The sequence below is a fragment of the Fringilla coelebs genome (genome assembly GCF_963513975.1).
Source record: "Fringilla coelebs genome assembly, chromosome: 7".
Classification (NCBI taxonomy): Eukaryota; Metazoa; Chordata; class Aves; order Passeriformes; family Fringillidae; genus Fringilla; species Fringilla coelebs.
In genome coordinates, this window is record NC_140035.1 from 11403104 (window position 1) to 11690099 (window position 286996).

The window sequence follows — 286996 nt, forward strand, 5'->3', positions numbered from 1 at the left end:
ACATGCAGGTCCTCCTCCTGGTAAACATGAAGCGTGTGTCCGAGTCCAGTCTGGAATCAGCTGAGCCAGGGCCTGTGAAGGATGCAGTGCTGGTACTCATCAGGGACAAAAATAACGGGAAGTTCCATTTGCTCAGGGAGCCCTTGAGGCTGAGTAATTGCATTGTCTCCACTGATCCTGACTGCGACGACACCTTCGAACTCATTGAGATCAGGCGGGAGGCGTTTGTGTTCCGTGACAGCGACCGGGCACGGACTCACCACTGGTTCAGGCAGATCAGGCGCTACTCCAGGGAGCTGGGCTCCTGGAAGAAGCGGCGGAACGCGCTGCCCAACATCATGATCAGCACTCCTCACACCAGGCCCTGAGTCCTGCACCAGCAGGCTTGCCTTGACCACTGCCGCATGCAAAGACCATCGAGAGCCCCAGCGGCCTGAACTTGCTCCATGGACAACACAGGGAGGAGCCTGGTCCCCAAAGACTCTGACTAGCACTGGAAGCAAGCGCCACAGCCTGGTGCTGAACTCCAACCCCTGGACTCACAATAGTTTGTGGCTCGTGTACATGCAGAGATGGGCTCCACTCGAGATCACCGAAGGATAATAATTTAACTTGTTGATGTTGCACTGCAGGAGAATGATGTATGATGCTTGCCATTGCATGGATCGTGTTGAAAGCCAGTCTTGACAATGAGAGAGGTTTCCACTATTGACTATATTTCATCAGCATTAGGTAAAGTCCGGGGATTCAGCAAAATTAGGTGCAGTATTATGCAACAGAGGATGAAAGCTGCAAAAAGTTGTTTTCCTCCTTTACTCCTAAGGACTGTGTTTCATTATTCACCTCTGTATATTCAGTCAAAACACTTGTTTAAAAAGAAAGGCCTTTCATCTTTAATCCAAATCAAGTAGGTATCAATTTGCTCAGATTCAACTGCATGCACACAGCAGAAAAAAAAAAAAAGAGAAAAAAAAGAGCGAACACATAGACCCCACATATGTCTAGAACCTGTGGAAGAGCAGCACACTCCCAGTGAGAGTCTGTTATTTAACTGACTTAGGGACTGGAACATAATGCTGCATCTCAAATATCTCAGAAGTATATGTAAATACAGCTCTGCTACCACTGATAGTGAATTTAAGAGTTTGCAATTATTTAAATTATGTAATCTAGTGTATTTCAAAATTTAATTGAAAGGAACAATTTACATTGTACTGTAGAGCAACATAAAATGTTTTAATAATTATGTTTCAATTACTTTAGGTGGATATTTTTTAATGTTTGTATTACGGAGTATGTGTTTCACTTCATATGGGTGGCATTCAGATGAGCAATGTGATTACATCTGCTCTGTGGATCCCCTGAACAGAATCAGGGCTACTCCAAATGAGACTTGGTGAATGGTACAAACCTGCTACTCAAATTCTCACTAGGCAACAACAGATTGGCACAAACCCTTTTGCTGTGGAGCCAAAACTGAAGCCACAAATAACTGCCCCATAAGGTCCAGCCTCTCTCAGTTGCTCAGCAGGGAAATGACTCGAATCTGAACAATGGTAAAAAAGCAAATAGGGTTTAACCTTTTCAGCCTGACATTAACACTGACCGCTGCTTTGCAAAATGTCACGCTGTGACTTACACAGCAAAGGCCAGATTTCAGCCTGGAGGCTAAACTAAAGGAGCCTAAATTTTGGTCCATAGATCTGGGAGGACAGCCTGCAAATGTTCTTTTAGGCCCACAGGGTAAAGACAAAGCCAATCAGTATTATTCACTACCAACAAAGTATTTTTGTTACAGACATTTATTTCACAGAAGGATTCACACAAGCGTATTTATGTATTTCTCCAGAGATCAACCAGTATAAAAGGTCACCACTGAAGGCAGACAGAAGACATCTTCACAAAGGTATCCCTAGTCTTGTAAAGTCATCACTGATGCAGCATCTGAGCAAGCCTCAAACTGTGCCCAGTGCTTTGTCCTCTGGCCACAGCTGCCAGGGCTCGTTGCACTGCTCTGGGCACAGTAGACACCACTGGTGTGTGCCTACTGGCTGTATTTTCTCTCATTCTGCACCATCCAGAATTTTAGTGCTTCATCTTGTCCTTGAGGAAATGAGAAGATTTGCATCATCTAGAGGGTACCCAAGACATGAGCGTGGCCGCACACAGCTGAGCTCTGTAGTGAGCAATAGCTGTCAAAGGCATTGTCAGGGCAGCAGCCTGGCTCCCTCAGGTGAGCTGGAATTCCCTCCAGCTCTTTCTAATCACTAGACAATAAACTGTGCCCCCAGAATATGCACTCAGCAGCCAGTGAAGAGCACAAGGCATTGCTTTTAGTTTGCCATTTGTTTTTCACAGAGACAGATGCCTGAGCAGAGCAGTTGCTGGAGGAAGATTTCTCTTATGCTGTTGTGACAGATCTCATTTATGAGCCTTCAAGCCCCATTCACCTCACATGCAAAAAGCAACAGCTTGTAGCAGCTTTGTCTTCTCTCCCAAGACCACGATGGCACAGCCACTTTCTCTTCATTTCTCTGGGGCACCTTTGACAAGAGAAGGCACAAGTACAGTAACAGCCCAATTTATCCAAACAGTGAGTGGCTTTCACAACCACAAAGCTTTCCTTGCTGGAAAGTTTTCAATTACTTTTCCAGCACAGTGATTTTCTCCACCTCAATTCATGCTTGAAACCACTAGTGGATCGTTTGTACAGTCATATCTTTAAATCAAGATACCTTCAGCCAGCCTGGCTGTTCAGAAAGGTTAGGGAACAATAAGTACATAAAAGGTCTGATATTTAGCATCAATCTTATGTTTGGCTGATTGTTCAATTTGTCAGATTCAGGGTTTTTCTAGGTATCACAGGAAGCACCTGCCTGCCAGGCTCCTGTAATCATGGCCTATTTCCTCTGAACCAAATCTCCCCAGAAGAAGGTCCATGAATAATCACCGGGTATTGAGTTATGAGCAGGACGTGTACTTGGTGCTGTAGCCCTGTTCTAAAGACCCTGTGGCCAAGGAACAGTAAGTACAAGCCCTTTGATCTGGGACAGCTATGGGAAGCGACAGTGGGGTTGCTGAACCTGTCAGACTGGACAGAGGTTGTGCTTCCAACACACATTATTTTATGTACCTGGTGTGTGCAACTGCTCACCTGCCTGTAAATTACAGGTGTTGAAAGGGGACATGAGCAGGGAACAATCCCTGTGGCCGCCTGTGGTGTGGGGTGAGGCAGCACAGGAAGGGTAAGAGTGTCAGTACACTGACAAGGCAGTAGATTTCCATAATCCTCAGACACCCTTCTGAACTAGATGATCCCTCTCCTGGGAAGTTCCAGGTCTTTCAGTATCACATGTACACATCTTACTTGGCAGCCATGGAGATTAGTCGTGCTGTATTTTTCCATTTCTGATTAACAAAATGACAAAATGCTATTATAACCCCGGGTACTTGGAACAGGGTTGTCTGCAAGCCAAGAAAGCAATTATTTGTTCCAAGCTGGCCGTCCTCCTAGGTCTCTGTAATATTTTTATGCCTTTCATTGTCATGACTGACAATACTAAGATTACTTTTCAAGACTCCTGCCCACTGAACTTACCCAAGTAGTACAAGCAGACCTTTCTGGAAGTACCCCTTGTCAGGGGAAAAAAGAAAAAGCTGGTTACTCCCTTGATTTACCAGAACTCATAAATGACCTTTAAAAAGAATTTTGTATAAGTCTTACTGGTCATTTACCAGGAAAACAACAAAAGACAGTCTTTATTTTTAGAGTCTGTGTAGTTTTGAGTTCTGAACATAGACACACAAGATGATAAAACACTGGACTAAGAGCCCTCTATGAGCTCAGGTCCCAAGGAAAGAAGGAATAGTTCCTTTATGAGTCACAAGGCTGGGTGGGAAAGCCTGAAGAAGACATGTGGAGATGAAGAGCAAATACTTCAGAGGGCAGACACTTCTGCTTTAGTGACTAGAGATCCTCTCCTTTATGGTGTTCTCATACTTTCCTGGTTGTCATTAAAGGAGGTGCAGATGGGGAAGGGGTGCTCAGTGTGGGTCTCACTATTTGATCAAGAACACATTTGAGAGGGAGAACCAGCCTTGGTCTGGCAGCAAGCAGTTGTCACTGGAGACTGAGATTGACCTCAGCATACACCAAATCCTGAAAAAAGCTCTGAGATCACCTCAGATCTCCTGACTTGCTGCATGTGAATTTATAATGCAACGGAAGTCCCAGAAATATTTTTTTCCCCCCCAGCAGGAGATTCTGGTGAATCTTGCATTGTCTTGTTTGTCCCTGATATGTTCAAAGGGAAAAAAGTTTAAATCTTCTAGCACCATGTCAAAGATCCCTTCAGGGCTCATGGATAAGGCAGCTGTAGTAACTCTCATTTTGTGACGTCTCCTCTTACGTGCGTGCTGGAGAACTGGGTAAGATTTAGCTGGAACTAGGCTGACATTCTCTGACTTGAAACTGGGAAAACATGGAACTGAAAGCAACAGAGAAAACTGTCCTCCCAGAGATCAGATAAATATTCAAAGCTCTCTGTGTCATCGAGTGACCTGTCACTACAGTGGAGTATGAAGGAGCAACATGTCTTACTGATCAGGCAGATGAAGGAACTGCCTTATTTCTCACATGCTGCTGCAGAGGAGCAATCTGACCAGACACAGGTACAAACAATGAAGAAAAAAGGAAGTTTTGACAGTAACACTGTACAGTCAAAAAACTCCAGGCAAGCCCTAAGGGCACTCATTAGAAAAGAATACACCTCCCCTGGGAGGCTGAAGGTGATCCCCTAAGGAAAACCTTTCTACAACATGATGGAAAGGTTGAGTGATAGGAACAGAGTTCCTGTTCTTCAGCAAAGATGGAACAACACTTTGGGGCAATCAGAACACAGGCAGAGCATCCTCCAGCACTGGTCTCTGCCCAGGCTTGACTGGGAGCAGTTACACAGCTGGAAAGAGTTGAAAAGATGGCATTAGGCTCTAGATCCATTATTATATCCATTAATATAATTATAATTTCCAGCTCAAATCCTGCCCCAGTCTGATCTCCACCAGTGCAGGCTTTGCATCCCTGAGAAATTATCTCAGCTGCAATTGAGAAGACCCAGCCTGCAAACAGCCCTCTGAGGGAGGGTTCTCTGCATGGAATCAGGCAAAGGATTTGTTTGCAGTGGATGCCCAGGTGGTTTGAACCCTTCCCTCCTTGGACAGGAACTTCCCTTGCAGTGCCAGAGTCAGATCCCTGACAAGACCTCCAGGGGAGCAGAGCACCTTGCAGAGCTCAGGCTCTTACATTTTCTCCGGATGTTTGTACACCCAGAGTGTGAATGTGCAGGTGAACAAGCATTCAGATAAGAAGTGTATTCCTCCTTTCAAGAAAGGGCTGGTTTTCAAACAGCCACGTTCTCCTTGGGCAGGGCAAGCCCCCAGTTTGATTGCTGATCAACCAATGCAAACCGGAAGTGTCAGTTTGATAAACAGGAAGTCAAACCTGCAAGGACAGGACATCTTACCTAAATCATGCCTGACCAACAACACACAAACAGGAGATACAGAACAGATAGGAGTCTTCTTTTTCAAATCCAAACACTCATTTCACAGCACTCCATAAATTCAGCAGGGAGGAGACTCTGAACAACCACCACACTCTTCAGTAGAGCTGCACCCTGCATCCAGTGCAGCTCTCTTTAGTAGAGCTGCATCCTGTACAGTACTTGAACAAGAGAAGATGGACTGCAGATGGATGATGGGTCAGGATCCACACACAGACCCCCAGCATCATCCACATTCACTTTCTGCTCCCCTTAATTGCCTTGGTGAAATGACCTTGCTGGCTGAAAAACCTGGGTGAGGCTCTGGTAGCTCACTCACTTGGCAGTGAAATGAAAGCAAATTATTTGTTCAGAGAGAAAGTCCGTGGCAATCCTCTCAAAATGGGAAGCAGTAAATTACTGCAAGAAAAAGCTACCAATTTACCACACAGTGGTACAGCTCAGAGAATACTGAAAACTGGCACTGCAGGGAGAGGAAGAAACCTCCTTCCAACACACTGGCACAGCATGGAGGGGGAACTGTGTGATGCACCAGGTCAGGAGCAAACACTGCTCCTGAAAAATAAAGATGGTTTCAGCTAAATCAGTTCCTTGATCCAGCTCACTGCACAGACACCTGGTTTGCTGGCACCAGGAAAGGGCAGCCTGGAGGTGATAATGTGTCCTCTGACAAGTGCCAGTTTAAAGAGGTGGCTGGGCTGGCTGCAGTTAATCAATTCCAGCAGGCAGAGCCCAGTTCAAGAGCCAGCCCCAAGGTCTATTGTGCATCCTGCTCACTCCCGCTTCCCAAACTGTTTCAGGTCAGCACTTTCATTAATCTGCTGGGCTTCAACAGGCAGGGCTATAAATAAAGAGCCATTAATCAACTATTTAAGTACCCTTTTTACTGAAATAAAGAAAACCCACAGAAATGACATCAAGATGTGAAAAATCCAAACAAACAAGTTAGTGAATACAAAGACGATCCAAGAGAGCACTCCCAGGGACACACTTGAGGCTGAAGTGGCTCAGGGAACAGCCGTACTGGGTGTTGAGTCAGACTCTCCAGTGCTCCTGCGCTGACTCACTCCTCTCCCAGCTGCCAGCACACACTGCACAGTCCATTCAGTACCAACAGGAGTCACTTGTTCAGAGTTCAAGTGCATCTGATTCACCATGAGCCATCAAGCTTCTGCAGCCCACTGCCATTCCCTGCTCCCCCTTCCCCACTCAAGTCTTTCTGGGTTTTCCCTTCTTCCCTCTACTCCCCGCTCTGGGACAGGAACACAACTGACCATTTAGGATCAGAGAAACATGCAGATTCCTTGTCAAGATCACAAGGTCCTACAGGCTACTGCGGTGCAGAGGAAGCTACAAAAGCATCCCCATCTTCCCCTGCTGCTGCCTAGGGAAAGTTAGTGGTTTTCTTTTCCCTTCTCCAGACCCATGCTGGGAATGAGCTGTGTAGCCTGGCTCTTGCAAACAGTGCTTTTCCAGAGGACGATGCTAGGCTCTCCCCAAGACTTAGAAACAGGAAAGAATGAGCTGTTTGCTAAACACCCTCCAAGAACACAACACTGAGTGTTTCTTTCTTGGGCACTTGCTCTTCACAGAGCCTTAGACAGAAGAATCCCACACCTTGCACCTCTGCAAGCCCCAAGTAAGAACCTTGCTCTTCCAGTTGTCCCTCCCATGGCACCTGCACCTGTGGCACAGTACTGCTTCATCTCCACCAGCTCTCAGAACCCACCAGCAAGAGCTGGCAGATGTGGGATCTAGTGAACAGCCATGTTAGGCACATGATCCCGTGTCAGGAAGCAGACCAGCTGCATGACCAAAGGCGACTGGAGCACCTGAGATGCAAGTCAGTGCAAAGCCTTAACCAGCAGCTGCCCTGCCACATGGCCTCACAACCCAGTCCCACATGCCAGGAGTCCTCTAACCTAAGACATGCCAAACTGATGCTCAGGTAACCCTTCTCTATTCTCCTGCTCCCACGAATTTCCTGTGTGACCTTGAAGTGCACAGCTGTGTCTGCACAGCCTTAGGGTGTTGGTTCACCCCCATCTCTGGTTTGGGCAGTAAAACTGGCTTAAGCTCCTTCCTTCCTCCCACTGCCACAGTGTTAAGTCAAGAAATGAGCAAACACTGGCACAGGGCAAGAACAAAGAAATACTTTGAAAGCTGTTACATTGCCACAGGGCTCAGGAAGTTACACCCTCATTTTCTTCAGCTGTGAAAGGGGGATATTGCCATCTCCCTGTGTTAAATGACATAAGACTCAAAGGATGAGAACAAACATGAAAGATTATGAGATACATTTAAAATAGTCTTGCCACCTCTTGGGTTGGTAAGGATAAACTCCATAGCTCTCCTGTTTTACTTGGTGAAATTGCTCAGAGTTAAAAAAAAAAAAGAAAAAAGTCTATGAAATGTTTGCAGCTTGACTTTGCACTTGGCAGCGTTTAGAAGTGTGCCACTGAACAACTACAGCCAAGGGGAGGAACTCCATTATTGTCCAAGGACAGCTGAAGGATGAACTGAAATCCTCATATTCCAGAACAGGTTCACAGCAAGGCAAGCAAATAACAGCAGATGATCAGACAACAGGCAGAGGTACCAAGTGGCCATAATCAAAGAACTGCTTTTATTGGCCAAAATAACCAAGAAACCATTTTCTTCCAAAAAACAAAACAACCCCCTAACTCAGTGGTAAATCTTCACTAAGGAACCAAAACACAAACAAACTCCACATAAACTTAACCGTTCCCATTCATCCTCTGAAGTATTCCTCCTCCTCCTCCTAAGTCAGCTGTTCTCCTTAACCCTCCTGCACCACCAGAAGCAGAATGGCAAAACTCAGTCATTTAGGACAAAGAGAACAAACACATGGGGAGGCACAAGTCTGTCGACTTACACACACAAAAGAGGCTGTTGGCATTTGCAAACATCTTACATACTTACCTGAAAGCAGTAATCTCCTCATTTCTGGAGATACAAACATTTTACTACACAAACTATAGTTTTGTGGTGTTTTTTTGTTTTTAATCCCAGGATACAGGTACAGTTGTGGCCTGTACAGGTTGTTACAACTCAGACACCACCTGCAGTTTGTCAGTTTACACTTCTCTATTCAGAAAACTTGGAAGTTAAAAAAACATAAAAATTGGTTACACTGAGTTCTCAAGGCAAATCATCATTTAAAACTCTGCATTTACTCATGCCAGTAAAACAAATACCAGATAGAGAAAGTAGGTATCTAAGAAAACCTTGCTCTCCCTGGTAACTGAAATCATGGTGGAAAGAAAAAAAAAATATATATGAGAGAGAGAGAGAGAGACAGAGATGCCGGGGTGCAAGACACCAGTTCCAATAGAGGAATTCTCAGGAGTATTTTCACTAATTTCTCAATTACAGGGTCTACATTATGAGAAACCATTAAAAAAGAGATCAGGTTCATAAACAGTTATACAAATTTGTTCAACTTACATAGGTGAAAATTTAAGAAACAAAAAGGAAAAAAAAAGTGTCTTAAAAAAAAGGTCAGTATTTACACACTGTGTCTCTTTAAAGATCCCGCATGTCTGCACTGAGCTGAGTGCTGTGCACACACCTCTGAGGGTGTGTGAGCAGAGACAGCCACAGCACTTCCCTGACAGCAGGGAAGCAACACTACAGAACTAATGGGAATCTCAGCTCATGGGAGTTACTGACTACTATTGCTGCTGTGCAGAGAACAGCACCGTGTGTTTGACAGAGGAATTCCACTGGAAACAGTCTCCTGTCCTAATCTAGACATGATTTTACAAAACATCTAACACCTGTACTACACTTTTTGTAAGAAAATAGAGAGCAGCTTTGAGCTGCAGTTCTTCTAAACTACTCTAGGAAGGCTTCTCTAGGTACTTCCTAAATTGGCAACCATCTGAGGTAATCAATGATGCTGTTCCAACGAGCATCCTTCACTTCTCCCCGCCTGCACCAACTGTTGCCTCCTTATTGAGTCCCCTGATGGACAAGTCATAAACCACTTCCTCAATTTTTTTGACATCGTATTTCAGGCCATCGTAGCGTTTCCTCAGGGAGTCATTCTTCAGGTTGAGGAGGCGGAAGCCAGAATCCAGCTCGTTGATAAAGGTTGAGATGCGGAGAGGGCGAGAATAGTCCCCAGCTGTGACACTGTTCACTGCCAGCCTGGCCTGCCAGAGGAGACACCAGAGAGCACAGCACCCACATCACATCACAGTCCCCATCAGTTACTGTACCAAATGAAGCACTTGTGTTCCTGGCAGTCAGATTATTTGTACTTAGATCTACCTTTCTGTTGAGCATAGTTCTGGATTTTCAATCAAATCAAAGTTTAAGTTTAAATCCTAGAAGTATCACTGAGGAACATGCAGAGAAGCAACTTGCTACAAGTTCAGATCAAGGTGTTGTGTATCGTAACTGCCAGGAACAACTCAGGGAAGCTAAAAAACACATCACTTCTGTTTTCAAGGTCAGTTTCATACCAAATACATGCAGGTACATCTTTCTTACCAGCTCACTGGCCAGAGTTAATACACCAGAAAGATAATCTTCAATGTCCAGGTGAAAGCCCCGTTCTCGATCAGCTTCAACTGAAACAAAAACAGAGCAGTGATGAGGTGGTGCTGGGCATGAGCAAACCCAGCCACCTTAAATTGCATTTGTTTACTGGGGCTAATTTGAAATATCAAATTAATAAAATTCTATTACAAAATAAAAGTCAGCCTTTTCCTGTATGTGACGTAATTACAGCTTCTCTGTCCTTGATTCAGCATCTTGTACATCCTCAACTGTACATCCAACAGAGTAACTGGATTTACATCTATATACAGGATGTATTTTCCTTATTTTTTCCAAATCTTTTGCTCTGTAAAGATACAATTCTTTCATGGCAAGAATTTAATCTGTTTTACACACATTTTAAATACAAAAACCCAGAAGTTAGAGAAACAAGCTCTCATCTTTGTGTTATGCTTTTGATGCACTTACACACTTTGAATGAATGACCTTCATTGATGAAGAACTTATTAAGGACTAAACACTTTTGTTAACATTAGGTTTGCCAATTTCTGTCTTCTGAGAATTTCTTGTTTATATAATGAAATCAAATACCAGATAAACTCTGGAACTGGTTTCTCAGGAAGAAATGAAGTTCTGTGTTTCCCTGTACCTCTGAAAGCTACAAAGTCTAAGGTCACAAGCTTTTTCTTTTCAATTACAGCATTAACTTACTCCCAAGTATTTCTGCAACAGCTTCTCGGGTCACTAATGTTTCTGACTCCAAGTAGACTACAAATGCTGCCAGGAACACCAGCCGCTGCAGCACAAACCTCCAGTGCTCATGAAACCTGCAGGAGAAACACCACCAGGTCCAGGTATAAATAATTAATGTTTATTACTGGAGCGTTAGGCAACAAGCACACATTCTCTGTGTGTTGTGTTTTCTGCCTTAACACATGCACTTTGCTGTATTTTTGGTTTATCAAAATGACACCAGCTCAAAGACAGCTCCTTGGTACTCCAGAACTCCACACCCAGGTTACCACATCAGACACTGACATTTGCTCACCCCTCTCACACACCTCCTCAGCTCCCACAGTTTTCCAGGCTGTGTTGCCCACAGACAGCCAGAGCTTTCTCTCAGCAGATCTGAGCTGACAAGATTCTTGTTCTTTGAAATGTTCTTGCCAGGCACTGTTCTGGCAGCAACAGAACACAAAGGTGACAACTTCATTTAGTGTCTGCAGAACCCAACAGCCATTTCATGACAGATTTAGAGCTCTGCTTCCAGGAACACCCCAAACCGAACAACTTAACTGAAATTAATGGAGCAGCAAATGCCGTGCTCCCAGATACAAGGGCATCTCCAGCAGAACACCAACTTCTTAAGCTTCCCTTTTTCTTTTTAAAGAAAATTTCTAGAAAAATAATTCAATACTGAGTATTTTTGGTGAAAAGTTACAGTGTTTGAGCAAAAGCTTTTTTTATCTATGCTGATAAAAACCTCACACTTGTTTGCCACTATTTACTTTTCAAAGATAAAGAAGCATTCAACCCATCAACCTTTACATCATTACTCCAAAGCAATGATGCCAAATGCCAAGCAATTCCCATATATATCTGTGTCTGGCTGTGTGTGATCCTGCACACCTGTAATACTGATCAGCAGGAAACTTGGTCTTCAGAGACTCCATCTGTGTCCTCACTGTACCAAAGTGCTCACGAGCCTTCTGACACTTCTTTGGAACTGAAAAAGAAACAGCACAGCATTTGGGGAATGAATACACTCAGGAAATGGATATTTGACAGGCAGCACAGGTTTGTAAACAGTTTCCCAGTGTAGACAGTACTATTTACACTTCTTTCTTGTTCAAGATAGGCTACTGACATTTGGAATCAATCTGAGAAGTATTCCTGGTGACACCATGTGCCATAGAGGTAAAGCAGAAAGACTCTGGAATTCCAGGCTGTCTGATCTCCTCTGGGGCTTTGTTTTGAACTTGAGCCAAGATGTCCCAGCAACAGCCAGATCCCAAGCAATGGAACAGCACTGCACACAGCAGCTGGCCCCAAAGGAAGGACACACCAAGCACTGCTGCCAGGCAACCCTCACACTCAAAGGAAAAGCAACTTTTCTTTATATTAAAATTTTATCATATTTTTTTCTAATCCATCAGAATTTGGCTACATGAGCTGCAACGTCCCTTCAGGAAACTGCATTTCCTGCATTTTATGATGTATTTGCAGAGCCTGGGCTCCAGCCTGCCCAGTGTTACAGCTCTGCAGAGGAATGATCTCTTGTTCCTGCAGCAGCTGCTGCCACCTCCCGTTCGCTGACAGAGCTACAGCCCCGCTGCACCGGCAGTGCCAGCGGCCCACCAAAGGCTCAAGCCACAACTTCCCTGCAGCCCTCTCACACTGCCTGGTCACAGCCCAAGGAAGGACAAAGATCAACGTGACAGGCCCTCCTGCATCTTCATGTGCAGAAGCCAGGACTATTCACAAAAGCTACATCTGAAAGCTGTGGTGGTTTTTACCAAACAACACCTACTAGGAGTCTCTCAAGTGTGATTATAAAACTTCTGTTAATAATACACAATTTCTGTTTAAAAAATAAAGAAAAGGGAGAATGACATGCAAAAAATGAAAGCTTCAGGAAGCAGAATGTGGGAGTACTCCATGTGGCAGCCAGGATGAAAGAGCTGTGTGAAGCTCACTGAGAGCTACAGGGCTGCCTCAGTTACGTGAGCGTCACTTGGCTGGGGGAACAGAGTAAGGAACACATTCACGTTTGGGTTCTGCCAGAGGCACCTGTGACAAAAAGAAACAATCCTTACTGTAAAGGCTCAGACAATGCCCAGGGACACACACACAGCCCCAGATTCAAACTACCCTTGCACATCCCCAGGTGCCACCTCTGATGTTCTGCAGCTGCAAGAGCAAAGACCGAGCTGGCGCCTGTCACCCTGCCAGCCACCAGGCCACAGCAGGATGCAGCACACCCTGCCCTGCCCAGCCTTCCCAGCAGCCCTCCAGCCCCATCTGGGACAAGCAGCCAAGGAAGCCTCTGCAAGATGGTATTTTAAAAGCCACTGGCTGGGACAGGAAGCTGTCCTCCATCAAACTCCCACCTATCCCAAGGTTTTACTAACAGAGCTGAATTTGATGACAAATTCACAGGTCTGCTGTCACAAGTTAACTATAGACCTATTAAGTATCAACTCATTATTTTTGCAAGAATTATGAGGCTTTAGGTTTTCTGTCTGATTGGTTTTTTGTTTATTTGTTTGTGGTTTTTGGTTTGCATTTTTTTAGTTGGTTTTGTTCTTTTTTCTTAACTATTCTAAATCTCTTCTGAGACTCCTCAAGTTCCGGGACCAGATTTCCCCAAGAATTAAAAATCAAGTGAAAATACACCAAGTTGAACATGGGCCTCTACAACTACATGCTTGAAGACAAGTCTGAAGTTGTTCCCCACACAATGAGCATGGATTTTCCCAGGTTAGAGAACTGAGCTTGTGCAAATAACCACTCGGCAGCTCTGATTTCCAGCACTGCCAGGTTTCCCAGCAGATGGAACTTGCACTTGCCTGCACAGCTCAAACCTCAGGTGCTGCTCATTGCTGAGCACAGACCCTCTCTGAGGCCAGAGGAAGCCCAGGCCTCCAGCTCCAGCCCCAGTGTGCTGGGGAACCTCATCAGGCTGAAACCAACCAGTCAGCTCTGCAAGGGAGTAAAACAGCACCTGGTGAGGCTGGTTCTGTCTCCCTTCAGAGGGTGGCTTGCACAAATTCCTCTCAAGAGTTTCCAGCAAAGTCAGAATGGTTGCTTCTTCTCATAAGATATTAATTGACTGGAAAAAACCCAGCTCTTAAGGAACACATTTAAGTTTATTCCAGTAGTTTCACCAGTAAGCTGAGAAAGGAGGGGGCAGAAAGAGCAGATCTGGCACCTGGGCCTGCAGAGCTGCTCTCATGGCCTGGAGGAAACAGGCTGTCCCAGAAACATTCTGTCCAACACCTAAGAAACCTGGAACCAGGCTGATGATAACCCAAACCTCCAAAGCTGCAGAACAATTCCTCTGTTCTGTCACTCAAGCAGACATCAAGGGCAGGTCCTGCTGTTTCAGCCCTTGGAAATTCTTTTTACATTTTGCTACACACACAGAATCTGTTTTGTACAAACCAGATCGAAGTGTGTTCTCCCCCATCCCAGTCTATCCTGAATACCCTCTCAGTGCTCAGGACCACAGCTTTTTGGGGTGTGGGGTGAAGAGGTGAGACCAAGCAAAGGCCTAACACGTGATGATAACACAATCTATGTGCAAGCCACTTACAGGGAGACCTAAGAGCCAACTCAGCGGCCCCTGGAAAAGAAAACATTGCCCTGCACCGAGACAGAAAACCACCACGCAAGGGAGGTAAAAAAGGGACAGAACGGTGTCCATAATACTGAACGGCAGCTTCACTACTTGTCCGGCTTGAAACCTCCCAGGTGCACTCTCCTCTGCCCCGCAGCCTCCGGGAAACCCACGCTGAAGGCCCCGGGAAAGAACGGACCGCGGAAAAGGGGCCCCGGGACAGGGCCCCTGCGTGCTCCCGCCCCCCAGCTGTTCTCCGCTGCCCGGGGCGGCGGCGCGGAACTCACTGTGCTGGAAGCCGGGCCCCTGGTGCACGCCCTGCAGCAGCGTCAGGATCTCCCGCGCCGTCTGCTCCAGCGCCTGCACCACCTTCCGGATCTCCTGCGGGCACAGCGCGCCGTCAGCCGAGGCACGGCACCGGCACCACCCCGTCCCCGTGCCCATCCCGCCCGCCCCGGCACCTCTCGGATGTCCTGGTCCTGGCCGAGCGCTCCCTGCAGCGCCGCGAACATCTCGCTCACCGACATGGTGCCGCCGCTTCCCGCCCACGGGGCCTTCCGCGCCGCCGGCGCGCGCCTGCCCCGCACCGCCTACCCGCGCCGCGCCGGGCTGCCCTGCGCACCGCCTGAGCGGCCGGAGCAGACAGGAATGGACGGAGGGGCGGCTGGGAGAGTGCCCAGAGAGTGCTGATGGCCCCGGGGGTGCAGCTGGCCGCTCCAAAGGCGGGATTTTGTCGCCCCGCGGGTGTCCGTGTCCCAGGCCGCCCACCGGTGCGGTGGGGCCGGGCCCGGTGTGGCCGCGCGCGGGCCCCTCCGCCCCGTTGCCGGGAGACGGCGTCTGGCCGCGCGGCGCCGGCGCGAGGGCAGTGACGCACTTCCGGCGGCCGCGCGGAGGCAGCATGGCGGCGGAGGAGGCCATGGCGGCGGAGGAGCCCGCGTCTGCCGCGGCCGTGAGGGCGGCGCCGCTCCTGGCGCTGGAGCCGCGGCTGCAGCGCCAGTTCCAGCAGAAGGTGCAGCGGGCCCGCACCAAGCGGACGGCCAAGGTGAGCGGGGTGGCCCGGCGGGGCGGGGGCGGCCCGGCGAGTCCCGGCCCGGGCTAACGCGGAGTCTGTGCCCGTAGGAGGAGCTGACGCCCGGCGTGGTGTTCGTGGGGCATCTCCCGCGGGGCCTCTGCGAGCCGCAGCTCCGCGAGTATTTCGGGCAGTTCGGGACGGTGACGAGACTGCGGCTCTCCCGGAGTAAGAAGGTGAGGAGCGGCCCCGGCCGCACCGTGATGTGGCGGAGCGCTCGAGGCTGGGCCGGGCCGGGCCGGGCAGTCTCCGTGACCTGTGGGGCTCCTCCCGTGCCCAGCAAGGGCCCTCCCAACGCGCAGAGGCCGCTGCGCCCTGAGGCCCTCGGGAGCCCCTCGTGGGAGCGGCGGGGCCATGCCCAGAGGGAGCGGCAGTGGCTGGGGCACGGCTCTTGTCCTTTTTTCCGTGAGTAAATTCACTCCAGTGGAAAGTGCCGGAGTGCACCGGTTCAAGCTACAACTGAAGTACCACGATTCTGTTTTAACTTACTTGTTGTGTTTGATAAATCTAATTTCTTCTCATTTCTGGGTTTGCTGTCACATTTTAATATTACTGTATAAGCCTGGAATAGCGGAACAGCAGCAAAGCAGGGCAGCTTTGGTTTTTTTGGCAAGCAGATACCTGTGCGTGGTTTGTTTTGTGTGCAAATATGTATTTGACAAAAAATGTCATACCAATTTAGAACTAAATCTGTATTTTAGGATTAAATGATATTTTTCACAATTCTAGTGACTTTTGTGAAATTAGTTGTTGTTAGCTGAGAATGGGCTATGAATTTGGAAGAATAAAATAATTTTAATAGAGCCCTTCAAGTACCAAAGCATTGTTTGATGTTTCTCACTTGTCACTCAGACTGGAGCGAGTAAAGGCTATGCATTTATGGAGTTTGAGTCTGATGATGTGGCCAAGATTGTTGCAGACACAATGAATAACTACCTGTTCTCTGAGAGACTGCTGAAGTGTAAGTATAAGCTGCAGTGTAAGTCCTCTAGCATGCAAAGGAAGCTTGTAGGTATTTCAATTATCTTTTTCAACTGTCCATAGACTCTTAGGGGTTTTTAAATGAAGTTTTGTCCCAGAAGTATTTTCTGTGGGGCTGAGCTTTTCATCATGTGTAAAGAACATGCTCAGCAGGCTTTTGGTCACTAGTGCTGTTTTTCTTCTCTGGGCTGATGTGCTCTTTGGACTGTGTAACATGAAATCTCAGGACAAAGTTGGGTTTGCTGTAGAGATAGTTCCTTTCACATGGGAACTCCTTGGCATTTGTAACTGCTACAATTGTTGTCTGTAAGGTTGGACAAAAGGGGGTTTTGAGTAAAAGATTGATGGAATCACTGAGTTTCTCAGTCATGGTAATAGTAACACTTTCTTTGTAAAGGATTATGAGTTGATGTGTTGTTGTAAAACAAATTTGTCTGATCTTTCTGGATGAAGCTGTTAAAGTGTTTCATCCGTCCGTCCACCCACCCATCCATCCATCCATCCATCCATCCATCCATCCATCCATCCATCCATTTATCCATTTTTCTGGCTGGCTGGGGATGCAGTGACCTTTTGTGCGTTCCCGACTCACTGCAGCAGCACAGTGTTGTGGCCGTGAGCTGTGCTGTGTGAGTGCCCTTGGCAGGAAGGGGAGCCCTGCTGTAGCCTGCGTGCTGTGTTTGTGCAGGTCAGTTCATGCCCCCTGAGAAGGTCCATGAGAACCTCTTCAAAGACTGTGACAAGATCTTTCGGAAGCCCTCTCAGCCGGCCGTGCGGCGCTACAACAGGATCCGCTCCCTGCTGGAGAAGGCCAGGATGACCAAGCGCCTGCTGCGGAAGGAGAGGCTCTTACGGAAGAAGCTGGCTGAAAAGGGGCTGGACTATGACTTCCCAGGATTTGTAAGTTTGACATTGCTTCAATGAGTGTGTTAAGCATGATGTGTTTCTAGAGTTGTGCTGAATGCATGGAAATCATGTATTTTGTGTGGAATTGGCAAAAGAGCTGGAGCCCCAAGGAGGCTCACTTGTGTTAGGAACTGTATGGAAGCGCCTTGAATTCAGTGGGGTGCTGTTGCTGGGCTGCACTCCATGTGCCTGTGTGTTTACTTGTAGAGAAGTAATAGGTAACAGCAGAGGGCAGATGTTCCTTTTCTTCTGTTGGTACAAGCAGTTTGATATTCTGTGGTTTAATACTGGATCAGAGGTGGGGCAGAAGAGCAGAGGGGCTTTGCCTGAGCCCTGTGGGAGGCTTTGGCAGAGTGGGGGTTTGAAGGCAGGTCTCAAGACCAGAACTTCCGTCCACAGCCTGTGCTTGTTCCGCCTCTGCAGAGTGCTTGGGTTAGGTACTTGAGTTGTGAGCAGTTAATGCTGTTGAACATGGAGTGTTTTAAAAATGCAGAGTAGCACATTTTCTTGTGTTGCTGTCAATGTTGTTGTTCAAACCAGATCACCTCTGTGCCAGTCAATTTATTTCTTTAAACCTATTAGCTGTAGCAAACATTTTGTAGTTATGAAAGAAATCTATGAACTGCTAAGTGACTGTATCTTCATACAAGTGTGTAGTGATCCACCTGATCTGTCTTTCTTCCTAGGCTGCACAGGCACTTTCCAAAAAGAGAAAAAAAGTTAAAACATCCAATAAATCAAAACTGAACGTTTCTTTGAGCAGCCAGGTAAGACAGACCCGTCCTGGTGGTGACCAGTACCACCATTCACATTGGGGCAGATGTTTCAAGTTTTCATCTGGCACCTTAATACTGATTTCAACACACAAAAACCTTAACACTGTTTGTCTGAGAGATGTTTGTGCCAGAAGTAGCTCCTTTGAGATGTACTTACACTCTTGAACTGGGGAGGGTGATAGAATCCTCGTGGTTCCTTCTCCTGTGAGAGTATCCAGCAGCAAAGGCTTCTGCTCAGCATGCTGTAACCAGCAGTGCCTGTCCCTCAGTGTGTCTGCTGTCTGCCTCTGCTGTTCAGTGCTCCCTTGGGGCTGTGGTAGTGCAGGGTGCTGGGGCCAGGCACCTGTACACCCCCCTGCACCTTTGCTTTACCCTGGGATGACATGATCTCCTTGATGGAGTCATTCTTTTGGACCGTGTTTCAATGCCTGCCTGTTTTGATAAAAAGGTGGTTGAATTGTTGATACAGTTGTAGTGCTGTCTGTCCCCATTTCCATACTGTACTGTCCCTCCTACCCCGTGCTCTCCAAACACAGAATTTGGTGTTTAATGCCAAGTAAAAGTAATAGTAGGATGAAAGGGAAGTTCAGGTCATCAGGACTGAGATTTGGGATATTGGCAGTCTAAAAAGTCTGTAAGACAACATTTCTGTTCTGTTTCATCATTGTTTTGGGGGGTGAGTGTTTGTTTGGGGACTTTTGTTATTACTGTTTACTTTGTGATAATTGGGGGGGGTTTACTTGTGATAATTGGGGCATGGCTAGTTGTGAGGAAGGCAGGATAACTAATACATTCTGTCAACTGAGTTCTGAGGGCTTACTGAGGTAACAAAGCTGAGATGTTTCAGCTCTGTTGTAAAAGTGAATGTGGCATTTCTGTATGCCAGTCTCAAATGTACTCCCTCACCCCCTGCCCTGTAGCCCTGATTATGTTCCACTTGACTTTCATGATGCTTTGAGTCAGGAAATACAAGGTTTAGAAAGCAAATGTGCATAACAACGTTAAAAAATGTGATTAATTTCCATTTGCCTTTCACATACACTTTGAAGGTGACACTTCTGTCCAAAGAAATATTGTCTACAAAAGTAGCTAGTTATGAAATGTAAACAATTTTCTGAAGGAGAGCTGGACTGAGGTGTCTTGTGGTACCACAGGGGCAGTGACAGCTTTTTCTGGCAGATGGCTTTGCTGTGAATCCTGTTTTTCTGATCTCTTCAGGATCCTACTCCAGTGTGTACTCCAGCAGTGCTCGAGCGCCGGAAAGCTGCTCGGATGGATGATGACACAGAGGACGATGAAGTAACTTTCAGACTTCCCTCTGCCAGCAGTAAGAACGCTGTGCAGAGACCAAAGAAGCAGCCAAGGCAAAGGCCAAGCCTGAAGAAACAGAAACAGACTTAAAATTTTTATGCCTGTAGCCATATTTTTCTCAACTTAAAAACTTTTGAGGTGGAGCTTCTACTGGGTCTGCTGCCCTGGCTTGGTTCATCCTGCCTAGACTGTTTCAGGCTTTCTTAGGCGAGGACTCTGTTCACAAATCCTGTCCCTGTGGTTTAGCCATCAAGGGACATATGAATATATTGTTGACTTTGTGCTCACAAATGCCCGTGCTGTGACACAGCTACAGTAGTCCAGAATCTTCAGTTAATTTTATAACTCGTGTCTAGCGCTCACTGTCTGGAAAGAAAATGTGAGGCTGTCCGTTCAGAGTTTGCTAATGCAAGCAACTGTGTCTTAAATTTATAATTAATGACAGGTTATTAAAGAAATTACTGTTTTTCAATTTTCTTTGCTCTTGGTAGTGGTTCTTCTGTTTAACTGAATGTCTGTATTTTGTGAAAGTTTTCATATATTTGCACCAATGGAGGCTCTCAAGAAGATGCACCAATAATCAGAGCAGTCTGAGTTTTGCTGGCATTTCTGTTGTCCTTTGTCACTGCATTTTAGTGTCACAGCTTGCATGAAACCAAGAGTATCTTCTGCTCCAGGGGGTGATAAGCACATTGAAATATTGTAATAACCAGGAGTGCAAAGGCAGGTTTTTGTCAGCACTAATATGAGTTCAGAGAATTGAGTGTAGCTTTTAGTAATGCATTAAGATTCATTCTTGTTCCAACTAGCTTGTCATTGCAGATGGCAGGTATCAGTCCTGCTTGAACAGGCAGTTTGTCCAGTTAGAATTTGGATTTTAATGCAAGTCTGAGATGTGTAGAAATCCCAGATTGGGTTCTCTGTACATACTTAGCCTTCATCTTTTGTTGTCTTAAACACTCTAATGCTGTTGGCTGCTGGTCAGGTTTGGCAGAAGATTTTAGAGGAAAGGCCAGGTGATAATAACCAGCTAGGTAGTTGGCTGGCACTAATTCCTTGGCTACTTTAGTTGAAGTCCTGGCAGAGAAAGATTAATCTAAACCATTGGCCTTGCTGATTCTGATCTATCTGGCCTGATCACTGGAATAATTGTGGGATCATAATGACATTGTCTAGGTGACTCAGATTAGATCATTCTCCTTTCTTGAGGAAGCCACTTGGATGAGTGCATCCTCATATCAAATGCTTGTCACCTTGGGCAGGCCAAGGGAATCTCTTCACCAGCCCCAGCTCAAGGACAGTCCTTGCCTTTCAATGGAAGTGTTGCTGCATACATCTGCAGGGTTCCTTCCCTGTGCCTTGTTTGATGGGAAACAGGCAGTGCTTGCACCCCAAACCCGTGAGAAATAGGCACTCAGTTCAGGTTTGAGATACATGACCACCACAGTGGTTGACAGAAATTGCTTATCTGTATCTGATGTGCAGCTCTGAAAAACTTCTACCTTGACATCATACAGCAGGGAGCAGCAGAAAAGAAGCAAAATGCATCTGCCCAGAATAGACAGTTTTCTTTTGAAATCCATGTTCCCGACTTTGTGTCAGGTACATAAAGATGGCTGTTGAGTCAGGATGAGCTAGAAATGTGGCTGCATTTCTCCTGGTGGGAGCTGAATCTCCAGACACCGGGGGGCAGCACAGCTCAGCCATGTGGCCATGCCGCAGCACAAGGGTTCCTGGGAAGCAGCGTTTGAAAGGAAAGCCTCTCCCGGCAGTGAGTGCCTGCACTGGTGTGACTCACGTGTTATGGCTTGAGAATACATGAGAAACCTGATACTGATCTTAACCAAAAATGCCCGCTTCTCTGGTGCTGCCACAAGTGCTCCTTCCTAGGCTGCTGAGTTAAAGCTGCTCTTCAGAAAACTTAGTTTATCCAGAGTAACTTCTCTGGTGCAGTTCCACGTTCCCCAAAGCCTGAGCATCTCCATTCCTGTGCTTCCCATTCCAGTGCCTTGGCCTGCATTTTGAACATGGAGTTGCTTTCTTCCCACTCTGCTTCTGTTGCTGTGCTCCTCTCTGTGCCCAGTGTTCTGCCCCTGCCTGTGTCCGCTTGCTGCTTTCTTCCATGTTTGACTCAGTGGCTTCTCATGCTGCTTGCAGTGCCAGGGCTGTCCTGTCTGGCTGCACGAGCTCCTGCATGTCCCCTGCATGAGGGATTTTGGCTTCTGGAGGTCTCTTGGAAAGATCTGTGCCTTTAAGCTAAACCCTGGCTGCTGCTGGCTCTCCAGAGTCACATAGCAGTGTGAGCATCGATGGGAAGACGTTCAAGAAAACTGCTCACAATAAGGGTTGCTTCCTGCTGTAATTTTCCTTTCCCTTCCTTTTGTTTGTTCATCTTCCTTCAATTGAGATCAGCTTAGATGGCAGCTCTGAACAGCAAGGAAGCAAAATTCTGTTGTTTGAGGGAAGCACAACAATACCCAGGCTACAGCAAGGAGCTCTCAGCAGAAGACAGCTTTTCTTGGTGATAGCTTCTGTTTTTAGGCTGCCTGTGTTATTAATACACTGCTGTCCAGGGAGATGTACGTAAGCAGAAATTCAGACACCTGATACTTGCCAAACATAGTTTCCGTAGCAAGTGGACAGATGTGCTGTGTCATGAGTTATGCTCCAGTCCCTGCACTGATTTTTATTTCTCATTTCTCCAGTAGTTTGTTTGTTCATCTTGGACAAACACAAACCTCCTGGCCACTGATTTTAGGATAGGCTCCAAATTGTTTTTACTGGGATGCTGGGAGTGTTGGGGCTGTGGTTTCAAGGCATGACTTGCAAGTGCTCTGTCTTTGAGTTATGAGTGACTTTGTGGAGCTGTTTTGCTGAACACTCATGTATGTATTACTCTTTGCAAGCTTGAGAAACTTAGGTGCTAGCCAAACCTGCTAATTTAAACTAATTTATTAAAATTTCTCTGTTTTGGAGGAGGAAGCAGGGTTTAAGAGTGCTCACCATTTCCTGGCACAAGAAATACTGGAAGTAAAAGAAGAATGGGAGGTAGGGAGGGTGGGGGAGAAAAGCAGAATTGGCTGCAAGATAAAAGGAAGAAAGGAATGATGAAGGCAATGCTCACCTCTCAAGACAAAAATACTGGTGAATGTGGCAGGGTTAAACTGCTCAAAATTAAAGATGCAGTTGCCTGTTGGATGTGCTGTGGGATGCCCAGGCTGCACAGTCCTAGTGCTGGTACTTGCTCATGAGCCAAGTGAAGGAGGAGAGCAGGCTGGGCAAGTGACACTTGCTCTTGCCAGTACCAAGCCTGTTTGCTTGCATACCTGGCTTTGGAAATGGCTGCAGCCCTGGGGAGCAAGGTTAAAACCTGTCTGCAAATGGCTCATGGTGCAAGGGAGGACTTAGGCATGGCTCTGAGGGGTGACATGCTCTCCTCTCCAACTAACCAGTGAGGCAGATGGGAGCTCCAGCAAATTCCTGTGTTGAGTGCTGGGAAGCTTGGCTGTCACTTTGCAGTGTGATGCAGCTGGCTGGGATGGGCTGTGCTGTGTGAGGTGCTGTGCACATCCTTGCCCTGGGCAGGGTGCTGCAGGTGAAAACTGGGTGAGCAGGTAACAGGAGTACAGTAAATGTGGTCTCCATTACATGTTTTTCAGGAATATCCACAAATCCTCTTGGACCAGACTCCTTCATTGTCCAAGATGCTTGCTGTTCAAGCACATCCTTTTCTCCTGACTTTTCCAACTCCCAGATTCTTGAAATGTCTAACTCTAGGCAGCAATAATCTGCACTTCTTAGCCAGAGAGATGCTGGGGACCAGCCCAGAGTGCTGCTGGAACAGTGGGGAAGCCATTCTGTGTGTCAGGCTGCTGCTGGCACTGCTAATGCAGGCAGATCACTCCCTGCCCAAGGGCAGCAGCTGTCAGAGCAAGCTGAGGAAATGGTTAACTGTGTGAGTGAGAATTCCTGAAGTGAAACGCTTTCTTCCATGCAGGGTGCAGCAAGGCCTCTCATCACTTCTGACACCCAGCATTAATTAAACATATGGCACTAACAGAGATCTTGGCTGTCCTGGGAGGCTTGGAGTAGTTACACACCTGTGTGTCTGTGGTGAGTAACCATGTGGTTCTCCTGTGCTGGGAAAGGAAAAGCTGCAGAGAAGCTCCTACACAAGTCTTGGCTCTGATCAGGGAAGAAAATGTTGGTTTATGATAGTCCTCATAAGGAGTGTTGTTGAAGAGAGAGCTGTGAGGACTAACTCTGTGAGACTTTGAGACAGCGAGGTGGGATCTGCAGTGAGCCACAGGCACTGGGGTTGGTTCCTTTCCCTGTCTGTCCATTTTTTACATCACATGGAGACTGGGGCTTGGCCTGGGTTTGAAACTTGTTGTTTTAAAGAACAGGAAGGAAAGAAACAAATCTCATTTTTATGATAGTGAAAGTCCTGGAAAACCCTGTTCTTTTCTGTGTGTTTTTCCAGTGCTGGCTGAAAGGAGCCTTGGTGAGCAGGTGAAGATGTGGAAATTGGGCTGCTTGCTCTGCAGTGATGCATTGCTGCCAGTTGCCCACAAGAGCTTGCACAAACTCCCAGTTTGCTTGTGTACTGGTTGTTTTTTTTAAACAAGCACGGAAGTAGAGTTACTTCTGTCAGGGTGGCTTCATAAGGCTGGAAGCATTGCAGCATTTGGAGGGTGAAGGCAGGACTTGCCTCTCTGCTGTGTTTGCTCAGTTACTGTTTCTCACACAAGGCAGCCATGCAATGGGGAGTGTGCCAGCTGTGCAGCAGCAGCAGCAGCAAAGCTGCTTTGTCACCTGCACTATTTTTATTTCTGTTGATGTGAGAGCTGGAAGGGCTCTGGTGTGATTTTCAGGCGCTGCGTTGCATTTGCAGGTCTGCCTGTTAGAAAAGAGAGTTGGGTTCATCTGCCCAGAGGGGATGGCAGAGGGAATGTAAGACAAATCTATAGTTTTCCTTCAGCTATCCCACACAAAGACATGCAGTTTGTGGTTTATTAACAGGGCAGTGCTAAAAGTGTGTTCTATTGAACTGTATCCTTAAAAACAAATTCCAGGTTGGAACTGCTGGAGCTTTGTGACCGGTCGGGCAGGAGCTACGCAAGTGCAAAGCTCCAGAGGCAGTATGGATTCTCCTAAGGCAAATGTGTCTGTTGGTGTCATGTCAGTGCAGCTCCATCAGATGAATCACTGCCTAAGTTTTTATCCTGAGAACTACTACCTCATCTTTTTTCCCCCATCAGCTCATAATTTTACAGGATTTTCAAATCCTGCCTGTTAATATATAGTACAGAATCAACCAGTTGGTTGTTAAGACTTATTTTGAGTTAGTGATTTGGACACTTGGGATTGGGTGGGCTGCTAGTGTATGTTTGCTGTGTTGCCATTCAATGTCAGCCCTCCCACTGCATTCTGTAAGAGCTTCCATTAATTTCAGTAGAAATCTGCATTTGGGGTGAAGGGTGACCTAATCTTTAAAAAGGATCTTAATCCACTTAGCCTCTATTGCAAAGCTCAGCATTTTTTCCTTGTCAGGAGCAGACTGCATTCCTAACCTTGATGTGTCACTTTCCAGTTGGTTTAATATTTGAGTGAGGATAAAAGGAAATGTTTCTCAAATACTGAAAGAACCCATGCTGGTAAGGTATGTGCATGTGCAATGTGCAAGTATAAAAAAAAAAGGAGATATGAGCATAATTGTGGTTGGATGGTGGAAAAAAGATAAAATAGTATCAGCAGATGACTATAGAGAACAAGCACAGGAAGAGGTAAATCCATTCAAAACAGCGTAACTGGGAAACAATGAGGGAGGTGGAAATGGGGATGAAATGTCGTTTAATGTAAATTTAAGTGCAAGACAAAATAGGACTCTTGTAAGTTTGACTGTAAATGTCTCTTCCCAGAGGCCTGAGGGCAGCCAGGAAAAATACAGTCTCTGATGCAAATATAAGACCTGGTGCCCATGCCTTGGTAAGGCTAGAGCTGATCTTCCAGGCTACTGCATTAAATCTAGCACAGCTCAGAAAGCATGGAAAACTGTTGCCAGTAGCCTGTGTTCAATTTTGGGGGGTTTCAGCTCAGGCTCTGGTCACAAAACAAAGAATGTCGCAATTAACACTAATTGGTACCTTCCTTGATGTTTGGTCAGGGAGAATGAACCATTCCCTGCCTTCCTGAAGGCAGTCACTCCAGGTCAGGGGAAGAAGCCTGTGGGGATGTCGCATGGCTCACAGGACCTTCCTGCCAACGGGAAATCTCAAATCCAACCCAATTCACACTGCCTGAGGACTACCTGCTTTGTACAGGATGTTTCTCCTTGGGTGGCCAAATGTCTGCAAGGAGTGAGCACACGTAGACGAGCCAGTGTGCACTCCATGGGCCTTGAAGCCATTTGCTCATTTCCCTTTAATCAAAACCTTCTGCTCTTGTGTTTTCTTTTCTGTTTGGTGACTGAAGCGAAGCTTCATGTGCCTTCACGTGGGAATTAAGTGGGTCAGTGGGATTCTTTGTTCGTGGCAGCTCTCACGTGGAAAAAGTCCGATGCAAAACGCTGAGGCTTGGCAGGAAAGTGCCAATTAAAGATAGCAGTGCGGGAGCACATTGTGTGAGCTGAAAGTGCTCAAATCTGGGGCTGTGACAACTGCCATGTGCAAAGGGAAGAACAAGGAATTATTAAATTTCACGTTGATCTGAAGTACGTGTGCTTTTCCTGTCTTAAGTGTTGTTCTCATGCAGCATGGACGAGGAGTTTATTCCCTGTTTCCCAGGTAAGTGAGGGGTAGAAGAGGTGAGTCACACAGGGGACCTGTGCCAGAGTAGGATCAACAGCACTCAGAAGTTGGGTACTTGGACTTCACCTCATGTTGGCCCATGGTATTTGTGCCAGCAGCAGTCCAGCCACAAGGCTGTGCAGGTGATGTAAGTGCCAGGAGATGGCAAAGGGAGAGATCCATTGCTACATTGAGTCAAGCGAAGCTGTTCTCCCCCTTAGCCATGCAAGCAGTCAAGTTAGGAGAGCACATAAAGGAAATGCCTAACTTCTATATAGCAGTGTGCTCAACTCTAGGAAAGCAACCCAAGGACATCCAGGCTTTGACACTGTTGTCCTCTGCTGTTATGGCCAGCTATATCATCATACTGTCATTCATAAATAAAAACATTTCTCCCTGAAGCACCAGGCGCTCAGATTCCTGAGCAGATGTTGTGCAAAAAGGCCCTGAAGGAAAGCAGAAGAGCAGGTCATTCAGGTATAGTCAGTGTTTTGCTGAAATCCATCTGCTTCCCACTAGTTATATTGATGTGTTTTTATTTGAAAGAGAAGTGTTGTTAATTGAAAGGTAGACTATCCTTACATTTCTTTATTTTAAAAAGCTTTCTGACTTTGTTTTGCCCTTACTTAAAGCTTTTTAGGCTGCAGATGTCCATAAGTTCATCTCTTTTTCCAACTTGCAGATGGACTGTGCTTAGTTTCACACGTGTATAAGCACACAGCTCCTTGTGTCCAGCCAGACCTTTCTCAGCAAACAGGGAACAGTGTACTTTGCAGTGGTCTGATTAGAGAGATGCCTGCAGATTCACTGGGAGCAGTATCCTCTCAGGAGACTTTTCCACTGCACTGTCCTCTTTGTTTTGGAGACAGGTAAGTAAATGGAGATCTTTCAGAAATGAGAGCATAGAAAAAAGTACCTTTTTAGGTATGTTATGGAAAGGGGTACTGCCAAATGCCTGCTGCTGAGCCGCTGGTAGTGAAGGCCTGGTCAAGCAGTCTTATGTGATAGCAGCAGCTCCTCCAGTGATTACTTCAATTTCTTTCATTTAGAGAGTCCTCTCTGCACCCCAGGATGAATCCCTGCAGACTGGATTCCATCCAGAAGCTTAGATCTGGTTGCCCTTGGGGTATCCTGCTGTGCCTTCACGGTGTTTCCATTGGGAACTGTCGCAGGCGATGGATGTGCAGCTTGTCACAGGTGTGCCAGAACTAATGCAGAGTGATGGTCCTGGGAAAGCTGATGGATTGTGCCATGGAATCGAGAGCAGAATTAAAGAATACTGAGATTAATGTTAAGAAACCTAAAGGGCAAGAATCAGAAGAATGCTTTAACCTCCTACTTTTAAAAAGTTGGAAGAAAACCTGCAGGTTACAATGTATTTTTGACTTCTTTTCCTAATGAAAACAAGGCTTATGTGACCAGTCTGTCTGTCTGCTTCTATTCAGCTGTCAGGCTAACCCTGTCCTCTTCCCTTCTCAGTGTTTAGGGGGGAGGAAACAATCTCAAGTTTCATGAGAATAGAAGAGAGAAATAATCATTGCCAGCCTCAGGGGAAGGCAGGAGGGAGCTCGGGCGTGGTGTGATCCCTTGTGATGGAGGGCTGCCCTTCCATCTGCACAGGGATACAGCCCTGGATTAACCCCACCATGCCACCGTGTCCCCTTGGAGGGGAGTGGCACGGGCCACACAAAGGAAGGTAGGGCTGCTGAGAGAGCAGGGTGGATTAGAGGGACAAAGAACACAGACCTATGAGAAACCAGGCATCAATAGTGCTGCTGCTCATGGAACAATGTCTTGAATATAGTTCTAAAAGTCTCTGCAGGGAGCAAGGAAACAGTCATGTAGTAATAGGAAAAAAAATCCGAATATTAGAGCTGATTGTGTGACAGATTTATTTCTGTGCAGACTTTACCTGCTTTAAAATAAAAATGTGAAGAAAATGCATAAAGACCATGTCCATAATCTGCCAGTTGCACAAGGGAGCTACTAAGTTTTATGCAGTTGTTGTCCCCCAAATTCTTGCAAAAAAAATAATAAAAGTCATATTTTATGTGCATGTTTTACCTAGGAGTGGAGAAAAAAATACTTAAACCTATGTCAGCTGCGTTTCTCAGCATTTCTTTACAAAGCTTTAGCCTGCCAAACAGTGAATGTAGAATCACCAGAAGAAAGAATCTGTGAAAAAAGGGCAAATATACAACTATATCAGAAGGCAGTTTTGGGAGATTTCCAAAGTAAATGCCTCTTCATTGTAATACTGAAGAGAATAAATTCACAGCAAACGTGTGACACACAATAATAAATGTGTAATACAAAGTTATTGATTTCTTACTAAAACTAAACAAAATATTGCTTATCATAATTCACCTAACTTACTACTATTCCGTTTTTATCTCATTTTCTTACTCAAAATGAGCAAGGTATTTTGTGAAGGTATTTTGGGAACAGAGCAGGAACTATCCAGACTTTCTGAGAGAACTTTGCCTGTAGTTCTAGCAGATCCAGACGAAGTGGAATGATTGGTCCTTTGTTAATGTACCCATGATCTCTGTCCTCAGCTGCTGTTGGGACGCTGCAAAACAGGAGAAGGGAAAACACAGGAGGAGTCCTGTTTGCAGAACTGCCCAGCCAGGGAGGGGAAACACTCAGCACCGGGCTGTGCTGAAGCAGAGCTGTCTCTGCTGTGGGTAGTGCTTAGCCAGTTAGGGCTCTCAGGAGATTAGCTACTGCCTGGGGGTGAGAACCATGGTAATTTCTAAAGCTGGTTTGTAATCACCTGCTTTCAGTTTACTCAGACCTGGCATCCTTTTAAGCACTAATATCCCCAGCTTTCTCTTGACATCTGTGCAGCCTTTTCCAGACTACACTCAGCCTGTGCCGATGGCTTCACCCAAAGCAGCAGCTAGGTATTGCTCTGCAACCTGATGGCAAAAAAGAACAAGCTGGAAAATCTTGGATTACTTGGACAGAGCTTGCCAAAAGTCACTGCTGGGGCAGAGCTGTGAGCTGAGGAGGAGGGTGTTATTATTTCACGAAGTTATGAATGAAAATCGATCCTTTGTTCCACATGCTGCTCTCCCATGTTTTGATGGTTCAGACTCAGTGCTCATTGGGAGCTGCAGTGTTATGGAGGTCAGCTGCCTTACACAGCACAGAGGACAGTGGTTGGAGGGAACACGGAGGTTCATTCCCCACAACCAACAGGAGAACAGCAGTCATGAGCCCAGGGAGTAAGATGGCCAAATACGTGTTGGGAAAGAGCTTCTGCACAGGGCATTTACTTCCCATTCTCACCTCAGTTACAGAGTGGGAGTACTGCAATTTTTTCCATGAAGGAGAAAGAAGTGGTTGCTTTTCAATGCAGCTATTAAATTAAGACTGGAAAAACCAGCCATGGAGGGGGTCTAGTGGGAGGGCAACAAAGATCATTAAGAGACTAAAGCATGTCTGGTATCAGAAAAGGCTGAGAGAATTGGGGCTGTTCAGCCTTGAGATGACAGAGGGGACCTCATCCATGTGTATAAATATCTGAAGGGGGTTGTCAAGAAGATGGATCCAGGCTCTGCTCGCTGGTGCCCAGCAAGAGAAGAGGCAACAGGCAGAAACTGATGCACAGGAATTTCCGCCTGAACATGAGGAAGAACTTCTCCAGTCTGCAGTGACCGAGCACTGGAACAGCCTGTCCGGAGACAGTGCGCAGTTTCCCTCAGTCCAGAGGTGCCATGGCATAGTGCCGTGCCGTGTGCCCTGGGACGGCCCTGCCGGAGTTGTGCGGGCTGTGCCGCTGCGGTCGCTCCGTCCCGGCTGCCGCACCCGGCGCTTCTGCGGCTCCTCCCAGAGGAGGGCAGCGCGCGCTCACGGGCACGCGGCAGCGCTGAGCCCTCACGCTCTCCGCGCGCAGCCTGCGGGGCTCCTCTCAAAGCGTTTCGGCCCGTCCCCGGTCGGAGCAGCAGCCGGGGGCGCGGCAGTGGTTGGAGGCCGGTCAGCAGGGACGGGGCCGTGGCATTCCCGGGAAGGCGAGTAGCATTCCCAGGAACATTCGTGGCATTCCCAGGAACACGCGTGTCCGCGCTCCCGGGCCCGGCTCCCGGCGGGCGGGGTCGCCATGGCGACGGGGCGCGCGGTAACGGTCCCCGCGCATGCGCACGGCGCGCGCTGACCTCACCGCGGTACCAGAGGCCGCAGGGCGGTGCCGCGCCGGCGCGCGGGGCGGGGCGGGGCGGGCGCGGGCGGCGCGTGCGCGCTGGGTCCCCCATTCTTCCCGTGGTCAGCGGGGCGCGCGCGCGGCCATGGAGCGGAGCGGGCGCCGCCGCCGCCGGCACTGAGGGAGGGAGACGCGAGAGGGAGAAGGGAGCGCGTCCGCCCGGCCCCCGCCCCCGCCCCGCAGGTACCGCCCGCGCCCGCACCGCGGGGGGGCCGCGGGGAGAAGCGCGGCCGGGGGGCTTTGTGTGCGGTGCCGCCGCCGGGTGACCGCGGGGAGCGCGGTTCGGGGCGGGGCCGACCCGTCCGCGGTACCGGCCGGGAGGAGCGCGGTGCCGACTCTCCCAGCGGCGCGGTTCGGGAAGGGCAGGGGAGGGTGGTCCGGTGGGACCGGGGGTGCGGGGGCTGCCGGGGCCTGGCGCGGGTCCGCCCCTCGGCCCCCCGCCCTGGGGCCGCCGAGCACCGGCCGTGCGGGAGCGGCGGTGCCGGGGCCGCGTCCGAGCAGGGGGTCCCGGCGACGGTCCCCGCTGGAACGGACGGCTCGGCGAAGGCAGAGAGGTGCGGCCGCTGTGGAGCGGCGCGGGGCTTTGCTAACGCTTGAGGCTGCTGCGCTCCCGAAAGCATCGTGGGTTGGGTGGGTTCAGCCCTTGTGCTTGGCCCCTTTGTGCACGTGCCGTGCTCTGCTTCGGTTGTTTCTGGCAGCATTTTTAATGGAAGTTGGGTCACAACTGTGAGTTTGTGCGAAGAGCTGGGTTGGTCATTAGGCAAATCCTGCAGAAATGCTTCAAGAGAGATACTGGGTCTGAGTAAATAATACGTAATTGTGCATGTTACAGGCCCGTGTGGGCTCTGCTTAAGGTATTTTTGATATTATATGTCTAAAGATGCTGGCGAGGAAGGGAAAGGCTGCCTCCTCCCCCAGTACCCTGCACAGCCGCTTGAGAAGGATGTGAGAAACTGAGGTGGGATAACAGGCTCAGGGTTGTCTGGGAAGCCTGTGGTGGAGTAGCACAGAGGGTCCCCAGGTGTGTGGGTTGTTCTGACCAATAGATCTCTCCGTCCCATGTGGACTTAGTTCATAAGTCAGTGTTCAGTAAAAGAGACTAGGGTTAAGTAAAGTAGCATGTGCCAAGCCAGTGTTAATAGGGCAGGGATGTGGTCTCCAGCTCAGCACTTGTGCCAACATCAGAGACAAATGTCTTAGTCCAGTTTGCTGCTGAGCAGTGTAGTCCATTTCTCTGCATCTTTTGAGCTGTTGCATCTCTGTTCTCTGCTCCTCTTGATGCTCCTTGGGCACCTTTGAAGACAAATGAAAGTATTGTCGCTTGACACCTGGAGACACAGATCCATCATTTAGACCAGTAGTGCTTAAGTAGTTCTCAGAAAGGTGTTGGAAGTGCAAGTATTTGCTTCCATGTGGGAGTCTGAATTAGATTTAAGAGTTTTGCAGCTGGACGAGGGATATGTTTGAGAACTTGCAATAGGAGTCAGCTTTCTCTTGAGTAAAGGACTACACCCAAGTGCAGAGTGGAACTGCAGTACTGTCACATTCAGGGCCTCCCTTGTCGTGGAAACACAGCTTGCTATATGGAGCAAGCCTTTGTGCTGCATTCCTGGGCTTGGCAAAGTTGAACCTTTGCTTGTTTTCTCTGTTGAACCCTGTCAGTGGGACTGAAGCCTGGAAGTTACGAGAGGGACAGAGGAGTGACATGTCACCACGGGTGATTCTCTCTGTATTTCATAGTCTCACTTGCTTCATTTTTTTTTTAATTGTTGCCAACATAAATAGATTTTTTTCATACTGATGCCTGCAACATTCCTGTGAAGTCCTTAGAATTTGTCAAGCAGCTTCAAAACTTTCTGTTTCAAGAGGAAAAATGCAATGGCATTATACACTTCAGCCTTGCTTCACCTAGCTGATAACAAGTGGTGTTAAAAGTGATAGAGCAGCAGATTTTGGAAGTGGAAATGTTTCTCTAGTTCACGTGATGTTCCACAGAAGTACAGCTGGAGAGAGTGCCTGTGATTGAATGAATTGTTCCTCCAGGCATCTTTGAAATTCTGTAGGGATCTTGAATCTGTGCTACAGCTTAGGTATTAAGTAAACCATATATTTAAACAGCAAAAGTCAAACTGAAATGAAATTTCTCTGTTTCTCCCATATTAGTCAATCCTTCTCTATCCATTAGGCAATTTGGTCAGGGCAGTTGGATGCAGAGGATGAGAGTTGACAGCAAGTCTGGCCACTTCTGTAGTGGTTTACAGCATCACAGAGGAGGATGGGGGCAAGATGTCCTCTACAGAGGAGCCCTCAACAACCTTTGTGTCAGGAGCAGGTCAGAAAATGTTTCAGGAGGCTGGACATGAAATGTTCAGAGGGATAAAGTAGTGACCTTCCCTGCATGTACCTCACAATTTCAACATACATGTAGATTTCTGTGGGAGTAATGTGGCTTTGAAGCTTGTGGACTGCCATTACAGGTCCCTTCTGGCCTCAGATGACTTTGTATCAGGCTCATGTGTCACCCTGAGCGTCTCGTTATCTCAGGCCTTGCCTAGACTAGGGCTGGAAATCTTGGTGGTGTGCCTGGATGGGGCTTGCTGCTGTTTGTGCATCCTTGGCTGGCAGTTGTAATTGAAGCTTCTCCTGGATTGTGACAGCGCCAGCACACCTTGGAGCTAGTGCAGTGGAGAAAATGCTGGCAAGTATAGAAAGGTCTGTCACCTCAGCAAGTAAAATAGACTGTCCATGTCTATTAATTTCTTCAGACTGTGACTTGAGTAAATTCTGAGTAGTCTGACTGTGAGGAAAGGGGTTTGCTTCTTTCTTTGATGAAGGTTGATTTGACAGTGATGTGCAGCTTTAGCTTTACCTTGCTGTTTGATGGTGTCCATTTCATGTTGTGCTTTGCTCAGTTGTTCCAGTTCCATCACACTGTACAGTGTTGAAGCTTGCATTACATGTTTCTTTAGAGCTCATTCAGTGGTTTGGATCTTGTCCATTGGACCAACCTGTTACCAGTTCTCAAAGCTATGCTAAAGCATGATGTGAGCTGTTTATGAGCTTTGTACAGCGGCATACTGAGGAGCTGAGCACATACATGTTCCTTGGCATTCTGCACTGCACTGGTGTCTGGCTCTGTCATACGTGGGAGAGTTCACTTTCTCCTCTCTTTGGGTGCATTAGCACTCTTAAACCTGGAAAAAAAGCCACACCACAAAACCCAAATGAGCTGGATGGAGTTGTAACTGTTCATGTTGTAGAAGGGCAATAAATGGGTTTTGTTGGAGAGGTTGCAGGTGCTCCCCAAGAGATTTGAAGATTTGATCTCCATTCATGGTTAGTGTTTGAGTTCATCTGGCTTCCTGTTCTGCCCCTTAATCAAATCTCTGCATGTTTGGCTCTGCAAGGAGAGAGATGTCCATTCTGCATCCAGAAACAAGTATGCCAAGAAGGAGCCACAAAATTAATTATTAGGGAAGCGTCATCATCATTAGTTTATTGTGAGTGGGAAGATTTAAAAATCTCTAATTTGTTTCCACCGCCAGCAGGATAACAGACTGAACAGCCTAACCAGGCCAGTCCCTGATGCAATGTTTCAGCATTTCAGGCTTAGTCTGTGGCCCTTTCTCTACATTTTGCATGTAGATACTTCAGATTCCAAGATATTTCAGAAAGCCAAATTGAACCAACAGTAATTTGCTGAGGCAGAGATCTGATCAAAATAAAGTCAAATTTTGACAGGTGTTTCAAAGTGATGTTTCAAAGTGCTGCTGAGCAGAAGGGAGGAATTCAGGTCTGTCTCTGCCTGTTACATGCTGGTGGCTTCGTAGGCCAGAAGTTCCCTTAACTGTTACTAGGGTCATGGTACTGTCAAATAAAACCTCCCTCTGCTCCTCCATGTCATGTGTTTCCTCCACCCAATGTTTTATATACCTTGAAGTGTCATGGTGGTTTTCTGCACTCCCCTGCAGTCTGTGCTGAGGGATTTCTTTGGCCATCCACTTCTGTACAGTTGCAGGTGCCAGGCTGAGTGGGATCTGCTTATGCCTGAGTGTGGAGGGTAACTGTCCTTCCCCACCTGAAGCTGAACTGATTCTAGGTGCTGGCTTCTACACCCCCCAGCCTGTAAGCAGTTGTAATCCTGCTGCTGCTGAGTTCTTCTCTCTTTGGCCAGGAGTTTTCATGGCAGCCCTGGAGGACAGGGGTAGGCAAAGACCCCTGTTTTGCCATGCAGAAAACTTCTGCTTAGAATCATGGAAGAGAAATGGTTATTAGCTGGGAAAAGAGACCAAGAAAGTAACCTTTTTTCTGAAACTGTTGACTTGCAAATTGCTGCTGTTGCACCCCACAGCCAGTGTCCCTTGAGGGCTTGCACCCAAGGTTTGATCTGTATTATTTTCCTGTTCCAACCTGTCATTTTACTATAAGCACTTGTCTCTCAAGTACTTCCTTCCGGGGTAGTTCTGGCTTGGACTTTCACACAAAAACTGACTTCTGTGTCACTAGCCGGTTATATATCAATAAGAATAGCAAGGTCCTGGACAACTGGAGTAAGAAATTTATGTCAAACCACTGCTCTCTTTAAAATTTATTTATGTGGATCTTATGTAATGTATTGGTTTTTTCTTTTCCCAAGGTGTTATCTCACCCTCAGTTACCGCTGCCATTGGAGACTTACTTTAGAGTGACTCTGGGAAAGGCACTGAATTCCTACCCTGTACCTGCCTGTAAAATAGGAAGGTGGCACTATACTACTTTTTTCTTCTAATGATGTACACAAAGTAGATGCTTTCCATCTTCAGGACTGCCTAAATTAGTAATCTTAGCCTGAGGGACTTAATAATTCACAATGCAAAGAGAAATTACAAGATTGAGATGTTCTGTGAAGGCACTTGCTGTGCCAGCAAACTGCAAGTGGTGATGGGTCACTGCTCTAGTTTTCAGTAGTGAGAATTCCAAACCTTGCTAAGCATTTTGCCCACAAGGCTACAGGTGAAAGTCTATTCTTCCTTTGTTTTTTCCAGATTATCCAATATTGCTGCTGGATTGTGGAAGAGAGGGTTGGGATGTGACTGGAAAATTTTGTCCTGCTCTTCTAGTTGCTGTACAAAGGGGGCTGATGACACTTCCATTCTTCTGGGCTGCCAGACAGGCCCCCTGGAGGGAACCTTGTGTACCCTTGGCTGGATCACCTTGCAGAGCCAGGCTGGAAGTCGAAGAGCCAGTGCTCTATGGTTTGTGTGCCAGGGTCCCACAGTGTCAGAACTGCAGGCTCTGAGATAAGGTTAGATCTCTAGAGTAAGGGACAGGGAGGATATTTTCATACACAGAAACTCAAAACTCAAGAACTAGTCACAGAATTAAGTGTCATGATGATAGTCCCCCCCACCACTGGTCCCATAGGCCCCTAGGAAGTTGCTTGTATTAAATTTCCTTGGAACAATGAATTGAGATGTCTGCAAGAGGGAGTCCATGGAGAGCAGCTCCTGCCATTGTAGAATTTTGAGCTGCATCTTGGCACCTGAACTGTTAAAAAGGAAGGAGACCTTGAAAGCTCATTTTAGACTTGTCCTTGTCTCAGACAAAGTTAAAACCAAACTAATTTCAGAGAGGGGTTGTATTAGGAAAACAAAAGATGTTAAAGCTCATCTCATTTTCTACCCTGCTCTGGAAGGGTTACTCCCAGTCTGCAAAGTGGTTTCCTTAGTGTAGGGTATTGGAGTCACATTGAGGTGACCTGTGACATGTCTTGATTTGCTGCAGCTTCATTACTGAGGAGATTTTTTTGAAGATTGTTGCATTGCTGGAATTGGTAGCTCTGTGTGAGGTGTTCAGTTACCCAGGCAGCAATGTAAACCTTTAGTGGAGGCATAAGAATTTCTGTTATCTGAAGCTTATCTCTCATTTTACCCAGTCTAGGTAATACAGCTTTCACAGCCAGCATCTGGCCTAGAATGTTTGTGTATAGGGGAGAAGGCCCATGGTTAGCTTAAGCCCTGGAAATCTTTCAGCTCTCCATTCTAGAAATCTGCTTCAGTTTTCCTGATGGCAATGGAGTTATGCCCAGCTGCAGGTTGGTTACTGTCTGCACTTTTGAGGATCAGCCCCTTAACAGACTGCAGGCAAGTTTGAAGACAGACAGCAGAGTCCTAGCAAACCTTCAGCCAGACCTGGCTCTTGTAAGGATGAACTGCCTGCAGCAGTAGCGTTTTACACTGCTTTAGTGCAGCTGTGGGAAGACAAAGAAACCCTCCTTTGAAGACCTTACTGAAAAGAAACTGCTTCCATCTAGGCAGTGCTTTGCTTATCAGCTAGGTTGGCACTGTCTGAGGACAGTTAAAAGTTACTGGATGGGGCGTGGAAGGAGTGCATCAAGTGCCACCAGAGACACTTGGTTCAGGGAGATAAGCACGGGGCTGTCCCACCAGCTAATTAAAAAAGCATGAGTTGTCAGTCTGGAAATCTAAGATACCATCTTTGGATTAGGGGGAGGCTCAAGTACAGGGCAACACTAATTACTGATTTAAAACAATCACAGTGATTGCCTAATGTGTTCTGTCACTAAAGAAACATTATTACCTTCTGTGGATACAGGTGAACTATGGGGAGAGCCCATCTGTCAGTTGCTTGGTGGTTGTTTCCTACAAACTCCTTTTGGCTCCAGAAAAATGTTACTTTCTTCTTAAAGTACAACACTGATGTGGTACTTGCCACCTCCTTCTCTCGGAGTTTGAACGAGTAGGAACACTTTGAGCTGCTTTGTTCATGGCTGTTTGCACACCCAAGGGAAAGAGTAGGTTGGATTGCGTGCTTGGTGATTGTCCTACTCTGTAGAGGCCTGACACCAGTCCCCTCTGGGGAGGGTATAGCTGTACTGGTGGAAGCAAAAATAGAGAAGTGGACACAGGGCTGAGAACTTCCACCCTGCAGAGCTGCAATTTGACACTGCCTTGCTGATGAGATCTCCACTTAGTCTTTGCAGCACATGGTTTCCACATGCTGTTCTAAGTGCTCTGAATTTCTTGCCCAAGGGGGCTTGGCTGGCAGAACAAGTTAGTTATATGTTTACACTGCCCACCTTGCAGAAGTGGTGAACTACTGCAGGTTTGATGCCTTGTTGCTTTTATATTTGAAAAAATGGCTTCATTTGGCTAGGGTGGAGATCTCTTGAAGGATCAAAGTTCAGTTGTTGACAGAGGTCTGTTGAATATACCTTAAATTAATTTTAAACTGAAGTGACTGTGTAATTAGGTCCTGAGACTTGTGAAGAAGGAGACTTGTTGGTACTATTGTGTTGCTGTGTTATTTCTACAGATGTTGGGCTACAGCTAACCATGTACACAAAAAAAAAAAAAGGCACCAAAGGAGTGTGGCCATGTTTACAAGTTGGTTACAAATTAAGCTCACTGGCTGGAAGTTGAGAGATGCCTTCAGGAAGATGACCGGTTATTGAGTGGTGCTGGCTCTTGCCTCTAGTGATTGTGAGTGGCAGCAAGAGGCTTGTGTCTCTGCATGCTTGTGTCTGGAGCAGTTGAGTTGGAACAGTTGTCTGGGGAAGTTATGGACTGCATTGACTTTTTGGTAAATAAAGATGACAGTGAAACATGACAAAGATGATACCCTGATGTCTAGAGCAGAAGAGAGTAGAACATAATTTTTAAAGTTAAATAGTTATATTGGAAGAGTTCCCAATGGTAGACAGGACATCAAGAGAGTAATAGTGCATTTTTTATGTGCTTCAGATTCCCTTCCTTGCAAGAGGAAGGAGATTCAAAATTTCATGTGAAGTTATCCTAAGATAAAATCTTACTTGAGAATTGCAAATCATGCACTTTCACTTAGTCTGAGGTCATTGGTGTTCTCCTAAGTGCTGAATAAAAATTCATTGTCTTAGGTACCCAGTTTAGTATTGCCACAGCATCTTAGTTAACAAGTATTTCCTTATTACTGTTTGGATTAATTTATTCTGTGTGTTGAGTCAGTTGATTTACTGTGAATTGTATCAGCTGTTATGATGGTAGTATCTAAGCTGAGTAACTTGTGCTGTTTGATCTTTGTTAGCTTTCCCCTTTAAATTCATAATTTTGAGCTCCAAAAACCTTTGTATAGTGGCTTTCTGCTGGATAGCAGTTGGTGGAAAATTTGGGTGTTGTGAAGCACATAGTTTTGATGGCTGATTAGTGAAACAAAGAACTTTTTTCCAATGACAGAATTGGGGTAGTTTTTTCTCTTGGATTATTTTGTCTATGTGTTGAGCCTAGCCTGTCTCTTTGAGGGCCAACTACAAGGCTTGGGAGGATTGGAGAAAACCCTTGCTCTGGAGCTTATACTGGCAGCCCTTCTCAAAACTTGGGGGAGCTCCAAACACAGGACCTGTGCCACTGAGTTATTAATTTTGAGTTCTGCATGACTGTTCTTCTGTGGGAAGAGGTTGTACTCAACATCCCCTTCCAAAGTTGTTTGTATCTTGTAACATTGGCTACCCAGAAAGTCCAGGAGTAGACCCCTGGGGCTGACAACTGTGGCTTGGTGTTTTTCAAAACTTATGGGGGGAGCATCTGCCCAGATGATTGCAGACTTGATGGGATGTAGCAGCCATATGCTTCATTGTCTGGCAGGTTAGTTTTTTGTCAGCGTGGGTCTTGTTTTTCTCAGGTGGTGTTTTTTCCTCTTCCTCCTTTTGGGAAGAGGGGAGTCAGCAGACTTCCTAACATGTGTAGGATAGCTTGGTTTGTTTTTTTTTTTTCCTTTAGAAAAGTGCTACTTAAACACCTGTTAGCTGGTAGCTGCAAGCCGCATTGAGCTTTTCCTCTTGGTTTCCTATTACTGTTTTCCCCAGGATTCAAAGATATTTCTGTCTCTTCTTCCCCATATGCATTTGATAGTGGTGCCATAATGTATAGTGGATCTTCTTTAGACTGCAGTCCTCAAGGTTGTGACACAAATTTGTTCTTTTATAATGCACCAAGATTTTTATCCTATGCTTTCCTTCATATGTTTAATAAGCAAGGAAAGTGGAGAGAAATTTATTTATGTTCTTTTGCTTTAAAGATTGTTTCTGTGCTTATAAGTCTCTGTTGGTAGAGACTTATAAACTCTTTAATGAAAACCACATAGACGGCAGACCTGAAACTTTGAATGTTCATTTCTCATGGCAGTATGGTCAGCTGATTGTTACTGGACGTGTTGGGACATGCCTCTGTGTAATGTTAATAAAAAATGGCTATTTTGTGGTAACTAGCACTCATTCACACCTTCTGTAATCTGAATTTCAAGTTTAGGCAAGTTCTAAATTTCAATTTTAAAAGCCTTTAGACTTTCTTCACTATGTATCCAGTTTAACAGAAGAGTCCCCTTTTGAACATGTGTGTAGCTTCTGAAGTTCAGAAACAAACTGCCCAGCTAACTTGAAGGGTTTCAGCTAGAATGTGGTAGCAGTTTAATGCCAGTTCCCTGCTCCTTCTCCAATAGCTCCATGCTAGAGTGGTGTCCAGTGAAATGCTTCCCTATGTGACAATCCATCCACTGGATATTCAGACGCTGCTGTGTGTAAGACTGTCTCCCTTAAGTGGAGTGTTTGCAGCATAGAGCAAGACCAGCCTGTGCTAGAGGGCAGGGCAGGGGCCAGTATTCAAAGCTGCAGACAGGGAGACCTGAATGAAAGCATCTGCTGTGCTTTTACAGTTGTGGAAGTGGCTCTGGTTTTGTGCCTGTGCTGCCATGGGAGTGAGTGCCATGTCATGAACCATTTTGGTTGAGGATAGGAAAGCTCAGAGTGCTTCTTTCAGATTTGGTGCTAAATTGACCAAGTGGGAAACTGTAGCATCAGTAGAAACTGCAGTAAAAAAGGCAATGCTTCCTTCTAGTTTGGAACTTTCTTTTAGAAAGAAAAAAGGTGTTCAGAGTACTGACTGGAGGGGTTTTTGACAGTCTTGGAATTAAATATCAAATCCCTCCTGAGGTGACTTGAAACAAAATGGTGGGAGTTTTTTGTGTCCTTGAGATGGTTTAGATTGGGGTAGGGGTCACAAGCAGTAATCTGGTACAGCACTAACTCAAAGCTTGAGGTGCTGTCTGTGCAATAGCAGCCAAGGCTTCCTTACTGCTCTGGGGATGAGGTTTTGCTGACAAGGAGGGAGCTTAGTGTACAAATATACAATCCCTTCTGGCTGAGGGTAGGATTTGCCTGGCAGTTGGTTGAGGTGAGTCCATTGGTTTACTGAACCAGTTTTGATGCCTGTCAGCCAGTAGGGATTTGAACTGACTGCCTGGAATGGAGGGACCTGCACTCTGGTGACTCCTGTGCAACCAGTGTGGGAAGCTGGGACATGTGTGGCAATGCTTGTAGGGTTAGGGAAGCGTAGGCCCTCAGAGCTGAATCTGGATGCTGTGCTTGGTGGTGGTAAGATGTGGCCAGGGAAGATTGGGTGAGGTAATGAACTGAACAGCCTGCTTTGCAAAGGGTGCTTTTGTTTCCAGGCTGGGATTTTTGTGTTCATCTCATCTGCTGTCAGGTCCATTTTGCCTTATTAAGACCTTTGTGAAGGCCTTATTTGCTCAAACAGAAGGTATTTATTTGCTGCCCCAGTGCTTCCAATTAGCAAACTTGTGCCTCCTTCCAGCTTCCTTCCAGTTGTTTATTGAACCAGGTGTCCGCTGCACAACCTCTTTCCTTACTCTGAGCTTGACCTGCTTTCCTCACGTTGGTGGAAAAAGTAGGGCAGATTTCTAGCTTTGGGTATTATTAGCCAGGAAACAAAAAGACACCCTGGGTTTTTATCACCCACTTCCTGAAAGAGCTAACCTGTGATGAGGGAGTGCTTCAGGAAGCACTGTGGTGATGCCAGGAACCCTGGTCTGTGGGAAGGTGTAGGACAGGCCCTTAGTCTGGTCCCTGGCTACCTGGAGGAATTAATTTGGCTGCAGATGGAAGGATAAAAAGAATCACTAATGAAGGGGACAAGAGAGTTCCTAGGGTTCAAGAACATAAACAGAGCCCAAACATATGGTAATTTTTTTTTTTTTTTTTGCATAAGCCAAACGCTTCTGAGGTGATGCTGTGCCTCAGAGTGGCAGCAAAGTTCGCCCTGACCTTCCTTGTGTGTGGCCTTGGCTGTCAGAACTGCATTTAGAGTGTGCCAGTGAGTGCTGTTTCCTGGACATGTGTAGTTGGGATGTAACAGAATTCAGCCTGGAAACAGCTTGAGCACCTAGTTTTTGAAAACTGATCATTTTACATTCCTGGAGCCCTATGTTAGTGCTTTATCTTGCTGACCAGCTGATGACATTGATTGCTGAAGGCCAACAGTCAAAACAGGATCCAGACCTCTTCCTGCTTTCACTTAAAGTAGATAGGTTTTCCTGGTGACCTGCTTAAGGATTTTGTCTCCACCTTTTCGGGTGGATGGTGGCAGTTACAATAATACTGATTACTAATCAGCTGTTACTTTAAGCAACAAATTTATTGTCTGTCACTAAAACTTCCGGGAAACTGATGGATAACTGCTATTGTAAAGAATAAGGTTTTTGTCCTGACCTACCTTGTTTGATTCCTTAAAATAGACCAGTGCTGCTTGTATCTGACTTACACAGCTTCACAGCTGTATGTGAATAACCTATTTTGTGACATGCTTTCACTCTTTTTTTTTTCCTCCAGTCTTAATTTAACCTATAATACTGTTCTTTTTCATTTCTTTCAGAATGGACTGCTGAATTGGGATTTATTGCAGACTCAACTGTACAGCGCTGCTCATTGCTTCATCTATTACCAGTTATTTAAATTGGACTTTTAATATCCTGCCAGCTGCTGTCCACACACACATGGTGCATTGTTGCCATTCTCAGAATTGCATCTTTGAAACCCAGGCCCTCAGTAACCTTCACAGAAGAAAGAGGCGACCTCCTGCGTACATTTGTAGAGGGAGTTTTTGGCCCTGCTGCCCTCTGGCTTTCTGGCTGCTGCTGTATTTCTGAGACACTATGGAGCCCAGTATGGAGTACTGCTTAGCGCAGGTGCTGCAGAAGGATGTTGGAAAAAGACTTCAGGTTGGCCAGGAATTGATAGATTATTTCTCAGATAAACAGAAGTCAGCTGATCTTGAACATGATCAGACCATGCTGGATAAAATGGTTGATGGACTGGCCACTTCTTGGGTAAATTCCAGTAATTATAAGGTAAGACTTTGTCATGTGGAATGTGATTACTGTCAGAAGTGCCGATGTCAAATGCTCCTTGATCTAAATGAAAGCTGTGTAGTAGACATTCTATGATACTATTCTGTAAGCTGGTAATTAGACTGAATCAGTGATTGTTGTTCCATATCTGGGTAGTTGATAGCTGCTGTGATATCGAGGACTCAAGGCAGTAGGAATTCAGTAAATGGTGTTTTAAGCACAAGTGGATTTACATTTGGTGTTCATAGTTTATGATATCCTGGTTTCTTTGTATACTTTGTTAGCTGATCCCATGTTTTGATCATCCCAGTAGTTTAGCAGTGTTCATGATTTCCTGCCATACTAAAAGGTTTATCAAACTGAAAAAAGCATATATAAACTGCATTTGTTTTCACTGTCATTAACTTGCTAGACTTTTGCTGTTTTCTGTGGGCAGCATAGTAGATGAATTGTACTTAGCTCAAGAAAGATAATGTGTGTATGTGTCTTCTTTTGAATTTGATAATGTTGAGATGAGTTGGTAGGACATGGAACTCCACTGCCTTGTTATCCCTGCCATGTTACTTCATTTCCCTTCAGATTTAATGAGGAAGTCCTACCACAGCCAGGTACTGTGGGAGTGGGGAAGGATTCTGAGCTGTGACTTGGAAAACTCTTGTCTTGGTCTGTTCATGAGGCTCTCTGGAAAGTCTAATAAAGTACTGAAGCTATTGTATGGGATGTGATAATGTTCCTTTTTGATAAGTGGTGGGGAATCTCAGAGTGAAAGTTCCTACAGAGCTGGGCCTAAAGATGGGGGTTGTACTGGAGCTCACACCTGTAGAAGTGGAGGAGGGACTGGCTGTATAAGTTGTAAGTGCTCTGGAGCTCAGCATACTCAAATAAAATTATTTTTAATAGAAGTTTTGATTGGGAGGTGGTTGTGACATTGCAGAGTGTTCTGCACAACTGCATTTCTTTCTTTTCATTTTTGTCAACAAGCAGCTGTTGTAGAAGCTGTTTGGCATGTAGGGGAAAAAAACCCCAAACACTAAAAACACTATCACCAAACCACCAAAGCTAATGTGGTCTCAATAGAGAATCTGTTCTGGTGGAACACATATAGAAATATTTAGCTTGCTGTTGTGAACCAGCAGTGCACATATAATTTTCTGAGAGTATTACATATTCTTATTGCCCCTTTTCTTGCTAACTGGCTTTCCCTTACAAACTTCCATGATTCTCAGTGGAAGAGTAACCCAAGCATAGTAAAATTAAAATTATTACAAAATGTTGCATGGATTTAATGAAGTGGTGTAGAATAGAGCTGTGCAGTGCTTTGCAATCCCAGTATCACACTTAGTTTGCAGAATTTCTATTCAGATAACTTTCTCTCTTCCCAATCTTTCGTCTGTTGAACTACATGCTTTTGATGATCTCTGTGGTATTCATTTTCCAGTAACAAACTGGTGGCACTTCTGTACTGTAGTGACTCTGTTCCAGAACTCATGCTGCTGAGCTGGCTGTTCATTAATGTGTGTGTTCTATAGATAGCATTTGCTGTGATTAATAAGTTCTAGTAAGCATAACAGAGACATGTCTCAGATGTCTGGAGGGTGTTTTCTCAGTGAATGAGTACAGTTGAAGATGTGAAGCCTGTGAGTGGGGCAAGCTGGCTATGTGAAGTTCAGTGATGTGGTGAAGTCTGCTTCAGGATCCAGCCAAGGCTTATTGCACCCTCTTATGCCAATCTCTTCCTTCTGTTTTAATGCTGCATCTGCATTATCGTTGCCTTTTTTCCTGACAGCTTGTTGGGGTAGGGGTTCAGAAGCTCAGCTCTGTCTGGTGTGAGAGAGCACAGGGGAGCTGGTGTCATCTGATCCAGTTCATGGATTAGTGTGTCAACTTTAGGAGTGAAAGGCTAAGCATCACTGCCCTAGGACAGCCATCTGGAGAGCTAAACTGCAATGGTCTGCTCACAGGGGAAAAAGCTGGATATTTGTAGTCCATTTCTCTTCTCACCTCAGTCTCTTCATTTGAAAAAGTATCAGTTTAAAACAAAGATTGAGATCATCTGCATGATTTGAAATTTCCTAGCACTTCACCAATATAGTGTGTGTTCTCAGACTGAGTGTGGATAACAAGAGCCTTATACTGGACAGCATCCAATGGATTCATGGCTCCTGCCTGTCTAGAACTTCTCTAACTAAACATTTGTGCTTATATGTTATCACCAAGGAAACATCAGTGAACCAGAGAAGAAGCATCTCTAAGGCAAACCAATTTAGTTTAGGTTAAAAGGAGCTTGAACTGGTGATGAAATTGCACCTTTATAGGAAGGGCTCAAGCTATCTCCCTCACTGGCATCCAAGTCTGGTCTGTGTATGTCATGGCCATCGTTGACCTTTTTTAGGCTTTGTTTGCTTTCTGTACATCGTTTCTATTTTTTCATGACACTGCTTTGTGAAGTCCTTGACCTCAGCACCATGACTGCAGATAATGGTGCATCTCTTTTTTTCAAGAGATTCAGGGAAAAAAAGAATGATGGAGGGCAGATATGTTTTTCTTTGGTTGGTGCTGTCTCAAGTCTGTTGAAAACAGCATGCGTAAAACATAGTGAGGCCTAACATACTTCTGATAGCACTAAGTACTCTAAAACCTCTTAACAAATTGTCTTGTGACCTGATCACTGGTCCCTGCTTTGTTACAGACAGATGTCTTAAGTGCAGAAGGCACTTGGATAGTTCAGGATTCTTTTCAAGTCGAGGAAACATAAAGGTGATTGTAAGAAACAAGGCACTGGAGTCCAGTGCAAAGTCATTTGCATGTTTGTGCTTGCTAGTAGTGTGCTTGAACTGCACCCAGCAGCCATTGCAGGTTTGAGTTTTCTCAGCAGTACTTACAGGTATGTAGAAGACATTAGAATGGTGCAGAGTGATAAGATGAATTCTGTTTGAGAGCTCTTACTCCTCTTTGGAGCACAGTTGTGTTTGTGTGAGCATTAGGAGTTGTGGATTACACCAGTGCGGTTGAGCTGGGGAAGGTATTGCAGGATGCTTTAGGCCAAAGAGGAATTCTCCCTCTGGTCTGTTTCTTCATTTGTGCTTAGTTTGCTTGGTCTGTGCTGTTTCAGGATGGTGGTTCTGCTTGACTCCTTTTCATCCCCTGCTAAGCATAAAAGAGACTTATTTTGCTGAGTTTTGAATCTCTGAACAATAACTAAGGCCTGCACAGAGCTGTCTGTCTTAAATCATGAGGCAAAACAGCACAGCAGTGTCAGAGCACGTCCTCTCAGGTTCCACAATCCTATGGCAAGGGGAGAGAGCTGAAATCGTCAGTAATCCCCTGGTGAGCCATCTCGCTTTGAGCTGCTTCTGCGCTATTTGGTAATGCGGATGTTAAGTGTGCAGGATCTCCTGGCTCATCTGTGGCTGATGAGCCTTTCTCAGTACCCAAACCATGATGTAACTCAAGGTGTAATGTAAAGTAATATGTCCAGGATCTTAAAGTAGTTTTCAACCAGCCTGCTATTCCAAGAGGTGGGCTGAGAGTGTTTGGCAGTGACCTTCTCTTGCCTGCTTCTCCTCAACAGTATTGGGAGATGAGGTCTCTTGCACCTTTTCCCCTGGGATGTGTTGCCTTTGCTGGTGGAGTTGAGGTTTCCAGTGGAAATAGCTCTTATTTTTGCAGGGTTTTTTAGACAAACATCCAAGAGGGAGATTGGTGGTGACAGAGCTTTCAAGCAGGTCAGGGTCCAACATACTGAAGAGAGATTCTATTCAGTGTTTTCACTTGTTGCAGAGTGGTAGGAGAGGCCAGCTTGAAGGGAAACAGGATGGAGGTTCGCAGTAAGGAATTGGATGCAGCTTTGGTTTTTTTTCATGCACTTTCACAAGTAGTGATTTTTTTGGCACTGCACTGCTCTCACTGGACAGGGTTTGCTTTCCAAGGAGAGTATCTCACCTTGCATGGAATGGTCCCTTTGTCCCGGTGCAGCCAGATCTGTGCGAGGCCCAGCAGCCTATGTAGGATTGGGTTTTGCCTCTGAGAGGCGAGTTAGGAACTGACATGGTTAACAGACCCCCGGGTCTGAGGACACATCCACAGCCTCCTGCTGTGCTGGTAGACTCAGTCTGTCAGGGCAGGGCTGTGTTCTGAGCTTTGTTTGTGTTCATGTATGTAGCACTTCGGATTTGATTTGTTTAGTTCCCAGCTGATTTTGGTACTGAGAGAGACAGCATTCTCTTTAAAGTAAAATGTAAGATGTTAACGAGCATTTTTTTTTTATATGGTGAAATATTGCGCAGATATTTTATTTCCCCTGACAAAATTCCTAATAGCATTAGAGAAAGCAACCTTCCATTCTGATCTGTTTCTGAATATCAAGCATTACAAGAGCATGTTTCACTGAGCTGAAGAGAAATAAAACTTACATAAATTAGCTGGCTTTCTTAAACTGTGTATCGAATAATTTTTTTTGCTTGCTAATTGAGGGGTAGAACAGATGGTGCAGGCTTAGTTTAAAGTGACATCCATTAGAGTTACTTAAGCTGATGAATGGTTGTTCACTATAAGCATACGTTTGTTCTCTATACCATGTTTATTTTGGTTGAAATTCGGTAGAAGAAATCCTGATTTAAGACATAATTATCATGCATGGTTATGGGTTGATATGATAATTTGGTGAGTGTGTTTTGTTGAGTATTTAATGCACTGAGGGAAAGGACTTCACCATCTGTGGAAGAAAAAGAGACTTGTAAAGGGTTTCCAAGCAGCTGCTGTTTGCTGCTGAGTTTTGAGCTGCTGGGGGTGCATGGAGATCAGTAATGTACACATTCAGCTACTGCTTTCATCACTCTTTATCATGAAGCTGATAAAGATGAATTAAATTAGTTTTGATGTACAAAAGACATGAGAAAGGGATTATGGAGGAAAAGTGATTTTGAGATCTGGATTTGAGAGTACAGCCCATTCCTTGCATATGCCCATATTGCAAAAGGGACTGTGGCAGAAACTGATGTTGATGACTTCCCTTGTGGGGAGAAGAGTTACCTTAGGAAGGGTTTAAGACTCATTCTGTTTGAACTGCATTTGTGGAGTGTGCCCAGTCCTTATTTTTAGGCTTCTGTGCTGGCATGCTCCTAATAGGTGGGTTTTCCTGCCTTAAACTTCGGGAAGAGCAGAGTTTTGGCGCTGGGATACCCAGTTTCCTATAGGCATTGATGTTCATTCCCAGTCCAGCTGATCAGTTGTTTTTTTCTCTGGCTCTAATAGCTGCACCTGCCTTCCCAACACTTAACTGCTCTGTATGGTAATTTGATTGGATTATGGTGCAGCTCTTACCTCTATGGTATCAGCAGTGTGGGGAGTGCCACAGAGGCTACAGCGGAGAACAGAAGATTGTAGCAGCTGGAATAGGTCAAATTCAGTGCTAGTTTCAGACCTTTGGATTCAGGGCAGGGGAAAAATTACCTGCTCTAGCAAGCCAGCATTTAGAATTCCCCTGTAGCTTTTTCTTCATACTTAAAAGGTAATAATGAGTGGTGTAGCAGGAAGGATTGTCCTTTTCTGGCTGTAGTGGGAAGAACTCTAGTGGAGCAGTAATACTTTCTTGTTGTTTTATGCACAAAGTAGATGTGCTACTCGTTGCATAAAACAAAAGGTTTGTGATCCTGAGTGTGCTAAAGAACACTCTCTCAGTTGTTTACCAAGGTATTACCAAATCAAATACAAATAATGAGAACCTACAGGATCCCAAGGGAACGTGCAGAGTGGAGACAGTGTTGAAATAATGAGGACAGAAGTTTGTTTCCATAGTGGCACATTCAAGGTCTCACCTCTTTTCCGCTGGCTTTAAAGCTCAATATCCAAAGCTCATTCATGAAATGGAGGGGAAAATAACTCCATGCCCGAGAAGAAAGGTAGCTTTTGTAAACCCAAGTGTTTCCTTTGGGTCACCTGTTTCAGAAGTAGCTGAAGCCTGGAGCAGAGTCCTCAGGTGTCCCAGAAGTGTCTGCAACACAGCAACCTTGCAAACCATAAGGAGATGCTTTAAACCAACCAAGAGTTTCACGCTGAGTAAACCCCCTCCAACCGTTTTCATCTCACTTGTTTTGAGTAGTCTAATTGCAACACTTACATGGAGTTTTAATTACATGAAAGCGGGATATCCTGTCTCTTGGTGGGCCATAGTGGATGGTGAGAAATAAATGGAAATGTGGGAAACAAAGTAAAAGTCTCCCTTGCATGTCACTCTGGCTTGTAGAGATTTGATTCCGTGGTTTTGTTTGCTGACCAAATTAAGCTCCTTTAGGATTTTAGTGTTGGGACTAAGAAAAGTTGTCTGGGGCTATTTTTTCCTTGCTTGTTTGTTTTTTTTTCTTGTTGTTTTTGTTTAGTGTTTTAATTTTTGTGTGTGTGTGGTTTTGGTTTTGTTGGGGTTTTTTGGTGTGTGTTTTTTTGGGGGCAGGGGGCGTGTTTTTTGGTGTGTGTTTGTTTGGGTGCTTTTGTTATGTTTTTGTTTTATTAGATATGTTTTCTCTTGTGTGTTTGGTAGAGTGACTGCCTCAGCATTGGCAAGGCCAAGAGGCTCTTGTTTGGGACTGAGAGTCTGGGTCAACACACAACAGACTGAACCATTGTGGTTACTAAATTGAGAGGATAAAGCTATTCCTTTAATGCTGGTGTAGTGTTTCATTTGCAGCACTTCAGTCTTGTCACTAGGGTTTATTAGAGGTCTAACAGAGTTATCCAGGTCTCAGAAAACCTTGGTGTGCATTGCTTCACTGCAGGCTAAGGGTCACAGCTGATGCATTGGTGGAAAAGGCAGATTATTGGGGATTTATTTTCATGGGATAAGAGTGTACTAATGCTATTGTAAAGTGCCTTATTGGGCCCTTCTGTGGCATGTGTTGTACAGTTCTAGTTGCCTGTCTGCAAGAAAGGAATTCAAGCTGGAACAGGTGCAGGGAAGGGCTAGTGGGGTGTTCAGGGTATTGGAGAGCCTGCCTAACCAGAGGAGACGAAGAGGTTTGGCTTGTTTAGTTTACAGTATGAAGGCTGACAGGGAATATGACTACTGTCCATAAATACATCAGAGGGAGTGACTGTCAGGGATGGGAAAGAACTCTTAGATTTAAAGGGCAAGGTTAGCACAAGAACGAATGGGTGTAAACTGGCTGTGAGTAAATTTAGACTGCATGTCAGATGAAAGTTGCCTGCAGAAAGAACACTGGAAAACTCCTGGAGATGAACAGATAAGGACAAGACATTTGGTTTTAGGATAGATCTTGTGATGATTTTGAGTAGTTTATGTAGAGTAACAGGATTATGCATAGTGGTAGGGCAATTTTGTTTCAGTCCTTTGTGTGGTAGAACAGATATGATACTGATACTGTGCCTTAAACTGCTTGAACACTTTAAATAAAATATTTTAAACAGTGTACTGGTTTTGGTCCTCAGAAATCCCAAAGTGACTTAGAGAGACTGCTCATATTGTGCTTGTTACCTCTGGAGTAAAATTAGCAGTCATTTATATGCATGTGGGACCCATCTGCCTTCATGTTTAGTAGGTAGCAGGGTGAGTAGGCGTGAATCCTCACTTTCCCTGACACGACCTGAATGGAAGGTTAGTGTCGGTGCTGGATTTTCTGGGGCCTTGATTTTTTTGCTAGTCTCTAAATTGTTCAGTGGAGTTTTGTTATCCTCTTGATGCTGAAAGAAATACTCATCAGCCCCCAGGGTCCTCCCACCAGCACCAACCTCTTAGCTTCTCCACTGAAAGTATGCACATTCTTCCATGTCTTCTTTGTGGGATATTCCTTGAAGTTGTCTGAAAAGCCATCCTTGTCTCACCCTTTGAACTTCCACATGAAAAAACTGTATACTGAAAGTCCCACTGTCAGTGGGCTCTAGTTGCCTCTGAATTGGTCTAGTTTTAATTAAGTAATTTTGTAAGTAGGGAAGTTGTATGAAGACTCATTTCCTTTGCCTTTTTCTTTGTAGATTTGCTGGTGTCTCATGCTTTAGTTTTCCTCATGCTGAGGTCTATGTTTCAGTAGAATCTCTTTTGGTTATTGTATTTGTATTTGCATATAATCTTTGGTATCTCTCTTTTCCCTACCATATTAGGTTGAAGTTTGCTAAAATTTGCTAAAGAATTCAGAAGCTGGGTGAAAAAAGAATAGATGAATATCAGATCAACAATTTAATGATCTCTCCCTTAAAAATAGGACTGGAAAATACCTGATAATGCTTTTTTTAAACATTCCAGTGTGCTCTTAGCATTAAGTGCACCTATGGGTTTTTTTGGAAGACTAGCCCATGGGACTTAGGTAAGTCTGCTGCTTACCTTTGTGTTTCAGATGTGCATTTCTGGCTCTGGCAGCCTTCCTTTTTCAGCAGGTACATTTTGGAACAGAAGAGTAGCATTTGCTATAGGGTCACAGAGTAACTCAAGTTGCAGGGGCCTCTGGACTCACCATCTAGTTTCATCCCCCATACTACTCTATACTGTCAAGGCCCTAAAACTTATTTATTACTTGTTTTTTAGCAGAATTTATTAGCTGATAAGTATGAAGTGTCCCAGTGTCAGAGATGCTTACATGAATTGACTCCCATGTAAATGTTTTTGGGATGCCAGTGATGCCAGCAGTTTTGTGTGGTGACTGAGTCACCCAGGGTACAAGTGACGGCTTAACTGAGGCTGAGCACAGTCAGCTTGTCTTGCTCAGAGCTGATGGCTGAACTGTGCTTTGTGTAAGTCTGTATGAAGCTGCCTCATGTAATTGTATCCCGTGTATCGGCTGGTCTGTGGCTGTATCATTAAATGTAGGAGGGAGCACAGTGGAGACATGTAGTCTGATTTTTTCCAAATGAATGTTGTCTCCCACAAATCATTCATTACTTTACTTTCTTTCTAGATGAGGTGTCTTTTTTTTTTTTTAACTAGGCAAAACCTACTGAGTTCTTCATTTGTGCTAAACATGGAACTTTAAAACAAAGCAACATTTGAGTATTCAAGAATCAGAGCAGACTCTCAGTTATCAGACCGTGGAGAGCCTGATAATTTTTTATAGTGTGGCTGGGATTTTGGCCAGAGGAAAGAATGTGTAGGATTGAATCTGCATTAAGTGTGAGAAAATTTTTGTGGCTACTAATGCTTTTTCATCTCTAAAAGTAAACTTCTAGAGAGAAGTTTGTGGAAATGATGAAAAATTGCGCAGTAGAGTCCCATTCTGACATAGAACCACAGAATGGCTTGAGTTGGAAGGGACCTTAAACATCATCTGGTTCCAGCCCCCCTGCCCCTGGATGGGGCACCTTCCACTAGACCAGGGTGCTCAAAGCCTTATCCAGCCTGCTATGCCCTTCCTGTGGCAGCTCTGCTCCTACAGGCAGGACGTGCACACAAGCACAAAGGCTGGCAAGATTTCTGTAGGATGTGGAACCACTGTGAGGTGAACTGTGCTGGTGGTATCACCATCACCTTGCCAGTGTTGAGTGTTTGTGCCAGTCAGCTGGCAGTTGAGAACCTGGTAACAGCAGATGGGAAGCCTAAAATTGCTTCAATTCAGGGTGTTTTGAAGTTACATTGTCTGAGTAATATCTGCATTTACTGTGAAATGTGTATTAGGAATCAGCTCTTTGTATCTAATTTTCTTTGTGTCTGTTAGAACTATATTAAAAGACAGCGAGTTTGCCTTGTATTGCCATGACTCTCTATTTGACTAATATCAAGTGACATAGTTGTTTTGGGTCTAATTGGAAATCCTGCAGCAAATGGAGGCATCAGTGCTTGTGCAGTGACATGGAACAAATCTCTGCTTTTAACAATTTGGGAGGACTTTGTGTCTCACTGTAGGGAGCTTAAATGAAGGGTCGCCGCTCGTTCAGTGCGGTACAGAGCTGGGTTTTACAGGCTTTTACTGATTTACACCCATCACCACAGTTGTCTGATGGAGCCAGACCTGTTCATACTCCAGTTTCTGTAGTGGCTCTGTAAATATAGACACCTTGAGCTTTCACACTGGAATTAAAAGTGCACCTGAGTTTTGGAGGGAATTGTGTTTGTTCAGAGTTGATGGAATCAGTCCTGATGCACCAAACTGTTTAACGCCATGCTGCTCAATAATCTGTGTGTTTGTGTGTGCTTTCGTCTGTTTGGAGTGCTGTGGACAGAATGATCCTTGTGTAAATACTGCAGTACACTCCTACTTTTGTAAATTTAGCCCTTGGAGAAGGCAGTTGTGTACCTTGATTAACTCTGAAATGCTCAGAGGGGCACTGCAGTGTTGTATCCTGAGGCATGAAAGGTGCCATCGCTGTGCTGCTGTTGTGTGCCTGGCTGAACTGCTTGACCTCCAGAAGGAATTTCTCACACAAGGATTGGATGTGGTATGGAAAGCTGAAACTGCATGCAGCTTTTGGGAGGTGCATACTCTTACAGATTGGAATATTTGTCTGTCTGGCTAGAGCTTTTCTTCCAGGCCTGTATGGGTGGCTTTCCTGGTTTTCCTGTCTGCCTCTTCTACTTTCTTTCCCTTTAGGTCTTTGGGAAGTAGTTACCTGCATAATGTTGCTGGAATGTGTATAAGTTATGTGAGTAGGTTTGCTTGTGAAAGACTACTAGCTTCAATCCCCATCAAGATCTGAACTTTCTTGTTGCCTTCAAAGAACTCTGCTTCTTTCTTCATGTTGGTCAGGTCCCATTCTCTACTTGCAGTTTAATTTGTTTCCTTCTGGAATTTCCTGTTCTATAAGCATGCTGAAAGTCAATGAGAAGGTTTCCTAAGCAGGAGGGCATGTGTGGAGAAAAGTGCTGTGAAAAGTTGCACCTAGAGGTGGTTTGATGGGAACTGGTGCTGCAGATGAATGGAAAGGCAGGAGCTGACATCTTGGACCAAATGGCAGTGCTTTGAAGGTGGAAATCTGAAACTTCAATTTGCAGAACAGCTAGAGAGTGATGGTGGTGTGAAAAGAAGGATCATCCATGAAAAAAGGTATTTGTAAGATAATTCCCTTACAGGAGCAGTGGTACAAATTGGGGCATACATTTGGGAAAGGTGGAGGGAGAGGCTTTGTAGTAGCAGAAAGGTGAGCTGCTGAGAACCATGTGAGAACCTCAAGCTGTTTAATACAGATGAGATGGGCTGGATTTTAGGTCTTCATGCAAGTTTAGAGACTTAACAAACTTGAAAAGTATCTTTCAGGTTTCTATCAGGGAGAGATCTTGAGTACTAAGTACTAACATGGTCTTAGCTGTTTATCTTTCATTGTGCTATCACCGAGGTATCTGGGGCTGATGCTAATTGATGGCTCTCTGATGGGCATTTCTGAGTTTTCTGGTGGCTATTTTCAGGAGGAAGTAGTGCATGAGAATTGTGGCAGAGTGTGCTGAAGCTGGGCAAACACTTAAGAATGAGAGTTGGTGACTTTTCTAGGTGGTAGCTCTGTTACAAAACTAACCCATGTGAAAGCTGGTGTGAGGGTGGCTTGCTGGCTTTGGTCTGTGGAAAGCAGGTTTTTCATGATGTAGTAGTGAAGTTGTCTAGGTCACATGGATCCATGGGCTCCCCAGTTCTTTCAGCTAATGTAAAGGAGGGAAATAAGATGAAGGGAAAGTTGATTTAGACAGGAGAGCCAGGATGAATTGCTGGAATATATACTTTATACTCTGTGCGGGTAGTCCAGGCTTCCATGTGGTGTTCTCTGTGTTTTAACTAGAATCCATATGTATCACAATTGTTTTGCAGGAGTGTTTTTGTGACGATTCCAAGATCAATGGTCAAACGTCAATACAAGTCTGTTGGCACAAAGGGTGGTTCAGGTGGTCTTGCTGTTTTCATGCTCCCATTCAGAGGGGCTCATTTGGTGCAGCTGCAGCCCTCCAACACTGCTGAGCAAAGGCTGTGTTTTGGGTGGGTAATACACAGAGTGAGAAAGAGGAGGGAGCTGTGCAAGTGTCCCCTTCTCAAAGAACCAGTTTTTGCACAGGCATCTTAGTGCTGGCAGTTCTAAAGGCTTGCATAAAGCCCTCTGGGGAATCTGAAGGTGTGCATGAGCCAGGAGCTTGGAGGAGAAAGGAGCTGCTGATCTGGGAAAAGATGGAGCTGTGGGGAAAGATGAGTGTGGGATAGACTCTGCTATCCTTGTGGGAAGATATCCAGTGGTGACTCTCATGTCTGAGAGGAAGAGAGCAGGAGGAGAGATTCTGGTGTGTTTTTTTAAACTGGGATGAGGGAATCATAGGCAAAGAGGAGAGGCCAAGGGCAGGACTTTTAGATGGTGTTCATCAGGTGGGAGTCGAACCAGGAAAAACTTCTGGCACGTCAAGAAGATGCCCTGAGCCTGTTTATCTTCCTTCTGTTTTCTTCATGGCTATCACCATTGAAGTCTGGCATCTTCAGACTGGGAGGATGAAAATAAAGTGTGTTACTGGGGGGTTGTTTTCCAGGGATCAGAGGGACACTCGTGATAAATGAGAGAAGCAGTTCTGGTAAGTGAATGTGTGCTGGAAAATGGCTCTACAGCCAAACTTGGCTGAGGAACAATTAAAACAAAAATGCTCTAAAACCTGCTTTTTTAGTCAGGAAAGGTGTGGTAGGGTTGGGACAATGGGAAGTCTGGAACTTAATTAAGAGCCAAATCCTGCTGCCACTGAAGTTGGAGAAACTCGCATTGACCCCAGCTGCTGCAATGTGCCATGTGTAGGCTCTCCAGAGATGGGACAGTATTTTGGATGAGCACCACCTCTAACGTGTGGAAGATCTGTTTATTTTTAGTTTGGGCTCTTCAAAAGCTGTTAATAACATGCCTGGGTTATTTGTGTGCATGTTAATAAGGATTAATTTACATGTGAATTTTGTTTCTTATGGAGATTTTTTTCTGGGAGACATTCCTTTGAGGCATTCCTTTAATAATAAGTAAGGGGGGGTAACTAATCTTGTTTAGTCTTTTGTTACTGAAGTCAGAGTTTGTGATTGAAATTTATGATTTTCCACTCCCACTATTTGAAGCTTTTCAATCTGTATTTCCATATGATAGTTTCAGTGATTTCAAAGTAACTACACATAGTTCTTTTTTCTAAATCAGTTATATGTGAATTTATATCAGAAATTTTGGCTTCTCTGCTAGTTACTTTGGTATTTTGTGAATGTGGCATCTTCTAAATGTGCTATTTTGATTAAATCTTACACAATAGAAGATGGGGGGGGAAAAAATCTTGGGGTATTACAGTTTTTTTTTTTATACTGCCCTAGGAATGGATATGGGAACAACCCCAACCCTCTGCTGTGTTGCACACCAGTTTGGAAGCTGTGAGCTCTCAGCCACGTGGAACTTGGTTTATTGTTTAGGGAGCTTAAAAGATAACTCGAAGGAAGTCAGGCTGTTGTCTGTGGGCTTCTATTTGCTCAGCAGAGATCCACATCCTTATTAGAAAGTGTGTGGATCACTGTATGTTTCAGAAGGCTGAAAACTATTGCTTTAGAATTGGGGGTGGGGAGTCCATTTTTGGCAGATGACAAAAATGCTTATGTTTTCCTGCATTGTACTGTGGTATAGGGATTGTCTGTATCTATAGCAAAAAATAAATTGTTGGTCACAATTCTTAGTTTTGATTTTCTTCCTTTATTTGATTTGAAGATCCTAAATCAAGTTAAACCCTAACGCTGTTTCAGAAGAAATACTTTATTCATACAAAATAATTGGTTTCAGTGCAGAAGGAACTGCTTGAGATTTCATGTACGGTATTACATGGAATATCAGATTAACTGATCTAATGAGGTCCTTCTGCCTCTAAAAATCTGTTACTGGTGCAAATAATGTAGGATAAAGAGGTCATGGTTTTTGATGCCTGTATTATTTAAAATAATGTAGCTTGATGCTAGACAGATATTGTTTTCAGTCATTTTCTTCTCTTCTTCTTGCTGTTTCCTTTGTTCTTCCTGGATAAGTGGTGTGAGGTTCCCTCTGCTTCCAGACAATGTTTGTTTTGACATTCTGAAATCTGCTCTCGGTTATTTTGTGGGAAATCTGCTATCTCATTTGACTTGAATAGAATCATTCTAGGTCTAAGCGTCTGAGGAGAGCAGCTGACTAACCAACATTACAAGCTGGATTGTGATGTGGAATTAAGGTTTCAGAGCTGTCCTTGTCCAGAATGTTGGTTGCTTAGGTTCATGCTGGGTTACCAGTTGGGGGCTGTGTCATTGTATTGAAAGGGTTACTGTTCTGTAGCAAATAGGAGAGCTGAAAGTGAGGTATTTGGAAAAGCTGAGCAGCAGATACTTGGCTGTCCCAGGACCTGTGATAGCATCCACATTTTTGCAAGAACTTGAGGGTGCATCCTGCTCCTCTGAGGTTTGAGGCTTAGCAGGGAGAGAGATAAGGAGTGAACCGTCATAGAGCTGAAAGAAGTTCTTTGCCACAAGCATTCTCTTTCTCACTGACAGGTTCAGTGTTTGTGGATGACATGCTTAACCTGCATATGGATACTGTTTTCATCTTTGTGCCTGTTTTGAATCTCTGCTGTTCAGTGCTCATTTTTGGAACAGTTGCATATCTGTGAGATGAATCTTGTTTTTTCCTTTTATCTGGCATCAAAAGATTAAAAGCAAACTTGAAAAGAAGCATACGTGCTTTTATTTGACTTGCACAGCTAATTTTCTCCTTAATGCTGTGAGCTTCAAGTTGCTGCTGAAAGCAAGTTTGTGCACATGCACCAGGAGTCTGCAAGGGGAGAGTCACAATAATGTTCATTCCTGGGGAGCTGCAGATTCCCTGTTTCCTTATGCTCTTTTGTTAGTGTTGAGCAGTAGGTGATCTGGCTGCACTGTGGACAGTTGAGCCTCATGTCAGTCTTTGTCATTTTCTGGGCCTGGTGGGTCTCAGGCTGTGGTGGTGGCCCATGCTTTGTGTAGTGCCATCTTCTGTGTTTGTCCAGAATATTTGGGTTGGAGCATGGACTCCTTCAATAGACATAATGCTATTTAATGTCTGATGTCTAAAGCTTTCAGTAGAACTAATCTGTATAAAACTTCCTGAAAGTCCTGCTTGTTATGAGAAATCTCCCTTGCAAGGTCTGATTTAGAAATACTTAGTGCATGTTTTTTCAACATATAATGTAGATAGTTGGTTTGCAGGTTCACTGCTCTTCTGATTGGCATAGTTAATGATATACATATCTTGAAAGTCTTTGATGCTGGATCAAAAGAAGATAAAATTATTTTGGAAGAATGAGATTTATATAAATTTTTAAATTCTGTAGTGCATTTAATCTGAAAATATCTGGAATTACTTTTCAGACCAATAAAATGGCTAAATCCATCATTGAAGCCTGCTGCTCCTACCTGCCTGAACAATAGACATGGCATAAATGTGTTGCTTTCAGTCAGGGGAATTTGACTGCTTTAAATATTGATGCTATGTTCTTTAGTCAGCAGGCATTAAGACAGAGATTGTATTTGGTTCCTAGTTCACAGATGAAATAGTGAGGCAATACTACAGGGAAAATCTGGAAGTGGGCTTGCAGTGGAAAATCTGGAGATGGCCCTGCCTTCCTTCTGCCTACTGAATGGGAAGGAAACTGCTCTGAAGATTTAAGTGTATTTACTGCAACATTGGTAGAGATTCATGGGGAGCTGTTCCCCTCCCCTGATTGCTGCACCAGCAGGTGCATTAGGTAGCTTGGCTCAAGGGGCCAAGACTGCTCTGGAGCTTCCTTGGCCTGCTCTGGTGTGACTGAGCACAGAACCTGGTGTGCAATACTGTCACAGGGAGAGGTACAGACCAGTGTTAGGAACACCCTTGTGACAGGCGTGGTGGGAGGAAGCCCTCTTCTGCCTGCATGACTGAAATAGGCTGGCAGGCAAGGTGACTCCACAGTGAGGAGGAAATCCCTGGATATTTTTCACGCTCCTCGTTTTTTGCCTTATGTTTCTATGAAGCTGTAAGTCACTCCCCAAAGTATGGAGGCTGCTCCACAAATTCCTGTTGAAAAGGATTCCTCACTGTGTGGAAGGTGAGTTGCTTGCCAGCCTTGGCCCCTTCTGTGTAAAAACATGATTAAACTTCTTCAGGTGGGTTTTGTGTGTGTCAGAAGATTACAATTACAGGTTAAAGACCATCTGTCTGAGTTGCTGAATGGTGATCAGCTGAGTGGGAACTGGGTTTCTGCTGGTGTAAAGGTTTGCTGGGAAAGCAGGTGCCCTTGCAGGGATTAGCTCCAGGGGAAAAGGTGTTTTCTCTCTGGCTGCTGTATGCAGGTGTTCTAGCTAATGCCACATGCAGATGGTTCTCGTTCCAGATTAATGATGCTTTGTACCCCCAGGTCTCAAGGAGGTTGTTTAAAGGAGAGAGAAGTGTATTGACAGGATTCAGTTGTTGAGTCTGGTCTGTTTGCCCAGTTCCTCAAACCACCACAGTGAATTCTCTTCGGAGCCATGGGCAGGGCTTAGTTGCTGCTGAGCTGGCAGCTCTAGCAGCAGGTGATTGCAATTGTGCCTCCAGTATTTTGGGCTCTTGGGAAATGACTGGAGGGCAGAACCTTGCCATTCTCTCCTTCCCAAGTGTGTTGTAGAGTCCAGATTTGAAAAAAGAAAACTTCTCTTGCAGATCCTTGTCAAGCAACCTCAGCTGCTCCTGATCTGACCAGTGAAGGAGCTGTGTGGATTTTCTTTTGTGTCAGTAAGAGGAGACCGATAGTGATGAGTGGTTAATAATGATGGGGCTGCTATTGACTCAGCTTGCAGCAAACCCTTCTCCCTCCACTGGGTGCTGAGGCTGTAAAAGGTGGTAGTGATAAAAGTCAGGTTTGCAAACCACAGGTCTGCACCATAACCAAGCTCTGCTGTGTAGGGAGTCAGAGTAGCAGTCCAGTGTATTTGCAGGTGGCTCATAAGATGACGCTTTAGATACCTCGCAGACACCAGCAGAGTTTTTGGGCTTGTTTCTGTCCTGCTTGCAAGTGTTTGCAAGGACATGTTTCCTTTTCATACAGAGTCCAGCAAGTGTGTTTTGTGAAGTTAGGTGTAGGCCTGGTTAGAAAGTTTTTCTGAAGAGCCAAAAGTTTGTTAAGATGTATTGATTGCTGTTGAATAATGAATGTCACAAATATGAGGAGTTTTAGTGGGTTTTGGAGCAGCTCAGCATGATAGACTCCAAATGTCTCCTTGCATCTTACTTGCAGTGAGGAGAAAGTTATTTCATGTTCTCTGAGAGAGCCCTTTTCTAATACGTTATTCCAAGAAATCTCATGATGTACATGCTCTGTATTTCTCAAAGCTTGGCTCAAAGTAAGTTTTGTCAAGAAGAAAATTGTATTTGTGTGTGTGTTTCAGTTGGCATCATTGGTGTAGAATTTGCTAAGGATCCTGCAGGGGAAGAAAGGATGGATATGGTTTGAGTTTCAGACCTAGGAGAGGGAGCCTAAAGTTCAGCATAATCTTTATATACTTCATGATTGTACATTAATCTTGATTTAAGCCTGTATTGGAGAGTTTTATTAACCAGGGTGTCGATCTTACCCTGGGGAGTAGCTTTTATTAGCCAGTGTAGGTATTTCTACAGAGGATTGCTAATAAAAGTCTATCACTCTGCCTTTTATTGTTCATAAAGGATGCTTACTAACTAATAACTTACGTTGCTGTTAATGTGTTTCTAATGGCCAGGGAGGAAATTTTGAGGCTTTGTAGGTATTGTAATACCAGGGACTTCAGGAAACAGTTAAATCCAGTTTATTGTTCATAGAAGACAAATGAATATACCCGGATGTCTTCTGTCAGATATTTATCCAAGCTATGCTCAAAATACATCCTTTGAAGATTTCACATTCTCCCGAATCAGTCTGCTCCAGTGCCCCTCTGCTCTGCATGTTTAATTTTCTTTCTAGCTAATCTAAGAGGATTTCTCTTTATCCTTCTCCTGGAGGATATGGGAAAAGATGAACCTTTGTTCAAGTCCATGCTAGCAAATTCTCTTCAATGTGGTTTTCACTACAATTGTTAATGTGTGCCAAATGAGGCTGGTGGTTTGTGCCTTGTTCTGCAGTGGGTTGGCAGAGCTTTGTCTGTGCTGCTGGATCTGGTGGGATTCCAGAGGAAGGGCACACCACTCTTTTCATCCCAGAAAGGTGCTAAATAATTGAAAGGTAGAGAAGAAAATTTCTCTGCCTGTAGGTAGGCATGCTCAAAGGCGAAGGCCTTGTTTATGCCTCCTTTTCATTGAGGGGTCATGTGCCCTTGTAGGGGTAACATCTTCATTATTTAATGAAGTTCTAAAATAATCTTTAGCCATTTCATGGTAGCTGCTCTGGTTTCCAGCTCCAGGTCTGCAGCATTGTTATTAACAAAGAGGTGAGGGGAGATGTGGGATGAAGCTTTAAAGGAATTGTGGTGGACAGAGATAGTTTTTGTAATCTCTAGAAAGGCACAGCATGTGGCAGGGAAAAGAGCACGCTGGCAGATGGGGTGAGTGCAGCTACAGTCATACCAAGGAGATACTGTTGTGAGGCTTTCTTGCTGTGGCAGACAAGTGGGTCACAATGTTGATATGTCACTCTGGGAACTTCAGCTGTGATCAAGAATGTGTTGATACAAATTAAGGGCATTTCTGGGAAGGGAACTTGTAGAAGAGGTAGTATTGATCTTTGTGCATGGAGGATTTTGCCCTTGGAGACAGAGGGTTAAAATCAGTCTCCTCTGGATGAACTTGCATGTACAGCCCGAAATGCAACAGCAGAGAGGAGAAACAGTCTTGGAGGCTGCAGCAGAAATGTCCTGTACAAGTATAGTTGGGCTGTAGTTTCTCTTGGTGGTCACCATGCTTATGGAGTGTCTTACAGTCATCTGATGTACATGGCAGAAGTGATGGGTGGTGTAAATGGTGCTTTGGTTTGTGACTCTGTTTAAGGCTCACAGTCTTTGCTGCTCATTGCTTGGTGGAGCTCTCTTTTTGGTGTTCCTGGTTAGCTCTGCAGCCTGAGGAAGAGTGTGCCTTTCACATGCACTGTGGCTGCACTGCAGTGTGCTGCTGTAGTGAGTGCCTGCAAGAAGCCAGCAATGGCTCTTAGACTTGCCTCACAAGGAGTTCTTGAGCTGCTATTATGCGAGCAGGAAACTGGTTTGACTTGTGCTGCTCTTCTCTCACTTGGTGAGGACAGAGCTGCGACTGTCAGCTCCCTGCTGAGCGTGGCTGGTGTTGGGCTTGCTCTTTGCTCAGGGTGGCTGTGAGGCAGCTGTGGCCAGACCCACATCACCTGTGTGCGGGAAGAGGCCCTGACCAAAGGCTTCGGAGGGCACACTTGGGAGACCCATCCTACCTCTGCTACAACAACTCTGTGTTGTGGTGCTCAGAGTCACCTGGGAGCGCTCCAGTTCCTTTCTGTAAAGTCAGAATTTCTTCAAGTTCTTTCAGAGACAGTGTAGGCTGGAAGGATGCTGTTTGCCTGCATGCTGCTTTGTACAGGTGAAAGGAGCAATAAAACCAGTGCTGGTGTTGATTGGTGTCATATGCCTTCTCAAACCCTCCTAAGGAGGCATTTGGGATTGCTTTCCATGGGTATTTTTCCTGGGATCTTGTATTTCTTGCTGGAGAGAAGTGGTGAAAGGGAGGTGTTAATGCTGCCGTATCTTGACTCCCAGTCCTAATTATCTAGTGATCAAGAAGAATTTTATGGAAAAATAATGTAACTGCATTAACTTGTCTTGCAAAGTAAAGTTTTCACTATCCTGGATTATTTAATGAGTCACTTAAAGAAACCATCAAAGCCCATGTAGGGTCAGCATATAATTGGGCAGCTCTTTAAGGAGCATGTAGTCTCTGTAGGAGACTGAAGTAGCTTAGTAGCTAAAAATCTGTTTCTGGAATTTTTTTCCCTACCTAATAGAATTTAGGTGACTCTGAATTAAGTCATCAAAAGGAGATAAATTTACAGTGACAGCTGATTTCCCTGTCCTGTTTCTGGACAGAGAAGATGTGAATGCAGACAGGCTGGCTCAAGGTTCTGGTTTTGTGCTAGTCTGATGGGTCAGAATCTGGCCTGTAGCAGCTAATCCAAATTCCTTACTCTTGGTTGATGAAAAAGTCATGATACAGCAGAAACCACTGCATACCTCTTGAAGATTTTTTTATAAAGAAGGAGTTAATAAAGAATCTGTGCTTTGTTTCTGTGTTGCTCTGTGGTTGTGGCATCTTCTTTGATGTCTAAATTTGGAGACAAGGAACAGAATGTATATGTGCACACTCAAATTCCCAGTCCTTTGAAAGATGGAGGAGAAATCTCTTTAAATGGTGATGTGAGTATATGAGTAGGTCTGCATGGATTTTTTTTTTCCCTGCATCTATAGATCTGAGACTGAACTACATTAGTTACTGGACTGCATGCTGGCACAGTCCCAACACTGCAGGCAGATGTATATGAAGAAGCCAAATAATACCTCTTTCCAACATACTAGACCTCAGTGTGAGGAGTTTATGATCGTAATAATGCTCTGTAGTTCTAGATGAGGATATGAAAACTAATGAAAAACACTACCTTGTATCTCCTGTCTTGCCATGGTGCAGGAAAGTACTATTAACCTACAGGAGGAAAAGGATGAAGGGCAAGAAGAGGCATAACTGTAGCTGCATCTGCTTCTGAATCAGTTTGTGGTGTTGATTTTGTGGAAGACTTAGCAACTCACCTGCTTGACTTCTCTTACAATGTCTGTTCTTAAGAAAAAGCAGCCACTTGATCTCTAACCTGTACTACAAGTAGTGTTATCTGAAAAGCTTATTATGTTTCTGTGTTATCCTTGGGCATTGTCATATTTTAAATCCTCTAAATTATGTTCTCTAGCCTGACATAGTTACTATCTGTGAAACTCAATCTCCAATTCAGCTGAAATAGCCTCTGTGCCTTAGACTGCAAGAGACTTGCCAGCAGCAATCCCTCCTCCTTCCTGAATCACTTTGCCACTGACAGACTGATAGAGAAATAGTAATTGAAGCCTATCGCTGTGTGACTTTGAAGTTTTTACTTTTATCAGATGATGTCAAGTTAAAACCTCCTAGATAAATGAACCAAAAGCCCAATGCCTTTTTCTTTGCTGAAAAGAATAACTCAATTCCTGTTATGACTGGCAGTATTTGAACTTGAAGTGCGTGTGTATCTTGCTCCCTGATCCATGTTGCAGATCCTTTATTAGCTGTGTGAAGCACTGTTGAAGTCCGAGATTGTCATGGGTCAGATTGTGTAGCTGGAGTCTTTGGGGGCTACAAAATGTTGCCTGGTTTATACTACTGTACTTAGAGAAGGATTAAAAAAAAAAAAGTTTTTCTGTTTTACAGTCTGTGAGCAGGGTCTTACAGGTGGTGACACAGCAGCTCATTAAACCTGGTTTTGGATTGACAGGGTTGCTTCTAACTAGAATATAGAAAAGTGTTGCAGATTTTAATGAGCAGTAGAAGTCAGTTTCAGCTGAAAACCTGTGTGTTAAGAATCAAGTACAACAAAACACCTTCTCTAGAAAAGTGGTCTGACTGATCTAATTTGAGCAGTGGAGGGGAGATGGTGTTGAATTAATTTGCCTTCAGAAACAAATTCTCAGCTGAATTTATTGATGAGGCCCATTTTTTTGCTGAAAGTAAAGACTGACTGTTTCATTTGACTCGGTTTGGAATATGCAGTAAGGCTGGGATGGGAGGAAGCAGTCTGTCATCCTTTTCATGTCAGGTTAACAATGGCACACTATCACATCCAGCATTCTTTCTGTCTTGTTTCAGAATTCACAAGACATCAGGTTTTGGAGTTCTAAGAGTGATGCTTTCCCATCTGTGTGAAAGTTTTGTTGCTTTGTTTAAAACAAAAAGTAATACTAATGGGATACTTCAGTTTGGAATAGGTGTCTCAAAGGAAATAAACCACTTTTGGAGTTACAGGAGCAGGAAGGCTTACATAGCTTGCAGCCTGTCCAGCAGATAGCAAAAATACAGATGTTGTCAGCAAGTGTCCAGTGAGAACAAACCTCTGAGAAAATAACAGAACTGCAAAACAAGGCATCAGTCTAATAAAATCACCAAAAAAAGTTATTTAAACACTTGATTCAGCTTAGCTATTGTTATGTTGAAAATAACAATAAGAGCTGTGAGGGAGAGAAAAATGTAGTAAAAGCATTGTGAAAGGTGAGTAGAGCCTGTCCAGGAGGTACCTGCTTGGTCTGGCTGAACTCCCCCAGGGTGTCAGCTCCTTGTGAACCTGTGCTGAACCCTGAGTGCCTTCTTTTGTTACACTTACAGCTTCTATTCCTCCGATCTGTTTCAGTTCTAAAGAGGTCCGTTTAAGATAATTAATCCAAGAACTAATGATTAAGTTGAACACTTAATTAATACTTTACTTTTATTAATCCACAAGAATTTGTGGAAACCTCTTAACATGCTTGTTTATGTAGCTGTGGCACTAGAGCATTGATAGGAGCTATTTGCCTTACTTGTTCACATGTGTTTCTAGAGCTGGATATAGCCGCCAGAATGTATGTGGTTTGTCCCTATAATTTTCCAATTGGTTTTCCACTTGTGCTGTCAGCTGCTCAGATGGCTTATTCTTTTCCCTTAGCAAAATCCTGGCTCCCTCAAGCAGTGCAGAATACAGAATTCCCTTCTATTCCCATGTTTGTGGTTGATGTTTTTTGGTTGGTTTGGCTGAGGGTTATTTTTTTTCTGTTTTTGATTTGTTGGTGGGGTGGGGGTTTCATTGTTTGTTTCTTTTGGTTTTGGGATTTTTTTTTTTTTGGCTCTGTAAAATGCTTGCAGTTGAACAGGTCTGGAGACTGGATTGCTTCAGCCACAGAAACAGACGTGGAACAGGCGCTGCTTGAGCTGTTTTATCAGTGTCAGCCCATCCATGTGTCCCAAGCTGAATCTTGAACCAATGATTGCCAGGCTGTTCACCTCGCTCTGCTCTGGCTGGGCCTTTCCCAGGTGTCGTTTGCAGGAGTTATGCTATGACTACAGTAGCTACAGTAATGAGAAAATCTCTCCAGGCAGGTTTTGTTGAAGAGTTGTCCCATAGTTACTACTATCACCTCTTTCAGATCTGGCATGTCAGGTGAGTTGGTTAATAAGGAGTGGTTTTTGTATGGAATTGGGTTTTCCAGACAGCTTATTAGAGAAGCCCCAAGTACACAGCAGAGCCACAGTGGGACTGCACAGCACTTGGTGCACGTGGTGTGCGCTCCAGAGCAGTTCTGCAGGCATTTCCATGGCAAGAAAACTCCCCTTGATGTGTGCAGGTGTCCCATACCCTGGATACTTGTGCATAGGTAGCCTGCATGAGATTGCAAAGCCTTTTTGGGTTCCTGCCACATGCCAAGCACCCATGTGGCCCGAGGGTGTGCCCTGATTTACATGCATTGTTCTTCTCTATGCTGTCAGATAATTGAGTATCTGTTGGACACAACTAAAAAGGCGCCTGTTTTCAGTCTGAGGGAGGAAAACAGATGTTTTATTCTCTTGTGAGAGCTCACAGTGATGCATCAGCTGTTGCTCCAGATCTCAATGATGACAGCCAAAAAGGCAAAGACACATAGGTCAAATGGAGCTGAGGAGATCAACATTAAATAATTTATTTCCTTTGTGTTAAGTGACATGTGGGATTTGGTTCTGAAGCATGTGGAAAGCATTACCCTCTAAGCTAGAATTAACTTTTAAATGGGCAGGGACAGAATATTTTTTCATTGCTTTCCTAGACCAGATGATCAAAGTCTTGGAAGAGATCTAATTGCCAAAAGTTAAACTATATTAAAAATTATTCTGGACTTGATCAAGAGCTGTGCTAAGAGCTGGATGTAAGACATAGTTAGTTGCAAGAGGTATACATGGGCTACAGAGTGGCTGAAGCTGCTGAGCCAAAAGCTGTGTACAAAGGTCTGCAGAGTGCTAGGCTGGGGCCAGTGGTGTCACTTCACCAGACATCCCTGTCCCTTGCAGGATCACATAGCAGCTCAAGCAGAGAGCGCATGCTGACAGCTGCCCAGCTTGCAGATGGGCACTGGTACATATCTGCTGGTGTGAGGTATGGTTCCACCTGCATAGCCACACTCAGAGGAGCAGGTCAGCACTGGGACTGTCCCCCTGTGTTCTGTGTTCTTGTGGCACTGTTTTTGCTGGAGTCCTGGTTTTAGCTGGAATACAGAACTGATGATAAGCCCCTGAAAGTTTTCCCTTAAAGTTGTTTGACATGAATTGAGAAACAGCAATTAAGAATAGCTTGGAGAGGGAATAAGAGGAAATGGCAAAAGAAGAAACTGGTGCAGTGAACAGCTTAGGCAGTAGCTCTCAGTCTTCACTGACCTTAGAACAGTGGGAAGCATCATGCTGTATGGGCTGTGCTAGGTCTTGTGGCTGCTGTAGATGCTGGGCAAGATGTAGCTCAGCTGCACCCCTCACTGGTGGTGGTGAGACTGGGAAGTGTTTTAACCCATGCCTTTAAGGGTCATCCTCTGGGCTTTCTCCCAGAAAGAGTATGCGCAGGATTCTGGATGAAGTGTTGCCTTCCTCTGTGGAATTTTCTTCTTCCCATCTCTTATCCTTTTCTCTACCTAGCACATTCACTTACCCAGCATCTTCACTTTCCTGGGCTATTGTATCTTTCTGTGGCTGACAAGGCATCTTGAACCTTTCTTCTTTTTTGAATGGAGTTCTTCTCTGTTGTACCATTAAGCTGTTGCTGATTGTGTCTGGAGATGCTTTCCAAAGGCGTAGGACTGTGTGGTACATGCTGAGCAGGCAGTCTGTGCAGGGTGGGAGGTGCTGTGAAAGCTCTAGGTCTTAGGGTGTTTCCAGAGTGTTACAAAGGCTGGGGCTACTGAAAATGCTATTGCATTTTTAATTGCATGTGTTCCTTTCTTCCCAAACAAGGCAAGAACAAAGCTTCATTAGCCACGACCTAGCAAGAGCTGTCATCATCTAGTAAGTTTCCTACTCAATTCCGTTGCTGCCTACTCCTCACCACTGTGGCTGCTCTGCCTCCCTGACTGACCCCCAGCTTTTTTCACATTGCCAACAGCTGGTGGGACTTTGCTGTGTCTGCGCCTCTTTGGTGCCCTCCTCATGAGGCTGGTCATACATCCTGTCAACATTGCATTGCAGTACTGCTATTCCTCATAAAAGCTGGTGTTGAATGGTGTAATCTGGAAGTGCAGATGTTCAGAAGCTTGGGAGCTGGTGATCAAGGGGAGTTTCTGGATATTTGAACATCCTCACAGTTGTTACTGGACTTTGTGAGTCCTAAGGGAGCAGAAGATTGTCAGTGATTATCTGCTAGGTTGTGTGCTTGCCTTGTTTTTTTCCAGATGCTGTCTAAACCCTCAGAAACACTTCTGTTCCAGTTTTAAAATGTGTTGACCCTTTCTATTCTTGTAGTGTTAGAGATGGAGTTGGGGTCAGTGCTTCTGTGCTTGGAGCTTTTGTGGTGCTCCAGCTAATATGGTTCTGCCTGCAGGCAGATTCCCAGTGTGATTTCTCACTTGCTCTGTGCCCTGTAGCAGCCTTTTGCTGCTAATGGAGGGGAAGGCAATGTTATTAGGTAAAGCAGCCTGGTCTGCTAATAAGGTACATTGCTGTGCTGGCAATTGATTAGTTGCCATAATAAAGGCTTTCCGTTTTCCTACAAAAAATTAAACAGGGCATTGCAATGGCCTTGTTATTTTCCTTGCCATATTCTTTTTGCTTTTCTGTAGCAAAATGAATGCTTCGTACAATGAAGCCTCATTGTATGAGGCTTTAATATGCCTTGAGCTGTGAGATGCAACTAGCTACCAAAGCTACAGGGTAGTGGTGTTGATCCCAGGCTGATCCTGGGGCAAGATCTCATCAGTGCTCACAGGGTTACATTAATTTTTCCTTCCTGGCTGAGGACCTGGCTGTAAGTGTAAATGCACAGCTGGGGGCAGTGGATATGTACGGAATAGTGGCAGTGTTTGTGACTAAGATATTTAACTGTTTTGTGGTGAGGAACCAAAGGCAATAGCAGTTGGTACTGCAGGTGTTTTGTTTTGATGTAGTTTCATGTGAAGACACTAAGCATTGAGTATCCATGGCTGTTAGAAGCTGCTTAAGCAGGACCACCTTTCTGAAACAATGGTGCTGCTGCTGTTTTTTCATCAGCGTTTGGGGTTAATTGAGAGGTGAAAGTGTGAAGTTGTAACTCTGCTTTCAACTGCAAAGTCTCCTGTAGTATTACCACCAGTGCTGCTTCCCTAGAGACTTACCAGACTGTATTTTGTGTCAGTGGTGATTTACCTGCTGTGCTGCCTGGAGCTTTGACTTTGTTCAGGGTAGAAAAGCCTCCTGTACTCCACAGCAGTGACTCTGCAACTTGTGCTTCCCTCCATGTCCTTTGGAGAAAGCCCAGTGGCTGCTCTTCTCATCATACATAACCACTCAAGGACCAGTTGAGTATCTTTGCAAAACAGGGTGAACTTATTCTTTGGAACTCCTCTCTTCAGTTCCCCTGAGCAGAGGCAAGGTAGGGAGCACTGTGATTGAGGGCTGACTTGGTCCAGCTCTTTCACCTGGGACATACTTGTCAGCTCTTCTGGAAGCAGATGTCTGCATTTCAGGGTGATCATGTTCTTTTAAGCATGACCATGTTTGTCTTTGTGGAATTTTTGTAATGATAACTTTTTGCTCTGTGGTGCATTTTCTTTAAATTGCTTTGAATTTCTCATGCATTCTACCAAATATCTAGCTTTTAGCTCAAGAGACAACTGAGGGGCTTTTGTTGGCTTTTTTTACTGAATCCAGAAGGTAGTTATTGGAATTTTTTGCTTTTGCACATGAAAGGTGCCCTTGTGTCCTAACAGTAGTGGTAAAAATATATCTCTGTAGAGATAATTTCTGACAACCTTTTCTTAATGTCTCCAAACATTTAAATGACCTTACTTCTCCTGAAATTTATTTCACTGTAGAACTATGCATTTTTTTACTAAATTGCTCATCTGTTACGAGGTTTATAAATGAAGAACAGCTCTCAATAACCAGTTTTTTGCTTATTTTACAAGTGCTGGTGGTTTCATTGGGTGTTTCGGTTCACCTAATTCCATCAGGGAATTTGAGGATTTTCAAGGTGGTGTCTGCGACAGAATGGATGGTATCTCATCAATCTAGAGGAAGAACCCAAGAATATATATTTAAACTTTTCCCCCATTCAGCTCTTTGACCATAGCTTATAGTCATGCTGGTAAAACCAGTTGTGCTACTGTTGCTGCCTTTTTCTTTGCTGGTGTTGGTTTTGCAAGTTGTGTTGTACAAAAAAACTTAGCATCCGTGTCTGTGTGAGGATTGTTGGGCTGGGGAGATGGACTCGTGCTTCCCGTGCAGATGTGGTGCTGCCTTGGAAAATGAATGTTAACTCTTGGAATGGCAGAAGGAGATGGGCTATTCCAGGGTGGATGTGGTTATAGTTGTGTGCAGGTGGGATACAGCGTTTCAGAAGCTGATTCCAGATTTCTCTGACAGGACTTTGGTTACTGCTGTGCTGACCCAAAATACCTGGCTTCAAAACTAAATTTGCCAATATCATCTAACTTTAGCTTGGTCTTGAGTGCCCAGTTCAGTTGTGGTGGATGTTTCATGTCACAAGGAATTAGAACTGCTCCCTCTCTGATCAGCACTGATCAGACTAGCAGTGATGTGAGCCATCTATGCTTGCCTTGGACTTCTCAGTGTGTAATCTGAAGTGTTACACTTTTTTCAAAAGTACATTAAATTTACTCCAAGTATGCAAGCGCTTCTCCATATTTTTGCTTATGAATCCAAACGATTATCTAAGTAACTGTTAAAAAAAAAAACTGGTTGAATATTCTTACAATTCTTTTTTTTTTTTCATATTGTGATTTAAAATTCTTGTCTTCCATTTCCCAGCCCTTCTCCAAAGAAAACTTTTCAGACAGAGTTCAAAGTGAAATAGCTAAGCTGTGTCACCAGTGGTGGCAATCAGCATGTTGAAGCAGCATGAAGCAAGCTGGCATCACAGCTGCTGTAGAAACTTTCTCCAGCATTCCCATTTGGGTCCCAAGCTGCCAGGCATGGAAGGTTCAGCAGGGGGCTGGCAGAGTGCAGTGATTTTGTGGGGATGTACTGCCCACCTCACTGCTGTTTCCCAGCAAAGAGGGGGATGAAGGCTCCTGCAGCCAACACCACATCCCTGCTGTGGCATGGTGTGGTGAGTGGAAGGAAGGGCTTTTCTCCCCCCTTAGTTTTTCCATTGGGGTGGCCTGGAGCTGATTCACTCTGGTTTTTTTGTGCTCAATCAGCTGTTGCTGGATTGTGCAGCTTCTTTACCCTTTAATGGAGTGTGTTTAGGTGTGTCTTGTTTTAAACTGGATGGATTTGTCTGCCATGCTAGGTGACCATGTACTGCTGGAGCAGATGATGATGGACTTTGTGCTCTCTGATATGGCAAGCTGCCTGCAAGTCTTTCAACACCACCCAGATATTAAAGGACAGATGCTTTGAGTTGTTTTTGTTGACCTCTGAAAAAAAGTACTGTCTGTATTGGGAAAGGCTGTGTTGCATCCTGGGAACTAACAAGAGACTTCTTTACTAGGAGAGATGACCTGGCATTTGGAGAGAGGCAGGAGAAGGGTTTGCTGACAGCCCTTGGCACCTACAGAAAGCACTCTGAGACAAGACAAAGCAGCAGCAGATGCCAAATGAGCTGAATACTGGGTGGCACAACTTGCTTTATTGACTGTCTTGGGGAACCTCAGGAGTCAAATGAGCAGAAGCAGACCCTCAGGCCGAGGGCTGCCACTCTGTGATTCTGAGATTACTCTTTTGGGGGCCTGTGAAATAGGAGGCTAAAAGATCTGCGCTGATGTAAAGGCCTGGAATAGCTCTGTAGTTATCAGCATTGCAGCATTATCTGGAATTTCGGATGGAGAGCTGCCCTTCCTGTGCCTTGGTGTGGAGCTGTGCCCGCCAGCTGGCTCCCCTGGGGAGAGGCCTGCATCGGGATCATGGCAGTGGGATGGCTGCTGACAGGGCCCATCACGGCTCCCGAGGTTCCTCCTGGACCTTGGTGTGTGTTAGTTCAGGCAGAGCTTCAGTAACTGTTCCAGCAGTGAATGGGTGGGCTCTTCAGTGCAGTCAGTGCAATGCAGCCAGGGCTGGAATTCAATTAATTCTTTGTTCATTTGCCAGCCGTGCCCTCGGTTGTCTGTTATCTGTCTGTAGCGGATCTGTTGACTCTGTCAATCCATATATGATTTCTACTTTCTGCCTCTGACCTTCTGAGGCAGGTGTCACATTGGGGTTGATAAATGAATCCAGCATAGTTGGGAGTAACATTTGCTCACCCCAGTTGCTGTTTCCTCAATAGCTGTCCAAGCACCACTGTAATAATTGTGCTAATTTATAAGGACAACAGCAAAAAGTCGTGCATGGCTTAGCTCATCCTCCTGGCCTTCTCCTGGGGGTGAACTGCAGGGTATGTTTGCACTGTGCATGTGTTTCCTTTCATGTTTGAGTGATGAGTTTCCCTCACTCTTCCTGGCTTTCGGGCAGTTTGAAGAAGAGATGGATTCTTTCCTCTCCCGGGATCGAATTTATCCCTGGGGCACATCTCTGTAATTGCAGGCAGCACACTTATCTCTGTACAGGATGCTGCCGTGATGGGGCTCTGGTCAGACAGCTGTGAATGCTGACTGGCACTCAGAGGCCCATTGACTTTGCCTAAAAGCATCTCTCCACTGATGCGGATCTGGAGCCCACCCTCTTGCTGGGGCTCTGCTGCCGGACCCCAGGCGGGAGGCTCCCCTGAGCCGGCAGACACAGGCAGCGATAGCCCTTAGGGCAGCTGGCGGAGCGTTTGTCAGCGGTAGATTAAATCCAGTGTGCGAGATGAATGTGAAAACGAAACACAGTTTAACAAAAGCACGAGGAAAAAGCTCCTTTGGTGTATGAATAAATATTGTTGAATTAAAAATTGGCAGTGTTGAAGGGTCTGTAACTGTGAGGGGAGAAGACTGCAGGAGCTCTTTGGAGAAGGTGAAGTTGTATGTTGGGAGAAGTTAGGATCCAGGGGTTGGTATTTAGGAAGGTTTTTTCACAGGATACTTGGCATGCAGTAGTAGGCTGTTTCCCCTGCCACACGTCCCTGGGTGTTCACAGCCGAATGTGGAGTGAATCCATGTGCCCGGCTGAGGGCTGTCGACTGACCGCTGCTGCGCGAGTAGCGCAGGGGGTTCAGCGCAGAGCAGCACCGCGGGTGCCCCGCACGGGCTCGCTGGGAATAGCGCTGTGAATGGAGGGGGAAGGGAGATCGGGGGCGGTGCCGGGAGACGGGAGCGGTGCCAGGAGGTCGCAGCACCACGCGGGTCCCGCACGGCGCCGTGGAGTGCTCGGTGGAGCTCGGGGTGAGCGTTGTTCAGAACGCGCCGCGCACACGCCGCGGTGCGAGGTTCCAAAAATTGCGCCGCGCACGGAGCGGGCGCTGCTGTGTTGTTTAAGGCGTTAGCAGGGCTGCTCTCGCCATACGCTCATTGAGCAGCCGCGCAACCCCCAGATAAGGACGGTTGGCGGCGGCTGGGGCGCGCCGCCGGTAGGGGAGCGCGAACCGCGCCTAGCTCGCGGCGAGGGGCGGTGCGCCCCCGGCCCGTCCGCGGCCCGACTCCCAGCTGGGGGGCGCGCACGGCGCGGGGCTCGGCGCGCCCGGACGGCTCCGACCCAGGTTCGAGCCCTTTGGCGGCGCCGCTACCCAGAGTGCTCCGCGCCAAACGGGCGCTGATTTGCATAGAGGGCGGGGCCACCGCGCGGCTGCAGCGGCGACGGAGCGCGCCCTCTGCCGAGCTGCCGCGGCACTGCAGGGCACGGCTCCGGTGAGCGCCCCGGTAACGCGAGGCTGCGGGGACAACTCTGCTCCCGGTACGTGCAGGGACAGCGGGCACGGTTAGGCCTTTCTACAGACACCTGTGTGTGTGTGTACAACGAGTACAGCTGTGCACGTGTATACACGTGTATAGCGTGAATGTATGGGAATATAAATACATGTATGTATGACAGTATCATGGAATGAATGAACTTGGAAGTGACTCACAAGAATCACCAACTGCAGTTCCTGGCTCTTGCACAGGACAGCCCTAACAATCCCATATGTGCCTGAGAGCCTTGTCCAAATAATCCTTGAGCTCTGGCCGGCCTGGGGCCATGACCACTGCCCTGGTTGTTTGTGTATATATGTACAGTTGTGTGTATGTACAGGGAGCTGGGCTGTGTTGGAACAGTCCCGGTGGCACCACCTCAGAAGCCTGGCTGTCCCTAACACTTCAGAGATGATTAACCTCGGTGCTTATCCAAAATTCTAGGGAGGAGTGTCTTGTACCAGCATGATCATGATCTATAGTTTTGTTCACATACAGGCTATGCAGTACATTCAGTATGTGATGTACCTTTTTTTAGTAAGTAAGCTTAGTTAATCAGAGCAGGTTTTCTGATCTACAGCCTGTCATGAAGCTTCTCTCCAACTAGGTGTCTTTCTTTGAATTCCAGTTATGTCTTAAAAGTGTTTGGTTTCATTTCTGCCAGTAAATAATTAAGCATTCCATTTTCTAATTATAACTGTAATAATTGCAATGAATTAGGGATGCTAGTTACAGCAAATACTGAAATGGTTTATGCATATGGTTTGTGTACCTTGCACATCTATACATATGCATTTAGCACTGAGCAGCAATCACAGTTGTAGTGCACTCTTAATTCATTGCCTGTTCTGTGCTTGCAGGTGGTTCTCCTGGGGATTGACATCATCTCTGCACTGGTGTCCCGCTTGCAAGATCGCTTCAAGGCCCAGATTGGCACAGGTGAGGGGTCTCTGTGTGAGTGTCACCATCACTCTGCACTGGCTGCTGGACTCAGTTGTCTTTCTTCCCAGGAGAGCACTTGGGAGGCTCTTGGTGGTTTTCATGCTCTGCTGAAGGGCAGTGAGGCTGGTGCCTCTACTGGGCTTTGGGGGGAGAGCAGAGGGGCTCTGCCACTGTTACAGTTTTTTCCTGGGGGATTTGAATGTTCCTGTTTTCTTTCCTTAGTGCTGCCAAGTTTACTTGATAGGCTGGGAGATTCTAAGGACTCAGTGAGGGAGCAGGATCAGACCTTGCTGCTGAAAATCATGGAACAAGCTGCTAACCCTCAGGTATGTTCAGCAGTCCTCCACAGCCTGAATGGCTGTGTAAAAAAGGAAACCTTTTGTTCTGTCAGAAGGTTTTCTCAGCCATTTTTCTGTCTGAAATGGCTTCATCTCCCTACACCTTGTTGTGAGATGTTTACTTCACTTGGGAAGGCTGTTGCCTAATCCACTGACGAGAGCATATCAGTGGATTTCCCAGGGATGGGATGGGTATATGTCAAGAGTTATTGTTCCAGGTTTTTGGAAGGTGCTTGCTTTCTGTAAGTATGAGTATTGTTTTAGGTAGTGGGGGGTTACTGTGAAGTGAGCACAAAACAAAGAATTAGATCTAAAAGTATCTTGCTCCTTTTTGTCCTGTTCTGCTTGGATGGGTGTAAAGCTTGTATTTGAGCTCCAGAGGTGTTGTGGTGTATGTCTGCTGGAAGACAGAATCTGTTTCTTACCCCGTCTCATTTTTTTCTCTTTCCTGTCTTCCTCAGTACGTGTGGGACAGGATGCTGGGAGGATTCAAACACAAGAATTTTCGGACAAGAGAAGGGATTTGCCTCTGCCTTATTGCAACACTCAATGCGTAAGTCAGAACCTTCTGCAAACCTGTGTTGTGTACATGAGCCTGCTCTGATTCATAATGGTGCTTTTTGTTCTTTATTCCCAGATCTGGAGCTCAGAGTTTAACACTGAGTAAGATAGTGCCACATATATGTAACTTACTTGGAGATCCAAACAGCCAGGTGAGCTTTTGCTGTGAGTCACATCTAAAGGTTGTGCTGGTTGCCTTGTTGGTAAATGAGCTAATTGTGCTGCTGGTGGCGAGCTCTGAACAATGCTGTGCACACAGAACCTTTGGCTGGTGTTGGAGAGGTATAATTTGAAGTATGTCCAAGCCAGCATATCAGTTACTCCAAGGGTTCAGCAGAACAACATGAATCTGCAGGTGAGATGAACAGAAGAGGGAAACCTCTGTGGGAAGAGAATTCCTGTGCCTTGGAGCCTGAATACAGGGGAGGGTGCAGGGATCCCTCTGGGCTCAGTGCAGCACCCCTCACCTTCAGGGAGAAACCAGTCTGGGCAGGGAGGGCAAACGGGGCCAGTCAGACAGCCTGGCCATGTGCACTGCCGGAAGTTGTACAGGCAGTTTCTGAATAGGGGTGAAGAATACCTGTACCAGGACCTTGAATCAGCAATGCAACCCAATGAAAATGCAAGTGGAATAAAATCTGTTGCTCCTAAGCGCTTTTTGTCATGTTTGGGATTAGATGCAAGTATATGGGGTTAGTGGGAAGAGGGAGGTGGAGAAGTAGCATTCAAACACTTGTGTAATGTGGATTAGCAGTTTTTGAATAATGCTGTTGGTTGTTCTGCCGCCCTGGGTGACACATCTGTGATCCAGGTCTGAAGAGAGTGTTCAGCTGGAAGGAGGTGTGGGGTGTCCAGCTGGAGAATGGGTTTGTGTTTGCTCTGGGAAGTTGACCAGATTTCCGTGGCTGTCAGGGTCTCTCCTTGCTAAGAGGAGGACTGAGAGTGAAGCAGCCTTCCCTTGCTGCTTGTGCCAGTGCAGGATGGTAAAACCATTTCTCCAAGAAATTTAATGTTCAGGGTCCTCTGTAGTTCTGAGTTTGGGACTAAGTAAGCTGTTATCCTCCAAGGAAATCCTGGGCTTATGGCTTGGACTTGCTAAGCACACATGTGCCTTGGTCCTGCCATAGGTGAGCTGTTGAATTAACTGGAAAGTTGGTGAGGGCGCTGAGACATTTTCCTTCTGTGCTACCTCTTCCTTGTGCCTGGCACAGCTCCTTGTCCTGTATCCAGCTGCAGGGGGAAACAAGGCTGATCTCTTTCCATTTTTCCTGGGTCTGGTCCCTCATCCCCAGAAAGCCTGTGCCTGAATTGGTCAGACAGAAGTCGCTGTGACAGTGGCTCTGGGTGGAACAGTGTCTGCCCTGGGGCAGGGCTGGTCCTGGGCTCCCCTGGAGCTGCTGCTGTGCCGCTGGTGCCTCCTGAGCCCCGGGAGACTTGCTGGGCTCGGTCGCTGCTGCCCTCTCTTGGAGAGAGGGGAGAAACAATTCCAGGTCAAGTCCAGTTTTTCTTTTGTTGTGGATGTGAAAGCTGTTCCATCAGAGCCCTTTTCAGAAAGAGTGCTTTAGTTGTTTTCAGCTGATGTGACTGTAACCCAATGTGCATCTGGTGTGGCAACAGTAATTAAACTCTGATCATTTTCTCAAAAATAAAATTACTAAAGCTTTATTATTGCTGTGGTAGAGTAAACCAAGTATGATGGTGGGGGCTCCTTGCCTTGCTCCTTGGGATTTACAGTCCTGCAGCTGTGTCTCTGCTTAGCTGTACACACAGAGGCAATCCTTGCTGTGCTCAGGCTGGGTTGGGGTCCATGTACCCAGAAACTGGGGGCACCAGAGAGTACCCACAGACTGTTGTGCCCGGCAGCATTGGTGGCAAATTGGGCTGATGGGCAGGAGGAGAGAGGCAGGAGTGCTGAGTAAGGGCTGGCATGAGAGCAGGAGGGGTTTGGAGGCTGGCAGGGACCTGCTGAGCGGGCAGGCTGCAGAGCAGGAGAACGAGGAGAGGTGGGTGAGTCAAGTGTTGGGGATGTGTGCCTGCCCTTTGACTCCCACCTACAGGCAATTCTAGCTTGTGTCTCAGGATATTCCATGTCTACTCCTGGGGTGTATGTGGGGGTAGCTGCTGGGCCATCTTCTGAGAAGCAGAAGTGTACAGTCAGTGTTTCTGTAGGCAGAGCAGTTTGTTTACCTTCTCTCCCTGCTGTGTCTACTCGAGGAAGGGTTTAAGTACAGAAAGGTGACACTTTAATCAGATTTATGTCTCTTCTGTTGGCTGGAAGGAAGGATGTGCTCAGCAATTTCTTGCAAATCAGTTTGGAAAATATGCAAAATTCATGGTGACTCAGGTGATTGATTCCTCCCTTCCTCCCTGTTTTGTTATCAACATAGAAATAGAATTTTTTAAGACAGCATTAAAAATCAGTTTATTTGATAATATCTTAATAATATAAGGTCTGTTTGTGTCTCTATCTTTTTTTCATCCAGTAAATGTACCTGTTGTATACAGTGGGAGGAGTTTGGCAAAGACAGCCAAGTTCCTTTTGCATGAAGCCTTTCATCTTACACCTTCACTGCTTTTTCAATTCAATTACCTGCTGATACTGTTAACATGTGAAAGGCAGGGTTGGAAGCTCCTTCATGGACTGTGTGGTAATGTGTAGTGGCAGCTGTTGCTGAGAAATAGACAAATTTAGTTCTCTAAGTTAGGACTTATTAGGGGTTTATTAATTTAAATTGTAAAGATGATTGATTTCTCTCATGTCTCACATCCAGGTTCGAGATGCAGCAATAAACAGCCTTGTGGAAATTTACAGACATGTTGGTGAACGTGTAAGGGCTGATCTCAGTAAAAAAGGATTACCCCAGTCTCGGTAAGTTGAGAATGTCCTTAGGTCTTCACTATTTTTGGGCTGCTTTTTATTCCCTTCCTTCCTTCAGAAGACTTCAGGAACCTCACGACTGAGCCTTTTCCCAGGAACATTGTTTCATTTTTTATTTTTATTCTTTAATCTGATAAGCACTCAGATTTACTTTGTGCAGACCTGTACCTTTGCCCAAGTATGCCACAGCATCTTTGGAAAACCACAAAAATTATTACAGATATTTAGTTAACTGATTTAAGATTAAGGGAATTAATATTTTTCCTGTATGTGAGAGGAGAGACTTCAGAGTAGCTTGTGTTTATGCAGCTTAGGCTGTCATAAACAACAAAAGCTCACAGACAAAATAATAAATTTTAAGATTTTATTAAAAAAAAAAAAAAAGGCAGCTTCCCTCCCCCAGCCCCCAAACCTCAGACAAAAAACAACCAAACTTATATCAAAATCAAAGGCAGGTCCCTCTGCTTCTGCTGTTTCAGGTGCATTAGAAAGCTGCTCTGCATCCTGCCTGCAGTGCTCAGGGCAGAGCATGGCAGCCCTGAGGATGGAGTAGATGGCAGCTTGTCAGTGCTCCGAGGGAAGAGGGGGTTTTGGAGTTGGGGTACATGCAGGTGGAGGCAGCACTGTTCCCTCTTGTTCTGCAGTGGAAACATCTGCTCCCACAATGTGCCTTAAAGTAATAAACTCACTGGGAAGGAATGATGAGATGTGATTAGAATCTTCTGCTCTGCTAGACCTGTGACATAAATGGGAAGGTGTCAGGGCCAAAGACAAATGTTGTGTCAAGTTGGTTTTCAAGGGTGTGTTTTGTGGTATTGCTGTGAATAGTTAAGATAGAAAAAAGGGTGGTGAACTGGAAATGTGTCTACAATTGGCCTTATCACATCTTCAATAATGTAATATTTTCAATTATATCTCAGATTTTCCTTTCAACTTTTGTGTGTTGATTTTTTTTTTTAATATTAAAATAACTTCCTTGCATTGACATTTTCTGCTGACATTTTTGACAGTGCTCCAGATGACCTGAGTGAAGCCAAATGTCTTCTATAAGATCATAAGATGTTAGAATTTGGCTGCCCGGGGAAGTGGTAGAATCACCATCTCTGGAAGTGTTCAAAAGCCATGTGGATGTGGCATTTGAGGACATGGTTTAGTAGTAAACATGGTGTTTACTGCTAAACATGGTGCTGGGTTAAAGGTTGAACTCAATGACCTTAGAGGTCTTTTCCAGCCTTAGTGGTTTTATACTTCTAATATTCCTAAAATTTAAATTCAGTTGTTCATTGTGTATTTTTTTAACTTTCAAACAGGTTGAATGTAATTTTTACAAAATTCGATGAGGTCCAGAAATCTGGAAACATGGTGCAGACTTCAGTGGGTGAGTAGAAATGCTTGTACTCTCTGTTTGGTGCTTTTAGCAATTTTCAATTAGTGAGGCATTCAAATGGACATTCAGCAAGCATTCTGTTAGGAGAAGCAAGAATAGTGATTGTTCAGAAATATACACAGTGTCTTTGCAACAAATAAAATGGATGTTTAATTTGTCTGCTGTCCTTTTGTAGTATCAGAAGGAAGCCTAAGTTTTGAGAAGAGAAGTGGTGCTATAACTGTCTTCTTTTCCTCTTGAATTACATTAGGGAAATACATCTCCTGTTCTCTAGTCCATGTGCATGTAAATTGTTCATAAGGTGAATTAAATAATAATTTCAGAGAAGAATTGCCTTTTCAGTTTAATGCCCTAAAAGGCACAGAGAGTGTACACAATAATGCAGCAGTGTTCTGTTTAAAGCTCACGTTGTTTGTATTTTGCAGTTCCTAAGTGTCTGGGATTCCTCCCAAATCTGTCCCAAACCAGGACACTAAATTTGCATATTTTGTATGTTTAGGACTGATAGCCAAAGACCCTTAATCTGAGCCTTAATTCTGTTTTGGCTGAGACTAGTATTTTGCTTATCGTAATAACAAGTGTTTATTACTGTGTTTACAGATAAGCTCATGAGCTAGGAAATAATTTTAACAGGTATTATAGGTATTGTTTAACAGTAGGTTTTTGTGAGAATTCTTGGTGAGAAAATGCATCTTTCTGCTGACAGTTGAGTAGAGCAGATGAAGAGCCTGAGTTCAGCACTGTGTGTTCCTATCAAGCTCACACCCTCTGCAGGGCCAGGAGCAGGGGATGTGATATCCCAGTCATCCCCACCATGCTCTTCAAAGTCAAGAGAGCAGAGAGGTGTTTTCTCTTTTCCCCTTTTTCACTTTTGGGCACCATTCTTCTTGACATAACCATTTTACAATACAGTAAACTTCATCCCTGCAGAATCAATAAAATTAACTGATTTGAAAATCCTGAAGTTATAGTTTGGATTATTCAGAAATATGATGTATTATCTTGTATGTTTGGGAATGATGAAGACCTGATACGGGTTCCTCTGTGATGGAATGGGTTAAAATTACACTTTTGCATAATATGGGACTATTTTTTATGTCCAGGTGGATGAGGCTTACAGGGGTAAAAAAGTGCAGTTGGGAAACAGATGTCCTTGTTCTTTTTTAATAGGTGGGAGGACGAGTAAATATTTAATCCCTTAGCAAACTTGTTTAGCTTCCCAGCCTCCAGGTGATTTCTCTGAAACCCCTTCTCAAACTGGAACAGATTTACTGCTGATTCAACTTCCTTGCTTTCTGCTTGGCTAGGCTAAGGTGGAATTTTCGTCTTGCTAGCAGTGGAATAGAATGAACTTTCAAAGAAAGAAAAAGCAATTTGATGCATCATTGTACTATGTAGATTGCTATTGTTTGGTGTTTCTAGGAGGCAGACTCGTGATCTGAGATGTATTGCTACATCTGAAGCATCAGATCTTCTACTTTTAGGCTTCACTGAAAATTATTTTTTCTTTTATACCCCTTTGTCACTGTTTCAGTGAAAGATTTACCCTTTTGTGTATCGAGGTTCTGAGACGTTATGATCCCCATCTTCTGACTCCATGGAGAGCTTTCAGTACTTCCCAGAACAAGTACCCCTGTATTCTGCACTCTGTTTAACCTGATCTTCTGATCTCTCCCTGCTGCTTGCTTGTGCTGTGGCAGGATGCAATCTCTGGAGTCTGTGTGTGTGGTAGGATTTCTCCTCAGTGGAATCTCCTGTATGAACATCGAGACCAAAAAGTAGCCTGGGGTAAAAGGGAGGGTGGAGGAGTGTTAAGGGTCAAAGAGAGCAAAGTGTAGGATCTCCTATAGTTCTACCAGAACCTTTTCATCTTCCCTAGAAATGAAAAAGTTGTTCTATAAGTTCTATAGTTGCAGAATTAAAGTAGTTCTCATTTGTGAAGTTAGTAATGATAACATTGCTTATTAACATTTTTTGTGAGTGTTTGAGGGGAGGGTTCAGTTTCCCTTAGTGCCATGGGCTTGTTTGTTGCTTCTTCCTCACCCTCTAAGCGCAGCACAAATACAGTGTTACATGCTCGTCCTATCTTGTGTGTCAACAGCTCTGTGCAACTTTCAGTTTATCTTTCTGAGATTGTGTAAGCCAGCAAAAGGAGGTTTATCTTCACCCACAGTCACAAGTTTATTGTGGCCTGTGAGAGAAAGACAAGCTAAATTTGTCAGGTTTCTTGCGTCCCTGACACTTTCTGAACAAAGGTGACACTTTCAGCAGTTGTCAGAGTCACCAGGGAGGATGGTGATAGATATTGCACATGCAAAAGATTTGCCTTTCTCAGGAAATAGTGGAAATAGCTCAGTTTGGTTAACCCTTTGAATTTGGCAGAGTGGTTGGGTGGGTGACTATGTGAATGTGCTTCTCTTGTGGGTAACCAAGAGCAGGCTGTTGGCAGAAAGGTCACTCATAACTGAGCACCAGAGTTGTGCTAATCACAGCGAGACTTGAAAGCGGTTGTCAAACCTCTGTTAGTGCAGAACTCAGTGGTACTGGACAGCTGGGACAGCAGCTGTGGCTTCTGGAATGGTGGAACACAGTAAAAACTAGTCTCTTGGCTCTGAGGCTGTTTGGGATAACAGTTACCTCTGCCAGTTCTCTGAGGATTCAAGTAAAAGGAAGGAGTTGCAGCAGTGCTCTCTGTATATCAGCAGTACTTTGGAGATTAGTGAGTTCCTCTAACTTGTTAAAGTTTTCATATCTAGTGGTTCCCAAGACAAAAACAAACAGAAATCTTACATAGACTACTAGAAAAGTTGTTTAAAATAATAGGACGTTTTCCTAACCCAAAGAAATCTAATGAGTCAACTCTAATCAAACTGAATTTCAAGTCTCTGAAAATAATTCATGTTTTGTTTTGGCTTATCTTTCTAGTAGTTCATTAGTGCTTGTTTGAGTTTATCTTGAATTGTTTGATTGTTTTTTTGGCTAGGCTTTGTTTTTATCATTTAGTAACACAAGAATCAAATGCATAGTGGGGTGGGGGAGGTTTGCATAGTAATCTGAGGTGTTTCATTAAGTCGGAGGAGGTTTTGGCATGCCCAAGTATGCTGCTTGTTGCTAGGCTACCAGCAGTCCTTACAGCTAGAATATGAAGTTAAAATCCGTGCTGGATTTCTTGATGATTCTCAGTGCATCTCTGTTTTGTTATTTGGCATATAATTAGTCAGCCTCTTGAAGCAAAAATTATAGTTTTTCCCCCTTTGGGCTTTCAGCAAGCTAATTATTTTCTGTGTAACTGCTTTTGCTAATTATGCAGATGCCTTATTCCCCTGGGACAAATACATTTTCAGCATGAAAGAGCCTGTAATTGCCAGCTAGTCAGCTGCTGTCTTTGAGTGGCATTGTGTGATGATCTTTAGTTGGATGTGATACAGAGAGAGGCTATTGGACAGTGACTCCAAGAAATTCATGCTGTATGCGTTTCCTTGGTATTATCTGGAGGGGCCGTTACAGAAACTACAGATTTTCCATGGATTTGAGTTGACTTTGAATCAGATCTGGACTCCAGAACTTTATAATCAAGTTTCAGTAAAGATTAAGAATGAAATAAATTATCTTCTGAAAAATACAAGCTGATAGGAATCAATGACCCAAACCAAAGTTATGACCAACCAAAATGTTTCGGTGTGGTTTTTATGCTTTTCATCATTGTGATTATCCTAATACGATGCAAACCTTCATTTTTTTGATGTGAGTCACACAATTTTTGTGAGATGCTTTTATATTTGTGCATGAAGGGATATTGTGGTGGTGTTCCTGTGGCAAAGGAGGGCATTGAACTTTGTTGCTGATGTTGAATTTTGATTCAGAAGAGCAAGATTTAGGGACAGTGGAGGTGGCAGTGGTCTTGGGCTGGAAGGAAATCAAAGCAGGATCTCAAAGCCAGAATTCTGGAGCTGAAATCTCTCCCCCGCAGGTACTCATGGAGTAAGGTGAGGGGAGGATGCAATTTTGGTAGCTGACTGCATGAGTGTGTGTTCTAAGAGAAAGCAAGTTAATTAAAACAGTGCTGAAATAAAAGACATGATAATTTCAGTTACTGAAAACTTATGAAGGGGGAGCAATGCTATTTTTCAGTAGAACTACTTCTATATTTGGGAGGGTGTATAAGACAAATATGCTATTTACTAAATGAATTCTGTTTGTGAAGTTGTGAATTCGGAGTTAAATAGATGAAAGTTATTTTAGATTCCTGTTTTTTGCTGGTAATAAAGCTGAGTCACTGGAAACTATTTTCATATTTATTATATGAAGGAAAACCATCTACATTTGCCAAGTGGTGCTGCCCATCTGAGGGTGGAATATTGTTTGTTTGTCAACACACATCCAAGCAGCAGAATTGCAGATGGGAAGGAGTGACAATTGTCCAGATATTTTGAACCAGTAAATGCTGCACTGTGCTTTTTTGCATTCATACCTCCTTGTGCAATTAAATTTCCATTATGGCTTGCTCACTATTAATACAGTTCTCAAGTTGGAATACAAACTGAAACAAGATTGGTTTCATTGACTCAGCATTTTCAGCATGAAAAAAGCAAATAAATGCCTCTTCACCTGTGTGGGCTGAGAGAGAGCAGTCTGAGTGATGTTTGAATGAACACCATTAATTGATAGTGCATCCTTGTGGAAGGTATAAATGGACAAGAGGAGCTCTGCTCCCTTTTTAACAGCTTTGTAAATAAGCATATTGCTGAAATTCTCAAATGCAGAAGGGAAGGGGTGTGAGCAAGCAGGCACAGGGGGGCACATGGAGCTCAGCTGCATGCTGAACAGGCTTTTATTTTGGAGGAGAGGTGGCAATCGCCTGCTAGGTCACACAGCAAAGTGGTGTAGGAGGCTGGCGAGTTTGCTGGTGATCAAGTTGCTGAGAAACATGTACTGAGAGACGGCTGCTCCCCAGCACAGTGCCCTTCTCCAGCAGCTCCCCAGCACTGCAGAGAATAATGACTACAGGGAAAGGTAGGTGCTAATGAGTGTGCCACACGGATGGATGTGTTTATTTGTTAATGTCTGAGTATTCCACTGCTCTGTTTCTTTTTAATGTGTGTTGAGACTGAAGCAATCTTGCAGTAAAAGTGGAACTTAAAAAAAATAGCCTGTAAGCATCTGTAGCCTGGTGTCATCAAGCTCAGTTTAAGATTATATAAAATATGATAAATGGTCTGTTTGATGGGGTGAAGAAAAAGAATGTGTGCATATGAGGGGACCAGAACAGGTTGAGAGAGGTGAAGGACATGAATTTTCAGAAACCCTGCTGGTCTGTGTTATTTTTGAGTGATCATTGAGACTTCCATTTCCTAACTGTTTCCTTCTGCAGTATCAGTTGGGAAGATTATTTAAATTGGTTATGAGTACTTCTGAATTAGCATTGAATCACAGTTGCAAGAATGTACCAAATAGAGTTATCACTTTTTTTTAACCTGTATTTTTGTGTTTTAACTGCATTTCTGTAACAGGATGTCTGTGGTAGTCGGTGAGGCTGGATTGGGACTTGGTGAAATGGAAGGGCAGAAGAGCTCTGTATCTGTTCACCTGTGAAGATTTAATTTACAGGAGGGAAGCATATAGTGTATTTATTTTTGATACGTAACAAGCCTATGCTTTTCATCTGAGCTTTCAGAGGAGATGATTTCTGTTAGCCATCTTTGTAAAAGCTGCATTTTCTTTCTTCCCCCTTTTCTCTCGATTCAGTGTACCCGTTGTCTTTTTGAAATCCTTCCTATACTGTGGATGTAGTAGACTAATTTTAGGGAATCTGAGTCAGTCGGTATCAATTCTGTAAACCTTGGGTTTGTATTGCTATTTACTGTCTCAAGGTATGAGTTAATTGGCAGCTTTTTTTTGTAACAGAATGTGGAAATCTCCTGGGCAAACTGAATGCTGTGCAATGAATACTGCATGCTACAATATGTGCCATTTCTATGGACAGATCTTTATTTTATGCTTTTGGAATACTGTTTTCCAAGGCAATTACTGCATGTATTTTCAGAGGAAGCAGTGGATGCATATATGTGGTGTTCCTTGTTCACCATCAGTAAATGCCTCCCAATGCCAGGAAATTAATACAGAAACCTGTCTGGGCTGGTTCTTCTCATGAACTGCATCACCTGTGGATAGTGTCACCGTCTACAGCTGAGAGACCTTTGCACTCTGGCTCCTCCTCTCTCTCAGAAGAGGAGCTGAGAATAATCCATGATTTTTCCAAAGTCAGAATTGTGTTAAATAATTAATGTGCTTCATTGCTTATTGCAGAAAGCAAGCATGTATTTGTTGTTGTCAATGAAGTGTGATGATTTCATCCTGCTGGGAACTTCTCAGCTTTAAAAGATCAGCTGGTGGAATGAAGAGCCTGGGGCAGTGGTCTAGCTGATCTTATCAGTTGGGAAATGTCTGACCTCCAGGTCACTGCTGGTTGTCTGAACTGTAGTAGTAGCAAATGTCAGAAGAAAAGTACGTGTGTAAGTTGTTAGTGTATTGTGAATTCTGGATTGAATCCAAGTACCTTGATCCAGGATTTCCTTGCAAGGAAGACCAGAGTTCCTCTGGTTGTGTCATCACTTCCCCTAAGCCTGATGGTTTTATATGAACACACAAATGCTCTTTGGCAAAGCTTTGGTGTAATTAAGCAGAACCACTTTACTACCAACATCACTTACAGACATGTATAAAATACAGGCTGAGGGAGTGGGCAGTTAAAGGATGAGATGCTGCTGTTTAGTGTGGGCTTCATGAGTAAAAGATTAATGTGCACCATTCCATTATTACTGATGGAAGTTAAACACATGAAGGTCCTGCATATATGGAGATGAATTTCTTCATGCAGGGCCTCTTCTCTTCTTACCCACTGGTAAAGTACCATGTGTATCTGAGCAAACTCAGTGGTTGCCTCAGGAAACACATGCAACCTAGAACACATGGCAAGTATGAATTTAAGTCCAGTGTTCATAAAGAATTAGAATGAAAAATCCTACATCCTTCCCTCCCAAGGAAACTGCAGTCACATCTGGTACAGCTGTGGAGATGATCACAATTCAGGAATGCTTAGTAGTTTGCTGATTTCTCTGCTGTGACCTTTTCTTTGAAATTCTTTCACTTGTTTTGGTGTCAGGTTGGTTTCACCTCTAAAACAAAGCCTTAAATTTGCAGTGGTCATTGTTTTTAAAATCTTTGCACCAGTTTAGTGGTATTTTCCTGTGCTGTTTTTCCCAGCTGGCTCTCCTTTGTAGTTGTTCTGTCAGAAAGAGCTTGCAGTCAAAGCTGGAGCAGTATTAACTCCAGTGACATTTTTACATGAAAGGACTAACTAAATCTTATGGTTTTGATCACTTAGCTTTGTTTATGGTACACAGAATCTTCCAGGGGCAAGTTCATTAGTAGGATGATTCATACATATGTCTGTACACACACATATTGATCACTGTCAACATAGCAGTGATTTTAAGTCAGCCTTTTAATTCTCAGCAATTCTCTGAGATAGGAGTACAAGCTATTCAAATATCATAGAGGAAGACTGGCACACTGAAGGGCAATCTGGTGGGAGTAAAAAGTATCCCATGGTTGTACACTGTGCAGATTTGTGAAGTTTATTTGGGTTGTGTTTGTGTTTCACACACGCTGACTTCAACACTTGTTGGGAGTATATAGTTGAGTATTTCTGTGAGCGCAAGTGAAGGTATCACAAACTTTCTGCTCCTATGACAATAATTACAAAATTGTTCTTGGCGTAGAAGTCCTTGCCTGAGGGTCACAAATAGTTCAGTTTCCAGGAAAGTGATGGAGGAGTAGGTGTCTGTCTTTTTCCTTTCTGTATGCTGGCTGGGTGCTGGAGAGTAGTCTCCTAATAACTACTTTTAAATGAATGCTCTGGGCTGTTTTTATATAGAATCACTGTCCCAGTTAGAATTCAGTTGCTGTCCTTAATCAGCTGCCTCAGTGGTGGCCAAAGACTGCTTAGGGAAGAGATGAAATTTCTTGCACCTCTTGTGGAGCACTATGATAAATTCTGTGCTGCTGCTCTCATTTATTTGATGAGATTTATTTTCAGGTTGAGTGTGTAACAAATGGACTGGGTTTAGCTGCTGTAATTAGCAGCCTCTGAGGACAGCAGTCACTCTGGTAATTGGTGAAATACAGGATAGTCTTTTATGGGTAACAGAAGTACATGAAACCTGTTTCTCCTAACAGCAACAAATAACATCCCTGTCCTTGTATATTGTAGCTGCCGCTTTCATAACTGTGAGGCTTTATTAAAGAGTCTAGAATGAAGAGCACCTGGTTGATTTCTAAAGAACCTGAGACCAAGTGCTCAGAAGATTGAAGGTCTTCTTGAACCTAGGTTCTTTTTGTTTTCAGATCGTTGACCTTAGGCTGGATGAGGTAAGACTGCTGAGCCCATTTCTGAGGAAGACTTACTAATACAGATGGTATATCCAGTTTTAACATGCTGTGGTAGAACAAAACCTGCCTTTACAGCCATGTTAGTGAGGGGCATGAAGAGGAGCTTTTTCCAAAATGCAGGAGTGGACAAGTGCTGGTTTGTTACTTCAGAGGGAGGTACAGGGAAGGCATTGTCTGTACTTGGCCCTGGTCTGGCAATACACTGCCTTCCTCCTCTGTTAAGTTTGGCTGAAGTATTTTGTTTGTAGCTCAAATACAGTGATGTGAAATAGAACAAAACTGAGCTATAATAAGTAAATGCATCCTATTTTTGTAGTATTAAGATAGCAAGTACTGCATAATGACTGGGTTTTTTCTGCCTGCTAAAGGAATTAATTCTGCCCTGCTGCTCTGTCAAAAGAATCCTTTTGTTGCATTGTGCTAAGCAGTTTGAGTATCTTTTTTTTTTTGTTTATTCCCCTGCAGCCCCAAAGCTGCAGACAGCCCTGAATAATCCTGGCTAGGTTTACACCCCACGTGTAGCCTGCAGGGATCTCACTGCAGACAAATCTTCATGAGGAAAGCTGCTAATGGCTGCTGCTTTGCAGGTGGCCTTCAGAGTCAGGCCAGGTGAATTTTATCAAAATTTATAAATAATGCACTACAGAGGAAGAGAGAAATACCTTCATTCACTGTGAAGTGTCACCGGAACTGCTTTTTTCAAGAATGGCAAAACCTATAGCAACCACATTTCCAGAGCTGTTTCCTTTCCTGTGACACACCTAACCTGCCTTCCCTCAGAGCTTGTCAGTGCACAACAAAATCCTTTGGATGCTTGACATGGATGTTTCTGGTATGAGATGCAGATGCTGATGTCTAAGGAATATGAGACATATCTGGGCTTCTTTGGAGATGAATGCTTGAATGCAGAGGTAGAAGAGAGAAATGTACACTATCTTTTTACTCCAGATCTGCTCCCTTTGATACTATTGGACTTTTTCCGATGATTTTCATAGGAGATGAACAGCCCCCCTATGTAAATTTCTGGTAGACTATGTTGTAAAAAGCCTTGTTATGAGTATTCTAGGCATGACTGCTCCTAGCCTTCCACAGGGAAGAGGGAGATAGGAGTTTCAGGTATGAAACAGTGTTGGCACTGCTTCTGCTAGTGTTTGTGCAGTTGGCAGCATTGGTTGTGCCTTCATGCCATGCAGTGAGACTGTTTCCTTTGGCTGTGGTGTGGGTAGAGGAAGGATGTGTACATCTTTAAGAAATGCATGTCTCCCACATACATCTCTGCTGAGCAATGGGACTCCTGTCTAGTGAGTGCTGGCTCATAATGAGGCCTGACATTTCTAATTAGGGCAGCTTTATGAAGAATGGGTCTAACTCTGTTCTCCATCGTTTATGTTTCTTCCCCTGAACCTCCCCCCAGCTCCTGCTGGGATCAAGGGAAATCCTGGAGGCAGCCCTGGAGAGGCAGAGCTGGGCACACTTCTTCCTGCTGCAGCTCTGCCAGTGCACTTCAGCTCCGATTTATGCTCCTGCTGTTTGAGCTCTGTGCTGGGCAGGAGCTGAATCTGCAGAGGGTTCTAATCACATGAGCTTCTGTGATGTGGAGGGACAGTCACGCTCCTTTTCACTGGAGACTTAAATAAGATCTGATCCCAAGCTTCCACAGGCAAAATATTTATGCACCAGCACACTGAAACTTATTCTCTGCTCCCTCCCCCTTAAGAAGCTCCATACTTGTCTCTAGTGCTTTCCTTAGATGTCTTTTTTTTTTCTTTTCTTTTCTTTTTGATGTGTGTGCTGGATTTTGTCTCACTGCAGTGGGATTTCTCCAAAGCCTCTCTACTGGGTCTTTGTATGCACGTTGTGCTCTGTGCTTGCTGCTTCCCTTCATGGCACTCCCTGAAGCCTATTTATTATCACGGGCTCTAAAGCAGGCTTGTCCCTATTTTTGTCCTAACTATTTCTTGTTTGCAGCAGCACGTTATAAGGAGCTGTGTTCACTCTGCTGAAAGTGTGGGGGATGTGGCAGAATACTGGGGCCCTGGGAGCTTTGTGACAGAGTTGGACTGGGCCAGGTCCTTTGTATAGCGTGGGCCAGGTGCTCCATCAGCTGCAGCAGAATGTTCCCTCAGGGCTTCCCATGTGAGCATGTTACATTTGGTCCTTTCCACAGCTTCTTCCCAGGAAAGCTGCATCACAGAGCCATCTGAAACACCATGTTTAGCGTGTCCTAAAAATGGTAAATAGTTCCAGTTAGAGAGGAGAGTGTACCTGAACTGTGTGTGATGGTGCTCCGCACCCTTTGCCAGCTGTGGTCTGACCAGTATTTGAAAGCAGATGATCTTTGCTCCCTCATGGCATGCAGGGGGTTTCTGTGAAACTACACACAGGACAAATGCCAGTAAAAAGCTGTGATGAGCAGCTCATCTTGTAAATTTTGGGCTGGAATCTTGACTTTCCTGTACCTATAATGCATAGACCACTAATTCCAGAAAACCTCTGAATTAGAAGTAAGTTCTTTTTCATCAAGAGGTTTTCAGTTGGATTTATGCAAGTTCCAGTAGTCCACATTATTGAGGGACTGCAAGGACAGCCTTTTGCTTGGGTTTTTTTCCCATGAGTTGATATTTTTCTTCACTTTGAAAATAGTGAGTGAAGCACTGGAAGAGGTTGCCCAGAGGATCTTCATCCATGGATGTGTTCTTGAGCAATACAACTTTGTCAGCCCTGCTTTCAAAAAGAGGTTGAGTCACTTGACCTTCAGAGGTCCCTTTAACCTAAATTACGCCATTATTTCATTTTTCCTCCTGTAGGATGCAGTAGTTACAGAAGACCTTCAGATTGATTCAGTGTTTTTTTTTTTTAACTCAGTACATTCTAGCTGTGTGTGTCAGTGAGCTGAAGGCAAGGTTTGCCAGTGTCATTTGAGATTGTGTCTGATATTCAGCTCTTCAGTCTATCACGAGTGGTAACAGGGCTAAAGGCAGAAGTGAATGTGACCTCAGCTAACAACACAACCTGATGTCAGCATGAAAAGGCTGCAAGCCACAACAGAGGCACCTCTATAAATGGCAGCTTGTATCCTTTAATGCACATCCTCTGCTGATTTGGTGTTATGCTAGAATGGGTGATAGTGCTTCACTTTAGTTTTATTGGTCTGTCATCAGTGACTGTCAAGTTGCACATGGGCGTTTTCAGTAAAGCATTAAGATGCAAGATTGCTCTTTGATTTTAATATTAAGAATTTAAAGCTTGATATTTAAATGTGGATATATTCTAACTGTTTATGTGAAGTTTGCTACAAATTAGTAGGTGAGCTGTATTTTGTTCCATTTAATCTTCATGCCATTCTTCAAAATACTATTATTAGGAGTCTCGTGAAACTTCACTTGTAATGGCAAGCTTTATTTTGCAGACAGAGCTCTGTGTTCCTCTTCCTGATGTAGACAGCCTAAATATTTTTTATAACTCAGGATGTTTGAATTCATTTTCTTCATCTCAGTAAGGTTTTTTGCCTTCTTTCCATGTAATATTTGGAAAAGGAAGCTAAGTAAGCCTGGTTTAAATGTAATCTAGATGACTAACCTAGATCACCTCAACAAATCCACCCCTATTCCAAGCAGGAATTATCAGTGGTTCTTTGTGTCGGTGGGAGAGGCTTTCCAGATGATTTAGAAGGACCCTGTTTCAAATATTTAAAAACTAAACACAAAATTACTATTAAAAAAGAGGGACTGGAAGTTCTCCAGCCCATCTTCTTGGTTCTGTTTGTCAGTGAAGACTTCATCAATTCAGTCTCCAGACTGTAAAGAGGAGGGAGTGTGTAGTGGGCAGCCTTGAAGCTTTGCATGGGTCAAGAGGCAAGGCAGACAATTTGAGTTAATGCTAATTTAAGCATTGACTTCTTATGGCATCCTTATGTAAAGGTTTTATTGAAATTCCTGCCTCCCAGTTAAAAAAAACCTGATCTTACTTGCTTTCAATCTCTGAGCAAACCTAAAAGTGAATCTGTAGTTGTCTGTTACGTGCTGTGCTTCACATGTGCCAGTTCCTCTGTTTGCTAATTCTTCTTTAAGTGAAGGTAAGCACAGATGGTTGCTAAAGAGAACCAGATGATTTGCCAGCATGGTGGTGTGCTTGCAGGAGTGGGACTTGGACAGGCCTAAGGCTGATTTGTTGTCATTGCTTTGAGTTTGAAATTTTCATTTTGAAAGTTGAAATTCCTGAGTTTTGCCACCATCTTTAGTTTGTGATGTGATTCATTTATGGGTTTTTTAATTCTAGCAAGCTGCTTGCTGACCTTTCAGTCATTTGTTGTTAAGAAGCCATGCTTGTTTCCTGTTGAGCCTAAACAAGAATGGAACATGAATCAGCCATGAATGGAGAAGTTCATGTAGGGCATGCATTAATTCTGTAAGACACTTAGGGGTTCTTCTCTCCGTAGTGCCAGGAGGCAAAGTTGTTCTCATCCCTTCACAGACTCTTCAGACTAAATCATGCCAAGAGACTCTCACCAGAGGGGCAGCATGAGTGTAATTTCATCTTTTTAGCTCAGCTGACATAGTTCAGCTGGCCTGAAAGGCCCCTGGGTGCTGGTTAATATGCAGGCTAGTAGTTCAAAGCTTACTTCCTTGGCTGGCTCATGGCTTCTAAGCATGGATTCAATGCTTGACAACATCTAAGGAGCTGATGGGATGTACACTATATCCAATGAAAAAGGGTGCTGCTGGTCACTGATTGCTGCAGGCTGCCACAACAGTACAAATAGTAAAGAGCTGTTGTGTAACTGAGCCATTCAGTTCCAGTCTGGACAAAATAATAATTCTTGCTACTTGAAATTAAGGTAAGTGATCTGTAATGGAGGCAGGTGGCTCAAACTGGTTGATGGTGGAAGCTTCAGATGAACCAGCTCTCATGTTTTGGGAGGCCTCAAATATATTTTCTATCTGAATAAACTGATACCTGCTAAAGCAGTTGGCCACATATGAGGAAATAATCATGCCTAGACAGAATCTCTTCCTTCTATAGTATCTGCAAGCGTACAGGACCTTCAGCACTCCTTGTGAAAGGAATTAAGTGGTCAAGCTATGACTGGTACTTGTCTTCTCCAGAAATGATGAAAGTTTATGTACATTTGAGCATAGAATTTGGGTTTAAGGATTTGATAAGACATTATTTTCCCCTACACTTTATTCCCATTTCTTCTGAATTTTGTTTGCATCTGGAGGCAGAGTGCTGTGAACTGCTCACTTGCCCTGTGTTTGGTTTTCAGTAACAGCTGCTGACAGATGGCAGTGTCCTATGAGCATTCCCTGTTATTTGTGTTAAACAACAAGTCAGCAGCAACCTATGTTGTCTGCTAAAAATTACTGAATTGGGTGGAGAAAGATTTATATGACTTTTTCTTCTGCAAGTTGGTCTGCTTGACATTTTCTGATGTGCAACTACTGATACACTTCTTTGTTTTCTTTGTGTTATAGTCAGCTGTTTGTGCAATTTTTTTTAATGTTCATACTGGTTCTTCAGATAGTCTAAGCAATGCCTGGAAACACCTGCTAATAATAAAAACTTGCTAATTTGGTGCTCATATCTGCCTCTGCTTTCACACCTCCTCTATGGTATTACCACTTCCATACTGATAGTGTTTCAGTCATGAAGTTTGTGAGCACTTTTCAGTGTGTCAGCAGACAGTAATCCTGCCTGTCAAAGTGAGTATTAACACTTGGTTACACAGAGTGTAACACATGGTCACTCCTGCTTCTGATTTGTGAAAATGTAAAGCAAATGCATGAGAATCTGGAATCTGTTGATCTTAAGCAGTATTATAATTACCAAATAATTTACTTGAGTGTCAAGATCCTTTTACTTGGTGAATGAATAAATAGAAATAGTGGGTTGTAGCTCTCAGTTTTTACAGCTGGTTCAGGTGTGCTTTTGGACAAATGTGTTTGCACTCCTGTGAGTCACTGTGAAAGCCCCAAAGTTGAAGGTCCAGAAAGGAAACTCTCAGATAAAGTCTATGACTAGTTGTTATCATTTGAAGATTGGTTTCAGTGTCTCTTCCAGCTGGTAGAAGGAAGGTTTTGGTGTCACCTGGAATCCTGATGTTGCTACACATTTAATAAATACAAACTACAAAATATATTTTACTTGTATATAACACAAGTGTATTTTGCTTTGCACATATGAGTGGGAAGCTGTTGTGAAATGAATGATGTGGAAGAACCATTGTTTTCCTTGTTATATTTTACTCTCTTGCACATTTCATTTTTAACAACTTAGTCCTATATTTTTAATTCTTTCCATTCCTGTGTCTGAAATTAAATGTGTTTAAAATAAAATTTTGAATTCTTTGACATGTGTTATTTTCTTTTGTGCCTGCTCTGGATTGTAAATTCTAGGCGTATCTGGACACCTTACAGCCCATGAGAGACAAAGTACCTTTAATAACCTTGAACTTGGACTTTTTTTTTGTCATGCAGTACACAGATGTATTACAGTGCATTGTAATTTGAGTGAGTACTGGCAGGAGGGGGTTCACTGGATGGACTCACCCTTACAAAGAAAAATCATCCATTTTGCTTTTTGTGAAAGAGAAATTGTGCTCTTCTGCACCTCCTCTTCTCTGAGTCATGCCTTTTCTCCTGTACAACAATGTGAAGTGAGTGAAGATGACAACAAAGTGATCTAAAAATAAAGACTTAATAAAATGGGGATATAAGAAATCATACAAATGTGAGGATGCATCACACTTTGACTTCAAAGGTGCTTCAAAGAGCTTTCCTTCCCTCAGCTTTTGCCACCTCTGTGACCTGATGGCTACAGATACTTACCTTGGGATCAGTATCTTCAGAGCAAACTTAAAAAACAAATTTCTTCTTCCCAGTCATCACTTACAGTAAACCTGGGTTCAGGGAAAGATTTCATCAGTGCTATTGCACTGTAAAAGGCCCAGTAAGAGCTTGAAGACCATTATCTCAACCTGGGAACCTGTTGCAGAGTTTCCGAAATAGAAATGTCTCAGACTTCATCCCTATTTTATTTTGTTGAATAACCTTGAAAGAAGCCTCTTTAGGATTAATCTATTTGTTTCTGTTGTTACTCCTGATTAAGATTTATGCTCAAATGTTGTGCTGTTTGGTTTTGCAGTTGGTTGCCCGTGTAGTCTCTTCTATTCCTAAGTGGTAGGATATTATAATGACATGAATCCATTTAATCTCTACTTCTGTCTGTTCTCCTGCACCCCCTGAATACAAGGATTTCTGTCCTTTAAGTGCCAGAGAGTAGGTGGATCTAAAAGTCTTCCTGCATTACAGTACATGCCATAACATGCCTGAACAGGAGGAAGGTCTGAATTGGTCATCCTTGAATCACCCTAGATAGTTATGCTAGGCTTTGAGCTTGTCTGGCAACTTACAAAATACCACACAAGAAGTGATTGTTAGTGGTAAAATTAGACATTTAAATTATCTCTTGGGCTGACACTGTTTTAGTAATACTTGATTTTGACATCACACTGTGGGGAGTGACTTTATAGTAATGGAGAATAAGGAATCATGGCTTCAGTCACTAGGAAGTATTTAATTGAATTGCTGGCCAGAAAGAGATGCCTGACTCTTGCTTTTTGAGTATGATATTATTTGATCTGACAAGTAAGAAGTTGCATATGCACCAGTTCCTGGGATGGCTCACAAAGCAGTGTGTGAATTCCTGTCGTATGTGTTTTACAAGAATTTCTCTATTCCCTTCTCTACTCACTATCTGTCCTTCCTTGTGTGTCATAGAAATTTAATCTCTGCCTCCTCTGTAATTTCCAGAGCCTGGTGACTTCTATGTTTATATCATAACAGCCTGCTGAAAAGGGGACAGCTTGCTTCTAGGAGCTGAGCCTTTACAAGCACTACACTTTACAGCTTGCTGTTTAGGAGTAAAGTGTAAATGTCACATATGAAGGGACATATCTCTCTACAGCATAGACAAAGCAGTGCAACAGGGAAGAAGCTGCTATCTAATTTGTCCATTTGAATTATCATTGCAGTGATCTTTCAGGGTCACAGACGTACGAAGTCACTGTGCCAGCCAGACTTGCCTTAGGGAAAAGAGAGTTCTCAAGCTGCTTAGAAAATGGTTCTTTGTATTAATAAAGTGTTTGCTTTTTAGTTTTGACTTGTTGACTTCTTTAAGTCTTGCATGGAGGCAGTGGATGTGCCTGTCTTAAACCAGAAGTCTATATAGATGGAAATCAGTTGGGTTTCAGTAATCTGTGATGATAATGATTTCAGTAACTTTTCTGAATGAGGAAAAACTTAATACCAGCCACGCTCACCACCTTGTCTCAGTCTTGTTCCACATCAGCTTCTCTTGGCAGAATCACCTGTGAGAAATGCTAAGGAAAGATGAGTGATTTTGACTTCTTTTTTTTCCCCCAGTAGTGGTGAAAATGGCTGTGCCAGGCTTTTTCTGCAATCAGCATTCCCAGCTTTTGCATGGGAACCCCTTTGGTTTTTAATGTCTCCAATTCTGTTTAGGTCAGCATTTGTTTTGTGTAGTCTTTAATGAGCAGATCCAGAGTAAGATGTTTAGCTGGGTTGTGGTTAGTGTTTGTGTTCTTTGTGGTAAATGTGAATGATTCTGCTTGGCCTAATTTTCTTTCTTTAGGGCTAAATTAAATTAAATTACCTTACACTTGCCATAGTTTAATAGCATCTCAAGGGCTGCTACTTTGGCTCAGCTGGTGTCTTATAACTTGTTAAGCAGCAATAATTTGATCATGTGTCTGAGTCCTGAGGCAAATTCATCCTTCCTTTTCACTTGACAGACTTTGCCCTTGAACCAGAGGGAATCTGCTCGCTTGTAAATGTTTATTCAGAGCTTTCACTGCCTCTTACCAAGTTTTGAACTTGATTAAAACTAAGAGATTAAGGTCAAAAACAAGTCTGCCCTTAGTCCCTTTGTTTATTTCTTCTTGTGGGTGAGATGGTCTCGGAGTTGAGGTTAAGTGGTACAGGAGATAGAGCAGAGAAACTGGCAGAGTTCAGATCGGATGAATCAAGATTTTACTGGTCTGCCAAACACATTTTTTCAATTTGAATTTCCTATTTGATCCTGACATATTGTTATGGGATGCAGTAAGTGGCTTTATGTGGTAAAACAGATTTCTTTCATTGTTCCTTCTTGGACAGACCAGCTGTGGAAGTCTCCTACCGTGAACATAGTATGTGGGAAGAATAGAGCATGGTTACTAAAGAAGTCAAATGACCAGCTGTGATCAGAATCAATTATTAAGTCCAACTTTCAGTCATGGCAGATGGTTTTGGATGTCTGGATAACAGGCTTAAGTTTTACCTAGGTGCAGGGACCTGAGGATAGTTGAAAAAGGGTGCTAAGCCATGGGGAGAAGGTGAACAGCAGCACTGACTGAGGCCAAATAAAAATGGGTTGGGCAGGAATATCTTAGACTGATTAGGACACAACTACTTGCATTTTTAACTGCCCTTTTTCTTTTAAAAGAGAAGAAGGAGGATATTTGTGCTTATTTTTTATAAAGTGTAATAATAAAGTCAAATAATAGTAATTATTTTTATCTGTGCTATGCATTATTTATATTGCAAGCACTTTGACAAAGATGCTTTCTTCTTTGTAGTACATTAAAGTTCCCCTGCTTGCTCGGAGTTTCACATTGCCTCTGAAATATGAATACCAAATTTAGTAGGCTGAAGTAATTAATGACAAAAGGAAGGAAAGTTTCAACAATGTCTTCACTCTGCCTTTTTGTCTGCTTTTCTCCCTCTATGACTGCTATATTTGCTCTGCCTAATGATGATTGTTTATGGGGAGGAATGTGGATGAAGGAGCAAAGATCTACCTTTTGTTTTAAACGTGTTGGGGAGTGGATGAAACAAGCTTCAGGAAAACAGAAGCCCTACTGACTATTAATATTTTATAAACTGTGACACATTTTTGGTTTTGGTGCTTTTCTCCCGTGACTTTTTTCCTTAAGCCCATGGTTTTCCTAAATTGAGGCTTTGAAGGATGGGTGAAAAAGGCCCAAGAAACACATGTATCTCAGGAATTGTAGCTGTTCAGTTGTAAATCAGGCATTCAGACTGTGCTTGTATTTATTTGAAGCTTAAATATTTATTTGATGATTAAATATCAGTCTGAATTGTTTATGTTAGCCGGCCATGTGGAAACCATATGCTGTACTGAAGTATCTGTCAAATAGGCTACTAGTTAATGTACTGAAACCTCTCCATGCTCACTTGAAATCATACAGAAGAAAATCTGAGATAATAGCAACTTAAAAAAAATCTTGCAAAGTTCTGCATGCTTTTGGATTCACCTCCATCCCACATGTATAGAGCTGGAATTAGAACTTAGCCTAATGTGATGGTGATTAAATAAAGGAAGTCCTATACTCTGAGACATCTTCTGGCATTTGCTCTAATTCTGACTTTTCTGCACCACCTGCAGTCAGCTTCCTCATGCGTACTTGGCCTTTGTTACCACTGTGTCAAAGAAATGGAACTGATCCTATCTAGATCATACACAAATCTGTGCAGAGTAGTATTATAAGTTATTGCCAGTGAACATGCATTCTAAAAATTATTGAACAAGCATTTTTTCACTTACAGTAAAACCTGTCTCATATTACTCACTAGTTTTTGCTTTTGCGTCTTAAAAAAAAAACCCAAACAATTTCAATGCTATCTTTGGAGTCACTGGTCTTGAGTGATCATAATAAATACAATAAGATTTTTCTACAATGATCCTGAGAAAAGTGAAATGCTAGCTTTTCACTTACTCTGTTTATTCTCTTTAAGACACTGGGGATGAAAACGGAATGGGCTTCATTGTCAGGAAAGCATTGCTCCTCTGCCAGTGTTAGCCAAAATGAGTGTGATGTGAGTGGGGATGGGTATTTCTCCCCAGCTCTAAGGAGTTGCTGCTCTAAGCTCTGGTTGCAGTTGAATGTGCTCATGCAGACATTGCAAAAGCTGGCATGGGCTGCAAACGTTGGCCTGGTGTACTGGTGCTGAAGCATGGTTTGTAAGATCCTGTGTGCTTGCAGCTTCTCAAAGGCTCTGCTTGCTCTCAAGGAGCTGTACTGAAGTGGGGAGACAGGAATGTTCTCAAGTCCTGCTTTTATTGTTTAGGGGTAGGCAGAAACTTGTGCCTTTTAGTGCATCAGGAGAGTGCTGTGGCAGGCAGGCAGTGCTGCTGAATACTTCAGAGAAGCGTCAGCATCAAGTCCAGTTCCCCATCCCTTTCCTTTGCTAACAGCTGCAGTGGAGATCACAGAGCCAACTCTCTAACTTAGTAGCCATTGTGGCAGGAGCTCAGAGGCATCTCAGACCACTGTTTGGTAACCATTTCTGGCTATAGAGCATAGCCTGGATCGTAAAATTCAACTTTGGATTATTCTTAAATAAACAGAACTTGTCTGTACACTTTGCTTATATATGTGTCTTCACAGTCTGTAGTAATATGCATCTTTATAAAGATGAAGCATTTATTTATGGTAGAAATTCCTGGTTATCATGCTGGTCATGCCTGTTTTACTAGTTAATAATCTTTCCCAAAATGCATATAGGCTGGGGAGTTGTTCCATAGTTTTCCCTGTGGTTCTTCTTTTGTCTCAACCACCTTCAGTCTAAGACATTCTTATCTCATGATTATTGCCCACTGAGCATTTGACAGTATTTTAAATGGTCATCTAATTAAAGTACATAAATTATGCATCAGGCCAGGCATTCTGGATGGGAGTCACTGATGTGTGTGATGTGTGTAACACTGCTCAGTTTTTGCCAGTGCAGTACCCATGTTCATTGCATTAGCCTTTAGCCAGACAGATAGAATGCCTTGGGACAGAAGGCTCCTGTTTTCTGTGGCTGTACAGGCTGTAGGCTGACAGCCTTTTTTTTCCTTCATTGTTCTGGGATAACTGCACCTATTTTGTTTCTTGGCTCAGAGGTGGCTGCTTGGAAAGTTTAGGATGCCCCACCATCTCGCAGGAGGTGCTGGGCAACATGTCCCTGTTAATGATTGCAAATAAACATAAATGAAAGTGCTGGTTCTGCAGCTTCCCCAGGTCCCTCCAGCACAGCTTACTGGCTTAACTTCACTGACCCAACCATCCTCTGAGAATTAACCCGAAAAGAAACAAGGCTGCATGCAGCTTGGCATTTTTGTCTCCTTGTAGATCTCTCTCGAAAGCTTTCTTCTGCAGGACTTGTGTGCATTAGCAGGCTTTGAAGGATGTTCTGTGGTGGCTGGAAGTGGGATTTGCAGCATTTCTGTTCCCCCCAATGAGCTCTGTGTAACTGGAGGCAATAAGAAGCCTTTGCTTTTTTTTGTAACAGTGCTTTGTCCTAGAAATGTCAGGATGTGCTTTCCTTCCAAAAACAGCTCTGCTTGCTCCTTGTCAGTGCTTTACACCTCGGTGTTTTGTGTGTTGAAAATGAGCATCCTTTCAAGAAGTGATAAGTGCTAACAGTGGAAACTGCAATTTCCTTGTGTTGACAATGATGGGTGTTGCAGCGGTCAGCATTGAGGTGAGCTGCGCTGGTCATTATTGCCCGAGGAGGCAGAAGGATCTGTGCAGGGAATGCCAGCTCGGGAGTGCAGGTGGAGAAGTGCCCCACCCTGTGATGTCATGGCAGCAGATGGTGCAAATAACTGGAAATCTGGACCTGGTGGTGGGGCTGGAGTCACCTGCCCTGTCTGCACATGGGGCTTCTGCCATTCACTGGTGAAAAACACTGTCCATTGGAAGGCTTCAGATTGTTGGTATGGCTGCTAATTAAGTTCCATAGGGTATAGGCAGTCCAGGTAAGACAAAATATCACCTATCAATTCCACAGGTGTGTCTCCTTGTTCCTTCAGGGTTTGGCAAATAAGCCCCAGGCTGCTGCCAGCAGGTGTCTCCCTGGGAGCTTGGTTTAATCTCGGTTCTGTTATTCTGTAGTGCCAACCATGGGAAATACAGAGAACTCAGTTTCAGGTGTGGCTAAGCTTCAAGCAACCTGTAAGAACAACTAAATTATTTGTTTTTCTCTAATATGTGTTATTTCTACTTTTCCCAAGCCATTTGCAAATGTCCTTTTTTGAATATGCATAGAGCAGTTTTGAAGATAATATTGGGAAAATAAGAAAACATTTGTGGCACTACTTGCATTTCTAGTAGGAGGAAGAGAAGGGGATCAGTACAAAAAACTCTTCAGGAATGGAGCTTAATCTAGACTCTGGCAATGCCCTGGAGTCTTCACACCCTTGAGAATGTCCCTCAGCTCTGTCTCAGTTTACTCACACATTAAAATAACAACAAATACTTCTTGCTCTCATTGAAAGGCTCTGCCTTTTAGTTACATTTATATCATTTTTAAAGCGAATACTGTGCAAAGCTATCACAGACCTGGCAAAGGAGGCAGTTGCCTGGGGTGCTGGATGTAGTGTGGGTGACCAGCAGCTGGGTGATGCTGATGCCCACTTTGCTGCCTGAATCCTGACGTTGGCTTGCTGCACACACAGGGAGTCCAGGCTGTTGCCATAAGTTTTCCAGCAAATGCGGAGATGGAGGTGAGAGCAAGGAAGGGGAAGGTTCATTGATTTCTCCTTAACCTGACACATCCCTGCTATGTGTGCATATGGAAGTGGTGCCTGAGGGAGTTCCTCTGCCTCTGCAGAATGGAATTTTGCTGTCTTGTGAATGAAGGCAGAAAAATTCACTTTCTTTTATATAATTATTTGCATAAATAATTAAACTTCAGTAAGGCTGAGGCAAAATCTTGTCATTGCCACTGCAGTGCAGCATGGAGGATTAATATCAAAGTGGGAAATAGCGAAATCTGCAGTTTCGGTATAACAGGATGCTGTGACAAGGCTCATTCCTGCAGTTCTGTCAAAAGATGTTTTCTGACTCTAAAAGATCTCCCTGAGCCATCCTGCATCAACAGCCTTTCTCATTGATTGGTATCTCTAGGGCAGGGCTTGGAGACCCACTTGGTCTCTTTCATCTCTGAAGATTATGCTAATGAGAGAACGGTGAGGAGGGAGTAATAAGGCAGTGCAATTTAAAGGGTATTTTCAAGGGTCCACAACAAAACTAGGGCAGCACCCCCAAGCACAGTCAGCAGGGAAAGCCACAGCAATAACACCCTGGTGTGGAGACTGTTATAGGCTCTGAAATAGCTGGGGGGTTTGTGCAGGCTGGGGAGATGTGTGGGCAGCCTGGCAGGGAATGGAGGATGGGTGCCCCACGAGGCATAATGACCGACCTCTGGGAAGCCACAGGGGTAAGTGCAGGGCAAGGAGAAGCTGCTTTTGCTCTTTAAATTGAAACTTTATGTAAATGCGTGGGCTTTTGGGGTGGGTGTGTTTTCCCAAGTTATGCACTGTGGATTTCCTGGTGCTCTTGAGGTCTGGGGGAAGGCTGTGTGGCTGGCTGGAAAAAGCACTGTGGGAATATTGTATTTCCAAGGATTACTTTGAGGAAAGTAAATCCTTATCTCTGTCTCTTCTCCACTTTGATTTTGCCTTATGTGCATGTCTTTGTCTCTCAGTTACTTAATTTTTAAAAAATCATTATGGGGTAAAGGTTATGTCTGTGCAGTTCCTCACACATGGGTGTTTGATTCTTGTTAGGTGTCTGTATGAACTGTAGTAAAGTAATTGGTGAAACTTTTAAATCCTAGCTCTTAATGAACTTATTTCAATATTTGATGCTTTTGTTAATTATTTTGGTTGTTTGAGCTGGTGCTCTTTCCCTCAGTATCATAGTTATTGTATTGTTTGCTATTGATACTTAATTTAAGTTAATAAAGCTGATAGGAATGTAACATTTGTACCACCTCTTTTCTAAATCTACTTAAAGCTAATGGAACTTTCGTATGGTTGAAAACTGGCTAAGTCACAGTTTCACTAAGTCTTAAAAACTCCCATTTCCAGGTGTGTTAGTTTCATGATCAGAAGTTTTAAAACTTCTGTTTGCTGTGGTTTTAGTTGTGCTAGTGCTTATAGATGCTGTTAGAGGGGGCATGCTGTGACTTGTTGACGTGATGGCATTAATACTGTCAACATTATGGTCAAAAAAGTTCTGTTTTGAAGTAAACAGGCTCATTAAATCCTTTTTATTTGTCTCTTGTTTTCAAGTCTTTAGAACTCTTGTTCTCAATCATGCCTGCAGCCATCCATCATGGCTACATCTTAAATTGGAGTAATCTGATTCCAGGATTGAAAATTTTAATGTCCCTCAGAAAAGTAACTGAAATCATCATAAGCTGCATGATTTCAGATGAGTCTTCTGCAGGATGATTTTGTTTGAATTATCAGGCTAGCCCCTGAGGGCAGATTTTGAACGTTGCTGGGCTATTGCTTTTTCTTCTGCCTAGTCTGGTGTTGGATGGGGTCAGATCAAAGTGTACAACAATTTCCTCATACCAGTTTGGTAAAGTTAATTTTATCATACTGATACGGGTTTAATAAATATGGGGTTCCTCATTAACAGGAATGTGCTTTTTAAATTATTTCTAAATTATTATGCCTAAATGTTCTTCTGCTTACAGAGGGATGGCAGGCATGAATACTCTGAAATTGCTGTAGTTGGGTGCTTGTGTCTAAGCAGTATGTGTATTAGAACACCAGCACATGTAAATACAATGTATTTGGAGCAGAAGCTTGGACACCCAGCAGAGGCTGACAACAGAAGTCACAGCTGGAGATGGGGTGCCAGATGCTGCCCTGGGGGGAAGGCCTGAGCTGAGATGTCAGAGGGGTGTCTGTCTCAAAAATATGGTCCAGTGCTCCTGGACTTGTGCTTGGCAGAAAGGATTAAAGAGGAACTAATCCTGTTTCCTTTGGCATTCGTAGTTTTGCTGGTGTGTGTTCTTGGCTTGTAAAGGGCTCTCAGATCTTCAGGAGCTGGGCTTTGCCCACCTAATGGGGATTGAGTATGGAATCTGGAAGTGCTGTAATGTTTGTCAGCTTTAGCAGCTACCTGTCTGCTCCTGGTGGAGCATGCCGTAGGAATGGTGGGGAGGCAGGTTCCTCTGGTGTCATCCACTTCCATCTGCACCCAAAAGAGGGATTCTTCTGAGAGTGTTGCAGGTGATTCCTGCAAGAGGTACCCATCCTGCCTATTTCAGCTGCTCTGATGCTTGGAAATGGAACAGATGATAAATGGGCACAGTGGGCCCAGGACAAGTTTAGTTCTTTACAGAGTTGAATCTGAAGACCATGGTGGGGCATCTTTGTGAGGAGCAGATACGATGGAGAGCTCTCTTCCCAGTCTGTCATCACTACAGAGTAGCTGTCTTTTCTAAAGGTCACAAACAAATAACTAAAATATTTCAATTTGACATCCTAAAGTTTTTAATGACAGAAGGCATCTTTTTTCATTGGAAAGGACATTCGAGGCTCTGCTTTAAAATGTCCCAGGCTGGTGGTGCAGGCAAGGGAAGTGCTGGCCCTTTTTTACCATGGCTCCTGAAAGGCAGCCTCTTCTCCCCACTTTTCACCTTGCCCAGACCTGAAGGGGTTACGTTTTAAAATGAATAATGACTAAATTTATTCGTCATGGACAAATGATGACAGCTGTTGAGATGCTCCTGTTAGCGCTTCCCAGGGGATAAAGTCAGGCTGGCTCCTGGTGCAAGCCAGCCGAGCCAGGCACACTCAGCTCATCTTCATCCCGGATTATTTGTCCTGCCTTCCCCTCGCTAGTAGGAAATTTCCTCCCTAGAAATGAACCAAAGTTTCCTGGGCTGAAATGGGTGTTGCTAATAAGAATTGTGCAGATCTGCAGCCATAGAGAGAGAGGACAGAGGCCATGGCTGTTTTAAATCCACGTGTGAAGACAGCATGCTTAATGAATCCGAGGGGCAATGATTGATTATGTTCTGGACTGAAAGCCGCGGCGCTCCGTGAAGCACTCTTACATCTGGGCACGCTATGGAAAATATGAAGGAATGTTGAGGAAGCTTATTTGCAGAAGGATATGTACTTGTAAGCAATTTTCTCTTCTTCTTAAATAATGTAAAGGAATTGAAAAATGTAAAGCAGATTGTGTTCTCGTTGTCTCTGAGACAGCAGAGTGGCGAGCAGACAAAGGCCTCTTTTATAAGGGCATGTCTTTGACAGAGAGTACTGTAAGGTCCTTATAAATGAGCACTGGGGGTGTCCTGTGATGGGAGAACGTCAGTGGTTATTTAATGTTAGAGTGGGGCACCGATTCCGCTTCAGTGCACCGTAGCTGGTGCCCTGAGAGTTACACCCATGCTGGATTTGCCATTTGCAGATATGCTGAAAAATATGATCCCAATTCAAATGATTATTATGAGCAGGAATCAATGGGTGACAAAGGAAAAAAAGGGTTTTGTAACAATAATGTGTAGTAGCTTGGTTTTCTGTTCTTCTGTACTCCCGTGTCCAGGTTCCTTTCTGTTCTTTGTTTCTCTTTCTGTTCTGCACACGTGCTGCTCGCAGACTTGATGTGCAGTTCTGAATGTGGTGCTGTCATTCTGCACTGCTCAGATGAGAAAATGCTGTTGGGTTATTGAAGGGGTATTCTGGTTTGATAAATATGTAATGCATAGTTTGCAGACTTAATGAGCAGGAAGATGTAATTGTAATCCAGTCATCCCCAGAACTGTGGTTGGGCCGGTTTGATTTTTGGAGTGTTGTTTTTTTTTGCTAATGCTCAGAAAAGCCTGTTTTAGAAAGAAATGATAGTCTATTTAGTTCTAAAATGCTACAGGAGTGCAATGCTTTCAATATCTGGATTTTTAAAATTTTGATTTATTATATGAAATAGGAAACCACACCCTCTTCTCCCTTCAGTGGGCTGAGGCTTTAAAAATGCATATAGAAGAGGAAGTGAGTTAACTAAGGCTGCATCTAGACAGCCTGAAGTGCAGCTGATGGGGAATTTTATTACCTGATGAAAGAGGCTATGAACTAGTAAAAGTACCTTTTGTTTCGAATATGACTGACTTTCCCCTGGCTGTTAGTACACATATGTCAAATAATAGTTTGCTAAATATTTATATAGGAGCTTTTGAAATAATTTTGCCTGGAACAAGTTTTGCTTAGAAGTTTTTGGATTGAATGGCTGTCCAAGTCTTTCTGAATCATTTAAACATTGTCCTAAAGGCTTCAGAGATTACACATTTTAAAGCCTATTTTGATCTGCCCTGACCTTGGTGCAGCTCACACCAAGTAGTGTTTTTGAAATAGTTCCTGTTTGTACTAGACTGTATCTTTTGGGGGGAAAATGTCAGTTTTGCTTTCTTAAGAACTGCCAATGGTGGAATTCACTGGGTGATGCACCTCCTAACCTCACAGAGGGTCAGCCCTGTGATTATTGCAAAAAATGGAGGGGGGAGCAGGGGGGAGGAGAGGAAAAAAAGGCAACTCAGAATTTAATTTGTTTTTGACCTCTAGCCAGTTGCCTCGTTGTATATTTTTCTATTAGGTATATTTTTCTGTTAGAAACAATATTAATAAATCACATTGGAAAACTGTATTAATAAATCTTCAGTAGCTGTGTTAACACAGAACATAATCAAGCAACTTATTAGGAAACTGGCTAGACTAAACAATCTCTTGCAGAGAATTTTCATTTAATTGAATTAAAAACATATTTTCTAATCCTTTAATTATTCTCATGATTGTTCCCTGAGCTCTTTTCAAATTAGTTTTGAATTACATATGTCAGAACAAGCCTGGTGTCAATAGGGAGATAGCACGGTCTCCATGGCTGCCTTCAGGCGCCGTGTTAAAGAGACAGCCCTCGTCCTAATTGTGGTTTATATTCTCTTTATCTAAGTTAAAGTTCTGCTGTTAACTTTTGCCTTGTTCACTTTTTCCTGAACAACAGTACAAGTACCAATTATTATTTTACCCTTTTCCTTTAGAGTTGCTTTTTTCCCCTAGCCCTTTCCCATATTTCAAGACATCTTAAACACTAAAGTGAAGAGATGTCCTTGTCCACCTTTTTTCACATTTTCTATGTTTTGTATGTATACTGCCGTGTCAGTATTGAGTTGTGATTGGAGTATGGCATCATATGCACTGCTGCATATCAAAAAGGAGGTGTGTAGGTTTTTAGATGATTTCTGATAGTCCTCCTGTGTCCAGCTGCTAATAAGCCAGTGCCACTTAGGGCAGAGAAAACTGAAGGTGGTTGAGCTGATAGTAAACCAGCCTTTTCTTCCTGTTCTTTTGCCTTCCCAAGAATATGCCTATACTGTTATCAAGTTATTTTTTTACTTTCAGAAAGCTCAGCTTGTATTAAATTTCCCTCATTAGTGTCTCACTAGGAGCCTGTATTTGTTACTATATGTTCCCAGTGCTTTCCTGAGCAGGGATGGGTTAAAGCACCTGCTTGACTTCTTGCCAAGTGAAAATTGTGAAGGAAATGTTCCTAGTCTGGTGGAGAGTGAGTGTGTACCTTGGGCTGCTGGAGAGGGATGGGCATGAAGCTGATCTCAAATCTTGAATGAAGTGTTCCTGTGGAGAAGCTGAGTGATGGGGGCTGAGCTGGCTTTCTGGCCTCAATAATTACGTGTTCCATCTATATCAGCTGCCTATCTGCTTTGTCACCTTTCAACCTAAGGCTGCTTTTTCAAGTGAATTAGCTAATCTGTGTAAAACTGCAATATAAGCAATCCTTTGTAATTGAAGTAACCTTGAGAATCAAAGCAGCTGTAATTCCCTTTTAGTTAATTTATTTTCACATTTGGTGGTAGAGGCTGAAGTTGAATGTACACAGATTATGTTTTTATGAATTTGAGGAAACTTTTTGTATTTCTTTGTAAGGAATCTCTGGTGTTAATTTAAAGAGTTAAAGGGGATTTGTAGCTCCAGATGGGTCTGTGATTAATGGTCTGTGGTTCATCAACAACAAGGGTGTTGCCATGTAAATTTTCCTGGGTGACTGTTTATCCTTGGTCTGGTGCAGGCAGTTGTTGCTGAATCTTGGATTTGCTTGTGGTCTTAGTTTCACTACAGCCCATGTCAAAAGATCTCTTGGAGACATAAATGTGAGAGCTGCAGACTGTCAACACCCCAAGTATTATCTGGGGCTTGCATCTTTTTGTTGTAGATTTGAAGTTCATTCTTTTCATCTGAATGCATTCGTTGAAAGGGTTTATAACATAGTGGCTGCAGTAGTGAAGGATTGGGTTCAGTGAGCTGGTGGCATTCCATGACTAACTGGATTTTAGCAGGAGGACACTGCTGAGATGGGAGCTGGCAGAGCAGGCTGGAAAATGTTGCATGTTTGTCATAGCGGGCATGTTCCTTGGGACATCCCTTTGCTTGATTCTTACAGCTGAGTGTGGTTTTTTTGGCAGATAAAATTTTTGATGATGAAGACTCCGTGGATGGGAACAGACCTTCCTCAGCCAGCTCCTCTACATCTTCAAAGGCCCCTGCAAACTCACGCAGAGTTGGGATGGGCACTACCCGCAGACTTGGCTCTGCACCTCTGGGCTCCAAGTCTTCAAGTAAGCCAATACCCTGCATAAATTGATGTGTCTGTGAAGTATTTACAGTGTTCATATTGAGCTTCCTGCAAGCACTTCCAGACTGGCCCCCAGAATCCAGTAACAAATTTTTCCCTATGCAGTCATTATGTCTCTGTTCTCTGCGTGCCACAACCAGAGTCTGGTAGGATGAATATCCAAGCAATCCTCACATCCCCATAATTTATTTTGCATTTTGTGAGAGGTTGCACCTGTGTGGTTGTGCATTGAGGGCTATGAGTAAATCAGTTGTGTAGATTTTTGCCTTTGTAATTCCAACTCTGAACTGAAGCTGCTTATAGCTACATAAGCTATATAGCCACAGCTCAGCCCTTGCAGTCTAAACCTGACACGCTGGCTTTCTTTTAAGACCTTTGGGCATTTCTGGTAATGAAGGTACAAAAAGAATACTGATCAGTCATTCTGAATGTTAGCACTTATTCTACATGTAGCTCTAGTTCTATATGTGTCCTAGGGAAAGGGAGAAAGTTCCCTATATCAGGCAGTCTCTAATCTGATTAGTATCCCAGAGATTGTTTATCTTCCTTATTGTTTGTCTGTTTGTACACCTGTCAGATCTCCACCTTCATCTATTATAGATGGGATTAAATCCTTTAAAATAAAGTCTCCCATATAATTAAAGTATTCCCTTTCATCTTTCAGACTGTGTCCCCTAACTGTTGAATGAATACTGTAATGACTTCCCTAATGTGTCCTGTGTGCCTATGAGTAGAGATGCCATGAATGTCTCACCAGTGCCTGGCATTGAATTTCCCTGTCTCTGCTTTCATTACATCTGCAGCACTCCCAGGCTGCACGGGTAGTGAACTTTCTCCTGATTAAGTGCCTTGATAGCTGGTGGTTTCTTAATTGATTCTCTTGTTGATAACAAGATTGAAAAGGGTTTTTCATTTGTGTGTCAGCAGCCAAAGAGGGAGCAGGTGCTGTGGATGAAGAAGACTTCATTAAGGCATTTGAAGATGTCCCAACAGTTCAGGTAAGTAGAGTTACTTGTTAAACCATGCTGTACTAAAAAGCAGAAGGTGGATATAGGATCTCATGCTAATCACTGGCAAATTGTGCTTCATTGTGATATTGACAAACTTTAAGGGGGAGAAGCAGGTTAGAAGTTGAAGGGAGGCAAGTTTTAAATGGTGGGGTGTGCTAGTAGTTTATGTGAAACCCTCTGGGAACTGAAAGCAGTAAAGGTCACTTGTGTCTCAGGGATCACTGCTGTTGTGAGTGTGACAACTGGACCATGCATGTTTGCTGATTTAGCTGGATGGCTGAGATGCATCATGTACCCCCTCTCCTTCACTGGAGCTTTATATTTGGGACAGCTGAACAGCACATGTGTCCACTCATGATCTTCTGTAGGTTTTGACTAATATAGCCACTGGTAGCTGCAGGAATGCTGCTTAAAATTGTGAAACTATAGTAAAATAATGCAATATGATCCTTTAATCATCTTGTGATCATTTCTAAATTTTTGGTTGCAGGCAGTGGGTGTAAATTCTGGGCATTGTGCAAAACCAGTTGTGTCCAAGGCTAGCACATGATGTTTAAGCATTGAGGTGCAAAGGACATAAGAATGTAGTTGGGAAGTGATCTGATTTTATGGAGTAAATCCTGCGTTACGGTGCTACTCTGTATTTCTGTTTGTAGATTTATTCCAGCCGGGATCTTGAGGAATCCATAAACAAGATCAGAGAGATCCTATCAGATGATAAACATGACTGGGAACAGAGAGTTTCTGCGGTAAGTCATGAATTTAGACAGGATCTCTATTAATAGAAGCTTTTTCTACACTGAGCTTAATCCCACTGAGGGTACTGAGAAAACCTCAGACTAAGGCTGGAATGTAGTTTTAGTGGTAAGCATCTGTTATGTTCCCCCAAACCTGCGAGAAATGTTTCCTTGTGAGACTGAATTTAAGCCACATTTGTGAGGGAAATTGCTATTTGGTATACAAGAGTCTGTTGAGGCAGCAGCAGGTTGAACTGAAAGTTGTTCAGCAAATCTAGGTTCAAAGCTAGAAATTTGGTAGCAGGTGCTAAAATCAAAATATCAAGTCTTACTCAGAATATCTTAAAACTTACCTGATAAGGCAGAAAATTACTTTGCTTACAGAGAACTTATTTATACTTCTGGAAAAGGGAGGTGTAAACTAATTCAGCAAGAATCTACACACTTAAGTTTTGAATAAATAAATATGACTGTGGGAAGTGTGGAAGTGGAAAATTGGATGTTATATGCATGTCAAGACCAAATACTACTTACTGAGGTGAGCTGTGTTTTCATGATACAAATAGCTGCACAGTCTTGTCTACACAGTAGACTTTCATCACTGGGGTAGCAGCTTTGCCATGTCTGTCAAACCCTATATTACAGATCTGAGTGGCAGACTGGGCTGATTCAGCTTACTTATGTTTAATTATATTTCTGTACTGAGTAACAGGGAGCTGAAATCGAGCCCATGTGCAGATGCAGTGTGTGTGGGAAGGCCTGTGAAGGTGTCAGAGGATTGTCTGTAGGATGAGATGGTGGTCCCTGTAATATTAATAGAAAATTTCCCGTTTTGATGGGGTCAAGGTTCCACTTCTGCTAGAGCCAGATAACTGTTTTAATGAAGTCAATGGACACATTCTGGATATAAGTCATTATTACCCAGGCCTGAGTGTGAACCATGCCCTTTAAGTCTAGATATCTTTTTAACACAAGAGTCAGCTGTTAGATTACCTAAACACTAGAAGCTGCTGTAAATAGGGGAACAAAGGGGAATGTTTAAGATACCTTATAGTTTAAAACATATTGTTTGGGTTATTAATGATACAATTTGAATAGCTGTATGCAGCACTTCTGTATTTCTGTAAGTTAGCAAGGATGTTTATCTTATTGTACTTAGTATGTTTACTAACCATGGGTTGAATATAAGATAGGAAATAATAAAATTACTTGGACATCAAGAATCAACTTCCTCAATACATGTAGATGAATAATTGCACAAGAAACCTGGAACCAGGTGTTGGTCTTGAACTGTCCTTATATTTGCTGCTCATTATCACTGATGTCTTTTATGCTCCCGACAGTTGAAAAAGATCCGCTCCTTACTTTTGGCTGGAGCTGCAGAATATGATAACTTCTTCCAGCACTTAAGGCTTTTGGATGGAGCATTTAAATTATCTGCTAAAGACCTGCGCTCTCAAGTCGTTCGAGAGGCTTGTATCACCTTGGGGTGAGTTTATTTTCTATGTGTGTTTAAAATAGGATGGAGAAGAAAAGGAACAGGCATTGGTTAAAACACAATTAGGATGCAGCTTGTGCTGCTGGTGCTATATGGTTAAAGCTAGAACATGATTTTTCTGCATGTGTTTGAAACCCCATCATGTAGGCCACCAATTGTAATTCTGCCAAGCCACATTCCTGAGTACTAAACAATGCTGATGTGGGATGCACAGAATGAATGAGCAAGCCATGCCTTCATGCACAAGTAGGGAAGCATTGAACAATAAAGCTGGAAATGTTTATGTTTTGTTCTGGTTCACATTGAGCTGGATTTTATTTCTGATGGTCTATCCTTCGTGAAATGCTTCAAGAAAAAGTGTGCTGCAGTGTTTCTGACATGTTTTGGGGTTTTTTTTTACATAGGGAGCTTCAGAGAAGTTGTAATATAAACTAACAAAAAATATTCTATCACCTTGATCCCGTTTGTTTGATAATAAATTTTTAGCTGTGCTAGTTACTTTATTTTATGCTGACCTTACTGTTTCTCAGGGTTCAGATGAATATAGGACAGAAGTTTGAAATGAAAGGAAAGGAACTGTTTTTTGAAACATGGTGTTATCTGTCCTTTGGACTTGGGGAGGAGGTGACAGTTGCAAAGATTGAGATGTCAGATGTGCTTATGTCACATGTTCTGTACAAGTCTGACTCGCTTTATCTTCAGCTCACTTACCAGCATGACTTCATTCTGTTTTTCAGACATTTGTCATCAGTTCTGGGAAACAAGTTTGACCATGGGGCAGAAGCCATCATGCCAACAATTTTTAATCTAATTCCAAATAGTGCCAAAGTCATGGCCACTTCTGGTGTTGTAGCAGTTAGATTAATCATTCGAGTAAGTATCCATCAAAAGAGAACAGTGTTATGATTTCCAAACACTGCAGTGTTTCCGATGAAATATGAATTCTGCTGCAATAAAAATAAGATTAATGGCTAATCTGCTTTTCTGATAGCGCTGGGCTTGGCTGTCTCAGATCTTCTGCAGCCTTGTGCAGATGATGCTTGTTAAGCTCTGCCAAAATAGTAGGGGAAATGTTTCTTTTTGCAGGGCAAGATATTTCCATCTCTCTAGGAGCTGAGCAAACATTTTTCTTTGAAAGGGTGTTAGACCAGCCTTGCAGCACAGACTCATCCTCTTAATTATGAAGTCCATGTTTCTCAAAAGTATTAGTTCACAGTGGTGACTTCTGCCTAGTGATTCATTTTAAGCTGGAGGTAGCCTAATGTCTCTAAGTTGTCACCATTGGCAGTTCAGGTCCTCCCACAGTGACTTCAGCTACTTGACTCACTAGAGAGTGTCATTATAGAAGAAAATCAAGTATTTGTTAAAGGTATTTTAGCTGATAAATTGTAAAATATTTTTGATATTAAAAATCTGTCCATATCTGTTAGTGTTCTTTATCTAGCAGTTCTGTTTTTAAGTATTGAGCAACAATAAGGATCTGAGTACTGAGCTCAGGTGGCTGAAGGAGATGGTCTTTCATTCTATGGAATTGTTGTGTAAAGTTTTCTTCCTGTTCTTGTTTGTTTGCTTCCAGCACACACACATCCCTCGGTTAATACCCATCATAACCAGTAATTGTACCTCCAAGTCTGTTGCAGTTAGAAGGTGAGAATTTAGTTTGCATTTACTGCTTTTTAATAGTAAATAGATGATTTTTGAAAATGTGAATGTATTTGTTGTTATTTGTGAGAAGGGTTGAAAACACTTATTATAGCATGAATCTCATTCTTGTCCATGATTTGAGTTCAAATTCAAAGTCAGCTATCCTGCATAAACTGTATCACTGCAGAGAGGAGAAGGCATTGTTGGCTGTTACAGTGGCTTGTTTTCTTTGAGCCAGTAAATCAGTCTTACATGAAAGCATCATCTGGAAGGGAAGTTGGACTGAATGGTCTAGTGATCCTTTCTGCACTTAGAATCTACGTGCTTCAGTCCACTGCCTCACTGGGACACTCTTGTCTCCTCCTTATACATTAACTGGTTCTCTTTGAGTTAGACAAAAGGGAGGGCTTTGTGGTTGCTGTATTTTGGTGACAAACCTTGAACACCTTTCAGCACACTTCTGCCTTAAGGTTCTTGAAATGAGGAAGGGAGATTAAGGTGGGAAGGTCTCTCCCCACATGAGGCAAACTGTGACGTTTCTGTGTGAAGCCTGGACTAAGAGGTAGACAGTATCAGTGTCAATCTTCTGGGCCTGTATCCTGTTTAATGAAAAAGGAAACTTCCAGGATTGTTTTCTGGCAATCCTTCTCTTCAAGCTTCTCTATAGCAAGCTGCCTCCAATTAATACTTCTGACTGTTTATTAATGGCTTTTTTAGAGCTGTTGATATTTTTATTGAGGTCAACACTGAATTTTGATGTCCCAAAATGCTTCCTAAGCAAACATGGCTGTCGTTCAGAGTTGGGTATGGCAAAGCCAATGTGCCCCAATTAACTTCAACTCAGCATTTCTTCTCTCTCCTCTCAGGCGCTGCTTTGAATTTTTAGACTTGCTGTTGCAGGAGTGGCAAACACACTCCTTAGAAAGGTAAGTTCTGAGTACAAGTGGGTTTGTTCTCTCCTACTTATCTGGAGAGAAGGAGATAATTTCCTGGGTCATTTTGGAGAAAGGATAATTTAGGAGAGAAGGTCATATTAGGTAGCTGTAGTAGAGATGTTTGTGCCACCCAAAAGAAGTATGTATGCACATACACTGTTTGTTCTGTAGTTCTGTCAGAGTTTGGTGAGTATGTCTCCTATGCCAGCCTTGGAAAACCTCACTGAGCAAATCCCTGAACTCAATAACTTTTGTTTAAGAATTTTTTTTTCCTTTTGCACCCTGAAGTGAGATGATGAGGTGAAGTCTGCTGCATGTCTTATCAGGAGCTTCTGAGACATCTACATTACTTCAAACTAGTGACCAGTTGAAGTAATTGTGCAAAGAGAGACTGGGACACAATTCCTTAGCCCTAGATTGCACAAGACTATTTAGGGTTTAGGAGACTGTTCTAGAATCCAGGCTGGATAGCTAAGTAACGGTCTGTGAAGGATGCTGCTTGCTGTTTCCTAGACAGCAGTGTAAATGAAATAAAACTGACTTGTAAAAATAAATAAAGGGCACAAAAGATCCTTGATAGAAACAAAAGGATGTGGTGAACTGTTTTTTCTCAGAAACCGAGGCAAAATCAAATTAGTCATTTTTTAATAAGTGTGGCACATCTTTCTGAACTGCTGGATAATATTTTCTTTCTTATTCCAGGCACATATCAGTGTTGGCTGAAACAATAAAGAAGGGAATTCATGATGCAGACTCTGAAGCCAGGATAGAGGCAAGAAAGTAAGTGGAAGCTGTTGTTGGTGTGTCTTCTTCCTCCCCTTCTTTGCCCCTGTTTTGTGAGTCAGTGATATTGCATGGTTGAGACAAAAATCCCGTCAAAATGCATTCTCTTGACTTCCCAGTTGGTGGGAAAAAGGGAGGCTGAGGGGTCACCCTCCTGTACAGTTCCTTGTGGAGGGGAAACAGAGAGGGAGGTGCTGATCCTTTCTTCCTGTGATCTGGTGATAGGTGGGAATGCTTTGAAACTCTGACAGGGGAAGTTCTGGCTGGACATCAGGAAACATTTCTCTACCAAGAGAGGGGTCAAACACTGGAACAGGGTTCCTATAGAAACCTGTTTCAGGGGCACCTGGACAATGTCCTTAACAACAGACTTTAACTTTTGGTCGGCTCTGAATTGGTCAGGTAGCTCTACTATGTGTCTCTTATAGGTCCCATCCCACTGAAGTAGCCTATTCTATTGTTATTTGCTACTGCTAAATGGTTTCCTAAATTAAGGTAGTATTTGATGACAGTGAATAAAAACTTTTGTGTATATCTATAGAAAATTTTAATATTTGCCATTAATTTCATTCTTTTGAAGATCTTACGCATTTCCATTAATATGATCATACTTACAGTAGTGTGCTGTGTACCAGGGTCCTGCTTTTCTGAGCAGAACACTACAGAGGAACATTTTTCTGCAGAAAGAGTATAGTGTAAAACATAAAAACAATGAATAATAAATCTTATTAATCTAAATGCTGTGTTCTAAGCAGTGGTGTTTCACAGTAGGGTGCTTAAATCCTTTTGAAAGGCAGTATGTCCATCACTGAAAATTGCAGTAGTCACTGAGACTTCACAGCAGGTGACTAGTTAAGCTGAATAGACAGCAAGGAGAATGGCATGGGACTTCAGAGAGCATGCTTAATTCTCTCTTCCCATGTTTATTCAATAGTAGTGTGGCTGATTGTGAGATAGAAATTTGTTTTCTTCTTGTGATGTGAGAGTGCTTGTGGCTTCTCTGAGGACTGGCTGTCACACACAAACAATTCTTGATTCATTTGAGCTAATGATCTTACTCTTGAACTGCCCATTAGTTGCCTCTTGAAAAGTACTAAGAGTCTTCATCTCCTTTGTGCCTCAAGAGTGAATGGTGTTTAGCCATCAGCCAGGAGGTTTGGTCCATAGAGGAATTCTTCCCTCATCTTAAAATGCTCTTTTATTTTCATCATGGCACTGATTTGAAGTGCACGTGAGCATCTCTTTCCTTTTTCTTGTTGGTCTGTTGTTTTGGTTTTTTTCCAAAAAGACAGGCAGCAGCCTCAGCTCAGTACAGAGACGTGTCTCTGCAGCATTCTTGGAGACCTGTTGATCAAACTTAAGGAAGAAAACAGCAGCTGGTGCTTTCCTCAATCAGGCCCATTCATGTGTGTTCTGCCATGGTTTTGAAGTAGCTAGTGCACGCCCAGTCCCAAACTAGTGTCAGTCTGGGGGCCCTGCAGTCTCCCATGCACAGTAGACAGCTGGAGGGAGGAGGGTTTCTTCCCTAATGCAGCTTTGTTGGCTACTCCTGTTTTTACAACAAATGCACCAAATGGTTCTTTTATTTGGTTTGTCTTCTGTGCAGCTGTTTGAGCAATAAAATGGCTGAAAAAGCTGTTTGTCTTAAATGTGTCAGGGCAGTAGGAGCTTGGAAATGCCTGGGCATTGGCCCCACTGATGGGTATAGTGAGAAGGGCTCTGGCTGTGCCTTTGTGCCACAGCCCCCTAAAGCGTGACAAGGGGGTGTTCACAGTGCTGTGCCTCATTTCCAGGTGCTACTGGGGTTTCCACAGTCACTTCAGCAGAGAGGCAGAGCATTTGTACCACACCTTGGAGTCTTCCTACCAGAAGGCCCTGCAGTCCCATCTGAAGAACTCTGACAGCATCGTGTCCCTGCCACAGTCGGATCGCTCCTCCTCCAGCTCCCAGGAGAGTCTCAAGTAAGGCTTTCTGTGTCACTGCCTCTCCATTTAAACAACTGCTGACAGACAGCTCTATTGAACTGAAGGGAGCATCACCTTGCTTTGTCTCATCTGGTCATTATTTGGTACTCTACACTTGCTTACTCCAAAATAGATTTGTTTGTTTGTTTATTTGGTTGTTTTTTACCTAAAACTGTATGAACAACAAAACCCTCTACTGGCTTTAAAATATAGTAATTCTCTTTACTCCATAAATAATTTTCTAGGAAGCTATTTGTGCTCAGCAGTTAGTTATTCCTTTCAGATACTTAAAACAGTGCTTAGATTGAAGTTAAGCCTTTAGCATTAATCCTAGAGGTGTAAGTCTGTCTCTTTCCAGATAAAAGAAAAGAAATGCTGAACTTGAGTTGTAACTGCAGAGTCAATGTGTAACTCTTATATTGAATGTATGTATTTTATCTACTCTCAGATACATAGTCAACTTAGACTCCAAATGTGTGTGATTTAAATGTAAGACCTACATGAAAAATATCCATAACTTACTGGTCTAACTTTTTAAATCTACAAAACTGGTTCTTAAAAATCTTTTTTGCACAAATAATGTGAGTACTAATTTATTTCGTAATGCTTTTATAAATAATTTCATGGTGGTGCTCTATTCTTAAACAACAAACTTTGGTAGTTTATTCCTGCATATAAATAATTTCCTATTAATTGTGTACTGAGGGAACAGAATTGTGCTGCTCTTGATGACTGAAATACAAGTTTTGTTTTAATAAGTTTCTGTATTAACTTCCAGCCGTCCACTGTCTGCCAAAAGAAGTCCTACTGGAAGTACAACATCAAGAGGTGAGAACAGGAGCTGAAAAATCTGCTCAGGTGTTGCTGAGGAAGTGTGACATTGTGATAATCAAAGACCAACTTTGATCACTGTTTACTGCTCCCTAAAACAGCAGCTCAGAATGTAGAAATTTTAATTACTTTTGGATTTTACACCATATTCTGTGCATCAGCTGCTGATAAAATAATGCTCTTAAAAGAAGTTAGCGAATCAGTAATTTCTTACACCTGAAGGGAAGCCTAAAAATTGTAGTCAAGATATGCTTTGTAATAGCTTGAATAAACTGCTGCTGATGCTAAGACATGCAGCTACAGTCTAATAGTGCCTTCAGTTTTACAGTTTTTGTTATTTATTCTCTGTGATTTCAGCACTTACTGGAGGTGTTTGCACACAAGTCCTACAGTGTTAATTTCCATCTCATTGCTAATCTGTTTTTCTTGTCAGATGGAATATTTAGGTACAGCTTTTCTGTCCTAAGTAAATGCATACAATAATCTAAATAATACATTTTAATATAGAATATAATAGACAAAACTTTGTTGATAAAAGATAAGCTGCCTTTTACACCTGACCAAGGTTGGGTTCTGGCTGGTTTGTCTGTAACTACTGAGACCTACTGAGACCTTTGATTCCAGGAATGTTGTTGTGTAACCTACTTGACTGTGCACACAAATGCATGTTTGCTTGCAGCTGAGTAGTCAAGCTTCATGCTTAAGAGGGTGAGCATCAACAAGTGATGGGAACAACGATCCTCATGAGAAGATGAGGTGTTGGGAAGGAAGTTATTAGAACCTGGACTGAAGGACCTGCAGGTCTGTTTTGGCCAGCAACTCTCACGTGCCAGTGATGGGTACTTGAACTTTCCCATCTAGACTCTGTTAGAAATTTCTTTTTGCTGGCTTGACAGCTTTTTTATCTTATCATTTAAGCTTTTAGAACTCAATAAAGTTCTTAGAGGTAATATCAGGGCAGCATTGATGATACCTTTGCAGGCAGTGTGGGGAAGCCCACAATGCCCCGATAAAGCATTCTTAGTTGAGGTATTTCAGTGCCAGCAGGGAGTGTTAAAAATAGTACTTTAAACTGCTTGTCAGGCTCTTTGAAGCACACAGCTCAAAAAATTAATCTTCTTTATTCTGGATCTCCCACTCCCATCTGCAGCATCTACAGTAAGTACAAAATCTGTGTCAACACCAGGATCTCTGCAGCGATCCCGCAGTGACGTCGATGTGAATGCAGCAGCTAGTGCCAAGTCAAAAGTGACGTCTTCTGGAGCATCCACCCCCTTCAGTTCTGCTGCAGCCTTGCCCCCAGGGTCATACGCATCACTAGGTAAATCTACGTGTTCTACAATTGCAGTTAGCTTCCTTTAGTAGCAGAAAGTGCCTCGCAGTTTGATTGGAAAAATAAACTCTGACTAGAAGAACGTACCTCTGAAATAGTTACCAGCTCTTCAGGATCAGTGTGTGATCTCTTGGCCTTTGGGATTAAGGAAAAAAAATATACAACTGAACTGACTTGAAGCAACAGTTTTGAGTTATGTAGTAATCTGCGTCTCACAGATTGAGGACAATGCTACTCTCTTCCTTTTGACATGTTCCCCTGTCTCTTTTACTTCTTTTCCTTCCCTCCTTTCCTGAAACTGCTTTTCCATTGTTTTATGCTTTGAATAGTACATCTTATTTGAGTTTGCTCCCTTTCTGTTTCACAAAGGCAAAAGATGGAGAAGCAAAGGGGAGGTCAGCCTTGCCATGTCATCAGACAGAATATAAGTATCTGTTCCTTAAGCTGACTCTTTGGATTATAGCCACATGTCGCATTATTCCCTCAGAGCACTGTGTGTTGCCTTCAGGTGTCTCAGGATCTCTTAAAACAAACTTTGCATTGGATCTTTTCTCTCCTGGAGTTGCCATCGAGGGAGTCAGGGATGAGGAAATGCAAGGCAGTGATTGACGCCGTATTTGCTGAGCTTCATCTCAGTTGTGAGCAGAGCTGATCATCTGAGCTCCTTCCTCATTCTGCTGGTTTCACACTAATCTAATCCCAGACTTGCCATCGATCTACCTTTACAACAGGGAAGAAACTCAGGGGTCTGTGCTCTTGATTTAACCTGTGTGCATTGTCGTCACTGAGAAGGGTTGAGGAGTTTCTTCTTTTAATGTAAGGCATTTGCTCTTTAACCTGTTAAAAAGTAAGTGGTGAATTATATAGGGATGATTTTTATGGATTCCATTTTCAGACAGGTTTCTTTCACATCTGAAATGTTTTACCTTGGCTTAGAAGTGTTGGTTGTATTCAGTTCAGAAGTTGAATTCTTATTCTGATTTCAATTGTTCTTACCTGGTTCAAGATGCAGATACATTGCAGTGGAAGTGTAATTACAGAATGTGAAGTTGATCACATGATGGTGGATTTACAGATGCAGCCACTTTTCAGTTGTGCTGCACTCTGGCTTCAGTGGCTGCACGGGCTTCAGTCTTATGTCATGGGGAAGAATGAAGAGGGAGGAAGTATCTACTTAGAGCTGACTTGGTCCTTGAAGCTTAGAGACTGAATCCAGTGTCAGTCTTGTTCTTTAACCATGCTCTAGGAGAAAAGTAGCAAATTCACTCTTAAGTGATGCCAGCATGGCTGCTCCTGAAGGATCCTGCTTCCTTTTTAGCTAATAGGGACATATATCAACTGCACATTGCCATGAGAGAAATGGTGAGGCAAACAGTGAAAATGGAGTTGGGCAAAGGTTGGTTGTTACAGGAGGGAAAACTTGCAAGTGTTTTCTTCCAATACATCAAGGTTTGATTTGCTGCTTGGTCCAACTTCTTTCATTTCTTTAATTGTATTAATTTTTTTTTGCATATTTATTTAGCTAATATATAGTGCCCACTTCTGTTGATGTTACTGATTTTTCCCTATTAACCCTGTCCTTACTTTTCTTTAATTTGCCTAAAGATGGTACTACCAGTAAAGCCGAGGGTAAGCAGTCTCTGTGTAACTGAGGTGTGTCCACAGTCGTACTACCCTACCTGGTCTCTGTTCTCAAAGTGTTACCTGGTTCTCATCCATGTTCACTGGTGACCTGCATGAAGTGTTGCATGGTTGTCCTGCTCATTTTGATGCCATGGGGTATTCTTCACTTTCTCTTTGAGCTCCTCCCTGCTAAAAACCATTAGTCTGCTTTTATGACTCTGGTCACTAAGTTGTTATGTGGGTTTCTCTATTTAAAGCACTGCTTTTGGTTCAAGGTGACCTGTGTATAGACTAAAAAAGAAACCCCAACCGAAAAAACCCCAAAAAACTCCCAAACAACACAAGGCTTGTGATTTCTTTTCTCCTTGATGTGTAAAGGTTTGCTGTGTTTTTCCATCCAAAGCTCAGGTCACAACTGCCAAATGCTTGTGAGAAGAGACTGGGCAGTGAGAGAATTGAATGAGATGATCACATGGCAGAAAAATGAGGACAGTAAACAATGATCTCTAGGGAAGGAATATTTAGTCAACCTCTGTAAACCTGACCTCTCTCTTTTTGTTGTTAACTGTCTGAGTGAGATGGCTTACACCAAAGACAGTTGGAGGAAAGGCTTTTTATACTAGAGCACTGAGCCTGCTAGTTTGGGAAGGATCCCAGTCTGTTTTTCTGGCTCGTTGTCAAAACTTGTTCTTTATTTCTTATTTCTTCAGCAAAAAAAGATCACTGGGAAATTACTTTTTCTGAGGTAGACAGGAGTTGGAAACAAAAATGTTTTCTAAACAGAATGGAGATACTGCACTCTGCAGCAAAGCCTTTTTTTTCCCAGTGCAAGTCTCTTTTCAAGGGATCTATTACTGTCTTGTGGGACTGTGCTCATATCTTTGATGGCTGCTTGTATTTGGATGTGGTGGTCTGAGAAGTGCCACTGTGCTATTGTGACATCTGTGTTATTTTCTTTACTATTACTGCCACATTGAATTGTTATTTGGAAGAAAAGATCTGTACCATTTTTGGAAATGGTACTTAGTGTTGAGAGATGAGCTGACCTCTGCATCTTGAGCGGGAAGTATTTGTGTTTTGTGCTCTGTCAGTGATAAGGAATATGAAGTTGACCTGAGACCTGTATTTCTAAATCAGTCATGAGTTAGATGAAAATTCCAAGTTGTTGTAATAACTGATCTTTTTTCTTCTTCCTTTTTTTTTTTAATTGTTGACACTTTTCTTGCTTTTTGTCTTAGTTCTCAAACCTATCTATTTTTGGCCTACATTTGAAAAGTTGAGGGTTTAATGTTTTATATGAACTACCAGCTTTCAATCCTCTCCTTGGCTGTAATAATGTTTGCAGAGGCCTGTTACAACAGCTGTCCTGTGCAATACCTCTATTTTTAGTTTATTAAATACTTTATTGTCATGATACAAAAGGGTGGAGGTTTTATTTGGTTACTGTTTTCAGTTCAGTTACACTAAGAGCAGATTGGATTTGGTAAAAATCTGTAATAGAAACCAGCATGTTGCTTGGGGCAGGGAACATTGAGATGAACTTTTCAAAACTGAGTTTGCTATCCCCTCAGTTTTAAATACCAAGTCTTATACCTTCTTTTTGCTGTAGGATTCTCTCTTTTTTGATGAGGAGGATCAGGGAGAATTAAAACTCAGTACACTACAGCTAGAGTACTTCAAGAATGAATTTAATAACTGTTTGAAACTCTTCATCTTTTTCCTTTGAGGTAGTTTAGGCAAAAAACCCTTTATTCAGGATTGAGTGTGTCCTTCACTGAATAATGAAACTGAATAAGGTCTTCTGCCAAGCCTGTGATCTTACAGGTTGAGTCAGGAACTGCAGGGAAGATAAAACTTTGTATTCTTGACATAAATGTAAAAGTTAAGAGGGTGTGGTTAGAGAAAAACATCCTCTTGCTCTGGAAACAGAACATAAAGCAGAAATGTCATCTACAGTCATGCTCCTGTGGTTTGTTTTGGGTTTTTTGCAGGTCACCAGTAAGTAATTTAAGAGAAAATTCCTGTGTTATTTTGTGTGATTCAGCTTGACTTTAAATCTGCAGTCTGGTTCCCATCATGGCTTTCTGTAACTACATTGTAAAATTCTGCTCATTCCCCTCAGCCTGGAGCCAGCATTGTGTGGACTTGGCAATTCCCTTCTGTTTTGCCCTTGGTTCTCCTCCTAGTTTGGTTTGGAGTCAGGCAGCTCAAACAAAGGAGCAAGATAGAGTGGGTGATGCCAGTGCAAGAATGCCAGCTAAGAGCTGACTATCAGTCCTTTGGTTTTAAGTTGTGACATCCCAACAATTGGCAAATGCTGTAGGAATGCACTTCCTTGTGGAAAGGTAGGTGAGTCTGTATTCCAGTGAGGTTTGTGCAGGTCTTCATGCAGTGCCTTGATTGCCCAGACCCTTCATGTATGAGGATCTTTTGAACTGCATTAAGGGCTTTACACACAGAAATCTCAAAAGAGATAAATTACAGTCTTGATCTTCACAGCTAGTGTTAGGGAGGTGGCACTTGTGCCATGTTTGTTATACCTGATTAAAAGGAAGCGTTAGAAAAGTTTGTTATTATTTTATCATGAAACAGCTTTTCAAGTAATATTTTAGCGTGATGCATAATGCTTTCATTAATTAGAGTGGTTCAGAGAATTTGTGTTACCTTTTTTTCAAAGCAAGCATGAAGTCAAGCCCCTCAGACAAAGCCTTTCTCCAAAAGGGAAAGCATAAATGCTGGTTTGACCTGTGACTGGCAAGCTCAAAACAAAATCAGCAGTTTGCAGTCAGCGGCACAATTTTTAATTGTTTTGAGTATTCACCAGAAAGGCAATAAAGTGGGGTTTGTTACAGTTTTCAGATAACTTAGGCTCAGGTGGACAACTTGAGTGCATTACCAAAGGCTTTGGGAGTAATACAGGTTGAAAGAAATCACCATTCCTGTTTTCTTCTCTGCCTTAAAGCTGTCCCTTGTCCTTAAGAGTGAGGCTTGATTCAAAGTCATGACTGACAGTGGTACCTTACACGGAGTTGCTCAGGTAGCAGGTTTTTTGCTTTTCTTGCTCCATCCCTTTGCAACTGCTGAGATGATTTGGCTGTGTTTGTGTAGGGTAAAGTGGAGTGTTCACTGAGCCCTCTGCTTTGGAAGGAGATCTCATGTAAAACCCTGAGGCAGCACAGCCTGATGGTTTCCAATAAGGATCAAGTGCCTCTCAGGGAAAATCATTGTGCAGAGTCAGGTCTTTGTGACATTGGAGAAGTGCTAAATATGCATGGAAACCATTCTGATGGGGGTTGTAAAAAGTTCTTTAAATATTATTTGTGTTTTTAATTGATCTCTGTGCGTCTCCCATGTCCATGTGTTATATAGCAGTGATACAGCTAGGGCTAGAGGTTCTTTCAGGAATGTTTTTCTCCAAGTGGGGCAAAAACCCCAGTGCTGGGTAACCTAAATGCATTAATGTGATCCCTGGAGAGACCACCATCATCCCAGTGCGTCCTTGTATAACTTGTGTGGTTGTAGGTCCCTATTCACAGCATGGAATTGATTAAAGTGAATTGTGAAGCTGTTACATCCCATTTCTAGACTAATTGAAAACCATTTTCTTCAGTGTGATATGCAGACTGTCACAAAGCCTTTGGCTGTTTTGTGCGCTGGGGGTGGGGATGCTGCAGTATCCACCCAGAGGATTCAACCTGCCAGGTGAAGCCTCTTGTAAAGCACAAATGTTATCATAGAATCTTCCTTACTTTGTTCCTTTTCTGAAAAAATACCAAAACAAAACAACCTTTCTAGGTTTAGGCATTTGTTAGACATTTCAGGGTTGATTCTGAACCATTGTTGTAAAAATGACAATAACTTTAAAAAATTAAACCAAAACCTCCTAAAAATCCAGAAATGGTTTCTTAACACAATACATTTATATGGAGTCTTTCAAAATCTTTTCTGTGCCAACAGCAGTGTGTTACATGTCAAATGTAGATCAAGGGGTTTTTTTATGGAAATAGTTTCATGGTTTTTGGAGACCATGTTGGGGCAGTCTTTATCTGTTCCTTTGCTGTGCTGGTGTTGTTAGGATGCAGAAATACTTTTAAAAGCAGCAGAAGAATAATGGTTGTGAAATATGGATTGCTACATCTGTAGTTTGAACTAGATATGGAGACAAACCCACTTGAAAGCGAAGAAGTTTTGGGAGGGGAGGTGTTTGCTTGAATTTAAGAACAAGAAAGAAATCTAAGTAGCTTATTTGGTATTATATTTCCAGTCCTACTTGAAATGAGTTTTTCTCTCTGGGTTAGAATTATAGAGATAAAGCCACACACATAGTCCTATGTGCAAATAACTCTTGGATGTGAGTGCAGATTCTTGTTTGCAAATGAAATTCCTGGGGAATGTAGAAGCCACATTTGTGTTGTATGGATTAACTACTATATATGCATGTTGTACTTAGTATAATATATATTAAAAATCCATTTGCACAATGCAAGTCCAATGCAGTGTTAGTTCAAATGCCTGTCAGCATTTTTTAAAGGATGAGAAGATCGGTATCAGTGTTTGGACTCTGTTCTGACTATGGAAGAGCAACTTCTCCTCTCACAGTGTTCTCCCTGACACCCAGTAGGCCTAAATCAGTGTGCAAATGTACCAGTCCAAAAGGAAGCAGAATTTTGTTCCTGGGCATTTGTTAATTCATACAGAAACTGCTGAAATTGGTAGGAATCTGTCCCCCAGCCCTCAGGGGTTTCAAAATAGGGCTGAGTTTTCTTCTTCCAGTCTTGTTGATAATCACATGTTAATTAAGTTTGCGTTAGTTCTGTTTAATTTTTTAAGCCTCTAGAAATGGTTTCAGAAAGTAATCTCAGTTTCACTTTATATATTATTTTAGACTTTGTTTTTCTAACCTTTAAGTTGGAAAAGTCACACATCTTATCCCAGTTTTCCCCTTCTTAGTCACCTACTGATGAAGATACAAGAAAAAAAACCACAACTGTCATAGATGCAGAAAAATCCAGAAAATTTTGAGGGTCATAAGTGGCTTTTGTGTAAGAGGAGGAGACATCAGTCCCTTCTCACCCATTCTTGGCCCATGCACATCACTAAATGTGTCTTCCAGTGCTGCCTGTTACTGTGTGTAGTGTTGAATATCAGCTTGATTTCCCCCTAGGACTTCCTGCAATGCCAAGGCCTCCCACTGGCCTTCTGGAAGGATGTAAATGAATTCCATTGCTGGTTCCTAAGGTGGTCAGATTTAAGTTCTTGTCTTACTGTGATGCCTTCCTGACAGAAGTGAAGGGAAGCCTTGAGGCTTCTGAGAGGAGCGCGATGTCTGCCTGCCTTGGAGTCTGTCTCAGGCTTTGGGTCCATGTCATTGACAAGTGACAGAGTGGCTCTGCTCACCTGTGTGGAGCTGTGCCAAACTTGCATGGGGTGGGATCTGGCTGGCAGAGAGCTCTAGAGCTTGCCTCCAGTGGTGCATCAGGCTGACCCTTTGTAAGGGGCAAGAATGCCTTAGAGCAGAGGAATGTGCAGCCTTGCTTGTGGTAAAGAAGACATCAGCAGCCAGTTTTTTGGCTGTTGGACCCACATGGGTGGGCTCAGACCTTGTTCAGTTGAGCCAGTGGTTAAAAAGTTTTGTTTGTGTTTTCCCAGTTTTCTGCTGATGATTCCTTCTGTGTCTCGTCTATAAACAATTGTCTGAATGTACTTCCCTGTGCTTTGCCTACTGAGCTGCTTTAAAACCAGGTGCTGGTGGAGAGGTTTGAAGTAGAGCTGTCTTGTGGGCTTTTTCCCTTGCAAACAAATTTGCCCTTTCTTCTCAAAGTTAGGCATCTCCTTGTCACTTTGGGTCTAGCAGAAGCTTTCAGACCATGTTATGAATATTTTGAGAGCTCAGAGAAGGAACATAGTTCCCAATCGCTCTGTCTGGGCTGCTTGCCGTTGTCTTGTCCTGCATGTGTGGCTTATGTGAAGTGGGGTTTTTGGGTGGGAAGTGTGTGTGTTTCCCTGTTCATATATCTCTGTATGCTTATGGTGGAGACAGAGGGCAGGAGATGAGTATCTATAACCAGTGGGTGCAGTTGTCTAGACTTCTCTTACCTGCTGTGGGTTTTTTCCTTTCATTATTGTGCCTGAAACTGGAAGTCATCCTCTGAATGCAGGATAACACTGGCATGAGTCCTGAGAAAAGAACTTCAGTCTTGGCTAAGAACTGACCGTGTTGAAAAGTATTGATGGAGGCTTTCTTTGTGTTACTCTTAATTATCATTTCTTTCCCATTAACTAGAGCCAGATAATTGGAGCGTAGCACTGGAAAGAGCTATTCTGTAGGAAACAACCCTACCTCAGGAAGGGGATGAACTGATGACCTCGTAAGCTTCCCTAGCTCAAATTTCAGTGGCTTTTCCATGAGGAAAGGACAGAACAAGGACTGAGAACACTTTGGGACTTTATTTCCATTCTCTGCTTAAATAAAGAGAAGGCACACAGAATCTGTTTTCCTCAACACTGATTATGTTAAATAGGGCTCTCCATTACAAGTAAAGTTGCACTGATCTTGGATAAATATGAGGGACCTGTAAACAGCAGGGAAAAATTCAATGAGCCTGAAATAAAAGTCTGGTCAGGCTGTGTTGACAGACTGTCACAGGAGTGCCTGCCAGCCTGTGCAGGTGGAGCAGGATATAAAGCACCAGACAGCTAGCTGGAAATCCTAGCGATGGAATTTGGGAGGGCAGCTGTCACACCTGTCTCTGAAAGGGTGATCACCTTGTCAGAAAGTAATAATTTGATACAGGAAGCTGAATTTAGGAGACTTGAAATTTTTTGTTGTTGATCCTTTGTAAAGAAGCTACTATAGAACAGGAGCAAAGGCTATGGAGAGGTAATATTTTTTAATTAAACTGGCTGATAGCATTACAGAAAGCAAAGAAGGTTTTGGACTATGGGCTGTGGCTGTTTCCACTCCCTCCCCTGCCTCTCAGCCAGCCTAATAAAAGGTGTTGCCTCTCCCAGTAAATTTCTTTTGTACCCTGGCTAATTGTGTGTATAGTGTGTTAGACGCTGCTGCTGCCTTTGTAAGAAACTTGTTAACAGTGTGCTTGTGTTTGCATCCCTCCAGGCCGGATTCGCACCAGGAGGCAGAGCTCTGGCAGTGCCACCAGTGTCACCTCCACGCCTGCCGATACCCGAGGCCGCAGCCGCGCTAAAGTGGTGTCCCAGTCCCAGCGTAAGAATCCCTTTATTCTTGGGGGAGCAGAACAAACAATTATTCATGTGTTTCTCTTGAATTGCAGTAGCGCCATCAGAGAATTGGGCTCACTTTGGACACATAATAAAATGAATCTCCACCTAGCCAGTGTATGCTCCTGCTGACAAACAGGGCCCCAAATCCCAGTGCTTAGTTGTGGCCTCTTTTTACCAGTTCTGCAGCAGAATTTCGTGTCGCTGTGATGTGTAGCTCTAAATTACTGGCACTGTGTCTTGCTGAGACACCCCCTGTGCCTGTAGCTGACTGCTTGCCCTGCCAAGCCTCTCCTGCTTATGTGACTCTATTTCTGTATGTGTGACCACGTGAGCTGTCTAAAATTAATGGGGTTTGGCATCAGTTGAAAATAGGACATTACCTATTTTTGTGTAGATATGGGAAAAAGGGTTCTGCTTTGATTCACATGACACATCTGTGCTCTCTGGCTTCCTGGCAAGGCATGGTTTTCTCCTAGAAGCCACACATATGGTGCTGCTGCATATTTGTCATGTGTATCTGAGGAGAATTTTGTCACTCAGACTTCAAAAAGGAACTGGGGGAAACGAGAAACTCCCTGTTCTGAGGACCTTCAGCCTTGTGAATAGGAGCTTGGGTTTGTGAAGGACCTGTCTGTTCTGAGGATTTGTCTTGCTTTGTACCCGTATTTGAAAGCCCCTCTCTGTTCATTCTTTCATTGCTTTGCTCTGTCATGCTGGAGAGTTGAAAAAGCTGTTTATAGCCTTGTGTTAGACTGGGAGATCTGCAGAAAGACATAGTATATTGAGCATGGGGCCAAATGGAAATCTTTACATTGAGGTCATAAGGATATATTTGGGCTTTGGGATGCTAATGTAAATTGATTTCTTCAGTATTGTACTTAGAACTTATCCAAAGCCAGAAGTCACCTTTTTTCCCTGAACTATCAATAGGTGTTCTTTAAAGGTTTCAAAAATTATGGACCTAATTTTTCTATAGAATGCCTTACAAAGTTTTCAGATGGTCATATCTGGACCTGCTGCCTTGGTCTAGTTTCCTGAGTTTCCAGCCTAGCCCAACCAGATGTGGTCTTTATCCTCAAACCAAATGTTGCATGCAATAATTTACAAATTCAAATATGTTGAGTTGGTCACAGGACCAGATTCTCCATGCCCACACAGTGGATAACCATGTTGTAATTTCACAGACTGGGCTGGGCTGCAGTTTAGAGTAGAACTTGGGTCTTGGTTGACGTTTTGCTGAGAAGTTGGTCAGCCTTGGGAAGTTTAGTTGCATCTACACATTAACTCACTGCATTCTGCAGGGGCTTTAGGAGGGACATGTTTGTAAATGAATCTGTCTGTATTGTGTATAGCACAAACCGCATGCTGAACGCTGTATTGTCTTGCTGTCTTTTAATCCACTTTTTGCCTGTCCCTTGGTCTGCCCTCATAATCAAGGATCCAGATCAGCTAATCCTGCTGGTGGTAAGAAACGTTTTCCCTTTCTTGCTTTTTCACATTATTTCCTTCACATTTTTTAACTGCTAAGCTTTTAGCTTTCCTCATTCTCTCCTAACTGTAAGACTTAAAAAGCATTTTGTTGAAGTCATAAATCAAAATGTGTATGGCAGGGGACTTTGCTTTCTCCCACTAATCAAACATGGTAAGCATATGTTCTGATGTCAAAGCCGGCTCACTGCTGCAGCTCAGACTCCAGGGGCTGAATTCTTCCCTTCAGTGCATCTCTGCTCACGCCAGTGGGATGACTCTTAGGTCATGGTGCTGTGTGGAAGACTGACACCTGTCACTTTGGGGCGGGGAGAATGGAGCTGGCATCTCCTACAGTGTTGGAGTGTATTTGATTGGTTCAGAATGGCTCTGGCCAAGAAATTGCAGGGGGCAAGCAACTTCATGTATGTGCTATGGTATTGTTCATGGTGCTAATAGAGTTCCCTATCTTCTTACATTAAGACAGAAGAACAGTCTTCAACTTTTGTTGTACTCCAGTTGTAACAGTGTTTGGAAATGAAATTTTTCTGAGATGTGAGATGCATTTCAGCAAGAAATCAGTGTGAATATTGATTCAAAATGTGAGCTTGCCTGAGTATGCTCTTGCAACCCTTTCAAATATGCCTTTCCAGGCTGTTTCAGGAAATAAATTTAATGTCAGAAAAAGTAATGGCAACAGCAGATTTTCAGGGACTCACATACTCATTTCTTAGAAGAAATGTAAAGTTGCCATGGACTATTCAAACAGACAAGACAAAATAAAACAGGCCAACTATTCAACTTGCTAAAAATTTTCATCGTCTGAAAAATAAATACCTTTGGTTTAACCAGTCGGACCTAAGTAAGCCAGCATCTCTACAAGTGTGAAGCTCATGGGATTTACCCATCATTGTGCTGGTCTGTTGAGATGTGGTGGGTCTTTTACTTTCCTTCACTGAATTATTGCAGAAAAGCAATGCCACCACTGCAGTGTAGCACGAAGCTGCCTGAGCTGCTTTGCAGCAGCTGACCTGTACCAGAAGCCAGGGCACTGCAGCACAGCTCTGCACACAGCCTGGTTGGTGTTGCTTTATGAGGAGGTGAGGCAGCCTGGAAATCCCTTGCTGCTGCAGCAAGACTGCCCCAGCACCTCCACAAGCTCTCCTAAAGCCTACTAGGATGTTCATACACTGCAGTGTCTGCTTTGGGCTTGATCTTCATGGGCAGCAGAGGGTTGCTGATGACAGTCTTTGTTGTCCATGGGCTTTCCTCAGTCTTCTTGAAAGCTTATAGGGAACACTCCCATTAGTTTTCTGAGGGATTTGAATTAGATTCTTACATAGAGCTGATTGTGTTCCAGTTTTTCTGCCAGTGTGTTTGAAACCTTGGGGGGTTTTAATTGTTTGTTCCTCATTTCTGGTTCTCTCCTAGCTGGTAGCCGGTCTAGTTCTCCGGGTAAGCTCTTAGGAAGCTCCTATGGTGGCCTGAGCAGTGGAACATCCCGAGTCCAGGCAGTGCCATCATCCTCAGAGAAGCGCAGCAAGATTCCTCGGAGCCAGGGCTGCAGTCGGGAGACGAGTCCCAACAGAATAGGCCTAGGTAAGAACAGTCACTGCAGGGACGTGCTGGCCATGTGCCTGAAGGAGGGGCTTTCCTCTTGGCTGGAGAACTGTTCATGTTGCTGTTATTCTTCTGAGTTTTTCTGCTGACAAGTTAATGGGATTGTGGTTTGTAGGAGAGTAACTTCAATTTTCCAGGTTGAGCTTATGGTTTCAAAGTAAGCCTAAAGATGTCATGATGTGTTTTCTGTTTGAAATTCAACGTGAGCAATATTATTAGATCAGGAAGCAAGAACAATTGTGAATAACCATCAGAACAATGATACCTCATTTAAGCTTATTCCTAAAATGAGTTGAGCAATCTTTACAGTCACATGGAATCAAGGGCAAAAAGTACCTTCTTGGATTATTTAAAAAATGTTGCATTTTAAATGGTTTGCTTCTCTCATCCTTAGTATCCTGGCCACGTTCTTAGAGCACATATTAGACTTATGTAGTAATTGTTCTGGTTTTGATACTTCTGTCTTAGTGACTGTTATGTAAATGTTCTGTAAAAGTTTCTATTTTCAAATTTATCAGCAGACTTTTTTTTAAATCAGGTAAGTAAATATCATATATAAAACTTTGTGTATATGAGTTGAAGTGAAAAGGTATTCAGTGTGCTGTCTGAACATTTTCATTTTTTAATATATATTATTTTATAAGTTTGAAGCTAATGTAGAAGAACATTTTAAATGATACTGATTCTAAATTATTTTTATCTCCAGAGACTTTACTAGTAGATTGAAATTGGTTGAAATTGTATCCTTACTGTTGGCAATTAAATTTATATCTATTGCCATAGCAATAGTTTTATATTTTAGATTTGAGCTGCATCATTATTTAGAGGAGGTCCTTAATAAAGAACTATTTTATTCATTCTTTCCACTATACTGAAATGAGTTTAAAGCACCTGAGTGTGTATGCCATTATGATTCATAAAAAATACTGCATATTCATTGTGACTGCTTTTCCAAATTCAGTGTTCTTCTCATGTCTGATCTATTTTATGGGCTCTGTATGAATACATTATGCTTTTCTGTTCGTTGCTTTTAAAATGTAAAGTGCCTCCCAAACACTAGAGGTAATTGTTCTGATATCACTATGTAGAAGAGCATTGCTTTTTAGGAGGAAGCAAAGACTGGTGGATGGTACCATCACACATGCTTAAGCTGATCATCATATTATGTGGTCTGATTTGAAGCGTTCTTGAGCACCTGAAGGGAAATTGCCTTGTGTAGAATCCTCACTCTTGGGTTGCCTGCTTTCAGGTATATTACAGGAGCCTTGAATTCTTTTGAAAAAGTAGTTTGTATCATTTCTCTGATGTGCTCCCTGAGAACATAATCAGTGCTTGTTCTTAGGGAGGGGGAGAGATATCTGACATGGATCAGATATGTGGCTTTCACCTATTCCCCCCAGGTTGATGGACACAGCCTGGGTTGAGCTGTTATGGGAACAGGAGTGTCTGACACTTTACTGTTCAGTTGCAGAAATTTTGTCTATTTATTGGATTTTGAAAGTTGTAATACTGACCCAGATGGAGATAGCTTTTGAGCTGTCAGCAACATACCATTATTCCATTGTACTTATTGCTTTATGACATAGTAGCTAACAGTATTTTATGCTTTTTTATTGTGTTGCTTCAGTCTCTGTATTTCCTTGATATTTTATTTTGTTTGTTCATTTCATTAAATAAACTCCCACTCACCTTGATTCCAAATACAGAAACCATCCCCTGGAATTTTTCAGGCTCTCCTGGGGCAGTAGCAATAATAGAGCCCTCTACATGTGAATGCCTGTTAGCATCAGTACCTTGCTGCTAGCTTTGATTTCCATGGTGACTACAGGTGTCCATGAAGGAGATTCCTTCTGTGTGCTGGAAAGCTTGAAGAAGATTTTGTTTCCCCAGAGGCAGCACAACAGGGAACATTCAGTGTTCTGAGGTCCTGTGTGGTCACCTGTATGTCTCTGCTTGTGACACTGCCTCTGCTGTCTGCTCAGTGAGTTTTACTAGTGGTGGTGTCCTCTTGGGGAAGGAGGAGTGCAGTCCATTTAATATTGAGCATTTCTTTGGGCTCCTTGAAGGAGATCATGGTGATCAAACAGGTGATGTCCATTTCTCATGGATTGAAAATTATCAGCTTGAAGTTAATTCTTTTGGATGCTCTGCAGATCATGTGGCACAGCTGGATCTGAAAGAAGTGAGAGATCCAAGACAGCCATTCTCCAAAAAGTGGAGCAAGCACAGCTGCCTATCAGCTTCATGCAGCAGCACTCTTTCTGTTGGGGTTATGCTGTGTACATTCATTGGAAATCTGCAGGCAGTTCTTGACTTGCCTTGACTGGGTGTTCCCCACTGCAGAGCTTTCCTTTGGCTGTTTGGCAGAATTTCAGACTCTTTAAATACTGGTATTGATGTAAGAAAGCATCTGCTGATTTTTAGTCTCCACTTAAGAATCATTAAAATTCACACCCTAATGAAATACCAGTTTCTTCTGGTAGATTGGTAAGCAGGGGCACTTTCATGTTCTGCTGCTGCTATTTGCATCTGTTGGGTTCCATTGGCATAAGACTGTTTGATAGTGTGTTTTAATAATGGTGTGAGCCATGTCTAAGTGCTCTGACTTTCCAGATGAAATTGTTTAAACTTGGATGTACAGTACACATTACAAAGTTGGAATATTATTGGGATCAACCCATCCTTGTCCTGTCCTAGACTTTCTCACAGCAGATCTGGCTGTGGACATACTGTCTGCTTTCATGCTGCCTACTCTTAATCCATTTTGCTACTCATTCACTTGATTTCTGTCCAGCTCTGGGGGGTTGAGAATTCTCCAATTGAGACTTGGTCTGTCTTCTTTTCTTTTGCTCCCTGCACTGCAGACACACAGGCTGTCACAGTGAGAGACTTAGCTAAATGACAACACTGCTGGCCTTTATTGCTGGCAGTGTCTAAAGGAAATAGTCTGAGTAGCTGATACAAAATCTTGTCTACACAACATTGTGGTGAAAATTTGAGGCAGGTGCCTGGGAGTCCACAGGAGACTCATCCTTCAGTTCTTTTCAATCCATTTTTTTTTTTCTTGATTTTCTTTTGTATCCAGTAACATGCAACCCTTTTATTTGACCATTAATCCTGAAGTACCCAGTGTTTGGCTTTGGGTGTTCTGTTTGTGCAGTCAGTATTATGCTTCATCTGTAGCATTGTCCTACTAATTATGCAGTTAAAGTGTATTTTCTTCATACTTCATGCTGCTGCTGTTAGCTGGTATGCAAGGAGAATCTATTGTGTGCATCCACTAATTTTTGTAATCATTCACATCTCTCCCTCTCTAAAGAGCCTTTACTGTTTTTAGTATGGTTGTATTATAGAAAAGATGGGCAGATCTTCTCTTTTTAAGAGAAATGACTGCTTGTGCAAACCTGATGTGAAGGCTACCATTATTTACATCTAAGCATGAGACCCAAGAATGAGAAGTTTGCTTCTAGAGAGTCTGCACTTTCAAACCAAGTATTTGTGTGGAGAACTTTAGTATTACTTTTACCTGTAGTTCACTTGTCAGCTTTTTCCCTTGTACATCTGAGATGGGATTATTGTACTCATGAACCCTAATTTCATCAAGTTCTTATAATTTAGTCTGTTTTATTTATTGTAAGACCATCAAACTCACTATCATTAGACATTATGGTGATCTAATCAGCTTGGTTGATAGCTCATCTCACATTGTCTGACATCAGAGGTCAACCATCAGAACCATTAATTCATTGCAGAGATATGAACTTGGTTTTGCAAAACTGGGAGGGATTTGACAAAGCAAGAATCTGGCAGAAGTCTCTATTTGAATTTTAAAACTTAAATATGAAGGTTTCTATTTTGTTCTGTACTGTTTCGCTTCAAGGCTGCTGATATATCCATTGTATGTGAGAGCACTGACACACTGTAGAGGAACTTCAGCTTGAGTCGAAGCATTTAAGTTCTGTATACAAACTGATAGAGATTTGTAAGAATATATATATTCTGAAGCATGCAAATGACATTATTTTTATAAAAAGGAGGATGCAGTCAAAGTATTAGCACATTCCTGTTGTGCATATGTACCTCTGCTGTGTTGTCACCAAAGCTGGTAGATTAGGTTTTACTCTGTGCCTGAGAAAATGCCTCAACAATGATTCCTGAACACTTGGAATATGCTACTGCCTTTTTAAAACAGCAAGGGAAATCCCTCCTGTCACTAAATTTTCCTGGCAATTAACTGCTGGTTTTTGCCCTAAGAAATTATTGTCTTCATCTTCATCAGGCATAAAGCTTACTAAATAACTCTGTGCAAACATTTTTAAAACATTCAGGGTCTCAAACATCTGCAAGCATGTAGGGTTTTGTACAAGTAAAGAATATAGTTTAAAGCTCCCCTGAAGTGTGCATATGTCTCAAACTGTGTGCATATAAAACTATAAAGATAAACTTCTAGAAATGTCTGAGGAGCAGAAATTAGCTTCTGTTAGATATCTGAAGCTACTGCTCTCTTCAAATTCAAATCACTTTTTAACCTGTCTTTCAGGTATTCAGGTTCTAAATATTTTTTCCCCAGTATCTTTCATTGGAGAAAGACATCTCTACAAGTCTGTGCAGTACACCTTTTTTTTCCTTAGGATATTAGTTCAAAAAACTCTCCTTGTGAAAGGCAAATCTATGTAAAAACATCATATTGGTATTACTTAAAGAAATTTTTGTATGCTCATTTGTTCCAGAAGGGTGTTTATTTTAAAATGAAGGAAGAAATATTCCGGAAGGGTTTCTTTCAGCCTCATCTGTTTTGCAACAGTAGAGCTTCCCTAAATGATTGAAGATTCCTGCTCTACTTGAATAACAAAACTTGGATTGCTTAAGAAAAAAGCAGACTGTCAGCCAGACATTATTAATGCTGCTGAAATTTCACATCACAAACACAGCTCAGCATGTAAGGTAGTTGGTTTGTAAAGAGCCTGAGCAGGCTGCTACAAATTGTAATTACTAATGTGATAATTACCATAACTAACAGAACTGTGACTTGACTTTGAGCTTTCTGTCCTCATTAAACTTGTTCACCTTCTCTGAAACTCTCCATGCTGCATGCTAGCACGGAGCAGTCGCATCCCCCGACCCAGCATGAGTCAGGGGTGCAGTCGTGATACCAGCCGTGAGAGCAGTCGAGATACAAGCCCTGCTCGGGGCTTCCCTCCACTTGGTGAGTACATGTAGGCATTGGAGCTTTAAGGGTCAATTTTTTTTTCCCTTTTTCCCTTGTTGTGATTACCCTTTCAAGACACTGCTAGGTGGAATGAGTTCTTTTCTGTCCTCTGGATTCCTGACACTCCCCATTTTCCAACCCCATTTTCCCCCCTTCTCTTTTCTTCTGCATGCTTCAATTCTGGTTCTCAGCACTTCACTGTTAGCAGGGAAATAGCTTAGTTTGAACTTTTGCAATTTTTAGTTTGATTGAATCAGCTTCTATTGGGCTGCTGTGCTTCGCTTAATAACACTGATGGAAATCTATGGGAGGGCAAGCCTGGATTTTCCAGGTCACAGTGCAGTAGTATTTGTAGCATTGTAGCCTGTTGTTGAGTGACTCAATTATTCATGATTGGATTTTCTTACAGCTAGGTACAGTTACACTATATAGTTTCTATCCTGAATCCTCCAGTGGAGATAGCAGCTCTCTTTTTGTAGAGGTTTTACAGGACAGTCAATCATCAATTAAGTTTTACATGCTGTAGGAAACTTTGTCAGGCAGTGTAAAACCAAGGAAAGACTGAGATTTTAAAGGAGCATCATTAAACTGCAGTAAAAGTGTACAGTACAAATAGAAAATCTCATTGCACTTACCTTACGCAGAAGTTTTTCTGCACAATGCTGAATACAGCAAGATACTTAATGTTTCTGATCAAATTCCATATCATATGTTCAACCCAATACATTACTTCTTGTATCAAAACTTGTCATCTCAGACATGAAATACAGTTATTTCCAGGCCCTCTTTATTTAGGTAGTAATTTAATGAGGAATGGTGTTACAGTATCTATTTTGCACATAGTGACAAAATACAGTTGTATGATGTCATGTGTAAAAGGAACAGAGCACAACTTTTAATATTGGAGAAGCCTTTGGGTTCAATGACTTCATTATATCAAGCTGTAACATAATCTGTTTACATTATTATCTCAACTTCTGTGAAAAATGGAAGGAGTTCAACTTTGCACTCATAACTTTGTTCACAGCTCTTTAAGATAAATAGACGAACATTTTATTTTATTGATTAAATGAAGCTGATTTCATACCAGATCTAGAAAAAGACAGTAGATCCACAACTGCAGTTTATTTTTGTAGTTAACCTGCCTAGCTTTAATTTTGAATGAAGCTTTTTTCCTCCAGCCAAAATGTATAAGTAGGCTGGCTTTCAGTGTTAATTTGTCAATGTTCTATGTCGCTGTGTTTTGTTTATTTTATTGAAATTACAGTCATTGAAGTACTGTCTTGAGCCCTTGTTCTGAAAAGCAAATGCAGTGTATCAGAACCATAGTTGGTGTGAGCTTTGGACTTCCACCAGTGCTGTCTGACTCTTACACTGACTATAAAATCTCAGTTACAGATGTGTGTTATACTGTTTTATTGTGTGGAAATTGTGAGGAAAGCGTAATCTCATTTTAGCTCATGATTTTTAATTACCTGAAGAGTAATGCATTTCTAGAAATACATTGCTATTAGGTCATAAAGGTTACATGGGGAGGACATATCAATGTAACAACAGTAACCCAATGTAGTTGTTACCTTATTACCTTTTTCTTGTATTTTCATTGAAATGCTTTAAGATCAAATATGTTCATGAACTTGTTAATTATGTGGTATGTAATTCATCTCAAAGAAATTGATATATGTCAGTTTAAGCCAAAACAGTGTGATTCTCTTACAGTATTTTTAGAACCAAATTAATCTCACAATAATGCAAAGGTAATATAATCCTGCTGTGCATAGTCTGGTTTTGCTTATAAAGATTAACTTGTATATTTGTGAATTATATTTAGAGTAACTAAATGGAAATGACAAGATTGTTGCATTTAATGGCTTTATGGTCAGTGTCAGCACTGACATCCTATTGTTTTGGGGCTGCAATGCAGGCATACATGTCTGTGTATCATGAGTCCTGCTTCCTAAGTTAGTAAAAACAGTCAAGAGTGAATCTCCTCGCAGAGATGCAGGTTTTAAAAATATTTTTGTTATTCTAGTTTCTCCCTGGGCCTTGATCTTACAGTGGTGTCCACAGGGGCACAGTGGATGGCTTGGGGGAAAGCAGTGGTGACCTTCAAACCTTAATTGTGAGGTTCAGTCCATAATCCCGCACTGATCATACAAATCTTTCATGAGTTCACTAATGTCAGTGGGATAGTACTCTTGAATTGAATGCATGTGTTCTCCACGGTCAAAGGACATATTGCATATAGCTTTTAGTGAAGCTCTCAAAGTCAGAAAAACCCAACATTTTATTTTTCTCACATTGCTGATTCCTATTTCATTGTATTAGTATTTGTGTTTATGACTGCTTTACCTTAAACAGAAGACTTAGAATTTTCTGCTGCACACTTATGTGCATAATTGACAAAGCCTATTTGTATTGTAAGGTGATTCTGCTTTATTTTTTCAGTTTCTTGACAGTACTAGTTATGATGTTAAAGCAGCAAGGCCTTCAGTGAGTCTGTGGTGATGAATTGCTTAAATGAACAATCGGTTTCTTGGGTCAGTTGCTTTGAGCTGGTGAGCATGTCATTGCTAGACATAGGGAAAACTTCATTAGAAAGACAAAATTTCTGTAATTTGGGAATGACTGGGCCCGTTTTTCATTTGCTTTCATAAAGAACTCACTTGTATGCTGAAGCCAAGAACTGAAAACCTCTCCAAAGGCATTTTTTGATTGATGTGCTGCTAACAACTGGGAATTGAAGCGGGAGCTGTATTTGGCTTAGGCTCCCCTGCTACTCTGTGCTCTCCATTGCTTTTAACAATTTGTATACATGTGTCGTTCTAGATGAGCGTGTGATGTGCATATTCTCCTTAGCTCTGCATGTACATACTGAGGTTCAAGAAACATGTATGCAAAATTTGTTAAAAGCAAGGGACCTTTGGAAGTAGCAACACCTGAATATGTTTGTACGTGTGTTTACCTGGAAAAGAAACCAACCCGAGGACCTCTGCAGTGGTTGGTGACCTCCCTGTATGACTCTTCCTACTTATGTGGTTACGCATTCTCTTTGTTAACGTTGATTTTATTATGCATAGGCTAGAATGTTGTGGAAAAATACCTGCAAGCACAATTCGTAACCATTCCTCATGGCTTCACTTTGGGGTTTAGATCAGACACATCTAAACCCTTCTCTGTAGTTACGTGCTCCACGTTCTCGTGACGGCCGCCTGCCAGACCTGCAGGTCTGGAACGTGACTGATGTGCATCGGGGTGTTTTTGCTGAGCTGCACCCAGTTTGGGACTGTTCCAAATGAGTTTGTCATGCATCGTGTAAATGGCCACGGGGGAAGGGGGGAGCTCGAGGCGGAGGCGTCGCAGCGGGGCTCGCACTGTAGCTGTTCCGCATCCTCACGCAGCGCCATTCCCTGTCACTATGAAACACCTCTGCCGGTGGCGGTCACACGCATCCCCTTTGGATTGTGGCATTTTCTGTCTCGGGTTCAATGTGTGTTAATCCTGTGGGTGTTGCCATTCCTTCTACTTGCAGCTTCTCGACGTCATTCCAGGTCCACTAGTGCTCTCTCCACTGCTGATTCTGTTGGGCAGTCAGGTGAACAAGCGCTAACTGCATGAATCCGCTTCTTATACGTAGTCTTGTTTTACACCATCCTAACATTTGCCATCGTGTGCATCAGCCAGCACTTGGCATGTGCTTCTCACCGCTGCCGGGCTTTCTGTTCTGCTTTTGTTCAACGTGGCTTTTTGTTTTGAGTTTCATTTATTGGATGTTTTTAATTTTGTGCATTTTAGGAACGTTGTGAACTGTGTTTAAATAAAGGGTGATCCAGGGCTTTCTCAATTCTCCTGTAAATTGGATCAGTTGTGCAGCATGGGCTAAATCCTGACTGATGCAGAGTACTTGCAAATTCTTTTTCCTCTTTAGCAGTGTAGCACTTTCCAGTGCCTAGGACAGGATCCCAATGGGTTTCATCCCATTTATTACTAAATATTCTGGATTCCTGTCTCTGTTAATGAAAGTTCTTTGTAGGATCCCCACCAATATATTTCCAAAATACACAAGAGCAGCAAAGACTAAGCATCTGATGAGCTTTCAGAATGAACTTTGGAGCATAACTCATGCTGATCCATACTTCATGTAATTTTCAAGGCCTTGTCCAAAGTACATGGAAGTTTTTGAAAGAAAAAAAAAAATTGTTAATTTCACTGGGCTTTGCATAATGTGACTGGTGGTTGCATGTAATGAGAAAAATCTGCAGATTCCAGTTATTTCTGTCCCACCCCTGTACTGGATTTGCAGTTATGGAGAACCCATAATTCCTTTTGCAATAAGGATATTTTATTGGGAATCTTAATAATAATTGAATGAGGATTAGCTTTTGGACAACAGAGACTTAATTGTGGGGACAAAGATAACGCAGAATATGAGGGCTTCAGTGTTTATTTGGAGGCTAAAAATCTTATAAGAAATTTGTTATACTGAAAGTTATTTAATTAACACCCTTCAGATAGGGAGTGAAAAATACTCTGTTTCTCATGAGTCTAGTTAAATGGCTATCACTTAACTAAAACTCAAAAATTTCCCTTATCAAGTTACTCAACAGAAATGATGCAAGCTGATTTGACTGGCATTTTTCAGATAAGAATTTGAATTTGTATTTAACCAAAATAATTACAAATATTTAAAATAGCTCAGTTGTAATACAGATTTAAGCTTTGTTTGCTTTTGGCTTCCTATCAAAGCCACTTCATGTTTGGCTCCTGTGCTTTGGTACAAAGCATAATCAAATTTTGTCTGGTTACCTGTGTGCTACAGAAGGCCAAAATGTTCTAAATAATGGCAAAATAGGATTAATAATGGTGGTTGCAAATTTTCACCAAGTTTGTAACAAGTATAATGAATGAATCTGGCCAGGGAGACGAGGGAAATGTCTCTGGAGCATAATCTGCAGGTTTCTTGCCCAGTAACCTTGGGCTTGACTGTACTGGTGATTCCTGGAGCCAAGTGTGTTCCCAGCCCCACATCAGATACATTGAGGTCTCTCCCAAGGTCAGCCCTCCAGGATGGCAGCAGTGTCTTGGGGAGAAACCTGGAGTAACTTGGGTGCTGTAAATTTAAAAAATCACTGAACAAAATAGTTCAGAGGATTCCTGATAGCCGTGGAGATAGAAGCCAGCATGCCACACTGTACTTAAAGTGTTAAAAAAGCTCAATTTTGTTTCTTTATGCTGGGTATTTAAACTGATCTACAATTGAATTACTTTGTTATTTTGTTCTTCATTAAAAAAAAACAAAACCCAACCAACTATCTTCCCTTTTCTAATGTAATACTAAATTTATTCAAAAACAAATGACAGTGGTATTTTTCATGTTGTGTAGTTTCGAAAGTTAAAGCCAAATTTTGATCTCAGTAACACTTGAGTAATGTCAGTGGTTTGGATTTAAATATAAAACCAAGTCCAGAACTTACCTCAACAGTTACAGCCCTCGTACTGTACCAAATCTCATTTATACTTAGGAACATCCTTGTCCTCTGTACAACTGTATAGTGTATATATATCTCTGTAGTGGTGACTTCAGTTTCAGTCAGACCTATCATCTCTGTGCTTCTGTTAAGTGTGCACAGATTTTTCCATTTTAGGAATGAAGCACTGTTTCATCTTCATATTTGAAATTATTCTTTGACCCAAGTGCATTAAAAAAGGGGATAGTAATAACACATACAACTTTTATTTCTTCGTGAAATGTCATGATTTGATTACTTTTTGGCAGTAGTTCTAAGAAGTTTGTTTCTTTTTTTTTTTCCCTCTTGTAATGTGTTTTGTAGAAAATGTGCTTTTGTTGTAAATCAGAAATGTCTTGTCTGGGTACGTAACTCTAAGAAACAGCAAATTTTTATAGGTATCACTTCTGTTTGAAATAAATATTAGTCTGCAGGGCTTTTTTCTTTTCAAAATACTTTGGACTGTAAAAATCTTCCCTATTTCCCCGCAGTAGCTTAATCTCAAATAAAGCTTTTTAATTAGGACAATAGAACTGGCCAGCTTCAATCTCTGATATAAATTATGCATGTCAGTGTGAGCTAATCCCTAAAAGATATTTCACTGCAGTTGGTTCATAAAGGAGAAAGCAATGAAATTTTTGATATGCAGTATTTTCCCCAAAAACACATTAAGCTGCTGAATACCATGTTTGGCCTCAGTTTTGAGCAAATCCACAATATGGTTCAGCATTTTGATAAGCTGTATTTTTCCACTGTTAAATTAATTATAGATGAAGTATTAAAAGACCTGAGTGACTTGACCCCCCTCTCCTGCTGCTTGATGTGGATCAGCTGAAGGTCTCTTAAATGCGTTTGTGCAGCTTGATCCATGCACCACTGAATTTGCTGGCAAAACTCCTGTTGGCATGCGTGGGTACAGGGACAGAGATGTAACATGTTGCAGGAGGGATAGTCTAAGTCCTCCATGAGCAAACACAAGCCCACACTGAAAGAAAAAGTTGGAATGTCATAATGAATCTTTCTGCTTATGGAGCAGAGCCAGGATCCCAGTATTTGGTATCTGATCTGCCCCCCTCTAGAAGGACTTGGCTGCCAGAACCTGGCCTGTAATACTTAAGTTACTGATTCTGTCTTAGCTCTGCTAGTGGACCTTTCTGAATTTGGCTTTGCTAAAAATAAAAACTAAGTTCTAAGTTAAGTAACTTTTTTGGTAAACTGGGCAAATGATAGTGAATTAATTAATGTTAGGAGTGGAAATGGCATTTTAAACTCAATGCCGTTGCTTTGGATGCCATTGAGAGCTTTGCCATCAAATTCAAAGGGAAAAAAAGATTATACTGTCTGCTCAAAACTAGTTTTGATATAGAGCTCTGGAATTTAAACTTCTCAAGAGAACCAGTAATTGGAGTCACTTCACAAGTGAGTTATTAACTTTTATACTGTGAAGGTGTAGGGGTATATTCTACTGGCTAATCAAGCCTTGAGACATAAAAAAAACTAATCAGGTGCTGCTAGTCTCACATCCTTGCCTGAGAGAAAAGGCTGCAGGATAGATGAGTGCTCGAGTATTTACATGTTCTGACACTGGGCATGGTTCTGTCTCTCTGAAGTTAATGAGAAGCTCTCTTGATTTTTGAGAGTGCCAGATTGGGATGGGCATGTCTGCCTCTGACATTAAAATAAAACTTTGAGACAATTGAGTAAAAAGAAACAGAAAACAGATACCCTGCTTCCCATCTTAAAATAAATAAATGAAAAGTTGCCCTGAGGATCCAAAATTACCTCCAACGCCCAACAAACAATAGTTTATTTCTTACCCTAATGGCAGACTCTGTGGAGCTCTGGGTAAAAGGGCATTTAATGGAGAAGCACTCTGAGTTCCCAGAGTCCGTGGGGAGAGCTACTGGGGCACCTGATTAGGATTCCAAATGAATGTGAATTCATTTAACAATCCCTTTCACTGTTGTCTTTTGTGCAGACCGGTTTGGACTCGGACAGCCAGGCAGGATGCCTGCTTCTGTGAATGCCATGCGAGTCCTGAGCACCAGCACAGATCTGGAGGCTGCTGTGGCCGATGCACTGGTAAGAGGAAAAATACAAAATGCTTCCAACTCCGGAAAGTGGCTTAAAGTTACCTGTACGTATGTTCTCCTCTTTCTAAATAGCTTTATCCTGATTGTGCCAGATGCTGTAGTTACCTTTTGCTGTTTTGACTTTGGGTATACTGGCAGCAGTATGTTTTTCCTGATTCCGTGTCAGTTCTCTGCAGCTGTCATCAGACAGAGTGCTGAGGCTTGGTACTACAGCTGCAGGATGGGTTGAATCAGCTGTTTGCCTTTCACTTGGCTGCCAGAGGATGTGCCCAGCACTGTGAGGGTGCTTGGCACTCGTGGGGACAGAGATTTCCATCAGTCCTATTATCTGCATGAAGACTTTGTCAGAAAAACAGTGTTCTCTGTTAGTGTCAATTCCTGATCAGGTTTTAGCAAGAAAAAGTTTCTGCCCTGTATTATTTGCACCTGGGTAGATACACAGAGAGCTCATAACTTGGCTTGCATGGAATCTGTACCATCTCATGCTGTTACGGTGTAAGTTGAATTGTATTTGTCTGGTTTGCTGCTAATACTTTCAAACATTCATTGCTTTTCCTAGTAAATTTTATGTCATTTTAAAGAATGTTGCTGTCCTATATAATCTTATTGTACTATGGTATCTCTTGGATAGAACCCAGAAAGTGTCTTCTGCTTTTCAGAAGGCACATGATAAGCCTTTATATGTACCTCAAATATTTGGGGGAGCAAGGATGTGTAGAGGCAGGAGAAATTATTGTACAGTGCTAGCTGGGTACCCATTGGTCTTCTCCAGTTGTAGACCTGAACGAGGGAAGGATTTCCAGATGTGTCCTGAAACAGATCTCAGAATCTCAGATGCACTTTAAGGAAGATGAACCATGTCGCCAGTGTTTGTGATAGATGGCCTTTCTCCATTTCCTAGTTTACTTTCCCCAAGGAGGGCTAACATTTTCCTTTTTATGTCTGATTATCACTCAGCTCATGGCACCTATTAGAATACCTCTAGAAAAATGGCCCTTTTTACAAAATTTATCTTTCAAAACAAGGAAAGTATTTTACAAAATTTATCTTTCAAAACAAGGAAAGTATTTGTGAACATAGAAAGGTAGAGCACCGTATAATGGATGGCACTGTTGTGTTTCGTGGGCTGAATCACTAGTGAGCATTTTCATCACCAAATGTAGCAGCTTGTGAGCCCATTTCTGCTCTCAGCACCTCAAATTTGCTACCAGAGCAGTTCAGGACATAATTACAGACAATGGTTTGCCTGTGTAAATTAAATCAGCCTTTATCCCTGCATGTGAGCAGCTGCTGAATACAGGTTTCTTAAGGGAGGAGAGTGTCACAGTATTTCAATTGACTACTGAGCCCTGAGATTTCTTTGGGTGTGACTTAATCTTCAGCAAGACTGAGAGTGCTCTTTTAAATATTCCAGCTTTGATGTTAAGTAGCATTAAACTGAAATGTTAAAATTTTGAAGGGTTGAACACTTAAAAGGGAAATACTTAAGTCTAGCTGGAAACTAGCTGGTGCAGCTGACTTGGTTGATCTATCTGAATTTGTACAGCTTCAGGAGATGCAACACAATGCTGTTGATCCCTTCTTTCCCACCACCCCAGTTTTCTCTTCATTGCCTTCTGACAACAGGCAACTTATAAAGCTTGTGCAGGCTCCTTTTGAGAGAGCGTTGTGATGCCAGCTTTCACCCAGTAACCTTGTTTTCAGAGAGTTGTCTTTTCCATGTAGTAAGAAATGAAAAGAACTTCTCCAAAGATGGCTTCAGCCAAATCCTCAATTGAAACAAAACATGGTGGGTCATTCTGTGACCTCTACTCCCTCTGTACAATTGCAGTTGGATCCACTCCTTCTGTTTGAGCTGGACTTGGCCTAAACCCACAGTGTCAATACTGGGAATCAGTGCTCGGGTCTGTCAGAAGAGCTCAAAGGGTGATGGAAACTTTGCTGTTAAGTAAGGTCTTTAAGCCAGTGGTGCCAACCAGGGGGTCTTAAAAGAAGCTAATCTTCAAAACAGTGTGGTGTAAGAACTGTGGGTTGAAAGAGAACTTGGCAAGTGAAGTTGATTAAGTGTGCTGTACTGTAGATAGCGACTTCCTCACATCAGAATTTCTTTGCAAGACTCTAAAATGAAATGCTGCTAGTAATATGTGAGGAAAGAGAAATCACTACCAAAATCTCTGGTATTTTTCATTATAGATTTCTTAAAAGTAAGAAAAGAGGTGCTGAATATAGATCTTCTCCTAAAAAAGTTTTTAACAGATATTCTCACTTCGGAGATCTCTAAGGGAAATTGTAGCCAGTATGAGTAGTGCAACAGTTAGGAGATAAAGGCAGGCATTATTATACCCACTTTTATTTTGCAAAAACTGTATTTTTTTTTAATTTGCTAAGACACATTTGCTATACGTTTTTGTTGCAAAAACAAACCCTGCATAAGCTTCTGACATAATTCTCTATGCTTTTTCCCACCCTTCAATATTTTCCTGCCTACAGCTGTTAGGAGACTCCAGGAGCAAGGTACTAGTGCTTTCTTGACTTTTTATTTCTACTTTCCAACTCTCCCCACCCTGTTGCTAATGCCCATGGTACTGCACGTGAGTTAATTTCTATGCTTTAATCCTCCAGTCCTGGTGGAAGCAAAACTCTGCTGGCTTCACAAGTCCAAGACCTGCAGGACTGGACAATGGAAGGAATTCTGTAGCAAACACTTTAGAATAGAGATGATTTTTAAATTTTTTTTAATACATTATCTTGTCAACCCCATCCTTTTAAGGTTTATTTAAGAGGTTTTTTTGCTGCCAATTATGCTAGTATTCTTTCTGTAAGGATCAAGGCAGTCAAAGATGTACCTAAGGGAATTAGGTCCTCTAATGCCGTGTTATGGAAATGAGTGGGATTTGAGTACTCAACTTCCTTAGCAGCCTCTGGAAAGAATCCTAGCCCAAACTAACAGAGAAATTGCCATCTCCCATATCCAGTGCATTTCTAGAGTCACTTCAGTATTGATATCAAAGTGACTGGGCATGCTAGCACAGATTCTTTCAGCTATTTTTCCTTATCTTTATTTTTTTAAAGTAGAGGTTGTATCGTCATAGTATCTGTAACAATGGAACTGACCATTATTGCCAATAGAACATTTATTGTATTTAATTTCATTACCAGTAGCTTAATTCTACTGGGCATAAATAGATCATTTTCATGCTGGGGAAGGCAAGCTCTCTTCCCCTGAGTCACTCAGTCTCATTGAAATCAGTGGGCTCTGTCTTGCACTGCTGTGAGAGGTAAGCAGGCAATGCATGGTGACATCTTTAAAACAATTCAGTCACTGTAACAGTAGCACTAATCTCCTTTAAAGCGATTGCAAATAGAATGTTTTGCTTTTGGCATTGATGTAACTCTGTATAACTCGCTAAGTCCGAGTTTGCCCTTTTCCAGAAGAAGCCAGTGAGAAGGAGGTATGAGCCCTATGGGATGTACTCCGACGACGATGCCAACAGTGACGCTTCCAGCGCCTGCTCGGAGCGCTCCTACGGCTCCAGGAACGGCGGCATTCCGCACTACCTGCGCCAGACTGAAGATGTGGCTGAGGTCCTGAACCACTGCGCCAGCTCCAACTGGTCTGAAAGGAAAGAGGGGCTCATAGGCCTTCAGAATTTACTGAAGAGCCAGCGGACACTGAGGTGACTTCATAGTTTTCTGGTGTCAGTAATTCATTAGGGACGGCTGCAGCCAGAAGGCAGTATTATGTACCTGATTTATGGAGACAGGTAGTGTCTTCCATGGATGTTGTGAAGGCTTTGTCTCCACAATGTGGGATTGCAGTTAACTTTTGGAAAGGTTTCTGCTGTGTCATCAGTATAATTGGGGGCAGTAGTGTAGAAAGTGCTCAGGTAAGCATGCTGTCTTCTCTTAGCCTTCATCCATCTCATGAAGACCTCCAGTGGTAGGTGCTTGTTGTAGCACAGTGAGATTTCCCACAGTGCTGCTGTTGTAAACATACCCAAAGGGTGGTGCCATTTTTACATTAGTCTGTTTGAACCTTCAGATTTTTTCCCATGGCAATTTAGTTGGTGGGGCAAACATTGCACTTATTCTAAAATGACATGGGGCGTGTGTTTCAAAGCTGAGATCAGACAGTGCTGGTGCTGGCTGTACTTTGATTCTTTATGAAGGCTGTGTTAGGTGTAATTATAGATCCTGTTTGTAACTCCTGAAAAATTTTGTATCAGAAACTTGTGTCTTAAAAGTGGTGTGGTGTGTAATGTAGAGGGAAGTTTCTTGTGGCTGTGAAGTATGTGTACCGACTCTGAAACTGCATATGGTAGGAGAGGGAGACCTTTTTCCCTTGCTGAGAACCACATAACCCCTTCAAACACCTTTGGTGCATCACGCCTTTAAAGAGGTTTTAGAATTACCCAGTAGGTCTCAGAATTATCCAGCAGTTATTTGGAAACTCCCTATGGCCACAGGTCACATTAACTAGACAACTGGCTCTCAGGCCATAGACATTTCACCCTTAGTTTGTGGAGAAAGTGTTTGAAATGAGCTGTTTATCTCTTGGCTCCTTTGAAGGTAACATTCACAAATAGCTGTGGCAATTTTATTTTTCTGTTATGAATCATATGTACTTAAATTATAGCCAAGTTTATAAGTGGTTGTTTAGAGCCTCCCTACTTGGGTTTGTGCAATTGTTTCTATTTTAAAAGGGCTTCACACTGGCTGAAAAGAATTTGATGGTTCATGTTAACGGTCCAAATAAAAGTGATACTGAGGGCAGGCCTGAAAAAGTTGGTTTCTTGCCATTATAGAAGTATTCTAGCACTTCACATGATGTGATCCAGGCCTTAAATGGGAAGTGCTACAGGTTTTTAAAATGGGTAGTTAGTCTCTAGATCACAGATGCTTTTTGATGTGGTCTATTTCTGAGTCTCTTAAAAGATACTTCCACCACGTATGCTGTCTTTTTTCATTCTTTTTAACAAACTGTCTGGAAAAACCGTGGCACCTCATTACTTGCATGAAAAAGTTGGGTAAGATTTTGATTTTGCCACAAAAGTGTGTGAAGATTATAAGCAAGGTTTGGAGTGCTGCTGGGAATAGTTGCAAGGGAGGAAACCCTAACAAGTTTTGGTGATGGGCTGTTTATCCAGGTCAGTAGATCTTAGCAGAAATACTGGTGGAATTAAACTCTTGATTTCAACCCTGCTGGTTGTAGTGTTTGAACTGTGCTGTCACAAGTCCCTCAAGCTAGCAAGTTGTCTTAGCTTTGATCCTGAATAATTTTTATATCTGTCCCAGAAACTACACCTCTGTGCAGTTATTTTTTAAATTTGATACTGTGTTCAGTTCTCTGTATTTCATTTTGGTTTTCTTTTGATCTGCTTCCTCCTTGGTTCAGAGTTGTTCTGGTGCCTGTTCTAATGATTAGATTTTATCATCCTGCTTGTTCCCACGGCATCTTGAGAACATCATCAAGGTCATTAGTCCAAGGGGCAGGTCTGTCTTGTAATTAAACCTGATGCCTTCTGTTGTGGTGAAACACATTAATAAGAGGCGGTGATGTGGTTGGGTTTTCTTTGGTATTCTGAACTGAAAGATGGTTGATCCTCTGTTAGCTGGGATTTGCATATCCAGAGATCTGCATGCAAAGTGGAATGGCACTTACCCATCCTCTTTGTTTCATACAGCTTCATGTGGCCTACTTTTTTAAGGGCTCCCCATAAGGTCTCCTAAATAAAACAAGGCAAAGGAGTCCCTTAAGGAAATGTTCTTCCACTGTCTGTTGCAGTTTAGTACTTGCATTGTTACCTTGGGTCTGTGAGCTTTTAGAAACAGACACACATGTACTTGCTGACTTTATATAACCTTTGTCCAGAAAGAAAATTCATTAGAGTAATAAACAGGGGTTCATTCAGAGACCTGCAATCTTCATGATGTCAGGAGAGTGCTGTAGTCATTTTGAGCCTGTGCAGCCTCACCCTGAATTAAGTTGACAGCTTGCTGTGATGTTGTTACAAAGACTTTTCCCTCCCTACCAGACTCTTAAACCCATTGGTTTTGTGCCCTTTTAAAATTTAATCAGCCTTTCATGCATAGATTTATTGGGGGAAAATAAGTCCTGTGTTACTTAGAAACAATCTAACATAAAGCATCTGTAGACTACTGCCTTATTCTGGCCTGTTTGAAGATTATTTTTGGAAAGAGAGAAGTTGGTGGATTGTAGAATTAATGTTGGTCTGGAAATACATTCCCTGTAGTCAAAATCTTCAATAACTCTTCTCTGAGCAGTCAGTGTTCATTTCACTAGTTGCTCTGGTTTAATTGTAATTGTGAAAAATATCTATTCGCATCCGTAGTATGCAGGAAATGTAACCTAACTGCCTTGCTCTGGTTTTGTTTGCACCATAAACAAGAAGAGCTGCTGTATTTTTTGCCAGTTTGCTTTGCAGGAAAGCTAAGAACTTCTCAATGCATTGCAGATAAGAGCTTTGGCACCAAAGAGTTCTGCATTTGACTGCAACTCAGTATTATCTCATGCATCATTCTTTTTTCCCCCCTGCCATGAAAAGATCACTACTGAGCAGCTAATAATCTCTTATGAATAGGAAGTTAGATTGTTCCTTGATGTAATTATCTTCTGATTTAATAGCTGGCCATTTGTTAATGTCCTTTCCATTTCTATATGTTTGGCTCCTCAATGTGCCTGCCTGCTGTCAGACTTTGGAGTCAGTTCTGATCTTTTAATAATATGTGATAGACGGATACTACTGAAGCAACTGGGAATTTAAACCAAAAGATGTGATTAGTATATAACCAGAAAATTCTGATTTTACTTGAAAATTTGAAATCCTTGACACAAAGGAGACTTGAAAAACCTATGTTTAAGGTGAAAAAAATGCATGATTCAGTGATTCAGAGTCCTTGACCCAGACAGAAACTGTCCTGCAAACATGCACATTTCAAGTTGTCTTCTGTAATCCAGAATATAAAAGAAAATAAAAACAGCAGAAAATAAAATTGTCTGCTTTAAGATTTAAAAAAATAACTGTTTCTTAGATTCTTAATGTAAAACTGGTGATCCCAGAAGTTAAACTGAAGTGCCAGTAAAGGCTTTGCCTAGATATACAAAGTTTTCAGAAGTGTGACTGAAGTAACATTTAAATAAAGAAGGTTAGATTTTTCAGCTGTTAATATTTATTAGCTGCTTTTTATTTTCTTTGCTGCAACTAAAACATTGGCATTAATCTTGTGTTTTATTTCTGTATTTTAGCCGAGTCGAGTTAAAAAGGCTGTGTGAAATATTTACTCGCATGTTTGCTGACCCTCACAGCAAGGTAAGATCACAAAGCCTTGGCTTGCTCTCCTACATTACTGTATGTGCACATTTGGTGCCGTTCCAAGATGAGTGGTTTGTATTTCTACCCCTGCCATCTGCTGGGGAAAGCTGGCATTTAAAAATCTCCTTGGTTTTCATTTCTTTTACAAGGAGGGGATGTGTCTCAGTCTCTTTTATGTTGCTAGGAGCTGGTTACTCCATGCTGCCTGAGGAGCAGCCTAATGCCATTCAGAGGTCATCTCCTGGCCAGACCTGCAGTTTGATTTGCACTTCTCTAGGGTGTATTTCTGGTGATACACAGGGAAGAGTGGTCCTCGAGGGGTCGTGAGCCACATCACAGCCCCTGGGGTTTGTGTGCTGTGTACACCTGGGAGCAGGTGTCTCACCAAGATGCTATTCTGATTCTCATAATCAAGGTCTTTAATATAGCCACTTTGCCTTCATTAAAACACTGACCTTTGAAGTTAAAGGCTGTGGCATGGATTTACAGACATTTCTTAAGAAGTGGGCAGGCAGGGCCCATAGGCATGTTCAAGACGAGTGGATTTCTATGGACTAAGGAGGAGCTAAGGGACAAAGGAAAAGGGAATTTCATGTCCTTTTCTGAATTTTGCTAGTTGAGGAAAACCAGTATGGCTGTGAAAAAACATCAGCAGTTGGATTAAATGCAGCTTGAGAAAGAATAAGTTGTATATGTCTTGGTACTTCAAGACCTCTTGGTAAACCAGTTTTAATAAATTATTGTTGGGTGGAAATTCCATGGGCAGGCAGAGTAGCCTGTCACAGGTTCCTGCTCAAAATGTGCATTTTTTGCCTTAATTATACTGTGGGCCAGCTGTCCCCCAGGTCTCACCAAGCTTGTAATACCTACCTGTAAGTTCTTAATGCTTTTGTTCCCCAAGGTTTGTGTAGTAGAAAGGGCGAAGGTGTAATGCTTTCTTTGCAAAAGAATTGCAATTTCTGAGTTTATTGCACACTGGGCTCAGGCATGCCCTTTGTGGCAGCAGTGATCTGTCATCTTCACTGCTTTTGTAGAATTACTGATACAAACTCATTAGTTATGGTGTTAAACACATGTAACTTTGTTCATATAACTGTATATAAACATATGCTACTTTCTTGACTGATGAGACTGAATCTGATCCAAGGCATATAATAAGAGATTGTGTTTTAAGAAAATGTAAACTTTGAATGAATGTGTCTTTTATCTGTTGAGAAACTGCATCCTTGATCACTCTGTGTGCTAACGAGTGGTTTGTTTTGTTGCATGGCCTGCTTTGCCGTGGAATTCACAACAGAGAGTAAGTGTTTTCTACCCCTTCCTTCCTTCCTTCATTCGTTACATGTGGTATTTTAATACAACACATTTTAGACATGTCTTGTCTGATTTTTTTTTCAGAGCAATGTAGTCACTAAAATCATTCATTCATGAAACTCTTATAACAAAATCATCCTGAAACTCAGGCTGTAAACCCCCTTTCCCTTTGAATACTTTTATTTTAAGAACTGTATTTCTTTTTCTGACACTTGATTTGTTTATAGGTCTTCAGCATGTTTCTGGAAACCCTGGTTGATTTCATCATCATTCATAAAGACGACTTGCAGGATTGGCTTTTTGTTCTCCTGACCCAGTTGCTAAAGAAAATGGGAGCAGATTTGTTGGGGTCTGTGCAGGCAAAAGTTCAAAAAGCTCTGGATGTCACCAGGTAGAGTATTCAGATGGCAAATGTTGCTGAGGTTTTTTGGGATTACAGGAAGGTGTGATTTTAGAAATCCAGCAGTGCTGTGTATTTTGAGGGCTCAATCTTGATGAATATCAGAATAAAGGAGAAAAAAGTTATGCCACAGTGTTTCAAGTATTGAATTAAAAAGTCTCTTTTCTAAATAAATAACTTTAAAGCATAAATTTCAAAATATATAATGGATTAATTTTAGGGTTTTGTGGGGTGTATGCTCAGATATCAGGTTTTTTTTGATTGTCAGGTACCCAAAAAATGCAGTATTCAGAATATGAATGGTGCTTTACCACAAAGTTCAGCACCTCTTTCATGTTGTTCAAACACAAATAACAGGTCGGGATAAGACCTTGAATGCTGCTGCAGTGCTCACACCAATTGTGGACTCCATGTCCTTTGCACAGGATATCCAGCACAGGACACTATTACTGTAAAGTTGAGCTCATTTTAGAAATAGGATAATTAAAAAAGAAAAGTAGTCATAATCTAGGAGTAAATAGTGGGGAAAAAAGAGGAGAGAGATCAAAACCAGGTATGAATCCTAAGGACAAGATAAACCAAGCTGCTGCTAGAGATAAGGGAACAAAGCAGAGTCTGCAATGAAATGGACAGGCATGCCAACAGAAGTGTACAGAGAGCAGAGTAACAGTGTGCAAAGATGCTGATTTAGCAGTTTTCTCCAGTATTGTGTCAATAACTAGCTAATCCTTAAGCTCAGAGTTTTTCTTATTGATGGTAAAGTTACCAAGAAAAGTACTGAAATCGGCCAATGTAAGCTTTGAGGTATTGAGTTAATTTCATTTATGGTGCATTACATTTCTGCTTTTGTTTCCTTTGGACAGGGATTCTTTTCCATTTGATCAGCAATTTAACATTTTGATGAGGTTTATTGTAGATCAGACCCAGACACCAAACCTGAAGGTCAGTATCAAAAGCCATTTCATAAAGCATCAATATGCTTGTCTTAGCTTGTCATGGCAGGCATGCCATAAAGCACAGAACTCATGAGAAGGTAATTATTGTGTTATGGGCATGATATAGAAACTATATTGGCAACTTGGAGACATGTCCCAGGAATACTTCCTCCCCACAAGGTGATGTAAGTCTTGTCTTGTCAATCTGTAGTGGGATCTGTTCTATGGAAAAAATGCATCTTTGCCAACTCCTGAGCTTCACAAATCCCTTTGCATTTCTCAGGTCAAAGTTGCTATCCTGAAGTATATTGAGTCCCTGGCAAGACAGATGGATCCAACAGACTTTGTGAATTCCAGTGAGACAAGACTTGCTGTATCTAGAATTATAACTTGGACTACAGAACCAAAGAGCTCAGATGTGAGAAAGGTAAGCCAGGACGATGAAGTAATTGTAGTAATTATTGCTCTTCTGGAAGGAGAAAAAAACCAATCAAACCTGTCATAAAGGTAATGACAAGTTCAGTGATCAGACTCAAAAAAGCCCTGATTTTACTTACCTCACTGTCCAAACAAAACTGTCAATTCAGCCCACACAGAATTCTCAAGCGTGTCTTCATATATTTTTTTTACTTTAACTGACTTTAACTACTATTACCATACAAAAAGAGATCATGGTTTAAAAATGTGTTTTTTCTTGAGCATTCTGGAAATATCTTCAGGTTTGTATTTTGTTTAGGTGAAGGCTTTGTGCTTTGTAGACTGAAAGCTAGCACAACTTCAGTGTTATAATGTTGTTAAAAGAAAGTAAACAAATCAGTAAGCTGCCAGGGTCTCTCAGCCCTTCTCTTTTAAGTGCTGTGTGTTTATTTCTACCTGGAAAAAACTGACACAATTAGGTCAGGCCTGGGTAATTGTTACCTTGTTCTTTATCTTGCTGTAGATGCAAGTGTCAGGCAAGCTAAAATGGGACAGCTAGGATACTCATCTCTCCCAAGAGAAAAGCAAGACTTAGTTTTATGTAGCTGGCATCTGTAACTCAATTTAAAATTACCTTCTATTTCCACTGGAGTTAAAAGGATTTGAGATGAACTTGGATTTAAAAATCCCAGCCAAATTTTAATAATTCCAGAATGTAAAAAATGTATGAGAACTTTACATTATATGCACATAAAATGTTGACTTAATGCTAGAATAACATGCAATTTTATTACTCTGGAAATAATAAAATTACTTTTATTTGATTCTGATGAAAAGATTGCTGGGTATCAAATGTGCTGCCACACAGATGTGTGCAGCATTATCCAACAGCTGAAGGAAGGCTTCAAAGAAGCTGTTTGGGCATGTGCTGTTTGCTTGCTCACATACAGATGATTGGTTCTGGGGGAAAAAGGAACATTCTCTTTTCTGAAGACTTCCTACAGGGATTATTCACAGTACTGAAACTTGTCTCCCTCAGGAAAAAAGGGTGCTTTAAATTCTGGACTTCAATCTGGAATATGGATTTGCATTTTAATGTTTCCATGTCCAAAGTCAGAAAGAATTGATCAGGCAAAGCAGCTGCTTCTGTGTTACAGTTCAGGTGAATCTCAAGCCGTTTTTTTGGCTGCTGTGCTGGGCTGTGAGGGGAAGTTGTAATTATTTTAGGTAGAAATATGCATTGAAAAGCAAAATCTCTTCCTATTGCCTAGCAGGAGAAACATTCCGCCATTAGGGGTCATCATTGCTGCGTGCAGAGGGAAGCAGAGAGTATCTGCTGCAGCTGCAAAATTGGATGTTTGCAGTTCCCTGTGGGCTGTGGGGGGCAGGTCCTCACTGTGTGCTGTCCATCCTTCTGTCTGTTCCAATGGCTTGCACAGCTCTGGCAGAACTTCCAGCAAACTCTACCTGAGTAGTACTTGGGCAACTGCCTGGGGGCTGGCAAGAGATTACTGAATCAAAATTCTTTTTATTAAACCTGCACATGACTTGGAGTTTCCTTTGGTGCCAGTAGTTTCCAAATAAATCATTACACAGTTAAGCTAATTTAGGCTACTGAAAACAAATGCACAGGTGATCTTTATTTCATCATACCATTGGTGTACTATGATTTTATGAAGAACATAGTACAAACCAGAGGCTTTAGAAGAAACAGTGCAGCTGAGGATTTATAAGCAATCATTGGTCATTATCTCTGTCAGGACTGTAGTTAACAGACTTATAAATTTATTATGCAATAGTGAATTGGATTATCAAGAGCCAATCTAGGCAGGTGAAATGTTCTGAAGAACACAATTAAATATTGCCACGTTTTTTTCTGGCACTATAACTGGGGTGGGGGGGGAAGTAGTACTAGTACCTTTTTAGTATCAAGATGATTCATTTAAGGATCAGAAGATTCTGTCCTTGTGGAAGGTATTATGGTGGCCTTCAAGATCTGGGATTTTCTAAATGCAAAGCAGACCACGCCCTGTAAATACTGTGACAACCTGAAAATGGAGACAGCAGTGGAGATGATTGGGGAGAAGGAAAAGAATCAGTTTTGTCTTCAGGTGATTGAAGTACCACAAGAGGTCTGTAAAAAGTGTAAAAATTGTTGGTCAATAGATTCTGATCTTAAGACTATGAGTGCAATGAACTCAGCTCCTGCAAGTGACAGGAGTGCACAACATTTGTGGGATGGAGAGCTCCTGGGTGGTGCAGTTCAGTTTCCAGGTGTGGCTGTGGCTGACTTGGTGGAACAGTGATGCTGCTGTTCAACTGCTCGTGGAGACAGGGACTCTTTCCCCCAAGAAATGGAGTCCCTCAGCCAATATCCTCTTCACCCAAGTCTGAGTTACTGAATTCTACCATAATGCCAGTAATATCTCTGTGTGGTGGCCATGCTGTTCTGCCTGGGGTTTACCTGTGAGCAGAGGCAGATAAAGCAAACTTCCTCACACTGGTGATGTCTGTCAGTGAGGAAGACATGTGGCTGCTGTGTGCACCTGGCAATTAGTCATGCAGATCTGATCCTGTACTAGCAATCAAGGCATCTGTTCAAGAACAGAACTGATTATATTTTCAGTCTATACTGAGATGATCCTTTTGTTAGTGATAGTCTGTCCATTACTACTACTTGCTATCTGTGATGGTCATGGAGGTCCCAGCCACATAGTGTTAAGGCACTGGGGAAAAACAGAATAAAAAATGTAAAAAATGTAATAAAGCTGAATATTACAGCTTTATTAATAATTTTGTATTTTCTTGTGACAACACTTAAACACACTTAATTAGCATACTTAACCAATCTGACACAACTTGAACTACAGCTCATGTTTTGTAGCTAGTGAGATAAGAAAAAGTCAAAAGAAATGCTGTTTTGCATAAAGCAGTTTATGGTCATGTATGAAATGACATCTGTAGTTAAAACATAAGGTCTGTTATCAGAAGGAGAACATGATGTACTATGAGGAACATGCCATTGATACTAAAGTGTGCATTGACAAAATGTTGTGATTCCCTCTCAGGGCAGAAACCATTTAAACTGCTGACAGTAGCCATGAGCTATGTGCAGTTAAAATTATTGTCAAGCTTTAAGTTTAAAATAAGATAATCTGCAGTGTGTTATGGGTAAATATTTGTCTTGTTTTAAAGATTGTTAGTACTTGTGGGTGTTTACCCTGCATTCAGCTTAAGGTTCACTTCCTGCAAGCAGTGCTGGAAGAAAGGTAGTGACATTTGCCTTCCATGCTGAACAACAGCCACAGGGTAGGAGCAGGTCCTGCAGTGCCATGGGGAGACCTGGATGGGATGTGAGGAGAGCACCTGTTGGTGATTCCTGCACATGCAGCCAGCTCGTGGCTTTTTCCCCAAGCAGAGCTTATCAGTGGGCAGGGCACAGATCAGGATTTCAGATAACTGAGCTGTAATTTCAACTGCAGTAGCATCTAACCTTGTATGAGATACTTGGCTTTCCTCTGCACTGATTTGTTTCCTGCTGTAGCAGGGTGTTAATTCTGATTTTCCTCTGGAGATTGTTTAAGATTTGATGAAATCATTTTACAAAAGGCAGTTAATTACCACAGAGAAAAGTAACACAATGGCAATGCCAGTACTGTGATGGTTGGTCTGTGAGGACATTGTAAGTCAGTAACTTCACCATTCTATTAGTGATATTGCCAGCAAAGTTGTTGTGCAATCCTTACGTAGGTAAAGTGCTGATTGAATTTGGATGACAGACGTGGGCTCTGTGTGGGAAAATACTTTGATCCTGGAAAAGAGCCATCAGTTTGAGAATGGAGATTAGCATAAGGCTTCTCATTTGACTTTGGCCAAAGCCTACAGAAACCTCGTGTCCAAGGCTTGTCTGAATGGAAACTTTTATTTAACATGAGTGCCCAGAATTTGTGGGTGTGGAATCAGCTGTGAGGGCACACAGGATCTTAGTGTTTAGGAGGACTTTGTACAGGCTGAAGGGGAACGAGGCCTCCTGAGGTGAAGGGCCAGTGACAGTTCTTACCATCTTGTTAATCAGCCCAGCTCTGGTCTTAATGATAAATAACAAGATATGTATTGCTTGATCGGTATTTGGACTACTAATCTCAGGGGAGAAGAAATTTTTTCCTTTGCTCCAAATATCCTGACTGGCTTCTCTGTTGATGAAACATTCCTATGGTGGTTTTATTTTACAAGCCTGAAGGCATTTTTACATGTTATGGGCAGCCTTGTGTCACGTGTACATCACGTTTTGCCTTCCACTTATGTAACTGGGAAAACTTTTTCTTTCAACTGTCTCACTTGTCACTGCAAGCTGCCCTTGAATACAGACAGTTTGATGGGTTTTGGTAAGAAAATCCAAATTCATTGCACTGAATCAAAAAGCCCAGGAGGGTGCTTGTGTTCTCTAATTTTCATGAAGATTAAACCCTCTTGAGAGTACCTTGAGGAAGGCCCTCCTTGGATTGCTACCACTGGTTTGCAGGTGAAGTCAAAGGATACACTAAAAAATGAGTTTGGGATCAGATTTTTTCACTAAAATTGATTGAAGAACAGTTCCTGAATTATGAAGAAGATGAGAAAGATTTCAGAGAGACAACTGCAGACCCACAGACACTTCATAAGCTGAAGCAGTCACTGAAGATGTATTTACTTCTTTAACTAGTAATCCTCAAGGTCATTTCTTCAGAAATATTGATATTGTCACTTTGATTAGCGAAACCTATCTATCAGTGAAGCCTAGCTTGTGCAACTTCAGAGAAAATATTTCTGTGATATCTGTAGGAGCACCAGTGACAGAAAAGCAAACACTTTTAAGGGAAGGAAATTAGGCTCCTTTGCATGATGATGCCATGAGACCTCTAAAATCTCTTGAAAGTTTTAATCATCCATCTAGCATTGGTCTGATCTCAGCTGCTCTGAGACAGATATGTAAGAGCGCTCCCAGAGCTTCTTAGTGAGCTGAAATGGCATTGCTTATTTGTACTGGTGTTGAGCAGTGAGCACTCAATGAACACAATGATCATGTTGGTCTGTACTGGTACAGTAGCAGTGGCAAAGAGGACCTTTGCAGAAATACTTTTGAATGACAAATTATTTGAGTTCTCTCTAGCCCAGGCCCTTGTCTGTCTGGGTCAGAGGTTGCTCTAGCACTCTTGCAGTGTTCCTACACCAGACTTGTGCATCTCATGGACTCCATGATGAGCCAGGTCACCAGAGCACCCCCAGGCATTAGGATTTCATTTCAGGCTTATGAAATCTTAAATAGGACTACATCCATATTGCTGAGGTCAGCCTTCTAGCCAAAGAATATTCCAAAAAAAGTCAGACTCAGTGTAAATTCCCAGGCATTTAAAACATAGTCAGTGTTAGGAAAAATAGTGTAATGCACCTGGTGGACTGTAGTGTTTACTTGCTTAAAAGCTATTAGAACAAAAAGGCTCTCTGTGTCCTAGCTGTGTTTCCAAAATAGTATCCCTCATTTTCTGTTTATTTTGAATTTGATGCTGCAGAGCTATGAGAGCCCAAATGTTTTTAGTGTATGCAGTGTAAGGAAAATGGCTTTCACCCAATGTTAGTGGCCTGAAAATGGGGATGTGCTTGTTGGGAGCATGGTGCTGGGGTGGATTTCCTTAAACTGAAAGCAGTTTGAATACACATACTCTGCACTTAACTCTGTTTGCTAGAAGAGCTAGTGCATGGTAATACAAGAGAAGAAATGGCTTCCCAGAGTTTGTATAGTCACACTTACGTATCTGTGAACAATATGTTTGTGTGTATGTGCCATTTATATAAGCACTCACACACCTACACAGGTATAGGTGATGTTTCTGTTTTGAAAATCAGGTCTAGAGGTGATGTTTATGTGATGCATTGCAGAGCTCTTTGCAGTGTTGCAGGTAATTCTGCTGTACTTCCTCTAGCATTTCAAAAATCTATGCAGATTAAAGTGCATGTTTTCATTGCAAACCATATGACTTCAGTAGCTCTCCTTCTTTCTTAGTTTATATTGGGAACTTTTGCCTGAGAATTCAGATTTCTATCATGCCAGGTTTATAAGTAAAGTTTCTCAGTTGTTAATAAAAGGTAACCTATGTTTCTAGTCCTGAAACCTGGTTTTGCAACAGCTGTCATTTTATAATGAGCAAAGTTACTCAGGGTAACCTTCATCAAACTTGATTTCTGGGGTCACGTCTGGTTCTCAGGAAATAATGAACATTTTTGCCATGGTCTTTTCTGTGCCCAGGTCACAAAACAACAGCACTGATGAGTCATAATCTGCTGTACAATAGTAATCTGAACATGTGGTGGTTTGGCGCTGCATCTTTTTTGCTGTCACTTTTCTGAGATGCCTTTGACACTTGTAATGCAACTATCTCTGACTTGTAAAAGCCTTTTGTGATGTATGAAGTATGTACTGTGTAAAACAGAATAGCAACATAGATTTAATCTGTTTATGTATTTAATCTGTTAAACAAATTCTTCCTTTTCAGGATGTGGGTATGAAGAGCATATACTAATACAAGTGTTTTGGGAAAACTGGATGTTTAAAAACCTGTACTCAAGCTAACGTGGTTGGGTTATGTATAAACTGCTAAAGCCACTGTGCTTTACATTGCCATGTCTGTGATGTGGATGTCCTTGCTCATCTGATTCTAGGCCTGAAAAAGGAACAAGCAGAAGGTTTGGTTTGGTAGATAGTTTGTTAGTTCAGTGCCAGCAGATGCTTAATTGTCTGCTGGAAAGTACTCTGAAATAACACTTGTTTAGAGCTTGCAAACTCTCAGTAGATGTGAATAACTCACTTAACACCAGCTACTCATTGGAGAATTGCAGCCATGTGCCAGTGTGTGCTAATGCAAGCTGCCTAATGTGGAAGTGCTACCCCTTGATCTCAGTGGATCTCTATTTGATCTGCAGTTTAGTATAAATCAAAGTGACATGAGAGAGAGCTTCTCTGCTCCATTGTGCCTTAAGTTATTAAAAACCACATTTTTCTTAGACTGGATGGGTATGCATTCAGAATACAATTGTGTGTGATGCATTCAGAATATAATTGTGTTTGTCAGAAGTGAGTAGATGTTACTGAGGCTCTTCCCCAGACTGATCACATGATAAAAGGCATTTATAGGCAGTGTTGGTCCATCCGACTGATGTCCAGATTGGAGACAGGAGTTTGCAAGCTTTTAACCATAACTTCCTCTGAACTCAGAGATCTCTGTGAGGGCAGATGCAGGGAGATGCAGTTCCCCCATTGCTGGCTGGCCAGATGCAAGTGCCACCCCACCAGGAGGTGCCTACGCTCTGCACCTCAGCAGAGGTTTTCAGGTGGTTGTGGAGGCCACCAGGAGGTTGCCAAAGCAATGCCTTGCAAAAGAGCTAAGGGATGATCTGTAAGCCTGAGACCTGTGGCCAAATTTAATTTTGAATTTCATTTCAGCTGCCCTCTGCCAAAAGGAATGCTTTTTTGATGCCACCAAATAATGCTGTTTTTATTAGTTTCCGTTACTTGAAGTGAAGCAAGAAATTGATCAAAATTCTTCTGCAAAAAGATGCCATGTGTATTGTTTAGGTGATTGAGTTGAAATTGATGTTTTCTTTGAATAATACCAACTTTCCTGTTTGTCAAACCCAGACGATGCATAGTTGGGTGGGTGAGGATTTGCCAGCTAGGACAACTACAGCCTCCTCAGGGCCTGGTGAAGGAAACTTGGAAGAGAAATGTAAACAGGTAGACTGAAAGCCTTGTGCACTAATCACACTAATTGTGTTTGCAGTCTCAACTCAACTGTCTAGCTGTGTAAAGAAACCTGGACTGGGAGCCTGAAAAAAGTGTGTCTGTCTGAAGTAATTTTTGGCTTTGATGTGTTTTTCTGTTAACTCTATTGTTGTAGTTCCTCATAAAGGATCAGGGTACAAAGTCCCCTTCTTTTATGGGGCTGCCAGTGTTGGGAGCCCATCACCAATAGATGTTTGAGTAACTTGGAAACTGCCTTCATGTAGCTCAGGCAACTATCTGCTTGTTCTGCTTGGTCCACTAGAGCAGCAGCAGTCATAAAGCATTTCTATTAACTCTAGGTCACTGACCACATTTCCTTTCTAAAATCAAGGGATTTTTCCACTTACCCTTGATCTTGCTTAATAAGCCCAAAAGATTTCCACAACATTTTATTATAATTCAGCCAAGTTGAAAAAATTACAGATTTTGATGAATCTATCATCCACCATCTAGGTAAAAACAAAAAACCAGATATTGCTGAAGTATTTGTGTCCCTTTAGCAGTTGACACTGGTGGACAGCAGGAATTGTAGTGACCTGAGTGTGAAACTTCGGGAGCTGCTACTGGCTTGTGGAACCTGATCTCTCACTGCCTTGTGATAAGGAAAATAATAAAAGTGACATAAGCAATCCTTAACAAATGATTCAAGAACCTGACACTGAGCCAGACCCCCTCTCTAGCTTAGGCTCTGAAGTGACTGGAGTTTCTCCAGCTGAAGCCAGCAGAGAATGGCTTAATTAAGATTAGATGATCTATAAGGTCTACGTTATATGTCACTGGAGGAGATGGATTAGTGTTCTGTACTAATGGTACAGGGACACAAAGGCAAGGGAAAATTCAGATATGACTTTCTTCAGACTATATATCATCAAGCATGAGTGTTGCATGGAGAATGTTTGTACATTGTGTACAGAAATAAGTTTTTTTTATTGCCTGTTATATTTATTTACTCTGACAGTAATCTAATGAAGCAAGACGTCCAGAAATTCAGAGATTATGGAAATGTTTCTGGTTTGTCACAAGCTGAAAACCCACAGATTTAAAATTCTTAGAAACGTTATCTGTAGAAGATGTCCTTTGATTAGGTAAAAATATGCTAGATAAGTGAAATTAGAGGATTATCAAGTGTGTCCAGATCTAACTATTACAACAGATGTGGAAATGCTGTTCCTGATGCTCTTCATTACCAAAATAAAATTACTTATGTTAGAAGCATTTCAGGAGTGAAACTTGAAGCATGTTACAAATGTGATTTCAAGCTAGCATGGATCTTCCAGCTTTTGAGGCCAGTAAGTAGCAATGTTGGTACAGTGGTAGGGACTAAGACCTTTGTGTATTAAATATTAAGTAGGAAATTATGGGCACACTTTCAAATAATGACTTTTGCCTGAAAAAACCTGGAAGTGCTGTTGGATGTCTGAGGACAATTTAGAAAGAACACAGACAGGGTTTTACCCATGTTACTCCAGTGTTGTCTTTGAGACCACCACTCTCAGGATATAGGAGTCCTTGGCTTTATTTCAAAAAGCATAAACTATAGGTCTGTTTCTTTGAGGCCACAGAAGATTGTGAGCTTTGGGAGCTACACTTAAGCACATCATTCAACGCCCAGTGACTATTTACAGGTGACAGGAAAGCTGCTGAAGAGCCCTGGGTATACACAATTCTGGCACTGGGTATACACAATTCTAAAGACAAGCTGTATTTTGTGCAGAGAGGGAGGGCAGACATAGTTCTGTTGTTATTAAAGCCAAAAAGCAAAAGTGGAACAAATCTGTAGTGACCTCTGAGAACTGAAGCTTCTCTCAGCTACTCCTGTAGGACAGTGTCTGTGCTGTTAGTGTTTCTGGTGGAGCTTTGCTGAAGGTTTCTCTCAGATCTCTGAGATGCATCTCGAACATCTCTGTTGGGCAGCTCCTGACTTAGCAGTTGCTAACTCCAGATATTCTAATCTCTAAGCAATCTCTCTATCTGCGAACCTTGTTGATCAATTTTTGTGGCGTTTGGTTTGGGGGTTTTTTGGTTTGGGGTTTTTTGGTTTTGTTGGTTTTTATTTTATCTCAATGAATGTGAGATCTGCTTGTTTTGACACAGAGGAATCTGCATGTCCACTCCTAACTATCGAGGATACGCATGCCGTTCACCAGCGGGAATGTACGTTGGCATGACTTGTCACTTTGCATTCCATTCAACTTGCTGTTCCTTGTCCTGAGATCTCTTGTGTGCAGTAATATTTTTATTACAGAAAATACTGTGCTGGTGAAAGCTTAAAAGTTCTTGGATCAAAATGGACAGAAATATGCTTCCTTGTTGGATACCAGGCAGGCTTCATGGCAGAGTTGTCCAAAACTTCAGGTCAGAGGAGGGTAGGCAATGGAGTTGAGAAAGCCACGGGGAAAGCTATCTCCCCACTTCTTTCATTCTTAGATCTATAGAATGGAGTGAATAATGACATACTGTGTTTCTGTTCAAGTCAGTCAGAGTTTTGGCAGGAAAGGCATCATGATCCATCTGGTATAGAGTCTGAAGACCTGTTGTTTGCTGCAGTCCTTGGAAGCCTGTTGAGTGTTGTGGGCCTTGGTTCCTTTGTTGGCCGTATGAAAAGGATGACACCAAACTTTCATGGATGGAAAATCTTTTTATGTACAAAGCTGTGCTGGTTGCTGCTGATGGCAGAAGAAATGGTATAGCTTGAATTGCAGTTTGCACACTGAAACAGTGGGGTACTGTGATTCCATTCCACTATGAAGAGTGCTTGTGTACCCAAGTTCATCATCTGTGAAGAATTCCACTCCACAGGGAATTGCAGATCCAATTAATTGTGGCAACTTTGTGAGCACATAACTTACTAAAAAATCCTTCTTTAAAGTGATGAGAACGATGAATGTACATTTACCCAACAGCAGTGAATTACATTTTTACCCTTTTCAAAGTTATTTTTCATTTTTACAAGATTTTAGAAAGTTCCTGAAAGGGTCAAACCCAAGTGTCTGCTCTTCCCAAGCATATGTGTATGCTTTTCCAAAATAAGAGCATGTGTAGCTTTGCCACTTAAGCTCAAGCCACTGCTTTGTGTCCAGATATGTATTCTGGAAGTTGATGAGTCAATGGCTACATCCCCTCTTGGAGAAGGTGCTGCTGCAGATTATCAGAGGTCCTTCATCATAGCTTCATTTTTATTGTTCTTTTTATTGATGTTTGTTTCTTCAAGGTAAAGTCAAGGAAAAATCCCACAGAACTGGTGCATCCACACAGGTTGGATGCTGCTGGGGAAGTCTAGTTAGGAACATGTGATGTTAATTACTTTTTCAGGTCTGCTCACTGTGATTTATTCTGCTTCCATTCCCATTTGATTCCATTGTCTTAGTTCAGGATCTGCAGAGCAGTGTGTTTGCTAATGGACATGGGGAGATCCTGTTCTGGCAGGATTTCTCTGAGGCACGTAAAGCAAACCCTGTCCAGCAAAATTAATGATAGAATTCTCAATTGTTTCAGTGGTACCTTGGTTTCACTTAGTAAATTTAGGAAATGTGGTGGAGTCTAGCTGGTCCATGGTTGAGAGAATGGTGGTTGTCACCATCCTCATAAGTCTTCCACTTCAGATGGAGTCTTTTATTGCTAAAAAGGCCTGAGTGGTCAAGATTTAAAAGGAGAGGTGGATTATCTGTTTGATGAAACAAACTTGGGATTCCTAGGAAGAGAAGAGGTTGGGTGGGAAGAGAGCTCATCCCATTCACACATAAAATAAAAAGCACAGGAATGACAACTTTCAGTCCTAGAGTCTTCATACTTGTTTGAACTTCTAGTTTTATTTGTTTTCAGTAAATCTTTGCAGTAACTCGTTCAATTGACATATGTGCTGGACAGGACAATGGTAAGAGTTTCTCACTAGGTTGTGAATAGCTGTACACTTCACATCTGGGAAAATAAGGATATAAATGCAGAAATATATTTAAGTTTTAAGAACTAAAGCTAACTATTGATGTTAGTAATTTGGCATGATATATCACAAAGAACATTTCAGAGATTTGTCTGGTAGGGTAGTCTTCTTTTTGAATGAAACACACATCACTGTAAGGATCACTACCAAGAGAATGCATGCTCTTTTCTAAGAACAAAAACTGATGGTCTCTTTTTTCTTCTTCTTTTCAGGCAGCACAAATAGTCCTGATTTCTCTCTTTGAATTGAACACTCCTGAGTTTACCATGTTACTTGGTGCCTTGCCAAAAACATTCCAGGATGGTGCTACCAAGCTCCTGCACAACCACCTCAAGAACTCCAGTAACACCAGTGTGGTGAGAGGCGCTTGTCCTTGCAAACAGCAGAGCCCCAAAGACAGCAGCTCATTGATAAGCTGTTGCAGATGTTCAGTTTGAATTATCTGTAACTGTTGTCTTGAAGCAATATGGCAACAGTGGCTTTTGTTTGATTTTGCTTTTAATAGGGACCATTAAAATAAAAAACTCAGTTATTTTAAAATTTAATATAGTCCTAACCAGAAGAGATTAAAAAATTACTGAGAAGGGCATTAAAATTGGTGGGGTTTTGACTTTCAAGTTGGTGGTGCTTTTGAAAGTCCTGCCAGTAATGACTTTTTGCCTAAAACAGATCCTGATACCACAGATTTTCTGGGCTTATGACTGTTATTGAGATCAGTTTAATAACTGTTATACTGTCTGTTAAGGAGCTTGCAGGATCTTTAATATGACCTACAAGGTCACCTCACTCTATGCCTATTACCTTATGTTTTGCTTTTATATGAAGCTCTTACATATTTTTATTTCACTGAAGGAATATGTTAGTAGATTTAAGTAGGAAATTTCCCTTCCCAGAGCAGCAAGGATTAGGGAATTTTTTGTCTTTCTAATATGGAAATCTTGGGAACTTGCTGGAATGTGAACCCTCCTATCTTTGCACATCCACAGGGCTAAATAGAATTTAGTATAAGCTAGAACTGCAGCGTTAGGCTTCCAGGCAAATGGTCTGGATTCTCTAGTACTTTTGACTCTGTGTGAAAAGTGTCAGAATGGAGAGCAATTTCTACTCATTTTGCTGTGGTATAAAAAATTGTGCAGGCCAGTGGAAAAATGCTAAGCTAGACTGCTTACTTATGCTCCTAACGAGCATAATCAGAATGCTTTAGACAATGTGGAAAATAGCTGTGTAATTAGAATACCAAATTGTCAGGGTAATGATGAGCATATTTTGGAGCCTTGCAAATCTTGTTTGAGAAGCTGGATTGATTAACCATTTCTCTGGCAATATTTGCAGGCCATACATGTGTATTTAAATTGCAGGTACTGTGGGTTGTAGAGAAGTGCACATACCCTTTCTTTATCCTCAGAGTCATATTTTTAGGAGCATACTAATGACTACATGAATCATGGCTGCAGATTTTTAGGTCAAGAGGCATAATCAAAACTGCACTAAGCTTGTCTAGAGCAAACAGAGGCACTGTTTGGACCTGTTGCTGTACTCCTGCCTGTGCATTGCAACACATTGCTAATCCCTGTCTTCCTGCTTCTGTGTCAGGGTTCCCCCAGCAATACCCTTGGTCGGACTCCTTCCCGGCACTCCAGCAGCAGAACCAGCCCCTTAACTTCACCTACCAACTGTTCCCATGGTGGACTGTCTCCAAGGTAATGTGGCAGGCTAATTAAACCCCTTGCAAAATACTAAAGGATTTCAACACCAAGTGTGCGTTTGCAGAATGTGACTCACTTTGAAAGCAAAAACAAGACAATAAGTTTACAGTAGATTTCTGCAAAGAAGCAGTGTTTGGACATCATAATATGTGGCTGGTGATTGACTGCAGTGTTCCAGTCCTCATGCTGTCTGTGTAATCGTAATATCTTTTCTTATCATATTAGTTTTCTTTTGTGGCCTTCTTCAGAATTACATTTGTGGATAATGAAGGTAATATTAATTGGCAGCATTAGAAATAAGGTCTTGTTGAAATTGCATATGTCACAAAGTCTGTGATGACTTTCAGAACAGGAGTTTCAGATTGTGCCATTTTTTAGGTGTGGACCTGTAATCAGTAATTCCTCTGACTATATTACAGGGCTTGTGCTGCTGAGAGAAGTGCTGTATCTGCTGTTCCCCTCTTATTCTTTGTGAGGATGCAGGACAAGCAGAGGTGGTGACTGTTTCAGTGCTGAGTACCTCCCAGATTGCTCACCTGGCTCCTCACCAGCAGAGCAGTGGCCTGGTCTTTTGAGCAGCAGGTCTGTTGCCACCAGGTGTTTTGCTGAAGCTGCAGATGCTACCCTAGAATATATTGGTCCACTCCAAAATCTTGTATTCAGCCAACATGGGCCCTTGGCTGCTGGGAATGTGGATGTTTTGCAGCATTAAAACTTAGAGCAGGGGAGATGGCATTGTAGCCAGTATGTTCTGGGACCATAGAAATATTGGAGGAAAGCAGCAAGATGTTATCTGGACCAGCTCTGGTTCATGCTGGAAAAACTTAAATTCTGCATCCCTTGTGTGGCTGCCCTCTTCATGACAGGCTGTGGAAGAAGCATAAAGGAACCATGTTGGGTGGGGACTGCAGTTCCTAGTGCAGTGTAGCACTTTATATATCTGTTGACCTACCCATGTTACTTACAAAACTCTCTCTGAAGGGATGCTTAGACATGTGAGTTCCAGTGTGTCAGGAAAAGTACAGGCCTTTAGCATTCAGTGAATAATTATACTAGTTCCAGCAGCATAGGAATCATTGGTGTTTCCTGAGAAAATTTTGGGTATCTAAATACATCTTTGTGACTTCTAAATCTGCTGTAATTCAAAACTAAACCAAGAGTTTGCAAGCCAAAGCCAAGTTGCCTATTATGAGTTTTTTCCACAAAGGTTTCATTAAGAAATTAAGTGGTAGAGTTTCAGGGGAACAGTTCCAACTATGTTGCTTCCTTTTTGACTAGCTTGAGCATTGTTGCCCTGCTGATTTCTGTCATGGGAAATTACTGACTGTGTCTCCCTGTGGTTACGTTGTGGTTTTGTTGGCCATGTTGGCATGTGGCACTTATTTTGTAATTCCACAACCTTTTACCATGCTTTTTGGGTTTTGCCATTGGGACACAATTGTTTATTGCCACTTCACTCACTGTTTTCTATTTGTCTTTGCATTCTTCTCACCTCTTGATGTCAGGAGGCAAATATCAAAGTATTGATTAAAGTGTCCAGTGTACATTGTTGGATTTAGAAACTGAAGGGTATTTTCTATATGTGATTTGTTCTCAAGGGCTAGTTTGAGAGGGCACATAATTCCAAAGCATTCTGCCATGGATGCAGTTGGCCAGGAATTTCCTTTAGAAAACAATCATTCCTTCCATTTTATATAGAGTTTTTGGAGGTGTTTAATCAAAATTCCTTGCTAGATTTAGTTATTCAAAAGTGATGTTTAAAAATTACTCTTCAGTGATAGGTGAAGGTGGAAACTGCTGTGAAAGTCCTTTAAAATATTTGGAAGGGAGAAGCTGTACGTTTTTGTGGTGAGTGCCCTCTGAGCTGTAACAGTATCTGCAGATTTTTGCCATTTGTGGAAAAGGTAGTGGCAAGTACTGCAAATCAGGGGCAGTAGCTTCTGAAGCTCTGCTGGGCTGCATCCTTCTTGAAAATATCTTGTGTAGCACAGTTTGGGCATGGTCCTGACTTCAAAGGAGAATTTAGCTCTGGTTGTCCTTTCAGACAAGAGGCTTTGAAAGATGTGCTGACAGATTGTGGCAAGTAGGGTATGCTGCAGTATTTATTGCATTCTTTGGTATAGGTGTTTCAGTGTCATGTTTCCATTTCAAATGCTTGTCATTTGCTATTCAGCCTTGCTGGGAAATGTCACTTTTCTCTCTCCAAACTCAGAGCATAAGCATGCCCAGGTCACTCTGATAGCAGTGTAAAAGGATAAAGATTCCCAGTTTCTTTGTCTAGCTCTTCTCCAAAAGTAGGCTTGGCCTTACATTTTCTGGGGGCCTGCTGCCAAAGGTTTGTAGTCAGGTTGTGTATTCCCATTGCCTCCTGGGGTGCTCTGTGTGCAAGCCCTGCTTACCTTGCCCCTGCCCATGTCTTGTACAGGCAGCCTGAGTATAGTCAGTGGAGGGATTATCTCCAGTTCTTAATGCCAGCTCTGGTTTGGAAGATTATGCTTTCCTTGTATTTTTTTCTTGGTTCACAGATTGGAGTCAAATGCAGAGGCAGACATGTCTTTGGAGCTAGGATATGTGTAGAAAGGATGATTGGGTCCTGTAAAAACATGAAAATGCTGCTAAGCATAGCTGCTCTCCCATATTACCAATGGTTTGTGGGCAATACCCTCAATATTAGTCAGCAAGGTTTCCTTGATACAGATTTACTGTATTATCTGTGTATTCCAGGTGACTGATCTTTCAGGAGTTGTGTATTTGTGTATTTATGTGTACATGTATTTGGGCTCTATGGATAGATTTTGAATGTTTTGGTTGAAGTGGACTCTGCAAACAGCTGATTTGCCTGTCCAGATGATAACATCTGCTTAAGTATCCCCTAAAGTCTTCAGGAGGGTTGCATGCTTTCAGGGTCTTGGACAGAGTCCTTTCTCCTGCCTTCATTTACTCCCTCCAGTTCTGCTTCATGGTCACTGTAACATATCCACTACATCTGTGAGTTATTTCTGCATATGTATCTGCTTTTTTTTTTCCTTAACAGTTTCAGTTTTTGGTGAGAGGAGTTATGGAAGAGAGATGTGCTTTCTGGAAAAGAAAGCAGGGAAGGGCATTTGGGAAGACTGAAAATAATAGGAAAAAACCACCAGACTTCAGACTGAAAGAGAAGAATGTTTCCTAGGCAAAGCACAGATAAATGGCTTGGGTTTGTGTAGGACAGGGAAATCTTCTGAGATTTAATGAATGATGTTATAATACAAAATGGCAAACACTGTGAAGTCCTTTGGTGTTAGAATATTGTTCTGAATGGTAAATTGACTTCTGCAAACTTAAATTTTACATTCAGGTTGGGAACTTCACATATTAGAATTACTAGAATACATATTAGAATTATTAGAATACTCCTACATAGTAGGAGTAATTGAATGAATACATTTGGAATGAGTTTCTGCCATTATTAGTAGCCCAGAAGCCTGTGCTCAGTTTTGATTATTAAAAACAAATAAACAAAAATCACCCAAAATTAAAGAAAACAATTTAGCCTTTCAAAGGTCTTTAGAGGAAATGCATCAGAAGAAAAGGCTATAATTTTATTTGTCTATGTAAGTTTACATATTTGCTGTTTCACTGATAATAAAAAAATTCCATTAGAAACAAAATTTGATTGACACTTTCAGTATTAAGTTGAGCAAGCAAAGACATGGAAACAGAATTAAAATAAGCCACTCACTTTATACAATGAGAACAAGCCTGCATTGTTTGGTGGCCTGTGTTCAGGTAGGTGAGACCTGAGCTGTGAAACTTCTGATAAGCAGTCTGGAAGTCTGGAGTATTTCCTTGATAATACTGGCATGTAATAGCTGTGGGATTTGATTGCTGGTTAATGAGTGAAATTCTTGACGCTGCTCTTCAGAGGAGTTTTTTAACTGGCTTTGCTGCTGTTTGCACTGGAGCAATTCTTGACTTGTTTGTCACTTCTCACGTGAAAGTATCTTTCACTTGCATATGTACAAATACAACTATCCAAGACAATGTGCTGAAATGTAATAGAAACAAAGTAGTGTTGTGAATACTCCACCAGCTGAAGCATCTATTCTCATTTGGAAGATGATTTTGAAAATCCATGTACCGTAATAGGAAAAGGACAAAAGCAGAGGTTGGACAAATTGACACGGGAATGGATGTCTTGACCCAAAGGCACAGGGTCATACAAGAACTTAAAGGGGCCTGTGAAAGTTTAAGGAGCAATCTGAATCAACTCAGAGGCTGGTTTCACCCAGTCTATCAGGTCCCCATGATACATTTACGCTCCAGGCTGACTTTTCACTTGCTGCATATTTGGGTTCAGTTTGAATCTGGTGAAACAGGATCAGATCTTAAGCCCTACAAAGGTTTTCTGATTATGTAGGGCCTGACTGCAGGCTTTAATGCAGGCACCAGGAGACAAACTTTACAGGGTACCTGCAGGTATTGAATAAAAAAATAAACAAATTCCAATTTTTCTTTCTTCCAGGGAAATCCTGTTGCTTAGAAACACCTGCTTAGAGTTTGAATACACGTGTGGCCAGGGATTGCTTGCATAGAACATTATAAATGGAGTTGTTTATAGAGGCTATATCCATTTGTAAAATCCACTGGTTAGTACAAGCAGGAACTGGATTTTTTGTGAATCATATTATGTTAGGAATAAAAATGGAAATGAATAATAAAGACCAAAACAAAGACTTGTGAGGCGCAATGGAGTATTCTTGTTTAATTTTGTTTCTGTTAATTTTTTTCTCTCTCCAAGGCAGCATGACAGCACTAAGCCACTCAGATTATAGTTTCTTTTTTTTTTCCTCCCTCTCCTTTCTCTGTTTTTTCTCTCTTTTGTTTCTCCTCTGGTCACGGCAGTCGGCTCTGGGGTTGGAGTGCAGATGGGCTGTCGAAGCACCCCCCTCCCCTTTCTCAGCCTAACTCCATCCCCACTGCTCCTTCCCACAAGACTTTCAGACGCTCTTACTCTCCCAGGTAACAAGCTACCTGTTAAACCAACTTGTCTGAGGTGTCACAGTATTATTTACCTTTCACACCACGGGATTTGTTCAAATGTGGGACTTGCAGAGGCTTTGGCTGGAAAAGGAGCAGAGATGCTGATAGCTTTCAGAGAGCAGGGGTGATGGGCAGCCAGCAGCCACTTGCTCGCTGCTTGGGGAAGATGCAGCATGCAAGTGGGGATAAAATAAAGTGGATTTTTCCAGACTCTTTCACCCATTCAAGAAGATGGCAGGGAAAATGCTTCACAGTCAGTTTCCAATGCAGAACACAGTTGCTGAGCACTTTTGGCAGGCACTGGTTGCGTTACAATACCAGGGGCAGGATCTTTCTGTTTGGCTGCACTGTGCATGTGGCACTAGAGGATCTCCAGATGGACACATACAGCTCAGGAGTGACTTCACATAGAGCTTTGCTTGTATATTGTGATGGTGGAACATCTTGGAAATTTGTAGTATTAAAATTAAACTTGTTCTTACCACAAGATTTTGAGTTTATCAATTGCAATTTCAACATCTGTTCCTCCTCCTGTGCCCTCACATGTTGTTCCAGTCTGCATACAGCTCTTGGATCAATAAAGTGGACTAAAGCTGTATGCTGGTTTTAAGAAAAAACCCCAACCTGAATACAAATTTAATTTGTCAGCTCTGTGTTAAATTCCTTGGATTTTTTCAAGTTTAAACCCTGACAACAAACCATCTGTAAATGTGGTTTCTCCTGACTTAGATATGTCTGTTACCTGAGGAAGGACTATATATAGTCTTTCCTTAAAGCAAAAAGAAAGACTTTCATTTTTCCTAATGAAAAACTAATGAAAGAAAAGCAGAGAAATTTTTCTTTGAGGGCTCAAAATTTGAGAACATGTGATATCTGAGAGATAAAGTAGAATGCAGTAGTAAGTACCTCTGTGAATACCTGCAGAATTAAAAAACTTTAAATGAATGTTCTGACTCTCCTAGGACACTGTAGAGATATCTATGGAGGGAATCCATGTTAATTTTTGGAATAAAACTAGTTGAGAGTGGTTTTTTTTCTGTCTTCTTTTATCTGATACCAGATAATAAGGTTTGGAATAATGTAACATATATTCCAGCCCAGAGCCTGAAAGTGCAAGGACATGAGTTACTGTGTACTGCTTGAAGACACTAAACTGTGGACTACTTACACATAGTTTGGATTGGAAACTGAATAACAATTTATGGAAGTAAAATGTATTTCATGCCAGACTGGAAAACTACTAAATTGTTTCTTTATAAACTTACAGACAGCTGCATTGGTTTTGTGCAGCAGATGGAAAATAATGTTGTGACATCCCTAAACACTGCTCATCTCTACTCACTTCTTATTCATCCTGTGCCTTTCCTCTAGTTTTCTGCATGGGTCATGATTTTTTTTCCCTTTTGTGCCTTTTTTTTTCCTGAAAGGTGAGTGTAGTTCCATTTTCCTTTTATTCCCCCCATTGTGTTGTCTGTGAAGTATTCCAGTGCACATACTGTCAGTAGAGACGTGTGTTCACATTGTAGAATTTTCATTCATGTAGAGCACAGCCATAATGTGACCTCCTACACAGGCTTACTTGTGATATATGAAATCACTGGATTCTTTAGATTTTTATTATAATGTGGGTTTGTGCTTTGACAAATGCATCAGATTGGTGGCTCTAGGAAATTACCTTAGTCCTTCAGCACTGAAGAGCTGTATTCTCATTGTTCTTTGGTGACAGTGTAGGGCAGAATTCATCCCTGAGGAAAGAAGTGATGACTTCAGCAGATTTATTGTCAGTATTATATTTGTGATTATTTCTTGGTTTTTCTGCCATGGATTTAATTGTGTGACCTTTGGTAAGTCATGTCATCCCTTGGTGTGAGAACACAGGTACAGTCACATGTATAACTTTTCAAATGGTGGTTTCATTGCCCACTTCAAAGTTACATGAGAAACTCTTTAAAATCTGTGAATTAAACGTGCTTGAGCTCAAAACGTATATTTTGGAGGTTGTATGAAACAAAGGTTTTCCCATTCCTGACTGGTACTTCTAAAGAATCTAAAAACCGCCTTGTCTTCTGTCTGGAAAGCCATCACAGTGCATTGCTGTTGTTCAGCTGTCTGAAGATCCTTAAATACTTCAACTTCTGTAGGTTTATGAACAGCTTTTGTTTCCTGATCTTGGTCTGTTAAATGATTGCTCATTCTCCCTGGTCTGCCAGACACTGTTTGGGGAATTGTTCTTTGGTTTCTTTGCCAAAATACATGGTGCTGATGCTTGTGTGAGTGTAGTGCGAACACGTTGCTTGGGAGCCAGGGATTATGGCTATTTTCAGTGTGTTAATCCCAAAGGAATTGGGCAGCCCATCTTATCCTCTGTCTGAAGTCCCCAAGTTTCTTCCAGAAAAAAAGCTGTGGTTCTAGATATTTAATAGATATTTAATATCCTGCTTTTGGTTCCATTGAAAATAACAGCTGTGTACCCAGAATTCAGAAGGGATTTTCTTGTTTGTTTGTTTGTTTGGGTTTTTCCCCCACCCACCTCATAGGAAATCTTTCTTTTGTAGAAAAGGAGCACAACTCAGTTCAGCCATCTGCCTCCAAGCCCATCCTGTCATTCTTCCCAAAATGTTATGAAATAGTAATTCACCACTGTAGGGAGCCACTCTTGCTATTTATTGACAAACAACTTGATGTAAATGTCTGATTCAGTCTATTTGCTTCTGGCTCTACTGAGATCTGAGACTCCGCCAGAAATTGTTCTCTCTTGCTGGATCTATTAATTTAGTGATTGTAATGCAAACTCAACTTCTCCTAGATAGAGCAAAGCCCTGCCAATAATGCTTTTTTATTTTCTCAAAGATTTTAGGAGCTTCTCTTTTGCCAGATCTTTTAATGTCATCTGCCCTTGCATGCAAGGCATTTTATCATGGGACTTAAATTTGGATAACTCCTCAAGGAATCCACTTTTGACTCAGAAATTTCTGAGGAACTGATAAACTGCGAGAAAGTGTCAGGTTGGAGCAAGAGACTTCCCAAACTTAGGCCAAATACTGAAATGCTGGTTTTTTTCAAGGCATTGTGCAAGTGAGTTAGGTTTTACTACTCTGTAAATTAAAATGGGCCATGTTAGACTAAGGTTTATGTCAAGTTACATTTTCCTTTCCATTTAAATCTGTCATAGTTTCATATATTGTTAAACTTAAATTTCACTAATTTCATTTCTGCCAGCTGTCACAACCATTTGAGTTCTTATAGTGATTAATGCTATTTTCCTTTTTAAATTACACCACTGCCATACTGGGGATAGGGTTTTTGGTTTACAGGAGGTAGCCCACTTACTGAATGTAAGAATCAGTGGACCTGTTTTCCCTTCACTTACAGCAATGTGTTCTCCTTGTTTTAGCCCCATTTGAGGGGAAGCTCAGACCTGAACTCTGCTTTGATTCCATTCATGTTGTGTTACAAGTCACTGTTAGAAAGGGCACTCCAAACCATATGTCTCCAGCTTGTTTTTGTTGACAGTCAGAAGCGGATTCCAGTTTCATTTGTAACATTTCATATACGTTTGGTCTTTAGTATGCTGGATTATGACACGGAGAACCTAAACTCTGATGAAATCTACAGCTCTCTTCGTGGAGTCACAGAAGCGATTGAGAAATTTAGTTTCCGTAGTCAAGAGGACCTGAATGAGCCAATCAAACGTGATGGAAAGAAGGACTGTGACATTGTAAGTTGTTTAATGTCCCCCAACAGATGAAATTTTAAAGCATTGTGATCAAACCTGTCTGTGGATTGTTAGTGTACAAAATCCAGTTATTCCTGCTGTCTTCTTACAGGCATCTTTTGCTTATTGGTTGTTAATTTCTTATACTTTAATTATGGGGTTTCAATGACTGTTTCCCTTGGCTCCCTTTGAACTCTGGCCTCCTGTGGAATGTGCTCACTGGGCTTCTGTGGAAGTGCCATGCAGGATGGAAACAGTGCTGGTGTTCCTCAGGCTCAGCATGGCTCAGTGATGGCTTTTGCCTGGAGTGTGTGTAGTCATGTCTGTAATGGGAAATGTTAGTTCTTAAAATGCATAGATGGTCTCCCTCACAGGCGTAGGACCTGTGATCATTCCGAGTGCACAGCTCATACAGTATCTTATGCTGCAAGAGTGGTTACAGAGACTGTGATCATGAGATATTTTTGAGCAGGTGTAGTTGTGTGAAAGAAAGAGTTAGTAAGCAAAGTTTTATGTAAGCACTATATATAAATAATACATGTAAATCTGTGCCGTTTCCTGTTGGTAGGTGAACTCTAAAAATGCTACAGTTTCCACAGAATTTTGAGCCTACATTTTTCCCTCTGTTCAATTCCCCTAGGTGTCTCGGGATGGTGGCCTTGCTCTCCCTAGCGGCGATGTCCGCGGAAGCGGTGACATCGTGGAAGGCGGCAGGATGGCTCTGGATAACAAAACCTCCCTCCTGAACACGCAGCCTCCCCGCGCCTTTTCAGGGCCCCGTGCTCGGGAGTACAACCCCTATCCTTACGCTGACACCATCAACACCTACGACAAGACCGCCCTGAAGGAAGCCGTGTTCGATGACGACATGGATCAGCTGCGGGATGGTTTGTGTCCGCTCACCTCTGCAGTAACACTGCAGGCAGCTCACTGCCTCTCTGCTGCGTTTGTGTATGGCTAGTGCCCTCAGATACGTGCCTTCCTATGCATGTGTTGTGTATTACATGCATCTGAGCCGAGGCTTGGTATGAAATACCCTTTGTTCTCATGTCCTAGCAGAACCTCATCTGTGGCTACTGAGAAAAAATGTTATACTGCGGTTTTGGTTCTTGTTTGCCTGGGGTTTCCTGTAAACTACTCCCTTAAGCATACACATGCATCTGTAGGGACACTGCTTTGGGACCTTCCCCTCTTCATGGCTGAAATGCCTCACTCAACAGCTTGTTGTTATTGAGTGTTTGACTTCGTTTAAGTGCAGCTACACATCAGCTTTATTCTTTTGCAGTACACTGATGAGTCACTGTACTTTATTCTAAAGGTCATACATGTGACCATTGGTTTTGGGTGTGTATGTCTGGGAAAAGCCGCAGCAGTTCTCATCTTGTAGAAGTAATTGTTGGAACTGGAAGAAATCCAATTGTCATCTCTTCCTGGTTCGTTAGAAGCCATGTGCAGATGCATGAGCCATGCTATGAACTCAGGTTAAATTATGGGCTAGTCTGATTCTGTTGCATGCTTTACTGAGACCACCTGGACATTGATGCATTTTTGGGGGGCCCCTTGTTACATGAACCTTATTCCATAGAGAGTGAGCTTCTCCCCATTTCTCCAAATGATTTGCTGCCATTTGTCCTAGAAGTACCCATTGACCATTCGGATTTGGTGGCTGATCTTCTGAAAGAGCTCTCCAACCACAACGAGCGGGTGGAGGAGCGGAAAGGAGCTCTCCTGGAATTGCTAAAGATCACAAGGGAAGATAATCTTGGAGTTTGGGAGGAGCATTTCAAAACCATTCTTCTCTTGCTGCTGGAAACGCTTGGAGACAAAGATGTGAGATGTAGATTTTGTCTTAACTCTCCTGTCTGTTGCTTCATCTTGGGTAATAATTCCTGCACACCAGTTTAAGTGAAACCTGCCACTCATCGGTGATACTGCACTGCTTATTTTTTCTTTTGAAGGTTGACAACTCTACTTTAGTTTTCACTCTGTTCAGTGATGAGTTTTAACTTATTACTCCAAAATGTCCCAGTTTTTCCCCCTCCCTCCAGACTAATAAACAGCTAGGAAATTGAACTAGAATCAGAAAAGAAGTTCTAGTCTAGTAAAAAACTGTCAAGATGTCAGTTATTCTCTTCTGAGTTAGGATGAAGTTACAAGCTCTTAGCTGTATTGTACCCATTCCCAGGAAGGAGAATAAAGGCATTCTAGAATGAATTTTTTTTTTTCCCTGGGTGGTTTAAAGACCCAGGGTATTAGATCTCACGGGATGAGTCTCTGTATCTTGTAAAAATGTCATCAAGAACAAGCTGCTTTTATAGGGGATCTTGTTTAGAAATGTTAAAAAAACCTGTGTTCTTATCACAGCTTTATGTTTGGTAGTTGATCAAAGTGGTAATGTACAGGCTAGGCTTTTTTCCATTTGGGGATATTTGTTCAGCTTGCAGCGCAATAATATTTGGTAAAGGCTCAACACCCCACTGCACCTTCACATCAGAGCCATGCTGCATCTGAGTGTTACAATATTGAGGCTTCAAAGCACTCACAGTCCTTTTTTTTTGTTTCATCTGATTCAAAAATCTGTTGTATTTCTTATACTCCTTGTAAAATATATATCATGCTCTCAGAAATGTTAATTCTGAAGCAGGATGGGTTGCTGACATTTTCTCAGTCATTGTTCTTAGTTTAAGCATGAACTGCTGTAGTTTTTACTTGTTTAATGATAGCACCATCACACAAGTACCAGAAGGTCTGGTGACTGTCTTAAGTACACGTGATTTGTGCTACTGTATGAATTTTACAGATGAATAGCAAAGCATATGTTTTAAAGGCTGAAGAGGTTAAAGTAAAGTATGTATTCCTCTGCTGAAATAATGACAACTATTTGGAGTGGCCACAGGTCAAAAATTTGATGTAAGTTATGAAATTGAAACAAGTGTTATAAATCCCTTCTGCTCATGATGTTTTGATATGAAGGATGAAGACATAGGTCAGTGTTGATTACAGTAACTTAAGTCCTTGAAACTAATTTCCGTAGGAGTTACAGGACACGTCAGTTTTACTTCTTTTGTACATGAAAAACAGCTTTATGGCATGGATGGAGCCCAGCTAAGCAAAAGAGGAAAGGCAAAACATACACAATCATGTAATGTAGATGTCCTCCTGTGACTACAGGTTTTTACTTCATTGCCAAAAGAATATGGAATTTAGGAAAGTAGTGATTCTGATTCTTGTATAGGTGAGAACAGTCATTTCACGTGGCTTTTTGTGCAAGGGCAAGCAAGGAGCCCAATTCTGAATTTTGTTACATTGATTCCACTGCTCACTCCACTGGAGCTGGTGGCAGAGGGAACCATGGAAATTTCTGATGAGCCATGAGAATTCACTTCAAACTACAATTTTGAGATATGACTCTTTCTAATCTTTTTCTAATGTCTGTTTTTCCTGACGCAGCATTCAATCAGAGCCCTGGCACTGCGAGTCCTGAGGGAGATCCTGCGGAACCAGCCGGCGAGGTTCAAGAACTACGCGGAGTTGACTATCATGAAAACACTGGAAGCACATAAGGATTCCCACAAGGAGGTGAGTGAACCTTTCAGCTACTGGAAAAGCAATATGGACCTGCTGAAGAAATGTAGGACCTGTGAGGCTTAACAGGCAAGCGTGTTGAACCATCTTGACAATGGAACAAATCAGTATTAAGTCTCCCAAGTATGAAGAGACAGGATTTTTACATGCTGAAACAGTGAGGAAAAAAGTGGAGATTGTCAGAGCTATTATGTAGACTTGGAGCTGTCTGGAGTGATATTCCACTGTTTGTTAATTTCCCAGGATTTTCCTGTTTATTCTAGGAGAGGTTGAGAACTGTAGGAAAAAAGTTCATGTTTAATTACTTTTTGGAGCATACTGGGGGCACTGTGCTGCCTCTGTGTACAGGTAAGAATACAAAATGTACTAGAGAACACAAAGGCTGTGTTCAAGCAGAATTGTGTGTGAAAACTGAATGGTGAAATTGGGCCGTGCTGGAAAGTTGGAAAATGGTGAGTAACAGGAGAAAATGGACAGAGGCCATGCTGCAGTGGCAGAGGAAGAAGCAAAGGGAAGGTTGAATTGCATTTTCCTTTTTGTGAGACAACTCATATGAAAACTGAAAGTGTTCTGAAGTAAAGCAAGAATAAAGGGACATGATAACATTTTAAGTAGATCAATTCAAATTACATTTAAAGGTAATCTTTGTATGTTGATTCCAAGTTGGATCTTTTAATCTACCTCATGCATGTTGGAAGTTTGAACTAAACCTTCTGGAAAGTGCTACCAGAACTTCCCTATCAGTCTGTGATGGTTTTGTTACCAAAGTCCTTGGTTTGAAATCTAAGGCATTTATTCTTCTCTACAACAGGATTATCCTAAATTAGCAGTTTTAGGCATCTCTGAAGATATTTGGCCATGAAAAGATTATTAAAATAGACCAGACTGCTCCAGAGCATTGACTGAATGACACAAAATTATTTTAACCATGGGTAGCAGGAACTGTACTGTTTGAAAATCAAAACAGCCAAACAAAAAACACTCTCAGGGAAAAAAATTAACAGTCTGGATTTCTCTAAAATGCAGAAGTAGAATATGTTTAATGCTTTAGTGAATGAGGGCCACCCTACTCTGCCTACCTTCCTCTTCTTGATTTAGAGCCTTGGCACCCCTGTCTTTTTCAGTTCAGAGTAGTGAGAAGCAGTTGTAAATTGATATTCTGATAAAGCAGTCAGACAAAACATTATGTTCTGAAGGAGTGCCTTTTATTGGCAAGTTTTCCTGCTTGCATGCTTCTCAGCTCACCTTGACTCAGTGCCCTTTGTATTTTTTGTCAGAATCCTCCAGAACTAACATTTCTAGCAGGACCTTTCCAGATTGTCCCTGGCATTGTTTTTAATGTCCCTCAGAATTCACTGTCCTTGTGGGACTTGTAGGTTTTACAGAAATCAAGACTGATGTTGAAAACACCATGCTTTATGCCTCTGTATTCTTGTGGTGTGGAAAGGTTCTTCAGGTTTTGCGTGAGGTGCCTCCCAGGGAAAAGCAGGGAAAGATAAACTCAAACCAGGAACAAGAGGTGGGAGTTCTGGCACTTTTTTATAGAATAATTGAGCTGTGCTGTGCTCAGCAAGTAGCTGCTGTGCTGCACATAGTGTGGCTTTGATTTGACATGGTTTTCCAACCAGCTTCATAATGAGACATCAGCTGCTGCAGTGGGACCTTTGGGTGGCAGCTGTCACAGCAGGACACTGCAGGTGTATTCCTGTTTTGCCATCCGTTGCGTGTGCACAGCTGTATTAAGTGGGGACATTGGTTCTGGATTTTTCATTCTGTGTATGAGTATTTTCTGATCCCTGTGTAAATGAGGCTCTCAGAACCATGATGCAGCCCAGGAAAGTGTCATCTGCCTGTCAGTAGTTTGAGGATATCAGCATTCCTGAAGTTAAGAAAGGTATCTGCACTTGAGTGTCCACATGAGCTAGGCTAAATATATACCTGGGAATATGCTCAAAGTAGTTTTACCTGTAGTTGGGACTTGCTGATTCAGTTAAGTCTGTGAAAAATTAACTGAGAGATCATTTGGGCATGGCTCAGTTGGTCAAACTCATAGCCTAGAGCCAGGAGGTCACAAATTCCCTTCCCATGGTGGCCCTCCAGCTCGCTCCCACTGCTGACTTTGTGGCACTGCTCTCTCCAGGAGGGCAGGAGGAGCTGCCCTTTGACTGGATCCCACTGAGCAGGAGAGTAAATGGGGATTCACCAGTTTGTGAGTGAAGGGCACTTTCAAAGGATGGCTGAAGAGGAAAAGGAAGTCCTGAGCATTCTGTTCTACAGCTTTCTTTCTCACTATATCAGAGCAGTATTAAAAGGAGAGGTTACACTGTTCTTAAACTACATAAAATCAAATCTTCCTCTACACTGTAAGAACTATTTCAAGAAAAGCTGGTATATAATTTAGTTGGGAAAGGGTTAATCTTTGTGTCAGTGTTGTCCTGATAAGATGGCGATCCTTGGTTGTGATTTGGTAATTTGGTGTCCAACAGGCTGTGTAAGTTAGGAGAAAATGTCTGTTTTGAGCAAGCTGTATCTGTTTCAGCCTTTTTTACCTGAATTTCCCCTTCAGCACAGGGACTGCCAGCTACTGCTTAAATTTTCAATTATACGTGACCCACAGAGTCTCAATCTAAAGTGACCAAGCAAAGGGAATTTGAAGAGGAGCAGAAGTGTTAAGGTTGGGTACTGTCTCCAAGAAGTCATAGTAAGAGGCAGTTCTTTGGAAATCAGGAAGCTTTGTTTGTCTACACAAATTCCAATATTGCTGCTGTTCAGCATCACCAGGAGACATCAAATGTCAAAACCAATATATTCACCAACCAGCAAATACCACCCCTCCCCCAGCTGAGTGCTGATATCTAGTTAAAGTTTCTTTTCTTTTTTAAACAAGAAAAGGCCTGTGACTTTATTCCAGATTACATAGTTGGAAGTATCAAAACAATGGTAGCATAGTTGGATATCTTTGGGTGCCTGGATAATTGGCTGTTTTTCCAAGTCCAAGCAGAAGTCTTTAGACAGTTGGGTCTTTGCCATGGCTAAAAATCATCTGCCTTCTGTTGCTGGAGGCAAGGTCTGGGATCAGCAGAGCAGCACAGCTGAGAGCACCACAGTTCCCCCCAGGGATATGGGAGAGGAAAAGTTGGTACATGAAGTGGGAGCTGAGTCACACCTTGTTGTGAGTGCGAATGCAGGAGATTGGCAAAGCACAGACCTCAACAGCAGGTCAAAATTAATGTAACCCTGGGCTACAGACTAGAGGGCTCTGGGTTCATGTTTAGTTTGCATTTTTTAACTTTGTCCTGTTTTTATACTGTTTGTAGTACAACAGTCTATTCAATGCTGTTGATTTAATGGGGTGATATGAAGAGTCAAGCCTGCTTCAGTCATAACTGGAAACATTTAGGGGGTTGGCATGTAAATGCCTTTCACTTACTTTAGAAGCATTAGAACATAATTGAAGTTGTGGATGATATTAAATCTTGTTGATTTTTATCAATCTCTGTTTGTAGTTATTTGGAAGAGAACCATCTTTCTGTTGCCAATTAGTTAATATTAACTCATTTGTTCCAGTGTAGTTACTCACCCATAACTAAGGAGATATGCTGCTTGCTGACCCCATACCACTGATAATGACATTGTTTCAAATTCATGTCAGCAAAATGAGGATAATTTCTTATTATTGATTATTTTTAAAACAGAAATAGTTTAGTATCTTGGAAATCAGCAGCAGAGTTAGAAATCATAGGATAGCTAGTTCCCTGCTTCAGTCTCTGGCACAAATCCTATAGACTAAACTGATGTCTGTTTTCTATGTGTAAGGAAAGAATCCTGTGCCATATCTTAGATATCTGATTTCTGATTTTATGATATAGAAAGTTCAGAAGCATAATTGGGATGCTTATTGTACATTATTGTATATTCTTTGTTGTAACCTTCTGAAAGAGGGAGAAGAAGAAGAAATCAGTTACCCATTTTACCTGTCAATAATTTTTATTACCTTGCTGAGGTGCTTTTAGATTGGCCTCTGATATTTATATATTGTAACTGTCCTCTGATGATGGTATGATCTCTGTAGTTTTCTGCAAAAAGCAAAGCACTAAATTATCATAGGCCTGAAGATTATTTGTTATCTAGTCTATGCTGAAAGCTACCAAGTGCTGCAACTGGGCAGTCACTGATGTTTCATAATATATGTTACTGTACTTTTTCAGTTCCCGAATACATTTCAAATGTTTAATGCCCAGGAGTAGCAGTCTAATCTACTTCATCTCTGAATCCTTATAAAAATCACGCTGCTTTTTCATCTGCTTAGTACTCCCCATTACTGAGTCCACTTTCTGCTTTGAAACCAAGTCCGTAATTGTTTGTTCCTGTCTGAATTAGACTGTAAAGCCTTCAGGGATGGGAGTTTGCCTGACTAGGTACTGGTAAACCTCCTTCCCCTCCAGCTTAGATTATACAGGCTTTAAGGAACCACCTCTAGATGGCAAAAATTGGCTCAAAAGCACAGCCACATGCCTCGTAAGCCTGAAAGCAAAACCTTGTTCTTCTGCTTAATAAACTTCCCTGGCGCTCTACATGTTTCACAGTGGTGTTGTTACAAAGCCTCTAAACTTTCACTGGGGCTTTGCCTGCACTGCCTCATCCTCTACAACCTTCTGCAGAGACTTTGTAACTAGCAATCATGGCAAAGTACTCCCATGAGAGCTCCTGTGGGAAGCTCTCATCCAGGTGCCACAGGTGCTGCTTTGCTGAGATCCCTACATGTTACACCGATGCCCTGTGTAGCCTATGAACCTGGCATGCCTTAGGGGAGTCAGGACATTTTCCTTTACTTATTTTCCAGTGCTTTGTGTCTCTTTAAAGCAGAAATGAAACTATCAAAACTTGTAAGCTGCTTGCTGCAGCTGTCAGGCAGCAAGCAACATGTTAATGCATGAAGTGTAGTAGCTGAGCAGAAGAAACTGAGTGGAAGAGATGGAGTCTGAGCTCTGGCTGTCTTAAGTGCATAGGATCCTGTGGCTTCTGAATAGGATTCCTGTGTGCTCTGTGAACCAGGTAAACCAGTGGGAATTGTCATCCAAAGTTTGTCCAGCAAATTTTGTAGAGCTTTGGTGATTCCAGTGTGCTTTTCTGTTTGAAGACAAGGCTCTGTGACATGTCACTGTCTTGCTCATACTAATGCTGCACATCAGCATACCCCCTCACACTGAAATCAGGAAGCAATTCCCATGCATATTCCTGGCTCTGCCTGACCTGTTACTGCCTAACAAGAAGTTTATTCCTTGGTAGCATTAAGGAAGACATTGCTGGAGATTAACAGCTTTCTGTGTGCTACACCTCAGTGGCTTTGTGCACATGAATATGTCTCCTTGCCTAAAGCAAGCTGGGTGGAAGTATAAAAACTTCTCTTTTGTGAAACTCACTAGAAAGGTCTTATTGCATCACAGATGTCTTTCAAGGAACCCTCCAGCACACAGAGCTTATGTTATGCCAGCAAAAGTCAGGCTGAATCTAGTCTCCAGTGTGTAGAGCATAAGGTAAGCCTTTAGAAAGGAGAAAAACCTGCTGCTTTAAGGCCAAGAGCTATCTCTTAGATCTGCATTCCCGGGCTACCTGCCCTGTGTTGAACGATGTCAAACTATCCAGTTCAAGCCATGGTTTGCTCTAAGCTTTTACTGGGAGGTAAAATCATGTTTGTGACATACCTTATATACAGCTTAGTGTCTGTGCTTTTAAAGAACTGCAGCCTCTCTGTAGTCTTGCACATCTTGCTTCATAGCCACCCTTTTGCACCTGCTGCTTCCAGCTGCTGTCATCATTTGATCGCTTACTTTGATAAAAGTAGAGACTTTTATTCTGTATCTCTGAGATTCTGAAGAATAATTATATTAGGTCAGACAAAAATATTGCTTCACTTGATACCCTGCCTGACTCACTAGCAAGAAGGAAGCACACAGTGATGCATCCCTATGGATATGCTTTCCCCTTCCAGCTGTCTTAAAGCCTTTCCGTGTGAATGGCTCTGCCTTACCTCCCTGTGTGGGTTGGCTTTTTTTTTCCTTTGGTTAACTTGTCTAACTTCTAATCCTCTTGTGACAGCGAGCTCCCCAGTCTGAGCACGTAGCAAACAGCACCCTTTCCTTTTCTTGGGCTTAAAGGGTAGATTACATAGACACTACTTATTGTGGTGTCGCTGTTAGTACGAGCCTTTCCTGTCACTTCCCGATGTGTATCTGTTGATCTTGCCTTCAAAGCTGGGAGGAAGATGTGTTCCTTGATCCTGTTTATTCATTTCTCCCACTCCTTTTAAGGTTGTTTCACTCTGCTGGTCAGGTTAAAGCCCTGATTAAAAATGATACTTGATTTTTTGATACTGTAAGGTATGTACAATTTGCAAGGCACAAGCGGTGTGCCTCATGGCAAAATGTCTTTGCTAAACTCTATTACAATTGCATGTTCTCACTGCCAAATGACCTGGCAGGTTGTACCTTTTCATAATGCACTTCCCTCTCTTTGGAAATGCTGCTGGCAGTGCCGGGTGAGTGGGACTCTGAGCCAGTTGGATGAATACTGAGAGCCCCTCATGGGATGCAGAGTCTCTCTGGGTGGCTGAGTGTTTTGTTTTGCCAAAGCCAGGAGGAAGGACAGGGCTGGTACTTGCATTGCAAAATGGTGGCATTTGGCTTCCTGTGCCAGCAGGGATGAGTTTTTCTCTTTGGCTCACTGTCAGCTGATATTGCCCTACCCCTTCCTAAGCCCTGTCACCTGCTGGTGCTTCCCCAGGGAGCCAGGAGCCGGTTACCTGCAGAGGCTCTCATCCAAACAAGCATGTTTGCACATGCTGGAATCCTGTTGATGTCAGTGAGACCTGAGCATGTTATTAAAGTTAATCACAGCCAGGGAGTTTGCTGAGATGCAGGCATTGTCTGCCAGATGTGCTCATGGGAGGCTTGGAAGTCTCCCTGGTGTTGTCACATTTACAAGCTCCTGTCATGCTGGACATGTGTAATGCATCCTCCTGTGTCTGGGGGGGAAGGGATGTGAAATAGCCAGCCACTGCCTAAATGTAGCCACATCTGTGCTAGAACTGGGCAGCAGTGCTGAAAGCAGGACTGTGAGGGGCATAAATAATTTCTGCACCTTCATAACTTTCCTTACTCATCTTTTGATGGGCAAAATATGTGTGACCTTTGTTGCTGTTGAACTCTTGCTTATTTTGTGAAAAATTATCACTGTATTTTAATGCTCCTTGTGCTTGGAATTGGTTAATAGGCTTTTTGTCTCATGGACTTGCTTCATACCTTCAACTTAACAGACACAGTATACTGTGTGCAAACAGGATATGGAGCTGAAACCCAGATAGAATAGTCATTAAATTATTCACCTACTGTTTTGTTTTTAATGGTAGTGTGTTTTAGATCAGAGTCTAGCCATAGGTTTATACTAAAATATTGTTGCTTTTTTATCAAGTAGGATACCAAGAGAATATAAGGTTTAATTTTTTTTTTAATATTTTTCTTTTAGTGTGTTGTGATATATGTGCAAACTTTTCTTTCTGAGTGTCTGAAAACACCCTCCCAAAAGTGTTTGGCTTTGCTGCAGAACAAAATCCCAAGTGGCCTGTGTTCAAATAGTAATATTAGGGTTTTTTTAGTAGTGACTTGCTAGGGAATAGTTAAATTGATGGTAAAGTATCAGGGCCCTCTGAGTTCATGCTTTCCATCCTTTGTGGAAAGCAGATGACAGAAGCTGCAGTGCCTGGAAGTGGATTCCTTTAGAGACCTTCTGGGAGCTCCTGGCTTGATCTACTCCAGCAATTCCACTCTGTGCTATCAAAGCCTGGCATTAGGTTTCCTTAAGTACTTGGGTGTTTCTCTTCTTTCCCCACAAAATCACACAGTGCTGGCTCCTCAGCTAGTACTAAGTTATGTGGAAAAAATATTAACTTTCATGCTTCTCATGTGTGAAATGGAAGAGAAATTAGCAAAGACATAATTGGAAGAGGGAAAATTGCTGTAAGTGGGAAAGCAAGCATTCTGTTCTGCATAGCTACTCATTCACAGATCTTTCAGGAAGAATTTTTTTTAATATTGACCACATTGTGGATTGCCATTCAGTTTGGAATATCTTTCAATGTTATAATTAAATGCTGAGAAAGGCTTGAAGTAAATGGAGCACTTGGACAGCTTTATTTCTGTAAATAGGACACTGGTACAGAAGCAGTCCAAAATGTCAGGTTGCTTCACCATTCTACCCATATCTTGCCTGCATGCAAGATATTTGTGCTGTGTGAAGTGTCTGAGGTCACATTCACTGTTGGATCTGCCTTAGAGAATGCCAAAAGCCAAGTGGAGGAGTTCTTCTGTTTCCTGGGAATACAAGTGTCTTGTGCCATTCCTGTTTCAGGGAGGTAGCTCTCAGCATGAGTGGAAGGTAAATGTTAGCAGCATGGCTATGATGCTGTGACTGTGGGTGAAGCTGGCTCTGTAAGTGGAGATGATCCCTTCTGGTCACTATTAATTGCTGCTCTCTTAAAAGTCAATTAAACCTTGTGTTTTGTACTCCATGGACTAAGATGAGCTTCCAGCTACTCCTTGTTCATGCATTATCCACAGTAGTTGCTTAAAAATAATAAAAGCTCACCTTCTTTTGAGGCTCTGATAGAGCTACATCTGTCCATAGATTGCCTTACTCAAATAGAAATCCCCGAGTTTGATGCCATCACAGTGTGTGGGAGAGGAGAACAGCACAAATTCAGCAGCCATGGCTTCAGTCTAAGTGACAGGAGACCTGTGGCTTGATTTATGTGCTGTTTTGCAGATTGCCTGGGACAGATTTCCTGGTGCTGGTTTCAGAGTATTGACTTGAGACAGCCCCAGGTAGTTCAGTTGAGGAGGAGGTAGAGAACTGGTGCTGGGCACCTGAGCCTCCCACACAACCAGGAAAGAGGGGTGCTTTAATGTTCCTGGGCTTAGCTAGGGACTGCCTGGGACTAGCTGGAAGATCCCAAAGATGAGGATTTGTGATGCTTCTTTCTTCTTAAAGCTGAAGTGTTGGATTTAAGTCTGGGGATTTCAGTCTTGGGACATCTGTCTACTCAGGGTTTACCCTCCCTTTAAAGTAAGCCCTGAGAAGAGAGGAGTGAGAGAAGATGGAAAAAAGCATCCTCCATCTTTTGTGTTGTAACAAGAACACGAGGAGCAAAGAGTGTGTTATTTGTGGCCAGGAAGAGGGCAGCCAAGAGGAAGCTTCATTTTGTTGCCTGGCAATTAGCACAGACACTTGAAAAAAGAAAACCTGCCTTCCCATCCTGTTCTTTTTTATCCAATTACTGCAGAATGTAAAATTAATAAATTCTCTTGGGAGGAGAGACCAGATTTGGGTCTTTCTTCTTTGAACTAGCTGTCCTACCTGCTGGGGAAGAATGAAAGTTGTGAGAATCTGCTTTCTCTCAGGGTAGAGTTGAATTTAGCATCATCCTTGCTTTGTGTGACTCCTTTACAGTGTGGGCTGGTTGCAAAGGGTGGGTGCTGCTGCCGTTTCCACTTGTTCTTCCTCCCATTTTTTATGGTGGTCCTAGTGCTGCCTGGATGGGTTACATGTGCTGAGAGCAGAGCTGCCTGGTCAGAGACTCCCTAAAGGCTCCTGTGTGTGTGACCTGGATTTGGCTGCAGTGTAGTTCAGCTGGGGAGGGGCAGGACACAGCTGCCATGGGTGTTTCAGCATGGCACGTGCCACTCAGCACTGAGGTGCACACTGGAAGCTGCAACAGGCCATTCATGATAATGGTTAAGGAGAAACCTTTTGTGTAAGTCTAAGCCCTTGGGTTTGGTTCTTTGGCAGTGGCTGGAGAGATGTCATCCTCTCTCTCCTCCTGGGATGGGGAGTGCCTGTCTGCCTTGGGTGACAGACTATTTTTTCAACCTAGCCACAACTCTGACACAGATACATTAGGCAGGAAGGACTTCTTGCACTGGCTGGAACAAAGATGTCACTGGAGACAAAGAATATGAAGTCTCAGCATCAGTTACCCCTCAGCAAAGCCTCCTGCAGATCTGTTAATGAACATCCCCAAGCATTTCCTGGCTGTCATTCCTAGCACACAGCAGCAGTGCTGGCTGTCAAGTGTGACCTCATTAACATAAGGGTTTGCTCTACTTTCATTTCAGGTTGTCAGAGCTGCTGAAGAAGCTGCTTCCACCCTGGCGAGTTCCATCCACCCCGAGCAGTGCATCAAGGTGCTTTGCCCCATCATTCAGACTGCAGATTATCCAATTAACTTAGCTGCCATCAAAATGCAAACAAAAGTCATCGAGAGGATTTCCAAGGAATCGTTGCATCAGCTCCTACCTGATATCATTCCTGGGTTGTTACAGGTACAGAATCCCATGTCACTGCTCCTGAGCACAAGCCACCATTCATTTGTGACATCTCTACCCCAAGGGAGGGAGATTGATGGATCCTATGGGGCCAGATTTTGGTAAATTAAGCCATTTAATTTTTGGTAAAATAAAATTTTTATATATTGAGTTTTTTATCCTTTTAATGTTAAGGAAAGGAAAACTCAGGTTCTTACCACGATATCACCACCATGGATATTCCACAATTGGATGCCTTTTTCTGACTCCCAAATAAGCCAGTAGCAGCCATGAAATAAATGTGAGGATAGGATTTAGCCACATTTTACACTGTCTCTGTACAACTTGTAGTCCCCTTAAGTTCTTAAGTCTTAAGTTCTGCTGAGCTGTTCTGTGCTTTGATGGTGCTTTGCACTTGAATTTGAATCCCAGCAGGCAGGTTGTTTCTTTCCTCTTTTCTCTCTGAAATTAGGACCAAGCTACTTGCTGACTTTATTCAGCCTCTTTCACAACTCTCTCGGGCTGGGTGGGAAGCTGTGTTTTTGCCAGTGCTAAGGCTTAGTTGTACACTGTGGATTTAGCTTTGAGCACTGGCTGTGGCAGTGTTGTCTTTTGGTCCCCTGCACAAGCAGCTGGCAGTGCTGGGATGGGGCTGCAAACAAGAAGAAAATACGTGAAGTAGCAGTGAGGGAGGAGAGAAAATGTGTGTGTTTACTGGGGAGAGACTGTAACAGGAACAGATCAGTCAGAGTGAAAGGGGGAGATGTGTTAGGTGGGTAAGACTTCTATGGAGAACTGGAATAAAGAGGCCTCCTCATTGTGAGCTTAAAATGTTGGAAGGACCAAGAGCAAAGTCTGAAATTCCCCTTATGCATCCTGGCATTCTTCCCAACTTTGTAGTGTCAGCTCTTGCAAGTCTTAAATCTCAGCTTCTGGGAATTGGACAATTCTGTATTCATCTAAACTTTTGTTGTAAAATGGTTTTAGCCATCATTGTTGGAGACAACAATCTGAACAGCAAAGCTTTGATGCACTGGAAAAATCTGAGAGCAGCATGCCTTTAAAAAAGGCAGTTTTATTTGTCTTCTTTAATTACTTTAAATGGTTCTTGTTTCTGAGCAGAGTTTGCCTGAGCTATTTCCTTACCTTAGAAACTCAGTGTCAGAAGGAATTTAGTCCTTACATTTGGGAAGTATTTTGGGATCCTGGCTGAAGGACTGTGTGTGGAGAGAATCACCTTTGTGCTTGTTTCCAAGCTGAGGGTCCTGGCAGAGCGGTGAGGAGGTGAGGAGTGTCAGCAGCAGTGTGGGCACAAGTGTGCAGCTCAACAGCCTGGAGCAGGCTCTCCATGGACAGGGGGGACCCCATGGAAGGACAGGGCTTGGCAGGGGAGAGTTGTGGTGCTTGCCCCTGATGAGGGGGCTCAGCCTATTCTCCACCGTGATACTCAATAGCTTGGAGTTTCTCTGAGCTGACCGAGGTCTCCTGCTTTCCTAGCTCAGTGCTTTGTGGGATTGCAGACTGTTGTTTTGGGCTGTCCTGGGGCCCTGCAGCTGGGACAGCCCCAGCTGTGTGCATCCCTCCTCTGGCGCTCCTGGCAGAGGTCAGCCTGCAGCCGGAGGAGCCGGTGTCCCGCAGGCTGAAGCGATGTCTGCCCCTCTCATGGGCTGGGATGGCTGCTGAGTGATGCAGCTCTGCCTCAGCTTGGGACTGCTGTCCATAGCTGCTGAGTGATCTGGTGGCTAGTTTGAGCTCTGCCCAAGCTGCCAGAGATCAGCACATGTACAGGGGTCTTTCAGCATGGTCTTTCCTGTGGTATTTCCTACTTGATAGGTAAGCAGCCCTCCAGAGTCCTGACTGCTCAGGATAGTTCATGGTTATCTGAACTGGACACAGAAATGTGTGTATCTGATGGAGTCCTGAGCTTGTGTTAGGAAACCCTGCGTTGTTATCTAATGCTATAAATAACTAGATATTAATAACTTACAACATGACAGTAATAAGTAATAATAGAAGGAACAGATAGGTTGATTGCATTCTCTTGCTCTTTGAGTATTCAGGTTGCAAACATGTTAAGCAGAGGGTTTTTTAATTGATCTCTTAGGTCAGCCACATTTGCAAAATGTACATCAGCTCTGTAGTGTATTGCTCAGGAAGGGTGTTGGGGAGTGCTGTTTATCTTCTGACCTTTTCCTCTCATTTCCAGGGTTATGATAACACAGAGAGCAGTGTCAGAAAAGCCAGTGTATTCTGCCTAGTGGCTATTTATTCAGTAATTGGAGAAGAACTGAAACCTCATCTCGCACAACTCACAGGAAGCAAGGTACAAGAGTAATGTGTCTCTGGTGTTTTGGTACTGCAAGCCATTCTGCTGGCTATTACTAGCAGCAAGACCAGTGGCTTCACTGTAGCTCTGGGTCAGGTTCCCTGAGCTCTATTAAATCCTGTCTCACCCTGACAAATGCCACAGGAGCAGCACTGCACCTGCTCAGCAGTGTGAGCATTTGAAATCCCACTTAGAAAATTTTAATGGTGTTTGGAGATTGGTTTTGTGATACATTTGATCTTGTGTAAGTGCAGGCTGCCTCTGAGCAGGTCCTTCTCCAGCCACGTTCATCTTCCTCCTTTGGCATTACATCCAGAGGTGATTGTGGAGTGAGCTGGCTCAGCTGGCTGCTCTGGCTGAAAACCAGATCTGCAATACAAATTAAATACCTTTTAGTCTGCTCTGTGGCCACACAAGCATCCTCATGCAAAGGGTGATGGGAGTGCATGGGGATGGTGGGAGAGCAGGTCCTCTCAGCAGCAAGTTGTGATTAGGCCTGGTAGAAATGCAGGTAAAGCTTCACTCTTAACAGCAGGGCACATGTGTCCCTTTCCTTCTGGGACAGCAGCAAGCTCAAATGACCCTTCAAAGGACTTCGTACGCTGGAGTAAGGCTACAAAACTACCCTGGAGTAAGCTACAAAACTCAAATTCTGACCTGATGCTGCAAGTGAAACCGAGCCCTTAATTCAACTCTATCCTTCAGACAAGAATTTTCTGTTGGTGTTTGATTGCTTTTCAGAGCTCTCAACAAGCCGCCACAAATTATTTTTCTGCTGTTTTAAGTCTTCATACCCAAGATTTCTATGCAATTAAGATGAATTCTGCAGGTTTTGTTTCTGAAACAAATCTGTGCACAGAAATACCTACTTAGTTCAGAGGGCTTCATTCTGTCATTCTGAAGTCATAATTTCTTTCATGGCTAAGGAAGTGTGGTATAGGCCAAAACAATCTGAGACTAAAAACACTTGGATTTTATTTCTGTCTTGTCACTAAACAAATTACGATTGTGCCTTCAAATTTCTCTGCAAACAGACACTTATGTGTGCTGAGGTTTGCCTCTTTATATTTGGGATGTTAGGAAATCCCCCTATAAAATGTTGTAGAGGCTTTATTATTCCAGTATCCTAGGTGCCACAAACATAGTCCACCACATCACTAACTATAAACATGTAAGTAATTCTTCTGGATTTATGCAGAGTGCCTGCTTGTTTAAAGTGAAATGTAAACATGAGTCATTACAGGATCTGGAGTTCAGTTGGCAAGGAGGAAAAAGAAAACAAATTCATGCAAGGGAAGTGTATAGTCATAATAACTGCAGTTGCACTAGATGTACCATAGTAGTGAAGATATAATGTCATTGAAAAAGAACATTTTATAGAACAGGGAAAGTTCAGGGTGTTTTCTAGGAGGGAGACCCTTGGCTCTTAGGTCACCAGTGTGCCTGCAGCCCTACTGACCTCTGTGGGAATCCTGCTTGACCTGGCCTGGCTTCAGGGATTGAGGTCTATGAACTGATGGCTGCTGAAGTGAAATGCAAGAGGTTTTTCTAAATCCATTAAGTCTGTCTGTAACTTCAATGGGACTGGGCATAGCCTCTTGTCTCTGTTCTGAAATATGGTCAGTTTTCTTGCTTTTCCTCCAGAGTGCCCAGTGTCAGCTCACCACAGAATATGAGTTTTTACATTGGCAGTCAGCTTTTCCCCACCTGTTTTTTTCTGGTGTCCTCTCCTGATGGTTCTTTCTTTCTTTCAGATGAAGCTACTAAACTTATATATAAAGAGGGCACAGACCACCAACAGCAACAGCAGCTCCTCTTCAGATGTTTCAACGCACAGTTAATGGAGATCTGTGGACATATGTGTAGACTTAGAAGCAATCAACGGTGCCTCTCAGAGACCTTTCTGCTACTCTTCACTGGCACGCTCCATCAGCTTAAGGAGGCCATGCAGATATTTATTGCAATCAGTATTTTAGTCCCTTAAAAGCTTTTATGTAGAATCTTACTGGTATTGAATGTAAAGGAAGCAAGGTCTGTGTCGCAGTCTTCATTAAAAGTGAACATCAGAAAGCCATACTTAAACATATTTGTATAGCCTGCTGAAATCTCAGAAATATGTTTAGGTTAGCATTCTAACACTGAGTCCAAGAACCTGGACACATGTAAAAGTCAAACAAATCTTGTTGGTTTAGTTCATACCCAGTTTTGGTTTCTGTGTGTTAGTTACCTGCTCTCTCCCCTCACCCATTCTGGCTGGGTCCTTCTCTTCTTTCAAGTCTTGTGTTCCTGTTCTGTACTCCCTGTTGCAGCTTGCCTGACTTGCAGGGCCCTCCATGGGGAGATCTTTGCAGGTGTGGCTGTGATTCCAGCCTCAGATGCTTTAATACTGAGGGATACCAAGTGAGTAATGAAAGTAGGTTCTTTTTAAACGTCTGAGTTTTGTACATAGTTCTGACGGACCCCGGATGGGCTGATCTCTCTGGAACTGCTGTCCAGCCAGCTGTGCTGTGCATAACAGCTGGGCTCTTGCTCTTTTCATTGACTTTGTAAATACTTCTCCCCTCTCAACACATTTGGCTCTTTCATATGTTCAAAAGACTCTCCAGGTTACCTGTTACTCCCCAAAGGGAACCTGAGCCCCAGTTCTGGGACTGATGTCTGCAAATAGGATAGTGGAGTTGGGTGGGTGGGATTGGGGTAGGCTCTGAGTGTGTCAGTGGGTGGGCAGTGGGAGCTGGCAGAACTGTACTTCAGTGCCAGCTGTTTTCCTTGAAATCTGTAGCATCAAAGGGCTGATCTGCTGCTCTGACTGACCCAGTGATGCTGGATGGCTTTGTCCCCACAGCTCCTTTGCACTTTGGGCAAAATGTTCATCCCAGAGGACAGAAAGGGTGTCTGAATCTGAACAGAAATACCACATGGAAGCACCTCTGAGCCAACTGGGACAGTGCTGGTTGCCTGCCAGAGCCCCTCCTGTTCCTGAAGACCCTGCAGTGCTGTTAGCTGCACTTAGAAGCCTCCTTTGTGCCATCTCCATGCACAGGCTTGCTGAGTGCTCTGCATTTCAGAAGAGTGGGGGTCCCTCACCGGGCACTGCTGGCAGCAGGGTGCCCTGGGTGAGGTGTGTGCAGCCTGATGACACAGACCAGGTCAGAGGCAAACCAGCAGCAATGAAATTCCCCACAGCACTGCCCTTCCCTGAACAGAGACCCTTCTTCCTGCAAAGGGAGAGCTCCCCCTGGCTCTGCCTGTAACCTGGGAAGGCAGGAGGCTGCTAATTAATGTGCTGTGTTTGGCCCTGGGCTGGATCCTGGCTGATGGGCATGCCCACCCCAAACCTGCCATGGATCCCAGCTGGGGTTTTGCCTCCAGTGCCAGTGATGCAAGAGGATGATGGACTTGCAGCTAATGGCTGCAGCTGTGGTGATGGATGTGTGTTCCCTGGCTGCTCTCAGTGCCCTGGAGCCTCTCAGCTTCCTCCATCTCCCCTTTAGGAAGCTGAAGGGACACCTTGGGAACATACTGAGAACATGTGACTCCATTACTGCAGCAGGGGAGGGTAAAGCCCCTTCATCAATTATTCCCTTCATCAATTATCCCTCTGTGTTTCAACCCCATCCCTGAGGAGTTAAGCTGGGAGCTGACACTTGGTGCCAGCGTTTCTCCCAGTTCTCTTCTCAGGAGGGATTGGGGCTGGTGGGGGACTGTGTGTCACTGGGCTGCAAAGCTTGTTGGTCCCTTTCCCTGCTCACCTGAGAGCAGGGGAGGTGACCCGCTCCTGGTACACAGGTGTGAGGCTTTTGCTGGCTGCAGGGCTAATTCCCTCATGTTTCCCAACCAGTGTTGCTATGGCAGGAGAAACCATGTGCTTTCCTGGGGTGGGGGATTCCCCCAGGGTCTTTCTGCAGGCTCAGAAAAGCCATCCTCACTAAAGGGGGGGGACTGCCTGCTCCATGGTTCGTGTCTGCCTTTCCGTGGACCATTTCTTTTCCACATCTTTCTGTGTGCTTGTTAGAATGCTCTTTTTTAATTTTTTGAATGCTTCAAATTTGATTTTAACACAAATTTATTTTTCCTTTTGAGGAAATACTCAGTTGACTGGTTGGCAGCAGTTAAGCTGTCTTGTTTGAATTTTTAGTAGTGGGCTAGGTTTTTTGGGGGGTGCTGGTTTTTTGTTTGGTTTTTTTTTTTTTTTTAATTGTGCTCTTAACTGCTTAGTATTTATGCCTCTCTTTCTCCCCATCTCAGCTCAGCATCTTCTGTTCCAGTTCTGGGGTTCAGAAGGTCAGCATAGCTGACCAGGTGGTGTTAGTCCCTCTCAGCTGTGATGGAGCTTGTTCTATCATCATTTGCTGTTTGTTGGTTTTGATTTTTTTCCTTTCCATTGAATGGCACACTGTAGCAAATCTCCAGGAATCGAATTCCTTCTGAAATGATTTTATACAATGCTTTATAAATGCTGTTGGTATGCACTGAGAGTGAAGGCACTGTAACGTCCCCGACCCCGCGGTCGGGGTCCGAGCTCGTCCTTGAGAAGGCGCCTGCGGCCAGCCTGCGCTTCCCAGCCCCGCACCCAGGGCTGCAGGGGGAATCAGGCCTTACTTCCTGAATCAGATTCAGTTCTGTTTGTCAACAGATGCTCATCAATGTGCTACTTGATTTCCTTGCGTGAGTGGAGGACTGTCCATCCTTTGAGTACTCTAGGGTGTGTTCTGCCTGTCCACAGTAGGAGCGTTCTGCTTAGGTATTTATAAATCATCGCCGACAATGTACATAGTAGGGTTGTTTAGTATGTTGAACATGACCCAGTTTTTATTTTGTGTTTCCTTTGAAGTACTCAAAGGGCTAGCTCTGAATGTCACCTCTCTGATCTCCAGTTTTGACTTCAACAAGCTGTACAATCATCTTGTTTTCTCTTCAGCAAGCATAAAGGTCTCTCTGGCTACAAATCACAGTGTCCACGCACGCTTGCAGAGGAAGGTCTGCATGCTGCAGTGCCTCACTGCTCCGGTGAAGCTTGTGTTCACCTTCTCCTGGCAGTAGCCACCTACTGCAGCTGCCTTTTTTTTTCTTGCTGCCCATTATGCAGGGCTTCAATTTTTCGTACCTTTAAAAAAAAGGAAGAAAAAAAAAAAGAAAAAAAAAAAGAAAAAAATGTATTTTCTTTGCCCACCATGCTTTAAAAATCTGAATGGGAGAAAACTCTCAGCAGACAGCAGCTCTTGGCTGCAAGGTTGCCGAAATCTCAGATGTGGATGTTTTTTCTGCCATTGGCTGCACCAGTGCTCCGTGGGCATGGGCAAATCCCGGCTCCATCTGCCCCACAGGTCTACGTACTGTAGTTCTCATGTAGTTCAGAAATACCGAGGCATGTGGCTTTCTTAAGGTACACTATGTGTGCTTGCCTGGATTACAATAAAATACAAGACTGTCTTTTTAATTGCTTATTACTAGCTTACCAATAACCTGTATAAGTAATGTAACTTGCATCTTCGTCATCAGAACCTTTTCTCCCCACCCCTTTATTTATCAAGCATAATATTACATATTAAGGGACAGAAAAATAGACCTTTGTAGTACACAGCAGGACATTGCTAACAATGTTTTAAATGGGAAGTAAAAAATGCTCTGAAAAATGCCAGCCATGAGAAATGACTTTGTTGGCACCGTGTTCATGCGCATGTATTTTTTTCTATTTTTTCCGCTTTTGTCATGTTACATCCATATCTGTATTTATATCTTATTTGTTTCACTTTTGAGTGTATCATGGCAATTGTACAGATGTTTTTTGTTAACATTTACGTGATAGAATTTGCTAAAAAAAAAATTAAAATAAAACCTTTTGAGTTTGCCCTAGAGTAAGTGGAAGTTGGGTTTCTTCTTGGGGAAGAAACATCAAAGTAATTCACTGTCCAACATAGCTCCTTATTCCAATGTGTGCTTGTAAATTATTTGGTCTTATTTGACACAATTGTGTTTGAAAGCTGATGGTTGTGCAAAGTGATGTAACTCAAGGAGGAAGGGCTTCAAAGACACCTGTATTCTGAAGCTTGTTGAGAGAATTACAGAGGTTTTAAAATACATGGCTGTAGAAATTTGGGTGATGAAGCATTTGGGGAAGTGAAGGAATGCTGGGAACTGCACAGCAGAACTGGGTCTCTGTGCCTGCTACCAAATTACAAAGAACTTGAATTTGAATTGTCTGGACAGCCTGAACACTCAAGCACTTGTCTGTTTTCCTGTGGGAACAGTAACTCATCACAATTTAAAAACCTGTAGTGAAGCTGTGCTCTACACTCAGGAAATTAGTTCCCTGAGGTATGACTTTTACCTTGATGGTCAAGGCAACAGCTCCTCAATTACCTTGTGCTGGGAGCAAGGAAGCCAGGAGTGTAGAAGAGGTTCAGATTTTGTAGGGGAGGCTTTTAGTTTGAATATTCCTAGATATAAGAATATATGGAGAGTGTCACAGAGCACGAACAGCAGCACTGACACTCCTCGTTGTCACCAAGCCCAGCCCCATGTCAGCCCAGGGACCCTTCTGCATTGAGATTCAGGGGCTGGGCTGGGAGCAAGGGACAGTGGTGGCTCTCCCTGCTGCAGATCTTGCCCCTGTAGTGACAGGGTCTTTTTTGACTGTGCTGTGTGCCAGAACAGTAGGAGGGAAGGTCCATCCTTGCCCAGTGACCTTGGCTTCTCCCCAGAGCACTTTCCGTGTGGTCATGCAGAGAGAAAATTAGAGGGGCTGAATCCCAGCTAGAATTTAATCTGGCTACTGCTGTAAAAGACAATGAGCAATTAACAGCCAGAGGGGGAATCCCCATCCTTTATTGGATGCACAGGAAACATAGTGACAAAGGATGAGGGAAAGGCTGAGGTACTTCATGCATGAAGCAGATCCTCCTGAGTGCCGTCACAAGGCATGTACAGGACAATCAGGGAACCAGACCCAGCCGATGTTGGTTTGTGAAAGGCAGGTCCTGTTTGACTGACCTGATCTCCTTCTGTGACAGGGTGACCCATGGAGTGGTGAGGGGAGTGCTTTGGATGTTTTCTGCCTGGATTTTCGTAAAGCCTTTGACACCTTTTCCCACAGCACCTCCTGGAGACACTGGCTGCTGATGGTTTGGACAGGTGCTCTCTCTGCTGGGTTCAAACTGTCGGGATGGCCAGGCCCAGAGAGATGAAGGGAGTCAAATCCAACTGGCAGCTGGTCAGCAGCGGTGCTCCTCACAACCCAGTGTGGGGGCACTGTGTTTCATGTCTCTATCAATGATCCCAATGAAGGGATCAAATGCACCCTCAGTCTACACACAATGCCAAGCTGAGCAGGAATGTTGCTGCTGGATGGCAGGAAGCCTCTGCACATGGATCTGGACAGGCTGGATTGATGGTCTGAGGCCAATTGTGTGAGGTTCAGTAAGGTGAAGTGTCAAATCCAGCCCTTGGGTCACAAAACCCCAGGCAGTGCCTCAGGCTGGGCAGAGTGGCTGGAAAGGTGTCCAGCAGAGAAGGACCCAGGGGTGCTGGTCAGCAGTGACTGAACAGGAGCCAGCGTGCCCAGGGGGCCAAGGAGGCCACTGGCACCTGGCCTGGATCAGCAGTAATGTGGCCAGCAGGACCTGGGCAGTGATTGTCCCTCTGCACTGGGCACTGGTGAGGCTGCACCTCCAATCCTGTGTTTTGGGCCCCTCCCTACAGGAAGGCCATGGAGGTGCTGGAGCGTGTGAAACAGCTGTGGAAGGGCGTGGAGCATCAATACTACAAGGAGTGGCTGAGGAAGCTGGGGGTACTTGCTTTGGATAAATAGGCTATGGGGACACCTTAGAGGTCTCACAACCAGCTGAAAGAGGCTGTAGAGAGGTGTTCTTCCAAGTAACAAATCAAAGGAAAAGGACCTCAGGTTTCACCAGCAGAGGCTTAGATTAGATATTAGGAAAAAAATCATGGAAAGGGTTGTCAGGCATTGAATAGGCTGTCCAGGGAAGGTGCTGAGTCACCATCTGTGGAGGTATTTAAAAGATGTAGATGTGTAACTTATGACATGGTTTTATGGTGGACTTGTCAGTGCTGGGTTAATAGCTAGGCTTGGTGACATTAGGGGACTTTTCCAATTTAAATGATTCTATGGATTTTCATGTGTTCTTTGGGATGAGACAGAAGAGAGGGCGTTTATTGAACCACCTGGAGATATCTGTCCCTTGTATCCCCTTTTTGATGAAGTCCCTTGTCCTCAGCCACATGACTGCTCCAGAGATGGAGGATGAGGAATGGCTGTAATCCTTGGTTTAGAGGGTTTTGCTGAGCTCACCCCTGTGGAGGAGGACTGGAGTCACTGCCAGCCATTAAAGGTAGGTAGCAGATTCCTGGCAAGTGTGAAGACTTGCTGGAAGCACTTGGAGCCCACTCTCAATTCATTTTTCTGTCCTGAAGAGTCTGAGCTGCTGCTTCTTCCCTCTGCATTCCCCCTCAAATGATTTTGTGACCCCTTCCATCCCAATAAGGGATGTGCCAAGGAGTGACTCAGGACGTGTCAGCAGAGTTCCACTCCTGAACCAGGTAGGTGTCCTATCTCAATTTTCTTCACTTAAAGAATAAGATATTTTGGTTTAAATCCCCCAAGAAAATACAGCTCAGTTGATCACTGGTAACTTAAATAATTCCACAGCTTCTGATTGTGCAACCCAACCTCTCACTTGTGCAACCCTCGTTTACCCTCTCTGAGCAAATATCACACACCACACTCTTCCGTTCACCAACCCAACACATTGTTCCTGCTTTGCCTTTTCATACATTTCCATGAAGTATGGAAAGGGCCCACCCCAGCAGCTGCACTCCAGCCCTGGCAAGGAGCCTGCTGGGAAGAGGCTCTGGGCAGAAATGGATGTAACAGTGACCTCAGGGAGGAGAGGGCAGACCATAAACCAGGGCTCTCAGGTGGCTGTGTGCTTGTACAGGTCCAGAGAAAGGCCATCCCTGATTGTGATCCCCAGTCCTGTCCATTTGTGGACAAATACAGCCAGTATGTGCATGTAAATGGGCTGCAGGAGGCTGGTTCGGTAGCAGGGTCAGCACTTGGGTGCCTGACTGAGCACAGCTTTCCTCTGCCAGGAGGGTGGGAGGGCAGTGACACCCACTGCAGCCACTGTGCCCCTGGACCACTGCAGCACAGGAGATGTTCATGTTTCAGAGTCTCCCTGGGGATCTGACTGCAGGCAAAGTCTTGGGAAGTATTGGCCTGTTAATCCCAAGGCCCTTACACAACATTACTGTGTTCTCCATGCTGCTTTGTCATAACTTGGCATGTACTGAAACAGGCCCAGCAAAGCCACGGCTTTCCAAAACTCAGTATTTACATCCAGACGTGGGTGCCAGCCCATTAAGCAGAAACAGGGATTCCTCTCTGCACAGCTCAGGGACAGAGGGGATGGCTGCTTGTCCCTTGGGGCAGGCAGGAAGCACAGGATGATGCTCATGGGGTGTACCCCACTGAGGGGCTGTGCAGAGGCAGTGCTGGCACCAGGGAAAGGCAGGAGCTGGTTTGGGAGCGGAGGAGAGCGGGAGCAGCGGAGGGGATGGTGAGGGCAGTGTAAACCAGACCCAGCTAACACGGGGCTGGTGGGATTACAGGGTGCCAGGGAAGCTGCTCACAAACACATCGGGGACAAAGCAGCCCTCCAGAGCTGAGGGGTAATGAGTAATTAATGAAGAGAGGGATGAAATTCATAATGACTCAAAAATGTCCGAGATAATGAAGTCCTTTTCTTTAAATCCACCTTTAACAAGAAAGCTAAGGGAAAGGATTTAGATCAATTAAGAAGTAAAGAAAGGCAGTCTTGTAAAAATAGCTATTGACACAAGCAAGTGGGGGAACAGCTGGAAAGTCTTGCCATGGCAGCGTATAAAACAACCGTTTATGGCATAAAGACACCCATAAGTGACAGCAGGTACAGTAACAGCCAAGAGGAGCTTCAGCATACATTTAACAAATCACTGCAAGTGCAGCAGGGGGCTGGTGAAAGGTCTGAGCTCTGGGGAGACCATGGGCAGGAGCAGCAGCAAGCAGGGGTCACAGTGCTCCTGTGGGAGGCAGCAGCCCTGTGTGAGCATCAGCAGCCACTCCTGGGCAAGGGAAATGCAGTGCCCCTCAAAGGGATGGCCCCCACTACATTCAAACTTACCAAAGCCCAGGGGACACAAAAGAGGCTGCAAACATTGGAGCTGCCCCTAAAACATGTTCATTAACTCCCTCTTAGAGGAAATATTTGTCTCTCTCTGTATACCATGCAGCAGGACACTTAGGATATTCTTTTCCTTGTCCTGGTGACCCTGGTGACCCAACTTCTTAACAACCATAACCCCACCTCTCTCCTCACTGCCTTGCTGAGGAATCACCCCTGTAAGCTCCATTGTGCCTGGACCTGTCTTCTGCCCCCTCCACAGGTGCCCTGGTGCAGGATCCTGCTTCCCCTGTGCCAAAATCCTCATGGCACAGGCTGGGTGGGCTCAGCATCTCTGGGTGGGTTGGTGCTTGGGACCAGAAGGGTTAAACGGATGGCCCTGTCACAGGGGCAGTTTCTTGACTGCCGGTCTATAAATAGGAGCTGGGTTTCTAATCTGCTTGCCACTTGTTTCCACTCCCTGCCAGTTTTTTCCTGCTTTTTCCTGCAAGGAGGTACCTGCAACTGCTACAGTTTGCAGCCCTGCAAACCCTGCTGGGAGAGGATGAGGAGCAGCCCAGTCCTGCCCGATGAGACTCAGTGTCAGTCCTACTCCAACCCACCCTCGGTAACACACACAGAGAAAAAAAAAAAAAAAAAGGAAGGAGAGAAACCAAGCCCTGCCCTAGGAGGGACTCCAGGATCTGGTTAGTCCTGAGTCTCCAGTACAGTTTGATTCCCTGCCTTGCCCCTCCAGAGCTGCCTCAGAGCCATCCCTTTTGTGAACCAGGTGAAGCCCTGGTTCAAGCACTGCAAGCTGATGCGGTAGACCTGGTTCATCTCCCTGGGTAAAAAATCCCTTTTGGTGGAGAGGGAGCAGGGAGTGGGGACTGACAGCAGTTTTGGTCTCTTTGCAAGTCTCCAATCTGCTGGCTACCCCCAAGCCTGCATCCCCTGCCCTATCTCCTCCATCTCTCCAACAACGAGAACAGCTCCGTCCCTGCTGGGCGACAGGCTGTAAATCCTCGTGAGGACTTGCTGGAAGAAGAGACTGGGGGTTGCAGTGAAGGCCTGTGAGGATAAGCTGGCTTCCCACTGGGGTGAGGAAGACATGGGCAGGTTGGAGGGAGGCCAGAGATTAGCAAGGACATGATGACTCCCAGCAAGCTTGACCTGGGTTGGATAATAGGCAACAGAAGGGGCTCAGGGAGGCTTGAGAGCAGCCCTCAAATATACAAGAGGCAATTCCACGGGGGGGTTAATCTCTTCTCTGGATAGGGCAAGACATTTTGGGTTTAGCAAGAAAAATTTAGATGAGGAAAACATAACAATCAGAGTAATAAAGTTAACTTGTTTCCAGGCCTAATTTTGCAAGGGGATGATGTGATCAAGCATGAACAGAATCCTGTTGTTTTGACTTGTTGCATATCAGTCCACTTAAACCTGAAAACTCAGCTTGGACAAGCTTCTCTGTTGATGGACAAGGAACAGACTGGAGGAGAATTGGCCAAAAAGTGGGCAGTTCATTGCATGTCTCCTCCTGAGCAGTGTCCATGCTGGGTCAGGTGCATGTCCCGGGGGCTTTTCCCTGTGTGCCCACCTCAAGCTTCATCGCTGCCGACAGACGGACACTTCCCAAGGCTGCTGACTCACTGAAATGGAAATGTCCTCCCAAAAAATGCTGAGTTGGATAAAATTACTAAGGGATCCTGCTGGCTTCCCTGACAGCTTGGCTCCCTGCCCTGCATTTGGAGTAGCTGCTGGGAGGGAGGTTAGTCTTGGCAGCCAAAGAAATGCGATGCTCAGGGCTCCCAGGGTGATGGCTCTGCTGAGGTTCTGCACAGGCTCTGCCAAGCCAGGGCACCCTGGTGGCATCTTCAGCCTCATGCCCCTCAGCACTCTGCCTTGCAGCTGCCCCTGCTCTTCCATGGGGTGTCCTCCATGGAGCATGTCTGGTTTCAGACACACCAAACCAACCTTTTTTTCCTCACACATTTTGCACCCTACCTGCACCCCGGCACCTCTTCCCCTGGGGGGATGGAGAACCCACCCAGAGTGACAGTGGTAGTAATTTAGTCCCTCTCTTGCAAAAGACCAACTCTTCTGGCCAACAGTAGAAATAAATAGAGGTGGGTATTTGCCCTGTAGAGCCAGCCCAGGTAAGCAGAAAGCTCCAGTTGCTTTTGCATTCCACTGATGATGGAGAAGCACCTCCAGCCTGACCTGGTTTGGCTCCCAGCAGCATCAGCCTGAAGTGTGCTCACCTGAGCCCTCAGGCTCCCCAGAGATGGGGCTCTCACCTTCTTCCTCACTCAGCTGTGCCCTCTTAGCTGTCATGGGTGCTCCCCATGAAGCCCAGAAAGGGCTCCCTTTGCTGCTCACTCCCTTTGATGCTCACTCCTTTTGCTGCTCACCACTTCTTGCTCCAGCTCCCTGTTTTACGCCTGGCTGCAGATGGTCCCTGCTAAAGGACCATGGTGGGATCTGTCTCTGAAAGTTTAATGAAGCTTTTAAGAAGTCTCTGGAGGTTTTCCTTTCCAATGGGCTTCTTCATCATGCTGGTAAGCCAAAACTGCTCCTGTCAGCTGGGGGCTGAGAGGCAGGAGCTGGTATCCTTAACCTCTGCTGCTGAGAGGAGCCTGTGCCCTACCCTTGGCTATTCCTGGGTGGTCAGCGACAGGTGACAGATCCAGGGTTTCCTCTGGGACAAACCCTGGCTGGTGGAAGGTGGAGACAGGACAGCCCTTTTAGTTCTGAGCTAGAAGCTGAAATGTAGGCTGCTCCAAAATAATGCTTGGAGCAACTAGGAGTGCTTCAAAGAGAACCTTGAAAGGGATCTCGGCTTAATCTGTGGTACCTCTGTAACCAAGGCAGAGGGCCTTGGCCCTCCAGGGAGTCCCTGAGAGCCATCAGGGTCACTGTGGGGAAGGGATGCAAGTTTCACTGCAACAGGCTTCAAAAAGCCAAATCCCTTCGAGTTGCCCAGCTCCTGCTGTGCAGCATGGGAGCCAGAGGCCCCTCGCATCCCTCTGGGACATGTGCCCAGCCTGGAGCACTCCCTGGAGGGCAGCACTGCTAGGATGTGGGAATGTCTTCTCAGTGCCATTTTCCCTGTGGTCATTACCACCATGTGTTTCTCTCTCTGTTTTGGCTTTTGGCAATCACCATGTTTTGGGCAAGTGCTAAACATTAACTTAGATTTGTACTTAGTAACTTGGTGGTGTGTTTGGAACTCAGTGCAGAGGGAGGGGATACCCTGAAACCCCTTCTCCTGGCCTTGCCAAAGGTTTAGGGATGCCAGAGCAAGAGAGTCACGGAGTGCACACCATCATTCACTGAGCACACACCTATGCTTGGCTGACAGCAGTCAGCTATCCACCAAGTCTGGTTTTCATCCACCAAAAATCTTTGGTTTCCATGATGATCATAACCAGGAGGACCTCACTGATCTGAGAGCAGGGTGAAAAACCTTCTCAGCAGAAATCAGAGCCCCGGAGGGGACCGGTATGTACAGGAATGGCATTAACAACTAATCCCCTCTAATCCAAGATGACATCCTTATCACATGAGGGCATAAAATGTAATTAGACTTATATAGTGCTATCTTCAGAGCACTAAGCAAATATTAACTAATCCATCTTCCCAGTGCTCCTGTGGTGACAGCCCAGTTGCCCTGGATGTGCAGGTGGGGAAACAGCAGCATGGGATGCTGCACTAACAGGGTCCCTTTCAGAAGGCCTTGCAAACTGTGCATCCAGAAAAGAAAAAATTAGCAAAGCAATTTACAGTCACTGGGAGATCTTTTGGGGACATGGGGCACATCTCCCTTCAAGGCTCCTGTTATCAAGGGGATGGTGAGTTTCTGCTGTTTCTCAGCACTTTCAGGATCCCGCTACAGCTATTACATATCTGCAGGGAGTTAAAACACTTGTTCAGTCATGGGCTTCCTCCATTGTTGAAATACATTTAAATTTTACCCAACCATCCCTTCAGCTCTGTTTGTGTAAGGGTTTGTTTTCTAACCTCATATCCCAGGTTCCCTCATCTCATGGATGCTGCAGAAGGCACCTTTGCCAGGGGGAGCCTCCCCTCCCCTTGGCTCTCCCAGGTTAACTGGCCCCGAGATGGGAAATGCAGCTGTGTGAGGTGATGCCACTTCCCTTGGGACTAAAGCCAGTGTGCTTTGCATCCTGAACCAAGCAGTGCCACCCTTGGTGCCAAGGGTACCTGGGAGAGGGCAGGGAGCTCTGCCTCAGCCCTGCCTGCACCAAGGGGCTGGTTTTCCCTTTAGAGCCTGATTCCCCTGGAGCAGCAGGACCATTTGCAGCAGTGGGGGATGTGATCCTCTTTTCACTGTTGGTTAGCCTTGGGTGCCCTTGACAAAGAGCTGCTTGTGATGGAGGAAGACACTTGAAAACAGCCACCACGTTTCTCAAGGCCTTGGGATAAGATTGTATTTCTTGGGCTGGCAATGCTCTCTGCTTTAAAAGCAGTTGGATGCAATTGAGTGTGAAGTACAAATTCCTCGACCAGTCTCTAAAATCAAAAATGCCCACAAAAAGGGCACTGGCATTTGAAGGACAGAAAATTGAATAGGTCCCTCTTTGGTGATGATGTTCCCTTGACTTGAGGACATCACCCTTGAAGCTCTGCCCCAACACACATTTACCAGAGGGCCTGGAAGAGCTGTGTAGTGCAGGTGAGGAGAGACAGTCTGTGTCCCTCAGGTACTCCCCAGCTCTGGGTCCCCTCTCCCTACTGAGAGCTGCTCCCACACCAGTCAGTGAATGTTGTGTTTTACTTTCCCTTGGGTTATTGGGACTGAATGAAACAAAACAGTGATGGTTAGGACTCATGAGTTTGTTTGCTTTATTAATAAGGTTCCAGATTTTCTGGAATAGAAAAGAAGATGCTGTATGCAGAAAATGTCAGCAAACTTTGTCAGGAGGGAAGGAATGCCATCAAGGCAGGAAGATGTGGAAGTAGTTCATGGATAGCTGTTTAGACACTGGTCTCTTTAGAGCTGAGACTATACTATACCCTCAGTGGTATTCATACCTCACTAGGCTGAGAGCAGAATCCATCCCCAGCCCTCCCTTGGCTTCTTCCCTCCCTGCTCCCCACACGGTGCTGGCACCACTGCTCCCCACTGGGACTCAGATCCAGGGACTGATCCATCTCAGAAGCAAACTGAAGAGACCAAAAAAAGGCATTTTTTCCTCTCCTGAAGAAAGATCAATTCCCAGAGGGAGCTGCTTTCCTCCTGGCACTGCTGGTAAAAGGGACAGTGTGTCTTGCAGGTGGGTGGAAGTGCATGGGGAGGCGGTGCAGCTCTCAGGGAAGGGCAAGGTCACCCCAGAACCAACTAGGGACGCCTCAGTTGCTGAGAAGGGGTCCCACAGCAGGTTTCTGCCTGCTGAGGAGCTTCTGCTGACTCCATTTAGGGTGGCCAAAAATCTCTATGCTAAGAGGTGGCCTTCAAACCATGATGCAGTTAAAACCCACAAATGTCCAAATGTCAGCATGCTCCAGAGTAGGGAGCAATCTTTGCCCTTTTAGAAAGCTCACCTGACACTTCTATTCTAACTTTATAGTACTGCCAGTGAGCTGCTGGAACATGCATGACTTGGCCAATGTGTCCTCTAAAAGCCATTGAAAATGTTCTCTTTCCTTGCCCGAGGGCCCCTGGCTCCAGAGTGGAAGGGTTTCCTCCCTCTGCTTCTGGAGCTCAGGCTGCCCAGATTAAATCATGTATTGAAAAATTCCATAGCAGCTTCCGACCTCAATGAATAGCACATTCAAGGCCACTGGAAGGCTCTTGCATTTGTGTAGTTCAATGATTTTCAACCATTATTTTTATTTCCAGTAGAGATGGGAATCCCCCAAAAGTCCCATCTATAGCCAGCTGGCCTGTGAAGTGCATTCACTGGAGAGGGAATGACACGAGGAGCAACCTGGGCCCTTGCAGGGTCTCTGGGTCCAGGTTGAACCTGCTGCAGCATGACTCCCTCATCCAGGAGGAGCAATGGCATTGCACTGCAGTTGCTAGCATCTAAATCCCCACAGGGGCTGCAGAGGAAAACTCCTCTGGTCACATTCAGCCATGCCCAGCTGGGCTGGGCTGGACCTGGCAGAGATGCACCATCAGGCTGGATCCAGCAAACAAGGGATCCAGCAAAGGACAGCCCACAGGTGAAACAGAGCCTCAGACCATCCCAGGGGAGACAGCAGGAGAAGAAGTTACCTTCACTAAAAGCACATTTCTTTTCACTCCAAGGTCACAGTCTGATTGTTCCCAACTCCTGCTGCTGATCTGGGATAACACCAGCTGTGCCACCCACAGCCTCTACCAAGAGACATCTCCCCATATCATGGTGTTCCTCACTGTGTGATTCCTAGATCTGGGCAGTTAGCAAGCTGCTCAAAGAGGCCATCCCCGCCCTTCTGTAAATATTATCACAATCTGGCCTTTTTTCTGGAATTCCCCATGGATTCCCAGTCACGCTGTACAGTGGCACCAATGGTTTGGACAGTTCTTCAGTGCTGCTTATGTTTGGATGGCTGGATGAAAACCTTGTAAGTTTACTCACTGCTAAGGTTAGACCAGGCCAAACAAGAAACCTGCAGGAAGACGAACTTCAGAATAATGTATTTTATCCTTTTGAAGAAAAAAAGCACAAGAGGCAGGTATAATGATAAAATCAACATGCTCGCCACTTCAAAGAAATGGAAACTATTGAAAACCAGCTATGATGATTAGATAGAAATCTAGCTTGACACTACTAAGTAGATTATGTCACTTTGGGTTTATTCTATTTTTTTATCATAAAAACAATGGTCCTGTCTCACCATTAATAGTCTCCATCACTGCTACTGCTCACACCAGGTGTTATGAGCTGGACATTGCTGGATGCACTCAGCTTCCCCTTCAGTGTTACCTCTTCTTTTGTCAAGAAAATACCCTTCCCAGTAAATGTTTATAAATTGTGACCAGGTTCCTTAACCTTGTTTTGATAAATGAAAACAAATGTTTGGCAGGATTCATCTGATTCATCTTCAGTGTTTATAGCAATGGGATCACACTGGCACAATCCAGGGAATTCAGGATGCTCTGCACCCAATACTAAACAAATATTTATAATAACTCAAATAAGGAAGGCAGAGCTACAGTGAAACTACTACAACCTTAGCCTATTTCACGCTAGTATTTCTATTTTTTACATCTTTAGTCTATCTACAATAATCTGTCTTCAAGCCCACAAATTTCTTTTACAATGGGCAACATGTATCTATAGCACAAGGCCCTTGATTGAACTATTCTGTGGAACAAAGTTGTTTAGCTGATGCCTTATAAACAGACAGGTCAGGAGTGGTGATTCCATTCCCTGCTCAGGGTCAGCTAAGAGCAAATCCACCTTGAATTTCAGTGTCAGAGGAACCCCTGTCCTGAGATGAACCAGCAAAACTGTTTTATGGACAGAGTAAAGTTGCATTTATATGAACACAAGCAGAGGTTGGGTAGTAACTTTGTGTCATCCTGGTTCTAGAGAGGAGAATGAAGATGGTTTGTGTGTTAGACTTTTTAATCTCATTTAATTGATTGCCAATTCATCTGAGGCAGTTAATGATTTGGAGAAGTTGATGGGATGTTTGTCTCAGGACATAATTATTTCTGTCATTCCTTCCTCAAGCTGAAACTAAATGTTGGTTAATTGGCACTGATTGATTAAAGTGGAACAATAGAAAAAATTTCCTCTGAAAGTCTGTGCTTGTCTTTGCTATGAAATATGGGAGTGCTTCTAGCCTGGGACAAAATCCTACTGAAGGCAGCAGTTCCTGCTTGGTACAGTGAGCTTTATTTATATCCCTGGTATCTGTTGTCTCTCTAGTCCAGCTGCTGTTGGACAGTCAGACCTAGAGGAGGCAAGAAATGGGTCATTTTTGCCATGCTGTAGCCAGCAGTACTGAATATTGTGCATTTGAACTGCTGCTGACCTCCCCCAACCACATCATGGGAAAAGCTGAAGTAATGGCCCCAGGAGGGCTGTGCAGTGAGGTTAGTGATTGCACTGTGAAAACAAACCCACAAGCCTTCTTTTGCAAGTGCAGGTGCAGCAGTTTTGTGCTTTGGTCACTGGGATTGTTTTATTTGAGAGTATCCATTCAAATAGTCTGTTTGTGCCCTCAGATGCTATCCTGTTCCTTTCTGGGAAGTCTTTATCCACAGCACAAGAGTACCTCAGTGGGCAGATGATTTGTGTAGTAGAGACTTGAAATTGGTGCTTTCAAGTCTTAAAAAATTTGGAAACCACAGTATCATAAACATTACCCTGAGTTGTGTGGGAAGGTGCTGAAATTGTCACATTTCTATTAGTCCTACTCAGGTTATTGTAATTTATATCAATGTGCCCACTGTTATGTGGAAAATAAAGTCTCTAGGTTAGATATAAAGATATCAGGAAAAGGTTCTTCCCCTAGAGGGTGACTGGACACTGGAACAGGCTTCCAGGGGAAGTGGGCATAACACTGAGCCTGCCAGTGCTCAAGAAGTGTTTGGACAATGTCCTCAGGCACATGGTGAGATTGTTGGGATGTCCTCTGCAGGAACAGGAGCTGCACTCGATGATCCTTGTGCATCCCTTCCAACTCAGGATACTCTGTGTTTCTGTGATTCTTCTTCCACGTCCACATTGATTTTTGACATTCCTGTAACTCCACCACTTTTTGTCAAACAATTCTTCAGTTTATCCCTGGAGGCATAAGAAGAAAATGAAATCACAGACTTCAGTACTGCATGTCCCATTTTGAAAGAGATGGCTTCTTCCTGGCCCTACTGTATGGCTGCTAAGGAGAGCTAGACTGGGCCTCATCACGCTGAAATTTATTCACACATCCACCACTGTCTTGGTGATGTCAGTTTGCCCTTACTTTTCCTGAGTGTGAGGTGACTTGGTCACTAGCTAATGATGATGGGATATTTGCAGGTGTAAGGTGCACCCACACTCTGTTCCATCATAGGAAGTTAATACAAATGTATTAACTCCTTAATACAAATGTGTTAACTTGCTCCACAGGACTTGCAGAGACAAGAGAGGACACCTTGTATAAGCAGGAAATCTGGGATATCCTGGGGGAGAAAGGAATCTTGAGGAAATGAATGCATTTGTAACTAGCAGTAGAGGTCAGTCTCCACTCACCTCCCCTTACCTTACCTCACCTTGCAGGGAACTTGGGAGGCTTCATTATTTGACTTGGGAATTGCTCTGCAAACACAATAAAAAAAGAGTCTTAGAATTTGTTTGTAAAATTAAGGGAATAACATGTTATTAGAATAATTGTACAAATTACTGTCATTGCAAAATTGCTTTTATGTACAAATATTCCAGTTGGGAATAATTACAGTCAGACTACATGCAGCTAATGAAAGAAAACTACACTCCCTTTTCCAGTCTATCTTAGTTATGAATTTGTTGTGCGAATCATCTAACTAGCGCATTTCTATATGAAAAACCTCATTTGATGGAAGCTTTGCTTTGAAGCAAAGAACAAATATTATTGTAATAATAATGATAATATTGCCAATGTGATCTAGTATTTTGAGTTTTCAAGCATAATGTTTGTGAAGGACTATGTGATTCTGCTGAGGTACTAAGCATTCTCTGAGGGACTATTGAAAGGTGTTTTGAGTACATGAAGCATCTTGAATTGTTTTCCTCTCAAGGAATTTAAAATGTCTCTAAAGTGTTTCAGGGGAAATGAAAGACTGTAATATATTTCATACTTAGTGCTGTCCTACAACAGATAAATGCCCTGGAGTGCAGCCTTTGAGTTCTTTCTACGTGCTCACTGTGTCTAGTAATTATCCTAAAATTATTTCATGTCTGAAGACTTTACATTGGAGAGGATGTGGCTACTTGACACTGTTACTTTGCCAACTCCAGATTATAATAAAGCCTTTCCTCTAGAGTTAAAAATAACCACTTTTCAGCTGGCTTTTGCATAGAAGTCTCACTGGGGCAGGACAGCACATGCAGTAGAGCAGCATGCAGACTTTCTACCACACTTTCCCCCTTCTTCAGGAAGAGGGAAAGTGTGGGCATCCCACATGTGCTAGGGCATTACACATTTGGTAAAGACCTGGACATTGCCTTGAGCGAGAAGGGGATTATGGAGCATGAAGACTAAAACCTGGGTCAGGACCACAGTATCTCTTGCAGGATTTCATAGACTTGTTGAAATGTTGGGGGAAGTGGCTTGTGAATGTCTCTAATCTAAACTAATCCAATCCAGCCTACACTGGTCTGCATCAACCATGGCTCTGCTGCTGTTGTCTTGAGCACCTCCAAGGATGGAGATGCCACAGCCTGTCTGGTGAAGAATTTTTTGTTAATGCTCAGTCTAACCTCCAAGTGACAGCTTGTGGACATTGCCTTGATCACTGCTGCTAACGAGAAATGGCTGACTTTGTCACCTTTTTTAATGCCTTTGCATAGTGGGCTGCTATTAGGACCTGTCTTGACCTCATCATCCTCAGACCCAGCAAGCCTAATGCCTTCAAGCTCTCCTCACAGGAGAGGTGGTCTGTGCCCCACTGAGTGTTTCAGCAGTTCACCTGCTGGATCTGTCCAAACTCTCCACCTTGAACAGGAGGCTCAAACAGGTGCAGCTCCACCAGCACCAAGGAGAAGGGGCGACAGCTTTCCTTGATCTCATGCATTATGAGGAATGGTTTGCCTCATTTGTGGCAAGGGGGAACTGTTGTTTTCTACTTAATCTTTCAAGACAGCATTTGGGTCCTCCTCATTAGGGCTGCTCTGCAGTCAGCTGGTTCCCAGCCTGAACTGATGCATGGGGTTATTCCAGCGTGGTGCAGTGCTTTGCATGGCTCTGCAAAACTCAGTGAGGTTTCTCATGGCCTCAAGTTTCCCAAGGTCCCGCTGATCAAAGCAAGGGTGCTCAGTATGCCAACCACCCCACCCAGTTTGGTGGTGCCTGCAAATCTCCAGAGGGAGTCTTCTGCCTCTTGTTCAGGCTTTTAGGACTCCCTTTCCATGAGTAGAGAGGACACAGCCTTGGTCTGTGGGATCTACGGACTAGACATCTTCTGGCACCTCTTCTGCTTTCCCACACCCACCCTTGGCAAAGCTGGCTGAAGCAGTCAGTTCCTGCTGCAGCCTGGCCCCTGGCCTCTCCTTTCTCTGCTCTCCTCTCCCTGCAAGTGCTGACACCAGTGCTTGGGGCAGGGTGGCAGACCAGGCTGGTGGGCGGATGTGGGATATACTCAGCCATCACAGATATTTTTGGCCCAGCTACAATTTTTCAGCTATGAAGCAAAGCTTCCTCTGGCAGCAGAGCTGTGAGCAGAGCTGGGCTGTTGTCAGCTCTGAGTGACGATGCTTCACCGCCTGCCACTGCTCCCCACAAAGCTCTAGGCAGTGACAGTCCCCCCTTTCTGCCACCCTGGTGTGTGAGGTGTGATGTATTCACATGGCTCCAGCCAGGACAGGAGCGCAGCACAGACGATGACCTCAGGCAGAGGGACCATAACTAACCCCCAGCCATGTTCTGGGCACAGCTGTTTGCAGAGTCAGTCTCTGCTGCTGGCCAAAAAGTACATGATTATTTTTTTTCTGCTGTTGTTCTTTTTTTTCTTTTTTAAGTCATGTGCTGCTTTCCTACTTGTGCTGCTGGCTCCAGAGTTCTCTCTTGCAGCAATGTAAACACGGCTACTGTGTGTCCCCACGATTGCAGCCTGTAGCTCACAATGAGACAGCCAATGCCAATAGATGTATAATGAGCATTTAAAAAGCACTTATTTTGTCATCCAATCATCCATCTTCCTCATTGTGTAAATATTTTTTTGTTTCCACAACAAAATGGCTTTAAAAGAAATGTTCACCGGGAAGAAAGAAAATTTTGATTCTGGCGATAAAATCAGGACAGTCAAAATGATTAATATGACATTGGGGAGAGCTCGCAAATGAGGCTTAATTTCTGTGGCAAAAAGACCTCGTGGATACATCAGTGCTATGTTGTGCCTGGAAATTTAGTGGCAGCTGGAAATTTGATGGTGACCTCTGATAAGTAAGAAAATGGTGAGGGTTTTAATGAATGACTTGAATAAGAAAATAAGCCAGTCTGTGTGGTATTCTTCCTGATATTTGTTTTGCTATTAAGTTCAGTTAATGTGGTTCTCATTGTGTCAGGATGATTGTGTTGACAGCACATCACAGCATATGAGCGTGGGGTAGTTTGACTGTCAGGGAAGGGGATACATTGCCCCACACTCACGAGGTAGAGCAGGGAGGTGACTTTAATAAGATGGCTTTTGGAAGCCTTTGGCAGGAGAGGTCAGAGATTGTCATGACAGAAAGAGTCCTAGCGAGCTTCTTTGCTGCTCTCCTCTCTCAGACTTGCCACAGGACCTAAATGAATTACTTTCTGTTAAACTTTTTTTTTTTGTGTATGTGCGCGTGTGTGTGTGTGTGAAAAAAAATTAGTCTGTAATTATATCTAGAAAATAGGGATGGCAGGAGGTGGCTTTAACCACAAAGTTTGGGAAAGTTACGCTCATGGTGGATTACATTCACTGCAGTCTGTTTGTAACCTCACTTTGTTACCTTGCAGTGTTTATTCTGTGGCTCTTGTATCTTTGTTGTGAGGTTTAGGAGCATATTTTATGAAATGTTGATTTTCCATGTGAGTATTTATAGACTATGTTTGAGTCACCTGTTAATCTTCCTCTTGTAAAACCAAAATAAGCTCTGTGTTTCTGTCAGTATAATGCACACTTTCAAGACCTTGCTCATTCTCAGTTTTTCCAGTTCAGTGTCCTCCTTCTTGGCTGTTATACCATGACTACATTCATATTCCTGGTGCTAGCTGCTGCCCAGAGCTTCTGCTTAGCAGAGGGCAATGGGAACCCATCTAGGCTGGTTTCCATCTGAAAAGTGGACCAGTATGGAATAGATGAAGGAACTTGAGGGTCAGTACCTGTGAAAGCCTGTACTTGCCACTGGAAGCAGTCCCAAATGCTGTCAAAGGCAAAGCAATGTTTTTTCTAATTTAAAGCAATAAGGGCTGTGTAAAAGCTGTTCTTTTCTTCATTCATAATATTGTTGTTGATTAAAACCTCAGGTTTGCAGTCCTTTCTGTTTTCTGATGCCTTCAGTATTTTCCAGGGAAAGTTGAGCAAATTTAGCCAAACATAGCCCAGTCACATTTCTTGGTTATCTTGGAGAGCCTCCTTCAATATAATTCCCCCAAGGATCCCCAAGCCAAAGGCTGGAAACCTGGGAGCTAAAATACACAGAAAGGCAGCACAAAGCCACATGCTGACTATTTTTCATAATAGCATATTCAGTGCTTGAGTGACCATCTCAGTAAGTCTCTGCAGCTTATTTCAGATCCCTGCAGTTCATTCAGATTCCATGGTCTGTGCATCAGGAGGGAGGTGGATAAAAAAAACCAGCCTGAATAACTGGCTGCTTTTGGGAGTTCTTGGGCACAGTATAATGTTCACCCTTGATCCTTTAAGTTTATCTGGGGCTTTGTGAACACAAAATTGCTAAACTGATATAGAACATCCTATTAGACTTCCCAGAAGCAACTCAGATGTTTGTGATGGAAGTCATAAAGGTATAGAGATGTTCTGTTTCTTTTCAGTTTCAGAAGCAAGTGAAGAGTTTCACTCCTTTTATAGATCTGTAGCCATCTCTACAGTGTTACAATGCTCAATGCTCCATTTAGACCCTCGGCTAATGGGAACATTGTTCTTCCAGAGCAGAAAGGGAACTGAATACAGTCACTGAAAGTGACTGTATCTCAGTCACTTCACTGCAAATTCTGCTAGTTTGGTTCCAGGTGCTGAAAAGCTGACCAAAACTTCTCGACTCTCCAGTGAAGCAGATGAAAGATGTTTCCCACTCAGTGCTTAGCTAAAGGGATTGCAACGAACAGTGAAGCAGCAGAATGAACTTTTGGACTGAACTCACTGGCACACTGCTTGGGTTTCCAGGTACAAACATCCACAGCAAAAGAGACTTGTTTTTTTAAATACCTTTTTCCAACACAAAAAAATTCCCAAGGTCCCTTCATAGCATTACCTCAAGTAGAAAAATCCATCAAACAAAATATTCAATCAATCCCTGTTAATCATATGATCAAAGTATTTTACCATGGCAAACTGAACAAGCATCTAAAACGAGAGATGAAAAGCAATCAGCACAGCAAAGAAATTACTTTAATCTGGGAGGAAGTAGAAGAGTAAAGGGAAGTTTGGGTGACTAAGCTGTGGTGGAGAAGACTTCTTCACTGAGGGGTTGTGTTAAGATAAGAGGAAGAACAGATGCTGGGAGCCCCAGAGTAAGAGGTGTAGAGGATGATTTGGACTATGTGATGTGGTGGGTTCTGAAGGCCAGGAGAAGATATTTTATGCTGCGGTACAAACTTCCAAACTGGGGGAAGAGCAGCAGTTTGACCAGAAAATGGCTGAGATTTCTTTCAGGAGAGGTAGATGAGGAACAAAGAAGTCTTTTCCTTCATCAGATTCGGCTTAGAAAGGAATGGGAAGGACAGGAACATTTAGAAGACAGAGCTGCTGCCAGAGTCTCTGTAAAATTAATCAGTAGATTTCACCTTATTTTCTACATTCATCAACAGGCTAGAGAGGAAATGAGAGGAATCATTTTAAAGTAATTTTCACTCCAACATATGTACTTTCTAGAAGGATAGTAAAGAAAAAATATCTCACCAGACTTGATGGGATCCTTTGATTCACACAGTGGGGCAATTTACTTTTACATTGGACTTTATATTTCCCCAGTAGGTGCAGTGAACTACTTAAACTGTGGAAGGATATTTACTATTTAGAGAAGTCCTTGGACAGCTCTGCAAACTTTGCCTTGTTTCTCTGTCCAAGAGCTATATATAGTCTTTGCTTAATCAAGGTCTCAGACGTTGTGTGAGCAGAGCTAAATATTTTCGAGAGTATAAAAAAGATAACTCCAGCCATTTTGCTTTGCCAGAGCCAGTGTTTGTCTAATGCTGTAGTAACCAAGGACACTGTAAAGGCGCATTGATTTGTGCAATTTCTTACTCTGAAATTAACAAGCAGATATAAACAATGTATCCTAAAAACTTTTAGACTCATAACATCTCTGTGAAGCTGCTTAGTTACCTTCCAGGCTGCCTTGTTCTTTATCTCAAGATACGAAACCCCAATGATCATCATTATATTGCATCTCACTCTGTTGGGCTTGACCTATGATCTATAAATGCTATGACAATAGCAATGTTCTATAATCCTGGCAGGAGAATAGAAAATTCATTTTCTGAAAAAACTCATCAGACAGTGAAATCTGACAGCCAGTGCTGACAAGTACCCTGAGTAAAGTGCCTTTTTCTCAGCTGAAATTTGACCAGGAACCTCAGGGATAGGAAGCCCTCTCCTGAAAAACTGACTGAAAGATTTCGTTTAGTGACTCAGAGTAACTAAGGATTTGTTCTTACTTCTGCTGGTGAATAGACAGTATGAAATGACTAAACAGGGAGTCCCTCTCCCCTTTTGTTCCCTCCTGTCCAAACTATCAGACCAGAGAAGGACGGGTAGGACATGAAGGTGCCCTGAGAGGAGGAGGTTTGGAAAATGACAGCTGTGGGCACCTTTGTGGGTGACGATCAGGATCTGCAATTCGAAATTGAAAAGAAACAGATTTCTCCGTAGTGTGTGGGGGAGTTGAGATAGAAAGGACAGGAGGGTGTCCAAGGGGCTAGGGGTGAGTTCAGTCTCTGACAGTGTTCTCTTCTTCATCCAACTCCTCTGGCAAACTTTGCCTCTTGCTCTCTCAGTTGGAAAACACCCCCTGACACAAAGGTCGCATTAACCTGAGGCACAGGGGAGAGCAAGAGACAGCACGGAGCTAAAGCCATCAGCTGTCGTTCATGTATAGAAAACAGGGACCTGCGAGGAACCTGAGCAGAGCTGTCACACTCCGTGTAGAACGGAGCGGCCGGGTTCAAATCCCAGCCCAGAGGGCAGGCGGCAGCCCCAGCACAGCCGGGATTCCCCGGGGCCGCCCGGGGTTGCGGGGCCCGTCCCTCCCTGGCCCCCGCGCCCCTCACACCGCGCTCCGCGCCAGGCCCGTCCCTCGGGGCCGGCGCTCCGCCCCGGGGCTGCGCGGCCCGTGCCCGCCGGGGGCCGGGGCCGGCGCTGGGGCGGGCCGGGGGAGGGCTCGCCCGGCTGCGGCGCCCCGGCCCGGCCAACCCGCGCCCGCCGGGGCTGAGCCATAAAAGCGCCGGGAGCCGCCGGAGCCGCGGCTCCAGTTGGCGGCAGCCGTGCCGGGCACCGGTGGGGCGGGCAGGGCAGCGCGGCCGCCGCTCCGCAGCGCAGGGACCGCCGCCGGCCGCCCCCAAGATGCTGTTTTGGCACACGCAGCCGGAACATTACAACCAGCACTCGACCGGCAGCTACCTGCGGTGAGTCCCGGGCGGCGGCAGCCCTGGCACGGGGTGCGTGTTCGGTCGGGTGTCCCCGTCCCGCGGCCGCCTTCCCTCCCGGCGCCCCGCCGCGCCGCTCCCTCTGCCTGAGGGACCGTTTTCCTTTTTCGTTTTCTCTTTTTCCTTCTTTATTTTTTAGCGCCTGGTTAGGCAGCTCTCTGCAGCGTTGCTTTCTTGCTTGTGCCGGGTTCCCTCTTCTCCGGGCTGGGGTAGCGCGGCTCCGAGGGAGGAGGTGCGGCAGCGGCGGAGCGCTGTCAGAGGGCTGAGGAAAACGCCTGCTGGCTAATTGAGAAGGCACCCAGTTTTCTGGGGATGGGATTTCTTTCTCTGCGTTTTAGGACGATGTGTGAAAAGCGCAGAATTTCACTTTCTGAACTTGCCTAAACCAGCTTTTTCCTGCCTCCGCACAGTTGCGTTCAATTAAATGTGCCTAATTTAAGTACAAGGGCTGCTAAACAATAGTCTGTGACATGTGTAGCACAAACTCGTGTTTCCTCCCTCCAAACGATGTCAAAGCAGGCAACTTTGGGAGTTCCCATTTTGCTGGGTGCTTGTGAATTTTTTGCTTTCTGAAGATGTAAAGCTCAGCCGTCAGTGATTGCTGGAGTGGGATTTTGCTGAATTGTGGCAGTGGAGAACCTGGCTGTGGCCCAAGAACCCTGACTTTCGAATGTACCCCCAAATAACCACTCTTGAGAGAACATTGAGTTTGTCTGGAGAAGCACTTCGAATGCAGATAATGCTTCTCTCTCAAGGAGACACGCTATCTTGACTATTCCTGCTGCCTATCAGTGTACTTGCAAAGGAATTTTATTTTGGACTAAATAATATTTTCCCATTATCCAATTATACAATATTGGGAGATTCTTGCCTTCTGGCAGCTTTTCCGTTTCTTCGTACAAGATTCTTCATCTCCTCCCTCTGTCAATAGCTCCGTTTCACAACATGTATGTGGCAAAAGTCTTGTTCTCTCTTGCTTTGCTCTTGCAAATCTGATTAGTTTAGGACAGTGAAAATGGTGCTAGCAGAGGAGCATCAGCATATTCTCCATTAGAGCGTGTTTACAGTGGTCAGGCTCCTGCATTAACTCCATGGATTTGTAGCAGGAGTGCTAGAAGATCATCAGGTCTGGGTCAGGCTTTACTCCACAATTTAAATTCAGTTTAATGGGCCAGAAAACATATTGGCTTATTTTTTCTGGCTTGATGCTAGCTGGAGGATAAAGGATATCTGTTCTGTCAGGAAGGCTGTTGGTATGGAGGTGACCTGTTGGTGTTTTAGGAGCAAACTTGAGCTTTACTGAGTACCTGTCTCTGTTAAGTGGTGGGTTTGATCTGGGATTAAAATCCCTATAGCCATTTTTATGGCAGCAATGCCCTCAGGTGTTTCAGGGCAGGTTGGTTGAACAAAACTCTTGTTTTTCTATGTAGAGATGGCTAATTCTGGCCAACTCAGTTTCCATGAGAATGTGTCAAGACATGTATTTCTAACAGGGGCATTTTTCTGCTGAGCAATGCCTTTCTGAAGGCTTTCCATACCGCCTTGTAGTGACTGCAAGAAAGTGAAATAGTACAATATTTGAAGTTGCTGTAAGAAAAGTTTGTATAAGTTATATTTTGCAGATGTCAAGAGCTTTCTCTGTATTTGGGACATCCGTGTAAGTTCTGTTGTACTTCAGTGGTATTTGTAGCTGGAGCAAGATAATGCTACAGAAAAATTCTTATAAATTTTCATTCATTTTTTATGAAAATGCAAAACATGTTTCACCCTCTGTTCTGTCAGCTGACTGAACTCTCAATTAACTTTCTCACCTTCCAGGTATGCAAACTAATTGTTATTTAAGTCCAGAACTGTAAATCTTTAGCATAAGGGTGAAATTGGTAGAGTTTTAAGGAGTTCAACTTTTTTTTTTTTTTTTTAAGGGTGGGAACTCTTGTACAAGACTGTTTTTCCCTAAACTTGATTTGCAGCTCTTGAGTGAAGAGTTGAATAAGTGTTGTGATGGCTAATAACTTAAAAATTCTTTTGACCTCATTCTAAGTCCGAAATACTTATAATAAGGTCGAATGCTTAAGAAGGTCTTGACCCAAAGCAGTTATACCACAGGCCATTAGTTTAAATGCTCTAGGAATAAAAATGTGATTAACTTGTGTGGCTTTGTTAGAGCTTAAATATGGTGAAGCTTTCCAGAAACCAAGTCATGGATTCCTCCATGCTTGCAAAATTCAGCGATCAGACAGCTGTGCTGGCAGGTGTAGGGGTGCAAAGAGCCTGGTGTGAAATACGGTATTCAAATTTCGACTTCCCCTTGCCTAAATTTCTCAGCTGTTTCAGGTGAGTGTATGTACAAATTCCTCACCCCTAACTGTTAAACCCAGGCCAGATTTTTTGCACTGTTTCTGCCAGATTGCAGAAGTTTTCCGGCGCTGGAGTTTTTGACCTGTTCTCCTCTGTAAAGCCACAGGCATTCAGAGAGCATTGTGCAGAGCGGGTTAGGAGCAAATGTTGGCATCCTTAGGAGCAAATGTTGGCATCCGGGCTGAGTGAGATGACTCCGGGCTGAGTGAGATGGCTCCGGAGCAGTATCAGATCCTGCATGTGTGTGGAGCAATGCTATCTATTTCAGAAATCTACTGCAGGCATTTCTGTCACTTCATTGCTGTAGTAAATCATCACTAAGGAAAAAAAAAAAAAAACCCTCTGTGGCAGCAGTTAGGCAAGAGCTGGGATTATGTCAGTAATGCCAGGAAGCAAATGGGGCTGGATGCCTTCGAGTGGCTGATAATACTGGGGGTGTGGGGCTGGAAGAGAGAATGGAAACAGAGATGGGTGTTTCTTTTCTTCGGTCTGAATCTGAAATGGCACAATTTGCTCTCTGGCATTGTTTTCTATTAAACAGAAGTACCTGTGTTTGAACCAGGCACTTGAGCGGTTTACTCTAAACTGCTGCACTGTTTCACTGGTGACCTGGGTAGCCTTCAAGGTTGTGAGCGCTATAAGTGGATCATTAACTGAACAGGCAAGGAAAAAATTCTTCATGCCCTTTCAGGTTGCGTGCCTGTACGTACTGGATGGTTTTTCTTAAAACATTTTGTGTGTGGCGTTGTCAAAAGGAGCAAAACTATAGCCTGTGTAAAGAGAATCCCAAGTCTTCACACATCTGGAAGAAATAGAGGAGAAAAAGAATCACTTGTTCTGAATTGTCACTGTGTTCAGTATAATCCTCCTAATTTGGAAGGGTGTTAATGTTTTAAGTAGGTGGACACAGTGATCAGCAGTGTTAGTGGCATAGGAAGGCAAATGTGGTTCTTCAGTATCAGACAGGCTGAGATACGGATGCTTCTTCCTGACATCTCATTTTGTACTAATCAACTCATCATCGTTTGTTAAGCTCTCAGCCTTGCTAATACCAGTTCTGCGTGGGGATTAGTGTGGGTTGGGATCAGCCTGGGACTAAATCAGCAGGCAGGTCACTATCAGCATTTTGTAAAGAGGTGGGAGCTGGGGCTGTGTGCAGGTCCTGGTGAAGCTGCTCCCACACACCTGTATGTGCACTTACAAAGGTGGCCCATTGCTTTCTTAAGAGCTGTGTGATTCCTTGGGACCAAGCTTACTAGAATGCAGGGAGATGAGTAAATTCATCCAGCTGTTCATGCCATCATTTACCTGAGTATCTCCTTTGTACACCAGAGCTGTGTCTGCTTCCCACCCATGGCTGCTACTTGAAGACATTTTACTGATCTGACTTTTGGCCGTCAAAGTGCCCTTTCTTGTTTTTTTTTAATTTTTTTTTTCTGAAAGGCTTTCATCTGAGAACCTGAGAACTCTTAATCAAATACATCCACAAGGATGAAGTATCTATTTTTGATTTTTTTCTTCATCCAGAAGACTGCTTAACTGAAAAGTGAATCTGATTTATTTCCTAAAAACTTGCATTAGTTCTCAGACATACTCTGTTTTGCCAGTGCTATGTTCTTTTATGTGCTGTGCTGATATCTTAGATGCAGAAGTTGCCTGGTTAAACAGGACAAACTTTTCCTCTTTTAGCCATTTTAACCTGGTGTTTCTTCAGAGACCACTCCCGTTATCTCAGATCATGAGAACCACATGCAGATTGAGGCTGGAAGAGTCCATCAACTCCTTCTGACTGTGTATAACTTGTACGTTGCAGAGATGTCCTTGCGCTGCCGATCTTCAAGCAGGAAGAGCCGCAGCTGTCTCCTGAGAACGATGCCAAACTGCCACCCTTTCAGTACATCCTCTGCACAGCCACCTCCCCCGCCGTGAAACTGCACGAAGAGACTCTGACCTACCTCAACCAAGGTAGGGTCTGCAGTACGCTGAAGGAGAGGACATTTCCTGGGAACAGTTCATGAGATTTGATCCCATACTTTGCCTTACTGGGAGGGCAGCGGGATGGGAAAAGAGGGGTAGAAGTGGGGAGGGGGGTGGAGGAAAGGAGAAATATTTAATTTTCCACATTTAGATACCAGATTATCAACTATTTTAAAATGATGAAATACCACTGATTTAACTGTTGACTTAAGGCAGTGTTATGGCATGCACAGTTCCCTGTGGCAAAGTTCTGCCTTGATCTCAGATAACTAAAGCTGCAGCCTCCTGCCTTCATCTCACAAGGCCAGACTGATGAAGCAGATTGGACTGGGGAGGGCTCTTACCACTGCAAGTCCCCCGGCATTGCTGGAGGGCATAGCTAGGGAATGATTTAGCAGGTATCCAAGGGCTGCTCTGAGGTCTGGGCAGAGTGACATCTCTCCAACAGGCTGGCTAGTGGCTCTGCTCAGTGCCTAACTTGACAAGTTGCCAGGGTTCAGTGCAGCAAGACCCTCTATAGCCCACCTCGCAGACTAGTTCATACTCCTGGATAAACACTTTGTTTCTCTGTGTCCTTTCCTTTTCCCCCCTTTGCCAGCATTTGTGCAGACATATCTGTGGTTGGTGTTTGGCTGTCATTTTGCAGCACCTCCTGTGTGTGGGTCTTGAGGGGATCAGACCGCTCCATGCACAGATTATGCTAAAACACATTTTCTCTCAGTTTCCGCCAGGCTATCAAAAAGGGCCTAACAACAAGCTGAAGGCTGTCTGCCCTCTCACTGAGATCCTCTCCTACCTCAGGATACTGCCTCATCTCTAAGTGTCATGCACTGAGTAGGGTGTCTGGAGTGCCTCCCTGGATAGATTTCTCTTAACACTGGTAGAAATTGGAGTCCTGACCTCCCTTGGACTCTGACCTCAGGTGCAGCTGGCTGCTGGATCTGTGTTGACAGCTGGTAGACCCATAGAACCCCCACAGAAAGATCAGGCTCTACCCAAGGAATGAGGTATTTCCTGTCATGTAAGCTGGCACTGTTCTGTCTCTCAGGATCAAAAGATGCTTGGGATATGTGACTGTGTCATCTCAGTTTATTAATCTAAACACAGCAGATCCCAGGAGGTTATAATGGGGCATATCAATTGTGAGATTGAGATCAGTCTTCCAATGAAACACAATTCTTTCCTGTATTGGAATAAAAGATTTTTTAAAATGAAGATCTGTTGACATCCAAATATTTAGCATACTTGAAGCAGTGCCTACTTTTTTACCTTAGCAGGGAAAAAGTTATACAACTCTTGATGCAATACCATGAGTTTTTTAAAAAAATGTGTGACTGGAGCAATCCATGTTTTCCTTTGCAAAGGAAGACTTTACTGCCTTTTTGTAGACCATGTTGTGTTAGGCTTTGTCCTCCTTACATCTTGACAGTGCTTCCTGCTTCGTTGTCATTTTTGGGATGTCATCTGTCTTTCATCCCTCAAGGTGGGATGTGTCTTTGCCGAATACAGAAGAGCATGAATCTGGGCAGGTCTGGAGGAGCAAAGCAGGGATGAGGCTGGCAGGAGCTATGCAGAGGGGCTGAGTTGGGAAGCTGGGCTGTCTAGTTTCTGTTAGTGGGCTACTGGTGAGAACATTGCCATGGATTAAAAAGAGATGAGGATTTAAAGGCTGTGTTAGAAAATTAATCCCTTTAGTAGAGTTATGTTCTGTGAGTTTGAGGAGGTGCCTGAAGGGACCTCGAGGAAGCTGAAGTTTCTGGTACCAGTGCTTGTGGCATAGGAGAAGAACTGGCTGACTCCAAAGCACTGTGACCCAGCTACAATGCCACATCTCATGAAGCAATTTAAGACCATTCCTTATACCTTATCAGCTTGTGCTGGCTGTAAGGAAAAGGACACCTCTTGCACCTTAACCTCCCTCTGTGTTTATCACGGATTGGCCAAGCACTGTTACATAAAACTTCCCTTCTTGAGTGTTGTGATGGGATTACTTTAGCAAATGGGTAACTTCATTAATGAATGTCCCTCTGCCCTGCCTGTGTGTCAGTCAGGGCTGGCTTGTAGTAAGGTAGGTGCAAAGACAGTGGCTGTCCCAGCAGCACCAACAAAGCAGTTCACATCCAGTGTGGTTGCTTTCTCAAACTGTGAGTAAGGGCTTTGGAGTTTTCTGCTTGCTGGGTGATTCTTGCCACTTGCTGTTCAAATGTTCCTTCTCAGCTTTAGCTCTTCACCACTCAGTTATGACCTTTTGTCACTGTGAAGCAGCTCTGCTTCCTGCCCTGAAATGCGTTCTCCACACGTGAGTGGCTCAGTGGTGGTGGGTGGACCAGCTCAGGAATGTCCATATGCAGAACTGCATGGAAGAAAGCTCTGTCAGACCTGACCTATGGGCTGTGGAAAGCTGGAAGTACTGGGTAGCAAATTGAAGGCCAAGTTGTGTAGCAGAGATAGGAGTCAGTGGAGAGTTCCATGTGAGATCTGAAAAGACTTCATATGGGCTAGGAAGGAGGACTGTCCAGTGGCTGTGTTGGTGTACGGGTGGCAGAGGGCTCCAGACTTGTGAAGCTTAATGGCTTCTCTTGAGCCTTGCTTCTTGCAGGATAGAGCTAGGGGGATGGTCAGTGTGTTGAGGAGGAAGAGGTCTTTGGCCTGGACTCTCCCCAAGGATGGAGGCTGAGAGGACTCTGGAGTTGGAAACCAGAGACCAGCGTTTGCACAACGGGGCAGGGGAAGGATTTGTGAGGGAGCATAATGGAGTGAGCTTAGCTATTAAGGTGACTTGGGGACATTCAGCAGTGGCAGAGTCCCAAGTTTGTCTGCTCCAGTTTGAAACCATGAGTGCTCTCTGGCCACAACTCTAGAACCAGCCTGTAAATGAGGTAACTAGAGTCAAATCTGTAGCTTGGTTTCCAAAGACTGACTCATTACACTTGTCAGTCCCAATCTCTTTCCTCTCCTGCCTTCCCACATTCCTTGGGAAACTGGAGCCAAATTGAACACAGTATTAGTTTGTTGATCCTTAGGGCAGTTCCTTCATTACGAGGTCTTTACTGGATCTCAGGAGGATTACTCATCTGATGGGACAAAGTACAGGCTTATTGGTATGGTGTCTCAATACCACTCCACCTTCAGTCCATGAGACTGGTAAAGGTGCTGTCCTTGCATGGGAAGCTGCTGCTGGCATTTCTCCTTTGGTCAGGGATCACATCTGTCAACAGAACTACACTGTCCAGAAGTCTGCAGCACAAACATCCTAACGTCTCTGGAGCTAGCCTGCCTTTTAGCACTATTTCAGTGTCTCTTGTGGATAGGGATTTTCAAACAAGCAATCAACCAGCAACCATATTACAAACCACTGCTTCAGCAAGATGGCTTGATGCAGTGCATATTCCATGGTCATATGGGGTGTGGTTTGACCATGGCTGGTTGAAACCAGTTTCAAATACGGACAGAATTGGACGCAATGAAAGGTGGTTCCAGAAATTGCAGCAGGAGGAATGTGGAGGAAACCAGCACTGTGTACAGTAGATCTGAATGCTAATAAATTTGAGGAATAATGTCATTATTGTAAAAAACAAAATGTCAAAAATCACAAAAACCTGAAAGTCATTGCCCAGGGAAGTCAGCTTGTAGTGCCAGAGCCACATGTGGACTGTGAGCTGCTCGAGTCATGATTTTGTTTCATGACCAGTGTTGGGCTGGCTCAGGACTTCAGATGTTTATTACTTCAAATAAAGGGAGGCTAAGGTTGCTGACAGAAGGTCAGTGAGAGCTGTGTGAGAGATCCAGCCCAGTGTCCCAGTGGTACTTCAGAGTAACTTGCCATTATCTGCCTGTCAAGTTTTCTTGGGCTCCATTCAGCTCTCCTGATCTGCAGTGTGACTTGTGGTTCTTGGCTGTGCAAAGACTTCAGTGTACAGCTGGCTAGGGTTTGGAAGGCTGGACACCCCTCCTTTATGGTGTCTTCCAGGAGTCAGCCTTAGTGCCAGTCCTAGATGGTTCAGAAGACAAACGAGCCAAAAACCCAGGCCATGAGGGAGAACCACTAATATCTGAGAGAACTTGTGATTTTGGGAGTGTTGCTGTAGGGGTGTATTAGCAAATGATGCCTTATAAACCTGATGATGGACTTGAGTCTGGCTCCCTCCTTAACAAAAGCCCAAATTTCAACCCCAGGGTGCCAAGGCATATATCCAGGTTCAAGATATGTGTGCATAAACTGATACATTTTAAATGGTGCTGCATTTAAAAATCTGTTGGGTGTTGTCCTGCCTCAGCTCAACTGCAGATGTGCTCTGGTTGCTTCTCCAAAGAAAGGTGCAGGAAGCGCTGGGCAAGAGGATGCTTTGGAGTAGATGCCTAATTGTTTGAGTAGGAGCTGAAATTGTGTACACCAGGAGGCAGAAGGAAACCTTTGCCTCCCTTGAAAAGTCTAAAGCTCAAATTTGGTTGCCTAATCTACAGCAAGAGAACCCAGTTTCAAACACTGAGATTTACAGTAAATGAAAAAAGCTGTTTTATATTGACGTTAACTCCTACGTAATTGAGTTTTTATGGGGTCACAACTGCCTAGATGTTTATACTTTTCCTGGAATGGTTCTTCATTTGCCTAAATGAAATGTAGAGAAAGCTGAGTGACCAGCTCTGGCTGGGTGTGCTTCTGGTTTAATTATAGCTCTGTTTATGGATATTTTTGCTTTGTCCTGTGCTAGGACTACCTCTTTTCCTAACAGTGACTGCCATCAGTGACCAGGCCCTGGGCATGTGTAGGAGCCCTGCTTCTGGTGGCTTCTCCCATGGGACAAACGTTCCACTCTTGCCTGAGATCACAGGCACAGCAGTGGCTTTGTGCTGCTGAGACTGTGAGTACAGGTGCTCCCTGGTTCCTGCCCACCCACCCATGCATCCTTTTCTCCTAATCGTTATGGGATGCCATACTGCTCCTTGACCCCTTTCCACTCTGTTCTTGGGTTTGGATGGCTTAAAAAATGAAATGGCTAACAATGCTAATTTGTCTTTCCCATTTCTGAAAGTGGCTTTTGGTGTTTTTGGTTCTTGTGGTGCACTTCATCTTTGGAGAAGGAATTTGTCTCCTGCCTGACTTTGAAGACAGCTCTGAGTAGGTTCTGGTGTCTCAGCTGAAGCCATTAATTGTGCTAGAAGCAATTTCCCCATATGTTTGGCAGCTCTGTCTTCACTTGGCAGCCCAGGATAAACAACCCTGTCTCCAAACCACACCATCCCAAAGCTCACTATGAATCTTGCTTCAGATGACAGGGCACCTCTGTGTAAGTAGAGCATCTGACTTCTGTTGTCCCGAGGAAGCTAGAATCTCAGTTGTCTTTTAACCAAGAGGCTGTTTTCTATTCTTTTTGTAATCCTTTCTTCTGTTACTAACATCTGGATGAAATTCAAACGGGATTGTGTGCTTGCTGGATTGTAGCCTGTGCACAAATCCTACTGGAAGCCCCTAGACTGCATTTTGGTCCCCCATAAATCTTCAATATCTGTGAAAAAAGGGAGTGCTCAGAAGTTCCTCAGAGTGTAGTAAGAAGTATGAAAATATTGGGAAGATTTTTGCCTGATATTCCACATAATTTTTTTACTTTATCTCATTTTCCATATCTATTTGAGATTCCTTTAATTATGAGAGAATTTTTTTTGCTTGTGATTTTACATGATTTGATGTGTTTGTGAATGTTTCTGTCAGTGTGAGATGATGTAGAAGTTTTCCAATTAGCCGCTTCTAATTTGTGCCCTAAAAGATCACATTTTAGGTAGCAGTAAGAAGCTTGAGAAATACTGTAGGTTTGACTTGATTAGCTGTTTTTGTAGGAATAATAATATGCATTTTTATAAGAGAATATACTTTTTTTCCTTAAGATGTAGGGAAAAAAAGCACCTTTTTTTCCCCCTCCTATTTGCTTCCTATGAAGCATTTATTATGTGTCCCTGAAACTAGACAGCAAGCAGTGAAATTCCTCCTGTCCCAGCTCAGTGCCACATTTGTGACGGGTGTGGAAGGTACAGTCAGCCTTGATCCCATCTCCTTCCCTGCCCTGTGTGGCAGCCTGATTGAGCAGCCACGGGTGGGAGTGGGACTGGCTTCTCCCAGTTTCCTATTGCAGAAATGTGGTGAAGGAAGGGACTTAACCTGAGGGCATCTAAGGGAGCTGCTCGGTGGGGTCAGGAGTCATACTCAACTCTTCTGCATCCCTCGTCAGCACCCTCACCCAGGACCATTCATTTTAGTTATCTGAAACTCAAGTAAATATTACACACAAAGCTACTCCTTCAAAGCTATAAAACCTGTTGTCCAAATTGACTTAAAACAGGTTGAAACCAGAAAAAGCCTGTATTTTTTACTTACACAGAGAGGGTTGAGGTTTTTCTGAGCTGGACAGATGTGACTAAGATAATCCTGGGTGTTTCAAGTACATACTAAAGAAGTGGAAATACAGGAAGAAATGATTTTCACAGGGTAGGTATTTTTTCAGCCTTCCATTGAAGATTGAAGGTCCATAATTTTTTCACTGATTAATTTGTATTAAAAATCAAAGTTTATAACATGGTTTAGCTCAGGTGAGATCAAGTGGAAGTCTATGCAAAAGAAACCCAAGTGCACACAGTGAAGTTAGCAGCTAGAAGTGTTTTTGTGTCCACTGGCTGAGTCCTTTATTCAAAGTGAGACTGTATTCTTTGGGGATTTATATGTACCTCCCTCTTTTGAGTGGAAACCACTGTAAATGAGGAGTGTTTCTGTTAGTGCCTCTTAGCTATGAAGTGTCACCACTGTAAAATAGACCATCTTCAAAAGTCTGTGCAGAGTAGGACACAGAAAAATGTTCATATAGTAAATGAGCAGTGAAATTTTCCGGCAGCAAACTTGGCTCTGAGGCAGCTCTTTGGATTTCCCACAAGAAAGAGGTAGGGAAGTAGAAAAAGGAGGCAAGAAACCCCCCCTTGAGTTGGGGGCACATTGTAAAAGGAGGAAAAACATAAAAGGGACATAATGACAGTGAAGCTCTGTGGTGTGGTGGTAGAATTAGGAGTTGAATTGCTGTGCTGTGTTCCTATAGCACTGCTGGCCTGATGGTAGGGGCAGACAGAGCCGGAATCCTCTGTGTTGAGCTCCTGAGTACCAACATGGTGGAGCTAAGGGGGTTTTGCGGACGGGGAGAGGCAGGAGACAGGTGAAGGCCCAGACTGTCAGTGCTAAAGCAAGGCATGTGTAAATTGTGGTTCTTAATGCCACAGTACAAGCAAATTCAGAAGGAGACCACAGAAAAGAGTTAATGAGCATTGGTCTTGGCTGGGCAGCTCAATGTAGATGTGATCTAGACCCTGAATACCAGAAACTGAGAAGATATGGCAAGGAAGAAAAGTCTGGCTTTATTGACTCTGCTCCATCTCTGGCTGCTGTGTTGAAGATGGGATGTGGGGCAAGATGGGCCTGCAGTGTTAGAATGACTTTAGTGTTCCTTTTGCATTTCTTGGCCCGCAGCTTGTCCTCCTTTGCAGGATTTCCATGTTCCTAGCATAGTGGGAACTTCCAGGGTGGCCTATTGTGTAGCTGGTGAATTCAAAATATCCACTGGATAAACATCTACAGCATCTTGTCAAATGAGGCTACAGTAAGCAACTGCAGAATATCTCACTGTCATTTGTGGTTCAGGGATTGAGGGTTCTGCTTTTGCTTCTTGTCCTGCAGAGTGTCCACACATGGGACACTTGAGGAAGTCCTATGCTAATTTTTATTTTAGCTTGTGACTGGCTAAAAAGGTGTGTGTCATCAAGCATGCAAGTTCACATGCCAGCTCTGCCACTCTTGTCTGTTTACCCTGAGGGTTCATTAATCTTTCTTGTCAGAAAAATCTTTGTGTGTGCCTGATGCCCTGAATAGTTGTGTTTGGCTGTTTCAAAGGTGATCCTCCTGCCTGCTGGATATGCTTTGGTTTGGTATGATAAATGCTTGGAGATTTTTTCCGTCCTTCTCCTTCTGCATGGTGCATTTGACTGTCAGCATTCCTTTGCCTTTATCTGTGCGCTCTTTAGGATGTCCATATAAAGTTGCTAAATGGAATTTTTATTGGCTTGGCTTAATAATCAAACAGTTTCCAGGCTGGTTCTGTCTAGTACTATGTGGATCCATTCTGAGAAAGAGGACACTGTTGTTTTTGGGTTTTTTTTTCCCTTTTCTACAGACTTTTGTTGGGGATTTTACTTATTCAAAGGTTAGGGTTTAATTAATTTCTGGAGAGGCTACTTTGTTAGGTTAAGTAAGGCCTGAGTCATATCAGCCTAGAACATTAGCATCCTAATTGGAAATTAGTGTATTGTATCGGTGTATTGTGCAGAAAACCACAAAATGCATAGTGCAAGTGGCCCTTGAAATGTAACACCAAAACAAAGAAAAGCAAACAGGATATTGTGGTTGTGTAGTAAAATGACATTTGAACAAAATGTAACTTTGAGCTTGAAATAGTGATTATCTTTTGTATTCAGAAATTGCCTAAAATTTCTATGGCTGTCTGAATTCCATGGAAATCAGTAAGCTGTTAAACTTGTACCTTTTGAGCAGGTGAAATCATTCCTGTTTTAAACTGAATTATTTTTCATCTCTAGTAAGTGCTTGACTTTAAATTCTACTGGCCCCACATGAAGTGGCCATGCCCATATTTAATGTGTGTTAATTATCAAAGACAATGCAAGTTTAAAAAAGTAAGCAGTCTATAAATCTTCCTTCAGATAGGTGGAATTGCTTCACGAATTATGAACCAGGAACTCTCTGGACCTGGGTGGTTACTATTTTACTGGGTACTACTGTGTTTGTAAAGCGAGCTGCTCAAACTCTAGCCTAGGAGGAGATTACATGAATTTCCTTTTGCCCAGAGAATGTCTGTTTAAAATAGAAATTACTGTATATCATCACCTGTTCAGGTTTTTGTTGGTGCCCCTGAAGCTTTCAATGAAATTGGGAGACAAACTGCATCTCAGGAATGTGCTGTGGTTTTCTGAATATTATTACTGTCCTGTTCTCTGCCTGAGGTAGGGAAGAAGGATTGTGGTGAGTGAGGGGAGCACTGGGTCACACAGTTGTGTAGGAGGCTGCTGCAGCATCAGCCGTGCTGGGGATTGCTTTCAAAGTGTCCCCTTCGTTTCAGGGGGTGACAGAAGTGCTTTAGGTGCCCCTGTGCATGTGCCCAGTAGTACACCTGACTTGGGCTATTCAATCAAATCACTGTAGTCTCAGCACTGGTATCCTCTGCTCCTGTCTCCAGCTTTACCACCACATTTTGCCTTGGAAAGTTGTAGTCTGACTTGTGTTAATCTGTGTTTCCATGAGAGACACATGGAAAAACTCAGTATGGGGGAACTCTGTATTTCACCTTTGTTTTGGGCTTAGCTAGTCGTCGTCTAACTTGGGAACTGGAAATGCAGATTTAGTCACACTTACAGACATGTTTCTTTACAGATTTGGACACCTGACTAAGAATGATCTGTGACTGATTTAGTTTTAGCAGAAAGCTGTCAGTGTGTGCCTGCTCGTGCTGGTGAGTCAGTGATGCAGGATTCACAAATGATCTGTGTATCAGACCCTCGTGTGACTTCTTGCCCTCTTTGACGCCAGGGGGAGTTCAGCTTCTTTCAGGTTAGATCGCTGTTACTTGCATTATTTTACAGAGGGATTTCGTTTTCCAACATCCAAGTGATCATTCTTTAGAGCCTTTTTTCTCTACGGTAATAATTACAGGGCTGAAATTGTAATTCACCATTTCAGTAGTTTTGCTGGTAGCAATGGTGGAAAATATAGGGTGAACAAGGTTTGGAAGGTATTTTCCATGGAGAAAGGATAATCCAAGCTATAAAAGTACAAGTATCTGAATGCTGTCCATGCTAATAAATTCTGGGTACCATAAGCCACAAAGCAATGAATTTGCTGGAAAGCTTTAAGGAGAATAAATTAAAAACCACTACCAGAAGATGGATAGATAAGGGAACTTTGAGGAATTGGGACCAAATTCTCACTGACAGAGTTTCACAGAGAGAGGAAAATACCCTCATGTTTTCTGAAGCTTGGCTGGGAGCAGTCTTGTTTGATAATCATGTAGCAACTCAAGTTAAACATTCAGAGTTCAAGGGGAAAGCAGTTAGCATAAAATACCATTTTGATTGAGGTTTTTCGTGGCATAAACTGCATTCCAGGGCTTCCATCAGATGACCCATATATCTTTCATCAAAGCATGTTATTTCCTCTTTGGCTTTCTGTTTAATATTAACTCTGTCTACAGTGCAGTTTCTTTTTCACTGGTCTGCAGGATCTGTTTCTGCCTCCCTCCAAGGTGAATCGCTCCTGTCAGGTGGAGATGTGTGGTGCCCACTGCATTCCAGGCTGCAATTCTGCCCCGTCCCTGCAAGGGACTCAGAGATGGCACGCTGCAGAGTTTTTGAGTGCTTGATGCTAGTTTGAAAAGAATATGGATGATGCTTTTATACCTGTTATTTTCTTTTGTCTCATTGTAACTGAAGATATGCAGATCAGGCTGACCAAAGAGTGAGAGTGTATCAGTGCACAAGGGTGTCCCAAAAACCTGCTCATTCCTGAAATACTTGCTGAATGGCTGACAGTGTTTCTGGTGTGACCATTGCCTTCCTCCACAGCACAGCTCATACCACTACATTTCGCCGTCCTTGTTACCCCTGAGTACAGTCACAGATGTATTTTACTGTCTCTTGTTTTCAAAACCTAAATTAATATTCTGTAATGATTAATCAGCCTCATATCTGCATGGGAATGAACTGTAAGTGCAAGAGATACTTGGCTGTGTGAATGGGTTCAAGATGATGAACTGTATCACTCTATAGCTGGTGAAGTGTATCTCCAGAGTGAACCACTGAGCAGCCAATTTGTGCAACATAGATAAACACGTACAGCACATACAAGTACCTAGTGCAGCAGATGTGGCACTTAGGGACATGTTTTAGTGGTGAACCTGGCATTCCTAAGTTAATGGTTGGACTTGATGATCTAAAGGGTCTTTTCTACGATTCTGAGAGAAACCCATTTTTTTTTAACATGACCTTGATCTTTTTTATGCTAATATAACAGAATTGACGATGTACATATCTCTAAAATTTGCCAGTTGAACAATATTAACATGTATCAATGGAAGCATTGGAAAGTCTTGTGAGTTTAAGTGTGGAATACCACAATTTCAGGACTGTGGTTTACAAAATCCACTTCTGTTGTCTAGCAGTCTTCAAAGGCAGGTCACTGTTGTAATTTTGTTTTACTCAAGTGCCAGGAGATCAGTAAGGATCGGCGCATGTTTCCATGGTTATTTTGGTACTTCATATGGTTTATTCTCTGCTCTGCCCATGCCCTCAGTCACTTGCTGGATTCAAGGGTCATTTCCTGTTTGCAGAACTCCTACTAACATCAGTAGGGCTGTTGTGCAAACATTTGGGCTTCAATATGGCCTCTTTTGTCCTTCCTTTTTTTCTTTTTCCTATCTGCCAGCCAGCTGAATAAGCACAATTATCTCTGTGCCCTGTGGATATGGTCTGTACCCATGCAGGTGGGATTTTCAAAAGGCAGTCTGCCTCTCTGACACATCTGCTGTCATAAGTCTCCCATTTCTAAATCCAGATCCAAAAATTCAGCATTTTTGTCTCTGCTGATAGAAGCTGCTTAGAGCGAGGTAAATCTGCTTTGCAGTGTTCTGCAGGGCTAGTTCTGCAGAGATACTGAGCAGGTTGAGCCAGAAAAATCAAACTGATCTCCTCCTTGGTGCCTGCCTTGTCATACCCTGTGCGTTTTTCAGGAAAAAGGAGGATAGCAAGATGAACAAGAAAAGCTAGCTATAAGGTACACATATGCTCCATTAATCCTAATGATCCTACCCTGCCTGGTACTGGTTGTAGGCTTATTGTAAAGACTTGGTATAGTGCAATGAGCTTTTGTACTGTCTTAGTAATTTCTGTGTGTAAGGTATTGAGACATCCATCTCCTTTGTCTGCTGTCACCCTCGAAGAGATGTTACTTCATAAACCAGTTAGCTGGATTCTGTTGAATTGGCTAAATTCCTTATGTGAGGGTGGTGATGGGGTGGTGGAATATATATTCCCTTCCTGGAACTGGTCCTTGCACATGCTGTAATACCCATTGCTATCTCCACACAAGTCTGGAGGAATATTTATGCCCTTGGCAGTGACTTTCCAGGCCTTCTGAAACCTGTTTTGTTTTTGTGGTTTGCCAAAACACCGTACAGGCCTGACTGCTCCCTGAAGATGGCAAGGTTTTTCCCAGTTGCTATCCTCTGCAGAATTGTTCCTGGACCTGCTGTGCCAGCACTTCTTCACACAACCATTGCTTTGGCAGAATTGCTTTAGCAGAAGGGACAGACAGAGGCAGTGCTGTTACAGCCATGTGGCCTGGGGGGACAAGTGCCTCAAGCACCCTGGTGACTTTCTGGAGGGTGACCAGAAAACCGTAGCAGCCTCGGGAGACAGCTATAATTGATGCCCTAATGGAGAACTTTTAGCTGCCAAAAGGCAAACCTTCTCCTCAGGTTTCTGCTGTGCTTTAGTGCCTGTCGATTACTGGGGCAAATGCATTATGTTAGCAAAAATAAGCTTTCCCTGATCAAACGTATGCTTTATCAGCCACATAAATGCCAGCATGACTCTCTCATTGCTACAACATATTAAACACCTTGGAAATGTTTCCTTAAACTCTAGGTCAGTCTTATGAAATCCGTCTACTTGAGAATAGGAAATTGGGAGAGTTTCAAGATTTAAACACAAAATATGTAAAGGTAAGGAGAAACATAGATTTCTTTTCTTCCTGCTACTACATACAGCCTTTAATGAAGGGCCTGACCTTGCTCCCACTGAGACAATGGAAAACACTTTGCCATTGTTTTTAATGGAAGCAGGGGTGATGGAGTTGTTGAGTGCTAGTTTCATGGGACTATGCAGCTTGGCTTTGAAGGGCTTCAGGGCAACCTTTATTCTGTTTGTGATCATGACCCCAGAGTTTCACTGTGAATATTGGGTTCAGGGGAATCCCAAAGTTCAGTGGTGAACATGGTCAAAGCTGTGGAGAGGCAGACTTGTCTCCCTGCTGCATCACAGCGACATGCCTGGGTTGTTATGTGACAGATGGAGGGCCCAGGTGTTTACATCGTTTTGCCAGGCAGATTCTGTATAGCTACAGTTTACTTTGGTAATGGGCATAATGATGAACATATAGATCATTTGGTTTGGGGGACTTTTTCCTGTTGTTTCCTCCACTGCCAAAACAGTTCAAATTCAAAAACATTGGTCCGGACCCTGGTTCTGGATCCAACCTTCAATTCTTGGCTTTTTGCCTCAGGATTTCCTTTGAGAAGTGGGAACTAGTTGCAAAATTAGTATTCCAATTTGGATTTCAAATGTTGTCCAAGTTTAGGCTGTTCCCTATTTGTCTTTTGGCCCATTTCAGGTAGTATGTGGATTGGGATTCCAATTTTGCAGGTGTTCCCACTGTGGCTTGTTTGCATCTTGAAGCTAGGGTTTGATTTGGGTGTTTCTCAGGTTCACTGGCAAAAGTTGCTCACTCACTTGATACAGAAGTCCCCAGCAAGAGTGTGGGCTTGAGAAACTGGGTTGTTAGGGGTCATTAACTCATGTAAGTATAGCGCTGTGAGTATACAAAAGAACATATTAGTTAGGAGTACTTAGGACTTGTCTGCCTTGGGGATTGCCCTTATTCCAGCCTTTTTTCTCCAGTTATTGTCATGGCTGCACCATTGCAGACCAGCCTGCTGTTACAGACACTTTCATCCTCTACCTACCCTTGTTTAACTGCTCTGGGGCAAATCCAATGACTGGCTCTTAATGGCTGGAATAAAGTTTCATTCCCACTGACAAGGTGTCTGGACATGTCATCTCCACCGGGGCAGGGACAGGTGAGCTGGCTTCCACATTTGCAAATCAGAATGGGATATACTGGGGTTGGGACATGGTACAGACACATTAAATATTACCCCCACGTGAGCCTTTTTGGGTGTTGAGGCAAAATAGTGATGTTTACCGGCCATGACACCTAAGATTAGGTGGACATTGCTATAGTGCTTCCAGAGTGAATCCCAGAAAGCTGTACAGGGCTGTGTTATTCCTGTAAGATGCACCCTGTGAAGGAGGAAGTGTGTTTCTCTCTCAGAGGTCCCTTAGGAATTTGATACACATGGTGATGGGTCTCTTAGATGGACCCTTCTACTCTCCTCATCAGTGGGGATGAGAAGCATAACAGATCAGCTTTTGCTTCTACTCTGGAAAACCAAAGTCATCTTGAGAGAGGATTCTGGATGCCACTGTTCATACTGCTGTCTTTCTTTAACAGAGTATAATTCGTGTGGTTTTCCACGACCGCCGCCTGCAGTACACAGAGCATCAGCAGCTTGAGGGCTGGAGGTGGAGTCGGCCTGGGGACCGCATCCTTGATATAGGTGAGACTATTTCATTGTGGCACCTCTGCACTGCTGGGGGCATGAGTGGTGCTTGGAGTGTTTGCACATGTGTTTAGGCTTTTGAAGAATCCTGTATGTCTTTGAGAGGGAAGGAGGTATTTAGCGCTATAGGTCCCAAGCAGAGCTGTCTTTGATGGCTTGGCTTTCACATGCATGTTCTGATTGTATGGAAATGCTTTCTCTTCTTCAATTTAATATTTTTAAAATTTTAGGGGTTTTCTTCTACAGATATCCCGCTGTCAGTTGGTATCTTGGATCCCAGGGCTAGCCCGACCCAGTTGAACACTGTTGAATTTCTCTGGGATCCGTCAAAGAGGGCTTCAGCGTTCATTCAGGTAAGAGAAGTCATATTTCGGTGCTAAATACAGTGGTTAGGTATCTTTTAAAGACCTGGGGAGACAAAATAGCCACTACATGAACAAGAGAGAAGGATGGTAATGATAATTACTAACTTGTGATAATCATATGTAGTTAATTTGTAGGATACTTGCTAAATAAATTTGCTGGCTACTTGTTAATGTTGGAGTACTACCTGCTGCTGCCATGATTTTCTTTAAAAAAGTACTCAGACACGGGTGTTGTTTTCTAAGCATAGGTTTTGTTTTGAGGATACTGTTCATAACCTGTTAGTTTTCCTTGCTTTCCTCTTTCATGACTGTTTCTCATTCTGAGCATTAATGATCTGTTTTTAATCTTAATGAGGGATTTACTTAAATCAAAGGATGCTTTTCCTGATGCCCTGTTTCTTTATGAACTGCTTGTTCTCCTGATTATTTTGTCGGAAGGAACAGAAATGAAAACATATGGGCTCTTCTGCCTTTTAGTTTTTTGTGAGGAGCCAAAACCTCATGTTCCAGCAGTATCTGAAATTGAGATGAGCACAGGTTCTGTTTTGCCAGGTACATTGCATCAGCACAGAATTTACTCCACGGAAGCATGGAGGAGAGAAAGGGGTGCCCTTCCGGGTGCAGATCGACACCTTTAAGCAGAATGAAAATGGTGAATACACAGAACACTTGCATTCTGCGAGCTGCCAGATCAAAGTGTTCAAGGTATGAGGTAGTTTTGCTTTGTTATCAACTAGATTAAGGCACAGGAGCATGCAAAGTTTTCAGATGGTGTAGGAGTGATGCAAATATTGGCGTGAAAGAACAGACTTTTAACTGGGAATGCTTAAGATCTTAAACAGGACTCCTGTGCACATGGTGGTATAAACACTGACCTACACAGCAATTCTAGTTGAAATGTTGCACCAAGACTTGTGCCAGTCTGTTGTACCTCAAACACTACAAAAATACTGACATATTTGGGGTATCCAGGGTGTTTTGATGCTCCTAGGCAATCAAGACATTAGGGCATCTTCAGTTTCTTTGACTGAACCCTCCACGAACAAAATAAATTTTGTTGTGGAGATCTTAAATACCTTGTTGTTGTTGTTGTTGGAGCACAGCTTGTCTCTGTGGTACCTGGAGGAGAAAAAGATGCAGAGAGCAAGCATCTTTGAAGCTCCTAATCCGGTCATGGCAGACCTATAGCCACTTAACAACAAACTCCCCATAGGCCTGTTTTCTCTAGAGATCTGCTGCTCCAGTTGTGTTCCTGTGAGCAGGGTCTTTCCTCTTTCTGGAAAGATGCTACAAATGTCAGTTGAGGTGTGTAACTTATGGACTGAAATAGTTGGAATCAGATCTCATGGCTGTGGTTAGCCTATTTCAGAATTGCAGTAGGCATCAGTGGTGGATATACAGAAACAGTAGGGATGCTTGATTAATTCTTTTGTCTAGAAAATGCAGATCTGATCTTGTTTCATGTGCAGAATGCCTGTAAATCTTAAGGAGGCTTTTGTGAACAGATTAGATAAATCTGTTGGCCTCTGTCTCCAAACTAGTAATGCTTGGCATAAGGGAGAGCCTGTGCTTGTACTTATAGCCTAAAGGAGCAGACAGAAAACAGAAGACTGACAGGGAAAAAATGGAAAAGAAGACCACCCAAGAGAAGGAGAAGTATCAGCCTTCCTATGAGACAACTATTCTCACAGAGGTAAAGTGTTTTAGACACATCATACTGCATCATGTTGGGAGATAAATTTAAAAGAAAACAGCATTTGAGCCCTGGAGATTGTCCTGTGGAGACATGTGTGCTCAGATCTGAGTGAAACTAAGAGTGAAGTGAAATTATAAAATGACTCACTGTTGAAATTTATGAAAGGTGCCAAAGTTTATGACTTGGGGTATAAACTAACCCTTAGAAGCCTGGCTTTAAAAAAAAAACCAAAACAACTTTCTCAGTTTTCACCCCTGGGCTCCTGGGCACTTGTCATGGCCCTCAGGTGCCTGTTGTATGAAAATACAGTTGTCTGTATTTTTTTTCAGAACTCCTTGGCAAAAGTTCATGTTGAAGATGGGACACTTGAGCAGATGAATAGGCTGTCTGATTAAATTATTAATCTGTTTTTCTGTGAATGTCCCTATGAAGCTGTTGTTACATGCAAGATTTTGGGTTGTACTCTAGGAATATCTTGTCTTATATTCTGATGCATCTGGTGTAGAGTGGTATGTGTTTCTGCCCCTCCCTGTCATTACTAAGATGTTTGTATGAACTTACCATAGGCTGTAGAATGAGTCGGCAACAGGACCCAAGAGATTTAAAAGTGTTGTTCAGTCTCCCTATGGGAATGACTTGTTATTTGATTTAGTTCTTTTTTTGGAGCAGCTTGCTGGACCTCCAAAAATGATGCTAATTATTCTTAATTTAAATCAACTTCCTATTTGTGAGATCCAATCTCTCCCACTCCATTTTCCTCATGTTGCCAGGAGCAACCAGCATGTTTTCTGATTGACAGACCTAATTCTACTGAGTTGGCAGATCCCAGACTCTCCCTGTGAGCTCTGATGCACTTTGACATATTGCGTGGGGAAATGTGGGTTGCCAAAGAGTTAAATATTTGCCAGTGCTTGTGGAGATTATAAAATATTTGCTAGTGTTTGTGGAGATGATAAAGCTCCAAAGCTACACTTGCTGCCTTTTTATCATTGCAAACAAGGCCACTACAGAGCATTTTCTTGAGCGCTTGGTGGTGGGGGGTTCAACAGGGCTAGATTTCTCCTGCTGATTGCTGTGGCTTAAATTCAGGACAGAGTCACCAATTCTAGCTGGGTTGCTCTGGTTTTACACTACTGTCATGGAATGTGGAGTCTGACCTATATTTGTGAAGGCTTTTAGTAGCTTTGTGTCTGTCTATCTTAAATTTTCTCCACTTAGTACCCATTTATGACTGGAGCTGTTTGACTAATAGCCAGAGGTTTCAGCAGGCTGGTTCAAATTCTGCTCTTTTCCTGGTATAAACCTGAAGCAATGCCACAGGAGCATTTTTGTCACTCTTGCCTGGATTTAATTAGGGATTTATAATTGAGACCAGGGGTATTTCTGTATCATTGCTGCCTTCAGTCTGAGTTGACTTACTGGCGTTGCTCTGACTTACAGCTGTGCACACTTTGGCCCAGTGTTATTTGGGGACAGGCTTTGTGAAATGGGAGAAAGAAATGTGGAATGCACAACTGGAATCAATCTTGGCCCCCTGACAGCCCACTTGGAGAGCAGTGTAGAAAATCCATGGCCCGTCTCCTCCTCCCAGCAGGAGTGATGAGCTGAAGTTAGTGGCGTGGCAACAGCATGAATGTGGTATTAGAGGAGAATCAAATCCTTTATTTCCATCCTTATGAAAGTTTCCCCGCTGCCTTTCTTCCAACAGTGCTCTCCCTGGCCAGATGTGCCTTATCAAATGAACAATGCTCCATCTCCAAGCTACAACAGCTCTCCCAACAGCTTCAACCTCGGAGATGGGTATGTAACAAATACATGCTTTATCTTTCCTGTTGATACGGTAGCCTTTGTGTGTCCATGCATTTCATACCCTGCAAGATGATGTTAAGGACCTCCTCCCTTTCTGGCAAGGAGAAAGTCTTTTCCAAAAGCCTTTAAGACCTTCCCTCCAGGAATTCCCTGTAGTGCAGAGTACTGTTTGTACATGCACTGTTTATGTGGTGGCTGGAAGCATCAGAGGGCCTCAGGGCAAGTTGTGGTGAGAACACACCATGCCCTGTAGCACCAACCCCAGTATCTTCTCACAAGTGTGTAAGAGGTTTTCAGCACCTCTTCAGAGTTGGTGTTTCTTCCTTACTTTCTGTCTTGAGGTAGTTTGGGGTGCTGAATTCCTTGGTGAATGACATGTAAAGAAATCCTGTTTGGGGCAAAGCAGCCTGGCTTTTGAGATGCCATTTCAGAACAAAGGACTAATGAAGACATTTTTAATTCATTAAATAGCCGTCCTATTGAGACAGCTCTAATGATTCTGAAATGCTGAAGATGATACTTGGTGTCAGAAAGGTGCAACAGTGTCCCTCTGTACATATCAGTCCTCCCTGCCGCATAATTCCTCTTAGGAATTTGGTATAGGCCTTTTACTTTTGGTAGGACTCTGCCATCTTATTGTCTTCCTACACAACTTAATTACCATGTTTTATTAATCCATGTTGTATCACTAATTTTCAATGAATCCCTTCAAACTATGAAAAAGAACAAGCACTGAAATTACAAAATTTTGTGTTAATGAAGAGATCTGCTGATTTCTTTATTAACACAATATTATTTTTTTCTTTGGTAAAATCCCTGATATGTTTAGGAGTCCTGTCTGTGTTTAGGAGAATTTACTAGAAATGTGGTTTTGCATGATTTATGGCACTTGACTATGTTTAAGATAACACCAGGGTTGAGTTATAAGGTCCTTTATTCAAATTTTGTAAAGAATTATTGTTAGACAGTGGATTTAGTTAGGATATTTATGGCTCATAGAAATTTCAAGTTCAGCCACCCTGTAGGTTACAATTTTCTTGCTTAGGTGATGTCACATTAGTGAGTCAACCATATGGAAAAGCTTGACTGAGGTCAGTAAACGTTGAGTCTTTTCTCTCAGTTTTGAGGAGGACCTCAACTGACCAACAAAAGACTCAGGTAAAGAGCTTTTTTCCCCTTGTTCCAAATTTTGAACACCTTTTTAAAGATCTGATAGACAAAAAAAGCCAAGTTTGATGTAACTTGTGAAAGTTGAATCAAATAGAGGAGGGGGAAGAGGATGGACACTGCAATGTAAAATTTAAAATAATGTGTTTTTTTTCTCTTCCAACTTTATATAATTTCTTTTAGCAACAGTTCTCCAACCCACCAAATGGAGCTCCTGCCTCCCAGCAATGATGTAAGTACTTGAGATCATGTTAATGTGGTGCTTTTCTCTTTTAGGACACTGGTGAACAGTTCATTTCAAGACCTTCTTATTCTTTTTGCAATGTAGCATCTCCTTCCTTCTGCTTCTATTCAAGATGCCCAGCAGTGGCTTCATCGTAATAGGTTCTCTCCATTCTGTAGACTCTTCTCAAGTTTTTCGGGTGAGTTTAAACAGTCCAAATATTCTGGTTTTTTCTCTTCTGTAAGTGCAGCTCATGTAGCATCTGCTGCTGGCCGCTTTTGATGGGGTCCTTGGTCTGATCCAGTGTGGTTCTTCTTTTGTTCTTAGATTAGTTACCATTTGTCAAAACAGTTTCTTGACCTACAGAGTAAGTAAAAATGGAAGGAAATAAATTAAGATGGAAGGGACTTCCTACATTCATGAAGTGCAACTTCAAAGCAAGTCCAGGGCCTTGTGCAGTTGCCTTTGAACATCTCCAAAGCTGGAAATTCCACAATCTCTAAACAACCTCTTGAAATACTTATCTAATTTGACAGTGAAAATGTTTATTCTTATATCTAATCAGCATTTCATCTTCTGTCTGCTGCCTCCCATCCTGTCCATGTGCACTTTTAAGAAGCATCTGGCACCTTCACTGTGCCCTCCCATTCAGTAGTTGGACACACCAGTAAGATGGTGGAAGGGGCAGTTGTTAGAGGTGTTGAAACCATGAGGAGACTCTCTCTGACTTGCAACATGATGAAATAACTCAGTGAATGTGACAGTTACAGAAGACCAGGTCATTTAATGCCCAGTGTGAAATAGCTACCTTGTGTATGAGTTGGCTGGAGTATTTTCCAATGCGGCACTGTTCTTTTGGCAGCTTCCAGCTTTCTGTTTCACAGTGACTGATTTAAAGTGCACACCTCTCTGAATTTGCAACTTCTCTGTATAAATCAATCTGGTTTAGCTTTGTGGATTCTCTGCACCCTCTACCCCTGCCCTTTTCTGCTGCCCATACATCCTATTTGGAAGCTGAGATTTGCTTAACTTCTGAAGAGAAATCAATTTGAAATATGTAGGTGCCGACTTACTGAAGATGTCCAAAGAAGATTTTGTTCAAATCTGTGGGCCTGCTGATGGAATTCGGCTCTTTAATGCAATTAAAGGAAGGTTTGTACTATTTCCTTCCGATTTTTTTATGATCCCTTGATAATTTCAGTGTTAACTAGAAGTTAATCCTGGAGTTGTAGCATTTATACTCCCTTTTAATACTTCAGAGAGGTTCTCTCAGGGACTGGAGATCACAATGATATTCAAATCCAAGCACAGCTCAGAAATGTTGCCAAAACAAAGCAGCATAATGTGTTTTATTTGCTACCAGCTGATAGCTTTCATCTTTTCATGAGATACACAGCCTACACTACCCTATGCTGCTCATCAGTTCTACAACTGAGCAGGATTTAAATCAGTAGAGGCAGGTATGATGAACTGCTTAGCTAAAGTGCTGTAAACTGTTCTTACCTGATGTTGAAAAGATTAAGGTGCCATGCATCACCTCCCAGAGGTCTCTTGCTAGACATCCTAAGCTGTCTAGACACCAGCATCAAGACTATCCCTTAGTTTGTTACTTATGCATGGCCTGAATGATTCCATCTCTTACTGTTTGATAGCTGACTTGGAACTATTTCAGATCTACTAAATAACTTACTACTGGTTTTGATTAATCCGTAGAAATGTGAGGCCCAAGATGACAATATATGTCTGTCAAGAACCAGAGCAAAACAGGTCCCATCTCCACCAAAAACGAGAAAATGGAGATGGCAGTCTTTGTGGTAAGTTCTTATGTATGGATTTTGTTAAACACTTACCTGGTGAGAATGCTGCTTTCTGCCTGTGCCCTGTGCAGGACAACTTGGTGGCCTTAGTGTTTGAAGGGATCCTGTTTATCTCAGTTTTGCCACTGCGGTTATGGTTGCACAGCTACAGATTCCAAATGGCACTGTCTGCCTGGGGGACAGACCCAGCTCACAAATTATCTGCAGAGTGCCACAGCAGAATCTCTGCTCAGTTCTTAGTAGGGGCAACAGCATTAAAAACCACTCTTCCATCTACAATTTTCTATGGATTATGCCTTGTTTGAAAAAATTCAAAGAAATGGAAGGTTGGTAGGTCTTAAAGTGAGATTACAATTCTTGAAAGTTGAAAGCTTTTGGAAATTTGTCATCCCTCATGACACAATGTACAATCAAATGAGAACAAAGATTATCCTTAAATCTTGCATTTACTAATAAACAGGCACAGCTTTCCTACCTGGTAGCTATAATTTGGATTAGATTTCTAAAACAGTGCTGTGATCCATGGTGTTACCTTATACATTGTATGTTCTAGTTTGTGCCTATGGAATCAGTGAATGGTATCTAATGAAATACTGCTTTTGTGTGACATTGCATGTGTTTTACTATTTGATTGAGTTCTTTTTTATTTACTTCAAAAATCAGTAAAATAAGATTATCCGAAAATATAAGCAGTTTTATGAGAAGGCTGTTTTAGTGCCTCATGATGCAAGTTGTAATTAGTCCCCATGTTTTCCTCTGGGTAAAAGTTTTGTGTTTTAATTGTGTGCTGCATAGGAATAGGAACTAAGCTTATTTATTCCATTTGAACCTTCATCTTAAACCCATTTGTTTGTTGATGCTGAGTGTCTTGGTGCCATCTGTATTTGCTGTTCTGTAGCTGCTTTCCACTTGTTGCAGTGTATCATGCAATCTTCTTAGAAGAGCTGACCACGCTGGAGTTGCTGGAGAAGATTGCGAACTTGTACAGCATTTCTCCGCAGCAGATCAACCGCATCTACCGGCAGGGACCCACAGGGATCCACGTCTTAGTGAGCAATGAGGTGAGGGGGAGAAAGGGCATCTTTGTCAGAGATGGAACAGTTGTCTGACATCTTGAAGTTAGAATGAACTTTCAAATTATGGAATGCATCTTCAAGGGAGAATTGTAAAGCCATGAATCCCAACAAGTTAAAGTAGCGAATCAGCACGCACAACATGGATTTTGGTGGGGTTTCAAGACCTTTGCTTTTCAAAAGATGTTGGGGCTCTTGTTTAAAAAAAGCAAAACAAAACAAAATTGATCATTTATTGGGCTCTACCTGAAAAGAGGTTGTGGCAATGTGGGGCTCTGTCTCTTCTCCCAAGTAACAAGTGTCAGGATGAGAGGAAATGGCCTCAAGTTGTACCAGAGAAAGTTTAGATTGGGTATTAGGAAAAAATTGTTTATTGAAAGGGTTATCAAGCATTGGAACAGGCTGCTCAGGGAAGTGGTTGAATTACCATCCCTGGGGGTGTTTAAAAGTCATGTAGCTGTGGCACTTGGGGACATGGTTCAGAGTTTGGCTTGCTGGTGCCAGGTCAATGTTTGTGCATGGTGATCTTAGAGGTTTTTTCCAGCCTAAATAGTTCTATGAATTTCTTTTCATTTTGGCTACTTACACACATTTTGAAGTGAGTATCTAAAGAACTTTTAAAATTAAATAGGTAAGTTGCCCAAAGAAGGTAAGTTTTAAAATCTGTAGGGCAATTAGTTTTACATCTTAGCCCATGTTTCCAGGCACTGGGTCTGTCGCCATATGCATACTATAATTTGTGGACCTCTGATACTGTTTGTGTCCCATTATATGATTCCTTAATTTAGTCCATTCCATTAACTTAGAGGTTAATAGTGAGTTGCCCTTCTTCCTCTTTTTCCTCTACTAAATTACCTACTCATTCATGCACCAGAATCACTTAAGGAGCTTCATTTATAAGAAGCATTGTTAAAACAAATGAAGCAGAGCATTGGTCTCAACTGGAGCCTAAATTGAAGGCTGTAATGCTTATTCCTGAAGTCTCCTTGCTATTCCAGCCTGATTTAATCTGAAACTTCAATTCTTTATGGATGCAAAGTGCTTGGAGGCAGCTCTTGGTAGGAGAATTGCATGAACCAGCCTGGGTATAAGGCTTTAAGTATTTGCTTAAGTCAATTATTAACAAGTTCTATTGCTTTTCTAATATTTTTTTCTTGTTCTAGTACTATAGTGGCAAGAGTGTGGCACTCTGTGAATGTACTTCATGCATCATTAGGCAAAGACACACAAACTGGCCAGAGAAGTTTGATTTGAAGGAATAGAGGCTGGATGTTAAATCCAAAAGAGTATAGGGAGATCAGTCTAAGTTGAAAAGGGTGTTTTGATGTGAGAACTTAACAGCTGAAAAATGCACTGCTTGAATGATACCCAGTGGCTAGGAAAAGGCATTTTCACAAAGCTGGATTTCATGGACTGATTAGAGAGGTTCAGGTCACACCTCCCTTCTCTGAAATTGTGTCCAGCATTTGCTTCAACTGTATGAGACATCTCCTGAAAGTAATTTACCTCCTCTGTCCCACATAACTACTCTAAGATGGGAGGAATTATTGACTAAGGATGAATCTTAAATGGGCTTTTCATATTGCAACTGAAATAATCTTTATCTCCTTATTTAAAGCTGTCACTAGAATCTGCACCTCTTCTGAAAATCTAGTTGCCTCTCATGAATAGCTCAAATAGCTTTAGGTTCTAGTCTTTCTTCCCATGATTTGCCTTGCTTCTTATAACAGTTTCACTACAATTCTTGTTCCTTGACAAAATAGAAACAGGTAAATGAATCCTGCAAGCACAGCATCTGTACTAATGTCTGATTAAAATAGCAGATGGATGCTGCTGAGGTGGCTTTTCAGTAGCAATTCCTTTATTCAGCAGGGAGTCCATTTCTTGGGGTTTACCATTTCCAGGTATTCTTTAAATGCTGATGTAAGTTCAGCTGAGCTCCACTGTTTAGCTGAATATATAATTACCACTATTGGATTTTTAGGAAAGGGACTACCTTAATCCTGTCTAAACCAGCACAGCTTCACTGAAAGCAGCAAAGAGCATGATCTTTAATAGAATAATTGGCATGGTATAGGAACCTTCAGGATCAGGAGCTGCAAAGAGGATGGCAAAATGCTGAATAAGCTAGATGAGTTTCAGGCAAGCACATTTAGTGTGAGCTTCCCTTAAACACACCAGCAACTGCAAGGACCTTAATTGATCAGTCATGTACGTTAATAATCTCATGGGCAGGGTTTCTCAGGACTGTGCAGGACTAAACATCAAATGCTGTTTAATACGTCTCTAAGTCTATTCTGGCTCTGAAAGAATTGTGAATTTAATTGCTAAAAATGTATTGTGTTGGCTTTTTTCCTTCTGCCCTTCAGATGGTGCAAAACTTCCAAGACGAGTCCTGTTTTGTTATCAGTACATTGAAAGGTGTGTATTGCTGCTGCTGTCACCTGTTACTCTAAAGATAATTCCTCCTTTCAATTGCACTAAATGTTATCACAAACTCAGTGCTGTTATCCTGAAAAGATAAGTAATCTAATCTAGCGTAAGTCAAGCTGTTGACCACACTATGATAGACTGATCAATGCTTTACTCCCATTTTCACTGTTACAAAAATTCCATACATCCATTGACACCACTGACATAAACGAGCAGGAAGCCTTCGAGAAAAACAATAACATATGATAGTATTTTTGGGTTTTTTATGTAAATTATTTGACTTACATGTTCAACATTGGTTTTCATGATTTGGTTGTGAAACAAGTGCATGAACTATTGCAAATTACCTAGAAATAAAATTTGAAGTTCTGTATCTCTGGTGTTTCTTAAAGCCTTTGCATTTCTTTGTTGCAGCTGAAAGCAATGATGGCTACCACATCATTTTAAAATGACCATGCTGCACAGAGAGACTTTAACGGCCTAAAACTTAGTGCCTCACTGAGATTGCTACAACCTAGACTGGAAACACGAAGAACCTTCTGGATAAATGCTCCTGTGAACTAAGAATTACCAAACAGCTTAAGAAAAAACTTGCTTTTACAGATAGAAATTTTTGGTGGTGTGTGATTTTGGTGGGTTTGGTTTTTTTGGTTTGTTTGGTTTGATTTTTATTTTGGTTCTTTTGGTTTTTTTAAGCTGGAGCTGAGAACATCCTCAAAGCTTGTACATGTTTTTTCCTCCCTCCCTTCCTCTTCAGTCTTGAAAATTGTAGAGGTTTCTGCTTATTACTTAGAAACATCTGCCTTGTACTAAAGGGAAATGAAAGATAAACAAATCCCAATTCTCTTCACCCCTCATGTTCAGATGAATTGATTTACTTACAGTTCTGAGTGCTCTCTTGCTTTCAGCACACACCTTGATGCTGATGCATGTGGACTCCCCAGGAGTCCTCTTGTAGTCTTTGAGGTGGAAGGCTTAGGGCTACCTTCCAAAACAGATTGGGCAATGCAGAGGATGGGTTTGGTGCCCAGCCTTCACCAAAGTGTCAGCTCTGGAAGCCCACACTTAGCTGTTCTCCACCTGCAGATGTGCTCAAAGTCCAGAGACCCTGGTCCCTCCTGACAGACCTTCTGTAGTACCAATCCAGCAGAACAGTTCTGAGGGGGTTCCAGGGAGGACAGACACCTTGTGGTGAGCAGTTTAGTACCATATTTGTGGCTTAAGAGTAGGCTCCTTGAATGGAGCATGTGAAGGTTTTCTGAGGAACTGTTTTGAGCATTGGAAGCTATAGTGCTCATGACAAATTCATACTATGGATTTATTCTACTCTACAAATTAGTGATTAACTGCTATCTTTACTGTAACTGGGAATTAGAAGTTAAAATCTTAATGGATTTTCATCCTGTTACTGAAGTAAAACTGTTTTGATCAAGACCAGGTAACAGATCATCTTAGTTGCTGCTTCTTACATTCTTGCTCTTTCACTTTTGACTCCTGTTTCCCATATCTGTAATTATGATCAGCTCCACTCTCCCTTGGTCTTTTGGGACTCCATCCAGGCTCTGTTAAGCTAAAAAGGTGGCTTCCACTGAAGTCCAAGGCAAACTGGATCACACCTTTCCTGCATGGATGAAACCATTTCACTTTTGACAGCTAACTAATATGGCTGTTTCCCCAAACTGAGTGTCCATATACTATCAAAATCTGATTCTTGAACATTTCATTTCATCCTGAACTGACATGGAAAGCTGAAATACCAAACATTTTCCTGGAATGGAAATTTTTCAAAAAATGAGAAATTGTCAGCTGGAAAACACTGAATAAAATGTTCCAGCCTTTTGAAATGGAAACATTTAATTAAATCCATTTGGCCCTTAAAGCAGCATCAGTTTGAGCTACTGTTGCAGCCCTCAGAAATTGTCATTCAAGTGCCTTGTGTGCCGTGTCTCCCTTGGGGCTGAGCTCTTTGGCTGAATTACAGATCCCATGATGCTCCTACCCTGGGTTAGTCAAACGGGGAATGCGTCATGAGGGCTGGAGAGGGGCCCAGGGAGAGAGGGGGCCGTGGAGCCCTTGAGTTACAGCTCCCAGCTGACCCTGGAGGAATTCGGACAGACACGGACTGATATTTCTCTGACAAAAGTTATGTGTTTCAAGTTTTCCCAACAGAAATAAACAGCAAAATATTGAGAAAAGCAACCTTTTTTTCATTAAAGCATCAAGTTTTGCGCAAAAAACCCCACCCATCTCCACTGATTTTTTTTAATTTTTTTTTTTTTTTTACACCGAAAATAATACTAGAATAGAAAACTTGTGTTACAATGGGAAAGCCTTCAGCCAGCTCAGCTAATTGAGCAGCAATGCCTACTTAGGCACGATCTTGCTCAACTGACTGTCCTGGATGCTCCATGAATTGTAGGCATGCAAAAAGGAAGTCTAGGCTTTGGGATGTGGTGGTTCCCCATTCTGAAATGAAGGAATTGAGGCTTCTTGGTTGAGAACCAAGCTGTGTAGGTGAGGAGGAGCTCCTGGCCATGGAATCCAGGTTGTGGCCACACGCAGCTGCCTTCCAAAATAATGAATTCCAGATGCCTTTGTGAGCAGGTGGGACCAGTGTGCCCCTGAGTACCAGGAGCTGCTTGATTTATTTTCTAGAAGGTGCTTTAGAAGATGGATGTCGGCTGTGGTTTTTCAGCCTGCTCTGTAATACTGGCCCAGTGCATGGTCTGGGTGTCATTGGCATGCAGCTCAGGTGAATCTGACCTTGTGGAAAGGGTTCTAAATAGACCTTGAAGTTGCCTGGAGTGTAGCCTGTATCATATCATACCCACTTGGATGTGATAGCCCTGTAACTGAAGAGACACAGCAATACAGATACACAGCAGAGTGAAGAAAGGATAGAGGTGGCTTTGCTGCCAGAGTTAGGGACTGAGAACAGTTTGCTTGTTATAAAATGTCTAACTTCTTGATTCTTTTAAAAACCAACTCTTGCCTGTAAGAATTATATGCCAAAGTCCTCAGAGTGTTTAATACCACTTGCTTGATGAATTTTGAACAAAAAGAAGTCGCTTAGGGCCTTCCTGTATTTAGATAAATAAATAAAATAAATAATTTGAGGATTAATTTGACAATATATCTTGCACTCGTGCTCTAAAAAGATATACCAGAGTAAACAATCCCATAGACTATGTATATTTTCCTCTGGGTTGGCTCTGTGTGAGCCTGTTGTAAAGCTGTATGGCTTAGGGGTGTGTGTAATACCTACCCGTATTTGACAGAGTAGTTCTAATCCTTGTTTAACCTGTGTAGCCCCAACAGGAATTGGAGGTTTGTGGTTAAGTAACATACACATCCATGAAGACACAGCATGGCTGCTTAGGTGTCCAGGAGACTGTTGAGTTAGTTCAGCTTAGACTCACTCACTGTCTTGATTTGAAAGGGACACTGAAGGGTCACAGAGTCCAATGCCCTGGTCCTTACAGGAGTACCTAAAACTGATCCCTGTGACTATGAGTGTCATCCAGAGCAGCCCAGAGTGCTCCTTGAACTCTGGCAGGCTTGGTGCCATGACCAGGGGCAAGGGAGGTCCCTGGACAGCCTCTCCCAGTGACCAACCACCCTCCTAGTGAAGAACCTTTCTCCAGTGTCCAGTCTGAACGTGCCCTGATTCAGCTTCATTCCATTCCCTCACTTCTGCTGCTGGTCACCAGAGAGGAGAGATCAGCACCTCCCCTCCACTGCTGCCCTTGAGGAAGGTGCAGAGAGATAAAGAGAGAAAAAAAGACTTGTCTTGCCTGTGTGTCAGGTAATCCTTGACTGTCCTTGGATCTGCCATCCCTGGAAGGACTTGTTTGATCCGTTTGTGGAAGTGACAGCCTCCAGAAGGAAACTTTTGTTTCCTCAAGAGTGGAGGAAGCACAAATGTTCAGTGTGGGATAGATATCTAAATTCTAGAAAGACTAAAGGCAAGGGAGGTAAGTAGCTCCCACTCATCTAAATAGCATTTAGTTTTTTTAAGTGCCTGTTAACACTTATTTTTACTCTTTTTTTATTTTTGCTTCTATTTCTTTCTTAAAAAGTAAGAAAACCTACTCAAAAGTGATTTAACTGGAACTTTTTACAGCTATATGTGAAATTTGTGCAGCAGAGCTTTATAAGGACTGGGGCTTAGGATAAAAGTGAGTAACACGGTTTCCCAAGCTGTCCAGCTCTTCAGTTGTATGTATGATGGCAGCCACTATGAGTAAAAGTGGGCTTGCTGGGGATGAGAAGGCAGAATCATGTGATTAATACCAATATGACTCTAGCCAGTAGTGCAAAGTATAAACTTGCATTCTTGTCAGATCTGTACTGTCTGTTTGAAATTTCATAAATTGTGGCATTTTCTCTATCAACAGAGTAAAATGATAGAGATCAATTAATATGACTCTGGTGATGTCTGGAAAACTCTCAGTAATGCCCATGATACACAACTGCAGGGCAGGGAGAAGGCAAATGATCTGGTGATAAAATCTTGGCCATCTGATTGAGGTGGCAGGACTGGTGCTATTAAAATTAAAGCTCCTGTTCTTTCTGCTGGCCCTGCATGGTTAATTGGCTAAAGTAGAAAAAATCATTCAATATGGAAAATACTGGAGTTCTCATTGTCTTAGTGTGAAGTTTAATTGAAGTTTCAAGACTCGGAGGTGGTAAAAGGATTCTTGCATTTGAGAAGCCCTGAATGGCACTCTCCTTATAATGTAACATATACATATATATGCATATATATACATATATATCCACATACATACTGTACTGTATCAACACATATTTGTGCTGAGTACATGTGTTCTTTGGCTTTAACTGGTACTCTGCTTTGTTTAGTTGCAGTTCAGTGTAAAAGACTCTGGTTGATCAAGCTTCAAAACCCAGCCATTCCTTGGGTAGAAATGTAAAAATCCATAGTAGCAACTAGGTGATTTGGACATGGTACACTTGGAGTGATGTAAGTTTGATGAATTTCTGCGATACAAATCCCAGGCCTTGGTGAAGATGAGCATATTGTTTCACTAACACTGCAGTTCTACATTGCAGCTTCTGAAAATTAGTTAGAGTAACAGAGAAATAGATTGCCCAGTGCTTAGTGAACTAGTAAGGCTACTCCATAAGCAGAACAACCATACGATGACTTTTCCTAGCTCAATGTTGTATTGCTTAAGCATTGGCTGTAATTCTAACAATCATCTGGTGGATGACTCAAACAGGTTCTTTTGTCTCTTATCTGTTGGGATTTTTTTTTTACTTTTCAAAGAAATGCTTATATTCAGACTGTAGCTTCTCTTTCTCCTCCAGTTATGAAATGGTTTAACTCTATGCTAGTAATAGAAATATTTTCGTTAGATTATAATCTCTTTGACAGCACAGGGTACTCAGAGTGGGGAGTGTTTGGCTTTGATCATCACTACTGTGGGTGAATATGAGAAGGCAGACTGGCGGTGTATCTAACATCCTTGGTTCTCTCTAACAAATGGGTTAAGCTAGTGCCTAATTTTTTGTGCATTTTTTGATTTGTATTTTTTTTTTCCCATTCCCTCAAAATTCTGCTCCCTGGTGGGGGATGCATTGGTGACCAGATGGTGTGCCCAGCTTTTTAAAGTAGCCTGCTGTCCTGGTTTGCTTGGGGTGAGTGTTTATCTTTCAAAGGGGAGTTACCACTCTTCACTGACAATGCAGCTGTTAGAGGCAGGCAGTGCTGGCCACAAGGTTGGCATGATGGGCAAGGGCGAGGGGAGATGGGTCGATGGGAGGCTGAGGCGTACCAGTTGTGAGTAAATACTGCCACACTCTTTGTCTTTTCGTTTGTTGGTTTTTGGGGTTTTTTTGTACATGAATAAATAATAAAAAAGCATATTTTGCACTGGCTCTTGTACTGTTGTGCAGAAGAAATCTGTATCTAGAATCTGTGCTCCAGTCAAAATGCAAATAAATCTGTTTGTAAGAAGCACGGGTTTGGTCTCTGGTTTATTTGGTGTGGTTGGGCACAGGAGCGCCTCAGCATCGGCTGCTGCTCAGTGTGGGGCTGGGCACCATCTCGGGGTGAGGGGGAGCAGAGTGTGCAAAGTGCTGGCCAGAGAATGTTGGCTGCAGCCAAAGGTCCTGCAGCGTTTCCTTCAAGTTGGGACTGACTTCATCTCCCCACAGCACAGTGCAGTGACCGGCTTGCGTTTAATCCGGGTCACGGCACGAGGAGAAGCCCTGTCCTGCAGGGGCTGTGACCATGGGCATGTGCTTTACAAGGGCACCAGCTGTGTCAGATGCAGCTGGCTTTGGTCTTGCAGCGCTCAGAAGGCACAGCCATTTCAGAGCCTGGTCCTTGCTGACATCAGAGATGAGCAGAGTCCCTCCTCAGGGCAATGCTCTGTCCCATTGAGCAGCTGTGAGACACATGCTGGCAGTGAGGTTTGGACTGTGGAGCGTTCACAGTGGTTTGGCTGGAAGAACTCCAGCATGCTCTAAGGTTTAAGCCATAGATCTAGTAACTTACATAGTCAGGAAATGAGCAGATGTTCAGAGTCATTTTCCAGTCGGGGAAGATGGAGCCCAGTTTGGAGATAGCATACTCTTCCAGCAGCCAAACTTGATGTCAAGGCAAAGTAGTGAGAATGGATGTGCAACCAGTGTTAGGGTGCTCCTTAATCTGAATTGACCTCGAGCCATTTCAGCTCCTTTCCTCTGCTGAAGAAGTGTTTGAATCTCAAAATGAGAAAACACAGAAAACACATCTTGGGCCTTGGGTGTGAATAGAAGTTCATGTGCAAAGTATAAGGGCACAGACAATGTTCCTTGGTAGAGGTTCAAGAGAGTTTAATATCTTTTCCTACCAATGACTCATGCGTCTTTGAGAAGTGGAAAGGGACTGTCTACCCCAATTTCTATTAGTTTAAAATTCCTCTGGAGGCAGAATTCCAGCCATCTGAGGCCTGATACTGTATTCAACTGCTTCCATGCATGGTGAGGCAGCACTGTGTCCCACAGAGCCCCTGGGTTCAACACAGCTCCAGAGCAGCTTCAAACCCACATCCAGGCAGCAACAGGGAATTTGGGTGTGCTGTCCCCTGAGGGCAGGATGCTGGCAGGCTCCAGGGTCACAGGCTGACCTTTGGGCTCTTCAGGGCTGGCTGGAGGGTGCTAAGTGTGGTGGATCATGGGCAGCAAGAGCTTGGTGACTTGGTGGGTGGATGAGCCCTGCCAGCTGCAGGGCCCTTCCCTGGGGCTCTTGGGGCTGGGGGTGAATCCCTCCCTGATCCTGCAAGGTGGGGGTGCCAAGGGAGTGTCATGTGCATGGATAGTTCCTATCAAACTCCACACTTCCCTCTTTGAGCTTGACCCATGTGCTGGCAGGGCTCAGTCACTGCAGAAAGGAGCACAAGGAAGGTTTTTACCTAATAAAAAGGGTTCAAGGACTGGGAAAGTGGTAATTCTGCACAATTTAATTTCTGTGGGAAACACATGTAAACAACCTCAGAATAGAAGTCCAGAAGTCAGCAGCAGCTACAGGACTGGACAGGAATTGTTAAGAGCTTTAAATGAGTGAGGAGAGACAAGACTTAGGACTGGAGCAGTTTAGTCAAAGGGCTGGCATAGTATCATCTAAATCCTCAACAGGAAGTCAACATTTTAAAATTATTTTCTAATTCCCAAAACAATGCAGTCTTTCAGCTAGATTAGTCACAACTATGGAGCAGACAGAGAAATACCACCTGTCATACTTCTGTAAATAAGCTAAATGCTTCCAGGCTCACCTGAGTAGGAAAGATTTGACCCTGCAATAAATTCAATTGTTGAGGTTTTTTAGTATATTACAGCAGAGGCTTGTTGTCCTGATCAAACAAGTTCCAGACAAGTGTTGACTCCCCTGCTCCCCAGAGATGTGTGGCCCAGGGAGGCAGGACTGTCTCATCCTATCCCATCCTAAATCTTCTATTTTTGGCTGTTGCAAGCAGTGCCACTATCCATTTTGCTGTCTAGAAAAGCCTCAGTTCTGATTTATCTGATATTAAGTAATAAGCAAGTATGATGCAGCTGGAAAAAAGTTTGATTAGCAAGAATCCAAAATTAGCTGAGCTCATTAGTGCACTGAGAAATAGTTTTTCCAATGATGACAATTTAAAGGCTGAAGACTATGTAGTAGAGAAGAGACGTGCTAGAAATATTATGTTGGATAGACTTAAAAAAAAAACCTCGTTCCTCCAGCAGCCATAGTTATCTTCTGTCACATGCATGGCTTAAAAGAAATGAAGAAAGGAATGTATCCCCAAATGAAAACATGGAGATAATTTTGGTGATTGTTGAAGTGATTACTGGGGGGAAAAATGGAGAGACATTCTTCCTTCTTTTCCAAAGCTTTGGCTCCCTTTTGGTTCTTCCAGGCCCTGCCACTTTACACTTTTCAATTCTCCAACAGTTGAATTTTGATCTAGTTCTGGCGATGGTTTGGTCACTGCTGGCCAGCTACACAAGCAAAGTAATTGAGAAAATGAACCTTTGGATTCTTGGAGACCGCCACTTTAAAACAATGAAACAATTTTTTCCCTCTCATGAACCTTCCCAAGGGGTGTTAATCTGTCACCTTTCAGGCCCCCATGCCCACAGGTGATAACCCTTTGTCTCCCTCTGTGAAAATGTCCTTAAAATTATATTTTAGTGCAAAGCACCTGAGCCCCAGTGGTGCAAAGAGCCTGACCAAGAGCCCAAACTCAGACCCTGGGCCAAAGAAATGGATGTGTTTGTCAGGGCTTGGGGCTGTGGAGAAAAACTAGCCTAGCACTTGCTTATAAAATTAAATTCTTACAACATTACAACACCGTGAAACTCAGAAACCCCCAAACCACCGGACTCTTGTACATTCCTGACTGGTGGCCACCACTCTTGGTTGAACAAATATGGGAATATGTGGGGAGGTGATTTCAGGTTTGAGAAGGGAATAAATATAAGACATGTGCATTTAAAAAAAGAAATTACATTCTATACAACCATTAAGCACAAGAAGAATTTAAATACCATGGCAGCACTCTGCCACATGTGTTTTGTCTGCAGTGTCTGATTTTTAACTTAATTCTTCCTGTGGAGATTTACAGCTGAAGCATGGATCAGACATTAGGTAAAATATTAACAGGCCATTTTGATACTAAGCCCCATCCCAACAGAGTGTCACAGCTACACCACCAGGGTCCTTCTTCAGGTGTTTTCTTGTCCCCTTAAGCAGGGTGCCAGGTGGGTGGGGGGCAAGGAAGCTGACTGGGAAGTGTTGGGGAAGAAATTGATGGCCCTTAATTAATAAGAGTGACACTTCTTCACCTGCACATTTGACTTTTTAGGAGGTCTTCCAAGGAAGCCAGTGCTGAAAACACCCTTTGTGCCAAAGCTGGGAGGATATCCTGGGAGGTGCAAATGAGCCAGCAGGTGTTCCTGGGAGTTTTGGTTTCCCAAATTGGCCCATGGTGGGGTCAGCCCTACTAGCATGGAGACAAGGAGCCCTCCTTGCACCTGCTGAGGAGACCTGGCTTTATAAACCACGTGCCTCCCTCCCTTAGTGGTGGAGTTGAGGGCTGAGCAGGGCTGTCATCTCAGGTGAGTGGTTGTGGTTAAAATAGAAATTGATCCTCTTTAGTTCAGAGCCATTATCCATTGTCCCAGTGTGATGAGCCTTGCTAGAATGCTTGCCCTTTAAGTATGGAAAGCTGCAATAAAGCTCCATAAGGGTCTGTACCAGGTGCCACAGCATGAAAATCCCTAATGCTTTCCCCCACTACAGTATTCCCCCCACTTCTCTGTTTGTCTCTCTCATTTCATCAGGGACTGGCAGCACATGGCTCATGCCAGCTGTGATACAAGTTTTTGCTGTTAAAATGCTGGGAATGAAGCTATGGCATAGCCTGGAGAAGTTTTCTGATGGGAGCATCTAGTGATGGCTTTTTTAGTGAGTGGTGCTCCATGTGCTGTTTCTGCTGTGTTCCTTAAGGGTCTGTGTGACTCCAGGTTTTGCCTTTCTGGGTGTGTAAATGAGAAAAATCCTGAGCAATTCAGAGCAAAAGTCATCGCATCGAAGCTGTCCAGGGCATAAAAACGGTCACACAGGCAAGTAACTTTCTGTCCCCAAATTCTAGGGCCAAAGCCTTGGTATAGCCAGCAGCATCACCTGCAGCTGTGACCTTGCTGATCCCTCCTGCTGGGGCTCACCTGTGGGTGCTGAAGGAATTGCCAGCCCAGGGCTGGCTGTGCAGCGCTTGGTGCTGCCGGGAGCTGTAGAAGGATGCAATTAAATCAATTACAGGCTGGTGATTTTGCATTCAATGGAATAATTACTCTTGAAAGCTGGCAGTATGGGTGAGACTTGCTCCCAGCCTTAATATCAGGTTTCACTATCTTGCCAGAAAGTGTGATTGACGTCAACCTGTTATTGTGATAAAGGCTATAAACTCATGGGCTCATAAAGTAATTTAGTGTGGAAGGAGTCTTCAAAAGTAACCTGGGCTAGACCTTGCACACAGTGGGGCTAGGCCAAAGGCTGCTGCTTGTTGTGCAGGGTCAGCAAGAGGAAGCCCATGGCCAGTGCTAGCCAGGCAATCCAAATAGAGATTATAATATCCCATTCTTGCCTCAGAGAATTTATGAATCACTAAGAAAAGATTTTTGCCTTTCCAGTGTTGGGTGGGAGAAAAGTAAAACAACATAGGTGTGCCAAGCCATAATTATCTTTCGGTTCATCCCTTAAGAATGTCTATTTAAAAATGATATTTTACTTTATTTGGGATATATTTATTTACTTATTGGTTTTCCCCAGCGAATAGAAAAAAATATAACTTGGCAACCACTTTCTATCAAGTTGGGCAGTTCTTGTGGTGGTGTGTTTGCCAGCTAAAAATGGAGCTGGACACAAAAAACTTAAAGTTTTACTTGCTAACAATGCTGCTTCACAATGATGGGTGGGATTGGCAGTGTGAGGGGTCTGGGGTCTTTAAATTTGGCTGAAACTTCAATGAATGAGCTTTTCCATACATGTGCCTGGCAGAGCAGTCTACATTTTGGGGAGCCTGGGGAACCTGTGCTGTGAATGCATTAAATCTCTAAACTGGTTCTTGTGCAATTGGTTATGAGTGCTGCAAATTCTCAGCTCTGTTTGCTTCTTCTGATGTCTCCAGATGTGAGAGGTTGCATTAACTTGGCTTATTTTTTTTTAGTGCATGATGAAAGAACACACAATCAAGAGGAGAAATGGCTCTGGAGCTGGTGGATAAGAGATGCTTATCCTTAAGTTAGAGTCTTGATGTAAATAAAGATGTAAGCTATTTTCAGTGCTTTTTAATTTGGATTGAGAGGCTGCAACTGGCAGGGCTTTCTACCCTGAAACTAAGTCTTACAAGCTGAGCCTGGATCATGGGCTCTTAGCACAAGAAGCATTACATGGTGTCTTCATGGGTCTTCCTTGAGGAAAATCATCATTGTGTTCCTTCAAAAAGGGGCAAATTCTAGAGGGAACTTGATGGGAAAACTCCTAAATCACCCAGGTCATGACCATGGGCTTCACACTGAAGAGTCCTGTTCTAGGTGTGACTCTCTCAGAAGAATGTGGGAAACATGCTAGAAAGGGTTTTGACTTTAGGAAGATTTAAAATGTGGAAAATTGCATGATTTGATGATGATGATAAAATCAGTTCTATATTTCAGGTTTTCTCCATTTAAAGTCTTACTTGACACATTTTCCACTCAGAATAGTCCCTGCCAACATTACTCTGTAGAATCTGTGGTCTGTTCAGTAGCAAATGCATCATGGAATTTCATTTCAAACTTCCTTCAAACAGTCTAACTGTGACTGATAAAGCTTCTGAGAAAGAGAAGGCTTATTCTGTTTCATAGTACTTTTTTTTTGATTAATTGATATTTAGGGTGAAAATACTACTTCAAAACTGCAATTCAATGAATGATAAATTTAGGTTTTGCCATTCAAAATTACTCCTGCCTCATTTTCAAAATGGGATATTCTGACACTGACTTCTTTCCCCTTGGCAGAGTATTATTTAATTCATTGTTCACCTCAGTAAATTAAAGGCAGCAGAGCAGGGTAGAACACCAATTGCTTAAGGTACATTTTTATTTATCAAGTTATTTAGCCGGTACACTTTGTTCTCACTGCTTTGAGAAGACAAACTGTTTTCTCAACAGGTACTTGACATGATGGCTTGGCCCCAAGACCCGTGGAATTAAGTTTGACAGGTCTGGATGCCTCCTGAGCATTGTTGCAGCATCCTTGGGACCAATAGGGTTAATAGGAACTTTCTTGAAATTAGGTTTAAGGCCAGCCTTTACCAAGTAATGTGTAACATTTTATTTCTTTATGTATTTTTAGTGGAGTGCCTTTGAAAGACCTTAAAAAGACACGGTGTTTGTCTGGAGGAATTTAATGTTGTTGATTTTTCTCAGCATATAGGATGCAGTCCTAGTTCTTGCAAGAGTTGCTGAAAAAAGGGCAGAATTTTTATCACTTTTTTTTTGTGTTCAGATGGACTTTTGGGGGGTTGATGATTTCTTTTCCACATAATCTTTATGAAGAGGGAAATGCTGTGGTGCAAAAATACTTTTGGTCTGTCGGAAACCTGTGGCAGTGACTGAACCGGGGCAGCGTGGCTCAACCCTCTCTGCCCCAGGGAGGAGATGGGATGGGGGTGAGTGCTCAGTGTCTGAGGTGTGCACACACTGCAGCCAGCAGCATCACTTCAGTGGTGGTCACTGAAGGAGCACTGTGTACTGGCCAGGCAGTGCATCCTGCCACCCTGACCAACATCTGTCTGTATATTCTTGAGTAAAAGTTTTTCTGTAGCACTTGGTACCCAGTAGCATTTCTCTTTGAAGGGCTTGTCTGAGTACTTAGATATTCCCAAACAGATCAAAAGAATTCATGGGTTGATAAAATATTTTCCACAGCAGACTATGACCAAGCTGTAGGGCTGGTTTTGCTGGACAGCTGCAAAAAGGGATGAGGTGTATGTAGTACTGCAGCTGAAACTCTTGGATGTTTGTGTCAGCCTTCTTGAGGGTCACTGGAACAGCACTTAGAGATGCTACTGAAGAGAAAGTCCTGCTGTAGCAAATAGTGGGTAAAGTTATTCAGGAGTACTCATGCTTACAGCAATTCTGTCTTTAGATCTATTGATCTTTCTTTGTGTGTGCTCCTTTTCCACCTAATTTGGCACAGCTCTGTTGCCAGTTGGTTGCTGAGATTATGATGTAGGGGTTGATAAACACTTGCCAGCATTCAGAAACTTTCCATTCCCACACTTTGCAAGCCCTGGCCATTTTTCAAGCCTGTCATTTGAAGCTGTTTGAATCATGGTAGAACAATGACAAGTGAGGGAGAATCTGTTACTACTGATATTTATCTGGGAGCCTCCTTTGGTGCAATTACCAGCTGGGGAGATAAAAAGTGTGGTGCAAAGAGTGTGTTTGGATGATAGTCAAAAAAGAGAGGTTAGTGCACTCTACGAGAAGCTGGAGAGTGCTGGATCAGCACCAAGCAGTCACAGATCATCACACTGAACAGGCTGGGCCCTCCACGTGGGAAAATGAAGGCAGGGACACTCCTGGGACAAGGAGCAGAGAGCCCTGGCTTCACCTGTTCCCACTGTCAATGGAAATTTGGAGCTCAGAGGTGGAACTCCCTGCCCTGTGCAGGCAAGGACAATGTTTGATCTTGCTGCACAGGTGAGGTAGGAACCGTGAGCAGCCACCAGCAAATGCTGTGACATTTCCTGCCTGTGCCCCACATGTCTTTAGAGACTTTGTGATCCTGTGAGCTAGCAAGGGGTAAAATCCTCATGTAGACATAGTGAGCCTGTTATTCAGTGCTTTGCTGATCAAAGTAAACCTTTCCCCCTCCCTGGCCTTGGACATTTTCTGTGTTGAGGTGATGTGGGTCCAGACAGTCCCAGGAACTGATGTGTGTGTTAATGACCTACACACTTTAAGGTAAGATCAAAAAACACTCGCCATGTGCTTTCACTTCCACAGTATTTTGTTTCCATGTTTCCCTCCCACCCCCACCACCCTTTATTCTTCTTCCAGGTTTTCTGTGTGTAATTTGCCCTGCTCTTGCTGCTGACCCTGCCCTGCTTGTCTTGGGATGAGCTGTCTGTGCTTGGGATGGGCTCCCACACCAGGACGTGCCTGGCTGCTGCGCTGCCCCGAAGATTCCTGCCCTGCATTCCATCTCTGCCTGGGCTGTGGTGTAAGCCCTGTGCCAGGCTCTGTGCAGACACTACTCCAGGTCAGAAATAAATGACTGCTTGTGACTTGGAAGAATTTCTTAATCTGATTCATCTCATAGCTACAACAATGGGCATATTGGTCCAAGACAGTGTGTTTGAGGTGGCTGGGGAAAGAAAATGCACGTTCAAGTGTGACAGTAGCAGCCCCAGATGAAGTGTGTGTCTTGTCTTTCAGACAATCAATGCCAGAGAGGTCAGCAGTAAAGTTGTGCTGCACCCTGGGGGGCTGGTTTTGGTTTTCAGTGGAGTGTGAAGGGGGGGCCACATCTCCAACCTCTGTGAGCAGCCCCTGTGATGGTTTGGCTTCACCATCTTCCTACCACATTGCAACCACCGAGCTGTGGTTGCCCTCTTGGTCCCTTCATCTCATCTCCCAGGGTGTCTCTGGCAGACCTGGATTGGGACAGGGGTGAACACTTGGAGAAGAATGTTTTAAGCAGGGTCAGGTGCCTGATCTGAGCTGTAATACCCCGTCCCAGGTGCTGAAGCCCAACAGCAGCAGAGCTGGGGCTGTGCCCTGTGAAGGCCAGGGCTCACCCAAACCCTTTGCTGCTCCTTGGGAAGTTGAGCATGAACTCATCAAGTGGTTTATGCATCTGATTGAGCTCCTCAGCCAGGGATGAGGCAATTAACTAGCAAAAATCCACAGGCCCACAGAGAGCCAGAGCAAAAGTCTATTGAGGGAGCAGGCAGCACTGTGGATCCAGAGTTATGTGCAGCTTCCTGCAGCAAGTACGGCGCAGCCCCAGCTCCTTACACTTGAGCTTCCTTTAAAAAGAAATGTCAGTACCATTAGCACTTGATATGGGCTACTATTTAGCCACCCAGTGGAACCCTCACTATTTTCCTGTTTCCACTAAGTACAGCTCCTTAAAAGACAAACAAATTCATGGTCTCTTTTTATTTTCCCTCGAGACAAAGCTGTAAAATAGCCAAAGCCCTTAGTGTCTCTCAGTGATTTTGTCAGTGCTCTCAAAACCTCACACTATGTAAAGCTTTGGGATTGCTCAAACCAGGAAACCTGACACAGAGCTCTCTTTTTTTATCTGCAAAAAAAGACATTGTGTCAGGGATTTTTAGGAATAAAGCTGCAAAACAGCTTGATGTGGGTTTTTTCTTTCAACCAAAACAATGTGTTGAAGCATTCCAGATGTGTCAGCTTACTAAAGTTCATGGGGTGTGTGGAAGTCTTAAGATCTTCTACCTGCAATGGCACACAAAAGCCAGCACCACTAATTTTGCTTAAATGCTTATGTGCAACTTTTTCCATAAGGTTTGACTCAGAACTGCTCTTTTGGGATGAGTTATGGATGCATCAATTCCTAGCAAGACAGCATGACCACAGCGGAGACTTATGCATGTTCTGGTTGATCATCACAGGTAGCCCTGCTGTGGAAAAACTGCTTTCACATGGGATTTAGCACTGCACAAAACAAACTGGGAGATGTGGTGGCTTGGCAAAAGTGAGGTAGTTGATGCACAGAACAAATCCTTAGCCTGCAGTATTTTTTTTAGGTATTAACTGGGAAAAACCCCAAATGCAGAGCGCTTGTCATTCTGCAAGGCAGCCTGGAATAAATGAACTAGTTTGCTTTAGGCTGCTCACAGACCTTTTCAAACCCAAATTCCAATTGCAGAGGCAGAAATTCCTCCTAGTAAATTCTGATTATGGGCAGTGGTAGAGAAATTTTAGATTCTCATATGTGAAGAAGAAACCTGCTAGTAACACTAGATTTGGAAAATTGTCTTTCAGAACAGAAAAATTTACTTTTTTCCTTTTTTTAGTATGAATATTGCTTGCTGAATGCAGTTAGCATTTTCATGTAGAATTCATGAATAAGAATTCATTAGTGACCATTTTCTTTCTAGAAGAATGTACTGTATCAAAATTTCTGATAAAGAAAAAAGTGGTTTGAGTTATCCTAGGATGACAAGATCAAAGTGGAGAACAAAGTGGAGTCAATTCTATGATTTCTTGCTATGGAAGAGATGTAGGCTATGATTTGTGATGTTCTTCACATCACAATCTAAAGGTGTTTCTAACAATAACACTGTTATTGTTATGTTATTCATAACTATATTCATATGTTATGTTATTCATAACAATACATTGTTATGTTATTCATAACAATAACACTGTTGTTGTTGTGACCTGTTGTGAATCAAGATGCATCACTTGATTTTTCACTCATATTCCACTTGATCCAAAGCAACTGGATTCCCTGAGGGGATACAAAGGTTTGCTGGTGAAGGGTAGGGTACAGAAGATCAGGGCAAGATCTGTCGTAAAGACATCATCTTTTGGTATTATATTTGGAAAAAGTTGACAGGTTTTGAGGCATGAAGGGCATTTTCAGCAGTATTGCCTTCTCCTTACAGACAGTGCCTTGCCTCTGCCCCTGCACCATCACAACCACTTCGGTTTTCTCAAAACAGTCACTTTCTTGGTTGTCTTCAAGCATCACCCAAAACACTTCTTGTTTTTCCTGCAACTCAAAATACAAACAGTACCACCTTTGGTTTCTGTTCAGCAATAATCCTGATAAGATTTCTCAGGAACCTCAACAGAACAAGTTAAAAGTAATTTCATTGACGCAGTTCTGCGGCGTACCGAAATACATCAAGTTGTCATTTATGGCATACTTGTTTTCTTTCTTTGTCTCAATCCAAAGACATAAATAATTGTAATGGATTATTTGTGGTGTTTGCAGAAAAAAATGTTCTAATCGTATGTTTTAGGTTTCTTTCACTTTTGGCTGCAAGGTTTGGAAATAATTAAACCTACTAGACTCAGAAAGAAATGCATATGGAAAGAAAATATCTGGAGGTAGAACTTTAAATCTATTAAAGGGAGTGAGGAGTGAGTAAATAACAAATCAAGATGAACTAGCCAGGGGATCGCTGGCTTTGGGCCCTGGTTTGTAGGTCATATTTATAGGAAGAGATAGACCTGAGGTCTACATAGGGAATGACCCCAAAGCTGGGGCATCAAAAATCTAATTTGAAACCATCTCTAAGGGAAGTACAGATCAACTGAAGAGATGGGTTTAAAATATCATAGGGTTAGTAACAAAGAGGATAAGGGTGACATTAGTGTCTTTGAAATGCCATGAATTAGGAATGTGGATAATGATGGCTGGAAATGTAATTGCAGATGGATTAGCCTACTGATGTGGGGGAACAGAGCAGTGGAGTTATAACCACTGTAACCAGCTCCTGAATGGCTTCCAGATCATATTGGAAGATAATTGTTTGTACAGCTGGATCTTCTCTATCTGCTTTCAAACCACTCTGCAACCATGTGGAGAAGATTTTATTATATTTTAAATCTGGGTATCTTCAGAATATTCCAATACCTCCTGAGCTTGGAGAAAAACTCTATTTATTGCATAGCTACAAAAATTCTGGACTGGAAACATTTGTACATCTCTGTGGAAGGAATATAATTCCTAAAATGAACCAAGTCCTTAAGAAATGAGAGTGTTTCCACTCTCAAGGCCCTCCAAGAAAGCTCAAGACAAGGTGTTCTTCATTATTTTAATTTTTTTTTTAATTCCTGGGTGCACACATAGCAATCTGGCTTTATGATTGCACAGCTATTGAAATGAATCTGAGAATCGGGATGTTTCTTTGGTGGTAGATGAAACAATAGTGCAACTGTCATAAGAATGCTAGGGGTTTTTTGATAAATTAGAGTGAAAAAGGTAGTGGCTTCTATGCTTTGAACAGCAACTGTTTTGGTGGTTTTTTTTTTTTTTTGTAAACGTAATTTTTAGTATATTTTACCATACACAGATTCCTTCCGTTAAAAACCTTGGCCTAATAAAAATATGGCCTTAATATAAATTGATCTTTTTATTTCACAACATCAAGCTCTTAAGAAGAGAAGAACATAGTGGTGACATGCAGAATTTTTTTCTTGGCAGTGGGGGACATCAAATCAAGATTTATAACAAAACAAATATATTTTACTGAAATGAATTGGAGGCAGGAGCTGGTCAGGATGAGTAACGTGCTTATAAAAAGTCTCAAACTTCTCTGTCTGACTGGATTCACCCAGAGAAAGTTCCTTCAATTCCATCAACACACACAAGAACTTCTTAACTGCAGGAGTACCACTCATGCCAGCCATAAGAAAGGCAAAAGGATGGGAATGGAAGTGGCTGTTGGTGGAAACAAGGGTATCTGGAATTTTGTCTAGTGTTGGAGAAGCTGCCTTTTTGGTGGGAAAGAAGGATATGCAGAAGATGCTGTGCCAAAGTACTATTTGTAGTTGCTCTGATGGGGAGCCCTGGAAGCCCCCTTTCCTTCTCTGGACTAAAATCTTCTCTAGCAGAACTGGCCCCTTTCCTTTGTGCTACTGCAGAGAAAGCAGTGACAGCAGGGCTGAGCAGGAGGAAGGATGGAGTAAGAGCTGGAGGCTGATAGCTGCTTTGGGACCTTCTTGCAGGCTTTGGTTATTGCATTTCTTCTTTCTTATTCATTGTTTTCTTTCTGGCTTTTTTGTTTTGGTTTGGTTTTTTCATATTCCTCCCAACTTATGAGATTACTAATGCCAAGGGCTAGTTTGAGTACACTCCCATTACATTTTCAACTCCTGAGCATTACTGCCTAGCAGTAATCTGCCCCAGGACAAGTCTAGACTCAGCCTTGATACAGTTTGGCCCCTTATGGAAAGGGGTTTTTGTGGCTGCACTGCTAGGGAGGAGGGCAGCTGCATGCAGGGAGCCAGGCTGTGGGATGTGGGCAGCACAGGTGTGGGACAGGTGGATGGATGGAAGATGGGGAGGTGCTGGCTGCATGCAAGCCCGGGAGGAAGCTGTCTGCGATGGGCTGTGGGCACAGAGGGCTGCCTGAGGGGACAATGCAGGATATCCCCTAAGCCAAACCTAAAAAATACTTTATCCCAGCCTGCAGGCCTCAGGGAACTGCTTGGTGCAACTTTCTGCTTGGCTGCAGAACTGAGCCCTGCTTTGCTCACTGGGCTGTAGCCTGTGCTCCTGTACCTTTGGTGACTGACTGATGTCTGTCTGTCACTGTGCCTGTGCTTTCACTTCTCACCTGGGCTCCCACCTGCACCTACTCTATTTGAAGAGGCCTCTCTGCTGTGCAGCAACCCCCAGAGCTTTGTGTTCTGGGCAGAGGTGCAAGAGAAGCCACCTAAGCCATTGCAGAGCAGTGCTGCAGTGCTGCCCTTGCTCTCTTCCCTCTTTTGAGAGCCCAGTGCCTGCTGTTCAGTCTCCACCAGCAAGTTCTCACAGGACAGACCCTTTGCATCTGGCAGTGGTCTGATGTCCTTGATGTCCATGTGGCTGGCTGGTGGGATGCTCAGGGAACAGTATCTTCCTCCTTGCTTCTGCAGAAATGTTGCATTTCTGAAATGAAGTATGTTGTTTGCATGTCAAATGGCACGGGGCATTTTCACAGCTCTCCTGGCAGCCACAGGCTTGGCATATTGCAGGCTGAAGAGCTGCCAAGGGCAAGCATTCAGAAAAAAAAATAAAAATAAAAAAATCCCTTGCAGGCAACTGCCAGAGTTTGGTGCCAGGTTAATCAGAACTCCCCATTGTCTCCCTGAGACAAATGTTCTGACTAAATCTATTGTTGTTGGGCTTGATGGGACAAAGTGTTACTGAGTTACATCACAGCTATAATGTGGAAACTGGAACACAGCACAATTTATGGTGGAATGTTCCCTGGTATTGTTCAGAAATATCACCACAGAAGAAGTTTGTGGGAATGATTATTTGAAAGCTGCTGGTCTAACAGTGGCTTGAGCCCAGCTCCAGGGTGTCTAACTAGGCTCTGCTCCATAGCTTAAGTAAACTACTTAACCTCCCTGTTTCTGCCTTGCCCTTTATGAGCAGTGGTGTTAAAGTGTTTGTCTGCCTTCCTGCAAGGATCTGCTCGTGTTTCCAGCTGGCTCTGGTTTGTGCACCCGCGCTGGTGTTGCAGACTCTTGCTGTGTCTGTTGGACTGGGGGTTTTCTCTTCCTTCTGTCCAACCTGGTCATTGTGTTCTCATGGCTGCAGCATCTCAGAGATGGTTTGGGGTGACTCTGAGTCCTGCCTGCTGGGGCTAGCATGGCAGAGAGAACCTGGCACCCATTGCTTCCAGGGTTTGCTCCTGCAAGCCTACAGTCCAGCTCCAAGGGAAGAGAACTGGGACTCCCTGGTCTTTAAACAGTGCTGCCTTAAGGACTGTTTTAAGCACAGTGCAGGCTTAAGGACTATGTGGTTCTTAAACATGGAAAGGAAGCAAATAAAGTGTTGGTTGTGCAAGAGGCAATCCCGATGAGACCTCAAAAAACTATTGCAGGATGTGAAAGAGGTGGAATCAGACTGTCTTGTCTAGCCACCTTATGTCACTTAATAAAAAACATATATCCATGAGACATGTAGTGCATGAGATTGCATCCAGATTTCGTGGCTCCCATCCATCCATCCATCCATCCATCCATCCATCCATCCATCCATCCATCCATCCATCCATCCATCCATCCATCCTCACACAGACTGGGTGCTGCCTGGTTCCTGGCTGTCCTTAGCTAGTGGGGCTCACCCAGGTGTCACAGCACACTGGATAACTTGAGCAACCTTAGGGTCATCGGCGTTAAGCTGAGCACTGAAATCTGGAGAGAAGGGCATCTGTCTCTTCCTCACTGACTCCTTTGTGTAGCAAACAACAAGGTTTGCATGAGCACCTTCTGACATTTGATAATGTCATCTCTGCAAAATGTCATTGTGTTGGAGGAGACTGAGGAAAACAAGTAACAGAGCATACAGGGGTCTGAAATGAAGTCTGGGTGGGATCTAGCTGATCAGGTTGACCATGATAAGGGATCATAATAGCTCATCTCATGTCTGTAATTTTTTGAAGATGCTCTAGGCTCCCAAACTCTGCAGAAAATGTTTTCATGATGCCAAAAAGTCTCAGCCTTTGGTGGCTCTCCCTGACCTGGCTGAGTTGCCTGTTCAGATGCCTTTCTCCCTCTTGTGCAGTTTGGGGTGCAGGAGAACAACACTTTCCTTTATCTCGTCTTTGCCTTTATCCTTTTTCTCTGTTTTTTGTTTTTACCTGTGTCTGGGGAGAGGGGTGAGTTGCAAGCTAAAAAATGCAGCCTGTGGCATCAGCAGGGAGCTTTAATATTGTAATCACCTGAGTTGTGTTGTCATAGCTTTGTTGGTATTTTGGCCATAAACACACCACTCTCACCTAAGGCACAAAGACCATGCTCTAAGTTAATTTTGCTCGGCAGTATGTGCTTAAAACCAAAAAGGTTTTTTTGTCACATGTGTTTAACATATAAACTAATTAGAAAGGAATGTTAACATATGACATTAACCACCAGCTGCAACATAACAGCAAAGCTAAATTTGGTAATAGTGAAGGGGCATAACCCAAGTACCCAACACCAGCAGACAATGGTTAGTGTTACCAAAAGGGCTTTGTGATATCAAAACAAGTGGAAACAGTTCAGTTGGCAGCTTGTAGATTGACATTAGGATCAGAAGTGCAGACAGAAATGAAAAAATAAAGTGACAGAACAGTTTTGAAAAGAGACGATTGCATGGATTAGTTGCCTCATCAATTGATGAAGTTAGTTTGAGTACCAGCTGGTGAAGCTCTACCAATGATTTTCATGAGCCATGACAACTTATGGCTTATGGGCTACAGTGGAGGAAAGTGCTGAAAATGTGTCCAGTGCTGTGAGGGATGGATTCAAGATGATGTGAGCTAGGAGTATGTGGTGTGTTCTCATCCCTGGAGGGGAAGAATAAAACAGTCTAAAACTGTTTTGGGAATAGCATCTCAACATAGTTGCAAGGACACCACAAGAAATAAAATATTAATTGGAGAGCTTCCAAAGATGGGAAATTATCAACCCAGAAACCCTGCTTCTTTCAAAGAGCAATGAAATTAGAGAAGCTCATAAAGACACTAGGCATGGTAAAAGGAAATTCTACCTGCAGTGAACCTGATTGTGGATCCTAAGCACTGAATATTAGAGCAATGTATAATGAGGCAAAACAATGATCTGGGCTGTTCATGTCAGAGCATCTGGTGATGGGATTTTTTCATTGGTGAAAATCAAAGAGAGAAAGTACTTTAACATACAGAAGGAGGGAATCCTTCCTGAGGAGAAAATAAGGGGGGAAAGTTTAATGTCTGCAAAAGAAATAAGGTGCCTCCTAACACTAAGGAAGAAATTAGTGGTTGATGAGAGGAATAAGGCACTAGACTCAAGCCTTCAGAGAAAAAAAAATGCCAATTTTTTGACTTGGGAATGCAGGCATTGCATGTGGTGGATGACAGTATCTGCTGGGATGTGACAGTGTAATGCTGTTAACAAACACTCTGAATTAACTGGGTAGTTTTCTCAAGATCCAGATTTGTTAAATGTCTGTAACTCCTATATTTTTATGAGATATACTATACTCTGCCTTTTCTAGAAGACATTTATTAGACAGAGACTGTCAGTGGTCAGAAAAAAAGTTTCCTTGAAGATGAATTTATGATATTTCGGATGTAGTCAGAAGATAACTTTAGCTAAGCTGAACAGGACTCAGGAGTCACTCCAGACAGATGTCATTGAAAGAAACCCTCAACATTCAGTGATGCAGCTCCACACAGATCTGCCTTCCAGAAAAATGCCATCTCCCTTGCCTGAGAAACTGAAATACTTAAAATAGACAGCGACTTAGGAACTGCATGGGACCAAAAGTAGTTTTACTGTCACTGCCAGACCCAGTGCCTGATCCAGCTGTGTCTCAAGGCCTGGCTGAGATAAGATCTTGACATACACAGTCTGGTTTTTCATGTCAAGAAAACTGGGATGCATTGGCCTGGAGGAAGCTATGGTATCACCGAATAAAGAAAAATGAACCTGGTCTCAGTAGATCAGGAAGTGCTTGGTCCTGCACTCTCTGGTGCCAAACCCATCCCAGACAAAATGGTAATCTGTGCTTAGGAGTCATCTTTAGCCCTCCAAAAATCATATCTCTTGTCTAAGCAGTGATTTCATATCCCACTATGCTCAGCTTGCATGGAGTGACTGGTCCAGCCTGCTTGAGGTTGCCACACACGTTTGGGGTGAATGCTGTTGAAATGCAGGAGGAGCCTGTGTGATCAGCATACCCTGGTGATGAGCTTGTAAATGCTGGAGAGTGAATTAGTTGAGCCCAATCCTCCTTAAGTGTATCCCTCTCTTTTCTGGAAAGTAGGGAATTGCCCCCCGTTTTCTCTGTCTCCCTGTGCAAAGCTGCAGTTTTCTGTGCTTGGGTGGGTCAGTGTGATGCTCTTGAAGTGGGAGCATCCTTGCAGCCTCATTTCAGGTAGTTTTCTTGTTCAGTTTGATATTACCTGTTTCTTAATATGTTTACAAATCTTGACTTCCTTTGGTCTTGGATTCTGCTGTTCCAGGCATTTTTATTTTCAGCTTTCTGTTTCACAAAACGTCTGCAGCTTTTAACAGAACTGAAATGTACCTTAGAAGGGCTAAACATTCATCATCAAAATCCTTCTAGAAGTTATTTCATTATTTTGAAAATGTTTTAAAGTGGCTTGTTGGATTGTTGGAAGTGAGACCAAGCAGTTACTTGCCTAAACAACACCTTAAGGTGTTTAAAACCCAGCAGAGCTGTAACCTGTGTGACTGCTGCCCCCATGTCAGGTGAACTTTGTCCAGTAAAAAATACACTTGATACAAAATCATTGCTGTGTTATCTCCAGGTCAAGGAAATGAAAATAAAAATGCAAATTAATTTCTCACTCCAAGAACTGCACGTGCATTGAGCCAGGAAGGACACCTTCCATCAGCACCAGGTCTTTGCCTGTGCTGCCAACTTGACCAATGTTGCCCATCTGAATGGCCCAGTGCGTCCCTAATTTCCAACTATAGTTAATGATGCTCTTGTAAACATGCTCACAGATAAGATTGTCCCTTGGAATAAGTCCTGGTATCAGGAATTCTGTCAGGCTTTGGGCTAGTCTGTGGAGATTCAAGCTTGCTGAAATGTTTGGCATGACATTTCAGTTGAGTCACCACCCCTGGAGGTATTTAAAAGCTGTGTAGATGTGGTGATTAGGGACATGGTTCAGTGGTGGACTTGGCAGTGCTGGGTTAATGGTTGCACTCAGTGATCTTAGAGGTCTTTTCCAACCTAAATGACAGATTCAGTGATTCAGGTTGTCACTGCAGCCTGCTGTACTCCCTGCATGGTGCAGCCATGCCTGCTGTGTGGCTGAGAGGGCACTTCTGTGACCACCTAAACCAGCGTGGTGGCACTCCTTTGTCTTCCCCAGTGTGTGGAAACTGACTAGAGTGACAAGTGACTGAGGATTTTGTGTGCCCAGCTAGAGACACGTCATCAAGCACCCTCATTTTTATCTTACAGTTATTTTAAAGCAGAAACATATAAATCCATGTGTCACCTTAGGAAAGTCCTAAGTGATTTAGCAGTAGGAGAGACCACAGACATGTAAGTGCATTGTGAGGGAAAGCTGCACCACCACCATGCCTGAACCCCTTTACTGGCACCTGCCTCCACATCCAGCTCTGTGGGAGGGAGTTAAAGCTGAGGTGAACTGGGGACACACTCACAACAACTCATACTTGTATATAGGTGTTATCTGAGATACAGTTTACATGTGTGAAAGTAGAGTAACCCCAGACTGATGGCAATCAGTATTATTGGCAAATAGGATCTACTTATTGTCACTGTTGGGAGTAGTGTACAATTAGAAGGATTTTCATAGCTACCCAGAGCAGTGTGTCAAGGATCATTTCCCCTTGGCTTTCCTTGCAAGAGACTGATTGCTGATAGAGAGGACATAAATTTCAACCTGTTTGAGCTGGTTGTAGCCAGTTTTCCGTGAACACATTACAGTTTAACGCCAAGGAATGCTCTTTAGAACAGATGGTGAGAAGGAATGGCACCCATTCAAACCAGCATGGCTGAAGAAATTTTGGGTATGTTTTTGCATAATGAACATAATGTGTGCATATGTGTGTGTGTTCTTACATATAGGTAGTACTTTGATTTACATAATTTTCAGTAAATAATCTCGACTCATTTTTCAGCTGTCAAATACCTATAGAAATACCAACCGTATTTTACTGCTCTCTTGGTCATTGCTCAGTATTATATAGACTTTTGTTCTTCTAGTGACAAGATGGAAATCATTCACATTGATATGGTAACTGGAAGTTTATTACTGTAAATCTTCTGGTTTAGTTTTTAGAGATAGGAAATACAGTGTCCTGATGGTGACACTGTCTGGTACTTCTTTTACAATGGGCTGCCAATAAGTTTTAAAAATTTCTGAAAATATTTGAAAATTAATATATTCTACAATGTATAATCCCTATCAGAGCATTGACTTCCTCTATGAAACACAGATTTCCTCTGTCCTAGTTTTAAGTCTTCAAACACCTATGAATAGAATTTCATCTGTGCCATGCTTGAAGAGACTCTAACTTGTTCTGAGGGAATATGAATAATAATTGGGTATAGAGCAGGCCAGCTGTGTTTTCAGCCATGATTTGCACACACATGCTCACACTCCTACAGGGCTTCTCCTTTTATGGGCTGTATCAGAAAACACCAATTTCCACACAAAGGTGGTCTGTGGTTCGAGTTCTCACGTTTGCCCCACCAGTTACTCGTGCTGACAGCAGTTTTCACACTGAGGGGCTAGCTGAAAGTTTGTGTTTCTGCAGAGTGTCTGCAGTAGCAATGAACACCCTTGTTCTTCCAGAAAAACCTTCCCTGTAATAAGATCAGATCATCTTGTTCGGATTAGCAAGTTGTCAGTCTGGTTGTTGCTCCTGCTCGTCTTTAATTTCTAATCTAGTGACAAGCTGTGAGTTATTTGATTTGATTCTTATGGTGGATCCAAGGAAAAAACGCAATGCCTTGAGGATCACTGTGTAGCTGAGAGTGAAAAAGTATGTCCAGTTTGGAAGTCTGCTTTTTATGAACTCCTCAGTGGTGATATGAAGCGCAAACTTGAAATCCCTGCCAGGGCAGTCTGAGAAATACAGATTTTATGAGATACTTAAGGAATTTGCAAACATTTTTGAGGGGAGAACCAACAGTTGTTTCAAATATATTTATCTGTGACCTAGAAAAATTGTTCTTGTGGTTTTGTGATCTAATGTGCCTTGTGCTATAGACATCCACAGTGATTTTTAATAACTGCTTCATTACCAGTAGTCCAAATCTAGGGACCAAAGACATCTTTAACAGCCATAAGAGCTCTGAGTGCACTTCAATTACATTACACAAACAAGATACTACTGTGTATGAAAGAGCTGTATGACTTGTATTTTTGCCTCAGTTAAAATATAACCAAAACCTAATATTTTGTACATGGCCTCATGAAAGACTGACTCACGTGCAGCAGCACAGAATAGCGGCACTACCATAAAATTAATTGGTTGCTAAAGGGTTTAAGATATGGTCCTAAAAGTTTGTAAAAGGCACTTCTTCTAAATGAGGGATATTAATCTCCACAGTTCTAGTAATTATATTTTATTATACGGCGTCATATTTTATTTTTGTGCTTTTTGTCACAGCCAAAGCAATCGGTGTGTATTTGAGGTGTAGTTTTAAAGCACCAATAGTGCTTTTGGAAGTTGTCTGAGTTTCAGTGGTGGGGAAGTGTCAAGTGTGTGAATAAAATTTCAGTAGATTTGTAGCTTCCAATTCTATCATTCCACCTATTTCACTGTATTTATTGTAGATATTTATTTGCCTTTGCTCTTGCAGGACTTTTTAAAGTCCAGTATAATGTCAGATGTGCTGAATGCTGTAAAAACTGCCTGTTCAGTTGGGTTATGCTGATTTTATCAGGTGTAGGTGAGACTGACACTGGCATAGAGCCTTCACCTCTAGAGCTTTTAAAAGAAATTATAAAAAATTAATGGGGCACAGAAAAGTGCCCCCAAAAGGGGTGTTGGGAGGAGCCTCTTCTTTCACACTGAGAGAAGTAAGAAAATCTTTCTGTCTTTAGCATATGGTAGGGCAGGCTCACTTTATCACCCTGAGTAGCCACAGCAGCAAGAGCAGATTGCCATTTCTTCTGGCAAAAGCAGCAAGATGAAGGGTTGGCAGCTGAAGAGAGATGCTGGTACTTAAAAATAAATAATAACTTTTAATGGGAGGGTAGTTAGCCAAACTACACTGGAATGGCATTGATTATCTGCCTCTTGGTAACTACTGCATGAGGTCCTTGCTGAAAGGTATGTTTAGTCACACCAAAGTGCTATTTTAAACAGAAGATGCCATTTCAGTAAATAGAAGGGGAACTTACAAGCAATATGGTTCCTTCTGGCTTTAAATTCTCTGAATTATCAAGGTACTGCTGGTTTGTGCAGCCATGCCATTTATGAAGTTCAGACTGCACCTTTCTCCAGTGTGCAGTCCTGGGAAAAGACCCAGCTAGTCCAAGGCCAGATGCTCAAAGATTAATGTTTGATGTTTATTCCTTTCTGCTACACTCAGTGGGTTTTATGCCTTTATATAGTTCATGATAGTCTGATCTTTTGATCCTTTCTGGGAAGGTAGGTGCATATATGTGTTTTGTGTTGTTTTCCCCTCTTTTGGAGAGGGATGTGCCTTGCAGTGAGGATGGGGATACATGAGAGTGATACGTGCTGAGCTTTCTATGAGACATCAGCCCTGTGCAACATTGGGCTGAGTATTTCTGAGCCTTTGGATAACAGTGTTACAGATGTACAGTATTTCGTACTCCACCTCTTGGCAAACACACTCATTAATTGTCCATTTGGTAAAAAATCCTCATCCTATTCCGGTAGGAAAAAATTAGATGGGAAAACCTTTTGCTCAATTCTCAGAACACGGGAAAGAAACAAGAACATGTGAAAAGTATTTGGGAAACACTTGGATGAGTGGTGTATGAGTGTACATTAATTCATTATAATGAAAATTGAAATCAGCTTTCTTTCTGGAATTTTGGGGTTCACATATGATGCCCCCATGGCTACAAGGACCCTGTGTTCTCCTCAGCTGACTGTGGACAAGCTGGTGAGGAGCACTCATGTCAGCAGGATGTAGCAATGCTCCCCAGCGCGTGGTTCCCTTTGCTCTGTGCCTGCCCTCCCATGTTGGAGCTCTGCTCTCTCTGCCTGTGTTCTCACGACCATCTCTGGTTCCTATCATGGGGCAGAAAACCTTCCCTTGGCAAAAAGGTCCTCCCTTGACCATCTTCCTTCATCTCAGTTGTTTGTTCCCAGATGAGTTATTGATCTGGTGCTGGTAGCCTTGAGCATTGTTTCCAAACAGCAGAGACAGAAGCTGCTTGGAAAGGCAGTGATGAAACCAGAATGATAATTGCTGTTAGCTATGAAGCATTTCTGCAGCCTCAACCAAGCAGGGACCAGTGGGTGGCCAAGGCATGGCTGAGGGACAGAACTGATCTCAAGACTGAGAAGTTTGTTCATTTAAAGGTGAGTCAGGCATCTGATGGCAGGCAGTGCAGATGGATTATTGGCAACAGATGTCCTTCCACAGACCTGTGTTTTCTCCAGCATGAGAGAAGTGGGGTGGTTTCTGAGCTTGCAAGTTGGAGTCTGCCTGGAAATGGTCTTTCTTAACCATTGCCAGTGGGACCACCTGCCTCCCTCTGCCTTGGCTCTCTGTGAGCCTGCTTTTCAACAGCCTCTACAGCAATCCCCCTTCTGAAATTTATTAGAGGAAAAGGTTGCTAATACTGGAAATGACCTGCTCACCTTCAGATGCCTTCATGCAGGCTGTGTCAGGGAATTTCATGTATTCTTTTTCAGTAATGAAGTTAGTTTCTTTGCAGGACATCATTAAATAGCCCACATGCTGGGCTGGCTGTCACACGTGTGCCCTTTTGCCCTCCGCTGGAACCAGCAAAAGGTGTGTCATAAGGACATCATTCCTTTGGATGAATCAATCCACTAACCCATTTTCCAGCAGCAACATTAGGTTCCTCTGTTCCTTGTCACCCTGAAGCGCTGGGTGGATGCTGTCTGTGGCTGGGTGATGTCTCTGAAGCTGAAATGACCCAATGACCAGCCAAGCAGACTTTTGTCTCCAGCAAATGTGTGCAAGAAACTGCTTTGCCAGCATGCACATGGACTGCTTGGAAGGTGTTGCATTAGAGCCTCTTCCTAATGAGCTGTGGGATCTGGGAGTTGTGCATTAGGCTAATCTTTCCAGGAATTTGACTTGAAAGCTTACCACATTTCCAAGTACACGACATGCCTGTGCAAACTAAGAGTAGAGTGTCTGAACTCCCATTTGACTGTATTTATTCTAGATATTTATTTGCCCTTGTTCTTGCAGGACTTTTTAAAGTCCAGCATAATGTCAGATGTGCTGAATGCTGTAAAAAAACCCCAACTCATCAATCTTGATGGATTTTTGTTTGGCACTTATAGGTTAGGCCTGGAGACACAGCCCTTTTATAAGTGTGCTGTGTGCTTTTAAACTCATATATAAGGACATTGAGGCATGAGGTTTGCATTTGCTTTGCACTGACCCATGCCTGCAAATGAACCAGCTGTACAAGGCACACAGCAGAGCTGTGTTTTCCTGCTCTCTGTGATGGTAGGACTCCCACAACCTGCTGAGGCTGGTCACCACCAGCCCTGTGCCCCAAATCCCTGGAGCTCGGGGCTGCCACACTAGCAGGGGGAGCAGGCTCCTGCTGCAGAGGGACAGCCCATCTCCTGCTGTGGCAGCTGCATCACCTGGAGCCCATCCTGTGCTCGCTGTCAGACTGTTTTTGCCATTCCAGCCTGCCAGTGTACCGCAGCCATCAACAGAGACATTCCAGGGGAAGTTGTGCAACTGCGCCTGCTTAATCATTAACTGGGACGTTCTAGCTGTTAAATTTTTTTATTTATGTCTAGATTTTTGTGAGGGGAGACACTTGTTGGCCAGGGCAGGCTGAATTGCACACAGAGCTCTGGCGCTCAGCCGCGCTCTGCCCTGTGCACATGAGGCTGAGCAGTGCAAGGCTGGCCAGAACCGAAAGCAGTGACGAAAGGAAGCAAAACTGTTACTCCTAAGGAGCTCTGGCTTTGCTGAAGGTCCTGGCTGGGAGCTGCTCCACACAAGTGTCAGCACGAGGAGCCTGCCCTGAAGGGCAAAGCCAAGGCACAGGAGGTGACCCATGGCCAGGACTTGTGCACCTGTGTGTGGACGGTCGGGTTGTCACAGCAAGACCCAAACCCCCATCACAGTGGGGAGATCCCTGGAGGCTCACTAGGGCTGGGGTGAGTGGGGAGGGCTGCAGGGGGGTGCAGATGGGGTTTTCTTTCCCCAGCATGTGGGGTTTGTGGCTCTTGCACTGGGTCTCAGAGCTCTCTTTTAGGCAATGCCGAGCCAGTTCCAGCTCACTCCTGGCTAGAGGTGGTTGGTGGGGAGATCATCCCTTCTTCCTCCTTCATCCCACACCTCATGCTGCATTTTACTGTTCAGCTGGGGCATATCTTGGTTTGAGTCAGTGTATTGGCCACGCTGATTGATTTCAGAAATTTGTGTATTTGAAGCACTAAAACAGCATGGCTTGATCAGCAGAGGAGCAGTCTGAATCCCTGCTCATTTTTCATGGGCTCTGCTCTGTACCCCCTAAGCACCCCTCTCTGATTCACTGTCACAGTGGGTATTCTGGAAGGTGTGAATGCAGCAGCTACAGCAGACAGCTCTTCACTGTTCTTTCATCTCTAGCTTGCAAGGTCCTGCCAAAGCCACAAGAACGGAGGAGCAGAGGTGAGAGCTGTCCCTGGGGCAGAGCCAGGGAGAGGGAATCTGTGTTCCCATCTCATCTTCCCTGCACCATTACCCCTGGGATCAGGAGCAGTGCAGCAAGGTTAAGGTAACATATTTTGTACCCAAAATATACTGAGCAAGGAATCAATCTAGCAAAGAGTCTCATGCTCCACAGAGAAATCCTTCAGAAATCCTGTGTTTGCTGCTGTTTGCTGCACCATGGCTTCCCAGTGAAGTCACTGAGCCCAGCTGGGTGTAACTGAGGGTGGTGCTCACATTGTCTGGGCTAAATGTCAGCAAGGCACAGCAGCAGTTGAACAAAATGGATTTCCAAGCATTTCCCTTCTTCTGGTCGCACAGAGCCCTCATTCTTGGATGGCTGAGGCAAAAAGACAAGAGCGAAGTTATTTTAGATGGAAAAGTAGCTAAATGTTTTGTTCTCTGTGCATAGAAATAAACAGAAATGAGCTCTGGGTCTTGTAAACATCAACACCCAGTTTTGTGTATATAGCCCAGCTGCTAGGAAAGGGGGCTTTCAAATTCCACTTTGAGTTTAAGGAATAAGCACTGCTCAGCCCATGGGGTTCCTGACCATGCTTCTGAGGATGCCCAGCCAAGGCTTGGATGTTACCTGTACTGATGTGATTCTGCCTTCCTTCACACTGGGCAGAATCAGCTGAGCCAGCTCAGAGCTGCCTCTGGAACTGTTTGATCCAGGTGAGTGGGCAGAGTGCTCCCTGGCAGATGGACCACAACGTGCTCCTGGATGCTTGTGTTGGGTGTCCAAAGTCCCTCAGCCACTGCATCCACTGCTGTGACTAACACAGGTGATGGGAGAATGTTGAGAAAAGCCCATGGTTCTAAGCCTTCCCAAAGAATGTGGCCCCTAATTTGGACCAGATGTGACAAACAAGACCTTCCTATACCCTGATTCAAGTCTGAAAATGTCCTTGGTAAGGCACTGACTCTTCAGTGATGGTGTGGAGGGACCTGGCCCATGCTCCAAGGGGAGCTGCTGTCAGATTAAAGTCTGCTGTAAGGCCTCTAAGCAGTTAAAGACTGGCATATTTACATTGGATGTTTTGCTAATGTTGGTCTTCCAAGAAACCAGTTGTAAAACTTGCTGCAGGACTGCTTCTGCAATTGTGTGCCAGGCAGCAACTGGAGCCTTGTGTCCAGGACAGGGCCTCGTGAACTGTCTAGGAAACACTTCTGCACCAGGCAAACCCTTGGTTTTCTGTGTTTACTGTTCTGTCTTATTGTGAAACCTGTTCTGAAATATTGTTCCTGACTAGAAATGATTTGAAACAGATTCCTTCTTGCCATCTTTTTCATGGTGCTCAGTTCTTGAGTGAAATTGTATTACAGGAACCAAGGTATCCAAGTCAGCAGGGAAGGGGAGATTTGGTCTTAACCTGACCTTCCAATAAGCAGAGATACAGTTCCACTTTTCTAAAATTATGTGAAACCGGACTTGGTTTGTGTTCTTTTTATATAGGGTTGAACTTTTCTGGTGTTCACGTATTTATAAACTGAAAGTACCTCAGCAGTGGGAAAGGAGATGGACAACTTTTAGTGTCTTCATGGACTGGGGTGACTGTGGGCATGCAACTTGCACATGTAGAGTACTGCAAAGCTACAATTTCCTAGGCTGTGAGGTGATGTTGGTGAGTTTGCCTAATCTTGCAGTTGTCAAGTCTGTTGGGAGCCTGGCTGGCACACGCTGACAGCAAAGCTGGGCTCTGTGCAGGACAGCAGCGTGCCCAGTGCGTGCATTCTGCAGGACTCTTCTGCTCCCTTCTGGCCAAGTCTTGAAATCCAGACCACAGAAGATTTTCTCCACATCTTGGCTGGATATCAGGATTGGTCTTAGAAGTCCTGTGGTCAACACAATCCTTGATGCTGGTGGTACAGGAAATGCAGGGTGGGGGTGAATGTGCTCCATCATCAAGTAAGTGCAAGCATTTATGGGTTCCATTTCTCTTTCCTTTTCACCCACATACTTCATGGTAGCCAGTTTCTTCTAGAAGCTTTTGAGGTCCTCAGAGGATATGTGCTCAAGAGTCACAGTTACTGCAGTGCTGCAGCAAATTAGTGATTACTTTTCTCCTGCTCAGGGCTTGCTTTTCAGGCTGATTTCTTTTCCTGGTTACTGTATTCCTAATGTTTAACCTCAGGGACTTCCTCACCAACCTACAGCCCAGACCCTGCAGTAATGGCACAGAACTGTCCTGTTTTTCTTCAGGGTAGCTGATTTTGATGTGGAGACAACTTCTGTCTCACAAGGGCTGAGAATTTTGGAAGTGGCAAAGTGCTGCCCATCACACGTCAGTGCCTCGGTGCTTGTCTGCAGGTCCATGTGCTTATTCTGGACCAAAATTAGTGTTGAATTAAATGAAAGAGAATTTATAACCATGACTGAATTGTGTTTGCAGAGAAGCTCTCCCCTCTTTTTGCATTCTATTCAGCTGCTCTGCATAGTTGAGACAAGTGGGGTCTCATGTGGGATCAGTGTCCCCTTTGAGGGACAGGAAACTTGGACAAAGAGATACATGACTAAGTTCATATCGGGTCCTACAAGGAGCCAAGGCCACATAAGGAGCTCAGTGTCCTCCCTAGAGTCATTGACCCAGGCACAGGAGTCCTCCAATTGATTGGGAAAGAGAGTTGTGCCACATTCAGACTCAGGGTCACTGCCTGGTGTGGCCCATGCCACTGTCCCCACCAGTGCCAGGACCTGGAGGGTGGCTTGTGAACAGGCTGTGGGTGTTGCCATGGGCTCACACAGCAGTGCTGCTCTGCTCTGGGGATACAATGAGCTAATCCTACACACCTGGCTCTGGCTGCAGTTCCCAGGATGAAAAAAATCACCTTTATCTGTAATCAAAGTTTTATCCTGCACAACTGACAACACTAAACAAAGGGCAGTTAAAATAGAAGCCCAATGTTTATTACCTTACATGTTTTCAAAACCCCATCATGTTTAACCTAAACACACTGCTCTTAGAGGGTGTGAGTCATGTCTTTAATCACTAAGATTTGACAATAGCAGGTAAATTAGCAGGTTGCAATACAGGAAACCTTTCTTAGAATGCCATATTGCCAATCCTGTTGCAGGGTTGGGACCTCAGGTGTATCTCCCAAGAACCTACCTAGGCTGTGGATCAGCATTAGTTAGATATGTTCAAATCCAGTGCAGCTGTGCTGGCAAAAGTTCCTGTGTAAAAATCAAGATGGTAAAAAAAGGCTTTTTTTGGATGATTGTATTACTCAGGCTAACCTGCCCCAGCATGAGGGCTTTTGTAAGCTGTCTGCACGTGTGTCTTCATGCTGGTGGAGTTACACTGGAGAAATTTTTTGAATAGACTTGTGTTATCTTCCTACAGACACTCATGTCTCCAAGTGTCCGTGGCATGGGATACAAATGGGTTATTCATCATCATGGGCCAGCTACTGTTAAACTTTGCTGGGATTTAAAATACCATCCCATTGGTTTCCCACCATCTTTCTGGCTATTAAATGTCTGCTGTTTTGTTTATATGACTCTCTTCTGCTACACACATATAACCCATGACAATAGTTTTGTTATTTTAATTATTTTGAAAGTGTTCTCCCACCTTTTTCTCATTTTTCTCTTCCTTCTCAGCCTTCTGCAAGCTTTCCTTTTTTCATCTAAACTCCCACAGACTACTGCTGCTAAAGGTACAAACACTGGATCACTACTAATAAAAATCTGCTGGTTGATAATGTTGTTGTAGATATCTGCACTTCTTTTTCATTATTATTTCTATCTGTACCAAGTGGGAGAGTCTTGCCTTTCAAACCCTGTTTGCTCTTTCACCCCTTCATTACCTGCCTTGTGCCCCCACTCACCTGTGCCCTATCAAATGCTTATGAGCATCCCAATGTCCTCATGAGGAGCCTGTGTCCAGCAGAGCTCAATGGCAGGCCTTCAAAGGACACTGTAAGAAACAAGGGACAAAAACAGGTATTTTTTCCTCCAAGGCCTATGTCTGTAACAAATACTAATATAAGAACTATAGACTAGCAACAGCTAAGGGGGCAGCACAGATGGAGTGAATGCACAGGTACTAGTGAGCATACCTATAGATTTGCACACTGCAAACTGATGTTGAATTGTGTATATTTCTGTTTACACCCTCACCTAGTTCCTCCTGGATTTGCTGTTCTTCTTTATAAATTGTAAACTCTTTAAGGCAGAGGGTTCTGTGTAACACCTGTCAGTCTTGACTTAGGACACAGCTACTTAATAATGATGTTATTACTAAATAAAAATGAGCGTGCTGGTCATGACTCCAGGTTCTCATTTATCCACAGCTTCGTGATGATTTCTTGATGAGAATCTCCTTGGAAGCTGAGGAAACTGGAATGTCTTGGACTTGGCATATGACACCAAGAATCTGCAAACTTTGGAGGCTCTGCTGAGAGTAAGTTAAGACACAAACCATGTTTTTTAATTTCTAGGCTTCATGCTGTGCAGCTGGGTTCTTGTGACAACCTGGCACTCTTATTAACAGGACATGCCTCCAGCCTTGTGAATTCTGCCTGAGGAAGCACCACAGGCAGATGGTATAGATCCATGGGCTTCCATGGTCACAACGAGAAGTTGGCAGTTCTAAGGTTTGTCTTTCCCTCACATTGGAACTTCTAAGATTGGGGCAACTCTAATTTTGAGTTGTATTCACCACTGGCCTTTTTCATGTTCTTCCTGGGCTTCATATTGCCTCACTTTAGCCAAGAGGCAGCAGGTGAGATATGGGAGGTTTGGTCTGACTCAGCAGACCTGATCTGGCAGAAGCACACAGCCATTAATGAACTCTTGGGGTTGATGAGCCCAGATCCCTGGAGGTCCTGACTCTGGTGGAAGGTCTGAGCAGGGATGTCTTATGCACAAACTCACTCTGTCCAAGCAAGGCTTGCAGCAGATTGTCTTCTCCACGCGCTGGAATACACCGTCCTCTGGTCCTGAGAAATAACAGGAAGGGAGTTTTACATAAGAGGCTTTTGCCATGTTGTTTAGATTCTGATGTATCCTATCCAAGATTTTAATGGAAAGCTTTCTGCTCCATTCCTACAGGCCAGATACTCAGCTGGTGTAAACACAAATGCCATCGCTGCTGCGTTCTTTGACGCAAGGTTGGGGCTGAGCTCATGGTGGTGTTGTGTCTGGGAATATTTTTATCCTTTACAGATATTTACCCCCTCTCCCCCTCTGTCTCCTCAGCGATTCTTTCTTCTCAGCAAATGTGCTCCTCTGTCTGGAACATATGGGACAAGTATTTTCTTCCATTCCTTCACTACTCAAAAACAGTCAAATCAATTTGGCTAAAATTAAAACCTTTTGGGTTGAATCTTAGCCTAGAAAACCTCATCTCCCAACGGAATCCTTGAAGAAATTTGTGAGCAATTTCCAAAAAGGATGGAGCTGTTGATGCCTTAGGTTTTAGCTTTTATATTTTTCAGATTCTGTACTGCTATAGTGTGTAGTTCTGAGCTCCATGTTAGGGGATGGTGAGCTCTCTTCTCAGAGTAGGAAAACAAAACAATTCCTTCTCTAGCTGGGCACCAAGGAAAAATGATCCAAATTTCAGGCCCAAGAGCATAAACAATGTGGACAGAAGAGAGAAAAACATGAAAGAGGGGACTTCATAACCTAAAGCTATAACTGGACAATTAACTCCAATATGCAAATGGACCAGAACTTATAAAAGTGAGAGACCTCATGACCAGTTGTGCATTTTTTGTGACCATTTTGGGTTCATCTTGGGTGTAGCCCTGGCAGGGCTCTTGTACTGCCTGAGGTGTATCCATTGAGGCCTTTTAGTAAATCCCTACTTTATTCTTTAACTCTGTCTAGCCTCTGTTCTAGGTCAGCCTTGACAAGGCATCACTGTCCTGCAAAAAAAGGAGCTGGGGCAGAATCCAGTTGGAAAAGCCCTTTGGTAGTGGTTCCACCCATGCCTTCAAGTGTACAGCTTTGTTATGTGAGAAGGCAGGGTGGCTGGTGACTTCTGCAGCTCTGTACAATCAGCAGGGTAATCAATTCTAGTGACCAAGGCATGCCCTTCCCCACCTTTGTTTTTCATCTGTGTGAGTCTTTACACTCCTGCTTTTGGCTGGAAATGTAAATGACTAAGTATTTGGTACCAGACTTTGCAGACTTCAGAAGGTCAAATAGCTTGGAAAAGCTTTTTAAGTTTTGGATTGTTTAACCCAATCCTTTGAGATTCACAGAAAACTATATACAAAGCTCTCATCTTTGTGGATGAAATAGTGAAGGGTACACTGGTGAAGAAGCAAAAAAACTAATTTCTTACAGTAAAACTTAGTTTTGTTCTAATTAAGTGAATATTGTCCTGATAACTGTCCTTCTAACATGGGATTTTCTTATCTTATTTTCTTGGATATTGAATTGAGTCAGAATAAGCTCAACCCTTGACTTGTTCCAGTTACAGTAGTGGGTGAATCACTAGCAGTTTGATGAATTCAGTGTGGGAAAGAGCTAGCATGTGGCTGTTGGCCAGGTGAAGAGCATTATCTGATTTGGGGTGGGTGATTAGGACTTGTTGTTCAGAGTGATTTATCCAAGGAGAGGACCTATACAAGGAATAAAAGGTGTTCACACCAAATGAACTTTCAAGTCCTGTACCACATCTGCCGTTAATTATTATAGACACATTTCCAGCACCTTATACTGAGGAAACAGGACCTGACTGGTGTGAAATGCCTGCTTTGCCATAGCATTAGTTTCTTAGTAGCCCTGATGCCTTTGTTCTGTGCACTAGCACAGGTAGGACTGAAGTCTGGTTACATCTGACTTTTTATATGCCTTCAAAGTCTGCACAGAAAATCCACAGTCATTATGATTAGAGCAATTCTTTGTAGC

General features: G+C 43.2%; 4 protein-coding genes across 14 annotated transcripts; 3 read left to right on the forward strand and 1 right to left on the reverse strand.

The window, feature by feature from the left end:
- Positions 1 to 7623: 7623 nt before the first annotated feature.
- TSN (translin) lies at positions 7624 to 14975 on the reverse strand. The gene is made up of 6 exons (XM_084209165.1): positions 14889 to 14975; positions 14715 to 14808; positions 11718 to 11814; positions 10800 to 10915; positions 10080 to 10159; positions 7624 to 9739 (listed from the first exon to the last, which is right to left on the reverse strand). The coding sequence occupies exons 1-6, from the start codon at positions 14952 to 14954 to the stop codon at positions 9503 to 9505; spliced, it is 690 nt and encodes a 229-aa protein (XP_084065291.1). The 5' UTR covers positions 14955 to 14975; the 3' UTR covers positions 7624 to 9502.
- A 338-nt stretch (positions 14976 to 15313) lies between these two features.
- NIFK (nucleolar protein interacting with the FHA domain of MKI67) lies at positions 15314 to 19941 on the forward strand. The gene is made up of 6 exons (XM_084209364.1): positions 15314 to 15469; positions 15547 to 15672; positions 16349 to 16457; positions 17166 to 17377; positions 18070 to 18150; positions 19378 to 19941. Exons 1-6 carry the CDS (start codon positions 15326 to 15328, stop codon positions 19558 to 19560), a joined length of 855 nt encoding a protein of 284 aa, XP_084065490.1. The 5' UTR covers positions 15314 to 15325; the 3' UTR covers positions 19561 to 19941.
- Positions 19942 to 30621: 10680 nt separating this feature from the next.
- Positions 30622 to 195620, forward strand: CLASP1 (cytoplasmic linker associated protein 1). Of its 11 annotated transcripts, none has more exons than XM_084209512.1 (39): positions 30622 to 30645; positions 42162 to 42636; positions 74375 to 74453; positions 74679 to 74782; positions 75256 to 75347; positions 75432 to 75507; positions 78127 to 78224; positions 79544 to 79611; positions 108417 to 108569; positions 109511 to 109584; positions 110253 to 110345; positions 111677 to 111822; positions 112569 to 112704; positions 113408 to 113478; positions 114342 to 114401; positions 115113 to 115190; positions 116987 to 117154; positions 117936 to 117985; positions 119139 to 119309; positions 128062 to 128169; positions 131085 to 131252; positions 143968 to 144071; positions 146573 to 146596; positions 147518 to 147759; positions 151350 to 151413; positions 152958 to 153121; positions 153994 to 154072; positions 154349 to 154492; positions 162155 to 162250; positions 166451 to 166594; positions 167832 to 167938; positions 172829 to 172945; positions 176534 to 176684; positions 177322 to 177568; positions 178318 to 178511; positions 180132 to 180260; positions 190436 to 190642; positions 192831 to 192947; positions 194705 to 195620. In XM_084209512.1, the coding sequence occupies exons 2-39, from the start codon at positions 42442 to 42444 to the stop codon at positions 194789 to 194791; spliced, it is 4605 nt and encodes a 1534-aa protein (XP_084065638.1). In that variant the 5' UTR covers positions 30622 to 30645; positions 42162 to 42441; the 3' UTR covers positions 194792 to 195620. The 11 variants fall into 11 exon arrangements, with proteins under 11 accessions (XP_084065638.1, XP_084065634.1, XP_084065639.1 ...); XM_084209508.1 differs by having other exon boundaries at positions 30623 to 30645; positions 147515 to 147759; XM_084209513.1 differs by having other exon boundaries at positions 30623 to 30645; positions 109514 to 109584; positions 147515 to 147759.
- A 23857-nt stretch (positions 195621 to 219477) lies between these two features.
- On the forward strand, positions 219478 to 249472 carry TFCP2L1 (transcription factor CP2 like 1; the record flags this gene model as incomplete). The annotated part of the gene is made up of 15 exons (XM_084209347.1): positions 219478 to 219586; positions 223779 to 223930; positions 236684 to 236760; positions 238329 to 238434; positions 238684 to 238790; positions 239355 to 239507; positions 240385 to 240495; positions 242207 to 242298; positions 243658 to 243706; positions 243803 to 243896; positions 244759 to 244849; positions 245411 to 245511; positions 246433 to 246575; positions 248957 to 249008; positions 249435 to 249472. The coding sequence occupies exons 1-15, from the start codon at positions 219525 to 219527 to the stop codon at positions 249470 to 249472; spliced, it is 1428 nt and encodes a 475-aa protein (XP_084065473.1). The 5' UTR covers positions 219478 to 219524.
- Positions 249473 to 286996: the final 37524 nt, after the last annotated feature.

Bases quoted from the DNA above. Each gene is read 5' to 3' on its own strand.
- TSN (XM_084209165.1), bottom strand. From the start codon at position 14,954: ATGTCGGTGAGCGAGATGTTCGCGGCGCTGCAGGGAGCGCTCGGCCAG. The intron at 10,160-10,799 runs GTAAGTTAATGC...TTTTTGTTTCAG, and splicing joins TGTTGCAGAAATACTTGGGA to TTGAAGCTGATCGAGAACGG. The intron at 9,740-10,079 runs GTAAGAAAGATG...CTCCTCTGGCAG, and splicing joins TAACTCTGGCCAGTGAGCTG to GCCAGGCTGGCAGTGAACAG.
- NIFK (XM_084209364.1), top strand. From the start codon at position 15,326: ATGGCGGCGGAGGAGGCCATGGCGGCGGAGGAGCCCGCGTCTGCCGCG. The intron at 15,673-16,348 runs GTGAGGAGCGGC...CTTGTCACTCAG, and splicing joins GGCTCTCCCGGAGTAAGAAG to ACTGGAGCGAGTAAAGGCTA. The intron at 16,458-17,165 runs GTAAGTATAAGC...GTGTTTGTGCAG, and splicing joins CTCTGAGAGACTGCTGAAGT to GTCAGTTCATGCCCCCTGAG.
- CLASP1 (XM_084209508.1), top strand. From the start codon at position 42,442: ATGGAGCCCAGTATGGAGTACTGCTTAGCGCAGGTGCTGCAGAAGGAT. The intron at 114,402-115,112 runs GTAAGTTCTGAG...TTCTTATTCCAG, and splicing joins CAAACACACTCCTTAGAAAG to GCACATATCAGTGTTGGCTG. The intron at 180,261-190,435 runs GTGAGTGAACCT...CTTTCATTTCAG, and splicing joins ATAAGGATTCCCACAAGGAG to GTTGTCAGAGCTGCTGAAGA.